This window comes from Toxotes jaculatrix, chromosome 10, assembly GCF_017976425.1.
Source record: "Toxotes jaculatrix isolate fToxJac2 chromosome 10, fToxJac2.pri, whole genome shotgun sequence".
Lineage (NCBI taxonomy): Eukaryota > Metazoa > Chordata > Actinopteri > Toxotidae > Toxotes > Toxotes jaculatrix.
The window spans coordinates 15,447,325-15,731,055 of record NC_054403.1 but is presented as its reverse complement, the minus strand read 5'-3'; the positions used below and the strand labels follow the sequence as shown (position 1 = coordinate 15,731,055).

General features: G+C 41.7%; 17 protein-coding genes across 25 annotated transcripts in view; 11 read left to right on the top strand and 6 right to left on the bottom strand.

Moving 5' to 3' along the window:
• The window catches only part of LOC121188692 (zinc-binding protein A33-like), a 7,820-nt gene extending 1,543 nt beyond the window's left edge, over positions 1–6,277 (bottom strand). Inside the window, exons 1-6 of one of the 2 annotated variants that reach the window (XM_041048550.1) lie at positions 5,684–6,277; positions 4,808–4,903; positions 3,344–3,577; positions 3,061–3,083; positions 2,392–2,507; positions 1–1,136 (exon numbers count right to left, since the gene is read on the bottom strand). The exon at positions 1–1,136 is cut by the window's left edge and continues 1,543 nt beyond it. In XM_041048550.1, the coding sequence (XP_040904484.1) occupies positions 571–1,136; positions 2,392–2,507; positions 3,061–3,083; positions 3,344–3,577; positions 4,808–4,903; positions 5,684–6,202 (1,554 nt within the window). In that variant the 5' untranslated portion in view covers positions 6,203–6,277 and the 3' untranslated portion in view covers positions 1–570. The remainder of the gene's footprint in view (positions 1,137–2,391; positions 2,508–3,060; positions 3,084–3,343; positions 3,578–4,807; positions 4,904–5,683) is intronic. The other variant, XM_041048551.1, reaches the window with a different exon arrangement.
• Positions 6,278–8,976: 2,699 nt separating this feature from the next.
• LOC121188534 (endonuclease domain-containing 1 protein-like) lies at positions 8,977–10,916 on the top strand. The gene is made up of 2 exons (XM_041048338.1): positions 8,977–9,515; positions 10,040–10,916. The coding sequence occupies exons 1-2, from the start codon at positions 9,210–9,212 to the stop codon at positions 10,643–10,645; spliced, it is 912 nt and encodes a 303-aa protein (XP_040904272.1). The 5' UTR covers positions 8,977–9,209; the 3' UTR covers positions 10,646–10,916.
• Positions 10,917–11,091: 175 nt separating this feature from the next.
• Positions 11,092–16,078, top strand: LOC121188533 (endonuclease domain-containing 1 protein-like). Its single transcript, XM_041048337.1, has 4 exons — positions 11,092–12,281; positions 12,404–12,537; positions 14,435–14,735; positions 15,368–16,078. The coding sequence occupies exons 1-4, from the start codon at positions 12,189–12,191 to the stop codon at positions 15,971–15,973; spliced, it is 1,134 nt and encodes a 377-aa protein (XP_040904271.1). The 5' UTR covers positions 11,092–12,188; the 3' UTR covers positions 15,974–16,078.
• Positions 16,079–16,232: 154 nt separating this feature from the next.
• Positions 16,233–21,227, bottom strand: si:dkeyp-121d2.7 (zinc finger protein 135). Its single transcript, XM_041048336.1, has 5 exons — positions 21,042–21,227; positions 20,189–20,538; positions 18,729–19,024; positions 17,972–18,083; positions 16,233–17,808 (listed from the first exon to the last, which is right to left on the bottom strand). The coding sequence occupies exons 2-5, from the start codon at positions 20,505–20,507 to the stop codon at positions 16,769–16,771; spliced, it is 1,767 nt and encodes a 588-aa protein (XP_040904270.1). The 5' UTR covers positions 20,508–20,538; positions 21,042–21,227; the 3' UTR covers positions 16,233–16,768.
• Positions 21,228–21,527: 300 nt separating this feature from the next.
• On the top strand, positions 21,528–23,246 carry mif (macrophage migration inhibitory factor). Its single transcript, XM_041047424.1, has 3 exons — positions 21,528–21,735; positions 22,615–22,787; positions 22,956–23,246. Exons 1-3 carry the CDS (start codon positions 21,628–21,630, stop codon positions 23,020–23,022), a joined length of 348 nt encoding a protein of 115 aa, XP_040903358.1. The 5' UTR covers positions 21,528–21,627; the 3' UTR covers positions 23,023–23,246.
• Positions 23,247–25,626: 2,380 nt separating this feature from the next.
• Positions 25,627–30,965, top strand: LOC121188942 (zinc finger protein 728-like). Of its 3 annotated transcripts, none has more exons than XM_041048890.1 (5): positions 25,627–25,814; positions 26,420–26,831; positions 27,220–27,290; positions 27,913–27,973; positions 28,238–30,965. In XM_041048890.1, exons 2-5 carry the CDS (start codon positions 26,507–26,509, stop codon positions 29,524–29,526), a joined length of 1,746 nt encoding a protein of 581 aa, XP_040904824.1. In that variant the 5' UTR covers positions 25,627–25,814; positions 26,420–26,506; the 3' UTR covers positions 29,527–30,965. The 3 variants fall into 3 exon arrangements, with proteins under 3 accessions (XP_040904824.1, XP_040904822.1, XP_040904823.1); XM_041048888.1 differs by having other exon boundaries at positions 27,220–27,347; XM_041048889.1 differs by having other exon boundaries at positions 25,627–26,094; positions 27,220–27,347.
• A 237-nt stretch (positions 30,966–31,202) lies between these two features.
• Positions 31,203–34,644, top strand: LOC121187964 (zinc finger protein 135-like). Of its 2 annotated transcripts, none has more exons than XM_041047393.1 (4): positions 31,203–32,172; positions 32,309–32,427; positions 32,594–32,711; positions 32,892–34,644. In XM_041047393.1, exons 1-4 carry the CDS (start codon positions 31,752–31,754, stop codon positions 33,884–33,886), a joined length of 1,653 nt encoding a protein of 550 aa, XP_040903327.1. In that variant the 5' UTR covers positions 31,203–31,751; the 3' UTR covers positions 33,887–34,644. The 2 variants fall into 2 exon arrangements, with proteins under 2 accessions (XP_040903327.1, XP_040903326.1); XM_041047392.1 differs by having other exon boundaries at positions 32,585–32,711.
• Positions 34,645–43,970: 9,326 nt separating this feature from the next.
• On the top strand, positions 43,971–62,457 carry LOC121188253 (serine/threonine-protein phosphatase 2A 55 kDa regulatory subunit B gamma isoform). The gene is made up of 9 exons (XM_041047902.1): positions 43,971–44,090; positions 53,788–53,885; positions 54,218–54,383; positions 55,205–55,317; positions 56,085–56,262; positions 57,096–57,260; positions 58,285–58,454; positions 60,877–60,968; positions 61,846–62,457. Exons 1-9 carry the CDS (start codon positions 44,015–44,017, stop codon positions 62,138–62,140), a joined length of 1,353 nt encoding a protein of 450 aa, XP_040903836.1. The 5' UTR covers positions 43,971–44,014; the 3' UTR covers positions 62,141–62,457.
• Positions 62,458–64,390: 1,933 nt separating this feature from the next.
• On the bottom strand, positions 64,391–72,128 carry wfs1b (Wolfram syndrome 1b (wolframin)). Its single transcript, XM_041048754.1, has 10 exons — positions 71,961–72,128; positions 70,664–71,035; positions 69,228–69,304; positions 68,892–69,036; positions 68,573–68,746; positions 68,318–68,398; positions 67,922–68,076; positions 67,426–67,662; positions 67,193–67,311; positions 64,391–66,981 (listed from the first exon to the last, which is right to left on the bottom strand). The coding sequence occupies exons 2-10, from the start codon at positions 71,031–71,033 to the stop codon at positions 65,433–65,435; spliced, it is 2,907 nt and encodes a 968-aa protein (XP_040904688.1). The 5' UTR covers positions 71,034–71,035; positions 71,961–72,128; the 3' UTR covers positions 64,391–65,432.
• A 5,905-nt stretch (positions 72,129–78,033) lies between these two features.
• LOC121188679 (janus kinase and microtubule-interacting protein 1-like) lies at positions 78,034–94,624 on the top strand. Of its 2 annotated transcripts, none has more exons than XM_041048533.1 (14): positions 78,034–78,387; positions 83,824–84,142; positions 84,557–84,889; positions 85,585–85,746; positions 87,075–87,287; positions 87,863–88,018; positions 88,280–88,426; positions 88,704–88,874; positions 90,767–90,826; positions 92,151–92,279; positions 92,454–92,582; positions 92,831–92,914; positions 93,906–93,968; positions 94,231–94,624. In XM_041048533.1, the coding sequence occupies exons 2-14, from the start codon at positions 83,987–83,989 to the stop codon at positions 94,411–94,413; spliced, it is 1,986 nt and encodes a 661-aa protein (XP_040904467.1). In that variant the 5' UTR covers positions 78,034–78,387; positions 83,824–83,986; the 3' UTR covers positions 94,414–94,624. The 2 variants fall into 2 exon arrangements, with proteins under 2 accessions (XP_040904467.1, XP_040904468.1); XM_041048534.1 differs by having other exon boundaries at positions 78,039–78,387; positions 87,905–88,018.
• A 314-nt stretch (positions 94,625–94,938) lies between these two features.
• LOC121188116 (janus kinase and microtubule-interacting protein 2-like) lies at positions 94,939–98,495 on the top strand. Its single transcript, XM_041047690.1, has 8 exons — positions 94,939–95,055; positions 95,273–95,374; positions 95,462–95,515; positions 95,617–95,682; positions 95,863–95,931; positions 96,089–96,166; positions 97,235–97,444; positions 98,412–98,495. The coding sequence occupies exons 2-8, from the start codon at positions 95,309–95,311 to the stop codon at positions 98,493–98,495; spliced, it is 627 nt and encodes a 208-aa protein (XP_040903624.1). The 5' UTR covers positions 94,939–95,055; positions 95,273–95,308.
• Positions 98,496–99,590: 1,095 nt separating this feature from the next.
• Positions 99,591–111,853, top strand: LOC121187986 (plectin-like). Its single transcript, XM_041047438.1, has 19 exons — positions 99,591–99,667; positions 100,419–100,623; positions 100,968–101,109; positions 101,332–102,201; positions 102,769–103,245; positions 103,340–104,734; positions 104,877–104,966; positions 105,291–105,446; positions 105,672–105,788; positions 106,271–106,393; positions 106,537–106,593; positions 106,733–107,272; positions 107,801–108,040; positions 108,208–108,955; positions 109,571–109,701; positions 109,802–109,855; positions 109,965–110,144; positions 110,235–110,300; positions 110,593–111,853. The coding sequence occupies exons 2-17, from the start codon at positions 100,451–100,453 to the stop codon at positions 110,091–110,093; spliced, it is 5,442 nt and encodes a 1,813-aa protein (XP_040903372.1). The 5' UTR covers positions 99,591–99,667; positions 100,419–100,450; the 3' UTR covers positions 110,094–110,144; positions 110,235–110,300; positions 110,593–111,853.
• Positions 111,854–117,661: 5,808 nt separating this feature from the next.
• Positions 117,662–158,944, top strand: LOC121188785 (Kv channel-interacting protein 1). 2 transcript variants are annotated; one of them, XM_041048678.1, is made up of 8 exons: positions 117,662–117,749; positions 154,960–155,084; positions 155,823–155,892; positions 155,973–156,043; positions 156,196–156,303; positions 156,436–156,540; positions 156,822–156,884; positions 157,308–158,944. In XM_041048678.1, exons 1-8 carry the CDS (start codon positions 117,662–117,664, stop codon positions 157,353–157,355), a joined length of 678 nt encoding a protein of 225 aa, XP_040904612.1. In that variant the 3' UTR covers positions 157,356–158,944. The 2 variants fall into 2 exon arrangements, with proteins under 2 accessions (XP_040904612.1, XP_040904613.1); XM_041048679.1 differs by lacking the exon at positions 117,662–117,749 and adding an exon at positions 145,635–145,692.
• A 141-nt stretch (positions 158,945–159,085) lies between these two features.
• LOC121188784 (T-cell leukemia homeobox protein 3-like) lies at positions 159,086–163,074 on the bottom strand. The gene is made up of 3 exons (XM_041048677.1): positions 162,444–163,074; positions 161,164–161,401; positions 159,086–160,499 (listed from the first exon to the last, which is right to left on the bottom strand). The coding sequence occupies exons 1-3, from the start codon at positions 162,868–162,870 to the stop codon at positions 160,316–160,318; spliced, it is 849 nt and encodes a 282-aa protein (XP_040904611.1). The 5' UTR covers positions 162,871–163,074; the 3' UTR covers positions 159,086–160,315.
• Positions 163,075–175,225: 12,151 nt separating this feature from the next.
• On the bottom strand, positions 175,226–186,289 carry hrh2a (histamine receptor H2a). Of its 2 annotated transcripts, XR_005894710.1 has the most exons (5): positions 186,238–186,289; positions 177,648–179,206; positions 177,278–177,449; positions 176,737–176,896; positions 175,226–175,884 (listed from the first exon to the last, which is right to left on the bottom strand). XR_005894710.1 is itself a non-coding variant. In XM_041048302.1 (4 exons), exons 2-4 carry the CDS (start codon positions 178,651–178,653, stop codon positions 176,887–176,889), a joined length of 1,188 nt encoding a protein of 395 aa, XP_040904236.1. In that variant the 5' UTR covers positions 178,654–179,206; positions 186,238–186,289; the 3' UTR covers positions 176,706–176,886. The 2 variants fall into 2 exon arrangements, 1 of the variants encoding a protein (XP_040904236.1); XM_041048302.1 differs by lacking the exon at positions 175,226–175,884 and having other exon boundaries at positions 176,706–176,896.
• A 3,841-nt stretch (positions 186,290–190,130) lies between these two features.
• LOC121188089 (dedicator of cytokinesis protein 2-like) lies at positions 190,131–280,545 on the top strand. Of its 2 annotated transcripts, none has more exons than XM_041047655.1 (51): positions 190,131–190,351; positions 191,923–192,006; positions 192,628–192,668; positions 192,858–192,913; positions 193,000–193,096; positions 193,188–193,336; positions 193,559–193,694; positions 194,413–194,570; positions 196,243–196,324; positions 196,566–196,701; positions 197,367–197,442; positions 197,652–197,728; positions 199,222–199,472; positions 199,841–199,939; positions 200,150–200,222; positions 200,525–200,628; positions 202,249–202,450; positions 204,316–204,413; positions 204,520–204,609; positions 204,867–204,967; positions 207,163–207,297; positions 211,425–211,533; positions 211,938–212,008; positions 213,865–213,971; positions 227,547–227,689; positions 233,184–233,279; positions 263,852–263,950; positions 264,152–264,246; positions 265,064–265,142; positions 265,284–265,384; positions 265,716–265,774; positions 266,224–266,372; positions 266,652–266,737; positions 267,071–267,227; positions 268,953–268,993; positions 271,130–271,220; positions 272,124–272,234; positions 272,866–272,955; positions 273,954–274,058; positions 274,618–274,759; positions 275,272–275,353; positions 275,532–275,616; positions 276,016–276,102; positions 276,229–276,405; positions 277,173–277,256; positions 277,345–277,482; positions 278,000–278,127; positions 278,357–278,567; positions 278,685–278,790; positions 279,515–279,663; positions 280,292–280,545. In XM_041047655.1, exons 1-51 carry the CDS (start codon positions 190,309–190,311, stop codon positions 280,352–280,354), a joined length of 5,529 nt encoding a protein of 1,842 aa, XP_040903589.1. In that variant the 5' UTR covers positions 190,131–190,308; the 3' UTR covers positions 280,355–280,545. The 2 variants fall into 2 exon arrangements, with proteins under 2 accessions (XP_040903589.1, XP_040903588.1); XM_041047654.1 differs by having other exon boundaries at positions 280,289–280,545.
• LOC121188090 lies at positions 233,578–244,368 on the bottom strand. The gene is made up of 3 exons (XM_041047657.1): positions 242,955–244,368; positions 240,219–240,293; positions 233,578–235,756 (listed from the first exon to the last, which is right to left on the bottom strand). The coding sequence occupies exons 1-3, from the start codon at positions 244,361–244,363 to the stop codon at positions 235,573–235,575; spliced, it is 1,668 nt and encodes a 555-aa protein (XP_040903591.1). The 5' UTR covers positions 244,364–244,368; the 3' UTR covers positions 233,578–235,572.
• Positions 280,546–283,731: the final 3,186 nt, after the last annotated feature.

Genomic DNA, 283,731 nt, shown 5'->3' with positions numbered 1-283,731 from the left:
TAAAGGCCACACATATATAGGTTCATTACAAAGGAAAAAGTCTAAGTAATTCCCTCCAGCAGTACTGTACTGTTACTGTTTATAGCAAAAGTTACACACACAGGAGGAAATTGCGCATTTTTTTTTGCTTACACATTTGTTGGTTTAGTGAGTATTTATGGCAGCAGCAGGGTGTTAATGGGATTTACCCAAAATAAAACTACGGCGTTTCTGTCATTTCTGGACAACAATGAACTCTGTCTTTTCAACAGTAGAGAGTAATAGGATCTATCAGGTTGTGGTTACAGAGAAAATACTTGCTGGTAAGATAAATTTATTGTTGTTTTTGGTCTTTCCATGGGATTTGTTGACAATAAGAAAAATGTGGAAGCCATGTCCTTTAACATGTCATTTGTCCTGTCCTATAGTAGTTTCATCTTCTCATTTCCAGTCTTAGAGTGTAACAGTTAACATGTTCATCATCACCACAACATTAATTCATCAGTCTTTCTAACAAGCCTGATGTGTGAAAGCTCACATCTGAGTCCATCTGATTTCGTCAGCTGCTGAATCATCAGATAAAAAGCACATCTATCCCCAGTGTGGAGTTACTATGGTGAGCGGCTCCCGGTTGTGTCCGTTTATAATCGGCCAGGGATTAAAATAGGGGAAAACAGGCTCTTTGAATTTTGCATCATAGAAGGTAAAGAGGTGGCTCATGTTCCCTGCGTCGTAAAACCCCACCTCTCCGCGCCCATAGTCCAGATAGACCCCCACCCTCGTGGGAGGTTTGGTGGGATGTAACACGCTGTCCTCTGAGTCGGTACACGCTTCGTACTCGCTGGTGCCGTTGCCATTGTCCCTCAGCACCAGGGTCCAGAAACCGTCATCTGGGCAGAGGCTGATCTCTTCCTTCCTGTTGACAGAGGCTGTGGCCACGCCCAAACCCCACGCAGTCTTGGAGCCCACCTCCACCTCCCAGTAGTGTCTGCCAGAAGAGAAGGCTTCGGAGCCCAGGACAATGTTGTAGCGGGTGAAACGCTCTGGGTTATTGGGCAGGTTGGGCTGGATTTTGCCCATTTGGACGCTGGTGCGACACGGGGAAACCCACAAGCAAGGGTAGGCCGTGTCTGGGTTGAGGGTCACTGCTGTGACTGCTGGGAGGGCAAACAAAAAAAGAGTTAGAGATGGAAAAATACAACAACAAAGATGTGTTTACAGAGAATGACCTAAGAATGACTCTTTGGCAGTGACCTTCAACAAGATGGTGAATACTGAATCCTACCTGCGCAGTCAGTGTAAGACGAGCTAGATAAGAGCATCAGCTGCATGGATGCGGATAAAATATAAATGATATAGTACGTCAAGGTAGAGAGCTGTGATGTAACTCCAGAAATTCATTTAATCTGCTCCCTCGGTCTAGTGTTACAGAATCAACAACGCTGTATGATGACATGTCATTGGCAAATAACATGAAACTCCCCAGACACACCTGCCTTCAGCCCAGCAGCAGACTGTTTAGAAAGCAGATACAGTCACGTTTGTAATTCACTGTTGTCTAACTCATCCGGAAAGAACAGGTTGATACTAGACTAGAAGATTTAGCCAACTTTTTTTTTTTTTAAAGGGGAACTCCACCAATTTAACACGTCAAAGTCAATTTGTTAGTCACTCAGAATACAGTCAAAGTCAAAACAACAGCAACACATAGTTAAACACTTTTGGCTTCAAGGTCTTTGTAAAGTGAACCTGATGCCACTACTTGTCAGCAAAGTAAATAAATGAGCAGTTCACTATTTTTCCCACCAGAATATGATTGCTGGCTTTGTAGAGACACCTTGAAATATTACACATTTAACATGTCACACTGTGAAAGAATTAAAAATCAAATAGTCTAAATATTTTCAGACACTTTTGTGCCATGTCAGAAGTTTTCTGGCACAGGGGGTTGAATGCATTTTGAGGATTTGAAATAATGACCTCAGCATTTCAGTAATCCTGGTTTTGGCAGATACACAGCCCGTGAAGCCGTACAGTGTCTCCTCTGGCTCTACAGGAGCGATAAGACTGAGAACATTTCTCTAGTGACTCAGAATGGTACTTAGAGGAAGTTTGGAGATGATACATTTTTGACAGAAAGTCCTGAACTTTAGGTTTGGTTTGAAAGTCGAGGGTGTTTACGAGATGAGGTGGTGAAACAAAAGATGCTATTGTGTTGAAGTAGGATCCAGTGTATTTGGAGCTTAACCAACACATGGGACTAAAAGTCAGGATATATCAGTCTCTGCTGCATCACTTTTGACCTGTTCTTTTTCTTTCTGTCTCCCAGAAGCTCCCCCAACATAATGGGAGAGGAAAGCAATACTAAATTGCTATTACAGGTGTGTTTGGGTGGTGTGTGTGTTCATATACCTGGCTGACAAATGGAGCTCATTTTCCTCCAGGTCCTGCACTGCAGAGGTCCCAGAAACTCTCCTGACTGCAGATCAACACTCACTTCTGGAGGGCGCTCAAACATGCTCTCAGCTCTGAGAGAGAAACATTTAAAAAAAAAGAGCATAATGAAAAGACATCCTCCTTTATTTTGTGGAAAGTAGTGCTTATATTTATTTAGTCCTTTCACAGCCGTAAAGCAGCTGTATACTAATGTAAAATATATATAATTTAATATTATTATTATAAAATATTATAGCACAGAAAAAGTAAACTAATCATGGAAATGCTTTGTTCTATTAGTAAAGTGAAGATGTAAGTCAGGCGCAGCACGTTGACAGTGTGACCTGTAAGCCACATCTTTATTTTATATCCACATTCTTATTTATGCCACCTATTTAATAAGAAATGTAAAAAAAAAAAGAAACAGACAAAACCTTTGCTGTCTAAGTTTTAAATTAGTTTGAAATAGAAAGAATGTCCAGTATAGAAAGGCCTGTAAAGACACAGTGTTGTAAGTGTGCCGTCATAAACAGTTTGACTTTCTGACTCCTAGGGGCCACTAGTTGGCATGACAGTGACTCACTAAACCGCTGCCCTCACATCTCGTTTGTTTCAATAAGACTGAGAATAAGAGATGATACTCACCCTCCAATGAAATCTTTGATCCCCTGTAAAAGAGCAGATCACAACAGGCCTATGATTACCAAATAATTCAGCCTCTGCTGAAACATGCAGGTAATATCACTACACTTTCAGAGTATAGCAGTGTTCATTGGTATGTGCTCAGCTGTGTTTCTGTTCTTTTTTTTTCATGCAACCGATACTACGTTTTTTTTTTCAGTGTAGGTTGAAAGAAAGGTGCTATACAATATATGAGACATCCCTTCATTCTTCTCCTCCTCCTCCTGTCTTCCCTCTTCTCTCATACCTTGAGCTGCTCTGGGTTTTCTTCCTCCCTCAGTTTGAGGCGAAGCTGGTCGGCCGTACTTTCCAGTTGGCTGATTTGCTCCGTCGCCTGAGTGAGCGCCTCTTCCAGCTGGTTGAGCTTCTCCTCTTTCTGCCTCTGTAGCTTCTCCTTAATGCGCTCCTCCTCCTCCACAAGGAACTCCTTCAGACGAGCAAACTCTGCAGACACCAGCTCCTCCAGATCTCCTGCTCGCTCCTGTGACACAGGGAGGACTGTGGTCAGCGAGGACGAGCGCCTTGCAAAAAGTTTAACTGCTTTTTCAATTTGAAAGTAAAGCACCACCAGCGCCATGTAAATTAGACTTTGTATTTCCCTTATATGACAATACTCATACTAACCAATGCCATGGCCCAGTTAGTTAAATTACTAAAAACACTTTAAAAATATATTACTTGTGTTCAAAGGAAAACTTAAAGGTGTGCACTGAATTACACGGGGTAAAAATTTAGGAAAACATGTTGAAAGATTTTCGTTTAGGAAAATCTTTCAACATATTGAACTGACTGACATTTAAATTTAAATGAATCATGTCTATAAATAAACATTATACAGAGCATTCCTCTGGATGTGGCAAGGAAACACATCTGCATGTATATGTCAACATACCCACACACACACACACGCAGATTGAGAGAGAAATTTGCGGGGAAATTGGCAAACTTCTTCTCAGCCTTGCTCGCCCGCATCCTGTCATACTGACAGCGAGAAAGGGAAGTGAAAATCTGTGAGTGTGCACATAAACTGGGTCAAACCCACAGACAGGAAAGCGTACACTCTCTCCGACAGGCAGACGGAAAGGATAGAAGAAGACAGTTTCTAGTACGCGAGAGCGCAGACGTGTAGTTATCTGCCACTGCAGCAACGCTCCGCTCCACGCTCATATCTCAGTTTAACACACACACACACACACACACACCTCTGTCTGAGGTGCATGCTCACGTGGTAGGAGAAGCGTCCCAGCCTAAATTCTGTCTGCTGTTTTCTCTCTCTGTGAGGGTGTCAGTCTTTTGCATACTTGTGCATTGTGTACATATGTGTGTGTGTGTGTTTGTGTGTCTGCCTGTCAAGAAAACGTGAACATGAGAAAAACAAACATGACATGACGTGTATGAGTGTTCATTAAGCGCCTGTGTCATTTCAGGACCAGACCTGTGCCTTCGCAAAGCATGAGAACCACCACGTACGACAATGCGGCGTAACAACCCGTTGTGTCACCACCAGTCATAATTAGGACGAGTCATCCGCCATTCAGGTCTGTCAGACAGGTAAAGGGGGAGGAATGCAGGTGAGTGTTGCCTCGACACCAGAATTTCTGGTTCTTGTCAAAGGACATGTACACACACACAAACACACAGTCGCACTTTTTGCTAGGATTACGTTCAGGATATTGTCTCTCTCACAAGCAGCCCACACACACACACATACCTTAATGAAGAGGATCTTTTCATTTGTCTGTTTTTGGAAGAGCATGGCCTCCTCTGTCTGTAGCTGAACCCTCTCCAGAGCCACAGACAGCTTATCCTGTAGGCAGATAGCAGAAATAGATTCATCACATGCACAACATCATTAAAAAGCGAGGTCAGTAAACTAGATTATACTCAAGTGAAGAGTTAATTTGATTGGTGCCTCTTTCTGAACAACAACAACAACATCATCTTTAATGGGAGTCATACGATGCTCACCCGTCCTCAACTGAACGCTCTGACTGAATTTCAAACAAAATGGGAATTCAGCACCAGAAAAACATGTTAAAAGACACTGAGGGGCCTCTCAGAGTGAGTCTCCAAACATACTGATGATGGGCTGCTGCGAGGTTGAAAGTGCAGAGGGGTTAAAAGAGCTCACACTGACCCGCTGAATTCCTGTAAAACTCAGAGGGCCCACAGGCTTCTGGGGAAAACAGGAAGCCTGCTTTCAAAAACAAATGCCGTGCCACAGCATCTGTTCTGTCAGAGCCACGTCTGTTAACATCAGAGCAGCTGTGGTTTGTAACAAATGTTATAATAATAAAGAAGGTTTGAACTGACCTTTAGGAAAGTTTGTCAAACTAATGAAGTATTTCCTTCCATGAACAAGGAGTGTCAATATAAGAATTGTGGAGTGTGGCACTCCCTAAAACTTAACCAGAGTCCACGTTATCTTGTAGCTGCTGTTATCAAATTTCAAACAAATGAATTATATAATTGAAAAAAAAAAGGTTTGGTGATCCATACTTTCATCTCAGAAAGTTGTGTGGTTTAAGGTTTTGGTGGAATTATCAGAGAGAAATGTGCCTTAAATGTGATTTAAAGTAAAAAGTACCTTGTAGTTTTCAAAAGCCTCGGTAATGGGGATGACGTTGTGGGTCTTGTGGTCTCGGGACATGCCGCACACCAGACAGATGGGGAGCTGGTCGTCCTCACAGTAGAGCTTCAGCTTCTCCTCATGCTCCTCGCACATATCCATGCCCAAGCGCGGCCAGTACCCGATGGATGAGGCCACGCTGCACATGCTGGACCCGGGCTCCCGTTCCTCCGGCTCCTCCAGCTCACTTTCCGGGTCCCGTCCGGTTATCCCCGCGGCTGTGTCCATGGCTCTGGCTCTGCGCACACTGTCCACGACGTTGCACAGGAGCGAGTTGGGCCGTAGTTTGCGAGCGCACGACTTTCTACACTTCGGACAGTTGGACAGCTCGTCCGCCTTGGCTTCCCAGCACTGGATGATGCACACCTGGCAGAAGTGGTGTCCGCACTCGAGGATCACCGGGTCACGGAACAGCTCCAAACACACCGGACATGTCAGCTCCGACTGGAGTTCCTCAAGTGCGTTGGCCTCCGCCATTCTCGGCCGAGCACATAGTCGTGAAAATAAACGTCTGATGGCAACACAGTGGCAAGCAGAGGCTAGACTCTTCCGTTTACAGCAAGAGAGAGAGAGAGAGAGAGAGGGAGAGGGAGAGGGAGAGAGAGAGGGAGGGAGGGCGTGGTTGACAGCAGAGCAAATGTTTTCGCGGAAGAGACAGAGGACATGCAGCAACAGGCTCCGTGCAGCCGCGATGAACGCGCTGCATGACAGGGCGCACGGTCTTTATTTTGCCGGAGGGAGGGCAGACAGCTTTTCTTAGAAAGAGAGAAACCATAAGGAGCCTGACGGTTAGGTTATCATGTGATTTTTTTTTTTTTTTTTTTTTTTTTACAAAGGTAATCAAATTATCTTTTATCAGCCTAATAAGGAAATAAAATTGGGGCATATAGCGTTCTGCAGCCATTGTGTTGTAACTAATGGCTTGATTAATGCTAGTAAAGTATTTATTGAACAGTTACAAGCAATAGCTTTATTATAAAGAAGAAGAACATGAGAAGTGAAGCCAGAACATCTCGATCGCCTCCTGGTGGCTGACTGTAGTACAGGTCTTGATACGGTCAGTGGGAGACACCTGCGGTCTTCTCGGGAATTGGATGTAAAGTAGCAACGAGGAGAGGAGATAACTTTAACTGTAGGCAACTTTTCCATAACCGTGATGGTCCGTTTCACACCGACAAAAAGGAGCTGTTATACTGTGTGCAGTCATTGGTAATAGGCATTTAAAAAAAAAAAACAGCTTTTGGGTTGCTAAAGTAAAGCTGTTAACAGATAATAATAAAGGGTAAGAAATACTAGTCCTGTACTTATAAATGTTAATTAATCATCAGTGGAGGGTCAGGAGTTTTTTCATAGAAGTCAGCATCAAAAATGAGAAAGTCATATGAATTTATAGTGTTTACAGCCGTTAATAAACCAGAGGGTATTTTCAGTAATCCAAGCCTGTAGTTGTGAATGTTACCAAGTTGTTATTAAACTATATATTTTGGCGCAGAAGATCCACAACCCTTTTCTAGAAGATCAGCGGCTAAAGGAGCCACTGGAGGAGTCCTCCTGATGAATTTAAAAGAAAAGGCTTTAAACTGCTAATCATTCATTTACCATTGATAAAGCCATTCCTAACAGCTTATAAACCCTTTATAGAAGAGGCCTTATCAGAAAGTGGTGGGCTACTGAAATATATGTTATTTCTTTATTAAGGAATAGTCATATGCATCCTGAATGGAACTTACACATCAGGAACATTGTTCCTGTAAAATAAATCAAATCAAATTAAGTAGCCTAGACGTATTCCCTTTCAGCACTTATTTTGCTTCAAGGCAGTAGACAGCGAGGCTTCAACATATATACATATACATATATAGACACACATATATATAAGAAGTCAAGGCTTCCACAAGACAAGGAAGAAGAAGTTAAACTTGCTGACATAGAGTATGCCACATGTAAGTAAGACTCAGCAACTCTCCTCTATGTGGAAACAAAAACTATGGTAATTCCTGGCCGTCCACAGGTTACAAGTCATCACCAGTGACTGTAAGTGCAGCACTATTACTCACAGTCCAACCAGTTTCAGTGACCTGACCATGATTAGTTTCGGTGACCTGCATAGTCATGCCTCTGAGTGCCCACTAGATGGCCACGATGTACAGTGTACCACCTACATATCAAAAACAAACTTCAAGATTTGTACAGTTTGAGCTCCTTTTATTCTTTTTTATTCTAAGGGGATTCCTTTTTTTCCTACGATGCAGTAAATGTATCCGGGAAATCAGAATCCAGAATTGAGAAGATAGTCTAGGCAAGCATGAAGTATTTAAAGGCACAAGATTTCTCATTTCCACCTTCCACCAAAATACACAAATGAATGTATAAATATTTTGTTTTTCAGAGGGAGAGGGAGATGTTAAGGTTAGTCTTCCATTCAAGAGAATTTGTAATCTAAAAAATGTGTTTATAAGATCAGAACATGACCTATTATGAGATGGCTGCTTTTAAAAAAAAGTTTATTTATTTATTTATTGTATCAGTCTGTTAACATTAGTATCAATCAGTCAGCTTATCAATATTTTATCCACCTCATTGTCTTTATTTGTAATGTAAATCACTGTGGTTTCCCCCAAATATTTATGTCCTTTCCACAATCTAACAATTTCTTAATATAGTAAAACAGTGATACAGACAAATTGGCACAAATCAACGGAAACAGGGGATTTCCCCACCAACACATTAAGCCCGTAATGAAATAAAGAAGCCACAAACGTTTCGTAAATTGACAGTTGAGAAATAACAGAAGAACTATGCATTTCAAGAAAAAATGCTGGTTCCCACAACTGAGAGAAGGAAAACAACACAGAAACTAGTGTACGACTCAGGCATCATACAAATCTCCAAGTAGTCCATACAGAGTTTTGAATCATGCAAGGTTATTCAGGGTATTTCCGTGATTTGGGGAGGGGGGGGGGGGGGGGCATCATGGCCTCACATCAAGGGGTCTCTGGTTCTTCCAGCTTTAGAAACCTGCTGCTGGAGGAGATGTACAAAAGATATGGTGGGACATGAAAAGGGTCTCTGGTATGAGACCAAGGAGATCTCTACAGGTCCTGGGGTGCATTTTCTTTTTTTCCTCAATTCGCCACAGACTTGAAACAAGACAGTTTCTGCCTCAGCTGACTGACGGAAAAAAGGATATGCAGAACCTTTTTTTTTTCCCAGAAGGTAGCCTGACTGCTAGTTAACTGAGGAAGTTTGATCGCAAATGGGGGTTGGGAGTGGGTGAACACTGTCATCCACAGGGTTCCTGGCGGCAGTATATATAGGAGGAAACCCCAGTGACAAGCACCCTCACTCCAGACGCTGAATGGACACAGAGGAAATATAGGTCTTATTCAACTTTGGAGCTTCATTGGAGAGGAAGTCCACGTTTGCTGACATCGCTTTCAAGCAGCCTTAAACACAGCCAGCCTTGCTGCTCTGTTTGTGCAGGATGTCTCAAAGGAAGATGCTGCATTTCTCAACGGGAGCTCTGCTTCTTCTCCTACCCTGGTTTGGAAGCCTGGTTCTTGGAGAGGTCAACAAAGACTTTTCCAACTGCCTTGATTTCTTCTATGATAAAACTCCACCGCAGGGCATCAGTGCACCAGGATACCAGCCAATATGCCAGCGCCACAAAAACCAGTACCACTTTGCAAGCCTGTATGACCGTCAGCGTCGCGTACCACTGTACTCGGCGTATATACTCAGCCCAGCAGAAGGAAAACGGCCCAATAGCACTTGGATGTATGAACCACAGGTGAGTAGAGAAACAATGCTTTAGAGCAACCATTTCCTTTAAAGACTAACTACTCTGTTGAGTGGTACTGTGGCAGTTATGGTGTGTTTAGATTATACTAAGATTATGTTGTGATTATACAGATTGTTAGGAAAAATTAGAGAGTTTTACAAAGCATTGTTGTCAAAATGAAGGATCAAGTGTGTCTAAATAACTAAGTTTACCTAATCTTCACACAAAAATTGAAGGCAAACATGAAAAGAGGTTTGAGTTTCAGTTTCATTGAAGTATTATTATATATTGTGGTCTGTGTTTTATTTCCTTAAATAAGGGTTTTGCCATGTAAAGAAGGAGAAGAGAAACCCTGTTCCAGACTGTAAATACAAAAAATGTTCCTTCAAATATCATCTTTCCTCTGGTGAGGTAATAAAGAAAGGAAAGTTGCACAGACTTACAGACGTGGCTGTTCATCTCAAACGGTATAAAGGGTCAATAAACAGTTTTTTTTTAAAGCTTAGACAGTGACATGTCTCTCTGTGTTTCAGTTGGCGTTTTCCCGTGCCGGCTCAGAGATGACACCTTTCCATTCCCCCGTGGACCAGAATGTGATGGAGAGCCAGGCGGTGTTTCAGGACTATAAGGGCTCCAACTTCACCAAAGGCCACCTCAATCCCAGCATGCACCAGAAGACAAAAGAGGACCGTGAGGCCACCTTCACCCTGACAAACATAGTCCCTCAGCAGAAAGGCTCCAACTCTGGTCCCTGGAACCAGCTGGAGAATGAGGTATTGAGCAGATACAAGGCTTTCTGCAAAGGGCCGATGCATGTGATCACCGGGGCCATGCCTTACGAGTCTGTAGAGCGCTGGATTAAAAACAGGGTGTCTGTTCCTGAGTACATGTGGTCTGCCTACTGCTGCCCATCCTACAGCTCTGACCTTCCTGAGTCTGTGCAGCCATTTTTCCCTACGTATGCTGCAGTGGGAAGAAATGACCGCAACAGCGAAGAGGAGATTGTGCCAGTTAATGTCAAAGCGAGGGCCTCAGTGCGAGGCTATGATGTGAGGCGGATGACTTTAGAGACTCTGGAGGGCATCCTGAGACAAAGGCTGTCCATGCCCATCAGTCTGTTTCATGGGCAGTGTCAGTAACAAAGGGGAAAAAGATGCAGTTACTTGTGAAAATCAAACGCAGTAATCGCCACATACAGCACGTCTCCCCAGTGTTTGATTCAGAATCCGGATGTGAAGAGGATTTAATTTCTGTCTTTAATTACTGAATGAAATGAGAGTTTGATTAAACAGATGATGTTTCCAATAATCAGGATTATGTAAAATAAATACAGTATCATCCTGTAACATGCTCAATCACTAACGCCATGATTTTACTAATAAAGCAAATTTGGGAAAAAAAAAACAAAAACTGGTGCATAGCCATGTTTGTTTGACATCATAAATAAATACCAGCGTTGTTCATACAAATGCCAGCACAAATAAAATGCCTGCACATTTCACTTTATGGACACATTTGCGTACATACTCAATCCACCCACAGGCAAACGGCACAAAAATACTTGGATGCATGAACCACAAAAATATTGTTTGACATGCAAGATCAGCCATGACCTTTTAGGATTAACTGCAGTGTGTTGAGTGTGACTTTTTCTTTTAAATTAATTGTTACCTTGGCAACAACTGCCATTCCTTGCATGGCTGGATTAATGTGCTAGGGGGGCCCTGAGGCTAAATGAATTAATGGGCACCTATTTATCCCCCCAAAACTCATCCCACTTTCTGTGCAGTGTTTTTCTGTGCTGGAAAACTACCTGGCCTGTGTGGTCATTTGATTAAACACAAATGATTTTATGAATGTGTAACATACAGTAAGATCACAAAACTGCACAGGATTAAGGTTCTGAAACTTGATTTTGACACAGGGAGGACCTCAAGCAGACTCTCTGCAGACTACTTGTTACTCTGTGTTGGGCATGAGCCCAAGAGAGATTTAAGGAACGCTTTTGTTTGGCTTATTGATTTTGCTGCCTTCAAAAATAATTTCTTTTATCACTGACTTAAAACCTTTTGAGAAAATGAAATGACAGTTATATTTCATTGCAGTTGTCTTTGATGGACAGCCACATTTTTAGAATGACTGTCTCAAAAATGATTTTAATTTTACATTGAGAAAATACACTTACTCAAAAAATATGATGTCTTTGCTTTGTATATTGTACTGGCTGTTGTATCTTGGATGTTTCTTTTTGTTTGGTTCACTTCAAAATTAACTTACATTTTAATTGCTATCAAGGTGTTATTGTCAAGCTAGACATAACAGATAATATAGTATATCTAGCAGTGGCCCCAGGGAGCCATGAGTTTAGATGCTCGACCAGTAACACAATGTTGTCTGCCTTCTGCTGTCTTACATCTGTCTAACAATCTGTCTAACAGTCATGTCTTTTTCCATCGCAGGTACATACCGTCAGCTCTCTGCTCTGTTGTGCAGGATCACCCCTGTGTTGAATCCATTTGTCTTTTTATTTTGGGTTCTTATATTTTTACTGCACCATATTGTTTGGTTTTAGTTAAATAAGTGACATTAGTTTAAGTTTATCTCTTGCATAAACTGACCCTCAATGAGTCTGTTTATAAAAAAATTACAGAAGTGAAATAGCTGTGACTCAGTCATGTGGTAATGCTGTTGCTGATACAGAGCATATTTAACCGAAGTGTTGTGTCCGGATATACAGATGATGACCGTCTGCTCAGCTTGGAGCAAAAGACTTTGGTAAGGCTAGTTTGTCTGAGAGGAGATCTGGAGCAAAGTCTGTGTCCACAGTTTGATACTAAGCATCTCCTTCTCCACAGCAGGTCTGTAATATACGCTGAGATTTCTGTTCTTTTGCACAGGATGTGTCAAAGGATGATGCTGCAGTTCATTGTGGGAGTTCTGCTTCTTCCCTGGTTTGGTGGTCCGGTGCTCGGGGAGGTTGGCCACAGCTTCTTGCAGTCAGCCTAATAGAAGTTGGAAATATGAACCACAGGTGAGTAGAAAAACAGTGTGCAGAGTGTGACTGTGTCACACATAATGTGTGTGCAGGTTTTACTGAGATGGAGAGTTTACAACAGACCCCACTTCATTTAAGCGTGCTGCAGATAAATTCACATTTGTTGCTGCAGCGTGAAGTGTTTTTCTATCGAACATAAATAGATCTTGCAGAAATGAATTTGCATGTGGATCTACCAGGAATTTGTATTTGAGTTTTAAGGTGGTGGTGGTAAATGTGAGAAAGAACATCAGCAGTTCCTGTTAAATACTGCATGTTAAATGAAGTGTCACTGTGGTCAGATGTGACTTTTTGTAAATGCGGTTTTTGCTGTTACTTTCAGCCAGAAGCAGCCTCGCTCAAACTTCCTATAGAAAACTGCAGTCAGAATTTCAGAATTGGGGGACCAAAAAATGTTTGCTGGTCATACTGAGCAACAATATGACTCCCCGCATACTTTTGGCACCATTGACTTTACTCAGGTCATCATTAATGACTGATCATTAACTATCATTAATGATAACCAGAAATAAACACTAAAAAGTGGTATCTCCTCCTCTCTCTCATTAAGCTGGTGTCTAACAACGCCACGACAGATATGCAGCCTTTTCCGACCTACAATAAAAATTTGAGGAGTGTGAGGAGGAGCCAGGCAGTGCTTCAGGACTGCAGGAACTCTGACTACACCAGGGGCCACCTCAATCCCAGTATGTATCAGAGGACAAAAGAGGACCTCGAGGCCACCTTCACCCTGACTAACACTGTCCTTCAGTGGAAAGTGTCCAATGAAGACACCTGGAATCCACTGGAGGTTGAGGTGTTAAGAAGATTCAAAGCTTTCTGCAAAGGGCAGATGTATTTTTTTCCCTACACATGCTGCAGTGGGAAGAAATGACCGCAACAGTGGAGAGGAGGCTATGCCAGTTAATGTCAAAGCGAGGGCCTCAGTGCGAGGCTATGATGTGAGGTGGATGACTTTAGAGACTCTGGAGGGCATCCTGAGACAAAGGCTGGCAAATTGTCTAATTTTGTTTTTCCTTTTTTACAGAAATACCATGCACAACTCACTTTTTGTCAATGGAATATGCAGATTTTACTTAAGTTTTTGTGTCCATTTCGAAGAAGACCTTAGTGAGACTATTTTGTCCAACAGTTATTGGTCTAAGAAAACATCTGCCAGCAAAGTCTATCTTTACAGTGTCTAACAGGTATTTCTTTTTCCAAAACTATGAGATTTCTGGACAAAGCAAACCTTACACCTTAAACATTCAGTTTACAGTCATGCAAGCTTAGCATACATTTTATTATATGATATGACGGATTTGCATTATACTGTGGAAGATTATAGGGAAATTACCTGGATCATCACAGGATCATATGTAGACACCTGATACAAATTCAGTCTTTGTCAATGCCTTCAAGCTGAAGCACTGAACCTCTCCAGAACTAGAAATACACAAAATGCTTACTCTTTCTCCCACACATGGCTTTTTGTCAACTTTGAAATGTTGCCACACTTAGTCAGAATTCTGAGTTTAAAGTCAGAATTCAGAGGAAAAAAGAATTCTGAGAAAAAAAAGTCAGAATTTATTTTTTTTCACGTGGCCCCACTCCTCTTCGGTATTTGATTCGGCGAATAGCTGTGTCATGTGGTAATGCATGGGGCGATGCTGATACGGATAAAGAGCATATTTAACTGAAGCGTTGTGTCCGGATATACAGATGATGATCGTCTGCTCAGCTTGGAGCAGAAGACTTCAGTAAGGCTAGTTTATCTAGCAGTTTGTCTGAGAGGAGATCTGGAGCAAAGTCTGTGTTCACAGGTTGATACCAAGCATCTCCTTCTCCACAGCAGGTCTGTAATATACGCTGAGATTTCTGTTCTTTTGCACAGGATGTCTCAAAGGATGATGCTGCCGTTCATTGTGGGAGTTCTGCTTCTTCCTTGGTTTGGTGGTCTGGTGCTTGGGGAGGTTGGCCACAACTTCTCCAAGTGCCCTAAGTTCTTCTATAACGAAACTCCACCAGTGGGTTTTAATGGAGCAGAATACCAGCCGATCTGCCAGCGCTACAAAAATAAGTACCGCTTTGCCACCCTGTATCATCGCCAGCATCGCGCACCATTGTACTCTGCGTACATACTCAGCCCTGCAGACGGCAAACGGCCCAGTAAAAGATGGAAATATGAACCACAGGTGAGTAGAAAAACAGTGTGCAGAGAGTGACTGTGTCACACATAATGTGTGTGCAGGCTTTACTGAGATGGAGAGTCTACAACAGACCCCACTTCATTTAAGTTTGCTACAAATAAATTCACATTTGTTGTTGCAGCTTGAAGTGTGTCTCTACAGAACATAAATAGATCTTGCAGACATGAACTTGCATGTAGATCTACTAGGAATTTGTATTTGAGTTGTAGGGTGGTGGTGGTAAATGTGAGAAAGAACAGTAGCAGTTCCTGCAGTTCAGACTTAAGTCAAGGGCGCCAGATTCATTACCAAAAAGTGTATGTTAGTCATATTGAGGACCAGTATGACTGCCCCCATACTTTGGGCACCATTGACTTAACGTTCATCATTAATGACTGATCATTAATTATCAATGATCAATTATCATTAACATGAGAAGAGGTTTGAGTTGTGTTTTAAGTTTAGGTTAAGTTTAAGTTTAATGTTCCTTCAAATATCATCTTTCCTCTGGCGAGGTAATAAAGAAAGGAAAGTTGCACAGACTTACAGACGTGGCTGTTCATCTCAAACGGTATTAAGGGTCAATAAACAGGAAAACTGTTTAAGCTTAGACAGTGACATGTCTCTCTGTGTTTCAGTTGGCGTTTTCCCGTGCCGGCTCAGAGATGACACCTTTCCATTCCCCCGTGGACCAGAATGTGAAGGAGAGCCAGGCGGTGCCTCAGGACTATAAGGGCTCCAGCTTCACCAAAGGCCACCTCAATCCCAGCATGCACCAGGAGACAAAAGAGGACCGTGAGGCCACCTTCACCCTGACAAACATAGTCCCTCAGCAGAAAGGCTCCAACTCTGGTCCCTGGAACCAGCTGGAGAATGAGGTATTGAGCAGATACAAGGCTTTCTGCAAAGGGCCGATGCATGTGATCACCGGGGCCATGCCTTATGAGTCCGTAGAGCGCTGGATTAAAAACAGGGTATCTGTTCCTGAGTACATGTGGTCTGCCTACTGCTGCCCATCCTACAGCTCTGACCTTCCTGAGTCTGTGCAGCCATTTTTCCCTACGTATGCTGCAGTGGGAAGAAATGACCGCAACAGTGGAGAGGAGATTGTGCCAGTTAATGTCAAAGCGAGGGCCTCAGTGCGAGGCTATGATGTGAGGCGGATGCCCTTGAACGAGTTGGAGGGCATCCTGAGAGCAAGGCTTAACACAGAAATCAGTCTGTTTCGTGGGCAGTGTAAGTAACAAAGGGTGACAATCTTCAGCAGAAGCCAGTTGTTAACTTACCTGCACACAGTTCATGCATTATAGGCAGGGTTATGGGTTTCACAGAGCAAACCCCCCCCCCCCCCCCCCCCCCCCCAAAAAAAAAATCATCTTGTCATCTCATGATGGTTGGAAATGAATATTTCTGATATGATTTTGCAACTTTGATTAATGCCACCATGTAACATGTTCCCTAACGCAATGATTTTCCAATAAAGCAAGACTAAAATGTGTCTCAAGTCTTCTGATGAATTGAAATATTTATTTCTCGATGATATGATCAAAACACAAACATACAAAACACCAAGCTGTCAGTTATATTGTCAGAGAAAAAACAAGGTCTTATCTCAGATTTAACATGAGTGAATTGCTGATAAAAAGATAGAAATTTACAATTTAATCATCATCATAAATAAGTACAAGCTTTGTACATACAAATGTGAACACCTCCAATTAAAATGGCTGGACGGTCTGAGAATGATTTTATTTCTCCTCCTACAGAGAAACATATACAGTTATCCTCCTCTCAGCTTTGACCGTTTGCCCTCTTTATCTGCTCAACCAAATTCATCATCCACACACGTGTATCTGCTCCTTTACCTTCACGTCAATTTAACTTTTCAACCTGTCAGAGTGTAAGAAAGGCCAACTCCAAATCACTGAGAATAAAACTAGAATGTAAAAGGTCACATTCATCACCTAAATTCTACCACATTCGATTAAAAACCAGCTCTTTCTTCTTTCCAGTTCTGTCAGAGGTTTGAGGGCGAGGCTCTAAAAACACTGGTGGTTTTTCAGTTGCTCCACATCACTAAAGCCTGTCCCACAGTTGGAGCACTGGAGTGCTGCCTTTTCACTGTTGTGTATGAGTTGGTGTCTCTTTAAGTATTCCACGCGACTGAAGCGTTTTCCACACGCTTCACACCCGTACGGGCGTTCACCTGTGTGGATCCGCTGGTGCCGTTCCAAGTTGCCAAGACGACTGAAGCTGCGTCCACACTGCGGGCACCGGTGCGGCCTCTCGCCTGTGTGCACGAGGTGATGCCGTTCCAGCGAGCGCGAGTGTGTGAAGCGCTTCCCGCAGATCTCGCAGCAGTGCGGCCGCTCGGCGGCGCAGGCACACTCGTGGTTCTTAAGGGCCCAGGCGTGGCTGAATGTGTTGCCACAGTGGGCACAAGGGAAAAGACCGTCCTCTGCTCCACCACTCTGTAAATGGGCGCCTCCTAGTGGACAGGGGTGCTCCTCCAGCTCAGCCTCTGAGGTGAAGCCTCCTCCACACTGTGGGCAGAAGTGGAGCAGGTCCCCGCAACTCTCCTCTTCCCCTCCGCTGTCCCCAGCACTCCCAGGGGCAGACAAGTGGGGTAGGTGATCTGACTCTCCCTGCTCCGCCACATCCTCTCCAGTCATAACCGTGCCCGAGTTGCCCTCTCGCAACTTCTTTGACCAGCACAACCTCAGCTCCCCTCCCCCTCCCCCTCCAGCCCTCACACTGTCCTTCACCCTGCCCTGCCCTATCTGGTCCTCTCTCTGCAGTGTGGGCGGCTGAGGCTCCAGCTCTCCGTCCTGCTCCATACCATCAAGACCTATATACTTGGGGGCCAAGCTGATCTCGCTGCCTCGCACCGCCTCTGAGTCAGGCTCAGAAGCTGTCATCGCAGCCTGCTCGCGGCCTCTCTCAGCCCTGAGTGCGGACTCCAGACCCCTCAGCTCATCCATGGTCATGCCCCCCTCCGATGGCTCTGCTGAGCTCACCTCCCAGTCCTCCTCCTCTTTCTCTCCTGGATGAAGAGTTGGGGGACGGTCTGAGAGGTCTCCTGAGTAGAGACAGGGGGAGGTGGAGGAGGGGAGACGCGAAAGAGAGATAGAGAGAGTGAGAGAGCTGCCATGAGCAATCATTTCCACTTTCTTTCAAACTACTGGTCTCTGAACATTTCACTAACTTCCCCTCCCTCAGTCAGTGTGTCCTGGGCTCATTACCTTCGCTTTGGGCTCTGGAGGCAGTGTGGAGGTTCTGGTTGGGCGGCTCCATCTTCAAAGCCTCCTTGATTAGCCGGAGAGAGGCGGGCTGATAGCCCTCTGTTTGAGAAAACTGCATAAAGAAACACAGAGAGTTATAGGACAAACAACTGAAACCAGGCAGAAAATGCAGTTTATTGTTAAATTTATAACTTTTTTCCCAAAGTGGCTTGTTAACTTACATGTAACACTCATCACAGCTATATGTCACGACCCTACCATTTCTCATGTTTACAATTAAAGCCATATGATTGGATATATTTCTTTAAAGCTGTTTTAGGAGCCATAAAAACACCTTGAGAGACTTTACTGGGAGGCTAATAACACATTCTGCATGCTTTGAATATTCAAATACAGAAGAGAAGTGAAGAGTGGATCGGTGCCCTACTACTTGGTCATGTGGTGGAATAGCAAACAGCTTTTCACCTCTACCAGTAGTATTTCTACCTAAAAGCTCACTGCACTTGAGATGTGGAGAGCCCTCCTCGACGGCCCCCTCTGGAAGCTAAATATCAGCTCAAAAGCTTTCCTTTTATCCACTACATCTCAGCAGTGATTTGATGGCTGAAGAACACAAGCAAAACTCTCTCCTGTATTACTGCTCTCTTTTCTTGTCTACATTCCCTCTCGTTCTATATGAAGCTGCTGAGCAGTGCAGAGATGATGTGCCACTTTCTCCTCCTACTCCTCCTCCTCTGAGAAAGCCCGTCTCCCTCACCTCCTCTTTGATGTTGGCCGTCTCCTCCCCCTCACCGCTGAGGCTGCCCTCCCCTGCCTCATCCTCCACCATCCCTCCCTCATCCTCTTCATCCCCAGGGAACTGGATGAGGTACATCTCCCTGGCCTCCTTCCCCCCTCTTCCTCCTGCTCCTGCTAACATCCCCACAGCTCCTCCACTTCCTCCTCCTCCTCCACCACCACTGCCGCCGCCGCCGCCACCTCCTTCTTCCTCCCACACACCTCCAGGCCAGCCTTTGCCATAGGCTGCTGCTGGGCCCTTCTTTGACTTGCCTCCTGTGGAGAAGAGAGCAAGATGAAGGAAGGGTGGGAGGGAGGTTGAGAGTGGAAGGAGAAAGTGAGGAGGGGGGTCAGGAGGGAGGGAGTGCACAGGGAGACAGGAAGGAGAGAGAATGAAATATGAGGGGGAGAGAGATAAGTGGGAGGTGATGATTGGAAGGTGATGAAGGGGAGAAGAGGGTGGAGAAGTGGGAGGAGGAGGAGGAGGAGGGGATTTGAGAGGCAGATGAGAACAGGAGCAGAGGGGAAGTTGGGGGGAAGGGAGAGAGAGGAAAGGGAGCAGAGGGAGGAGAAGTGAGCGTGATGAACAAGTGTGGAGAGAGGGGCCATAGAAGGACAAACAAGAAAGCAGAGAGAAAAACATGTGACAGAGGAGAGGAGTGAGAGACAGATAAGAGAGGGAGAAGTGGAGTTGGCGGGGGCCAGAGGAGGAGGAGGAAGAGGAGGAGAGGGAAGGGGGGTGAAGAGGCAAAAAGAGGAGAGAGAAAGACCGAGAGAGGAGATGTGGAAGCGGAGAGAAAGTGTGTAATTATGGCGATGGCGAAGAGGAGCGGAAGAGGAGTGGAGTGGAGGATGTGGGGGAGGTAAGGAGGGAGGGGGAGAGTGTGTGTGCAACGTGATGAAGGAGAGAACAGAGCAGGAGGAGGTGGGGGCGGGGAGAGAGGAAAGGAGGAGAGGGCGTGAAGGAGAGAGGAGTGGGAAGGGGAGGAGGTAAGAGTTGGAGAGAGACAGAGGGACGTGAAGGAGGTGGGGGGAGGGAGAGGAGCAAGGCAGGAAGGGAGGGAGGGAGGGAGAGTGTGTGCAAAAGCACAGAGGAGTGGGAGGGACAGAATGCAGTGAGAGAGACAGAGGAGAGGGGGAGGTGAAGGACAGAGGGAGAGATCATGAAGAGGAGGCGGAGGAGGAAGGGAGGAGGGAGGGAGGGAGAGATCAGCTCTTGCCAGATGGTTTCCAACAAAACAAGTGCGTCTTCACATAAGCCCTGAGTGGAAAGCAAGAACTCTGTTTCTCACATTAACAAAAAAAAACACAACACAATCATACTGAAACATGTAGGATGTTTAGCAAGGTGTCATTTAACAGTAAAAGCGGCTTTACACCACAGTCCAAAGGTGATGTAACCCTCCTTGTTGGGTAGGAAAAGCCATGAGAAATACTTACGGGCCCCCTCAACTTTTCGTTTCTGTCGCCCTCCGGCTCCGTCCTCCGTCGCTGCCGCGGCGGCCGCCGCCAGCCCGGCGTTGCGCCGGTTGGCAGCCCATCCCATTCCGTACTTGCGCTCGGTTCTCAGCTTGTTCTCGGTGAGCCTCAGCCGCAGTTTGAGTGCCTCGTTCTCCTTCCTGTTGAGGGACAGCTCCACCAGGTAGTCGTTCACCGTCTCCTGGAAGAGTTTGGTGATCTCACAGACCGAGGCTCGGATCAGACTGTCCATGACGGCCGTCAGATGCGTCTCAAATGTGGTCACTGACTCCTCCATCATCTTGGTCACAGGGTCCTGGATGGGGGCGGACCTGATGATGGTTCGGTTACAGGTTATGCTATTGTGATGATCTTGGTTACATTTAACCCAGTTTTCCTACTTGGATCACAAAACTTTCACACTGTCCAATCGTCTGGATAGGTATAGCTACTGTATACTTCATGTCTAAACTCAAATCATCAGTGTCAGTTAGAAAAATTAACTTTATTTGTCGATACTAGCTAGCTGTATCTCGACAGTAAAGTGTGACAGGGCTCAGTGAATCACTCTGTAACATCATGGTTGTTCCACCTCTGTTATCACTTAATTAAAGAATACACATTGGCTGTTTATTTAAAAAAAAAAGCACAACGGTAGTATTGTAGTTTAATAGCTACCAAATGCACAACCTGCGTCGGGTCAGCTTGTCAGTAAACTTGTATTATTGATCGCCATCCAGTATTGTTAAAGCAGAAGAGGAGCAGCAGCTGCCTCCGTGAGGTTTTAAAGTGAATGTGCTAGCACGCTGGCTAATTTAGCTTTGCATATACGCACCGTTTGTGAGACGAAATCCGAAGGACTGACTTGGACGCGAAACGGCGACAGACGGTACGATTTCACGGATCACGGGTGAGCTTGGCCGTTGTTCGTGAGCACGGAGACGAGGCGACAAAGGGAAGCGCCATCCAACTTCTGCCCTCTCTCTCTCCCTGCCACTGTTTTCCTCCTCGCCTCCTTCAGCGCTGCTTAACGATACCTGTCAACACTGCGCATGCCCGGTACCGTAATTACCCTACTACACTCAAGAGCGGCCGCACCCTGGAATGAACACGCACTCAGATTTCATTCATCACGTTCTGCTCAAAGTTGTCTCAACAGTTCTGCTAAGGAAAGAAAAAATTAATAACACAAAGAAAAATATCTATCTTATATTTCACTGGACAGGCTTTGTGTTCAACATGTGTCACCTACAATGTCTTCCAGGATGGATGGAGGCGCTGTGGTCATTTTGTCGCACGGTTGCACAGCCTCCAATAGAGGAAGAGAAGTGTCCTCGGGCATTGCTTCCGCCTGTGTGTAGGATCGCAGCATCTGCAGCGTGTGAAGGGGAGAAAGACAGCACCAAGAAAAACGAGCAATCATGCCGATGTTTGTGGTGAACACCAACGTTGCCAAAAGTGATGTGCCAGCGGCCCTGCTGTCCGAGGCCACAGAGGAGCTGGCCAAAGCTATGGGCAAACCTGCACAGGTAGGCCGGGGACGCGTTCAGCCCTGCAGGGTTTTTCTATGAAATTAAAGTGCTTTTCGCCTTTTTTTCCCCCTGTCAATCACGGAACATCGTTATACATATATAAAACCCTGCTGGGTGGGACGTGACCAGCACCTGAAGCCTGTTTTCCGTTTTACTGCACATAGACGTAGACATGCTATGCTACTGTGATGAATGAATCATTCTGGTGTCTTGTGCAATTATGCAAACATAGGCTTGACTGTTATTTGTAGAGCTTTTGCATCGGTTAATGATTGATCAGTTCACTAAACCCACAAGAACACATCTTCTATAATGTCATACAAACTGATTTTAACAAGCAGCTGACATTCTGTAATTTCGTGGTGGGTTTTGAGTGACGATTCTGTGGTTTATTGACTAAATGTCTTTAAATTTGAATGTTTTTAGGCTTAAATGTGTTAAAGGAATTCAGCATTCCACTCCACTCCACTAAAGCAATATTAAATCGCATTTAGACAATTATATAGGAAAATTACACTGTAAGTTAATCAGCCAAATTAATGAATGTAAATACAATAATAATAATGATAAAAACAATCTTAAAATTTCACTGATTTTGTTTTTGTGGCGTCAAAAGTTTCTTTAGTGTGCAGTTTCAGTGGGGTTATTTAGATTCATGACTTCACTATTTAAAAAACCAAAATTGCATTACCACCTTCACTGTACTCTGTATTTAAAATGTGCCCATCTTTATTATGCTGAAACTATGCTGGAAAATGTCACGTTCAGCCTCAAAAAAGGTTAAAAAAAGATCCTTAAAAACTGAGACACCACACTGTATTCATCCATTCAGTGTGGGCTGACGTCAGTTTTGTATATCTGTCTTTTGTGTAACAGTACATAGCTGTGCACATCAACCCTGACCAAATGATGATGTTTGGAGGAAAGGGAGACCCCTGTGCACTCTGCTCCCTTCACAGCATCGGCAAGATCAGCGGTGCGCACAACAAACAATACTCTAAACTCCTGTGTGGACTCCTCAACAAACACCTGGGCGTCTCTCCTGACAGGTAGCAAATATGTGCATCAACCAGTACATTTACCACTCACAGGCTGATAAGTGGAAGTAGTAGTATTGTGACAGAAACACAAAAACTCAGACACTCCTGTATCTTGCGTACCTTGCTCACTGTTAATATCCAATCTCATTAACCTATTTCTGTTTGGGTCTATTTCAGGATTTATATTAACTTTGTAGACATGGATGCAGCTAACGTGGCCTGGAACAACACTACCTTTGCCTGAGATGGAGGTCGACACGCTGAAGTAGAAAATCATTCCAATATTTTGCTACATGTGTGAGCACATTTAACAACGACAGAATGAAACAGAATGAAAGAGCAGACATCTGGTAATCCACTGGCCAATATACTGTACAGCTGTCTTAAAAGCACTTAGCAAGACCCTTTAGCTTTGCACTGATCCTTTCCCCTTTTAAATGCAATAAAATGATCCCTGTAGACCATAAACTGATCTCTCTCTTCCTTGATTCTCTAGCCTCCCAAACACACGCTACATTTAACAAGCTTGTTTTTTGCTGTTAGATTCAGCCCTGGAAAGCATCCTTTAGAAGATAATACATCTTTCACATTGTAACAAGCGCAGGTGTAATAAATAGCATTAACAATGGCTGCCTTATGTTCAAGTGTCTCAGTAAGCTGTGGCAGTGTGACAGTGAGTCAGCATGCATAAGACCCTGAAACTGAAGCAGCTAAATGGAATTGAGCTATCATTGATTTTGTTATTTACACCTGTTTTTTAACACCCGCTTTTGGTGGATAGTTTAGGTGAAAACTAACAACATGTCCTTGACAGCAGCTATGTTTTTAAATTGGAAGCAAAGAGATGATGACAGCTCATTGAGTTGTGCATTTAATCACTCAGCTGATGGGAAGATTTATGATGATGTCTGAGTGAAAAGAGCGCTGTCAGTTATTTACTGTAATGCCTGCTTGAAACTGTCCGAGCTGAATGCCTATCAACTTTTGCTTCCCCACAGTGAGCCAAGTGTGTGCTGACATTTTGAATCTGTTGCTCACCTGGTATTCATTGACCTAGTGGGAGATTAATTTTAATACCCAAATTTATTTGCATCACTCCTTCCTTGCTACCTTTTGGGAAGCTGCAATTATGTTTTTCAGTGAACTGCACATATACAGTAAAAAAAATGCACATCACTAAGTATACCTATGGTAAGAGAGAGATTTTTTCCTTATATTGTCTTTGTCTCATGTATTTCAGTTCGTATTCCTGTATTGTACAGCTTGATGTAACAACTGGTGTTTGTGTTTATATACAGTAGGATATTAGCAGTCGCTGTGATGATGGTATAATAACCAATATGTACTGAAAAAAATATATATTGTAGGTTTTACAAGGAAATAAGCATTATGTTATACAACACTTTTGTAATAAATACATGTCCATTATAGCTGAAAATGAAAAAGCACCATTGTGCTGGCGAAGGCAGATGTTGGACTTTCCCAGAGTAAAGAATAAATTATCTATCTTGGTATATCTAGCTTTAGGACTGAAGGGGAAATAAATGCAGTGTGTATCAATGGATTTCAGATAATCAGGTTTTGTGATAACATGCAAAAGTATTGCTAATATGCATTGGCAGATTCATATAGAACAGTATTCAACATCTTAGAAAACAATACTAAAATTTTGTCTACCCTCACTGTTTAAAACAAGCACAGCATGTGCCATATCTACTGCAGCTCTGGCTCTCTTCCCTGCTTGGATAAGGTTTGTATCATCACCATGGTTTGCATTTTCTACTCTTGCTTCTACTGACTAAACACCACTAGACCCACTTGTCCACTTTTCTTTGTTTATGGTGTAGAAACTATCAAAGTGCATGTGACTTCTCATTAATAAATCATACATCATTTTAATGTATTGTGTAAATCAGTTCAATTCTAGATTATGAACAACAAACTGTGGGACACATCGGCTACGCAAACAGATTGTAATCCTGTAAGCCTGTAAGCCAGTGTTTACCTTGACACAATTAGTCTTCCACTTGTCCATGGTCATGATATCTGAACACAAAATCGAGAGGAGGATTTTCCACAACCTGGCAATGCAAAACCCCCAAACTCTATATAAATGCAATGATTAATAAATACATTACTTAAACCTTATAAATCCCTTATTACAGGTGCTTTATCAGAAAGAGGCACTGAATGTACATTCTGACAGTTATAGACACTTGGCAGTACATTTCTGAGTGCAAATATAGCATCGGTTCATCTGCAGTTTTGAATTTTCGCCAGAATTTGGTTAGACCTCTTTATACAGAGTTATTAGTGTGTTTCATTAGAATCAATCCCCACATACATTATGAAGTTTGACAGTAAAATCTATCTCAGAAGGCTGTGAAAGTTTTTTTTCCCCCTACATAATCTAAAACATAGAAAAAGCTACAGCTCTGTGTCCCTGTTATTTTCCACGTTTCTCCTCGGCTCGCTATTCTTATATTTAGCCTACAGTTAAAGCACATGAGGACCTGACACATACACAACTGTCCTCTCTGTCCTCTTTCTCCCTCTTCTGCCTGTGTATCATCTTGTTTCGAGCCGGATTGGTTGCTATGGCGTCGGACTGGGTGACAAACAAATAGACAGCGCCTGCGCGAAGAAAAATATCTAACTATTTTCCACCTGTCGGGATAAACACGTTTTATTCTTATTTCTTTTTTATCTTTTCTAATTTAATATTGAGCGATAAAAATAAATATTCGCAGGGGGAAACTGTTGCGCGTAGTACAGTATAAATTTTTACGGCACCGCGTGAGATGACGTTGTGATGACGTGCCTTCCCTTTCCCTCCTGGGCCGCTCGAGTAAAAATGGCGGATGCAGGGCTAACGTGTTGGCTTGTTACCAATAAACAAACTCGTCTGATTTAATACTTAGGAGTCAGATGTGGACAAGCCGGGTTGCTGCTCATGTAACAAGTCTTTGGGTTCCAGAAAAAAGTTTCGGACCGTTAACCATCGTAAACAAAGTACAGTCGTTCTTGTTCCAAACGGTCAGTAACGTTATTAGATGCCCGCCATATGTAACATCCGTAACGTCACTTCAGAGTTTATCTTGTAACTCTGTGCAGTTTTTGTCGTTACAGCGCCTTTTAAAAATAGCAATCTGTGTGCGTAGCAGTAGCTGAAAGCAAAATCTGTTTACCCAGTCATAAACATAGCTAAGGTTAGCTCACGGAAACACGGTTCAGGAAAATAAGTGATATAGGAAAACGTGATCCATGCTTTAACGTCTGGGGTTATATTCTTAAACCACTGAGCCATCATTACCGGGTAAGGTCACCCCTGTTTTTGCTAATCGTATACAATTGTATGCCATATCTAAACGTTAAAAAATCTGATGATTTCCCCGAATGTTTCTCCTTAAGTCAAACTATATGGTTCGCAGTCATATACTTGAAATAGTCCCACCTCTACCCAGGCACTGCATACTTGCAGGCCAGGAGTTTATGTGGTTTAACTGGAAGAGGGAACACAAGTAACCCAGATGACCAAGCCACAGAGCTGTGTTTCAGCAAACATACACTCTGCTAAAGTGACCCTGTTTAAAGAATAATGTGCTGTTTTTGTATCTGACTGTAACCTCATCTCTGTTTAGGGGGTAAGTGAAAAGTGAAAGGACCGCAGCATCACACAACACTTTCCAATCAAGGACATCTGTGAGCTGCTTCCAGTTATTTCAGATATGACGGACTATCTGACGAGAGGGTTCAGGGCCCAGCTGACGACGGCCATGGATGCAGTCTTGAGGAGAGCTGTGTTTGAAATAATGATGCTCTTTGAGAACAGCCTACATGACCATCAGATGGAGCTGGCACATAAAGGAGAAGAGATTGCTCACCTTAAAACAAAGTTACAGACAGCAGAGATCAAGCTGAGAGAACATGAGTGTGGAGGTGACAGAGGAGTGGAGATGAACAAAACTCAGATGAATGAAACGCAAAGTGAGCCTGAAGTGGTTCTGAACCCCTCTGGACAGACTTCTGATGTTCCTGAGATTGATTTTGAAGGTATTGAACATACAGTACACTAAATAACACATTGCACATTCGCACCATTTACCAAGGACATGTCTGAAACATCACTGGGATGTAGTCAGATGTTTTTAGAAGGTGCATAATAGCTTAAATGGAGATAACCTGTGTTCAAGGCATGACAGGTGGTTTTAAGTGAATTATAAATGTGTCCTGAAGGTTCAAGAAAATTTCCATGCCACTAAGTATTTCTCAATGTATAGTAACCACTATCAGTTGCAAGTTCATGTAAGGGTTTCAAAGAAAAATAATTTTCAAGTGTGTTTATGTACATTTCTTACTACAGCACAGAGTAAAATGAATCACAGTATTATATGGCTTACATATACTGCTTGATCATGTCTGTGTCTTTTTGTTTGGCCAGTGCCTGATGACTGGTGTGCTCCCATTGGCTGCGAGACTGTGACCAAGCAAGAAGATTCTGTGTGTCCCAGTGTAAGACTACGCCCACTGTTGATTCCTCTCTTGCGCATTCCAATCATCAAGCAGGAGGTGTGTAACTGAAACTCTGGATGTGTTGGGATTACCATTCAGTATCATAAATCAGCAGAGAAAAGCGCAAATGATAACCTGATCATTTACGAAGAGGCAGGCTATAAAATTTGGCAGCACATCCTGTCATGTTGTTGATTGTTGTAGGTAGTTGATGGCACGGTAGTAACGCAGTGGAATACAAGATTTTCACAGTGAGAGGTGTGCAGAGGACAAAATCATCGGGGACAATCGGCAGCTGCAAATTTGATTCATTTTCATGAATGGATCAGTCATGCTTGATTGGCGGACTGGAAACATGCCGCCTCAGCCAGTGATACAAAGTTGACAAGATATGCTTATGTTCTTTGCACCTTGCCATGAGAGGCGTAGGTATATTGGATATAAGCAGCCTGTCAAGATAGGTTGTATTTTCCAGTATATCCATTTTCTCACATTTAAGCAAAGGGATTGAACGTCTCAAAACATCCAGAGAATTCACCTCAGTTTTTGCTTCTGATGCAGGTACAGCTCTGCATTGTTAATCATTAGAGATACCATATAACAAATAATATCTGTCTTTTAGGTGGCTGACTGTGACATTAACGCCCACCCGCAAACAAAGATTGTCAGGCGCTCCAGGAGAGGTGGGTTTCTTTCTTAACTAATTCTGTCATTCATTAGTTTGGGCTGTAAATATTTAGTTTTTTGAGAATTAATATTGTAATTGCCTTACCATGTCCATAATTACATTCACTCATTTTCACTTTGGTTTACCACACATAAGTATTTTTATGATCCCAGCAATAACAGCATTATAGGTTTAGGTGTGGCTCAGTAAATCATGTCTCCCGTGCTTTTTCTTTATATAACATTTCATTTCATTTTTTTGCAATGTTTTTCTTCCACAGGTTCCTCATTAAACAAGAGGCACAAACACACTCAGAACAAAAGTTTGCCAGTGTATGACCAAAGAACTCAACTTAAAACATTGAGGAATGACATGAAACAATATCTCCAACAAGTCAAAGAGGAATATTCTGACCAAACAGACGGCATAGGTCTTAGAAGAAGAGGGAGACATTTAACAGGAAAAGAGAAAGAAAATACAGTGACGAGAAGAAGAGGAAAAACAAAAATCCCAGCAACTGCAGAACAGAAGACAGTGCAAAATAAGGGTAAGAAGAGGTATACCTGCAAGTTTTGTAAAAAGGTATTTGACACAGCATTTGGCCGAAGTGTCCACATACGATCGCACAAGAGGTGCCAAGGTTGTAAAAAAGAATTCCCTTTTCCAAGTATTCTCGAGCGTCATAAACCATCCTGTGAAAAACTCAAGAAATTGTTGGCAGAGGAAGCGCTGCGCAATAACCATCCAAAACCTGAGTCTTGTGGTAAAGAAGAACAGACTCCACCAAGCAAAAAGCTGGTGATCATTAAGAAGGAAAGCACTCCTTCTTCTGACAACCACAGTGAACTACAGACCAAGAAATTCACCAAAAAGCAGTCCTGTCCGCACTGCAACAAGAAGTTTAGTTCATGCTTGAGGCTCAAGCAGCACATGCGTATTCATACTGGCGAAAAACCGTTTCCTTGCAGCATTTGCCCGAAGAAATTCCACATTAATCGGTCACTCAGACATCACATAAGCAGAATGCACCGGCACCAAGTGAATTCCAGCGAGACAAATGGAGATCTTGCGTGGACCCAGCCTATAGAGGACACTGAAGATAATCGAGACGATTTGATTTCACCCAGCAAGGACAAACATGGCACAGTCAACCGTAACATTGTCCAGAGACGACGCGGTCCAGACACAAGGCTGAGTCACAGGTGGCAAACAATGGGCGTACGGAGCTCTAATGGCTTCATCTGTTTACTGTGTCAGAAGTTCGTGAGAACCAAACGCCTGTTGATTGAACATTTTTGCATCCACGCAGAAGACAGGGCCGTGAAATGCGAGATGTGCCGCAAAAGGTTTTGTTCTTGTCAACAGCTACACCTGAACAAAAAAAGATGCCGTTATCCTGTGACCGATATCCAATGTGAGAAATGCAAAACGAAATTCCCATCACAAGCAAGCTATAATAAGCACGTGCCTGATTGTCTAAAGGTCTTGCCTAATGTCTGCAAGGTTTGCAGCAAAGGCTTCGTCACTGCAGGACGCCTCAGGAACCACATGGAGCGTTATCACAGCTAAGACAGTATACGGGTAGTGCCTGTGGACACTGAAGCACTGATGTTGTCATTTATGGTCTTACTGATGGATGCTGGGATTTTCCCTGCATTTAACATTTTTTAGGTGGCTTAAATTGAGCTGTTCAGTTGTTTTTACTGCTTTGAGATGCAATCATACGTTAATTATATGATTCACATCAGTATTAGCCATCTCTAGGTTAGTACTGTTAGTACAGTAATAACAAATATTGTGCCATCTAGGGTAGCTGCAAATGGCAAGTCAGAAAGCTATAGTTTTGATGGCAATTTGAAAATGCATATTTTATTAAAAGTATTTGTCCAGATACATGCAGCATTGTTGAACAGGACAACCACAGACTGAATGCCGCAGGTCTTTTGATACTGACTCTATAGTTTAACACCAATCTTATTTTGTCATTTCAGTCTAAGAGTAAGAGCCCAGAGGTAAAACTTCAGCGTCACTATTCATGTTCAGAGTCCAGTCCATCACCAAGTTCTCTTGTTCTGCCATTATCATGTGTTCCTTGTTTTAGCCAGATATTTTGTTAACAACACTAAGGAAAAGTTCACTGATGACATGAAAATCAGTTTGTATACTGTAGGTGTGGATGATGGATAACACCTATCAGTCAGTGTTATTTTAAATTGTGAGATTGTTTCAGGAAATTCAATTAAGAAAGCATTTATTGAAAAAGAAATGTGATTTTTTTTGCTAGTTCAGTGAATACCTGGGTGATGGGTGCCTGATCACGTCGACTTTAAAGTAGCAGACCTGCTCTTTGACTCCATTATTGGCTACAGTGGTCTAGTACATACTAGAGAATAACCACCCCGGTATAACGAAATCTCTGTGTGTTGAAAATGTGTTGCCTTGCATTATACAGTTCATTGTTAAATTGCTCAACCCTGTTTTTGTATTTACTGAGAGTAAATGTTCAGTTATCTGTACGTATTTGTTGACTGTTTTCCTCAGTCACAGGTTGCACTGCTTGATATCAACTTTACAAGCAGGGTTTGAGAAACTGCATCACTCATCCCTTTCAGGTCCCCCCCAGAATGTCTGGTGATGTGCTTGGTGCTTATGGACCTTTGCGAGTTTGCCATGTACAAAATTGGTTATCTTATTATTTGACAGATATCTGAAAACTTAACGTTGTGGAGGTTTCAAAGTTAGGTTGTTATTTCTTCTCATGCTTAAGTCCTGATGTAAGCCAGAATAGAAGGAGACATAATTTACATTTACAGTTACAAACCAAGTATTATTTTGTATGATTTGCATTGTTTTTCATTGATCCAGTTGTAGTACTAACTAGTATTAGTAGTAGCAGTCTTGGCTTACAAGCTTGTCTTGTTTTTTATGGGTTTTTTTTTTATTGAAAGAGGTTGTAATAGTGTTACTAGATGGAGGCATTTTCAGCATCACCCCAATAAAGTCCATATTTCACCCAGTCTTGCATATTTTTTGAGTAATAATTAGTTTTTATTCAGTTCCAGCAGTGTGCATCTTACATTAAGTAAAATTGTAGCACCACGTCGTTACTGAAAATTTCAGGAATGAATCTGAGCGAGGATCCTTACATTATACTTTTTTATTTATTTATTTTTTAATCTGCAGCGCCTGAGTCCTTCCGCTTTCTTATCGCGAGACTTGCAACATGATCACATCCCAGACACCAACCTGCTAGCTGGGAGACGAGTTAACGCGTCTTTGATTGTGAAGTGTTTTCATGGATTTGATGATCGCGAGTGATGATATTTAGCCACCGACTGTCGAGAGCCATTGCTGACCCGCGTCTTGAACTGCTTGCAATGCATGTACACGGTTAGCCTGAATACTAGCTTAAACAGGCTAGATCTCGCTACGCTTCGTTGGCTCCCTTGTTTACACGTTGGCGAGAGGCAATGTTAGCTAGCACACAGAAAAACACTGCATTACTTGTTTACTAACGGTTTTCTCATAGCTAGACAGAAGTTGAAGGTATTTATATTTTTATACTATGCAAACTGACTTTCTACATTACACCCCGTGGCTTGTCATCACTGAACACAACAGTAGCGTTAACCTACAAAATAAAGCAGACTGCATTGACACTGTAGCTTTATTGATATCGCTAAAATCGCAACAAAAGTCGACTTTTTAACCATAACGAGATTGGGTGACAAACGTAAGTGTCTGCGATAGATGGCGATTATAAATGGCGTTGCTGCTTAGCATGGCAGCATCTCATGGCAGCTCGTAGGTACCAGGGCAGAGGAGTTTACAGCGGTAGCCAAATCGTCCCCGAGCTGCCGCTTGAGGCCAGCCATAGAAGAAAACAGTGGTGTGAATCAGTCGTTGACATCAAAACATCATCGCAGAAACAAAGGACAATGGAGTCGGTGAGGAGTGCCTTCCACGCTCAGCTGGCCACCGTCATGGACTCGCTGCTCGCAGCCGCCGTGTGCGAGATCGCCAAGATCTTTGAGAGCAGCCTGTGCGAACAGCAGGCGGAGCTGGTGCAGAAAACAGAGCAGATCTCCATCCTCCGAGGCAAGCTGGAGAAGGTCGAGAGGAGGCAGAAGGCGAAGAGCGGAGGGAGCGAGGAAGGGGAGATGCCATCAGGAGACAGAGAGGGAGGCCTGAGGCAGCAGACCCTGATAGGATCAGGTATGACAGCTGACTTGGTTTTCTTGAAGTCAGGAGTTTATGGACGAGTCATTATGTTCATTGTCGCTTCAGTGAACTTACACTTTACACCAGAGACTTTACCGATATGCTAACCACCTATGCTTTTCTTGCACAGGACTGAATGTGGGAAAGGATGTGTCTTCTCACCAAGACCCAGTGGAAGGACTCAGTCAGAGCCTCAGCGGGCTAAAAGAGGAGGTCACAGGCCAGAACGGAGCTTCAGTAAAACATGAGGTTAGACCCTGTCCTGCCTGTCCCCGATTCAGAAGTTGGTTGTACAATAAACTGAAGTAGTTAAGCCTTTTTCATTTTTGAACAGCCAGCAAAAAGTGATTTTTGGACCACACTTTGCTGTTGGCTTTTCTGCATCTTACAGACTTGTTTTGCTTAGTCTTCACAGCGTGCTGGATCACGGCCTACCATGGGGGCTGTCGCAGTCCAAACTGCAGAAGGAAGCCTTGCTGCTGGGGACCAGAGGCAGTTAGATACCCTGTCTGCCACACAAGCCAAGACCAAATGTAAGAGGTCACAAAATCCTTTTCCTGCCATTGATCATTTAGCCTTTTCTATGCTAGAGCAAGTTTACCTTTAAATCCCTTTGAGTGTAAGGGTGGTTTGATAAGGGATGATTGATAAGTTTGTTTGTATACAGCAACATAAAGTGTGTCAGATTTCCTTTTCTCCCAATTTGTCCACAGTGTCTCATTGGGACCAGGGCAGTCGCAGTGCAGACCACAGACCGCTACAGGATCAAGCCTCCACCCCTTTTCTCTCCATCTCCCAGAGTGGACGTTGCTCCCCCAGGCCTGACCCAAGCTTAGCTCAACCAGGAGAGTGGTTACCAGGCTTGGATGCTACCCGAGGTGGGGTGTCCAGTCTGGAGAATCTACAGGCAGATGGCACCAGCTGCTCTGGTCCTGCTAGCAGCAGCACTGCCACAGACGCACCCTGCTTCCGACCTGGTTTTGGTTCTGACGAGACCAGCAATGAAGATGACGATAGTTCTTTCCCTTTCCTGGACCAAGAGCCTGAGAACCAGAACTCCAATCAGAACTCAGTGCAGGGCCAGGGTGTTGGACAGAGGGGAAATCGGCAGGATCAATCCCAAGCTCCCTCTGGTGAATCACCATGGAGACCCAGAGACGACAGGGGTGGGAGAGGCCCCATCAATCATACACGGCGGGTCACAACATATGGCAACAGAGACCCTCTCCGTTCACAGTCCAATTCACAGTCGCTCACGCTACGGCACACCAACACCCTCAGCCATCCTCCAGCTGCTGGTGGAGGGAATGGACGACCTTACACTTGTCCATACTGTGCCAAGTGTTTTACATACCCCTCTCATCAGCGCAGACACCTTTTGCGCCACACAGGAGTCAGACTGCATCCCTGTCAGTTTTGTGACAAGAGCTTCCTCACTCCCTCGGAGCTCACTGTGCACACTCGCACACATACAGGGGAGCGACCTTTTGGCTGCGCTCAGTGTGGTAAACGTTTTGCTCGCAGCGGGAACTTGAGAGCCCACCAACGGGATGTTCATATGGGGAAGAGGCCCTTCGCTTGCACAGAATGTGGAAAGAGATTTGCCCACAGGGGGAACCTAAGGGTGCACAATCACAGAGTCCACCAAGGAGATCCCTACTACATGGAAGATCAGCAGGAGCCTGACATAGGCCCTAATCCCATTTGAATAAGATTTAAAACAATGATGGTTCTGCACTTTAATTTTGTTGGCACAATAAACCCAGAGGAACATGTTTGAGGGTTTGTTCCACCTAAACTTATTACTGAACACTTAAAACAGTTTGAAAGTGTTTAAGGGTTTTGTTTTCTTAGTTTATCTTCTTTCAGATTTTATGTGGGGCAACCATAAAATTAGCCCCCATCAAATTTTATGTTATTAATGAAGTACATGGTAAGTAAACTTTATTTAAGTGTCTTAGTTTTATTTTCTATTATGATTCAGTGTCAGAATTGTGGATGACACTAAAAGGGAGAGCTTTCTATTTAACTGTATTGTAAATGACTGGATATAATGATCAACAAATAAGAAATATTGGCTGTTGTGGTTAAAAACAAAACATTTTCTACAGGATGACCCTATCTTCCAACAGTTTTCTGCCCTGTCAGTGGAAAGTCACTGAACAAATCTGAGTACCATTTAATTACTTGAGGTGACAGTACTTACTAAATTATGTTTTTCATAAAGCCAATAAAGAAAGGCTAGTTGATGTTAGATTTAGACATGTGGCATGCAGAGGTAGGATAGCACATCTCTTCCTTCAAAATCATGCTTATCTACTGCCCGTCTCCTCATACTTTTATTTACACTGTGCTTTAAAATAGAAACATTATTGCAACAAGTAAATAACTGTGTTGTTAAAGAAGAACTGTGCTTTTATTTTGCATCCTGTTTTTTGCAAAGTGAAATTAAATAATATACTCACATACAAACTACTTGTTCTCCACAGCCTGGAACATGAATGTGTTGTACAAGTACAATCTAAAATTGATGCACCATGGTTTGCCAGACACTAGAGGGCAGTGTGAACATGCAGCAGATTCATAGAAATGGTTTTGGACATCAGTGCAAGTATATTATTGATAGAAGTGTTTCTCTCAGCATGTTTTACCATGTGCCCTATATTTTCAGATTTTTTTTCCCCTTATGTATGCACTTGTGTCATCATACCATCTCTCGAAGGGAGATGGTGTGTAAGCACGTGCTTATAAGGCAAAATCAAAATGTTACGATGAGAGTCCTAGGGTTAGTGTGTTTACCTCTACAAAGCAGTTGGACTTGTATGTGATGTGTGTAAAAGCCTGGGCATTTTTATTAATCACCTTTAATAGTACCATGACATTTTTACACCAATCCATCATCCCTGAAGGACAGGCTCATATTTTTTCGAGCCTTTCATGAAACAATATTCACATGCACTTATGTACGTTGAGTCATCAGTCCCTGCAACTGGGGGACACTTGTTCTGTGAAAAAAAAAACTAAACTAAAGATCAGCTAAAGCTAATATGTGACGGAGAGAGGGAATATTTTGTCCCTAATCACCTACGTACATGAAAATGCCTCGAACATGTGGGATGTGTTGAGGTTGATGAGACATTTGTCCCCGTCTCTCACTCCCTCTCTCTTTTCACACACACAGTCTCAACGGCTGAGCGAGGCCTGTCCAAAGCGTGTGTATGTATTCCCCAGGCTGCTGAGTCCTTGGTTTGCTCATTGAAAGATTACATTCAGTGACCGCCTCCAGTGACCTCCCATCCCCCAAAGGTCACCTGTGTCTGTTTCTCCCTCTGGGTTTTATGCTCACAGTTATAAAAATGAAACAGCTTTAAGAGTGCACAACCAAAGGCCAGCCCTACACCGGCTCCAATACAGGACAAAGAGAAGGCCACACATTAATAGGAATGGGTGTATGTCTCACTTACAGAGTTTTATATTTATGGATTTATGAGTCAAATCGGGGCAGTGTGTGTGTGTGTTTGTGTGTGCAACTGAAGTACTGTTAATGTGAGAGGATTGAGTCCCCACTGAGTAAAGCTGCCGGCTCTTACAGACCTTTTAGGTGAATGTACTGTGTAAGTGCTGTATTTATGTGCGGATGAAAGCATCGGGTCAGATAGAAATCCAAATCTAGATGCAGATTTGGGTCTCAAAATAGGTATGTCTATGTGTCTTTTTCATAAGCAAGGGTCACATAGGCTTTGCAGTGGGTTTTTTGTTTGTATATTTGGTGATGTATAATCTCCTTTCTGCTCTAAGCAGCTTTGCCCTGGGGGAGAAAGGCAACAAAATGAGCAGTTGAGCAGGCTGGAAGGACTACACACTACTGGTACTTTGAATTTATGTGTGAACAGTATTGCATAAAGGAAAGATGTGCATAGATATTGGTTTTACCCAGCGCCATATACCCTCTGGTGCTGGGTAAAGCCAAATAGAATCATTTGACCCAAGTAAATGGCTCCACAGTCCATTCCTCTAATGATTTCATTTGGTAAAAATTGAACCTTTGTTTGTTTTCACAGTCAGTGTGTAATAATAACTATATCACTGTCAAGTAACCATGTCCCCATCTGTGTTTATCACCACGTGATAGTGTTATCGTTCTGTTTTCCAGCAGGGATCAGGCTATATTGTGCTCTTTACCTTTTATGTCACCATGTTTCAGTTCATTTCTCTTGCCCCTGAGGCTGCTTTAATTTGCCACAAAAAAAAAACAGAAAAAAAAACTCTCAACCTCCTGCCATCTCCTCGCTCTTGGCCCAAGGAGTCATTCCATCACTATCCCTATCCCGGAGTAAAATTATCCCCCTGACATCAACTTACTACAGCCCCCCCCCCCCCTCCCCCCCCAAACACGTCATACAGATGTTAAAAGAGGATGTATTAACCCCCACTGAGGAATCACTCAAATCATACCTCTGGATATTGTGTGTGTGTTTATTTTTATGTGCAAACACCTCTCTGTTTTTATCTTTTCCATTTTCAAGCATACTCGTGTGTGTGTTTTTATGCATGGTATGGTTATATTCACGTGCACACTTACCAGCCTCCCTGTGTGTGTGTGTGTTTGGGCTGCAAGGGGTTTAGCATTGCCCCAAGGCTGCTCATAATCTACCCGGTCCCACCACTCCCCAGGGGCTGCAGTTTCATGCGGGTTGCCATTACTGTAGTGAAACCCCCCCTTTAGGGGATTACAGTGCTGTCTCCCGCTCAAGGCAGTGAGTTGATCCATCGTCTGCTGACTGTATTTAAGCACTCACTTAATGTGCTAATAGTGTTAGACTGGGGAGACGCTGCAGAGCTTTTAACTTTCATCTCTTAAAGCTCTTTGTCTGTAGAAAATGCTGATTTCATGGCTGCCAGGCTTAAATCCATTGGTAATCAGTCACAATCACAAAATATTAAGTGAGGTTCTGGATGTAGATATGATGTGATAACAAGGGTTTTTTTTTTTAAAGAAAGAAGAAAGAAAAGACATTGATAGGATTGTTTCACTGTTATTTTGGATGTACGGTATGTGATGCCAACAGTTGAATGCAAGGACAGCTTTCTACTCAGGCACTGGGCTTTATGTGTGCTGAAGAGCAGTCACTGGGCATTGTCACTGGGTTGAATCTCGTCCAGTCAGTGGGGTGGACTGTTTCTCTTCACATTTTAGGGGGTCACAGAACGTGATGTAGGGGTGGAGTGGGAGTACATTATCTTCCTCCTTCTGAGTTCCTGGGTTTTCCAAGTGTGTGTATGTGTATGTGTGTGTGTGTGTGTGTGTGTGTGTGTGTCTGCACAAATGAGTGTGTGTGTTCTCCATAGGCTGCTCTTGGGTTGCTAAGCAACCCTGTGTCTGCACAGTGGAGTGGGGGTGGAAAGGGAGAGAAGCACCAGGTCAACAGAGACAGACACTCACAAGCACTGCTCCGTCTGATTGGACACATCAGTACTCCTGATGAATGATGCTGATCATTATCATGTTGACTGGCTGGAGGCCTGAACAGTGTTGGGGTGTGAAAGTCCACTCCATCCCTCTACAGAAGATACAGTCCAACTGTCTTTCTGAGAAACTGTGCCTGGGACTGTGATTTTCTTACACATCGCTAACTGTATAAGAAAAGCCTGAAAAAATGGATAAAGGATGTGTATTTGAGAAGATACAGAAGTCTGCATTAGTGTAAATCAGGCTCCTTTGGTGTCTCCATTTAGAAGACAGTAGAAATGACAGGAAATCGGTGGAAAAAAGAAGGAGAGTTTGAAATGGAAAGTGTCCAATGTTAAATTTTGGTCTGATAATCATCACCTTTTTTCCAATGTATGTAAACAAATTATACGCCCCCACAGAGACTAGATTATTTTCTCTCATTTACAATCAGCTTTGATGACAGGAACAGTACAAGCCAAAAAAAATGGATTCACAAAGACTGGTAGACAACAATCCCATCTTGTTTCCAAAAGCGGTTACAAGAATCGATTTCTGTTATACATTCAGTAAAATTCATTTAAAAACACAAACAGTCAGTCTGTGGGAAAAGCCTTGTGTGTTATCTTGAGACAAGATGAGTCTGGGTCAACTCACGGCCTTTTGATACCTACTTGAGATTACTTGGTTCTGTTTATAGCTATTACCAAATGTAATTTTTAAAAATTTTTAAAAATGAGTCACAGGTGATTTAACAGATCGCCCGTAAAATCTCAGATTTCATTTTTGGCTGTTTTTTGAATCCTACACTCCATTAGGTTTTCTGTCTCAGAAAATGCAGACCCCAGCAATCAGTGTTATGTCTTCTCTTTGTCTGACTATATTAGGCAAAAATAATCTTAACTGTCTCATTGTATGCAAATTTAGATGTTCTGGTTAAATAGAAAACACTAAATGAAGAATCTCAGATTCTCCAGCAGTGTTCCCACCATCTCTGCTGAAGGAGATGATGTGAGGACACAGTACAACTCACAGACTGACTCCAGGGCAAATGGGTCCAAGTGACGCTGGGGATGGAGGGTCGTCATACTCCACTGTCACCAAGGTAACAGGACCGGTCCGAGGCCAAGCCTTCAAGACTGAATGCAACGGTCGCTATGGGAGACACATTGGAGGCTGCTGTCATGCAGGCCCAGGGTCAGGCGTGGCAGGTTAACAAGGACAAGCTGAGCTGGACTTACTGTACCTGAACAAACCTGCCACATGCAGGGGTGATAATGGTGATTATTGCATTATGGTGATTACTGTGATGAGGAGGATTTTACAGTGTAACAGTGACAGCAGTTATGGAGTCTGGCTGGTAATGTGAGGGTTTGTGTGTACTTGTCTTCCTACTGTCTGGAGTTGCCTTATTTCACCAAAATCTTAATTTTTCCAGCGTTAGGATTTGATTTAAGACACTGAAATAAACATGTCAAATGGATTTTAAAACTGATCTCTGATCAGCTGTTGATCACTTAATGTATTTGCTGGCTTTTTTTCTGTTGAGCAAACACTTAGGGAAAATTTCACTCATTCATTCAACTCCATCATCCCAAATTTGTTACTGGGAGCTTTTAAACCCGTTTTAGCTCATTTATTTGTCGAGTTGTTTTTTTTTTTCTTTTTTTTAGATTTTTGTTCCAACCAAGCAGCAGCACACCAGACTTGACTTCATTTAATCAACTGATCTCAGTGTTCAGACAGTTGATTGGTCAAACTGTGCGCTTGATTGGTTGGAACAAAAACCTGCAGCCACACGGCCCTTTGTGGAACAGTTAGGCAGCTGTTTTCAGCAATGAATAACCTGCCAGCGCCAAATGCAGACAGACAAGTAACTACGGCTGCTGAAGAAAGTTGAACACCAACCAAGTTAAAAGCAGGTATTTGTTGTTCTCATGGGTTGGTCAGCCAGGGCGAGAAAGGTCAGTGAATATCGGACTTAACACGCTATGCTTGATTTGGCCTGAAGGGTTTGCTAGCACTTTAGCCTTAGCAATGTTAAACGGCTAAATACCTCACGACTGAAATGGGGTCATGTTTGGTTGTTTTTCGGCTCCAAAATGGCCGAAAAACGATTTAAGCAGGTTTATGCTGACTTATTAATTATTTCTGTTAGTTAATGTGTTACAAACTGTCGCCCTGTTGCTCTCTGTGGGTTGAGTATTTCTAATAGGTCTAGCTAAATGCTAATCAGTGGTGTAGCAGTAGGTGTTTTCCACTAAGTGAACTGTCAAATTTGTACAAAACTGTGCAGATGTATTTGTTCTTTTATTCTCATTAATCCCAAACTACCACAAAAATCCAATACAAAAATGATTGGTAATTCATTTTTAATAGACTACTAATCTGTTTACCATGACAAATCTCCATTCCAAATTGAGTGATTAAAGAGGGAAGTTGCAAAATTAACTTAAAATGAACAACTCTAAATATTTTATGCATCGGGATATCCTGCCTTCGTGACTGCAACAATACAGTATCTGATATATGTCTAAATATAGCTTTAGCGAACCTACATCATTATATCATTAGATAAAAGTACATCAGAGACTACCAAAAACAATAAAAACATTTTTAGTATTTATCACATCTCCCTCTGTGCTTTGGGTCAGATCCTACGGTGATGGCACCTTCAGTAAGAGCTAAACACCAAACCTAATGGGTTTATAGATTTAACCAGAGGGGGATTTTGGTGGCATATGGTTGGGGTGAACATGTGGAGACAGGTAAAACAGTAGCTATATATGGGAAACAGTGGGTGGGCTTAGGGGAGCTTTGTGGTGGATGTTAGGCTGGTAGGGGGCAGTTAGAAGGGCAGATATGGCAGTGGGTGTGTGGAGCTTTGCCCATCATTGGTAAGTAGTGGGTGGGGGAGGGCAACTCTGGCAATCTTGGAGTAAGTCAGATAAACAGCTCGTCTTGTTCCCTGCTGGGGGGGTTTAAAGCCTGGTGGCAGACAGCCAGCACCAGTGATGGCACCAACTGTCACTGGCAGCCCCTCACTCTCTGCTGCCATGCTGACTGAAGAATCTGTGTGTGTGTGTGTGTGTGTGTGTGTATGTATGTATGTATGTGTGTGTGTTGGTGTGTGAAATTAAGTTTGCCTTGAATCAGTGGTCATTTCTAGTCCCTTCTAGTACGACTGGGCAATAGAGTTACTGGAAATATTTATCTTGATATTAATAATAGTATTTTCTCATTCATTCATTCATTCATTCATTTTTCTAACGCTTAATCCTCTGTCAGGGTTGCGGGGGAGCTGGAGCCTATCCCAGCTGCCTATGGGCGAGAGAGGCGATATGGCAAATTAATGCACTATCATATATAAGCTAATCAAACTGATATGCAAAGTAGGGGTGTGTGGATTGATAACTGAAGTGTGTAAAGGACTAGTGTGTAGGATTTAGTGGCAACTAGTGTCTTCTCAGCCCTCCCTTTCCAGGCATGTAGGAGAAGCTTCCATGGCCCTTAGGTAATGTAAAGACTCTCTAAAGCCAGTGTTTGGATCAAAGATGATCCGCTCACTATGTAGATATGAAGGTTTCATTCTAAGGTAATGAAAACACAAAAACTCTGAGTTTCTGGTGATTGAACACCAATTATTGCATAGTTACGAATGTTATATTCCATTTCCACCAATACAGCCCCTTAAATCCTACACACTGGATCTTTAATACTACTTTCACTCAGTCTTATTTAGAGTATGGACACTATCAGTGAGCGGAGAAACAATTAATTGGCTGATTGACTGTAATTCAGCCTATGGTAGTGAATAGAGAATACCTCTGAGTTTGGGAGTGTTGACTGAGTTATAAATTGAGAAATCAACAAAATTCTCAGTTGCAGTCCTACTAGCTGGGCTAGGCGGCTACATCCAGAGGCTTCCGGCTACCTTTAGCGGTTGACAGGGGCTGCAGTGTCCGTGTTTGTTTGCCAATGTTCGGATAGGTTTTTGTGACAATGTGGCTTGTTGTAGTGTAGGTTGTGCTAACCGACCGTTGAAGGAGTCTGTGTTGTGGTTTTTTCGGTAAGTAAATTTCTCACTATTTTACCTGGATGTTTGCGCTAATTAGCATGTATTAGCATATTTTGCCGCTGGCTTATGACTTAATTGCCGATTTATGGTCGCTGCTGATACAGATAGAGAACCGGAGCAGCTAATGTTAGGAACACTGTTGCGGTGTGTTCCGTGCTCTCAGAGTCCGTTTATTGCGGGAATACTAGGCTACAATTTTATTTCGTCTCATTTTTCTGTTTAAAAAGTCCGACATTGCATGGACAGAGCAGCTCCGTCAGTAAGCGGCTGCTGTTGTTTGTGTGCTAATGTAACTGTAAATGGATAGTGGATGGAGGCAGCGGTGAAAGCCGGTAAATATTAATATTGGTAAGAGCTAAGTGGCCTGGTTCTTGGCCGGCTGACCCCGGCTGACCCGTAGAATAACCGCCTCTCCGCCAAGTACACTCCCACTAAAATCCAAGATGGCGCAGCTCAAATGCCCATGGTTTGGTCACAAAACCGACTCCCCGAAACCAATGGGTGACGTCACGGGTGCTACGTCCATTTCTTACACAGTCTATGCACATGACTCATCCCTGTGTAATAATACATCGGCTGCTTTTTGTAGTAATAAGCATCAGTATCAGTATTGGTGATCCTGGCTTTTACTCGGTATCAGATGGAGACCAGATTTTGTGGTAGTGCCTGTCCCATTTCAAGTAATGAAAGACGATAATTTTGTTAGTTTTTCATTACAGCTTGTATGGAATCAGTAATGGAATAGTGTGACATTTTAAGAGATATGCTTATTCGCAAGATCAATACCACTTTCATATCCGTCTGTTAAATATGAAGCAGGAGCCAGGGGACAAAGACTGGAAAGCTAGCCATTTCCCCATTTTCAGTCTTACTAACTACTGGTTGTAGCTTCATATTTAACAAACTAAAATGAGGATATGAGAGTGGCATCAGTCTTCTCTTCAAATTCTCAGTAAGAAAACAAATAAGTGTAAGCTGAACAGTAGCTTGATGAGGTCATATCGTGATACGATACTGCTCCAAGTTGATAAACAGTAACTGAACTATCGGCCAGCCCTGCCTTCTATGAAGACTTGCATCAGAAGAGATTTTAAAGTGTGTTAAAGTAGTTGTCTTTGTGTTAATTGAATTCTGTCTCCAGGTGAATCCTCTAGTAGTCACTGTACTGTGGTTCATATTCAGCACTCAGTCAAGTGAAACAGTCCTTCTCCCCTCCTGTCTCCTGCTCTCTCTGCTTTCTTTCCCATTAATCACAACCTTATAAGACACTCAGCCACTTCCGCTCTGCCGCCCACTCCTAGATCCCTTTCTGTTTCTTTATCATATTTAATCACCTGCAGTCAGTGGTCAGGCAGATCTCAGATCCGTGATGATTGGCTGCTCTGAGGAGTGGGCGGGGTCTGCTCTGATGCATCACGCACACGTACCAGCGCAGCAGGACAGATCCTCTCTCTCTCTCGCTCTCCCTCCCCCTCTCTCTACCTCTCACTCTGCCTTTCATACATACGCCAGAGCGCAGACTGCAGCAGAACGCAGGGCCAGTAGGATTTTCCTCCTCATACTGGAACAGCTGAGAAACCAGAGAGACAGTTATCCCCTGAGGAGGAGAGAGTCGTTATTCATGGAGGATCCACCGAGGAGTACCTGACCCACAAGCTGCCGAGTGTGTAGGTGAGTTTGCGTTTGTCCCACCATATATGTGTGTCCATGCGTGTGAGTTCACTGCAGAAGCAGCAGCACTGCAGATACACCGACCAGAGGCTCTGCTCATCCCTCTCTCCCCTCCCCCCACTCTCTACCTCCTCTTCATCTCCTCTTCTCTTCTTCTCTTGGAGAATCCATTAACATGTCAAGACTTTACCCATTTCTGGAAGCACTGGGTTGTGTATGTTGTGTGTGTTTGCGAGAGAGTATCATTGGTCTGGCCACACCTGGACTCAGCAGCTGCAGGGTGGACTCGAGGTGCGCTTGATTTTTCTTGCCTCACGAGTGATGTGCGCTCTTGTGAGGCACAAATCAAGCTTACCCGCGGCAGTTTTAAAACTGTTTTCAAATAATGCTCCTCCTGCAGGTTTGCATCTGGCTCTCAGAAGCAGTTGTGTGGACTCCTACACGCACCCATCCCTCCCTACCTGCCCCTCATCCTCATTTAAGGATAGGATGCCTGGCTCTGCGCCCCTGTGCTGAGGAGGCGTTGGCGGGCAGCAGTATGGGCGCTGTGCTGGCCGGCATCCCCACAACCCCCTCCACCACCAATCTGCCACCACCACGCTGCCCAACCAAGACGGGCGCTCCCCCCAGCCCTGCTGATGGGCGAAGACACTGACGCCACCCCGACGCTTAACCACCGCGGCTTCCTCCCCGACCACAACTATGTGACTGAAGGTAAGAACATGACAGAGGGAGATGCGTGTGTATATATGTTACAGTGTGTGTTTAAGTGTGCCCCCATGTGAGCTTGCATTCATGTATCAGACTTCTGGAGAGTGTGTGTGTGTGTGTGTGTTTGTGTGTGTGTGGCGGTTTGTGTGTATGCTTGTCAGTCAGACAAAACAAGCTCAGGACAGCTTCCTAATCTTCTATAAGCTCTGTGTTGATCAGTGTTACAACAGAGATGTAGACAGAGCAACATGAACTGGGGAGCAAACACTCCTCTTGGCAAAATTAAAATATCTTTGGCAAGTTTTCCTCTCTTCCCCATCCTCTCATAATATTTTCTTTTTCTCAGTTATATGTATCTTGCACCTTTTATTTCTATTTCTGTCTTTTTTTGTTTGTTTGTGCTTTTGTAATCACTTTTATACCTTGTGCAACACAGCTATTTTGTCACTCTGCAGGGAAGAATTGATCTGGCCTGTGTCTGTATGTCTCTGTTTGTGTCTGTATGTCATAGACAGAGAGTGGGAGAGCAGTTTTTTTTTCTGTAACAGCAGAGACTTCCAGAAAACCAAGCCAGGGACATATCTGCCACATTCTTTTGTACTCACGCTCTGCATGTTATCTCTCACACTGTGAGAGAGTCATACATACATTAATTCTCTGTTACTCTCTCCTCTTGAATATAACCGGTGCAGGCTGAATTTATGCAACGTTGTAATAAATAGCGTATCAGATCTCAACAAGAGACAAGCCACTCAAACCACTGCTCTCCTTTGGTTTGTTTCATAAAACAGATTATAACCCTGGATACCCCCCCCCGCCCCCTTCCCCTGCCCGCCCACTTCTGCTAATCTCAATTACACCACTAATCTCACCTGCACACTAGATTCCCTGTCTGCCTTCCTGCCTGTCTGTCTGTCCCCAATCTGTTTCTTACACTCCGCTCATTGTTCACCACGCCTCTTAGACCAGAACAGCGGATTATCATTTGGGGGTCATGAACGTGTTGCCAGCTCATTTGTGATCCTCGTATCACTGCAGAAAGGGAATTATGCTTCCTGTGTCTGTGCTGTAATATAATTTCGCTCACACAGAAGCACATACTGTTGTCAGGGGAGACCCGTAGTGTTGCCTGTTGATTGTGTAAGTGCTAGTGTGTGCATTCGACACACCTTATTGCTGAGAAGACTGAGGACTATTACTGTGTGTTTCTTTGTTTGTCTCTGTGTCTGCGAGTGTTTGTATGTACCCGTGTTATACATACAGTGTTTCCATGAGCAGTGTTTGTCTTTGTCCATTTCAGAGAAGGATTTTGATGAGTGAGTGGCAGAAAATCAGTCTTAACATCCATCACCGACCGTCCATTATTGCCATAGCAACAGTCCGTGATGACAAACATTCTGCTTTTCATGCTTGGCCAATATGATTGACAGGTCGTCTCCACCCACCAATAATGGCAGTATTAATTATTCCACACATCTCAGGCAGACACAGACATTATTCAGGGTGAATTGCTGATTAGCTCACGCAAAGGTGGGCACACCACTGAACTGTTGGTCAGAAAGGGCTGTGCAACACATGGACGACCCTGAAAATAGATAGCTGCGGACGAGTAAGTGCACATTGTGCTCTAAAAATCAATCTCACAAGAATTCACCTAATGACAAACAAAGACAATTTTCTGTCACAAATAAAATGATTCATTACCTGCCTCTTCTTCCACATCCACTCCAACCCCCTCCACCTTTCCTCCATATTCACCCCATCCCCCGTCCTCCTCCCCATTTCCATCCCCCACTGCCTCCCCCACCCTCTCTCCCTCCCTCTCTTTCCCCATCAGTCCTCTAATGCAACTCACAGCATTGCCCGGTGCTGAAGTGGCGCATCTGCCAAACTATTATCCAACAGTGCTCTAAAGGCTGCTCAAACACAATGTGGCTCTGTATGTGTGTGTTAAAGAGAAAGACAGAGGGTGGTGGAGCCAGAGGTGGTGCATGTAATTTTATGCTTGGGAGTATTTTGTTATCTCCTGTGTGTCTCCATCCTTTTTTTTTTGCCTGTGTTGCATTCATATTCATGTCTGTGTCTCTGAGTGCATACTATGTGTCTTTTTGTTTGCTCAGGTCTGTGTATGTATATGTATGGGTGCGTGTCTGAAAGTGTTTTGTGTACGAGTATGTGTGTGTGTGTGTGTGTGTGTGTGTGTGTGTGTGAGAGCATACATAACAGTGTGTCTGTAGATCTTCCCGTGGGGATTCCCCTGCCCTTTAACTCCTACAGGGGAGGGATTCTTAACCTCCCTCTTCCTCACTGTCCCTCCCGTCCCTTCTTCCCTCCATTTCTTACTCCCCTCCTCTCACTCCCTTTGACTTTCTCAATATTTCCCTCTGCTACAACCTCACCTCCTGCTGCAGTAGCATTGGGTTCGAGGATGAATGAGGAAATATGTTCAAAATGTTGCGATTTTTGAGATTTTTGTAAGTAAGTTATTTATGTATTATTATTATTATTCTGTACCATATGGAGTAGTGTCTACCTATTAATGCTGTTGATGGAAAACCATAAAATGTCTCTTTTCAAGGACCTAAAAGAAACCGCCTAGTTTTTAGAGTATGTTTTTGACAGAATGCAGTTGGCTTTAAAAGGGTTTCATAAATTTCTTAGTGTAGAGAGGATCTCACACAAACGTTCTGGAGACTAACATGCATCTGGACTTCAGTGACAATGGCCAGTGTAATAAATACTATAAACACCTAAAGATCTTTGTACTGTTTGCTAATCTGTAAGGAGCAGATTTCAACATGTTTCACATTGTATAGGCGATTAAAGATTAAAAAAATTAAATTGATTAAAAAAAAAATAACTAATAGAACAACATTTGTTGGTCACAGCCCTCATACATACTTGTATATCATTGTCGCTCCTGGGAAAACATGAGAGTGTGGTTCACACTTCTACTCACTCGTCCCTGTGGCGTGCTGCGAGCACAATTATGATCACCTGCAAAACAGATTCTCATAGAAGAGGCCTAATAAGACAGACTAAGACTCTGTCCCGTTAGTTGTTTATCTCTGTTCATCCTCCATTTCTTGCTAGCCAAACCCAACATGTGAATATTTCATGTTACATAGATACAGTATGATCACGAACATAACACCAGTAGATTTTCTTTGGTGAGTACTCATGGCCGAATGTGGTGATATAGTAACTCAGTCCCTACCCTTAACCCTGCTCCCCTACCCCTTCCCGCCCGGTCCTCCATCCTTCCTTCCCTACCCTCTGCCTCCCTGTTGCCCTCCTCCCTCCCTTCCCTCCATCCTTGCTCCTCTTGCAGGGCTGCTCCTGGCTATAGCCTGAAGAGCTCCGCCCATCTTGTCCACCCCTCTCCACCCTGGAGTCTTCCCCCAGGATGTTGAGCCCCATCCAGGTCCTGTGCTCCGACATCACTACCCTTTCTCTGGAGCCTGAGCCGTTTGCCTCTTACACTGAAGGTGTGTGCTCTATCCTCTTCTATCCCGAAGGTCATATCTGTGTCACACAGTTGCACCACATGACCCCAGTGTGAGATATGAAAGACCGTGTGCGTGTGCCTGTGTGTGGGTGGTTGGATGTGAGTGTATATGTCATGAAGTGTGCGTGTGTGAGTAGTTTGTATGAGGTGAATTCTCACCTGAGTCTGAATGTTATAAATATCTTAAAAATCACTTTGTCTCTGTCTGTCAGCCTCATCCTTTTTTTTGTGTGTCTCTATTTTTGTACCTGCCTCTTTATTTTTGTCCCAGTCTGCCTGCTTCAGTGTGGATTGTGTGTGTGTTAGTGTGTGTGATTGATTTCTCTAAATAGTTTGACCAGACGACACCCCGTCTGCTTCAAAGCATTGCTATCTTAGTTCTATTTCTATTTAGTACGGAGGAAGACACACATAGACACATCCATGCACATGAACATGCACAGACGCACCTTCTAAACTTCTAAAGACATATGCTCTGTACATGTACTGTGCAGACATCAGTTTATTTCCACAGTGTATTGATTTATTGAGTGCTCCTGACAATAGGGAAAAATGCTTGTCACACTTTCCCAAGCCTCCAGATTGCTTGTTTAGCCTGATAAACAGTCCTAAACCTAAAGGTGTTTTGTTGGAAAATCAAAGACACCAGCAAAAATTCAAGTCTGAGACAGTGGAACCAGTGAAGTTTCTGCATCTTTAGCCAAAGAAATACTTACAGATTGTTCTGAATTTTCTGTTGATTGACTAATTCACTTATAGTTTAAACTCCATACACATGCAGACAGAGACAGTGAAGGACAGCGTAAGAAAAGGGTGAGATTTTAGTGTTTCTGAGGCATCGACACATTGTCTGAGTTTATACTTGGTGTAAGATAAGCTCCTAATCTTTTTTTAATTTTATAGTCTCACAAATTTGTTGGGAAAACAAATTGATTTTTCTCCAAAATTAATCACATGTTGCAGCTTTGAGAATTCAGGCAGTCAAAAGATGATTCTGCAGCTAGGTTACAGGTGTATTTCACACATGCTGAAGCTGGCTTGGTTTGTGTTTCTAATTGTTTGTGTCCATAACTATTAGGCTCACACCGGCTCAGCGCCTTTGTTGCGATGTGTGTTTGGAGAAATGGCAGATTCCCCGCTGTGCCGGGCTTAAATCACGCCTCTCCACACATGTGCACCTCGAACACAAACACATGCACCAGGTTTTTTTCCAGATAACTCCAGAACTGCAGGACAGGGATCAATTTAACGACTCCCTCCGGCAGATCTCTCCCCTCGTCTCCTTCTCTCCCTCTTCTCTTCTCTTTCTCCAGCCCGTTTATTTCTCTACAGGGTAATTGAGTACACACACTTGTGCTCACGTACACAGGAAATGCGGGGTGCTTGAGTTGCCGCACACACACGCTCTCCAACGCACATACACACAGTCTCCTGCTGAGTAGTGGCTTGTCCACGCTTTTAAGGAGTATGTGTTTTTGGCTCAGCTTTAATGGTCCATGTTTACCCAGACCCAAGATATCTATAATTGGGACTGTAGGACGTCTGCTCCCCTCTCTGTCTCTATAGTAGGCTTCACAAAAAATAAGGAAATCTTTTATGCCACCACCTTCATCTAGCCTTAAGCCTCCTCTCCCCTCTTCTTCAAATCTTAATGTGCATAATACACACTGTGGTTGGAACTAACAATTATTTACGTTATCAGTTAATGAGCCTAATATTTTATTGAGTAATTGGTTAATTTTTTATTTAAAAATTGTCAGAAAATAGCAAAAAAAAAAAATGCAGATAATAAAGCCCCAAGTGGCATCTTCATTGCTTATTTTGTCCAGCCAGAACCCAGAGATGTTCAGTTTACTGTCTTACAAGACAGAGAAGAGAAGCTGGAAATTGATAAAATTTTAACATTTTTGCTTGGAAGGTGATTTTCATTTTTTTTTTTTTTTCAGTAATCAAAATCTGTCTGATTAACTAATTAATTAATTGACTAATGAGCTCAAAAATATGCAAAAATATCCATCACCGTTTTGTAGAGCCATATGTGAAGCAACGGTTTGTCGTTTCTTAATAAATCACTAAAAATAATGAATGTATCGCCAGAATTGTTGTTGATTTAGCTTCTGTTGATCAACCAGTCATTTCAGCTCTGCCTGTAACATCCTGTGATCACTGAGGAGCTGCTGTCCTTGTAAACACCTCACAGTTCATTTTAGTGTGTGTGGGTTTTGTGTTTATCACTTGTGCAGGGTTTTTTTATGCTTCTCAGTGTCATTGGGTTCATTCATGTTTGTGTGTTGTTGTTTGTGTTGATATGTGCTGTAAGTGTAGGCGCATGCACTTGCAGTCACAGTGTGTTCCCCCAGCTCCTGCAGTGTGGCGATGAGTCAGACAGGCCTGCTGATGCTAATGGACTGTCTGTGGGAGACAGACGCAGCTAGCTTGCTATACTGTAACACACACACATCCACCCTATAAGACACTGACTTACAGCTTGACACTCTAACTCACACACACACACACACACACACACACACACACACACACACACACACACACACACACACACACACACACACACACGTGTCTGCAGTGGTTGTTTGTGTTCTTAGTAGTTTATTTTTCTGTAGTGTTCTTCTAATACAGAAACTGAGAGAGGCAGATGGATGTAAGCTCTGTGTGTGTGTGTGAGTGTGAGTGTGAGTGTGAGAGAGAGAGAGAGAGAGAGAGAGAGAGAACGACAAAGAGGAGGGAGGCCAACTATGGGAGGATGAGAGAGTGTGTGTGTACCGCTTCCCTGGTTTTGCTTAGCTTAGCTTTTTCTCTGTGTGACTTGAGTGGAGACACAGTTGTCTAAGTGTGCACACACTCACTCACACACACACAGAGTATCAAGCACATACATTGGCAGTGCGTTATTACGTGGATTCAAAACTCCCTGGTGTACATACGCGTGTTTGTGAATTTGACTGCATGCGTATGGCTCCCTGTGTTTGTATGAGTGCCATTATTTGTGTTCATGCACAAATGATCTGCATATTCTCAGTTTGGATCACAGTGTATGTTGCATATTTTAGTATTCACTTAGCAACTGTTTGTTAATGGACAAAAGTGCAGCGGCACAATTATTTTTACCGCTCTCCTTCTTCCTGCGAGGATTGAGTTGATGAATCCCACTTCCTCCTTCACCAGACTGCCATATACGGCTAACGGTTACGAGTACCGCTGCTACTGGTTGGCTCGGCTTGTTACTATGGCAACCCCTGCTCACCGGAGGACCCCTCCACCGCCTCCGCCCCAGCGCCTCTTCCCTCCACCTCCCTTTCCATCCTTCCCATTCTTCCACCACCAGCATCACCGCCACTACATACACGCTAACGTACAGCCAGGCAGCAGAGTGCCGTGGGGGAGGGATGAGAGAAAGAGAGGGAGCTAAATGTGGAAAGACAACCAAGAAGAAAATGAGAGTGAAATGGGGCAAAAGAGAGAAACTGGAGGACAAGAGATGAGAGATGACAAAAGAACATGGGGGAGAGAGAGCGAGACAGCAAGTGGAGGAAAAAAACTAAAGCTAGAGAATAAAGAAGGTACTGAAGCGACTGAGAGATCAAGACACAGTGCAATAACTAATGGAAGGATGATAGAAAGAGAGAAAGAGGCAACCAGTAATACATTAAGTGTGTGAGGAACAGGGTGAATAAGGTTGTGTTGGTGGAGAGATTGAAGAGCAGTCCCTGCCTCCCCTCATCATAAAATCACTCTCTCTCTCAAGGCCACCATGAAATAGGCAAGGCTACAGCTTTGAATCACTCCAACTCTAAATAAATACGCTTTCCACGCTCTGTTTTTATTGCAGTCAATGCTTATTGAGGACCATGTTCTTTTCTATCAAAACTAAACTCACTGGACACCTTTGTTGGGGGCTTGATGAAATTAGTCTTATTTTTAAATGGAATCTATAACATTTTGGAAGAGATTGTTTTATCTCTTGGTAGTTCAGTAGCAGACCTGAGCTTTCACTGTGCAAAAATCTTTGTGGGGTAGTAATGCACTGGAGGTAACAACCGTGGGTCAGTCAAATTGTAGCTTGTTAATTTGCCTGTGGGTTGTACAGCTTCTCTCTTGATTGCCTTGAACATCGGATGAAAATAATGGTAGGCTCTGTGGTTTTTGGTGAACTGAGTTTATAGATTTTATTGTCAGCAATGAGTACTTCGTAGGTCATCATCAATGCTCAGCTAACTAAACGGTAAGCTGCACAAGTTACAAGCAAAAGTTTTATTCTACCAACTACAGACACATCAGGTGAAACTGATGTTTAGAAAATGGTGCCATAGAGCATGGTCTCTACTGTGTCATTGAAAGTGGAACTGGATGTTGTGCTAACCCAGTGCGGTTGTTAAACCATGATGTGTGGAGCCAGAGAACCAAGCGTGATGGAAAGGATTCTTAAAGGAACAGCTTGACATTTTGTGAAATACATATACTTGCTGTCTTGCCGAGAATTAGATAAGAAGATCGATAGCACTCTCATGTATGTACCAGAAGTCAAGCAGCTTAGCGTAGCATAAAGACAGGAAATAAGAGGAAACAGCCAGTCTGGCGCTGTCTGATGGTGACAGAAATCTCTCTACAAGACTCCAAGACTTTTCCTTAAAAATAACTTCGGTAATAGTGAACATGCAAACAAGCAAATTCAACATCCGACTTACTGCCCCCACACACCAGCAACTGAACTCCTGAAACCTGAACTAGTTTTTTTGAATCATGACTCAGTTCGTGGGTGTCATGTGAAGACAACAATAAATGGACAGAATTTGAGAAAGAAAACTTAAGAATCTGTGTGTTTGTTCTGTTTTGACGACTATCCAATCAGCACTGAAGTCATCGCCATGGTGATCAGCATTGCCAGCAACTGTCTGTCCTTTACACGTCCTGAATTTACAAGTGTGAAAACTGCGCAGATATTAGTCCAACCACAGATTGAAAATTGACAACTGAGCTGGACCTTCAGTTCACTTCTGTCAGTAAACAAACAAGAGTTAATAGACTTGAATGTGGAATGAGATTAAGATCAAAGCATGAGCCTAAATAAAATATAGATATGGTGAGGGCTTTTTAAATTCATGCATTCATGATCACAGCATCAGACTAATTACCCATAATGGCTGGTTTTGAATTGAATGAATTGAGAGAATGAATTGAATTGGATGAGATTAGATGACCTGAGCTAAATTAACATGGCTTCATTCCAAGTTTGCCACATCCTCCCTTTCCACCTCTTTTTTAGTAAACCTATAGATAGTATGAAAGAGAAGCATCTCCGTCTCCAAATAAACTTCAACCTGCCGCACAAAGCCGAAGGGAAAGGAGGATAAGCAGACAGAAGGAGAGGGAGGAGATTACATGCAACGTTAAACCAGATTCAAGCCTCAGATGTCACACACTCATGCCCTTCATTAGACGGTGCAACTCAGTGCTTTCCATTTCAGACTCTGTGTAATGTGTGATGCAGGGAGGGTCACTGAAAGCATTGAGTCAGTAAATCCTAAGTGGTTAATAATGTGCTTACTCCTCATATTACAGAGTTGTCACTGAGTCAGACTGTGTTGGTGTTTCGGGACACGGAGCTGGTGATGGGGACATTGTCGCGAATATGCAAATTAACGTGCTGAAAAATAACGTTTGAATGATATTTAATCACTAACTCAAATACGCTGTGGTGTGTTTACACTTTCAGACACTCCACCGATAATTGTTACTATGCGCACAGAAACACACACAAACAATGAACTCAAGTGACACGTAATCCTGTGCGTCATTGTGTATGTGTCACAGTGGAACACAGATAACACCTGTGCCTAATGTGAAACAGCTGTGCGTGTGTGTGCGTGTGTGTGTGTGTGTGTGCGTTTGTCAGTGACTGTCTTTAATTTTTTGCTTCCATTTGTGTTAGTGATCTAATATTGTTTTATTTTACACATTCATTTGCATAACTTAATCCACTTGTGTGTTAATGCAATGACTCTTGCCTTCGTTTAATAATTTAAAGTCAGATAAACAGATTATGCAGATGAATGATGATGTGTGGTCAATTAGCTAATGGCTACTCTCTCTTTCTCTACCATTCTTTCCTCTCATACCACATCTCTCTCTCTCTCTCTTCCTCCATCTTTGTCTCTATGTCTCTCTCCCCAGCTGATATCATCTCCACTGTTGAGTTCAACCACACAGGAGAGCTCCTGGCCACAGGGGACAAGGGGGGCCGAGTGGTCATCTTTCAGAGGGAACCAGAGGTAGACACACACACACAAACCAACACTCACACACACAAATACACCATTTTTCATTTCCGCTGTAAGAGCAGCAATGAGCGCACACCTTTCCCCTCCAGCTACACTTTAGATTGATTGATAAATAGTTGATGCTCCTGCTGTGTCAGGGAGTGTATCGTTATAGCTGTACAGAGTCCATGTCAAGCTATTTCTTCACCTGATCAAGGTGAAGGTGACTGAATCGGGCACAGGGTCTGACATTGCACTGTAACATGTCGATGTGAGCAAGTGCACATTTTTCTCCACACATTTTCACATACCTTTTCTTACATTTCCTACTTTTCTCTCCACAGAGCAAGACTGAGCCATTCTCCCAGGGAGAGTACAATGTCTACAGCACCTTTCAGAGCCATGAGCCCGAGTTTGACTACCTTAAGAGTCTGGAGATCGAGGAGAAGATCAATAAGATCCGATGGCTGCCTCAGCAGAACGCCGCACACTTTCTCCTCTCCACCAATGGTCAGAGACCCCCTGCACTTACACATCTTAGTAGTGATGTGCTCGGTTGATATTTTGTTGAAAAAAAAAAACTTTAATTGAACCAGTCTGAATGATCATGGTTTCTCTGAGTGAATCACATGTTGAAGCAGTTGACATTAATTATGTTCTTAGCTGAGGGAGGAGATTGTCCCTTGCCTAAAGAGATAATAGTTACTCATGCTAGATCACATTTCTGTTGTGCATTAAGATCTGAGTTCATCTGCCTTGGCTTAGAGGTCCATTCATCAGTTTATATTCTGTGTGCACGGTTAGATTGGAAGATCTATAGATTTTCCCTGAGAGCCCTTTTATTGATTTATTTAAGTACTATATTATTTATGATTGAGGTTATGAAAAATGTAAGGCCTGCCTCAGCAGTTGGGTAATGCTCCTGCTGAGATGCTTGTTGTCATTTTTTTTGATAACATACAGAGAATTTATGTCTCTATCAGTGTTGATAAAAAAAAAAAGCCTCACTCTTAGCTCATTCAGAGGTTCAGAGTTTGAGCCGTCTTTCAGAGCTGACAGTGTGGCGAATTATCTCATCTGTTATGTTTCTGTTACAGTCAAGTGCCTGAGTTGACTTTTGCCTTAAAACAGCTCTTTTTTGGAAGACTTAATGCTTTTAACTTTCACAATTTGAGAAGAAATTCTATATTTAGTCTACTCTGGTATTTTAATCACATCTCCCCATATAGCTTCCTAACCTCAAAGCATATCCACAAGCACCTTTGATTCATTCGTCACACTACCAAATTATCTTTTTTCTTATCTGATTGTTGAATGACTCTGTTTCCCAGATAAGACCATTAAGTTGTGGAAGGTGAGTGAAAGAGACAAACGGCCTGAAGGATACAACCTGAAGGATGAGGAGGGTCGCATCAAGGATATCTCCACCGTCACCTCCCTGCAGGTATCTATCTGTCTGTCTATCTGTCTATCTATCTATCTATCTATCTATCTATCTATCTGTCTGTCTATCTGTCTATCAATCTGGCTGCCTGGCTCTCTGGCTGTCTGCGTGTCTGTCTGCCATGTGAATGCACACACTAAAACATTCATAAATGCAGTAGGTTGTGCAACATAACTGGGTCAGCGAGCACAGATGTGTTTGCAAAAATGGGTCACTGGCACAAAGGTGCATGTGTGTATGCGTGAGTGTGTTTGGCAGAGGAATCCTCAATCTCCAGCTGTAGAGAACAGCAACACAACATCTGCACTGGATCAGTGATTCTATTTATAGTGAATATTTAGCGATCACTACACAGTAACTCACAGTGTATCCATATCCTTATACAAAACAGAGGTTAGAGAACATGTGTATGGGGCTGGTGTTCCCGCTGTGCTGCATCCAAATAAGGACACATTTAAGCTGGGTCTAAAAATTTTAATCCTGAATTAAAAAATATTTGTAAAGCTAAAGCAAATGTCCAGGTGTGAAAATGCTTTAGGTTGTGGACTAGATTGGCTCTTGATCTTTCTATCAAGTGAGCAAGTTTGGGTTCTAGCAATAATGTATTATTGATGTCAAAGGAAGTAATGCATTAAATATTCATTCATGATGCAATAAAATTATTTAAATGTAATCTACTCTATGTAGCTTGACCATTTTTCTTCTCCTAATCAGTTATGAAAGATGTTAAACTGCTGTCTCTCTCTCTCTCTCTCTTTCTTTCTGAGGTACCGGTGTTAAAGCCGATGGACCTGATGGTGGAGGTGAGCCCGCGGCGAGTGTTCGCAAACGCCCACACCTACCACGTCAACTCCATCTCCGTCAACTCAGACTATGAGACCTACATGTCAGCTGATGACCTGAGGATCAACCTCTGGCATCTGGACATCACTGACCGCAGCTTCAGTATCCTTTGTGGGTTACAGTGTGCATGGTGAGGCGAAGACATGAACAACAACAATAACCACACATGCACAAACACCTATAAAAGCAGGAGTAGATTTATTAAAGCACAAGGACACAGATAATTAATGCATACATTAATTCATGAATGCTTATACAAGCTCAATAATCAATCCCTGCCCACACGCACACACACACACACACACACACACACACACACACACACACACACACACACACACACACACACACACACACATAACAAACTCCCACTTTGTAAATCCCACTTTGTTGTATAAAGACATGCACAAAGACACACACTGTTGGGGGAGGGGAATATTATTCTTGAGGAGTGAAAATGTAGCTTAATGAATAATTCAAAGGCTGCATAAATATTTCAGCCCCTTTCTGAGTTTTAATCCAGCTCAATAGGACACAGTACAGGCACATCCCTGACCCAGACAGGATTTATAATATTACAACTTATTTGAATATGGAATTACTTTGTCCCAACTGTCCCCTCAAGATATATTTATATTGTTTGGCTTTATTTCTGCTGTAAATATTTTACATTGTGTTAATCCGTATACATTTACACATACTTGTGAGGTTTTTTTTTGTATGTAGATTTGTGAGCCCGTGTGAGTTTCCACATGAATTAAAACACAGTCTAATTAGTTTCTCAGTGAGTGAATAAAATTGATAAGAGGATGAATGCATGAATGTGTACATACTGTGTGGTAGTCTTAAGGTAAAAACTGTTCAGGCAAAAATAAACAGCAGGCCCTGGGAAGTTGACTCTCTTTGATGTTTTCCTGAGTGATGCTTTCTCTTAGACATTGTGGACATCAAGCCAGCCAACATGGAGGATCTGACAGAGGTGATCACAGCAGCTGAGTTTCACCCCCACCACTGTAACTTGTTTGTCTATAGCAGCAGTAAAGGCACCCTGCGCCTCTGTGACATGAGAGAAGCAGCGCTGTGCGACAAACACTCCAAATGTGAGTACACCTGCTGAGCTGGAATGGAGACATACACATGACAGCTGTTTTCTAACTGTAGCATTTCTCTGGGAGAGTCCTCAGAGGGTCTCAAAATGTCTAATACTGGCAGTTTTTAGTCTGTGAACTACAAATCAGAGAAACTTTTCAAAGCATACCCTAAGATTTTAGATTTTTACCTTAGCTTTCAGGCAGTTTCAAAATATACAGTCTGCGGCTTTCGCTTTTGTCTGTTGGCTGGTCTTCTTTTTTTTCTAGACTGAAATATCTCAACAATGTAGATGGATTTCATGAAATTTAGTGCAAACATTCATTGTCCTCAGAAGATGAATCCTACCGACTCTTCCTCGAGCGTCACCATTAAAGTCACATTTGTGGGTGAAATGTCTCAACAACAACTGAATGGATTGCCATGAAATTTGTTACACACAGGGACTCTCTTGAGTCTACATAATGCATATTCAATTTGTAGTTAATGATCTAAAACCTGCAAAACTCATTCACTGTAAAGTGAATGATCTGAAATCAAACGTGTAAGAAGTTTGATTTCCACACAGTGTAGGAGCACAATATGTCTCTTCTGGAACTTTTTTTTCCACCACTGGGTAATAATATTTCTTTTTACTGCAGGTCCATTAGTTTCTCCATATATCTGCTGTCCATTTTTTTTGTTATACTTCAGATTAATGGTTTCCCAACTTTCTTTTTTTTTTTCATTTTTCGTGCCTGTTTACTTCCACCTTAAAATGGCCAGTTTCTCATGCGTTTTTACTGCTCTGACCAGTATGAGTCACCAGTGCTGTGAACGCTACAAATCGTGTTCAGTGGAGCACACCTATAATGAGAAATGTCTGTGTTTACTAGGTTTCTTTTTTGTATTGTAATTGATAGAAATTGTTTAATTGTTTTCTTTGAATTACCACCATCATGTGCCACACATAGTCAAGTGTGTTTCTGTCTGACATCAAGCTTAACACCATTCACACTCCTGTCGTCCTCTCTGTCTTTTTCCCACCCTGTCCAGTGTTTGAGGAGCCCGAGGACCCCAGTGCCCGCTCCTTCTTCTCCGAGATCATCTCCTCTGTGTCGGACGTCAAGTTCAGCCACAGCGGCCGCTACCTGCTCACCAGAGACTACCTGACTGCCAAAGTCTGGGACCTCAACATGGAGAGCAAGCCCCTGGAGACGTACCAGGTGTGTGACTGATAAACGTGAGGCTGTGTTAAAATACAGGAGACACGGTAAATGTTGTCTCTCAGGCTCAGTTAATATGATGAGATTCCTTCTGGCAAGGAGCAAATTTACTCAGGGCATCGTGAACTAATGGGTTGGGGAAGCATTAATATATTTTCTTTTTAATCCACTCATCTCCCAGTTCCACCCCTATGAGAGATTTTTAGCTGATGTGTTAGATACATTATCAAAACACCACATCGAGGGAATATCTCTTGGAAGAATATTGTTTCAACCATCCAGTAGAGTTTCAGATACTTTTACAATCTATGTCAAGGAGCATTAAAGCTTTTCTTGTGGCTCATGACAGCCCAACACCTTCACTAGAAACTTCATATTGATTTTTTCTTTTATTTGCTACACACCTGTATCTCAAAATTCTGTTCAACATATTTCAGGTGTTTGTTCTGTGGGTTGGCTCGTTCTTCCAAAAGAATTGCGGCTGCTCAGATTCTCTAAACAAAGCCTCCATATCAAACTGTAAAACCGTTTGTATTGAACACTCTTCTTGGTGTAAGCTTGTGTGACAGAAATCACAGTTGTGCTGTCCAAAGTGCTAGGTGACTAAGTGTCCCTCAAAGAGGGCATTGTCATCCTGGAAAATGTGTATAATTGGAGACAGAAATGAATCATGGGATCAAGGTTGCCTCTCAGAATCAAAGTGCTTACTGATGATTAGATTTCTCCAAAACCTTTTAAGGATAATTGGATTGATTACGCGCCAAAAAATGCACTTCTTCTCATCAGTGCAGAATCACCAGAAACCCTGGCTGAGTTTTTAACTTTGGGCTATAAACCATAGATGCGTGTGTGTGTGTGTGTGTGTGTGTGTGTGTGTGTGTGTGTGTGTGTGTGTGTGTGTGTGTGTGTGTGTGTGTGTGTGTGTGTGTGTGTGTGTGTGTGTGTGTGTGTGTGTGTGTGTGTGTGTGTGTGGCAGATTAAGAGACATGTGAGACAAACACAAACAGTAAATTCTCATTATACCATTGTGTATACATACCACACTAAATGCTAAGCTAATAAAAAGAGCTCATTCTATTTTTGTATGCATCTTTCACACATCCGCGCTCAGTTTGTCTCCAAATAATGTCCCTTGTAAGTGTTTACAATCAGCCACACCAGCTTCTGTTTATGCATTTATGTGCAGCAGAAGTGTTTATCAACTGTTTTTTTTTTTGTTTTCAGTGTGTGTTTAGTATTCCTGCCGCGGGCGTGTGGGTGAACAGGTGTGCTTGTGTGTGTGTCTGCCTGACGTGTGAGGGCCTATGAGACAGCCAGGAGTGGGAGGCTAAGACGCACTGGAGCTATTTATAGGCCGCTGAGCCTCCACTCATAAAGTGAAGCGGGAAGGAGGGATACCTTACACAGCGCCCGACACCTAGATCTGCAATGCAGCACAGAGCAGGGTGGGGGTGGGGGGGCTCGGAAAGGTGGTGTGAGGATGGTGTGATGAGAAGAGGAAAGAAGAATGACGGGAGAGTTTGTAAATGAGAGGGTGAAAGAGAGAGATATGGTAGAGATTGCAGTATATGTGGGTGAGTGGAGTAAACTGAGAGAAGGGAGAAAAAAGATTTCAGGGCTAAACTTATTTTGGTAAATTTACACTCCTTATTCCTCCTGGAGCACGAAAAATATGCACAAATCCATATGAGGGACGAGGCACTGTACTCTAAATCAGAGATCATGCGGACTGGGGAAAAAAAAAAAAAAAAGACTGTATATTTAGCTCCAGCTGACACTGTATCATTTCACCTTATGCAGAAAGACCCATAGGGGAAAACAAAAATGTCACCGGGTTTGATGTACAACCGTGAGCCGACCTCAGCTTGACCGTTTATTGATTGCGAGGCGACTGCTGACTTTATGCAGAATGTGAAAACAGGGGGCTTAATGCAGAGCGCGGTGGCTGCAGGAAGGTGTAGATTTCAAACCTTTGCATCACCGAGCGGACACAGTGCTGACACAGGCAGGTCGAATGAAAGCACAGGGGAAAAGAGTTATTAGTCAGTGAATATGTGTGTGTGCGTTCACATGTGTGTCTCTGTTATCATGCCCTTGGTGGGTTTGATAATAGAGAACTGGATGTTAATGGATTTACTGATATGGAAAAGGAGTTTAGATTAAAATGCACTCCTGGCCCTCGTATTGCTGAAGGCTGGTGTTTTGTCTTATTAGTGTTGCCTTCAGGGAGGTTTGCGTTACAACTTGCCCACATTTAATGTGTTTTGTCTGCACTGAGATTTGTATGCGTCTTCTTCGTCTCCCTCTTCTATTTATAGTTCACATTGTGAGTCAATACCTGGGAGTGAAGCAGCTATGTGCTGGGCTCATGTTTAATCATATCTGTGTGTGTGTGTATGTGTGTGTGCGTTTACTCCTCCAGGTTCACGATTACCTCCGCAGCAAGTTGTGTTCCCTTTATGAAAACGACTGCATCTTTGACAAGTTTGAGTGTGCCTGGAACGGCTCGGACAGGTACCTGACGCATCTACACATCTCTGTCTGTTTTTTTGTAATCTGTGAATGTCTGAGGTGAGGAAAGGAAGACTGTTGCATGTATATTTCTGGGAGTGTTTTTCAGCTTTTAAATGGCTTCACCCAATTTCCAAAATCTCAGGAATATCCATCACCCAAATACAATACACTGACTGATCCAGTAGAAAGAGAGAACAACAGTAATACATTATATATATATATATATATATATATATATATATATATATATATATATATATATATATATATATATATATATATATATTAATGCTCAGGATAATCCACAGACCTCACTGTGTTTTCAAAGGAACTACTTGTTCCCAAAAAGTAGTTGTTTTTTTTTGTCCTTGTTCAGAATCAAACCAGGGACGATTCATTTATAGGATATCTATTTATCTCATAAGGGTCATCCCTTTTTCAGTGTTAAATTAATATATAACTTACACAATGTACGTACAATATTAGAGTTATATTTGTTTGAGGTGAAGCTAAATCGGACTGCTTTACTATACTGTTACTTACTGTTATGCTGGAGGTTATCGCGTTTTGGATCTCAAATTTAAATTTAGATGAAAAGTTTAAGTAACTAGTGACTTCAAGTGGTAACTCCTTTTTAGGTGCATTAAGTGAAGTACATGTCCTAAAAACTGTTCTTCAGGACAGTGCTTGGGTAAACAGTTTGTTCCTGAGTTGGACAAATTAAGTCATCCACATAAAGGTGCGCGTGTAAGGTTAGCTTAGAAAACGAACGTGGCCAATGATAGTCCTCTCAAGTTTAGCAAGAGAAAGGAGAACGAGAGCGCTTTAGAGTTTCTAGACCGTTGGAACTGGATCCTTCTCGTCCTTCTCTGTCCAGCGTGATCATGACCGGAGCCTACAACAACTTCTTCCGCATGTTCGACCGGAACACCAAACGCGATGTGACCCTGGAGGCGTCAAGAGAGAGCAGCAAACCTCGAGCTGTCCTGAAGCCGCGAAGGGTCTGCGCCGCCGGAGGGAAGCGCCGGAAGGACGACATCAGCGTGGACAGCCTGGATTTCACCAAGAAGATCCTCCATACGGCTTGGCACCCGACTGAGAACATCATCGCCATCGCCGCCACCAACAACCTGTACATCTTCCAGGACAAACTCAACTCTGAGATGCATTAATGAACGGACGTCTGCGGCGGATATGAATGAGTTTACACCTGAACACACACCTGTGCCAGAATGTACACATTAACAGACATGCGCACACAGGAATATGCCTAACACACATCCACACACGCATAAGCAGGAAGCGTACACACACGTATGTCTTCTGTGACACGCTCCTTCACCTCCTCCCCAGCCTCCCAGAACTGAAAGGACCTAGAGAGGGCTAGAAAGGGAACGGGCTGGATTACGCAATGGATTATGGATTGCAAAATTGTCTGAACTGTGGATTTCTTGATTGTTAACCTCCTTGTGCTTGTTGGTGTGTTGATTGCTACAGCTCAGTTTCTGAGGGGGATAACCCACGTCCCCCCCCCCCCCCCCCCAACAGACTGGAGAAATGTTTACATGTTTGTCTTTTTCTTTTTTTTTCTTAATAATCTTTTGCTTTCTCCACCTCCTCCTCCTCCTCTCCTCTGTATTTGTGCGCTGAAGCAAAGCCTATTCTTATCCCTTGCCCACTGTTTTGTGTAACAAAAAACCCTTCGTGGTTGTCTGCCAGCGGCACTGATGAAAAATGGGGCATTTATGTAACTGGCTGTTTGTTTGATTTCAGATCAGCTACCCCACTTCTGTTTTTGTAACTTAACTTGTTAAATGATGTTAATGATGGTAATTATGATGACAACGACAGTTTAAAATGGTAAGCGTGATGTGCGAGGACGAACTCGAGACCCTCCCCTCAACCCAAGTGCACCCAGACGCCTCTGAGCTCCACTGGACTGTGTTCAGTGAGGTGAAACATTTACAGTCCTGCAGATTGAAGCAGAAGTTCATAGATTATTACTCCACGGCCTAATATGAGGACACACACTCATATCTGTGTGTGTTTCATTCATCAGTGTTTTCGCTGCTGAAACTGGCCATCCAGCCTCTCTGATTGTGGATTCTGCTTCTGGTCTAGGGCTGCGTCATGTGCTACTTTGCCGTTAAATACAGCTCAAATCAAGCAAAAAGAAAAAAAAAACAAAAAAAAAATTAAAAACGAACGAAATAATTTCAACAATCAAACAAAAAGATGCTGCATGTCAAACAGATTTAGCCTAGGTGTTTATAAATTGACTGACTGACTGACTTGGCTGCCTTCTTAACCATTTAGACCCAGCTGTACAAAGGCTTCAGGGGCCCTCCTGGGGGCCCCGTGCAGCACGAGTAACCATAGATGACCGAGCTCTCCTACCTTTATTTGTGTCTTCGGACACTGAAGCATGTTTACCAGTGTTCGGTTCATACACTTACATGTACATTTTGAATGAAGCCGTCCAAGAATCAGTTTCGACTCGAATGAAACTGAGAACCAAGAAGAATGGGGAATGTTTGATTAATGTTGTACTCTAAAAGAAAAAGAAAAAAATCAAAGGGCCTAAATGGTGTCTGTATATATCAACTCTCTTTTTGACATGTATGAGGTTTTTGAGTTTTGTTCTTTTTTTTTTAAACATCCATAAACGGACTGCGGACTCGATCATCTGTGTTGATGATCGCCTCCAAAGCTACAGCCCAGAGATGGTACTTTAATCTCTTCAGCCTTCCTCACTGATTTCTTTGCTGATGTGCAGAAGCTTTTATTTTTAGAGAACAGTTTATTCTTTTATTTATCCTATTTTTTTTTTTTTTGGAAACGTCAGTTTTACTCCACGTCCTGACCAAACTAATGTCGATTCACATATTTTTATGTTGATGTATGTTGACAAAATTGTCAAATGGACAGTTATAAATAATGTTAATATGTTTTTTTCTGAATAAAGATTTCAACGAAATTGCATCCAATGAGCGTACAGCTGTGATTTTTATTGCAGTGTAATTAGAGAGCTGGTAATATTGCCATAATGTTAATGTGCACGCTTTATGGCTTCGGTTTATATGGGCCTTTAAGGGGTCATCATTGCAGTCTGTGAAATTAGTGAAGTCATGTGGTCTGAGGCACCATCTAGCGTCATGACACACTTATTGCATCTGGAGATAAAATGATTCCAGGATTCAGTATTGCAGTGCACCAAGCGTCTCCTACCACGCCCTCCTTTGGAAGAAGTGAAAACTACCCCCCCCCCCCCCCCCCGTAGTTTATGTAGTAAACCTGCCTCTGTAAGTAAGTAGTCTAACACTTACTTACAGAGGCAGGACCGAGAACTTGCTTAAAATTAATACATAATTCAATTAATGTTAAACACAAATAACCACAAGAAAATGTTTTCATCATATTTATGGGTCACAGTAATAGAAAACAGTAGTGACATCCTATTTTAAAACACATCATCACTCAGGGGCTGCAAATGTTCAATATATTAAATCCCTGCACAGCAGAGATGGAGACAAACCAGAGGAGAAACAGCAAGACACATGGATAACTGCTCTGTAATAAATACAAGCGCAGATGCAGGTGAACATTTTAAAGGTAAAGGCTTAAACACGTGATTTAGTCTGTACTCTCCCAAATTATTAATGAACTGAGTCTATGTCTTTTAAGGCACTTGAAAATAACTTCCAGTACCAACCACTTCCAAACTACATGATGAACATGTACAGTACTGAATAGTTTTAAACGATTAAAGCTTGTCAGCAAAGAAAGCAATTATGTGCTATCACCAGAATGACCAAAAAAAACCCCCAAAACTTCATCTCCATCTATCATTTGTAGGCCCCACACACACACAACAAGGAAACGAGAGCCCACTTCAACAGGGAAAGTGTAAAATGTCAACACTGATGATTTTGGCAACAAAATGTGTCATGATATTGACCAACATATGTAAAATTGTAGCAGACATAGTGTTTGTACACGCAAACAAAATCAAAATGACTTCATTGACAGACTCACTGTGGTGAGCACAAGTGCAGCTTAAATGGGATGAAATGTTTATGGAGGTTTGGATCATGGTTTCCTTACTTTAGTGTTAGGCAGGAAATTACTTAAAAGAAAAAAGCTCATTAGTCTCTGTTTCTCCCCCTTGTAAATTTCATTGTCATTATATTATGTATTCTCACGCATAAAGGCTCATCAGCTCTAAGACTGCAAACAAACTCCCTCAGTTCAGAATAGATACCATAAATATTTGAGCATCTGTCCACTCTTCTATAATAAGTAACTCTCCATAATATTGCAATTAGATTCTGTTAAGAACAGAAGTGTACATTCTTTGATGTTCTTCCGCTGAAGATAGTATTATCATTACACACGTTTTATCTCACATCTTAGCATCAATTATCCTTTTCTCCCAGAGGTGTGTCTGCCAGATCTCGTTCCCTTCTATCCCCCCTCCTGCGCCACAGCCTGTGTTTCCGTCTCTGTGTCTGAGTGTTGCTCGAGCTGCACGGTCAAGAAAGGGTTGAAGAAGAAGTCAAAACCAAACTGCAGGGCGTTCTGAGCCGTGCGCCTCCAGTCGTGTTCGATCTTATACTGCCTGCGGCTGGGCACGCTGGCACCAACGCACGACATGCAGTGAATGGCTTTCAGTTCAAACACGGGCCATTTGGAGCCTAAACGTCCCTCCAGTATGGTGCTAAACTCCACCAGGCTTCCTGTGTTTAGGTGCAAAAGCACAGACTTAAATTCATTACTAGCCCGCAGGACTATGTCCTTCGTCGCGTCTTCGTCCTCTACGATTGTCCCGTTCTTGGTCTTCCTCTCCAGCGGCATTCCCATTGTGACTTCGAATTTGTACCGATCAAAGCGTTTGATGTGGCATTCATGCTTGGCCAGTTTTTTAAGTTTACAGAGGGGGTCTTCGGGAGGAGGAGCCGGGGCAGGCAGGGGCTGGTGCTCAGCTGTGGCATTTTTATCCTCCCCACACAAAGGATACGGCTCACCATACAGGCACCGCATCCAGTTCCCCACAACCACAGGGAGCAGGTTGATGACCGACTGCGGCCCGTTCTCAATGTCAGTCACACGGACGTATTTGAAGCGTCCGGTCCAGGTGACACGATGTCCTTCGAGATGAGAGCATAGAATCTGAGTTTGGGCCATGTTGGACTCTTTCCAGGCCAGAGGACCGCAGAGGTTGCTGTACTCAGGCCACGTCAGGGTGGAGTTATACACCTTCATGCCTTCAGACCTGTAGACGTACATCCAGCAGAACAGCACCACCGCACTGAGCCACACCAGGATGAGCTTGACGATGCTGCTTCGTGACAAAGACCGAAGAACCACGATGGGGTTGAGGCTGAAGCGAGTCCAAAGCCTCAGCACAACTGGCACAAAGCAAATTGTTAGTGTGACCACCATCTTGGTCAGTTCCAGGGCGAGGAACCACTGCAGTAACTGGATGATGAGCATTGCAGCCAGGCCCAGTGAGAGTATAGGGAGAGCGAAGAGGAAGAGGAAGTAGCCCACACAGGTGCGGATGAGTCCTATTGCAGTGGCGTTATTGAGGAACACCAAGCAGAGCTCACACCAGGTGAAGCAGACCAGGTAGGGCACCAGGCACAGGTAGGTGCCCTTGAAGCCTCTCAGCTGGGCCATACGGAAGAGGAGATAGAAAAGGTGTCCATATAGCAGACACGGCATCCCCAGGTTTAACGCCATGATGTCCCCTAGAGGCACAGTGATGAATGTCACCCCAAAGACCCTGAGGAACCAGAGTGAGTCTGGCAGGAGCACAGTGAGGGAGCAGGCACCAGAGAGGACCTCTGTGAGGAGGGCTTTACGAGCAAAGAGCTGGGCAGAGGCATGAAGGCTGAGGAAGGCGGTGACGGTGAAGAAGAGCGCGATGGCAGCCAACTCTGAGCAGGGGATCCATGATTTATCAGCAACAGGGAAGGAGAAAACCACAAAGACCACTGAGAGCAGGAAGTACCTGGGGGACACAAAGACAAAACTGCATGACTGGATCTGTATGACACTGGTAAACTGAAATCTTGTAGTCAAACCAGAAAAACTTGAACAAAGCTAAACTATATGTTTGCCAAAAAAAAGAAACAGACAAACGTAAACAATTAAAAGTGGTAAACAGAGCAAAGGGATGAACATGTTTACATTTGGATGAAGGTAAATAGAGTTGAACATACAGATAGGGCTCTAAGTGTGTCCATCCAAAGTTGGTCTCAGCCTGCTCCAGATCGAGACCGGGTTCAAAGTGAGACAGCAGGTCTGTCAGAGCCCGAAAGTTTTCCCATGCTTTTGAATTCTGTAGAAACAGATGTGTTTAAATTTCTAGAAGGCACAGCTGGAAAATTTTTATATTGTTTTTTTAACGGAGGTCGATCCAAAACATACACGTTTAAGAGTGGTAGTCACTAACCTGAAATACCCGCAGCGTGCAGATGACCATGGAAAAGAAGGAGAGGTAGAACATGAGCAGAGGGATGAGGAAGATGAAGAACTCGATTGTGAGGTTGGAGATGATAAAGAAGAAGATAAGCGCGTTGACATGGTGGGTGGGGATTAACGCGCTGAGCCACTGCATGCCAGCCCGTGACGCCCAGTCGATAAGATGCTCCTTGATCTCCAGCAGAGCATACAGGGGGAACTTCAGCAGCTGGGGGGGGTGTCAGGGTAAACAGCATCACGGTTTACAGTCTGATCACAGAACAGGCTCTTTTTCTCTTTTTCTTTGGCTTATATTCATCAAACAGAAGCACCTCTATGTCACAGAAGGACTTTATTTATTATTTATTGAGTTGAAACGAGTAGTTGATTAGTTGGTGAGAAAACTGATCAGCAACTGTTAAACCCAGCGAGAAGTGAGAGGGACAGCATGCACAGCTGCATCCTTTCAGAATCTCAGAGCTTCCCACCTTTTGGTTCAGGGGCAACTCGTCTGGGTTCTTCACTACTACGTCATCGTCTTCATCATCGGTTCCTGCAGCAGCCATGACCGGTGACGGTGCAATACCCTGAGCATACTTCTTAGTCATCTCAACAAAATCGTCAAGACCGACATTGGAACTGGCTACACAGAAGACATGTGTTGTATGTTAACTCACAAGCAAATAAAAAAAAAAATTAAATAAAAGTTATTTTATTCTCATTCTAGTCATAATTTCATCTGTTTGAATAAACGAACATAATGTATTTATTCCCTTAGGGACATCTCAGACATGACCTCAGGGGAATAAATTAAAAAGTGCACATAAAAAATGACAACCGTAAAAAAATGTCTCGTCTTTGTTAAAGTAGGAGACCACACATACCCTCACTGGTGACCATTGTCTCTAAGACTCTCCTCTGTTTCTTGGCAGAGCTGTTAAGTGGACCAGGGGAGACTGGTTTCCCTGCAGATGGAGAAAAAGGTGAAATAAGAAGGTAAAAAAAATTGTATTTCTTTGTCTATTTAAAATTATTTATAACATTTGAGTGTTTCACCTCTTTCTTAATGGTTTAATTTAAATAACATAATAAACTGTATGATGTAGGTGTGTTGAAATAGAAGATATTTCTTCTCGTACCTGGCTCTGTGTGGACGTGTTCAACGTTCTCCAGCATCTCGGAAACAGCCACTGACCTCTTCCTCTCTGGATTCAACTTCCAGTACATAAGCAGAGCCGCTTTCCTAACTCCTCTCTCGAAACGTGTCTCTGTACACAGCTTCTTCACCTCCTCAAAGTTCTCCAAAGTGATGCCTGAAAATACGAAAGAAGGCTAATGTGCAGAGTGTTAAAGGCAAACTATTCCCAGGCAAATGTCAAAACATCAAATCAATGATGTTTATGTTCCATTGCTAGTAGCAATAAGTTGAGGCTTGTTGACAGTGGGACATTTTGGTACCTCTCCTGGAGGCTAAGCACTGCTGCAGCAGCCTGACGGCGTCCTTGCGGCCTTGTTTAGCAGCCTGGACCAGCCATGTGACCGCTGTGCAGTTGTTCAGCTCCTCATCCCTTTCTTCTGCCAGGGCCAGGAAGTATCGCCCCATCTGGACAGGGACACACACACACACACACAGACTTTAAGACTTGCAAGGCAAGCATCACTGTGATTTAGTGACCTGTCCTTCCCATCAATATGTCACTCTAAAATAACATTTATCATTACTTGGCCAATCTGTTCTATGCTCACCATATGGCAAAAGTCAACATTATCTGCTGTGTGTTTGTTGATACTGACCTTGGTCTGTGCTTTGGCATCTCCTGACTTTGCTCTCACCTCCAGATCTTCAAAACTGACCTCCTCCTCTGGCTCCTCTGAAGTAAACAGAAAACCATTTACTAAATACTGTAGATTAAAAATACTAAATAGTGGGTTTATTATTTATTTTGTGGGTCTTTAAAACATTAGTGACCTGATAGTACTTTGGTCAGGGTCTAAACCTGTTGACCGAGCCATAACCAATGTATGTGCTAACAAATAAGGACTGAAAAGCAGTTTCAAAGATGCAATGAATTAGACTTTCTTCATGTTGAGTATTTCAAAACTAAAAACTCCTTTTTACTTGTTCTTAGTTTTAAAATACTCTGCACACATGGTCCAGATAAACATGAACAGGCATATGGAAACAGGTCAGTTCACTGTCAGTGACATGAGTGATCCCAAAGTGTGAGCATGAGTCAGCTTCTTCCAGAAACAGCTTCTGTCCTGATTAGACTGTCCCACTGCTGCTTTAATTATCATCTTCTTTCAGCTGATGACTTCTGCTACTCTCAAATCCCAGTGCTTTCGTAGGGCTAGAGCAGTCACAAGGAAAAGTAAGGTGTCCCTTCTGTTGCGTTTAAAACAAATGACACATCTTTCTAACCATGTACACCAGGAAAAAAATGGAGGGTGACAACAAATGTGAAAATATTTTCCAAGATTCAAAATGCCCGCAGGCTGTAAGTAACACTGGTGAGGGAGGTGGTGGTCTGTCTGTGTCCGTCTGTTACAGGAAGCACAAGGAAAAGTGATGAGATCTGCCAACTTCCATCTGATGTCCGTCCATGCTCCTGGTACACTGCGCAAACTCTAACCCACCACCTGAGCCTTAAAATAACCGTTTGTTTACCATAGTCAGCAGCAGCTGCTAGTTTCCCTGATGTAACTCAAGCTTACACAGCAATGCTATCTGTCTCCCATTTTTACTTTCATTAGCTAGATTATGATTATCTGTTCAATTCTACACGACTAAACACATTGTACATGGTGTGTTTTTTTTCAGGGGACAGGATCTAATGGACAACAAGTGGTGCAAACAAAGTGAGTGAGGTGTTAGATTTCACACTTTCCGGTAATACTCATTATTAACGTGTCTTGATGTCACTGCAAAGTCATGCACCAAGCTAAAACTTGATATCCCCACTAGAACTAAGAAATCTCCTACTATGTGAACTTTAAATGCTGGATTTGTTTGGTGGAAACTGAGAAATGGTCTATGAAAAGACAGAGGTGAGACAGGCTTCTCAAGTTAGCAAAATGGGAGAGGCTGCTTTACATGTTGTGGTAAATGTCTACAGTTGTCATGGAGACACTTTAGCACATGCAGTACGCTGGGAGTGTTGGCTGCATTGATTGCTGAAGAAGAGGGAAGCAAAACAGAGTAGTGTCAAAGGTCCGAGTTTGATTCTCACCTGGCTCAGGTGTGAGAGGAGGCTGAGGAGCCGTGGCAGCAGCTGATGATCCTGTAGAGGCTGCGTTGAGCTGAGATCTGCCCACCTGAGAGAGGCTCCTGATAGGCTGGCGGAGAGGCGAGGCAGGCGGCGTGGACAGGGAGGAAGAGCGGGAAGAAAGACCCGGAGAAGTCCGAGGGGCGGCAGTGGAGGGGGAAGATGAGGGTGTGGCTGGAGGTGTTGGCATGGTAAGTTTAGGTTTAGGCCGGTCTGAGGTTGGTGTGGTTGTAGTAGCAGATGAGTTGGATGAGGAAAGGCCCGCCCTGAGGGTGGTGGGAGACGAGGGGCTGGGTTTTGGGGCGGGTGAGTTGCCAGTCATCGATGGCTCCATGGCTGAAAATTGCATTGTACAAATCAGTGAACAAGAAAACGCCACGATGAACCACAATCGGAGAAGTAACTGAGAGGATCTGAACACAATAATTACATTTTAGGAGAAACGACAGCGTGTGCAGAACAGCAGAGTGGAATGACCTGAGGCAAAACGGCTGATAGGGAAAGAAATGACAATGTGCTGACACCTGTGGTGGAGTAACAGCTGTTTAAAGGACACTTTCTCTTCTCTCACTCAGCTAGGACTACGAGAAAGGCTGTAGTACACAAACAAAGACTTCAACTTTAACATAGTGCTAACAGACACCTGTGGCTCTCAGCCATGTGCCACCAAGATCCAAGTGCGAGCAGATTTTCATACTAACAACCCCACAACAACTGATAGCTAATAAGTGGTTAAAGAATTAGACAGGAGCGTGTAATAACCTGCACTATTATCTGCCTCCATGACCCATAGCTGAATAATATCATATGTGAACTAAACAGTGTAACTACTTTTTACTTAGGATATCACATCACTATAGAAAATCCATGCTTGTGGTTAAGATGAGTTTAGTTCAGCTGACACCCTTTGTTTTCTACGACAGACTATTTTAGAATATCATTATCAAGTGATCCTCGGTCAGCTATATTGAGAAGGTGACATCCTTGAAGTGCCCTGACTGGAAACGTGATGAGTCCAGTTGCAGTTTAGGGAACCCCCTCCACCCCCCCACACCACCACCTCTGACCAACACGAAGAGGCTCCAGTGACACTGATTTAACTGGTGGGCTGGATATGCAAATAATCCTAACGGTGATCCTAATTTAGCCACCGTTCATTAACGTTGTCCACAGCTTCAATGCAGCGTATATACAAGCAACATTCAAAAGGCAGCTACAATAACCGGTGGATTTGTTGCTAATGCTAATGTTCTCCGCTCACCTTTGCCACGAATACACCAGTTTCTTATAAATCCTCCAGGTGAAAAGGCTTCGAGAAATATCTGTTTCTTTGCTAATCGGTGTCCCAAGTCATTATTCCCTTTCGCTTTTGTAATATCTGCCTGTCCGTTGTTTTCTCTGGGTCAAACTCCAAACACAACGTACAGGAAAGTCTGTCAGCTGCTCAACTAGACGTTCACGCCCACGTCGGTTTATGCGTGTTGTGATTGGACAAAACAGGGGACTCGCTTTTCTAAACGCGATGTGATTGGCCGCAGTGGCCGAAAGCGCAAACAACCTCTCTTAGTCATGAATAATCAACCGTCGAATGACTACATTTTACAGAATACTGATCAAATCTTTAATATTAGGGACAGTCATTAATGTTTATTAACGCCTCTTAAAAGGGCTAAATTCAAAAATAAGTTTCTATCGTTCAACTTGAGACATTAGACACCTGCTCTGTTTTTATAAATCATTGTTCGATTTCTTTTTTCTGTTTGTAACCACAAATATTAGTTTTCTACCAGCAGATGGCAGTACAAGACACGTTGTTTTTATTTACGAGCGTGGATTTACTTTTAAAGGAATACCAATTACTATTTTCCTTGTGTATTTCAAAGGCTTTAAAATATCATAGAAAGAAAGAAACCAAATTTTGCAATTTAGTGTCTTAGGTGTGTTTTTGTATATTTACTTTTCTTGTATTTTTCCCTTTTTATTGCCATATCACACAGAAGCTATGATTGCGCAGTCTATCTCTATTGTGTATTAATATTCTTATGATAAATCTTATGAACAGTATTTTAGAGTATTTCATTTCCTTTAAGAATAAAATATGTTTAGAAAAGGTGTTGCTTTCAGGTTGTATCTAGTGGCAGATTTTTCCAATTAGCTAGTTAGAAAAGATTTACAACAGTTTATGTAACTGATGGGTTATCTGTTCAGATTAAACAGCATTCTGTTCCATTTATGGTTCAGCATAAATACTGTTATTGTTATTATTTTTTATAGACTGCTATTGTCATTGTAGGGTTGCAACTATTATTTTTATTATTTTACTTCATCTATTGTTCCACACAAAAGAAAAAGTCACATAATTGTGAAAAATGCATGTAATAATTTCCATCTGCCAAATTGAACATTTTTTGTTTGAGGGCTGGATTTAGGCTCATGGGCCACTATTTGCCTACCACTGCACTACATATTAATAATAAGTCAAACTGGCTGTGGGAATATCCAAGAGCACAGTAGTGACACAGTAGCAACAAGAGTCGTTTAGGAATTTAAGAAAAGTACAAGGTGCTTAGAACTAACAACAATGCAATCAGATTTAATTTAGGATTCAGTGTTTGTCCAACAACTCTCATTCCAAATCTGTGATTTAAGTGTCAAATTCTCTGCGACTCATTCTGCGAAAACATGTGGATTAAGCCTAAACATGAGTTACTGAGGGTTTGTAACTTTACTCAGACTTGAAGCTTTTTGCCCTCGTGCAGCACAACCTGCCATCAGGAGAAGACAAGGAAAACATTAAAGTGCAGAAGAGGGGAACCCAGGCAAAAAAGGAAGGCAGGCAGACAACAAAAGCACTTGAAAAGAGAAGGACTCAAAGGAAAGAGTAAAATTAAAGTTGGAGTCTGGGAATGAAAACAGATACCACATTGTGGGAAAAGAAGGAAATGGGGGCAGTAATTGCTTAACTGCTGCTGCATTGAAGCAGTTATGTAAATGCCTCCCGATTAGTAGATTAACGCAATCCAGTTGAGAGGATAAGCAGAACCCTTATACTGGTTTTCGGTTTCTTTCACATGCATACCTTCAATCTATATTAGGCAATTTGTCTTTTAAATGTGCTTAGACACATGCACTCACAGGCGCAATTCTCATCTAAATTAAGCAAGGCAGCTCAAGATAGATATCTGTAATAATGAGCTTGTTATGAGTCCAAATCTTTTGATTATGCAAATCCCCCTGCAGATTTGTTGGGGCTACAGTGGCCCTGTCTGAGATGGCCACAGTCATCACTTGCAGGTTTTTACCATGTGGTCATTACTTAGCTGATTGAAAATTGAAACAAGCTGGTCTTTTTTTTTCTTTTTTTTTTTTTTTACACCAGTATGTTTTCTTACTCTGGAAATAATGACTCAAGATTCAAATGTTGGAGACTCCCCGTCATGATTTCTAATATCATATCTGGCAAGACTTCTCCCTCAGCCGCAGTGATTAAAAGCTGCTGTGTAATACAACAGAATAGAGGCCATGTAGTCCATTGTTCATTCTGCCTCCTCTTCGTCTCCTTTCTGGTAACAAGTCCCTGTATATACAGTACAGGCCCTACCCATGGGCTCCCCCGGCATTGCCAGTGACTCTCACAGGAAGAGAGATCTGAAAAGGAGCAGATGAGGTACAGTCAGCAACCATAGCAACCAGAAGGGTTATGTGAGAATGGACACTGACTGCGGAGAAGATGAGTATTTCCATCACAAATGCAGCCCAATAGTTCTGACCTTTGAAGTTTCTCTCTGCAGGGAGATGGCCAGCAATTCTGATTGGGCTGTAGCTAGCTGATCCTTTGCTTAATTTTCACACTCTATGTACTGTATAAATACAGTGCCAGCTTGTTTATGTAATGATACGTAAAAACACATGCCATCAAACAATCAACTACAAGAAATCCCCTAATTTCTCGGCCTGGGAATTTATCCAAATCTCGTAAATTTGGTGCCACTGACTGATTATCTTAGAACATGAATCATTTTAATATAAATCTGTTATTATGAAATCCCATTGTGCTTGAATCATCGAGACTTCCCACACATTTTCCATGTGGGGAAAACACAGCCCCTTCCTGTGGGTTACGTCCCTTCTTCAGCTGCCAGCCTTCCCTGTATTGATCTGCTGCTATTTTGAGACCTGAATGGAAAGGAGGCTGAGAAAAAGAAAAATTAAGTTATAAAAGGAGACTAGGAATAGCTTTTAGTCACAAGCATTTAGGTCTGGGTGTACTCTAGTTTTGATTATTATTATTTTTCTTTCTCACTAAAATATAATATGCCAACAAAGACTGTCATATTAAATCATGTCACAAGTTTTGTTTGCACATTTAGTGTTTTGTAATACATTGTTTATTTAGCTTTTCAGCCACTGAAACCAATGGTAATACAACTCTACACTCAACATTTCTGGTTGAGTCATACTTCTTGTACCACAGCTATATTAAACAACTTGTTTTATGATCCTGAGTGCGAGCAGTGTCTTTGTAGAGTGAAGCACTGGACTGCCCAGTCCAACATTTAACATCAGAATTTCCATTAAACACCTCATATCTTACTCATGAAATCAGAAACGGAGGCAGATTTATGTTACTGTGTTTGAAAAGCTTTTACAAATCAAAGTGGGCTTCAAAGACCATTTTCTACTGATACACACAATCTTGTTGTTTTGTTATGTTCATGTTATGAATGAAGGTTTTGGGGATGTACACGGAAAACATCAGGCTCACATTTTTTAGTGACTAACAGTGGTGAGTCATGCGTGGAAAGCCTAATTACCTTCATATGAAAGTGTTACGTCACCATGAGCACTTCAGACTGGGGACTTGGGTTTACATTGTGGAAAATAGGTCAGTTTGGTGGCTGGCTTCAGAAAATGCCTGAAAGGTGTCCAGTGTTTGATACAGTGTCCCTTTGTGTGCGTGAGTGTGTTTCCAATAAATCTTCTATAGATGGCAGTTTAGCTAAATATATTCCTCATTTGATTCCCTGGTCCCTTCTGACTAGCAAAGGCCATTTCTGAAAGCTATAAAAAGTCTAATCTGCCAGTAGTCATGAATATGTTAAGCTTATTATGGACAGCTCTCACTGATATGCTGAAAACCTAAGATGATTATGTTAAGTTAATAAAAACAGTGACTCCTCACATTGCATTGTTCCTCATAAAGGGGCAAAAGAAATGGAAATAGGCTGACTGATAAGCTTCCCTGTTATCATGGCTAATGACTGAGATAGTTTCATTTTTCCCATAAAGAAATCTGCAAATAAGAGGCATGTATGCCTCTTCTTAGACACATAACTCTGTCTCGGGATATTTTTCAGCTATACCTTTCATCACATTAACACTTTAATCATTACCAGTATTATCACCTGAATCTAATAACACCTTAGGTTGTTCCTTTAGCTGAGGACGAGATATCACAAGGCCTAATCTCAAGGTTATTGTGACGTCAAATGGAAAAAGTTTCCTTTATCCTCTTTCTGAGAAATCTCCTGTTCTCCTGTTTTTCTTTCACGGGGAGCATGGTACAAACACAGACTCACAAAATCCCATGCTGCCTAAAACAGTAAAAAAGAAAAAAAAAAAAAAAAACCTCAGGCAAAACAATTAACAGAAACACTCATTACCGCTCCCTAACACACATTCGCTCTCTGAGTCAATTCTTCAGCCAAACAACACAGGGCACATATCCCTCCCTCTCCTCACCACACTCTCTCCCTGCAACCACAATGTTTTTTCACTTTATCACTCCATCTGTGTGTCTGTTTGCTGGCCTCAGCAGGAACCTGAATGGAGTGCAGCTTAATACTTCAAACTCACCCACTTTGCTTGTCTGCTTTATCTCACCCAAAAATGTCCCACGCATATAAATAGCACCACCAGGGAGTCCAGTTCTGGATGAGTGAGCAACCACTGTAGGAGAGGATACAATATAGACAATCTAAACTCATCCCTGACTGCTAGCTCCTCTTCTCCTGCTTCCTATGGCCTACAGTAAAAGGCTGCATATGCTGTGATGATGAGCATGGTGTGGCTTGTGAATGGCAGCTGGGCAGGCGCAGTGTGGTGAGGCAGAGACAGGCAGCTGTGCGTAAGTAATGCATCCTCCAGAATCTGGGTCACACTAGTCTCACACCACTTTCATATCGTCAGTTTATTTCACCTACTTTTATGATTTGACGAGTCATTTTGTCCTAGATAAATACACTGAATTTAGAAACCCAGAGTACCTGTAATTGGAGCTTTTTCAGTTACTGAGCATCACTGACAAGATTGAGGATACAGACAGAGGAAAATCTGTAAGGATGTTTTTGAGATTTTTATTATTATGATGACGATGATGGTTAAGAACTAATAACCTTTCCTTGTCAAAAACAGCTTCTCATTATAATGATGCCTGGCAATAGGCACAGTGTCTTTTGTATAAAATCTATTAGTCATCATCATCATCTAATGTACACAAGTGTGGCATATCATGTGCAAAACAAATACACAATACAACTTACAGGAGCACTGATATTATATTACATATTCAGAACTATAAAATTATTATTTATATAATTATTTACAAACTAAAATAAAATACATGCCTAACTGAAATAAATGAAGGAAATTATAGAGAAGTTACTGATTATTCATCAACATTTAGGCTATTAGTTAGTTACCTTGATAACATTAAGCCAACTATTAAATTAACTCTCTCTAGTATAATGTTACACTGGTACCACCTTAAAGAAAAAAAAACCCTACAGGTTGCTGAAACAGCTTTAGCCTTATAAAACATATTTGTTTCTGAGACAACAAAGGTGCCAGTCTCTAGAATATGTTCTTAATTTTCTTATTTTATTAGAAAATTTCTTTATTCACAAACAGAAGTGGTTTGGTTTCCAGTTTTTTTCCCCCTTGTTGATTGAGTTGAATTGCCCTCTTAATTCTCTCGCTCATGAGACAATAGAAAAGTAATTTGTCTTAAAAAATATCATAGAATTACGTCTGAAAAAACACAGTCTTTCTGTGTTGGTATATACAGCAGGCCTATCGGCGCCACCGTACGCCCTGACGCCGCACGTTTCTCCCGCACCGGCGGCGTGTCCACGCATTTAACGCGCGCGGTGTCATTCTTGAACACGCAGTCAGGTGTCGCGCTTCTATCACGCTACCGGCGACGCCCGCCCGGATTTTTTTTTTTTCACGTTTACGTCGGCACCGACATTGAAACCGTTTTATTTATTTATTTATCTATTTTTTTTTTTACTCAAGTGGATGAAATGTATAGGAACGGATGACGTCGCGTGTGCACTCAAGTGTGTGTCTCTGTGTGTGTGTGTGTGTGTGTGTGTGTGGGCGTGGAGGAACATGTCAACGTGCAGCGCGAGAGGAGGAGAAGGAGCCCGGAGCTGAGTCCAGTCTCTAGCTAGAGGATGATATTATCAGAGGAAATACAACTTCGGCTGCCGTGTTAACCGGGGGAATAAAGTTGTACATGGTCGCAGTCTGCAGTGTGCCGAGCCCTGCATCTTTAGAGGAACTGAGGTGACTTCAAAACAAGCTGTGCACACCCAAGCCCAGCCTCCCTTCCTGGATGTGAAAGCGAATTAGGCAGCGACTGTTTCAACATCAGGCCACTTGTGACCGCCGGACCTCCATTTCAGGTAAGTTTGTTCGGTCCGTAGCGATAGACAACTTCTTGCAACCAATGTGTAGACGCTGACAGGCTGGTTTTGTCGCTGTGACACACACGCCCCGAAATCTGCGTTTCGTTTCATGCACTAACGGTGCAGCGACCGACACAGGAGCCACCGACCCGGCTTCATCATATCTGGGTTTCGGCATGAGTGTGGATAAACGTTCCATATAGCAGCTGCCAAGCCTCATAACCACCCAGACAAGGGATGTGAATGCCGTGTTTTGGCAGCACAGTGAGCCTGTGTGACATCTCAGGCCAAAGAGGAAGTATGAAGCGTGGTGATAACGTTACGGGACACGAGTGATTAACATTCAACTGTTATTACTGTCCTCCTCCTCTTTATCTTAACCGTTACATTAGCGAGGCTTCTTTCCCTCGTCCCACCCGGTATGGGGGAGGCCACCGGCGGAATATGGACCACCACATTTTAAGTCTGTAGTCACGCCACAACGGCAATGCTACATGACAAGTGGTTCACACACACACACACACACACAAACATCAACACATTAGACTGTGCAGCCTGTGCAGTGCAAGGACACCCGACCTCTGTGGCTGGAGGATGCTGCAGCAGCCCCACGCATGTCGCCGTGGGGTGTGGTTGGCAAGCCGGACACCCAGGCAGTCAGCATCGCTCGCTCCGGGAGCACTCAACCCTTTAATCTCCCATTTGACAGCTCATTAGAGAGCTGGCCACATTGCATTAGGCCATCTCAACATCTCCAGCATGTCCTTTTTTTTTTTTTCCAAAACCAGTCCTCTGCTGTGCATGCACCCTGCCCATCCGCTGGGTTTACTGGCAGGGACTCCTGTCTGTCATAACAGCTCTGCTGTTGTAGCAGGCGGCTCTGGAGGCTCTTAAATGTTACCCCAGTGGACAGCCAACATGTGTTGCACATTGACTTCTGTTTGATCAGCCTGCTCGGGCTATGCTGCAAAAACTAGAATGCATGCTGTGCTCATTGTATGTGTTGGACACAGGTAGTGAAGCAACTATAATTACTGTGTCAACAAGAAAAGGTCATTGTCTGTTCATGATTATTTTACCTTACATTTTCACCCTGTCCTCAACCCTCCGGCCTGCTTTTTGTTAGGTTTGACTTAGAGCAGATGAATGCTGACATTCACTGGGACTCCAGTTTATGTCACAGCACCCCCCCCCCCCTCACCCCCTCACCCCCTGCCCTTCTCCACTCTCCCCTTCTCAGCCTAATTTATCCGATTTATTCCCCATTCATAATCCCATCCCTCCCCATCCTTACCCCTGCCTTCCTCGGTGTAACACCTTGAGTGACGTGCTACTACCAGGATAATCCCTGTAGACTTATACCTACAAGTATTCCTCTCTCCTCTCTCTTTGCTTTGCTACCTTCCTGCTAACCCTTTCATGAAGACATATCAGAGTAGTTCATCCTGTATCCTTAATTTAGAGAGTGAGAAAGATGAGTGAACGTCTGTAATGTGCATCATGTTTTTGTGTAAGCCAGAGGGTAAATAGCAACCAGCCATTACTGACCGATGTGCTGTGTAATCAGAGGGAGAGAGGCGAGGTTAATCACATTACTGACTGCACTATCATGTCTCTCTGTACGGGTGGGGGTTCAGTTGGGGGTGGGCAGCTATCACTCCTAACACACACACACAGGGATGCAAAACATGCAAAAGCATACATACACATGCCAAAACCACACAATGCTTCCAGCAATTAATGACAAGAATGACTAAAATGGACTTACTTGGTATATAATCAATATAATCAAACCCTGAGCAATAAAAATAGCAATAGCATAACTGAGTAGTGGTGTGAGTAACAGCGATGCAGAGCGAGACTTATTGTTTATCTGTTTGGGTTGACTAGTTATTGGGGTCAGTAACTTGTAGTCATTCTGCAAGCGTACTACTTTTTAGGTCATATGCTCCACTAGTGTTGCACTTGACTGGGTTACTCAGCCTCTCAGTGAGATCTTTACAGTGTCTGGAGTGTATCTCCAGACTGCTGAGTGTGTGTGTGTGTGTGTGTGTGTGTGTGTGTGTGTGTGTGTGTGTGTGTGTGTGCGTGCGGAATGTGGAGGGATTTCTGGAGTGTGGACAGACCTGCTCTGACAGTCTTACACTCTGCTGGTGATGATATGACTACACTGAGAAAGGTGTGTTTCACGTGTGTTCACATGTAAGCCTATAAAGCATTGTAACAAATGGGCAGTATAAGCAGTGGTATATCTGAGTGAGTCCACACCCTCACTGTTGATTTTTACCGTAGACAGGGAAGTGAGGAGTCTTTGTTTGAGTTCCCATTTGCAGCTTTTATGTATTTATTGGGCTTGTATGTCTCTCTGAAGTCTAGTTAATGTTTGACACTCTGTAAGTATGTGTGTGGTCTGTCTGGCCTTGAGGACAACCATCTGTAGGTGTGGAATAAGCTTGTGACCACTGCAACGACATCTGTCTAACCAAATAGTTAGTTGCAGCCCTAGACACAACAACATAGAACCATATGATGAGATAAAGTGGAAAAACTGGTGTAAACGTTCCTAACACCCCACACAGGCCCATAATTTCACACAGTGAAGAGGGATTTCCTGAGGCAGTTTTGAAGCTACCTATATATCTGTCACACTTTGTTCAGCCTGTTTTGAAAGAATCAAGGTTGGAACATCAGCCAGTGTCAGCTAGATACTAGCCTTGAAGCCTTCATTACGTGATGTTTCAGCTTATATTCTTATGCTGTATTGGTACTGATGGACATATTTTGTCACCCATTTTTTAGAGTGGCCCAAAGAGTGAGAGAGCGTATTTCTCAAGCAGCATTTAACTTAATTGTGAAACTCGTCAGCAGCTGCAGAGTTTCTTCATCACTTCTTGCTTGTGGTCACCATAGAGTGATTTAGCCCCATTGTTTGCGTAAGCCGATTTTCTCAGTGCTGCATTAACTGCATTGAAATGGGTCTTGAAGGTGCATTTTTTGTTGCTACATGATTCAGTTTATAAAACTCTTTGTGAAATGTGACTTGTGATTGATTTGACAGTTTGTATGATATTTATCAGCTATATATAGAGATGATGGCAGGAATGATGAAGACTAGGCTGTCAGTTTTGTCTGTTGAAAGGTTTTACTCGCACTTTGAGGCTTTCCAGCAGAATACAAGCTAGACTAGCTTTTTATAGTTGTGGTGGATGAGGTCTATGACCTGTGCTGGCTTTTGTTTGCTTCTGTGAACATTAGAGGTGCTTGTTAGCTTCTCGGCTGCCCCCATAAAATGAGTTTCCTATATAACATTCCTGGTTTTCCATGAACTATAAACTTTCAGAGCTAGCTCCTGGCTTCCAGCTTGGGAACATGTGGCTCCAGGAAGCTTTGTGGGAACTGTGTGAGGTTGGTGGCTTTTATGTGTATTTGTGCCTACACACACATGTTGATCTCAGGTGAAATCTGGACTTAATGCATGTGAAACATACTGTACACGATACATATTTGACCAGGAGTTCTGTAGTAATGCAAGCAAGGTTTATAGACTAGCTCTGACCGAAAATTTGTGAGGGCAAAATATGTAAACCAAACAGATCGCCAGGCAACAGACCACTTAAGACGCCACTATGTTGCATCCAGATGTTGTGGGATGAGCACAGACACCTACTTCCCCTCTGACGAAAAACCAGTGAAACCATCCGTTATGCCTCTCAGCCTTTTGAGCTTGAGTACACCTGGTCTCAGATAGTGGCACAGACATGCATAAACACGCTGAGAACAGTGGCAGGGTGGAAAGTGTTCATAAAACATTTTAGTTCTTGTAAATTTTTACGTGCAAATTCCAGTAGACACGATTGTAGATCAAGATTATTGACTTGCTGTTAAATGAAAACATGTTTGTTACTGATGTGAATGAGTGTAGAGAGCTTCTGTGCCTGTGTGAATAGATGTCAGCTGTATCTGTCCCTCGTTGTTCTGTGTAATACTCAGAGAATGTCTGCTTGTGTCAGAGCCCCCTGTGTGTGAATGATCTCTCTCTCCCTCTCTCTCCCTCTTTCTGTCTCTGTGAATGAGAGTGAGATCACGGATTGCCTCTGCTCGGTAACATCATCATGGAGGGATACGGGGAGGTTAGAGAATGCGAGAGGAGAGGGGGGAGATGGTTGGAGGTTGGTTCTCTCTGGTAGAGGTTTGCATGTTTTTCACTTTTCTCCTGCTCATTCCTTCTTCTCTTCCTCTCTCGTACAGGCTTAATCCCCTCTCTGTCATTTGTGTCCTCTCCCATCTCCACTGGTTCCCAACTGTGTGTGCTGTGTAAAAATCCATGTGGAAGAAAGCTTGCTTGCCCTCCAGCACTGGTGCATTTCTGTCTCTCAGTCAACCTCGGCTCAGAGATTGGACCAGATAACAACATCACGCGTGCATGTATGTGTGTTTTTCAAATGTGCAACCTCTATACGATGCAATTGTGTATCTGTGCGTATGTGTTTGTGTGTGCACCATGACGGTGCGTGTGTTTCAAATCCGCCGTGAGACTTCTCCTTCCCATCATCCTTTGCTATGATTGGAACAGAGTTTTTGAGAGCAAGGGTTGCCTTGGTAACTATTGCTACCATCTGTGTACGTTGTATGAATCGCCTGTAATGTGTGTGTAGGAAAAGATGGAGGCGCCTGCAGTCTTAATGCTTCAGCTCCCTCATCGTTGCATTATTTATTTAATAGTCAGCAGAAAGACTGGAAGGTTACTGGGTTACAATTCATTCCAGGAAGAGATTAGAGGAGTCCACTTTCAGCTGAGTGAATGTGTGTCAGTGCAGCAACACATCCACAATAAAATATGCCAAAAACACACCTGCTAACACAGCGGCAGGCGGCCTTCAAGAAATTAGGAGAGGTTAAACTAATAATTAATTTAAATTCGTTTATCTTTAACTTTGTGTGGTTCAGTTGTACAGTAATGCTAGGCCTGTCCTTTAGTCTATGTGTTTGCAGGATAGAAACACGTTATGGGATCTCTGGACTGAGGAATGTCAAGATTCATCACAGTAAAGGATGAATTTATTGTGAATTTATTTACTACAGAGAAAAGAGAGGGGTCCAGTGAGATGTAATAGAGGCTAGGGACCAAGCCTATGGTGGCCAGACACATTTTCATGCACTGTGGAGCCTCTAAGTACAGCCCAGGGACTGGAACAGGATGATGATAAATGGCCCACGTGTATATGTTTGAGAGAAGAGGGTGACAGAGGAGAGTGTAAATGTTAGTCCCAAAAATAGTCTGTTTTCCCCAGGCTGTAGTGCGTCATGTGCCTTGGGCCCAGAGTATTGTGCAGAGTAGTTTCGTATAACCCAGTTTTTTTTTTGTTTAACACTGACTCACCATTTTTCCATCTTTTCTTTCTCTCTGTTTGTCTGTCTCTCTCAAACTTTCAGCATCCTCTCAAGTTTTTCGGCATCCTCCAGCAATGATGTAGACTTGACGACCACATGATGATGATGCAGGGTCTCGCAGGGAGGAGGAGCAGCGACTGACTCTCTCCTCCGTTTCGCCACACCTGGCGCTCTATGTCCGTTCGGTTTGGGCGGCCAGAGTGCTATGTCATCAACCACACCCCCTGCGGCCCCACCCCTTAAAAAGGGAAGGAAGCCGGAGAAGTCGGAGGTGATGGCTGACTCGGTGCAGGCCACCAACGAGGAGCTGAGGACCAAACTCATGGACATCCAGCTTGAACTGCAGCAGGAGCGGGGCAAGGTGAGAGGGGGGAAGAAGTGGAGGCTGACAGTCACAGTAGAGACAGTGGTGATTGCCCTCAGTATGAACTTATAACTCTGCAAATGCAATAATTAACCAGCTCCAGAAGTTTGAAATGCCTTTTCTAGTGTCTCATTTACAAGATTTTTGATTGTGTGGAGATTGTCGTGACACTACGCCACGAGGCTGTTCACCCTTAAATATATTTAGTGGCTGTTAGGTCTGTCCACTGTACATAGCTGTGGGGAAGTGCCTTTTTGATTTAACATTTAAGCCAACATAGAAACCATAACTGTTCTCCATTTAACGTCTACTGCTCCCTGTCTGGGAATAAATTATCACTTGATAGCTGGTGATATATGTCATGATGACTGGTTGACCGGAGTGTTCTCGCTTACTGTGTCCCTCTCCCAGGTATGTAAGCTCCGTGAACGGCTCCAGGAGCAGCGGCAGGCCCGGGAGCTCGAGCAACACAAACATGCCGTGGCGGTCACTGACCTGCGCGCCAAACTCCACGAAGAAAAGCTACGTGAGATAGCGGCTGCCCGTGAGGCCGTCGCGCGGCAGCATGAAGCCGAGCTGGCACGGGCCATCAAGATCCGAGATGCGGAGGTGCAGAGGCTCCAGGGTCTTGTAAATGCACTGAGAGATGGAGCTGCCGATAAGCTCAAAAATGCCCTTCTCGGAGAGGCTCGGGAGGAGGCCAGGAAGGCTTTCGATGGGGAGAGGATAAAGCTACAGCAGGAGGTAGGTTGTAGCATATATTTAAGAGACAGTAATGGAGTATTGATTACAACTCCAAAATAGATTGTGGAAAAATTTGGAAGTAGTCACTGTGATATCACCTAATACACCCTGGATGTAATCCTAATCCTAATGCTGCTTTCACACCAGATCTGGTGTGTTCTGCTTTTCACAAAGTAGAGCTGAGCCTAAAGCACCTGAGAACTCTCTGCTTCTTTCAGTGCAGCAGTGTCAGTAGACACACCTCACCATATTTAAAGCACTTCAACACTGACATCAAAAGTCAATTGTAATGGCTGTCTTGGTATTTCATTTATATTTAGGCTGTAACCCCACAAAACTGTGGAATGAAGGTTGCAGATTAAAGGCTCATCTGAGAGCACTTTATGTTGTTCTTAGATAAAGACAGTCGGTTCTTTGTGGAAAGTTGGCATTCTGAATCCATTATGTGAGTGTACATGTGTAAACCTTTGTAAATTTGCTACTGAAAAACAGGAAGTAGGGTGGAAAAGCCTCTTGCCAAGCTATTGTTTCACAGTAGCATTCCAGACAAACAGGGCATCTATCATTACAGCTGTTTAATAGGATAGGACGTGTGTTTATAAATGCACAAGTATCACTCTCTTTGTTGTTTTTGTGTGCATTAATATCATTGTTTGTGTGTGTGTGTGTGTGTGTGTGTGTGTGCGGTCTTTTAGATCCAGGAACAGAAGACAGCCAGGAAGCAGGCTGAGGAGGCGTTAGCAAATGCTCTGCAGGCCGATAAAGCAAAAGCAGCAGATCTCCGCACAGCCTACCAACAGCACCAAGATGAGGTGCATCGTATCAAACGGGACTGTGAGAGAGACATCCGCCGATTGGTGAGACCACATGCTGCTGAGAAGACATTTTCTAAAGACACTACACGTGTCCTATCTTAAATGGCCACTGGCTAAATCTTTAGATAAAGGGTATTAAAGTAAAGTATTGCCCAAAGGCACTGTTGATGGTATACTTGCCTGTAAGTCCATAATATGTCTTTGATATAACACAACAGATAATCAAAATTTGTTAGAAATGATTTAGTCCACTTAACATTTATTTACTTTTGCATGCCAGTAAACAAATTCGTATTTAGAGAATCAACTTACCCAGATCACTTCCCTGCAGACCTCTGTTGTGTCCATCACAATAAGCTGACATTAAATTAAATTACAAAATAGGAAGCTCTAATATATACTATGAAAAAAACAGAGCTTACACTGCCCTACAAACCATGTTTTATTATTCTTTAGTGATAGGTTAGCTTGACTGAAACCCAGCAGCTGTTATTTTTATAGTTCTTGTCTGTCCTGACCACATTTGAATATCATCAGAGTCCCTCACACACCGACATCTGTTTTCCTGCTTCTGAAGTTCAGTTCCAGCTCAGAGTTTATCTCATTGATGTTGCATGAAGGTTGGAAACTAACTGCTGCAATGTCTATCTCACCAAGATAAAAGTCTTTATGCCTGCTGCGGTTACTCATTAACCCCATTACATACGGAAGGACTACAATAACAGGCATCACTGTTAGTAAAGGAATGTTTGAACGAGGAGACTTAATAATAGAGAGATAAATGGATAAAGCCTAGCTGATTGATGGATGGGAGGCAGTGCAGGAAATACTAGTGTTAAAGAACAAAATGTGATAGGAAGTAGAAGTGGGAGCATTTGTTAGAAGAAGTTATGTTAATGCAGAGCAAGAACAAAGCTTCATAAATTAATCAGAGCTGGAGGACGCTGTTTTAAACACTAAAACACTGTCACTCCCTCATTCTTTTCTCAGCCATTGGAGCATGAAGTTGTAAAGTGGGGGACATAAGGATAAAAAAATTGTGCTTCTCTAAGACTAATTGTTAACACAGAAATGAACAGAAGAAAAACAAACTTCATGTAATCTGGAAACTCACACACGGGTGGTTAAAAGGACTGACATGAATAGATCAAGCTCAATTTGTGCAAAATTTCATAAGTGTGTTTGAGTAGTAGTAGTTTATGTTGAATGTAGTTTCTCATCTCAGAAATATGTGTACTAAATAGTATAATTTATTATGAACATTTTCAGAAATATTTAAGTGGACTGTTACTGGGATTTAATGTAACGGTCTCTGACTCACTCACTCTTTCCATAATTCACCACCCTGCTCCGATGAATCCCTCTTGTAGATGGATGAGTTGAAGGCGAAGGACCGGGTGGTGTGCACTCTGGAGAGAGAGCTGGGGGTGCAGGCAGGCTACGCCCAGAAGCTTCAGCTTCAGAAGGAAGCCCTGGATGAGCAGCTGGGCCAGGTACGAGAGGCTGAGCGACACAACCATGGCAGCCCCAAGAGAGAGGTGGTGCCTGGTTTAGGAGACAACCCAGAACTGCTCAACAACCAGGTAAATGTAGACACAAAACCAAACGTGTATATATGCATCTCTACATGTGCGTGGAAGCATTAATACATGGTGGTATTGGTGATCTGTGATTTTTGTTACTGGTGTTTAAATTGGATCACTTTCATACAAGGAAATGCAAAACAATAGGTGTTTTTTGCTGTGATTTCTGAAGGATAACAAAGCCTTTAAAATAGAATTGAAATAGCACTGAAATTAAAGAACACTGGCTTTGGATTGGTCCTAACCATCACCCTAACTTCAGGTATCACAGAGATAAGGAGTAATCATTCAATTCCTGATTAAAACCTTTAATGGACTTTGAAACATTGATGAGGAAGAACATCCATCATATTGGAGATCTCCACACTGTGCTGTGTATCTGTCCATTCAGTCACAAACAGTACATATTTATTTCATTTATACATGAAAAGTGTGTGGATACAGTGTATATACTGTACACTGCGTATACAGGTTCACAGGTGCACTGTGAAAGGCCGTCCTTCATCCCATCAACCTCTCTTTCCTGTCCATTTCCATCACCTGCCTGCCTGTCTGCATGTTCTCCCTTTTTTCAGTTTTTGTCTTCCTCCTCTTCTCCTCTACCCCCTGCTCAACAGGAGGCGGAGGAGCGCGACACGAGGAGGTTCCAGCTGAAGATCGCAGAGCTGCACTCGGTCATCAGGAAACTGGAGGACAGAAACGCGCTGCTGGCAGACGAGAGGAATGAACTAGTGAGGAACACACATGCAGAAGTACATACATCCAGTGATTATAGGCATGCAAATGCATGGGCAGATTGCGTACAGCTATACACACATAAAAACACATTAACATACATGCCTATGAAAGTTAGATTAAGTCATTTAATTTTCTAAGCCCTCCAGCCTTGATCTTGCCTCCCCTTCTCAAATTGGAAAATCTGTGTCACTAGAAGGCAAGACTTAAGATTACAGTGTCACCCCCCCCCCCGCCCGTTTCCTTCCTCTGTCCAGTTGAAGCGAGTGCGAGAGGCAGAGAGCCAGATGAAGCCTATTTTTGAGAAGAACAAGCGGCTGTCCAAGAAGAATGACGACCTCTTGCAAACGCTGCAGCGCATGGAAGAAAAACTCAAGAACCTGAGCCGCGAGAATGCTGAAATGGTGAGCTGGACCCATCAGGTGTTACCTCTGACCTCTGATGTCTTTGTCCTCTCTCTAGTTAAACATGAATTCATAGGTCAGGTACTAGTAGAAAAAAATTTTGGCTTTAATCTGTAGATGAACAGGGTTTTTGTTGTGGTACTTTCAGGTGTCAGTGAGATTTTCATTAAAGTAGAAACATGACCTCTAGTGGCCATTTGATGAAAAGCACAACATAATTCTCTCTACAAACTCAGTTTGGCCTCTCTCTCTCTGTGTCTATCTGTCCCTTTCTCAGAAGGAAAAAGCCTCCTCCTCTCGGCCGCCCTCACAGCAACAGTCCACTCAACCACAGCTGAAGCGGCCAAGCTCCCTGACAGACCTGAGCCATGCCCATGAGGAACAGGAAGTGGAATTCCTCAAGCTGCAGGTTGCTGAGCAACGTGGCATCATTGACGAGCTCATGCAGGTCAGGATTTTACCATTTTAAACATATGAGTCCTCTTGTAGTGTTTTTGTTGTGAATGCTGTTATCTCACACTATTACCTCACTCAGTTTTTGGAAAATAATCAAAGATGGTTCTAAAATGGGCAGCACTGCATGATGTGAAATAATATGAATTTATACCGTTTGTACTGTGGTTTCTTTATAGGCCATTGTGAGCAATGCTGTTAATAAATGATTGGGACTGTTTTACGGTAATTTTTTTTTTTACATGAAATGATTGAAATGATGATTTTGTGTGAATATAATGTCTGTGAATGTTCTCATTCATCCAGGTCATAGTTCTCTCTTTGAAAATTGAATCGAAGGCAACTGGACATATGTTTGTCTGGGAAGACGTTTCGCCTCTTATCCAAGGGGCTTCATCAGTTCATACGCATCGGTCTATCTAGTCCGCACTAGTCTGACCAAGAAAGTGGAGTAAGACCCAGGTATTTAACCTGTTGTGGGTGGGACCACCAAAGTACCTACGAAAGTACTGGTTTCACCTGACCATTGTTGTGGTCCCCAGTGAACGACAGTCGTCAGGCTCATGTGACCTAGTTTGTGTCTCATGTGAACGACAGTCGTTAGGGTCAGGTGAGTCCCCTAACCCTAACCCTAACCCTAACCCTAACCCTAACCCTAACCCTAACCCTAACCCTAACCCTAACCCTAACCCTAACCCTAACCCTAACCCTAACCCTGGGGACACCACCTATCCCCCATTTACAATGTAGCCCTTTCATGTGTACCCAGGAGAGTAAACAACTTAACCTCAGACGACTCTCAACGAGCGTCGTCCACCAGGGACTCACCTGACCCTAACGACTGTCGTTCACATGAGACACAAACTAGGTCACATGAGCCTGACGACTGTCGTTCACTGGGGACCACAACAATGGTCAGGTGAAACCAGTACTTTCGTAGGTACTTTGGTGGTCCCACCCACAACAGGTTAAATACCTGGGTCTTACTCCACTTTCTTGGTCAGACTAGTGCGGACTAGATAGACCGATGCGTATGAACTGATGAAGCCCCTTGGATAAGAGGCGAAACGTCTTCCCAGACAAACATATGTCCAGTTGCCTTCGATTCAATTTTCAAAGTGTGAATATAATGGCGTACTTACATTTTTCAGGAATTTACTTCACTGGATAGGCATTCCTGTCTGGTTATTTTATCCATAAACAATTCCTCTGTTGATTTTCTGGAAAACCTGTTAGAGCACAATGTATGTATATAAAATTACATATACAGTGATGAGAAGATTTCATCCATATCGCCTTACCCTAAATAGGGGCACATCACATTGTGAAAGTACTTAAAAGCCCTTAATTCCTGCTCCTCTCTGCCTTTTGGATCCCTCTGGATTAGGGGAATAAGTTATATACTTTCAGACAGGGCAGTGGTTGTGTATGGTGGAATGTATTAATGGCTTAATTTCTACACAGTCTCAAATTCAGCAGAAATTGGCTCATTTATTCATCTTCACCCATTTTTCACTCCCACACTGTTTTCTCTACCTTCCCATCACAGCCTGACTCGCCACAAGCTGTGACCCCCCCCATTTTGTAGAGCTTCATCCCACATGCTTTGTTTGCTATGATTATGTTTTTTGTCTAACCATTACCACTTCATCTCAGTTGTCAGTTTGCATTCTTGTTCTCTCCCTTGACCTTGAATTTTGCAGAAACAGAAAAAATTGGACACTTCTGCATGAAATATCGTATTCTGATGACAGTTAATGTCTTAACTGAGCTGTGTGAAGCTTGTGCTGCTCACTGAGGCATGTCTGCATCTCAGATGTGCGACTGGTCTTGACAGGGACACAGTTTGAGATCTGCTGTGTGCTTTTTTTTTTTTTTTCTTTTTAGGAACGTGACCGATTGGTGATGAGCAAAAAGAACAGGAGGAAACCTCTCAAACCGCCAAAAGTAAGTTACCGTGAGTGTTTTGAAAACTCTGTTAATCCAGCGGTGTGTAACTAAGTGACTACCCTATCTGGTTGACTGATGCTTAAGTACTGTTTTCCCTGCAGTGTGTGTGTGTGTTTGTGTTTAATTGGGCTCAGGAGACAATAATGACAGTATCCCTCACAGCTGGGAGCATCACGCTGAACGCACACAACTCCTGCATGAACCATTCCATTAAGTGGAAAAAAATTTGGGCCTTTTTTTTCCTGCTGGCGTATATTTAGTGTTATTTTGGGACCATGAATACATCTATGACAAAAACTGCTTAATTCATGTGCAGCAGTTTGTGTCTTTGCTCATCTTTGCTTCCTTGTGTGTGGGAGAATTGACGATGTCTAATTGGGTAAGGTGACTGTGTTAGGAAAAAATAATTGCTTTGATACCTGAGTGGGTCTGAGTGTGCATGTTTGAGCTAATACATCAGGGGATGTTTTAGAGTCTGTGATGTTGCTAGGAGGAGGAGTCACCCATCTCTCTCCTGCTGAAACCAGTTTGTCACCTTGGCAAGGCTCATATAAGGTTGGGCACCGCAGTTTTGCTCTTGGATTTGCACCTGGAAATTTGTCTCTCTCTTGTTTTTGGGAATTTAACACAGAAGCAGATGAGATCGGAGACAACAAAAAAAGAAGCCGGCCTTTTTCTTCTTCTGTAGAAGTAGTTTGATTGTAAGCAGAAGCTTTGTTGTCTGTTTTTCCATTTTGTGTGGGAGTGTGACGGAAAGCAGTTGTGCTTTTTGGACAGGCCAGCAGAGCGCTCCGTAGATCAGCTGGTGAAGTCCAAGATATATAGATGTAATCTGGGGAGTTCGCTTATAGTTTACTGTTGATGTTTTTGGTCCAGTAGCATCATGACGGAGTACATCCTCCTTATCCTCTACTTCTCTTCCTTCATTTGCCTGTGTGCCTTGGTCTGCCTTTACTTCTCTGGTTGCCAGGAAATGACTTATAAACATGATGGTAAGGACTGTGGGGTTTGGAAGTTTTGGAAGTTTATACCAAGAGAGAAATAAACAAACATGCAGAGACTTGATCTGATGAGATAAACGACAGAGTGACCTTACCTGGGCGACAAGTTTTAGTCAAAAGATGATGAAAAAACTATTTCTGTACAAAATCAAACATTTTTTAAACATAAGCATTCGTGTAGTGGATTTAGAAGCTTTATTGAATTCACAAACCTTTGAAATGAGGTGTGATAGAATCAAGTTTAATGTTTAATTTTTGAAACAGACTAGTTTTCTATAGAAAATGTATGCTAATGTTTTGTCCTGTGCTCCTCTCTGCAGAGGCATGTTGTGGAGACATATTTTGGATTTGATGAGGAGTCCATAGACTCTGAGACCTCCTCCCTCACCTCCTATAACACTGACCTCACTGACCGCACACCTGCCACTCCAGAGGAGGACTTGGAAGAGGTAAGAAAATGAATCGTCTACATTGAAAGAAATATGTTCAACTATATTCTGTAGTTCATGTGCTGCATAAATATAGAGATAACTGGACAACGACAAGACAGAACATTAAAAATAATTTACAGAATAAGAGATACGTCGTGTGTTAGTTTGAACCTGTCCCTCTTGGCACCACAGAGTGTTTCCCGTGAGGAGTCAGAGCTTCGCTTCCGTCAGCTCACCAGAGAGTACCAGGCTCTTCAGCGGGCCTACGCCCTCCTGCAAGAGCAGACGGGTGGTTCTCTGGATGCTGAGAGGGAGGCCAGGGTTTGTACCTTCACTTTTATTCTCTCTGACTCCTCCACCATTCCCCCTGCAGTTCTCAACCCTTTTGTCTTTACAACCTTGCAACAAATCATATTTAACTTATGTTAGGACAGCTTCCCAATCCTATTAAACCGGTTAGAGTTTACATTTGGCAGTAGAACCTTGTAAAGTTTTCAGATTCTGTTCCTCTTTTTTTTGTCCTTCTGATTTGCACACTGTTCCCTGATGTCTAACTTTCCCTCCCACAGACACGTGAGCAGTTGCAGGCGGAGCTGAGCTGCTGCCAGGCCAAGATTGTTGACCTAGAGAAGGCCTTGGCAGAGAGGGGGCAGGTAACAAAGACAAGGGATGGGGACAGAAGCTCTCTGGTACTGCTCTCACTGGCCCTCCTGCATGTCTGTCTGGCTGCTCTGCTCCTGGGCTGGCGCTATGCCGACCAGGTCTTCCGCAGAATCCTGTGATGTCACTTCCTGCATGTGTGGTGTCACACCTCTGTGCCTGCATGCTCTGCCTCACCCTCTATCCTTCCTGTTGTTGGTTGTGTTTCTTGTTGGGTCTTTCTGTGCTGACGGCCACAGACAGGAGGCATAAACCACGTTGATTCCTGTCAGCTATGAGTAAATTAATATACAAGATCTTAATCCAGTAATATCTCACATATTTCTTCATGAAAGACACAGTTTATGGTGATTTTAGTTTATTTAATTTGTTCGAAAGTCATCATGAAACACAGAAAAGCCTTGGCCAGTTTGTCAAAACAACATATTAAAAGAAATGCTGACATTGAGAAACTTAATTATTAGCTATACTGATTATAATGAGGAACACAGAAATTATTATGAGTTCATATCACTACTCTTCATTTCTTCATTTGTTGTGAAGTTTTTCTTGGTGCCACTACATTTGTACTGCATGTTTGCCTGTTCCACTGTGTCTTGGTCCAGCTCTGTTATTTTGATTTGCTGCTCAGCTGTTTTTCAGCTCAGATTGCCTTCTGTTCCTCCTGTTACTGTGAACTCTTGATGACTGTGAATGCAGCTCTGTTGTCTCTGTTATCTCAGGAGTGGGCTTTAATTTCTCTGGATCAATAAACGTGTGCTACCGCCACTATGTTCCTGTCTGTTTGTGTCTGTGTTACATTTGCATGTGCTATTTGGAAATACAATAGATATATCACAGTGTGTTACCTGTGGGCTTCCAGTTTCCTGACTGTGTTGCTGACAGCTTTGTTCTTTACACCCGGGTTGTTGGGGATCCTGTCCTCAATTTCCTGTTCCTGCTGGTGTCCTTTCTTGCTGATGTTGTGTTTGGTTGTTATGGCAGGATTCAAAGTGGGTGGAAGAGAAGCAGTACTTGCTCAGGACCAACCAGGAACTTCACGAAAAGGTAAAAAGCATTTGCTTATACTCAATTTTAATGCATCACTTTATTGCCAGCTTGTGGAGTCAAGATCTCATTGCATCCCTGCCCACATTTTTCAGTGCTAGTTGTGACTATGCTTTAATTTGAGAAATAAGTGAAGAAGAATATGAATGTTTTCAATACTCCTGACACATTTTCTGTAATGTACCCATTCTCTGTAACTACTGCATATATTAAATTTAATATATTTAATTTATGCTACCTATGTATGTGTGTGTGTCCGTAGATGTGTGCGTTGCAGCAGGCAGAGTCGCAGCTGCAGGCCGAGGTTCAGGATGCTCGAGACCAGAATGAGCTGCTGGAATTCAGGGTGCTGGAACTGGAAGTAAGAGACTGTGCCAATGTCAAACTGTCACCAGGAGGCGACACCAACAATGTCAGCTCCAGACGCAAGACCTACATACAGTGACTCACTAGACAGACAGACAGACAGACAGACATACTGTTCATTAAATTACACAAGAGTCCTCCTCTGTATGCATCTGTGTTTCCTTGTTTTGCATGGCAGCTGTGTGTTTACCCCCCCCTCAACTGAACTGGATTTTTTTTTAAATGGAAGAATGTTGTGTTAAGATGAACATAATTTTTAACTGAATAAAAATGTATTTAAGTTCACCATCCATTCCATCTATGTTCATTTTGTCTTGTTTTTTCTTGCATGTCCTAAGTTTCATTTCTTTTCTTTGTCATAACAGCTGTAGTCAATGGAGATTTTTATTGTTGTTTAACTGCAAAGTAATTTGATCTTTAATATTAATATACAGCAAAATACATGTGCTGGAAGTAGTCAGATAACTTCCACAGAGATTTAATTGTATTTGCTAATTAGAAAAAAATAATAATGATAATTGCATTGCCATCAGTCATATCAGTCAGTCATATTAGTTGATGATTTTGTATCTGTTGATGTGGGACTTCTGTCTGAATTTGGGCAGTCATGAGCTTCAGCATGTGTTTTAAAATCCCTTATTTGGTTTGGTTTGGTTTTCTTAAGTCTATGGGTTTCCACCTCCCTCATTTTGGCAGATCCTGACCATGTTTTCAGTGTCATGTAAGTAAATCCCACATTCACTCCCATTCATTCCCATTTACATTCAGTATGTGTCAATCCTACTTTGTGTCTCACTGCTCACCACTAGTGGTACAGTATGATGAACTTTAACATTACTTTAGGACTGGTAGAAATCTTGTTAATTCTGCTGATCAGATTGTGTTTTACTGTACTTGTGTTTATGTGAGTATAAATATTGTATGTACCCCCCCTGTAGGAGAGGGAGCGCAGATCTCCTGCCCTCAATCTCCACATGTCTGCATTCCCTGAGAACAGCAGCAGTGCCCTGCAGATCTACTGCCACCAGGAGGGGGTCAAGGTGAAAACACTTTCACAAAGCCCAGACTTTTTTTTCCTTTAATTCTCTTTTACACACTGAGTATATCTGGCTTTGACCTCTGTGCAGGATGTAATCATTCCTGAGCTGATGAAGAAACTGGACATCCTGGGGGACAATGGGGTGAGTTCAAACACACTGTTGGATTATAATGGTTATACCTTGTTTTAATCTCAGCCATAGTTATAATTTGCGATAACTCTACCTTCTTATGTTTTCTGTAGAATCTCAGGAATGAGGAGCAGGTAGCAGTGATCCAGGCAGGGACAGTGATCTCTCTGTGTGAAAAGGTCAGTCTCTCAGACATGGTGTACTTTTACTGACACACAGTGGACAAACATTGCTATAACACATTTGAGTAATACAGTATATTTCAGTCATTTTTGTTAAGTTAAACATGGTAGAGTTATTTTTTTTACTTAAGAAAAAGCATTAATCCTTTACTTTTCCACTGTTTCCCTAATGTACAGTGGTTGAAGCAAATAGATACCACAGAAGCTGCTCTCACACAGAAGATGATCGACCTGGAAAATGACAAGGTAAAGAATCTGTTTACCGTTTGAGTAAAAAATATTTAAATATTTTGACTGTCTAAGTGGTGTCAGATGCATATACTTGACTCCAGTAGATTCTGTGCTCTGCCACTCAGCTGTGATACCACATCCTGTTTAATATATTGTCCCCATCTTGTTGCAGGAGCTGTTCAGTAAGCAGAAGGGATTTCTCGAGGAAGAGTTGGACTATAGGAAACAGGCCTTGGACCAGGCCTATATGGTATGGAGCCTGCGCCATTATGACCTGTCCCTTTATACAGAAGATGTCCAAACCCACTCAAATAGACAAAATGTACCCATTTATATCAATAACAACATTCACCGAGGTTGTATTCAGCACACAGTGGTTCATGATAAAGTGATTCAGGAACGCAGGGGTGCAACATTATCATTTCAGCATGGCACATAAACGTTTGGGATCCCATTAAACATCATGATTGCAACATGCTCCATGAAGGTAAAATCTGTCACATTGTGTCGGGATACTGCATCTTTTACCACTGAAGTCTAAATTCTGCAAACAATCTAAGAAACTGAATTGGCTGGGGTAATTGGCTTCTTGTTTATTGGCCTAAATTCTTCTTTACCTCCATTGAAGGCCACTCATTGATTACTCTCTCTTAAATTGCAGGAAATGTGAAAATGTAATGCTTTTATGAATAGCATATTCTATGTAACTTGGTTCAAGTGGACAGGTAGTGAAGCTGAAGAAAAATTCTAGAGCGAAGAGGTTTAATAGGATTTTAACGTTAGATTCATTAGCATGAATGATCTTAGAACATTCTCCCCTCTCACAGACTTAAATAGGCTGGACTCAGAAAACAGATAACACCTAGGCCACTCTCCATATAACTCTAACCATTTTATTTGGTCAGTTTTGGTGTTGGTTTGTGTTTATGGTCCCACTTTATATTGTGTTGGTGAATGCGTGATTTTTACATGGCAACTTTTCTGAGTCAGGCAACTGTGGAATTCACACAGTGGAGACTGAGAAAAAAAAAACACATTTTGTGTTGTTAATATAATCAAGTTACCATGTGAGGGTCAAGTCTTAAGTAACCCCCAATATAAAGTGGTACAGTGTTCTCCATATCTGCCATGGTCACAGTGGTGTATGTGTGTGTGTGTGTGTGTATTTGTGTGCATATGTGTATCTGTGTGTGTGTGTGTGCCTCCATGTGTGTGCTTGTGCATGCCTGTGTGTGTTTCTGCATGTGCATGTGCACGTCCATGTGTGTATGTGTGTGTTTGTGTATCCGTATGTGTGTGTATGTGGGTGGCTGTGCAGAGGATCGAGGAGCTGGAGGCCACGCTGTATAGCGCTCTGCAGCAGGAGCAGCCGGCATGCCGAGCGGTGGCCGAGTCGCTGACAGACAGGCAGAGGGAGGAGCTGAGGCTAGCCGTGGACAAGCTGAGGCGTCAGATTCTCCGGCAGAGCCGGCAGTATGACAGTCAGATCTTACAGGAGCGCATGGAGCTCCTACAGCAGGCCCAGCAGGTAAGGCTTATAACAAATCGAGTCAGGTTACTGAGCCCTGCCCACCCTCAATCTGACCCCTGGTACCTGTCTGAATCGTCTGACCCCACCAGACCTCTGGTGCTATGAAAAAGATGCAGTATCCCTCTGTAACTCCACCTGTAAGTGCATATGTAGCAGTGGAAGTGTTAGAAGATGAGACAGAATGTGTGTGAGTGTGTGTATGTGTGTGTATGTGTGTGTTTATATATCATTGTGATTTGAAAACCCCCCACTCCTTCAGTATGCCTCCACACCACGGCCCTCACAGTAGTTTTACACCCATGGCTTGTGCAGTATGTTGCTCATTTACTACATCAACAATCACGCCACCTTGAACTTCATTTAAATCAGTTGTACTGTAACTTACTAACATTATTAATCAGCTGCTCATGAAATACAAATTAACTAACCAAAATGCATTTAAATAATCTAATGATGAAAATAAAGAACCTAACATGCAGTATAGGTTCATAAACACAAGTTTTAGTTGGCTGCAAACACTGTATATTTGTCAATCTCCTCCATTTTCTCACTTCAACTTAATAAGAATAGTTTGCCCTTCCTACACTTACATTAAATGTTATATATTTTTATTTAAATAGTTTCCCAGTCCCCTGTAATAAAGACCTAGGGCACCCTTTGTCTTAATGAATGATGGAGCTTTATTTAGTTGAAGCATTCAGCATCATCCAAGATTAATTTGTGCCAGATGATATTGAGTTCAAATGCTTGTGTTAGTTTCAGAATATCATTCTTGTCCGAGTGAGTTTGCATGTGAATTTGTATCTTCCCTTTTTTCTGTAGGCAGTAGTGGAGAGCTGTTTAAACAAATGTGTTATGAATAAAGAGCAGAGTCAATGAATAAGCTGCTTGCAGGTTTAAAGTCTCAAAGATGGACTGACTTCCACTGTTCACAGTTAAATCTGCTCTTCGGTTGCCATGGCAGCTCATTCTTACCCAACACAGCTACCATGGAGACAGAAGGCATGATGGGAAGGAGGCAGACTGTTTGGAGTATTTACAGGAATAGCCAGATCGTGGTCTGATTAACTGTTTAGCATCTGTTTCATTTTGTACATGAAGGAATGACTGTGGCCGAATGGTCTTAGTTTTATATCTGAACACATTTTGACCACCTAACCACTTCTGTGTTTGCATTGCAGAGAATTAGAGAGCTGGAAGACAGGATTGACTTGCAAAAGAGGCAAATAAAGGAAATAGAGGAAAAGGTACATATTCATGTTTTTTTTTTCCATGAAGCTTTTTTTCTAATGACTGGTAGATGAAGTGTGAACTGTAACTGGACAAGGCAAAGATTAGCAATTGGGAATGTGAGGGAGTTTACATCCCATGTACTGATGTAGTGTATTATTGTATAAACTTTTTGACACCCTTTTTTCTTCTCTCTCTTTTTTCACCCGTTGATTAAACCCTTTGTGTTCCTTTAGTTTTTGTTCCTCTTTTTGTTTTTCTCTTTAGCATTTATTCTTTGGCCTTAATGAAAATGACCATGGACCCACATCAGGTATCACCTTTATTCACTGTGATCATATCAGTATGTAACAGTTATGGTGTTGACAGAAATATCAGTAATAAGGAAGAAATTTAAAAATATTTTTCTTTTTCTTAGGTGTTAAGGTGCTGCGGAGGCAAGTGAGGATGAAACAAAACCTAATTGTATTTTTATGCATTTGTAGACAGCTCATGAAAACCCTATGGCCTTTTTGATAAATGTGCACTTTTGCAGAAGACTCTTACCTGGAATGCAAACATATTTGAAAATCTAACCAGATATACATGAGATTAAAGTGAAATTTATTTATAAATAACATCTACTGTAGTAGTTCTTGGACCTGGAACATGAAACCCTACCTCCTCCGTGAGAGGCAAACATGGATTTACTGAGGAAAAACTCTGAATCAGAGGATTTATTGAAGGGAGAAGAGCCACAAGCTCAGTTAAAGGAATGGCCAGTTGGACAATGGAAAAGAAGGAGAAGAAGAGTGAAAGTACTGGGCTGAGTGAGGGGGGGAACAAGCTGAGTGCCAACTGGATATGGAGGATTCTGGCAAAGTCCAATGTCTGTGGCGTTTCTAAGGAAACAGCACTGCAACTAAGTTCACAGAGCAGAAGTGGAACTTAGTGGAAGCTCGTCGCTGCATTGAGAGGATGAATCTGCTATCAGTGGAGCGCAAAAACCAGGTTAGGATTAAAATTTGAGACTTTGGGAATTTATACTATTTTACCTTTATTACTACAACAGATAATTAGTCTTATTAGTTTTACTGGTCTTTGAATTTAAGAATACTTCTCAAAATCTGCATGTGAATGAATGTTGGTTATACTAATTTGATCTGTTTGTGACTTATGTGTTCTTGCATTCACCAGTTATGCATTAGCCAAACTTGCTTGCTAGGTTACTTATTAGGTTGAGCTTAGGTAGATATGTTCACACTTAAAACAACAGCCTATTGCCTGTATAAATATTCCTCCTGTTCATACTGGCTATAAACAGGTTAAGAGACGCTTTCTATATCCTCTTCCGCTGTCTTTGGGTGGGGGGGGGGGGGGTGACAAAGTTTATAATAGAGTATTGTTTTAAGATGAACTTGAAAAAAATGTATTCATGAAGTTTTGGGATAGGAGGATTTGTGAAATGTGGTAGGAGGTTCGCGGGGGAGGGCGATTACATGTAGGAGGCGGAGTAACCTGAGAGATACCTGTGCACGACAACTTGCTACCAAGCTGCTGACACTGTAAATAATAGATGACTGTATTTTGTGCGTATGTATCTTATACTATGTCTTTATGTATCTTTGTCTGTCTGTGTATTTATGATGGACATGGGGATAAAAAAATGAACAAAAAGCTCAAAGAAGTGTAGTGAAAATAGCAGTTTTCCTTTTTCCTCCTGTATTGAGTAAGTCTGAAACCATCAGTTCTTGTGCCACAGGTAAAACTCACCCAGTGGGCACAGGCTAACCAATGGAGGATCACATGGCCTCATCAGAGACGACGGGTACCGGAAGCAGTTCTGTAACCATGGTAACAGACTCTATGGGAACTGATCCGGACCTACGGGTTCTGTGTAAGAGAGTGAACGTCCTGAAGCAGAAAGCAGGTTCAACCATCCAGACTGACAGCTACCTGAGGAACAGGTGAGAGACCGGGGGAGAGGGGATCCAGTGACACACACATACACACACCTGCTACTATATACTCACTTTTGGCCAAGGTGATATCACATATCACACACACCTGACTGCATTGCACACTTGCAAGCAAGCACGCTGCCGCTAACATCTCCCTTGGAATTACTTGCTGTAGGAGATTATATTTTCATCTTTTCTCACATAAGGGGGTAAAACTGATTCAAATGTGTAGATCAAATTAACAAAGGAAGTAATTAAACCTTCTGGCTTAAGGCTAATGTGCAAATTTGTGTGAAGCTAATAAGATGGTGTAACATGAGCTTGTCTGTGTTGTGTGATGGTGATGGTAGGATCAGAGAGTTAGAGAGATCAGAGAGGAGCCTGCTGCTACAGCTCTATCAGCTAGCCTCTGCCTCTCACCTCCCCAGCATGCAACACTCCCAGAGGCTGGACCAAAGACTCCACATGCTCAGGGAGGAAGTCAGGACCATGGTGAGTGTCAGGTTTTCTGAAGACATCAGTAGATATTGATGTACAAATCATTAAACAAATTAGTTTTGGGGTTTTTGTTGTTGCACTGTTTGAGTTCACACCTGCGGCAGACATGGGCAAAAGGTTTATGCAGTGTACAAGGGTGGGCAAAACTATAATGCTCAGATGAGTTAATGCAATACACAACTGTCTTCCTCTCTTTCCATCTTCCCTCCCACTCAGACGCAGGAGAAGGTGCGAGGGGAGCAGGTATGGAGGGAGCGACTGCAGCGCTGTCAAAGGCAGCTGAAGGCCAAAGAGGAGGAGATGAGTCGCCAGTCGCAGTACTTTGAGAACTTTAAAACCCAACTCCAACACAAGCTCAGTCTGGCCCGGGACAGAGAGCAGAGCCTACAGAACCGGATCTACACTTTAGAAAAGCAGCTGCTTGACATGACTGTGAGCGCTGCCACTGGCATGGCAACTGTCGGTGCAGTAAGAATTACTGCTGGGACTGTAACACACTGGGCAGAGCAAGAGAGGCTAACTTCTATGAGAGGAGAGGGTGAAGGAGAAGAGGAGAAGAAGGAGGAGAGGAGGAAGCAATGGCAGCCAAATGTGGGAACTGAAAGGGAAGGAGGACGAGAGGGTGATGAGGGAAAGACAGAGAAAGAAACAGAAGGAGGGAGAAACAAAGATACAAAACAGAACACAGATGATTCCAGGCTGCAAGGCTTCATCCTGAGCCTGCAGGAGGATCTCAGGGTGCTGCTGGAAAGAGAGGAAGATGCGATGATGGCACGGAGGGGACTGATGGAGCAGCTCCAGGAAGCCCAGGAGAGCAGCCACTTCCTGGGCTGCAAAGTGGAGGAGATGAAGGCAGAGGTGCACCAGCTAAAGCGGTCTGAAAGCTCCCTGATGGAGGAGGTTGAAGAGCTGAGAGAGGAGAACCACAAACTCCAGCAGAGCCTCAGGGAAGCTGCAAACCAAACACCCAGTCAGTCATCCACAGTCCCTGAGTTCACATTCCCGAGTCCCGGGACGAGCTCACCCAGCTGCAGCCCTGCTGTTTGTCCTGGGCCCTCCAACGCTCAATCAGGGAGCTCGGGAGAGGTGTGTAAGACATGATTATTATTGTTATAACTTTTGTTTAATCTCATAGAGATCTCTTTTGCACGAGAGACCTGAGGACTCACAGGATTATAAGTACCATAAACATGTTTGAAAACCAGTTCCTGTGTTCCTATTCTAAAACTCTTTATGAAAAGCTACAATCAGTTATTCAGCAGGTAAAAATGAGTAATTTAAATATAGTCAGTTGTCTTCTCTGATTTATTTTTACCAATTTTTCACTTCAGAGAGGGCACGTAGCTTGTTAAAAATAACTAAAGGATCAATAACAATATGATATATATCAGTGTATTTTTGATTATTGGCTTAATGTTATAAATTCCTCCTTGTTATTTTGTGAGACAGTATTAGAGCCTAAAAAGGGTGAATGTTCCCAAAGAGTGAAAGCTCTGTTATGCTTGTTTATTGCTTGTGTTACATAACCCCCTCCTCTTGTAAAAGCTCACACAAGACTATGTAAATATCAAATCTTATATTATTTTCATATTTACTTAAAATGATTCTCAACTTCTGTTGCACATATGGTGTTAAATTGTGATCTCTGTGCAGGTCCGGCCAACCTTGAATGGGGCAACAGACTTGCCATCTGCAGTTGTGCATGTTCACCACCAGGATCCAGCAGAGAGTGCACAGAACAACACGGAGGATCTCTCATCATCTGCCAAATCAGGTCCGCTGAGCCTCTTTTCTCGCCGTGGCTCCAAACACAACCTCAGCTTCCAGTCACTGTCCTTGACAACAGAGACAATAGATGAGTTTAAACTGGGGACGTGGTGCTCCAGAGGGCTCTTAAACTTGGAGGAAATCCCCAGTGAGGAATCTGATGCCCTGAGGGAAGCATATAGGAGCTTGAGGTTAGGGGAGGATCTTGAAGCCCTACAAGAACAACGTGGCCGCCTGGAGGCTGCCCTGCAGCACACACAGGAAGAACTGGAGGTGGTGGCTCGGGAGAATACTCAGCTGAAATTACAACTCAGGAATCAGGTGGAGGAACTAGAAGCAGCACAGGGGTCTTCAAGAGAAAAGGTATGTCAAAATTTCCAAATGTTTTTCAAAGCTGGAGAAGCTTTGCTCTGCATGCAGTACTTTACTAATCAAATTCTATGTCTCTGACATACAGTTTGGCACAGGATCCACCTGTGATGGAGCTGACCATCTCCAGTCCTCTCCCACCCAAGATAACACCATTGTTGCACGGGATGATCTCGTCCAAGCCTTGAATCAGGAGAACCGGGCCCTGGCGGACCGGATCCAGGAGCTGCTGGCTCACATTGAGCTCAGAGAGGAGGATATCAAGATAGGGCAAACGCAGCTGAGGGAGCACGTCTCCAAGTTAGAGGAGGACAGAGCCAGGCTGGAGCAGGAGAACCAGGAGCAAGGGTGTTTGATCACAGAGCTCACCAGGAAGACTGAGGATGATCTCAACACCATCATGGAGCTGCAGCAAAAGTTAGAAGAGAGTGGAGAGGGGAACAATCTAGAAGAATGTGTGGACAGCTTGGTGGAAAGTGTGCTAAAAGGAGAAGAAAAACCACAGTTGAAGTCCAGTCAGCAACCAGGGGATTTGAATATAGCTTCAGAACCTGGATCTCAACATAGTGATCACCATGATTCGTCACAGAACAGCCCACAAAACACTTTGCAAGTTAGTTCATTGACTGATCAAGTTTACCACCTAAGCAAGACAGTCCAGAGCCTCAAAACAGAACAAGACGACCTGACAGGCAATATACATTCTCTCAGAGAGCAACAAGGAGAAGTAGCTCTGTCAGTCAAAACACAGACCGAAGAGAAACAGCAGTTAACTCGGGCAGTTTGGGGACTGAAGGAGGAGAAAGACTGCATCTCTCAGTGTCTGGCTGGTCTCAAACAAGAGAGAGAGCAGCTTACCAGGACAGTCTGTGGGCTGAAAGATGAGAGAGATCACTTTATTAGGTCCATGAGTGGCCTTAAAGAGGAGAAAGAGCAGCTAACAAAGTCTTTATCTGGCCTTGAAAGAGAAAAAGAGGCACTGACGCAATCTCTCTCAAGAGGAAAAGGCGAGAGAGATCAAATTATGCCATCCCTACAAAGTTTACAGACAGAGAGCGACCAGTTAAGCCAGGCCGTGCTCAATCTGAAACACGAGAGAGACGAACTAAACATTTCCCTTAAGTGTCTGAAAGAACAGAGAGACCGGGAGCAATCATCTTACACTTTACAAGGCGACGGTGACAAGTTGATAAAGTCAGTTAGCACTTTGAGAGGAGAAAAGGAGAAAATTGAACATTCAATCACTTGTTTGAAACAGGAGGAAAAGCAGATAATGCTCATAATTCAGGGCCTAAGAGAGGAAACAAACAACATCCAGTCTGCCCTCCCCAGCCAAATACAAACAGGGGACAAGAATCAGAGGCAGCATTTATTGAATCCAAACAGCGCTGGCAATACAAAGGAAACGGAGACTCTTGTTGGAACGGGAGATTATTCTGCACAAAGATGTCAGACTTATAACTACAAGGAAAACTCAATACAGGTATAGAGTGATGTGATTTCTGCGTTTGTGTATTAAATCAGTGTCTGTCGTGTCACTTTATATATCCTTTCAGCGTTTTGGCTCATCCTGTAACATGATGTTTGATTACTGTGAACTTACACAAAGTGGTTTTGATGGAAAGCAGGAGCAAACTGATTTGATGACGGAAATCGAAGCATTGGGAGCACAACTGAAAAGATCACGAGAGGAACTGGACAAGAGCCATGAAGAAGTGAGTTTGCACAACGTCCCTTTTTGTCCTCCACATTTGTGATAGAAGATTGATTTACGTTGGTCTTTCCAGTGAAGAAGCACTGCAGCAGCAGAGATTAGGCACCAGTAAAAATGACACAGCATCTTTATTATGTTAATACTGTGATGAGCCTCGAGTTTTTGAATGTGACATACTTACAAATTTAGGCATAACAGCAAGGATAATTAGTGTATTCAGTATCTAAGAATGTGCTTCATTGTATGATGTTTACATGGGAATGGCACATCATTCGCAACTTAACAAACTCATTGTGTTCATGTTTATGTTTGTGTGCATGTACAGACAAAGAAGTTGCACAGTGAATTGTGTCAGTCAGATGCCAGGAGGCAGGAGGCAGAGAGGAAGGCAGCTCAAGCAGCCGAAAAGGTGATGAGACTGACAGATGTAACCAGTGAGATGGAAGAAACCAGGAGGGAAAATGAGAGTCTCAACACCCAGGTATTTAACTAGATATAGATATAGATCAATACCTTTCTGTCTGCTTGTTTAGCTGCATGTTCAGTTAGCCTTATAGGAGCTTATTAATTCCTAAACACATCCCTTAGTTTGGACACCTTGGAGTTTTTTTTTACATTGTTACTCAGTAGCTTTCCCTCCGAGTGCGGAGCCAAAAAAAGATGCTGTTTTTCTATTTGCCCTGAAAAGTTGTTGTGTCTGCCATAGGTGAAGGAGCTGCAGAGCAAACTGACAGGCCTGGTTAGGGAAAAGACTGATGCTCTGTCACTAAAGACACAGACAGAGGAGCAATACAACATCCTCACAGCTCAGCTCAAAGCTAAGGTAAGAAATATGTTTCTTTTTGGTTTGTTATATGCCATAGAAATAGATTAACTTTAAATTATAACTTTAATACCTGTAAATGGCTCTGTGATAAATTTGAGCTTCTTGACTGCTTGACTTCTTAAAAATAGCCCTCATCATAGATATATCTCAGGGCTCGTTTTACTGTACTCGCGGGGTCCAAAAACTGGGAGCGCACTATACTTGTGGGGTCTGGCATCTTTGTGGGGACCAAAATGCTGGACCCCACAAGTTAAAATGGCTGTTTGAGAGTTAAGACGTGATTTGCGGTGCAGGTTGGAATTAGGTTTAGGTTGCACTTGTATAAGGGCTGTTGTTATGGTTAAGGTTTGGGTAAGGGACTAGGGAATGCATTATGTCAATGATGAGTCCCCACAAATAAAACAAGTGTGTGTGTGTGTGTGTGTGTGTGTGTGTGTGTGTGTGCGTGTGTGTGTGTTCATTTGTGTCTAACCTCACAGACGGTGGCTCTTCAGGAGCTGAACTCCGAGTATATCTCTCTAAAACGAGGTCAGGGCTGCAAGGATGATCTGAGCACTGTTCTCATGTCACTCCGGACACGCTACAACGACATCAGAGCTAAGGTGGAAACCAGTGATCTATTTTGCACTCCACGCTATGGTTATAGCCAAAGCAGTTAGTCTTATGTTTTAAGTTGACATGTTTTTATCTATATCTCATAGAGTAATAATAACTTTCATGTCTTTACATTTTATTTTGTTTGCAGTATGATGCGCTCCTGAAAAAGAAGAGCCAGACAGATCTGGATTTAGCTCCCCTGAAGGTGTGGAAAGAGAGATGTATCATTTCATTATTTCCGTCATTATTGTATGTTGTGCAAGGTCACACTTAATAGTAACAACATCTTATTTACTTAAATAAACTATTTTCATTTGACTGACAAGTGTTTTGTCCAATGACAGGCCAAGCTGTCGTGCCTGGTGGTCAAGTGTCAGGAGAGAAACAACTTCTTGGTTCAGATGATGAAAACCATGCACAGACAAGGGTGCTTGGACTCCACACTCAAACAGCAGGTCGAGCAGCTGCTCAGTGACGCTGCTTTGCAGGACTACACTGCAGCGTTCACACCAGGAAGCATCGTGAAGACTGGGGATTACAGCGCTGGGTTTGCACCAAGATTTATTTCCAAATTTCAAGACTACACCAGTGGATTCATACCTGATCAGACGTGCCCTGCTGCATTCACACCTGCAAACGAGCAACACCGAAATGGTTTCATGGCTGAATCTGGAGTAAAATGCAGAGACTCGAACAGTGAGAAACATGTTCCGATATCCACTGCTGAATCTTCAGCAAATCTTCGAGACTGCAGTAGTGTAGTCACACCTGTAGCAACAGAAACACAGAAGAAAAATGCCAACTCACCTGTGCCAACAGCACTAGTGCAAGAGAGCGCCAGTGTCGAAGCAACACCTGAGAGCGTGATCACCAATGAGGCACAGGTGAAAAACTTTTCCTTTTTTAAATTACTCAGTCAGAAAGGTCAAGGATTTAGCATTTTAACCAACCAATAAACCATTACTGCATTAATCTTGTGAAATAATTCACATAAATAAATAACCCAGACAGCTGTTTTGTGCTACCAAGCCATTTATTAATTAAATATATGCGACATAGCTTTACAGAAAAACAACATATTCAAGAACATTGTTTGTTCTTGTACGTTTTAAAAATGACAGAATGTAGAGCAAGTCAAAAACATCATTATTATTCCCAGTAGAGTAAAAACCTTTAACCAAAGTAGCAAAGGTCCTGTTTGCAGCTGGGTTTATAGGAAATGTTATCCTATTTTAAACACTATCATTAAGTAATATACCAGTGAAATGGAAGTTGCCACTTTTCTGAGCCACACTATCATTTGTTTACAGCAGTGTTAACAAGCCATCACAGTTAATTTGACATCAGTGTATCAGTGTTTATATATTACACTGAAAACACAGCATGATTTCCTTTTCTCAATGCCACCACAGCTGTCTCCCTCTGCCACTGGACCAATCCAAGCAGCCAGTGGTCCAGAGAAATTTGGAGTTCACCATCCAGACATGCGTGCAAAGTCCTCCACAGATCTGACCAGTTCGAGGGGATCCTCACCGAGTCGTGCTCCTCCCTCCTTCAGCACACATGTCAGTCCAAGCAGGAGGCTGAGCAGTCCTGAGAAGATCATCAGCCTGCATGAGCAACTGCAGAAGACTCTGATGAGCAGCTTTCAGGTATGCTGAAGTTTGTTTTTATTTTATGTTTCTTCTTTATATGGATAATTATGTTCACAAATCTTTCCAGACATAAAGATATGTCCACAAAAAAAAAAAAAGAACAAAATGTAGGAAAACGTTGTGTTGGTAAATGTCTAGTAAATGCATTTCTCCTTGATCACAAGGCTCCAGGGAACAGAGGAAGAGGACAGGAGCCCAGGAAAAGTCTCTCATTTTCAGCTCCTGGAGACTTGAATCCGGCCTCTCAGACAAACAAGCAGAGCCTCAGTTTCAATAAACCACATTGCAGCTCTCTCCCAGTCACTGCTGCTTCAAGCCAAGCCAAGGACACTCCCGTAGTTACAACTGAACCTGCTGCCACTAATAAGCCAGCAACACTTTTTAATGCAGTTGCCTCTAGATCTGCTAATGTTGCGCTCAGCCCCAACATCTTTACTTACCATCATTTTAAAGCAGACAAATCTAAAACTACAACATCTGCTTGTTCTAGGTCATCTACTAATTCCCTTTTTGCTGCTATGGCACCTGACAAAGCCAAATCCACCTCAAACAGTGGCACTGAGATAACAACATCCCCAAAACTGTCACAGAAAGTCACTGCTATCCCTAACGTACCTGATGCAACACATAGAGCTTCAACTCCTGTAACTCTGAGGACCACTACGTTTGACTCTGATGTCTTAATAAGTTCTGACACTAATCCAAAAACCACTGCCTCAGACATGACTGCTCCTGGCCAATCAACTGCCCCCAAATTTAATATTTCTTATGGTGCTGCCCCTGCATGTGATGGACTTCCATTCGCTGCATCCGGGACTCAATCCGCTCGTTGCTCTCCCGAGAGGTCCATCACGTCTATCAGAAAGTCCACTGCTGCTCCAGATAAGACAAAGGCAGCAAGACCCAGACCAGGTAATTCACATATTCAGTGTTACGCAAAACACAAACATACCATTGTTTAAAGTCCTTGATGAAGAAATTCTTGTTTTTATTAAAAAGTTGGAATGCTTTTATTGATTTGCCAAAAAAAAAACCAACTTTTGCTGAAACTTTGTGCACTGTGTACAACACACGTTCTGAACTTCTGTGCATATAATGTTGTAATTTACCATAGTAGGGTATTAGTTTTTGGTTGCATACTGCTGCAATGTGATTATACTCACCCTAGATATGGCCCCTTCTCTGTTTTTGTCTCTTGTATTGGAGAAAATGTTGTATCACATTCTGGCAGTTTGATGTTGTTGTTTATTGTCTATATAACACACTGTAGTACATGAGCATAAACTTTTATTGAATTGCTTGAGTTCATTAGCAAGTTCTGCATCCACTGTGTCCTGCTATGTTTGTTCATTATGTTATCATTTTATGAATAACAGGTGCATCATAAAAGTGACATGCCATATAACAAAGAAAAGAAATAGTGGTGAAAGTGCTTATTTAGCCTGCATTGCATATCGTGCGTGTACACCATGAGCAAGAAGGTAAAGAGTCTTATAACTGTGGGCAACCGTTCTTTATCTCCACCAGCGGCACCAGCAGAGGTGCGCTCCGTTGAGGTCATCAAAACAGTGGGCCAGAGCAGCCTCATGATTGGCTGGGAGAGGCCACCACTCGACGAGCTGGGCTGCAGCAACGGCACGTTTGTCTACGGATACAGGGTAGGCGGAACAAGCTGGCAGGTAGACTTACACATGGACTTTGATTTTGGATTGTTTGTCTAAAAGGTAGTTTTTTTTTCCGTTTTTAATTACGTCTCAGGTGTTCATAGACGGGGACTTCCACAAATCTGTCATGAGCTCGGCATGCACCAAGGTACCGGTCTCCCCCCAACACTAACTGTACATCACTACATCCTGTTAAAATAAAACAAAAATAAACCAGAGCAATTCACTTGCTGCATATTTTGTTTCTCTTTCTACAGTGTGTTGTGGAAAATGTCGACCTGAGCGTCCCGGTCCATATCAGTGTCCAAACACTGGGATCTAATGGTCTGATTTCAAACAGTGTCCACACCACCTACAGGACCTCAGTCAGGACAGACCAACACTGAGTGACTGACTACAACATCTCACACACTGGTTTAGATCAACAAGTAAGGCTGGTAAGATCAGACACCTCTGTATTTCCTAATTTTACTGCATCAAGTTTAGATTTCATCATCGTCAAGTTTTACGTTTTATCTTTTTGTCAGTGTCTCTGTACAATTACAACAACTTCTCAGTGAACACCTTCCTCACCGGGGGCCGAGCTGTGAATGGTGAGTTGTATGCGTGTTTATGTCCTTGTATATTAGTTTTCATATTAGTACTGTATGCTTGTGTACAGCTGCATTAAGTGCTATTAGTTTGAATGATTGATTGCACTGCAGCTTTGTCTGATGGAGTGTCTGTTATGTCTGTTAAACTGTGTTTGCCTTATGATGTGAGAGAAATTTCAGAAAAATATGACACAGAAGTAAAATCCAGTAAAATCCTGTTTCAAGGATTGGGACTATATAGTACAGTGACAGTCTATTTTTCCCTCTGTCCTGTGTGTCCTGTGCATGTCAGTGCACAGCCATCTATAGCTGCAGCCCTCAGAGGGACTGTCCTAACCTCCACCTCAGCGGAGACGCTGTCACACTGCTGGGATACCCTCTCCATGTGAGGCTCAGGTCAACCAATCAGAAAAACTCACCTCACATGGTCCTTTACATATGAGCATACAATGACCTGCGACCAGCCACTAAACCTCAAAATGATTAACTGAAGATGTCAAACAAAATATTGCATAAGATTCCTGCCTCTGCGCTGAGAGTTAATCTGCATGTGGAAGCAGGTGAAGACTAACTCCGTCCATCTGTTGGAAGAACTTCCTGTTTCAGAGTCCCGCCCACAGGATTCACCTTGTGAATGGAATGGACGTTGTCGCTGCCAGGTGAAAGGGCAGAGCGGCTGCCAATCAAACGTCCTGAAGTCCTGAAAAACTGCTAAAAGCAAAAACATTTATGAAGCCAAGCTCAATCACGCGGTCAAAAGCTGCCTGTGACACCTATATTTACTAACCATGGAGGGACATCTGCATCTGCTGCACACTTTTACACTGTGTTAAACTCTGTCGGATCATGTGTCATAGAGCTTCATCTAAGATCCACACTGCTGCCTCTCTGGACTCTGTGATGTGAACAGCTGGCTGAAGGGACATTTACTGTATGAAAAGTCTTTTTAAAAAGCAACACTTACTGTATAATGTGCCGACACAACATTGTACCCGAAGGTCATCTTACTTGATTTTTACACATGAAGCCAAATATGAGAAAAGACGATTAGCTCCAAAGACTTATCTGTTTCCTTCTCCTCATAGGTCTACAGGATTTCTTTAAACACAGAAGCCAGATGTTATTTTAGTTCTAAAATTTGCACACAATCATTAATTAAAAAAAAGAGAGTACCACTGATATTTTTTGTAGAGAATATTATAAAAAATATGCCAATGGTGTATACAAAATTATACCCACATATGTTTTTTTTGTATGAGTGACACTTTGTTTTTCATACCTAATCGATGTCATGTTTGCACGCTCACACTGATTTTTCTTTTATACAAAGTTCACAACACACGCGTGATGTTCTTTTGCTACTTACTGTATGTATGAGTGTGGAGTGACCATGGTGCAGCAAATGTATTTTTCTATCAGTAATTGATAATATTGATTTCCCATTGATTCCTTACAACTGTACAGAGAATAAATGTTTATATGATATTAACTGTCACTAGAGTGTCTCTGTATGTGTTAATTTAAGTTTATTATTTTTCATGGCATACCGTGTATTTCCAAAACAAAATAACTATAGATAATAGATAAAGAGTTAGCAAACTCCTCTTAACTCCTTTTCCCTTTTTTATTCAACTGAAACACTACCCATAAATGAACACTGGGTGGCAGCCATTCTTGGAGTGACAACCACAGTCCATTGACTTTGTGGGTAGTGTTGTGCGTTTGTGTGTGTGTGTAGTTCAGTCACTACATCTGACAGGTGCTGTCAGCAGAGATTTAGTAGAGTGGATGATGCTGATGTGCTCACAAAGCCGTGTTCAACTAGCGTAAAACATCTTAGTGTCTTTTCCCCCCATTCAATACGAACCAGGCACAACACCAAAAGCTGCAGTGAAAGAAGAGGAAGAAGCATCAGCAGCAAAAAGCAGCTTAATAATCACCTGCTGTGCTCGGCAGCTTTAGGAGCTCCTCTGAGAGCGCCATCGCTCATGCTCAGCAGAACGTGTACCAGGTGGACGAGGGAGAGTGTGTGTTTGCATTTGTGTGTGTTTGTGTTTCAGGCTGGACATGCATGTCCAGGAGGAAGGGGTTCAGTTCACCTAAATTCTTCTTCTTTTGACATTTTCCTTCTGCTTCCTTCCTATTATTCAGGTACTTTTACGCAAGTGGCATCTTCACTGCAGGACTTACACTTATTATGGAGTATTTTATATTGCAGGTTGCTGCATAAAAGTATTAGCCCCGGTGTATTTTCTCCAACGTTTTATTACATTCATCGTCCTCTACATTAATCATAAAGTGTTTTCTAATTTGTGTGTGTGTTTTTTTTTTTTTTTATCTTCCTCATGATAGTCCAATCCCTGAACTGGCAAAGATTTGCACAACACTGGACTCTTAAAGTTTGCACCAGCCTTGCTACAGCATGTACAGTACAGGGTTTAGTTTGCATCAAAAGCTAAATTACTTCTTTTGTGCAAAAAAACAAGTTACATTTTTCCCTGCCTTACATGTTGGATCTTTATACCTCTCAAAATACCTGTTGGCTTAGACTCAGATTTTAGATTTTAGATGATTGAGTGTGATCCTGCACTTCAACTAAAAAGGCTTACATAAAAAAACTGGACTGCAGCTGCTTTTATGCAACTGGCCCCTCAGCTGGACCCACAGGACTCTGATTACACTCTCCAGGGAACCTCACTTTCATTATTAACACACACACACAAACACAGTCACACACCAACATACATGATGCACAGGGCTCATTACAGTAGTGTGTGCTTAACGTCTTGTTTACACAAGTTAATGACCTCTGTGTTAATTAATTTTCCGTGCTGGATGGTAATGATGCCAAACTCAGCTATGACTCTTCCCATGCAGGGCAACATGGGAGTTAGACACAGAGAGTGATGGTGGAGAGGTATGAGATGGAGGTAAAACAAGAGTTCTAGTAAAAAGTAAGTGTGTGTATGCATGACTTGTGTCAATAACAATGACAGCTGGGCTCAAGCCTCCTGCAAGAATATTTTGTTGTGACGCTTAAAGACACTTCTGGAGCTTTCTTTCTCTCTGTTTGTGTGTGTGTATGTGTATGTGTGTGTTGTTCAGATGCGTCGGAGCGTGCATCAGCACTGCAGGGGATAACTCCTTCTTGCTGGAGTGTGTGTTTCTATACATGCATGTGTGCAGTGATGCAGACAGACAGTTGTCATCAGCAGGGTGTCTTCAGGGGGGTTTGCTGGAAAAGGAGCGGCAGATGAGAAAGAGGAAAGGAAGGATGGTGTGTTGAGGTTTTAATTTCACCCAGAGGGGACGTTGCCACTCCATCATTGCCACTGACACCTTGAGCGTCAAGTGGGGTGGTGGTTTTGGAGTCGACTTCCAGACCTCCAGGGCAACGCTTGCTGCTCACACCCACAGATAGACTCTAAAAGTGGGTTTCTCCTGCTGCTGTGTCTGGGCAGATGGGTCTTGATGCTGGAAGGTTGTTGTGTCATGTTTACTTGTCATACAGCAGTGTTGTAGTTGCGATACTGTCCCTGCTTTGTGTGTGAGTGTGTGTTTGTGTGTGTGTGTGTGTCACCACAGACGAGTGCTTGTGCATTGATATTGTCAGTAGGTGATGTGTTTTTTGTTTTTTTTTAACAGGGGGGATGGCCCAGTGGTAACACCCCCATCCACACACACCCTGTTGCAGCACGCCTTACCAATAACTCTGACTCTGATGTTACAATTCCATTTAATTCAATCTTGCTTCTCCCCTTAGCATAGGTTGGAGAGTTTAAAAGATCCAAGACGACACTGACAGAGGGTTTAGGGACTGACAGAAAAAGGGGAAATTAAAAATCCATCTGCTACTTCAGCACCACGGACAGTGTCATGGGTTTATCAATACACAACACAGTTACACTACTAATATTTCAGGAGTCAGGACCTGCACAAACCTCAGTCAGACATGGGATCAATGAGTCAGGCAGACTGTACTTATATATAAAATTAAACAGCCCCTCTGCCGCTGTACTTTCTCTGCTATTAGGGGATGAGGGGGGGTAGGTTGACAAGGGAGACTGGATACTGTCGTATTATGCATATACATTCATTCATGCAAAAAATGTCTCCTCATAAAAATTACCTACTGGTGAGCAGTAATTTTCTGCGTGTGTGTACAGATTTGACGTTTTATATCCTCCTTTTCTTTCCTTGTGTGTTGTGAAGCCTCCTTTTTTTTGTTCTCACCATCCCTGTGTCTGCTGTTGTGGCCGTATCAGTCCATCTCAGAGCCTGTTATATTTAGAGTCAGAGCACTATCAGAGCTTACAGCTGGCCGCCTGTGATTCAATTCTGACAGATCTACAGCGTTCAAAGCAATCTCCTCTGTTTTTGTCTCGCTCAGTTTTCTGCTCCCCCATTCTTTCTCTCACCTCTCTCACCATCCTCTCTTTTCTATCCCTCCATCTCTTCTTCTTTTCTCTCTTTGGTCAAGATTTTATATTATCGTCACCTTCATACTACAAGCTAATCTCCATTCTTTACTCTCCCTTTTCTTTCTTGTTTGCATGAATTCTTATACACCTTCATCTCTCTATTTCCTCTTTTTGTATGATCCTTGTTTTCTCCTTTCATCTTTACCATTTTCTCACCCAAGTAGTTTAAATCACTGCCTTTTTTTTTCCTCTTTTCTTTTAGCTTTTTCTTTGCCACTTTGTTCCTTTTCCAGTTCGGTTTAAAATGCTTTACTGCTGTTGTGCATCATGAAACTCTATCTCTCCTTCAGCTGCTCTCGTTTCTTCTCTCCTCCTCTCTAGCTCCCTTCCAATTTGCTCCACATCTTTATCATCCACAGTGCCTATCAGGTATGCTCTCTCCTACGAGGCAGCTTCATCACTTTGAGCAAATTCATGTTGAAACAAACATCAAACAACGCAGCCTCTAATTTGGGAAGAGACAAGCAATTAGCTACCATTACATCCTTGAATCTGTGCGCAAAGGCAAGCCTAATCTCATTAATCATGAACAATGGGGGCGGTAATAGAGAATCATGTTTATGGAAATTCCCCCACACAGTAATCTCCTTCATGCTTCATAGCCAAAACAGTGGTGGCGCCTTAGAAAACAATCCTCCCCCTTCTTTTCCTCCGCTCAACTGTTTGGCTTGCTGTTATTTCCGCCACTTCTCCTCTTTCTTTCTCCTTTTTCTGCTCTCATGTTGTTTTCTCTATCCCACTTCACACTGATTTCATAAAGTGTGAGCCAGAACAGTCAGAGTCTGTGGAACAGTATTGATCTTGGTCCTTGACAAAACCTTTCAGCTTTATAGCAAATAGCCTAAAGATTGCATGGGACATTGAGTTTTACATACCACCTCCAGCTAATACCTCCTCTCCTCCTCTTGGCAGAATCTCCAGCTCATTCTTCTTCTTCTCCTCCATCAGTCCTCTCTACTTCTTCTGCTTTTTATGCCTTTCATTTGCATTTTTATTGTTTCATTGCTTGACTCTCTTCCCCCCATAGTGTCTGTTTATATCTATTTCTTCATTTCTCCTCCTCCTAACTTTGCCTTTATTGCTGTTTTTTTCAAATTTTACATTCTAGCCTTCAGTCCAGTAGCTATACATGATTCGGGACTAAATATAGCCCAGAATGACATTATAAGATTATCTCCCTGCATCCTCTTTCTCTTTCCTTCGCTCTCCTGTGCTCCTCTTTTCGTTTCCATCTTTTCTTCTCTTCTCTCTTTTAGTCTTGTCATCTCTCTTGAGTTATGTGCCAGTTTCAGATGATGATGATAGCACTGTGTAAAGCCTGGTCAGGAAGGAGCGGGGGGCCTGGTAAAGGTCAACAGCATGTGATCCATTATAAGACTGGTCAAATACAACTAGATCAATTGATTGGCAGTCCTGCTGTCTGGCTGGAGGTATATTGATGAGTTGAGATTGGGGTCAAAGGAATCAATAAAATAGAGGGTTTTGAGATAACCAATAAATATAGTAAAATATGGTACTAAGTACTTTTCCTGTGTTGTATTCAAGTAGAATTTTGAGGTACTGGTTCTTGGGTATTTTCATTTTTTTTCCCTTTTTCTTTTTGTCACATCTTAAAATCTTTTCCCCTGAAAAAAAAATGTGTGAACAAAAAATGTAAATGATCTTCATTTCAGTCTTTAAGTTACAAAATAGTGATAACACTACTAAAAACAGCTACAAAATAATGAGTAAATAAGTGAAACAAAAAAAATTGATAATAAAAGAAAAACAAGACAAAATGGGCACAAATAAGAAAGAGAAGATTGAGGAGGATAAACTGTGCAGTTTATAAACAACAACAAACATTCATCACACTAACTGATCATAATGTGTATCATCAGTAAGGAAATGTATCTCGGTTTTAAGGCATCTATACAGACAAGAACGATATATCATATTTCTGATGCTGGCCGTTCCATTTAAAGAAAGAATGGACGGCTGAATTTGATGTCATAAATAGACGCACGGCTCATTTTATCAGCTGATGATGAGTCTTTATGTGGTGTATGGGATGTGGGAGGGGTTGAAGGAGGAGTGTGTACAGTACGTGTGTGTGTGTGTGTGTGTGTGTGTGTGTGTGTGTGTGTTTGCCTACAGAGAGAAACCGAAGGAGCGCAGTGTGTTGTGCTCTGCATTGTGGGGAGCTGTCCATTGTCCCTGGTGCTGAAAGTGGGTTACTGCTTACCCACTTAAAAAAGGGGGATAAATTTGATAAGCAGGAGGGAAGAAAAGAGGAGAAGGAGAGAGAGGACTTCATGAGATTGCTTCATTACTGCAATCCCAGAGGCGAACTTCAGACAGAAAGGAAGTTTCTTGGAAACTTGGATTGTAAGTGCACCTCAAACCAGCTGTAGTAGCTGTCTGACCTGCACTCTGAGAGTTTATTTCTTTAACATATTTCCTCTCTCTCTCTCTCTCTCTCTCTCTCTCTCTCTCTCTCTCTCACTCTCTCTCTCTCTCTCTCACTTATCTCTGTACATGCACATCTTTCTCTCAAGCAGACACTAATTTGGACACACTCAGAGGTGGGAAGGGTGCAGGCGGAGGAGGAGTGGGGGAGGGAGAGCAGGGGAAACAGAGGGAGATCACCGTTTCTTTTTTTTCTCTCCCTCCAGCTCAGCACAGCAGGACGAAAGGCGACACAGAAAGAAGAGCTCACTCTCCTCCTCTTCTTCCACTCTGTTGGATTCATACACTCCGCCAGAAGAAGTTGTATTGATTGCCACTTGGCTCTGACAGTTGTTGCTACAGCTGCTGCTGGTGGTGCTGCTGATTTTGTCCTGGAGACCCCTGTCCTGCTCTGGCCCTGCTCAGCCTGCTGTGTCCCGGGTCACTGTCGGGATGACGGGGTGTGCCAAGCGCTGCAAACAGGGACTTGTCAAGTTTGCCCTGTCCCTGCACAATCTGGTCACCGGGACTCTCATTAAAGGTAAGTGAGTGCTCAAATGTCTTGTTGTGAATTCTGTAACAGTTTGTCTTGTCGCAAGTGCAAGCAAATGTGTGTTTATGTGTATAACTTCCAGTACTTTAGTTCACATGAGTTGCAAGCAATGGAAATAGTCGCAAGTGTGAGCATTGTGCAGTGTGTTTTCAGCAATTATACTGTAGCAGGTAAAGACAAATGAACATTGAAATATCACAAAAGCAAACGTACAGTTCTTTTCTTTATACTCTCCTCTGTCTGCAGTTGACCTCGTTCTGTATGTTCTCCAGAGGGAGGAGTGAAGCAGACAGGGATGAAGGGAGTAAGCAGCTAATAGAGAGGAGAGATAAAGTTGATATAGAGCAGACTGTGTGTGTATGTGTGTGTACTTGTGATGAATGCGAGTAATAAAACGTGTCAGTGTGGCAACGGGGAAGACGCGATGTACACACATGACGCTGAGAGGAAGGGGAGGGTTTTACTATTGTGATTCATTACTTGTTATTTGGTGTGTGCGTGCGAGTCCATGCTTCAGCGCTTATGTGTAAGGATTCTGTGTTTTTGTGTGTGCGCATGCAACATTAAAGTAGTATTTGTTTTTGTTAAATCTTATTCTGGTGCTTTTATTGTTCAAGCAAGGAAGTGGTGCAGGAAAATACACACAAAGCCATGCTTCAGAAACTGTATGCAGCACAGCAGCTGCCTGGAGGCACACACAGATGCACACGCACACGCACACGCACACGCACACACACACACACACACACACACACACACACACACACACACACACACACACACACACACACACGCACACACACACACAAAACACACTTACAGTATAATGCTCTTTGAGCCAATTGACATTTTGTCTGGAGGGATGGGAAACATCAAAGAAGTCACACACATACAGTAGACGCACAAAGACCTACTCAGATGTGCACACACACACTCACACACAAATGTTTGTAGATGGCTCAAGCATCCAGCCACAGTGGGTAGAATTGCCCTCAAGGTCTCACACACACACTCATACGTCATGAAGGAACTGCTGCTGAGGTTTGGTTGCGTAACAAATTACTCCTTAGAAGAAAAACTCAAACACAGTCTAAAGAGGAAGCAGCAGTAAACATGAACATAAAGTTTCTTACTGTCACACACACAAGGGAATAAAGCTCTCAAGAACACACACAGGTACATGTATGTAAAAAAAAAAACAAAACACGTCTCACACACAGCCATTAAAACACCCACACAAACACTAAGGAAATGAGCTACAGGAACAAGAGATCTGGGTCTGCAAAATATCAAGCACCCTGGCACACACACATACACACACACACACACACACACACATGCACGTACATGTGCACACAGGTCTACAGCTGCTCTTTTTCAGAGCTCCAGTGGGAGCAAGAACTACATCTGCAACAACATCAGATTAGACAACGGCCATAAAGGCAAATGGACTAGACACACACACACACACACACACACACACACACACACACACACACACACACACACACACACACACACACACACACACACACACACACACACACACACACATGCACACCCCAGCTCCTTAAAGGGCCATTACAATTTTGTAGTTTTATGGATTGTATTTACAACCTACTTCTTGTTTTGTGTGTTTTAATTGGGCATGCAGAGACGATGCCCTGTGCCCTCTTTGTCCAAGCAGAAGAACACTGGGGTGGAAACAACTAATTACATTTTGTTTGTTGTTTGTCTGCTGTTGTACTTTAACAGCAAATGGTGAACGTGTAATATTAGGCACTTTTCTGGGTCCAAAATTCCACTTTTTCTGCAGTTTCTGCTGAACGCCGGGGCCCATTTTAAATGACTTTCAGAAACTGTCTGAATCAGAAACTTGATAGTTGTTGTTGTCAGTTATGAAGCAATTTACAGTGAATGGAAACTGAGTCTGATGTAATATAGTTTTTCTTGGTTTTCTGGTTTTCTGATGGTGCTTAATGGTGTCTATTATTAGAATACTAAGCTTTTCTAAAGATCATTTTTCTGATGAAGGTTTGATGCCATGGACACATTAGTGATGCTGAATCAATGAATGTGAGGAGAGTGTGCAGGAGCTTGTTAAAGGACTTAAAGTAATCTAGCTTGAACACAATACTCCAGTGATTTACTGTTTAGCATTAGACCTGTGAGAGAAAGATTACAGAAAAGGATGTTGTCACACCCCCAAAACCCTGGATCCTTCACTTCCCATGACGCCATTTGTGAGCAACTTTCATAAGACCCTAATAAATATCCACATTTTTCAAGCTCCACACTCCCACCGCCTGTAGAACCCCTCATGATGAGTAAATCATCATGCATGAAATTAGTGGAGTTCCCCTTTAACCCTTTCTTTTCACTCTCAATCTTCTTTGAAATACAACTAATACTGCTGCGACCTCTGCTACAAAACTCAGCATCTGTCTTCCTGTGCTTTCTTTTCACCACTGAAAGAGAATAAGTGTGGCTCTCTTTAAGGGCTGTAGGAGGAAAAGTCACAGCATGAAGAATCGACTTGTGCAAAGGTCAAAGCACAATAGTTTTATTCCAAAATATTAAACCTCAACCTTCCCTCCAGAATTCATGTATGATTAATTATAAGTAAGTGCAATGTGTTGATGACTGAATTTTAAGGTATTGATCCATCTGTCTATCCATCTTCCCACTGCATAGCCAATAAATCTTCTATTCTAAGGTGCTGACATTAAAGGGCACTTAGGTCCAGTACTTTTTGTAGCCTAGAGGCCTGGCTGCCTATGCGACATTTCACTGTAATTTCATAGACTCTTTTTTTTTTCAGATGACCTTTAACAGTCAGCCTTTTAGATCAGTTTAAGTGTTGTAGCAATAAATTGTGGGGAAAGTAAAGAACTTTTGATAGAACTTTCTCAGGAAGGACACCGCCTTTTCACCCAGTCCTGACCTGCTGAGGAAGGAGACAATGGTGAAGTTTCTATATTCACTGTACTGAGAGACAAAGCATTCAGCGTTCATGTAGAATGACTGCCTGAGCGGCATTGACCTCTGCTGGTAGCAATGAGAAAATACAGGTTACTTGAAAGAAAATCATATGCTGTCATCCTGTGATTTTTTAAACTATCAATCACTGGCAGTGAAGCTCAGTAAAAAGTCAAGGATTTGTACCTGATTCTGATCTTAACAAATCATGTTTCCTCTTTGAAATTTACTGCACAAATGTTATGTTGGTCATGTTATATTATTCTGTAAGAGGAAAATGTGATTGACAAGGGGAAAAAATGTAGGACTGGGATTAAATTGGATTAGTTAGAATAAATTCCACATGCAAATCTGTCCTTTACTTCTCAACATGGTTTCCATGACAGACAGCTGAGCAGAATCCACCCTGACTTAAAAATTCTCTCTTCTACTGTCAGATGTTTTTTGCCTAAATCCTGAAGGAACCGCGAGGACCTGCCAAACTGGGTCAGTTTTTCAACTTTAGTTTAAAGTTTAGCTATAAAGTTATATCTTAACCGTTAGAACTGGAAAGAAAACTACTCATCAAGAACCAACAAACTCGTTGTTTAAGTCTCTTAAGTTAGTCTTAAAGTCAAAGAATTACTGAATTTTAAAACAGCATTACATGTCAGGTCAAAGGAAAATAAAATAGCTATCTCAAAGTATCCAAATTGTTTTTGATTTTGGAGGAATTAGTATAAAAAACATTGTGTTTCTGTTGAAATGTGTGAAACTGAAAATGTGTACCTCACTTTTGTGAGTTTAAACATGGTGTAAAAATAATTTAATAGCAAATATAAAAACTTTATGATCAGATTATGTTTAATCTTGTATTGTGGTTCTTTATCATCTCAAATATGTTGTGTATTGTAAAAAATGTGGGTGTAGTTAGCTCTGCCATCTACTCTACTGTTTCTGTTGACTATTTTTGTTCTTCTGTTTAAATTACTTTAATTTGGTTGTTTTGTTTAGCAATATATATACATATATCAATGATGCTCCTTGTTTCATTTTTTCATTGACATTTATTTGACATGCTTCAATCTCAACTGTGCATTGAAGCCAAAAATATCAGTAAATAATCTTAAAACACAGCCATAGTAGCTTCATTTCTTTTGCTTTTTTTGGCTAAATTTATTTGTTTCAGGTTCACAGAAATCTCAGGCTGGAATTTTCAGGCCTGTCTCAAGCTCCACTGAGCTCATTTAGCTGCAGGCTGATGAGACCAGATCCCTTTCATCACTTTTCCTTTTCCTTAGTTCATCTCTGACTGTCACTTCCTGCTCTGCTTTAGGTCCTAAACTTCTCTTCAGCTTCCTGTCATCTCTGAAAACCCTGTAAACATCCTCTCAAGCCGTGCCAAGCTGTAAACAGCCTGCATGATTTCACTTATCCTTTCTGTGCAGCCTGCCTTCTGGTGCTTCCCACTGGTGTACAAATCCAACCTGCCTGGATGCGGAACAGCATGCTCTGTGGTGGTCCGGGCACAGGTGATGGCACCTGATGGTAGCTATCAGCAAACAAAATGCTGTTTGGCTGAAAATCTACAGCAGAACACAGAAAATACAACTGAATCCTTTTCTTTTCTTCAGCCAGACTTCAGCAAGGAGGCCTGCGGCTACTTGAATCTCACAGTCGTCTGAATCCAACAAATGACCTGTACTGCATCCCGTTGTTTGTCTGTTGTCTTGCCACCTCACACTATTTAACGAAGCAATAATGTCTCAAAAAATTAGCTCAGGTCTGCTGAAATATCCTTAAACTGGTTTACACTTGCCCCTGGAGTTTTTCTGGCAATCAGAAACAAACCCCCGACAGATGAAAGTTTCCTGGAAAAACAAAACAAGAAACTTTAAATGTGCTGACTCCTCTCAGTCTTCAAAGCGCTCTTCTGATGGGAATAGGCAGAACATGCAATGTTAATCATCCTTCTCCTCCCTCCTGTCTGTTTACCGTCTCAACTGGTAAAACTCATTTACAAAAGGGGGGGAAAAGCTGTTGTTCACTGATGACAGCTTACAACAACAAAAGATAACTTCACTGCCCTAAATTTTCATTTCTCACCATTTAACAGGCCTTATTATAACATCGAGACTATTTTTTTTGTCTGAAGAATGTTTTTGTAATGTTAAGATTCTTGACCAATTCTCAGTACGTTGTACTGTACTTTGTGTTTTTCTCAGACTGCACAGAAGAGGGCGTCAGATTACTCTTTCCTGTTTCTCACCGTGACAGTAACCGCACACTTTTACACTGTCAGAGCAGAAGTGAAGTTGAATCCTAACCAAATGAAGCTTTAAATATTCAGTGTCTGAAAAGTGCTTGACGACGAAGCAGCCCCTCCTCTGACGTTTGACGAACGATGACAGACACTGAGGTGGATTTGCAAACTCAGGGTTCACTGGCGTTGGCCGTGAGGACTCAGATCTGAGGTGTTCCTCATAAGTGCTTAATGAAATATTCATATAACCATATTTTCCCCCCCATCAGATATTCGCTTCATGTCCCCCTGCTTTGAGTTGGGGGTGGGGGGGTGGAGGCTTGGCCGTACTTTTGTATTCAGAGAAGAGAAAGAGGGAAAGTAGGATGGATGAGCAAATGACAACAGAGAGCAGGGGAGAGAGAAACGTGAGAGGATGGAAGAATGTGTATGTGTGCATGCCTGCATATCTGAGTGAGCACATGTGGGTCCTTGTGCACATATGCTTTGATGTGGATATTAGAGTGTGTGGACTTTTCCCAGTGTACTACACCTGTGAGTGTGCTGCTACTGCTTTGCTCCAAAATGCTGTCATATCATTTTTAATGCACCACAGGGGACACAGTGCATGTTCAATACAAAATATAATGCATAATAAGGTTGCCCTGGCCCCCCTTTCCCCGAAGCTGTAATCAATCCCAAAGCTGCATAGAATTAACACCTCCATCACTCTCATCTGCTGAGGAGGGAGGAAAAGGGAGGCGCAGAGGGGGAGAGTCATTAGAGGCATTTGTATTCAGTTCACACAAACCACCGGGGTACTTAAGGTAAAGAAATAAGACTTAGCTGCAGTTAACAGAAATGTAAATTGCATTTTCATTTGCACTTTTGGAGAAGCAAACACCCTGGTGTATCATGTGCGTTGTAACTGTCTGTACCCAGGAATAGCAGTGGAGGGTGACAGGGCCCTAGTACAGTAGCACCCACAGGCAAGGTGATGCTGTCTGTAAAACATTTATGGCTAAAAGAAACAGTAAATAGCCCATGCCAGCCAAGCCGAAAAATGAATAGATAAGCAGCTCGCTGTTAGTGTGATTCTTACTGGTTTATGTTCTGTAAAAGTTCACCTCAAGCTGACCGCGTTTTAAAGAGCTCTGCGAAATGTGTCATCTGTGTATCGACCAGCGGGAGTAGGTTAGGTGGGAGCTGCAAAGTGGAGTTTTTCACATCTTGACAGGTGACATAAAGCATGTGGGCGGTGTACAGCAGTGAATCTTTCTGAGAGATTCACTGTGGGACAGGAAAACAGCAGCCGTGGCCATGAGGCAAGAAATAGATTGTTGTCATGGAGAGAAAACTCGAGACAGCACAGATTCACCAACGCCGTGGTGCTGTTCTTTCAAATATAAGATTGTTACCACTGATCAGTCTGTTACAGCTGGTCACCACCGCCAGTCTTGTTTTGAGCTCACCTAAATTACTGCATGAGAAAGAGGATTTTCTGACTCTGTGTAGACACATACACACACACACACACACACACAGTAGTTTTGGTTTAATTTGTTCAGGTTCAACTGTCTCTGAGATTTCTGCCTCCACTACGATATGGTGAATGTAAATGCTGGTTCGGTTTTGGTACTTGCAGCATTGAAAAATTACATTTAACATGGGGCTGAAACTAATAATTATGAGTTACTATCTCATAATTACAAGAAATGAAATCTCGTAATTATGGGATATTCTAGACCAGCGGGACAGGAATTCTCTGAACTTGCCAGAGATTCATCGGTTTTTAAGATTTCCTTCAGCGTCAAAGTATTTCAGTGATATTTGTCTAATAATTATCCGTTCTAATGTTACATAGCAAAAAAGGAACTGTCTCTTGACCCCTCAGACTTATCTGGTGACCCCTTTGATGGGCCTAACCCTGAGGTTGAGAACCACTGGACTAAATACGAGATTGTACATGAAACAGTGAAAACTGTTTCCACCTCAAGCAGCCACAACAGTAAAATGCTGCACACTAATGCATTAATGATGTGATAATGTCAGATATGATAACTGATCAGCCAGAGGGGCCGCATACTTTTACTTTTGATAGTTAGTATATTTTGCATGTAATACGTGCGTCCTTTTACTTAAGTAAACTTCTGAATGCAGGATGGAGTATTTGTAATACTTGTTCCACCACTGCAAATGTGACAGTGCTTAGGTACAGTTGCAGATGGTAGTGCTCAGAAACAGTGCCCACTTTACTCTGGGTCAAATCTTATTTTCAGACCTCACCTTCGTTTAACATATTTTCATGATTTCTTCCACTATTTACTAGGCTGTCTCTTTTCTCGATTCATTTATCGAATACATTTTAAATATTTATTTAAAAAGTCTAAAAATAATTAAAAATTCAAGAGCCCAGTTTAAGTTTTTTTTTTCTTCCGCCACCTGGGGGCAGCGAAAAAAAAAAGCTGTGAGCACAACGCTTACATGTCTTTACCTTGTGTTGATATGGCGAGTTTGTCAGCAAACAGTTGCGTATTTACGCACGTTATGGAGCGACATTATCGTTCATTTGGAGTCGTGTTTCTGACCACCTGGTGAATGTAAGTCCAGTCTTCACTCCTTTAATCTCTGTTTTTGAGGGAAATATGTGGCTCTTTAGCTGCTAAATGCTCCACAGTGTTCACCAGCTAGTTCCTCAGTCAGTCGTGCTGAGCAGGTAGTGTACAGAGTGCGTTTTTCAGTGTTTTGTGCTGAAAACAGATGCCTGCTGCGTCTGGAAACGACACTGATGAGAGTGAACCGAAACAGAACAACAACAAGTTGTGGGCCATAAAACCAAAGCAATGATTCTGCTCAGACGCTCAGTGGAGCTGAGGGGGGAACTGCAGAGTCTGGTTATGATGCTTTGTGGGTTCATCTCAGTCCCATAGGTAACCAATTTACTTTCACAGGAACACTCAGATACCACGTTTACTATTCATATCACATCTCTTTTTTTTTTTTTTGCACAAAGAAGGGCTGGAGCGGATTAACTTTCTGACCCAATGGAAACTGTTGACAGTGAGGTCTTTAGGTCAGGAGCATTGCTGCTGCTGTTGTACTTTTTAAATGTAATTTTCAGTGTTTTGAGCATGGCAAATAAAATTCAGCTCCGTTCTATGGCAGAAATTCCTAAAACAAGTACTTATCAAAACCTGGACAAGCAAAACCAAAACTGTTTGTATGGGTAGATACTAAAAGGGGTAATTTGCTTTTTTTTTTTTTTTTTTTTTTTTTAAATTTTGGTAAAATGGTTCTTTAAGTAATCATAATACATATCAGCAGTCCTTTTTAGAGGCAAAATGCTTTAGGCAGTGTTTACTCACTTGCTACACTCTGATTGCAGTCAGGCCTTGTTGCTCAGTTTGTACTCTGTTTGGAGTTTGGTTTGGAGTCTGTGCAGGAGCGACTGACACATGATTGGCTTTGTTAGAGGAAAACGGACTTGTGATTGACTCTGTTCTGCAGGAATCGGCTAATCTCAGCGGCGTTACACCACATTCCCATGTCTATCAGGGTCGTTGAACCCGTCTCCTCCGCTCCTCGCTCCAGTAAATCAATCTGTTTGTTCTGATGACTCAGACGACACTGAGCCCGTATGAGCCAGTTACTGGCCAGGTGCAGTTTTCACTCTTCACTCCTTCTTCTTCATCTCAATGTTCTGACTGCTCCCTTCTTGTTTCCACTCCCTCCCTGTTTTGTCCCACCATCCTGTTTCTGTCAGTCTCTACTCCCCCTCCCTCCCTCCTTCCTTCCCTCCTCACCTATCTCCCCTCCATCTTTTGTGCCCTCCCAATTCTCTGCTCTCATTCTTCTCCCCACCTTCTCTCTTTCCCTCCCTAACCTCCTCCCATCTATCTTGCACTTCAAATTCTCCACTCTTATTTGTCTGGCTCCCTTCTCCTCCCTCCTCACAGTTATTACCCCCCTGTCTCATTTCTCTCACTCACTCCCTCTTTCCTTCCCTCCCAATTCTCTGCTCTCATTGCCCTCACCTCCTCTCCTCTGTGTGGTCATCACTGTGACAGATTCCATCCAGCCTTCGTCTGATAAGACCAGGCAGCGTCTAACCAGCTAATTTATTATTCACTGACTGCTCGCCTGTGCTTGTCAACACCTTCTGGCTCTTCTGTCAAATGCTTTCTACCTTTCAGCCCCACAGTCTGACCCCATCTTCTTCATTCTCTACTTTGCATCCATTCATTCAGGCAGCCGTCTCAATCTAGTAAAAGGTCCGTTGTGTAATGGTTAATAAATGATGAGAAAGAGGTAGGCTGGCACTCAGAATGATCCACAGCAGCCCGGACAGGACCGAATAGCAGCGCAGACGATGTCAAGCTTAATGTCTTGGAAGAGTTTGGCTGTCGGCCTAATGTGATGAACCTGTTGCTGTTAGTGTTATTGCACTGCAACTGCATGTCTACAAAGCTATTTCGGTTTCCTTGTTTTTTTTTTACCATTGAAAATTATCACATAATTGGACGTGTGTGCAGATTTGGATATATGTGATAAAATATCCTAGAGCCAAGGATTAGTCACTTCCTTTTCTCTGTAATTTCATGGATCTGTACATTTCTAATAATTTTCCTGGAAGGAACCATGTAATTTGGTATTAGAGGTAAAGAGAGGCTGATTAGTTAAGACAATTCCAAATAATTCCAAACACTAAGCTGACAATTCAGCACGGTTGAAGAAATCAATAATAAACTCAGAACAACAATGTGAGCTAACTAAAAAAGCAGTCTCCGTTGTCTCTATTTTCTCTTTAATTAGTGTGAAATTAAGTTCTTTCTGTGAAACTGTACAAATTTTGTACCTAAACCTTATCTGCACCTGCGTGTGACCAGAAAATGTTTTGCATTTTGGAATTTGATTTGAACTGTTTTGGAAGGCAGGAACAGATTATATAGTCTGGCTGATAGAGGGAGAAAATGCTTATATGCGTCATTCTGATGGACACTGATAAACTACATACTTTGCTGTTTAATTTGAGATTATATGACAGCATTAAGACATCACCATCACATGACCTCAATAAGGAATTTCAGTCACATTACAATAGGCGTTTGCGACTGAGGGGAGAGACCGTAACCTCTGTCTGTGTTAAAGGACGATCTCTGGCTTTGAATGTGAATGTTCTCCTTGATCTTTCTTCGGAGACTCCTGGTTGATGAATTTGACCACTTTCCAATCGATGTTGTGATCTGTTTTGGTTAGATGTTCACAGTCCACTGATGTCGTCTGTTTCCGGGGCTCTTAAACTTTCTCACCAAGGCTGTTTTCTGTTCCACAACCAGTACACCATAGCATATATTCACGTTCTCATGTGTTTTCTGATCTGATGCCTCTTTGGTTAAGGTTGGCTGATTTTGTTATGATTAGGGAGACACTGATTGTGGTTATATATATATATAACTTTTGATCTCTCTCTATTCTGCAGTTTTCTGTTGTGTTCTCTTTATTCACTGGTTGTTTTCCGTTTTTCTTCAAATCAATTCATTCAGAGCTGTTTGAAAACTTGATATTTAGAAAATGTCAGCTTTGCAGAGAGTGATCAAAATAGCCTGGTTTCCAGGTTTTCCTCTGTGGACTTTTGCAGTTTATCCAGTGGATTTTCAAAGTGTTTGATCAACCAATGGCTTTCTCTCTCCTCTGTTAGGTGTGTACGTAACCCCTCCACTCAAGTTAAACATCATCACTACAGAAAATCACGCTCCCTTATCTCGTCTATTCAGCCGAGCTTTCAGAATTTAATCAGTACGTGTGTGTGTCGCTGCTGTGGTGTGTGTTTAAAGACCTGTTTCTCTCTGTTGATATATTGCCACTCAGGCTTGTGGTAACCGTCGGGTGTTAGTGCATGTTTGGATGTGTGCATGTGTGTGTGTAGTTGTGTGTGAATGCATTTGTTAGTGTTTGATTTTGATTAGAAGCTGCTGTCAGATCTGTCTGTTTCTGCAGAGCTAGAAAAGGAGAAAGAGGAGGCGTGTGTGTGTGTCTGTGTGTGTGTGTGTGTATTGGAGTGAGCTCTTGCATACTCAAAAAAATGTCTCTCACCATTACACACACACTCCTGCCCCGCAGTGCTCCTTTTTCTCACTTTCTTTGTCTATCTCCCTCTCTCTGCTTCTATTTTCTTCTCCATTCTTTTCCTCTACACCTCAGTCTCTCACACCTCCTCCTTCCCTCTCTCTTGTTTTTACTCTGCATCGATTCTCAGCGTGCAGGCTTCTGCAGCCAGTAGCTTTTAATGAATGCCATGGCCTAATGGCTTTATCATTGGCCTTGATGGCCTCAGCTCAGCCACAGCGATGGCTCGGCTGTAAATTGTTTTCTTAACTAAAGCCACGTGAGGAATTTCAATAGGGGCTGTAGTCAATAGCGTCGGTGAAGCCCGCCAATCTCAACAACGGGATTTTACACGAAGGGCAGCAAGGGGTTAAGCGTGATTGACACAGGAGCACATGTGTGAGGTGGACTGTGTTGTGGACTGGCATCATTCCCCTGGTTGTATTGTTGTAGTGGGTGTGTGGCCTGGTTGTGTATGTGTGTGTAGTTGATGCATTCATCAGCAGACTCAAAAGCAAAAAACATGTCTGATACAGTGTGTTAATGCCAGCGTTGACATATGCGAGACGGCGTTTCGCCAGATGTAGTGGTGTCAGATGTACGGGGCTTTGTCTGTGACCCACCCGCTAGCAGAATAATTATACACAAAGACACACATACACGCACACAGACACACACCACCTGTCAGACCCGTGCATGTAGAGATAAAGCAGCAAATACACTCTCCACAGTGAGACTGTTTGCTTGCAGAATAGCAAAGGAAGGTTGGATCAGTCTAGCCCTCCCTTATCTCCCCTCACCTCTTGCACTCTTCATCTTGCTGTGTCTCTCTTTCACCCCCTTTCTCTCTCTCCCTCACTTTGCCTCCCCTGTCGTTCGTGAATCCTCCTAATTTGTCTCTGTCTCTTCTCCTCCCCCCTCTTTCTCCTCTTCCTTCTCGTCATTTTTTCGTTCCTTTTTCCTCCTCTCTTCTCGCTCTCCCTTGAGTTTTGTCGTCCTTTCCACATGCACACACACCTACCCGTCTCCCGCTCTCTCTGTCTCTGTCTTCTTCCTGTGCAACAGTGTGCAATCCCTGTATCCCCACCAGACAGAAAAAGAGACAGAGCGACTGAGACAAATAGGAGGGGAAGAGGGAGCAGGGAGAAGCAGAGACAGAGAGAGGCAGATATACATAAAGAGGCACAGAGGAATTGACGGAATGACAGTCTGGTGGCAGGAGACACACTGAGAGAGAGTGAAAGAGAGAGAGAGTGCAAGAGAGGAAAGAGAGAGAGGAGGAGGCGGCAGGGTGTGCGAGGTAGAGAAAGATAGACGGGATGTAAAATAGGCAGCTTCAGTGACAGCGTAGACAAAGGTAGCTCATAGTGCATGTGCGCCCTCTTTTTCATTCACACACACTCTCTCCCTCTCTCTCTCACACACACACATCCTCTCTCTCTCTTTCTCACTCACTCACACAGACACACACACACCCTCGAGCAGACGCGGTAGAGCTGTGTGGGTGTGAGGCAGCATGAGAAGTGATATCTGTACTTCCACACATACAGCTGGCTGATGGACTAACTTAATTACAACATACACACACCTACTGTATGCACACTCACTAGCACACCTTGATTATAGGCAGGCAGACACACTTGCACGCACACACACTCGCAAGCTAACGCAGTCTGTCTGTGGCCAGAAGTCAACATGGGTCTTGTGATGGGAACCTTTTCCATGCAATCCAAGCAGGTGAATTACCTTAAAGGTAAGAATGTTTTTTTTTTTTTTTTTGATTTATCAGCTGTGTCATGATGTGTGTGTGTGTCTGTGTGTGTGTGCGTGTGTGTGCTTTTTCTTGAATGTGAGCACATGCATGTGGCTGTCACATGAGAGCAACACCTGTCATGTTGTGTGTTGTGCCTTAACGATGGAGTCATGTACCTTTGCTCTCAGAGTCATGAATATTGCACAACAAGTGCATTATGGGATTGAGCTGAACATATACCAAGCAGCGATGTAAAGTTGGCAAAAATGTCATTCACTGGTTTATGATGCAATCTCCAGGCCATCTGTCCTCTGATTGAACTGTGGATTTAGGAATATGTGCATGTGTCTGTGTGTGTGTCCTTGTGTATGTGTGTGTGTGTGTGTGTGTGTGTGTGTGTGTGTGTGTGTGTGAGTGTGTAGCTGTGCCATTTGGTTTGTCTATAAAAGGTGATGGTATTTACCCCTGTCTGCTCTCCAAACCAACCTGCTTCCTGTCTGCCCTGCTACTGTTTGACAGGAGGAAGCTGGCACTGACATTTGACGCATGCATGCTAATGTGTGTGTGTGTGTGTGTGTTTGTACGCATACATCAGTGTGCGAAGCTTTGTCCATGAAAAAAAAAAAATATATATGCACATAATTCACAGCTAAAATCTAGGAGTGTGTAAGAGGGGGTACATTTGGCAGCAGCGTGTGCGTGTGTGCGTGTGTATGTGTGTGTGCGTGTGCAGTAAATCAGTGTGGTGTAATCCGTCAGCCTTTGGCCATGGTCTGTCCTGCATTTGTTGACCTCAAGCCTGATGGTTATCCCCGGCAGACACGGAGCTGCATCGCACTCACTCAAGAGAAAACAGGAGACAGATCATGTTACAACACGCTGTCACACGTCGGAAAAAAAGAGGGGAGAAAATCTCTTAATTGGACCATTAACTAGAGCGAGATCATGTAAAACAGGCTGTGTATTGCATATGCTGTGACAAAAACTGTGGAGGCGATGAAAGTGATGTAAATGAAGTGCTGTGAATGCTGTGTATGTCTCCAAGGAAAATACCTTTCAGCTGTCCGTATATTCTCTGCTATTTTATGTCAAACATTACAGCCGGACCACACGGGGTATTTGAGATAGCTGTGGAAACACCTCAGAGACCCTAGAAATGGTTTTCTGAAATACAGGCATATATAGCATCCTGCGTGGGTTGTTTACTTTAATTTCCGACCTGCGCCTCATTTCATTGCATGGCAACAGCTCTCGGCAGATACTTCAGTTCTGTGCTGAAGAGATACTTGAGGCACGTATTCAAGGTGGCCGTTTATTGCCGCCTAAAATACGAAACCTATAGAAAGATTACTAAAACAGAGAAAACACACGTGTTGGAAACTCAGCCGTGTTGCCCTCTTCCATTTTCAGCTCAACCCCTTTTACTGGTTATGGAAGGTAACTATGCATACGAAGCAACTGAAGTGTATTTTTAGCCAATTTTGTGCAGGAAAATGCTCTTTCTTGATAGAGTAACCTTGAAATAGCAGGCACTTTGAAGTTTGCACTGTTAGAACGTGAGGAAGAAGCGATAGATGAGTAAAAGTGGGAGAGAAAAATTGAGAAAAGTTGGGAGAGGAGGTGAGGTTGCTCCTCGGGGGGCTGCAGTGTGAGTGTCAGGGAGTGTGTGTGTGTGTGTGTGAGTGTGTGTGTTTCACCATCTGCTGCAGTGTTATAAAAAGTGGCCTAATGAAAGCAGGGCAGGATTCATTTTGCATGGAAGGTTGGCCCATCCTCGATCACAGCTCAATTTGTGGCAACGACCAGCTGAGAAGGATCCAACGCCAACTTGCTGAGAATACAGAACTTTTCAGGATGAATATGGTTTTCTAGGATGCACTGAACAAATTCAAAAAGACCAACTTTACCCTAACCACTCCTGACTTGTAGTGACTCAATGTTGTCCATTAGTTAAGACTAAAAATTATGTTACAAAAAAGTGTGCAACCAATCAACTCAGATTTTTTGCTGACAACAGATGTAGTTGGACCAAGTTGGGTTTGGCAGTTCAGACCAGACAACAGATGATACCTCAGATTGTCACATATAAATGTTGAGACCATGCTGTGACCAATAAAGAAATTTAAGTATTCGTTGTTTCTCTAAATCTTACTGTTTAAAAATGTAACTTGCAATTGTTGAGGGGTGCATATCGACTCATTTAGGACTCACAGTAGGGAAACTCCAACACTCGTCCAGTCACAGATATTCACCTCACTGTCGCAGTCCAGCCAGAAACAAAGTTTAGGACTTGAACTTGACTTGGTGCGAGTTAGTTTAAGACTTGGGATATCATAGCTAACATTTGAGGCTTACATGTCACTTGGAAAACTATGACTGGTAGTCTTGATAATCATAATTTAGGTTTGAAAGTGACTGACTGAACTTTAAAATTTAAATGTAGGAGCTCAAGTGGCAGCAAATAGTTTAGTCAGTTAATGGTATTTTGCAAAAATGCAAATGGTACAAATGGTGATTCATAAATCAGTAGCTTAATCATTTCTGTAAAACTTAAGTCTCACTTTGCAAATAGTAATCTGATTAAAGATTAAAAAACAAAACACACATATAAAACTGGTTTACAGAGCTCCTTCCGTCTTGTCATGCTTAGCTTGACCTATACCTGACTCCTATCTAGAGTATTATGGAGGTTATGAATGAGTAGGAGGAAGAGAACATGTTGTACTGTACAAGACATCCTGGTAAACACAGACAGCAAAAAAGTATGTTAAGTTGAAAGAGAAGCAGGAGCACTTTAGAACAGTGATTTCCAACCTGGGCTAGTTGTTTTTTTTTTATAGTAGGGAGAGACAGGAGACATGGAACCAGAGAGTCAGATGACATGCAAGAAAGGCTCCCTAAGCCGGGGATGTTATGATTGTATGGTGTGCGTCGTAATCAGCAGACCACCAGGATGCCTTGTAATCATTTCTTTCCTTATAAACTAGTGCCTCCAGTAACCTCTAAAACTTCTCTCTAAAATTCAAATTAAAAAAATTTCAAAGGGGAAAATCACCCGTGAGTTGATAAACATTGTATTAAAGCTAAGTCACAAAGAGGTAATGCTTTATTCTACGGGCACATGGGTAAAAAATTGTGATTTGCTTTCGAATGACAGATATGAAGAGTAGACCTTATTCCAGGATTCAAGCCATATTCATTCATTGCTGTGGTGAATGAGTGTAAAGCACTTTGAAGCTTTCAACAAATGCAGCCCATTTCCTAACCGGAGATTTTTATAGTGATGAATCGAGTGAAATGAATTTAAGAGAGTCGCTACACAAACTAAAGCCGGTGTTTTTGTTTTTGATGTGTCTTACTAAATAAAGCCAAACTGCTGCTGTGGCCCACATAAAGCCACGGCTTTTCCACTCTGGATGATAAGAAGCAGAGATATTAGCCAGTGTCCTAACCAGCTCATATGGCCATAGGCTGGCGTTAAGGCATGGCTGTATCTCTCTTTACCTGAGGTAACAAAAAAAAATAAATATCCACTGTCACTGTGCACAAACTACTCTGCTCCTATGAAATATTTCCCAGTGGGTATGTTATAAACTACAAAACCTGCACCTCCCCAACACATTAATCTCCCTGTCCTTTCGCTCCATTTGTTTTTCCCTCTGCTTTCATTTCTCTGTACTCTCTCGCTCTGTCAAGTGAATTTTTGCTCTCTCTCTCTCTTTGTCTTGCTCACTCTCACCTCATTTCACCTCTTTATTTTGTCTTTTATGTGTTTCCCCCTTCAAGTTTTGCTCTTCTATTCCCCCCAGCTGCTCTCTTGTTGATCTATGGGTATTCTTCTGCCTTTGCTGTTTATCTCAGGGTTTCTGTCTCTTTTGCTCTCTCGAACCCTCACATCTCTTTGTGTTCTGAGTTTTGCACAGAGGATAGCCTCATCCTACTCTTGAGAACACTCCAACTGTTTTAAACCCCAGTAATAATGTAGAGTTTTAGTTTGGGGCCAGCAGAATATAAATAGATGTCTGTTTGTGCTGCATGCGTGAGTGTACGTGGATCTTCTGGAGAACAAGCGCATTTGGCTCATTTTTTCCATCTGCTCCAGGGCTAAAGAGCGGAGAGGAGAGGAGACCTGTTTCTTTAATAGGCTTTACAGTTTCCTCCCCTCTCTCTCATCCCTGCACATCAAAAGAAGCGCACCAAAAGGGCCAATTAGGACCGCAAAAGAGCCGTTTTAGGCACATGGCAACATAAAAACGGGTATCTGCTTAATCCCATGCCCAAAGCATGTGTGTGTTTGTGTGTGACTGAGTATGAGCGTGTAATGATGCAATTGTGATATTACAACCTCATATTGCTGTGCATATATTCACTGGATTTCCATTTTAAAAAATCTGCCTGTCATTTAAGATCATCTGTCAGCATTTGATCTTTCAGTGTTGCAAATTAAACTCACATTCTAGGATTTTCTTAAATAAAGTAATCAATATACTTCATGAATAAAGATGTTTTATTTGCATAATATTTGCAGGCAGAGGCTTTGCTCAGTTCTTCAAAGATAAACAACAGTTTCTATGCAATTTATCTCAGTAGACAGCACAGCCCCGTGCTTGCCTTCAGGCCTTTGTGATACTGGAGCCAAAGAGAGAAATGCAGATGATGAATATAGATAGCTACTTAGCTCTGACTATATGGTTTGGCCTGTATATGCACAGTGATGACAGCAGTGACGCACATCACTTAAACTAAATTAACGTGACAGATGAAATGAGACCCATGTGGAGGAAAGTGTAAATGTTGCCAGTGTAGCTTTTTGCAACTCGTGCACAATAACAAACTCAAATCTCAGTCACAGTCATTTGAATTCTAATCAAAATTGTTGCCTTTTCAGCAGTTACTGGACATAAATGCAGGAAAAACAAGCAGCAACTGAAATATCTTTCCTTTTCTAAAAAAATACCCCCACACAAGAACTCATGAATTCAGATTCCAAGTTTAATTTGACTTTTTTGACTTCAGTATACACACTTTGTTTCCACAAGTTGTACTTTTTGTGTTTGACATTTTGATTCTGTTTAGCTCACATTCTTATACCAACCTGTACAGTGTCTGTGTAATATATGAGGGGGTGGAGGGTTTACAAACACAACAAATTAGTCATTTCTATCTACATATTCAGCACACTAATTAGGCCCTACAGGAAGGTTTCCTGCTTGATTAAAAAAAAGAAAAAAGGAAAAAGAAAATCTATTTTTTAACTTTTAAATGGGGCAGCAGAATAACAGAAAGAAACTAATGCACTAATGTCACACAGACCATTCAGTTTCTTATATCTTTTATTTTGTGTATTACTGAGGGGACCACCTGTCACCAAGCAAATCTACATCTCTGAGTTTGGCTTGTGACCTCTGAGAAATAAAAAGCACTGTGAAAGAAGGACAGAAGCAAGATGAACGGCTTCAATTACCTGCTAAATAAAAAACCCAGGTGAATCTGGAAGAAAAAATAAGAAATGGGGGACATTCATCATTGCTTTGAATGACATTCACGTAGCCAAGAGAAGGCGGTGTTTCTGTTTGTCTGTTTCACTGTGCTGCTGTTTGTGTTGTGAAATGTTGTTGCAGAACAATCTTAGATGGAAATAACACACCGACTGTTCGACTGTTTAAAAAAAAAAAAAAAAAAAAACGTGTCATCCGACTCCCAGGAAACATGGGTGTGGGAGTATGTGTGCGCTCTTGGTTTTACTGTAAATAATGCATGATGTATCCCTGTGCCGATATGAGCATCAGGTCAGTGAGTCATGGTTCACAGTTGTTTCATGCACTTTACAGATACTGTAATTTCATCTCTACATGTGTGCAACAAAGAAAAACACTTTTGCAGTCTAACACCATTTTTCTGTTACAGTTTTACAAGTGTACAGTTAAGGGTGATTACTACTTTCATTATTGATTGATTGGACATTAAAAAAAAAATTTCCATTTAATTAAGTTTTCCAAAACATAATGTTATGAGATTGGTCCGTAGAAGATAAAGGGAGGCACAGCACTTCCATAATGTGAAAAACAAAATGAAATCTTTACACATGGATTCAGTTCTCCAAGTTCAGTCATGTGCCCACAATAGTTGTCCACTCGAGTCCAGCAAGTTGAATTTGATCAGCTTTATGGCTTTCCTTGCACACATTAAAAACAATTGAACAGCTTCTTAATATTGTATAAAGAGAGCCAGGAACATTTCCAAGCAAACATAAAAGTGGATTAACTGTTGACCTATTGCTCTGCGCATGCTGCCCTGTAGAATATCTGAATTTTGTTGCATTTCCACAGGCAAATGAAGACAAAAACCTATGTGAGTTTTACACTTGAGACACTTTGGTGAAATTCCTGTTTTATTCTTACTATAAATATAAGGTGAAATATAAATACTTTGCAGAATGTTGTAGCTCATTAAATCTGTTACATGTTAAGGGTTAGGGTTAGATTTTGGAAGGCAACAGCAGAATCTCTCACATATTTGAGCAGTGGACACCAAGAAGTTGTTAATCATGCAAGATTGTCCAGGTTCAAACTAAATTTGATAGCATTTACCTTCTAATAGGTGAGAGTCATGTGTAAAATCCAGCTAGTTAGCTTTCTTACAGACATAAAGTCTGACTTGTAAGTATTTCTAGAAATCCTTGTTTGATATGTGATACTGAGCTTTCAGAGATTCAGATGCTTTAAATCCTCCATCCTGAAAGAGACTGTACATTCTATTTCTGCCTGCTCTTTGCCAAAGTGTAAAATTTGGTCCTGTTCTCAGCGATGATAAGTCTGGATTATCCACCAACGTTGTAAGAACATTATGTGGGTGAGTGCTTTCGAATATTGTCCCCAGTTTTCCCCATGTCTGCAATACATTGTTTATCAAAGGGTTGTTTTTAACAACGTGTGGCAATTCATTCATGCGTTTACCCAGCAAGTTCACAGGAGGAAAAGGTTTACAGATCACTGACTCTATATCAAGCAGAGGAGCCTCTGACTGTTCATTCACCCAGAATTCTGGCTTGTATGGACAGAATATAGTTTTCTATATTTGGCAGACCCCACCCACCTTGTTCTTTTGGTAGCTGTGATATCTTTAGTTTGATTTTAGGTTTCTTTTGATCCTAAATAAAGTCTGACATTGCTTTACTGATAACTTAAAAATCACATATTAGGCTGAGTTCTCTGAAACACTCTTTCAGTACTAGTAATAACTTTTTCAGGGTCCATTAATGTCAGGTATCATCAGTGTGTAATCAAATCTTATATGAATATCTGGATTTTGTCTGATTGCTGTTGCTAGACACTCAATGGGCAGAGCAAATAAGAGAGGAGAGGACAGGCCTCCTTGAGCCATGCCTCTTGTTAATTTAAAGGGAGCAAATAGACCATTTGTCAGAATCAGGGCTGTAGGCTCTTTCTATAGGAGTTTAATCCACCCCAGATAATCTGGCCCAATAGCAAATCTCTTCATGACTTCAAACATATATCCCTGTTCAGTTCTATCAAATGTCTTTTTGATGTCCATAGAAACAACAACACCTGGAGTTTGATGAAATTTAAGATGATGAGTAATATTAAATAAACATTAAGAGTAAGAGCTATGACCTTTGATAAACCATGTCTGATTTGCATTCACAGTGGAAGTTAAAACCCTCTCTAATCTGAGAACCAGACTCTTAGACAGTATTTTACTGTCCACTCCAAGAGAGCTAATTAGCCTGTGAGAAGAAAGTTCTGAGCTCCTATTTTTCTTGGCCATTAATATTATGTTAGCTCTGTACATTGATTCTAGGCATTTAGATTCTTCAAATGACTTATTAAAAATCTTTAGCAGCAGATTATTACTTTTCCCTTTCATCACTTTAAAGAACTCAGCTGGGAAGCCATCTGCTCCTGGACATTTCCCTGACTGAAGTTCTGAATTAGCTTTATCTGCTTCTAATTGGGGAAAAAGGGGTTTCCAATAGGTTTGCTTGATCCTCTGATATCTGTGGAAAGGTTATTTAAGAAGAAACCGATGCCAAGCTTCTCCAAATCAACCTCTGAGCTATATAAATTAGCATATAATCCTTTGAAACTCTCATTAAGCTGACAATTGTTTACTTGCTTTTGATTATTCTCATCGAGTATAGTTGGAAAGAAGGATTTTACTGGGACAGTCCTTGCCAGCTGTGATAGGAAGCAGTTTGGTTCGTTACCCAATTCCAATTTTTTTTTCTTAGCAAACAGAATAACAGAATATCCTTCTCTGCTTTTCTAGTTATCAAATTATGCAGTGCTAGTCGATCTAAGTTCAATTAAGGCCTCATCTAATTTTGTTGCGTAGTAGGCTTTCTCTGGTTGTCTTCAAATTCTTGCTTTGTTGCCCTTTTTTTCTCACGGCTTTTACATGAGATAATCATACCCCTAGTATAAGCCTTATAATTCGCCCATACATTTCTTAGGTCAGCTCCATCTTTCTTTTTAAATTCTAAAAATAAGTCTGTTTGATCTTTCAAAAATGTAATAAATTTCTTATTCATAAGCACCATTGTATTCATTCTCCATGAAAGTGAATGTTCAGTAGGTCTAAGAGGTTAAGTGGCCAAAAGCTACAGAAGAACGTCTGAAAGAGCAACATAGCCTGTAACTACATGTTCAACAGATCAGGTTGAGAGTGGAATGTCTACTGTTTTGAAAGTGGGTTATGATGTCTCCACATGTCAGAGAGGTCAGGCTCCTTATAAATGTTTAAAAGAGCCTCGGCATTGTTGGATTGAACTGTCTGCAAGGGAAGTCTGTGCATCACTGGACATAATGTACAAAGTCACCCCCAAGTATAAAATTGGTGCAGTCCATATCAGCTTGCTGACTAAACAGTGATGCATAGAAGGCTTCATCTTGGACATTAGGAGCATATACATTTCCTAACAGAAGATGACTGTTCAGCTCTCCTTTAACTAGGACACATCTTCCTTTGATGTCTTTACGAGAGGCTGTGATGGTAAAAGGTTTTTACGTATTAAGGCAATCACACCTCTCTTTATTTGTTGAATAAGATGAAAAAAAAAATCTGACCTACCCATTTACTTCCATGCTTTTTGTACCTAATTATTAATGTATTTTTCATAGAAAATCTATTTAAATCGTATCTTTTTAAAGAGACTTCATGTGGATTTACTCTTTACTGCACCATTAGATCCCCAAATATTCCATTGGCGAGTCTTAAAGGACACTGACAATATGTTGTATTATGAATCGTGTGCTGCGTATGACTTTAGCCATCAAACATAAAGTGGATCAGTTTGTGACCTCAAGTGTAAGGCAAACTTCATGGAACAAGGAATGTATTCCAAGAAAAAAACAGCACACACTAAGAACACTAATAGAGACACAAAAAAAGAAAGCAGAAGAGGAAGTAAAATCTGACCTTACCTAGCTGTACTGTAACTTTACCTTGCAAACAGTACAGCACTAGGGGATAGAAATCGAATCAGTGTAAATTCCCCCTCACTGGAATGCAACCATCAAAATACCAGTGTGTGTTTAATTATGTGTCATTACAATGAAATGAGCAAAGCCTCGAGCTGCAGAGGCGCATCATCCTGGATGCAGCAGTCATGCCTTAAGAAGCCCGGTCTACCTGGCCTCGCAGCCAGAGGGTTTACTTTGAAGCTGGCAGTTTATTGACATAGTCATTGATTTGTTCTGTGTTTGAGATGGGAAGAGCTGGTGCCACCGGGATGAAAAATTTTTGATGAAAGCCGGCTGCAAGAAGGAGGACCTTATTCCAACTTCTCTCAGAAATTTATAGGTTTTTGCTGACTCCTTCCTCTTCCTCACAACCTCTATGGAGAAATCTTGATAGAAGGACATGTTTATTATTCCTATAGGTCTTGCCGTATACAGGATTCTGTTCTTGATGGGCTTAATTGCGCTGGCTAACTTACTGACCAACATCTTTGCTCTACTAGCAGTCACAAACTCAGCAACTGACTTGTCTCTCTGTGTGTTTGGCTCCTTGTGGTCTGTGGGGTTAGCTTCGCATATCATAACATCCTCAAGGTCAAGATCGTTGTCTTGGTGAGCATAGGTGGCATTAGCATTAGCACTGCCCCTCCATTCCTGCTTATGTACGGCTTTCTTCTTATTTGATCTAGAGTGTGTGAAAAAAAAGTCCAGTGACATTATAGGTATAATGTGCCATGAGGTAGCTTTTTTGGTAATATAACATTTACAACAGTCCAGTGTGGAGGTGAAATGTCTACGTCTGCTGGAACAGGTGAAATGTTTGCAACGTCTGCTTGAAAAATGTTCAAAACAAGTTTTTAATTAACCAAAGCAGCTCCCAACTAATTCTTAGTCGTTAGACTAATGGATTAATCAACTAATGCTTTCCTCTCTGTTGCACTTTGGATGATCACCATTGTAGCTGTGGGTCCGTATTTGTATCACTGAGAAAGCTTGATGTCAACCAGACACCAGGAGCTACACATGCAATACACTGACTGTCAGTTGCAGTTTTACGTCTTTAAACAACCAGTTGAATCATGAAGAGTGTTTCCCTGTCGCTCCTTCCTCTGCCAACGTATGCATGTGTGTTTACGAAGGCATCCAATGTCGATCTAGTCCGCTCTGAGGGCAATAGTCTAGCAGAAACCATGTCGAAGAAGAAGACGACTCTATCCCCTTTACTCAGTCCCTCTCTCTGTCTGTCTTCAGTCTTTCTCATCGATTCCCTCTTTAATCACTCTCCATTTCCCATTTAAGCTTTATCTCCTGCTTTTTTTCTCGCTCCAAATTCTGCCTTCTTTGTCTTTTACTTCCCTTTTTCCTCTCTACACATCCATCCTCCCTCCCCTCCATCATTACTTCTCACTCTCTCCACTTATGTGTGTCCCTGCTTACCCCCCTCCACCCCTCTTTTTCTCTTTTCCCGCTGTCCCTAGATGATGACAGATCAATAGTGTAGGCTCCTTTAATTATTCCCTTTTTTCATAATGTGATGGGTGCCGGCAAGAGGCTCAGCATGCGTCCACTAATAAAGATACAGAGAAGCATCTGTGTGAGAAGTCATTTGGACAGCGGTAGATATATTAGTATTGATTTTCCTAATAGACATGTTCTTCCCTGTCCAAAACTATGCTGCCCTGATGAGTGATTTCAGTGCCTTGTGTGCTGACAAGACAGTGTCATACAGATAGATTCATAATCTATAACTGTCAGGATGGATCTTTTAGGAGGAAAGAGTGTGTTTTTATGTTGTAGGTTAGCAGTGAGGTTGGGCTGGATGTGTAGCTTTGTAGAGCTGAGCTGATTTTCTAAAGCTTCCACCCAGAGTTTTAATCTTAATCAAGATCTTTAGAGTTTCATTTTCTCTCATGCTTGCTCCCCCATTTTGTTTCTCATTGTCTTTGTTCTTCCATCCTCTTCTCTGAAGATTTAGTGTTTGCATGTCCCCCTCGCTCTCTCCTCTGCCTTTTCTTTCTTGCGATGCCACTCGCCCACTCTCCTGCCTGTTGTTATCCACTTCTTTCTCTTTCTTTCGCTCCCTGCATCGCACTCTAATCTTCCCCTGGAAGCTTTCCTGGTGTGTTTCCTCCTCCTCCTCCTTCTTCTTTCATTGCCAAATATGTTTCCATATTTCCCTTCGCTGCTTTTCTCTTCCCCCTGCCCTCCTACCTCTTCCTACTTTTGCGTTTTTTTTCCTCTCCTCTGTCTCTTATTTTCACTTTCCTTGAAAGTGTGACAGGGGTCTTGTAAAATGGTCTGCAGCCTTTTACTCACATGCCTGCGGGGAAACACCAGGCAGTTCGGCAGCAATATTTTACATACACACACAAACACACACACACACACACACACACAAACTCACTCCAACCTCTTGCTCTTTCTCTCTGCTCTACAGACAGACTTTGAAATGGCTACCAGAAGGAGAAATATTTCTGTCAGTGTGTGGAAACGGGTCTGTCAGAGACCGGAGGGAGATAGAGAGGGATGGAGATGCAAGATTGGGACAAGCTGGGAACAGTGTTTGAAACGACAGGAACACTAGGCCGATACGTGCGCTGAGATTTATAGGGAGAGATGGCTAGATAAAGTCGTATTGGCGTAGGCCGTATGCTTCGAGACAAATTCGTAGATAAGGGGGTGGAGAGAGATGGATAGATATAGTTTAAGGCTTAAGATGATGTAGGGTGCAGTGAAGATAGGGAGAAATCATTTTGATAGCCTGTAAATTCCTATAGGCACAATACAGGCGGTGTTTTATATAGCAGAGCAAATAGAGAGGAAGAGCAGTCTATGTGTGTGTGTGTGTGTATACCAGGAAATGGTCTTGATCCGTGGTGCTGCGTACTGGTCGGATGCCACTAGAGTCCACACAAACCTCATCATGTGATCAGTCATTCTTTCTGCTCATGGTTGGTACATGTGAAAAATGTATGTGCGTACATATGTGTGCTTCTCTGTGAGTGTAAGCATGAGTGTGTGGGTAGGGTGAAAACATTACTCCCCACTGCTGTCCATTCTGTCTCTCTCACTGTTGAAAAAAAAGAAAAAAACATGCACACACATCCGAGCATTCATGAGCACATTTTCACAGAAGCAGATTGCAGATTTTTTTTACTCACCAAACGAAATCTTTTCTGCTAAATCTTTCCATATGGTCTCCTGACATCATGCCTCGTTCATTATTCACCATCAGCAGACGAAAAGCGCCTCATATTCTGAGCTGTTGCCACATTTGCGGAGGCATTAATATGGACGGCCTGTCTTGATATATACAGGACAATGTGTCTGTTCTCCAGATCGACTGCTGAAAACTTGGCTGTAAAACCTGACATATGCATCATACTGTAGCTCTGTTAAACATTGTTTTTTTATCATTTAGTGGAAAAAGGATATGAAACGTTTTCGTCCTTGAAAAAAAAAAACAGTAGCTTTGATCATAGCTGAAAATGACATTTTTCCATGTTGTAGCCTGGGTTGTGTCCTCAGGCTAATGGCTTTTATATCAGGAAGCTTGGGCCATCAGTCAGGCCAGTGATGAACAGATGAGAGCTTGGCCTCCAGCAAGTTCCTGTCAATATTATTATTTGTATGTAGTATTTAGAGCCATTTGCTCTCTTTTCTACATTTAACAATTGCTATAGATTCAGATTTTACATACAAACACATAATCAGTTTATGAACATGACCAAACAAGTTATATAAGTTATATAAGTTAAAATTTGTTCTGTTTCATTTACATACCTGAGGGCAGCAGAATATCAGAAACCCCTCTCAGTATTAGTCCAGTACAACACCTCCACCTACTATGCCCTCAATGCTAAAACATATAATAATACATATAATCCATATAATTAACACCTCTATGATTATAAGGACTTTTACTTTTCATACTTTAAGTGCATTTTGCAGAGAACACGTTTGCACATTTACTTAATTTTTAAATGCAGGAAGGAATCTGAGGACTTCCTTCAATATTGCATCCATGAAATAAACATTTAGTATATGTGTCGTACAACACACATACTATACTGTTTGTTTATCTGTAACTGTCTTCCAATTTGTCTCTTTGTACATTCATCATATAAGACAGCTTACCTTGTTTGTATTGATTGGGCTGTAATTAAAATGTGATTTCATTTGGTGGGTGTGTGTGAATGCAGCTCTTCCAGACAACAGCACACATTCCTGCGGTATTATCTGACACTTGTCTTGATCCCTCTATTTCTATCCTATTAAATATCTCATTCTTCTCATCCCTTGCCTCTTCCTGCTTTTAATCTCTTTCTCTCTCTCTTCTTACCTCCTTGACTTTAAGCCTTTTCCCTCCTTTCTGCTCTCTTCCTGCCTGCCCGTCCCTCTCTCTTCCTTCCTTTCTTCCTGCCCTGGGAGCCAATCTGCCACCACAGACTCTCTCTCCCTTATCCATCCCTGTTAGTGTGCGTGGGGGTATTATGGATGAATGAACAGGAGTGATGGATGGAGTGAATGAAGGTGTTGTTGGATTGAAGTGGCCTTTTTGCGAACAAACTGCAATGAAAGGAAGAAACAGAAATGGCGCTTGTCCTAATTGTTGTCACATGCACATCTTTTCCCTTCACTCCATAATTCATATTTACCTGTCCTGTCAATATTTGAGCCTGTATCTGCCTGTATTTGCATATTTGCCCTCCATCAGAGGAAAACAGATTCGTTTAGGTGTGAAAATGTAACAGGGCATGTTTGTTTTTTTTTTTTTCCAGAGTGATTCACGGAGTGTTATCATCTACAAATCAATGGGTACACTCATATATTAATTTATAATTTAGTGAATCAACATCCTGCGATTTCATACTGAATCACTGATGCTCCGCTTGGGCTCTTGGCTTGCGGTGAAGCTGGTTGAGAGAGAGAGAGAGAGAGAGGGAGAGAGGAAGGGTGGGAGGCTACAACCCTTAATGAAAAACATGGAAATGGAAGGGAGGGAGATAGAGAGTGGGAGAGTGTGGGGAGAAAAAGGGGAGAGAGTGAGAGAGAGAGGAAGAGAGGAGGAGGAGCGCTGTGAGATGGAGTGAGAAAGCATGAAAGGAGGGATGATAGAAAGAGGGTTTCTGCCGAGAGCAGCCACTGAGAGAGGAGGAGGAGAGAGAGAGAGAGAGAGAGAGAGAGAGAGAGAGAGAGAGAGTGGGAGAGGAGGATGAGGGGAGGAAAGAGGGCGAGGGAGTGTGTGTGTGCGTTCTAGCCGGTCCAAACACGTGACGAAGAGATACAGACTTCAGCATACAGACGCGCTTGTTTCCACGACGACGACGGCAAACATGGGGGCTGTGGTGGGTACGCTGACCATGCAGACCAAGCAGAGGAGGCCGTCCAGGGGTGAGGGAATACACACACAAACATAAACGCACACACACATGAGCATGCATATGCAGACACTCACAGACATATATGTATATATTTAGAAACAAACACAATGTATGGTCTCTCTCTCGCATGCACACACACTCACGTATACAGTCTGTGCATACATACAATGGACAGTGAAACTTTTAACAGTGTGTCTTTATGGTCTCTTACACGCAGATTCACTCCAGTATAAATATACAGCTCACATACGCAAGCTGCAGAACAAAGATTAATAACTGCTGGTGTTTCAGTTAAAATGCAGTGAAGGAAAGGAAAGAGTGCATATGGTTTGGTGTGTGTGTGTGTGTGTATGTGTGTGTGAGAGAGAGAGAGAGAGAGAGCGAGAGAGAGGGAAAAATAGAGGGAGACCAACAGGTGTTCCCAGAGGAAGAAGAGGACCTTTTTATTTTCAAACAAAGTTTTAGTGCGACAGCATGTGTGCGCACCCGTGTGATTGTTGCTGAGCTTATTTTTTTTTGACAGCAAACTGAGGGAGGAGAGTAGGAGACGGCTTCTTTGACTGTGTCTGTGTCTGAGTCTGAATGCGTATGTGTGTGTGTGTGTGTGTGTGTGTGTGTGTGTGTGTGCTTGAGTATGAGCGTGTGTCTCTCTGTCTGTCTGGCGGTGTGTGCAGGGGATGCGAGTATCGACGCTGGTAAACACACACACGTCGGAGGTATTTGTCACTCTGCTCACACACTGCTTTTCCGTCTTGCTGTTACCTTGGAAGCACGGTAGCCATGGCAACAAAAGATGTCAGTTTTGGGGTGGGCGGGTGAGGGGGGCTTGATGAGATTGGGGGTATTCCTAAGTAAGTCAAGGCCATGTGAAAGAGAGCGAGATAGTGAGAGATGCAAATATGCAGATGAAGCAAGGAGGGAGGGTTTTTTTTTTATGAAGACCTGTTGCCTGTTGTGAGAAACGTTTTACTCCCTCGTTACTCATTCTAATAAAATCTTGTAAACCTCATTTATATAAATCTAACAAATCCAAACTGAGCGGGAGATCAGTGCCAGAGTGAAAATATCCCCTTTTAATAGTGTGCAGTCATTTAAACTTATTTGTTGAGGCAGGCTATTATTGGTTTCTCACTGCAAATTAGACCGTACAGGACATTTTCCAAGAGAGTGCATATGGCTCCTTTCATCTTTTTTTTTTTTTTTATTTTCCTTCCACAAGCTCAAACAGAAACCTTTCCTCAAGGGTGTTAAAAAGGCGAGGCGTAAATTTGTTGCTATTTTTTAATAATGAGGTGGTTGTAGATGCACTCACATTGTGCAAACGTGTGAAATGTGACTCTCCCTGCAAATGAAAACAAGCCTTTTTACCTTCCAACAACAAACCTTCCAAAACATGAAAGAATGGGATGCAGAGCTGGAGCTATTTGGAGGTTGTTTGTAATTCTCGTATTGTGTTGTGGTCCTTCAGCACCTCTCTCTTTCTTCTGCTCGAACATGTTAGCTGTGTGCAGGATTAGTGCAGCAGGGCTCTTATGTGTGCTGCCGCCTTTTCAGTGGTGTTGCAGATAACTTGTTATCCGGGATCGCGACACTGACAGCAACACTGAGAGAGAGACAGTGCACGGCTGTAATATTGCAAGATTAGATTCCTGCATGATTGATCCTCTGAGCACAAGCTCATCACTGTGCTCAGAAGAAAAAAAAAAAACGCCTCGTCGTGTTTGCGTCTTGCTCCTGTCTGAATATTTGCATGCATGCTTGTCTGGACTGTCTGTTTTCATCAAGGTTGCTTGTTGTTCTCTCAACTTGCTTTATTTTCTGTCAAGCGTTCGTGTCTTCTTCTTGACAGGCTCTCTTTGGTGGGAGTTTTCTCCTACCTGTTGTCTAGTCTGACTGTTTCTGTCTGGCGGGCTAGCTGCTGTTTTCTTCCTCATCTGTTGTGGTGGCCTCTGACAACTCATCTCTCTAGAAAAACCTGGCATTTTTCTCCCCTCCCTTGTGCATTTTTCATTTCTTTTCAGCCCATATATCTCTGCTTGCCTTACTTACTCCCCGCAGCAATGTTGTCTCAATCTTCCTTTCTCCTTCCCTTCCCTGTCACTCCTCTGCTCCTCTTCTCGTCTTGCTTTGCTTTCTGCTGCCACCCCTCCCCACCCTTCAACCTTTTCAGTTCCACATCTTTTTTTCTTCCACTTCACCCCACTGCTTTCGCTTCTCCATGTTGTTTCCCCCTTTTCTCCCTCCCAATCCTTTTCCATGCTTGTTTCTCTTTATCTTACTTTCTTCTAATTTTCCCTGCCACTCTCTCACACGCCGCCACCACAGCCTACTCCTGTCATCCTCATCTCCATACCTCTCTCTTTTATGCCTCCATTCTTTCTCTCATTTGCTCCCTTTCTCCATCACCCACGCTTCCATTAGCTGGTGTGAGTGCTTATTAAGTCGGGTGTGTGTCTGTGTGTGTTTGTGAATTTCTGCAGATTTTGAGTCTAGACATGTATTTACTCAAAAATCAATATTGCCATACTGTGTGTGTGTGTGTGTGTGTAAATGAGCTGTGTTTGACTCACCATTCCCAAATATAATCAGCGGTAGCACACTAATATGTGAGGAAGTGGCATTATGTGGATTTCTGTGTGTGTGTTTCTCATGTATGTAAACACAAACACAACAGTGCAATTCTGCAAACAGCCTCCGGCGCTTTGTTCCTCCTTCACAGGCTGAGAATTAGTGAGCAAACAGATGTTTATGTCTGTGTGGGTGTGAGGATGCAAGAAGGGCAGTGTATATTGTTTTATGCACACAGATGCTTTAAAACCTCTATGACCCTTGAAATAATCCGTTCATGTTTGTCTTGTTTGAGGGTGTGTGCCTGGATTCATGCAGCGAGTCATTGGACTTTCAGTGAACCATCCAAAGGCCAGTCAGGGATTGGCCCTATGTCCACTCACTTGAATGCTGACTGTGGAAAACAATGTGTCTCAGAATGAGATCCTGAATTCACACTTTGGAACATGATTATGTGTGCAGCTTTTGCATGGTCTACAGTAAATAGGACTGTTGCAGCTGAAATCTATTTTTAAGATGCTTCCTCCATACCTCCAGGGAGCCCACGACCACTGGAGTTGCTAATTTCTTGCAGAGCACTTACACACCATTAAAGAGGCCGGTGAGAGCGAGCCCTCTCCATTGCCGCCAGGACAGCAGATTAGGCTAATTCAGATTATGCAAATGACACACTCTCTGGCAGGGATTACAGGGCACAGTATGAGAAGGAAAGAGAGAGCATGGCAGCGATAGAGTGGCAGAGTGAGAGGAGAGTTTGGCAGAGTGAGAGAGATAAGAAGTGGAAGAGAAAGGAGGATTGAGTGGGCAACAGAAGAAAGGAAGAGTTGGAGGAGAAATGAGAGCTAACATTAAATACACGAGCCAGCAGTAGTTGGGGAGAGAGCTAAGAGTTAAATCCTGTTTCTGGGTTGGAGGAAGTGTGTGTGCATTGATGTAAGAGGTATTTTTTTGTGACAGGGTGCTGGCTGTGCAGAGTGACAGGCAGTCTTTCTTTGCTGACAGTTTGGGCAACCACTTAATACTCCAAACAAGCTCAGAAAGAAAAAGAGGTACAGGCTTTTGGTCACTGTCAGACTCTACGGCTTTTAATAGCTTGTGTAACAGATAGAAGTGAAGCTCTTGCTGTAGTTTTTTAGGTTGGTTTATTTAGGCTTTCCTAACCTGCTAAGTTTGCAGATTCAGTTTTGGAACATGAATCATGCCGGTTTCTAGATCATGCCTGTTAGCAATAAAAACTTTGTATGGTCAAGTTTTATTCGCAGGACATAAATAACCCAGCCTTTCACAGTATGTTTGAGAGCTAATCTTATTTTTTAATGTTGTTTCTTGCTCCAAAATATCAAACTCTTATACCTTCACTTACTCTACACAGCTTTCTGACATCCCTTTTTGCAAGTAATTAACCACATTTGTAAAAAAAAAAAAAAAAAGAAAGAAAGAAAGAAAGAAAACAGAATCCTTCATTTGCAGTGGGGCTTGTAGGACAGTGTCACCCGCTCCACAGTATCCATGGATGGATTACTGAATGGGCTTAACAGGCACAACCCCAGTGTCCCAATGGGTTGGGAAGTAAGAGCCTCTCTTTGAAGTGAATGTTGCTTATATTTTTCACTGGAAAGTCAAAGGGCTCAGTTAAAGGATGTTATTGTCTTTAGACTGGCGATGTGTCTCTCCAGCTTTACAGTTTTCTCTGTGTCTATAAGCCCATTTGTTCCTGCTGAAGGAACAGCTCAGAAATCTTTTAAATATTTAAATTTAAAGAAAATAATTTTTATGAAACAGCTGGGCCTTGGAGTTTGTAGAATATGTTGTTCAGACATGTGGGATAAATGTGTTAATATTTTTGAATGATAACCTGCAGAGCATCTGATTCACTGTGTCTGAGCATTATATCATGACAGGTTGATGCCTTGAACGAACACAGTGTACACTTAATCATCCTGAACAAGTGATGTTTACACTACTGAGCATCTTTCAGATGTCTGGCAAATTAAATTAAATGCTACACTTGCCACTAAATTTAATTTTACACAGACCTGCTGCTTTAATTCCAGACCAGTAAATAAAGCAAACCTGCAACTGACAACTCTGTGGGAACCTCTTGATACAACAGAGCCCCCTGCAGTCTGTGGCTACACTTGAGCTCTTTGGGCAATCACAGGTCATTTTTACATTCACATTAAGACTATAAATGAGTGTGAGCTATTCACAATACACAGATATTACAGAAAATATTATTATTATTATTGTGAATTCGAAGGTGTGTGTACTACCATGTGTGCTTTACATTTGAATAGCAGAGCACCAGAGACTTTTATGAAGCTTTGATTGATTGAACTTTTATGATTTTCTAAGCATTATCACTCTATGACTAAACGTATTGGCTAAATCTGAGATGTTCACATCTTTTTTAGAGGCTTTGAGATGCAGTGGTGGTCTCAGTGTTAGTTTTTGCTGCCCTCTGCTGGTACACTCAGATTGTGGCAGGTTTTATGGTTAATATTCAGCTCACAGTGAAGATTAGGATAGATCCTGTCATCTCACCAGGTGTATTTATAATTATCAGTTTAGCTAAAATGCTGTTTATTCTGCAAAGTAAGGCACATAAAAGGACTTAGGCATGTTTAGTGAGAAGAGTCACATTGTGGTAAATTAAGCCTTCTGTTGTTGGGGGGATTGACTGTGTACCTTAATGGGAACAATTAATCAAGTGCTGATCTGCTCATGAACTCACATTCACACACGCACACACACACACACAGTCACAAAACAAACACATATGGTCATACAGTAGAAGGTGAGCTTATCATTGTTACAGCGTGCTCAGGTCGGACCCTCGTGTTAAAGCCCCGTTCCCAAAGAATGAAGGACACAATAGCTGTAAGACAGAGGGGGGAGTGGAGTTGTGGGTGGTGCTGGTGGTGGGGTGAGTTACTGGGATGGAGTGAAGGTCAGGATAAGAGAGGGAGATGCCCCAGGGAGCAGAGAGACAGGGGGATAAAAAGACAGAGATAGAGAGAGGCAGGTGAGAGCTGATCTCACTGTAGGAAAAAGCAGGAAAGTTTAGAGATGTATAGAGAAACAATAGCCAGCTGCAGCCAGAGTCTAGCTGTACGTGGTGAAAAACTGCAGCCAGTACAAGTTTGAAAGTTTAGAATATGTTTGTTCTTGCTTATTTCTACAAGATCAAATTCTAAGAATTAAAATTCCTGGAGTGGGTTGAAGCGATTAAACCAAGGCCAGTGGGAAGAAAGAATTAATCAAAATGGAAAGAGAGGAACAGAATGAGAACAGCTTACATACTATAGCTATCATTCTTCTGTGCTGTGGGGCCATCAAAATGCTGCACCTACTGGGAGTCATCACTGTGGAGGGTGAGTCAGTACTACAACTACTATCGAGCATCGGGCACTAACCAAACCTGCAAAGTTAGAAGAATTTTTTCACAGTTGTCCGTCAGCAGGTAAAAAACAAAAACAAAAAACAGACTTGGATTCTTCATGTGGGAATGTTTTTTTTTTAGAAAATCAAATAATAATGATATTAATAATAAAAACATAAGTAAACAAGCATTGAATAAATGGAAATGTTATATACTGCACACTGCCAGGTTGTTCAGTGTTAGTGGAGATTAGTTTTCTCAAGTTCCAATAGAAACTCTGTTTTTTCCTCTGCTGCTTTTTACACTGTGAACCTACAATACTCTGCTGCTATCATATCCAAACACTAGCATTGCAGTTGCTACAAATACTGATACCATATATGATACAAATAATGATGGAAACTTTCCCTAACTCTGCAAAAATTAAGTGAAAACCTCAGTATGTTAACAGTGACAATGAATGATAAGTAATAAGCAAGAACACAGGGCATCACTTGTGCTCAGCACTTTACTGCACCTTTCCTGGATGTTTTGATAAAGTCTGGATGTAGTAATTTACAAATCTAAACATGTTGAAGCTTGTTTGCATGAATGCATATTTCCTGTTTTCTACCGATCCACAGTAATTTCAGCACATTTGCACATATTCTTATCATAACATGTTTAATTTAGGATTTTACGTTCTAAACTATATTTATTTTTATTCCATTTTACAGGGTGTTGAATTCATAAATAGCATTTTGTGTTGTGCTGCTCATGTTGGCTTTTATAAGAGGAAGGAATTGTTGACATTTGAGACCAAATAATTGTTTTCTGTAACTGAAGTAAAATTTACTAAGCCTAGTGTCAAAATCAAATTTAAATTTGAATTTTGTTTGTTTTTAATCATAGTGCAGTCTAATAATATACTATATTATACAAATGTGATGCTGCCTTAATATTGTCCATTCTGTGCTGCTTAAAAATATCTGATGACTTTTCCTTTACGAGACATTACTGTACATTGTCCTTTAGATGTCCTGTGCTGTGTTGGCATACAGTGTGACGGTGACTGTGCAGGTGCCTTGAGGGTTTTAACATGAACAATAGAGGAGTCAGAGGAGTCTATATTCTTAAACTCTATACATGCATCAACACTATAATGTGTGGGTATAACAACTTTAGACAAATGCAAAAAGGTTATGGTGTTAGAATATGTACATTTGCATCACACTTGTTTTGGTATGTTTTGTATCACGTGTGTTTTGGTGTATGTGTGCTGTGTGCAGTTATAGAGCATTTCGTCTGCTTTAACACTGGGAATTGGGCGTAAATAATCTCACCAGGTCTGAATCTTCACTTTAATGTGACGCTGACAAAGACTGAACCGCCTGAGTGATGAAACAAATGGCCTTCAGGGCCTGTGAGAGCATGTGTGTGTGTGATTGTGCACAGTGTGTTTTTGTGTGCATATGTGTGTGTGTGTTTGTGTTTAACAGGGTGAGGTGGAGGAAAGGAGCTATATAAAGAGAGACTGCTTAGCAACTCGGTATTATAAGTTCTACAGAGTCATAAAGTAATAATACTCCCATAATGTAGTAAATTAGGAAGCAAACTGTAATAAACTCTTGCTGAGTAACAAAATAGATTAGTGTAATTTATGTTGACTACTGCAGTTTTAAATTAGTTGTATTTTGTTTTGTAATATAATCACATCTTCTGTACAATGACACCACTGTGTCACATTTGAATATCATAATTGACACCTCAAACCCACTTTTGGCTCTTTAACCATGATGGAGGCTCTTCTGTGCAGTTATGCACATGAAAAAAAAAAAAAAACCTGCTGATGTATTAAATGTGAACACTGGACACTGAATCTAACATGGTGAGGTTCAATTTAGCCGTGATATGAAGCTGCCTTTGCCTTGCCAACTGCCACAGTAAAAATGCCGACCTGGCACCTATGATTCATCGATAGGCTAGAACTGAAGAGGTAATGGTGTAATGATGCTTTACAAAGCGCCGATGGTCTCGCCACACCACAGATAAAAATGTTTCTATTTCAAGACTGTTGATGTTTCAAAATCGGGATTGCCAAGGACAGAGTGAACCTTGCGCTCGGTGACACTCAATTAAAGCAGAACAGGAGTCCTTAAAAAGTACTGGAGCTCACCGAGTATGTCTGTGCTGAGTGCTCTGACTGTACCAGCCCCCAATCAAAGCACTGTCTGCTCCAATTCTCTGATGACGGTGCAATAATCAGTTTACTGATTAAGGATTTTGAAGTAAGCAGTTGTAAATCAGACACTGATAGTTCTGTGGGACTGCTGTGATGACAGTAATTTGCATTTAAATGCTAAACAACAGAGGAAATTAAATACTTGTGGTCTATGTGCAGCCCTTTGCATGGGCTCTTCAAATAATTAGAAGTCTACACCGGCAGCAGTCTAGACTTTACACACCAATGTCTTAATGTGTGCTCACGTATCTGTTAGAGAGTTCAACAATCTACCCTCCAAAACATTCATATTACAGGGACTTATTAGGGCAATGTACCTATCCATCACTCTAAGATGAAAACTTCAGGTCTCCCTCATATGCTCCTCCTAAAGGTACCACCAGGCAAACACAGCTGGACAGGTTAAGACAGATCAGTGATGGACAATTATTATTCTGAAATGGTCTTCATAAAACATGGAATCTTATTACTTAACCACCAGTAAGATTTTTTTTTTCCTTTTCATTTTTTTTGGGTCCAGTATTTTACTACTACACATTATGACCACTTTATCATATTCTGATTTTTTATTACTATTTCTGTTAAATTATGCACAGTTATAACAGTATGTATAATTATTACATGGTAGATTCCTTTGGGGAATATGTGGCGCTCATGCAAATGTGTAGACGAGTGTCTGAGAGAGAAGAAGAAAGTGTCTTGTTCACCTATAGACACTGTGTGTGAGTGTGTGTGTGTTGTCTCAGAGTCAATGGTTTGTCCTCTCTCCCCTCCCCTCCAGCGAGGAGAGTAATGAGTTGTTAATGATAGGGCCGCTGAGAGGAGGAAAATGGGGCTGTTAGACTGACCTCTACCTCTACTGCACCTCCATCTCTCATCCTCCCCTCTCCTTCTCTTTTTTTGGGTCTCAGTTTGTATCATTCTGCCTTCTCAGAAAGATTTCAGTGTAATTCAAACTTGACGTGTGCAGATTAGTTCACGAAGGCAATCTGTCCCCGTTCCTTTTGTTTATATGGCCAATTTCTTCTTCTTCACATCTGCTTTCTCACCCTCTTGGGGGTCATGTATAAATTCATGTTAAATCATTTTTGTGTGTGCTCCTTCAGATAAGGCGGACGATGACTTGGAGATGACCATGGTGTGCCATCGACCGGAGGGTCTAGACCAGCTAGAAGCTCAAACCAACTTCAGCAAAAGAGAGCTCCAAGTGCTTTACAGGGGCTTCAAGAATGTAAGTGACTGTGTTTCAGTTCCCTGCAAAAGAAAAGAACAAACAAATTTTCTTCATGGCTACATACCAGATAGACAGAAACCAAAGCTGTCAGTGTGTTGATCAGTAAATTGCTTGTTTACATGTTGTGCCAACATATAGAATCAGCCTAATGGTAAGACTCACTAATTTAAGATGGTCTAATTTATTTTCTCTAATACGTGATCTGGGGATTTATTTGCATACTGGATCTGCTCTTTGCTTTCTCCTTTATTAGTGAGTTTTTGTTCTCATATTGCATTTCTTGTAGTATTATGTGTTTCACTGTTTTGTATTAAGATGACGGCATCATTTCAGCTTAGGTCTTGTAGGCCTTACAAAAGCTTGGTGATCTATAAGTTAAGGTTCTGTGTTATATCTTGGTGCAATAGCGACACCCTGAACAGAAGGTCAAAATTTGCTACTGCAATTGGTTGGATGAGATGAGACAATGCAGTCTTTCAATAGTCAACTATAAAAGTAGACCAAATTAAAGGTTAATATTTCACTATGCTAATTTCTTCAATTACAGCGGTAACCAATATCCAATCTCCCATCATTTTTTTATGCCTTTAATTAATTTCATCACACTGTCTCCTTGTGTCACACCCTCCACCAGCCTCTGTCCTGCAATGTTTGACCCACCAGTGGGGCTGGTCTGTTTAATTGGTATGTTCTCATCACTCCCTCTTTCTTTTTTGTCTCCCTCTCTTTTTCCAGGAGTGTCCAAGTGGCATTGTAAATGAGGAAACCTTCAAGCAAATATACTCCCAGTTCTTCCCACATGGAGGTACAGAGAGAAAGTGTGTTTGTGTGTACCTGTCTTTGCCACTGTATTGTTTGTACAAACTTGTTCTTATTGTCCTGCAGATGCCAGCACCTACGCACACTACCTGTTCAACGCGTTTGACTCTGCACACACTGGCTCTATAAAGTTTGAGGTTTGCGTTATTCATTCATTCTTTCCCACGTTTCTCGACTTTGATGCTCAGGTTTTGACAACATCTGCTTCAAATGATCCTCTGGTTTCTTACTTCCAACCTACCTCTGCGTTTTCAATTTGTTATTCTGTCTCTGTGTCTGTCCACATCAGGACTTTGTAACAGCTCTGTCCATCCTGCTGAGGGGCTCTGTCACTGAGAAGCTCCAGTGGACATTTAACCTCTATGATATCAACAGAGACGGATACATCAACAAAGAGGTGTGTGTTTGTGTACCTGTGCATGTCTTTTTTTTTTTTTTAACATTTGTGGGGATGCACACTGTGGTTGGGTTTTTATTAATCATGGCTCATTGAGTCTGTGTTTGTGTGTGTCTCTGTCCTGTTTCATAGGAGATGACAGACATTGTGAGAGCGATATACGACATGATGGGGAAGTACACTTACCCTGTCTTGAAAACTGATGCACCCAAACAGCATGTGGATGCCTTCTTTCAGGTAAAGGAATCTGAGTCTTTTATCATATCTAATAAAACCCCAACAACACAAACACTGACAACTGACCAAACAACAATGTATCAGTGGAACACTACATGCTTTATATTTCAGGAAGCAGCAAAAATAACTGATCATTAGCCTGAGTAATAACGGCCACCTTGGTTAAACAGCAAATAAAAGAGAAACAAAAAAAACTATAAAAAACTGCATTCCTGTCTTTGATTAACGTCTTAATATCTTCCTGTATCAATGGCTTCATGCATTTGTGTTTCTCTCCACAGAAAATGGACAAAAACAGAGACGGTGTGGTCACTCTCGATGAATTCATCCTTTCTTGTCAAGAGGTACTCTAAGTTTTTAAGTTCTCTTCTGTCTTACATAAATCTGAGGATCCTTTTGACTTTGGAGTAGGCCTTTTTCATAGAAGACATTCTTATACATCATAGTAGGGACTGCACGTGTATCTGATAACATACAAGTCAACTTTTTTTGCTCAAAAGATTTTATTTACTTTTTACAAAAGACCTTATTTTCTTCTCCTTGGCAAGTCTGTCTATAAAGGCTATTCATTATGGTATTTGCAGCTTCAAAAAGGTTTTTATTTCAGTGTGTTTGCCTTTAGAGAGAGATTACTGACATTTTCATACTGTCTTCATTTGATGGGCTTTCAGTGCCCCCTAGTGGCCAATAAACCAAATTGAATGGTGATTGCTGGATGACTTTCTCCTCACAGTCTGCTTCTTAATTTCCCTTCTTCTTCTGCCTAGGATGAAAACATCATGAGGTCTCTACAGCTTTTTGAAAACGTCATCTAGACAACGAAAAAGAGGGAGACAGTGCAATAGACGAAAGCACAGAGCGAGAGAAAAGAACAAAGAAGACAGAAGAGGGAGAAGGAGAGATGAACATGCACGGGAAAAGGAACAGCATAGCTTGCAGCTGAATCGAAACAAAGAGCTTGTCACTATGTGTGTGACGTTTGCCAGAAAACTTCATGGGAGGCGTCTTGCTGTAACAAATCCATGGCGACAAACCATCACTGGTTTTTGGAAAATGTCCCTCAGACTTAAACCCTTTGTTTGACCTTTCCGTGACCATTCATCTTGTCTCCATCTCTCTCGTTTGTTGCTGTCGTTACCGTTACTGTCACGTTGTATGGCGTGTATTTCATGTCATTGTGTAAATAATGATTCTATCACGTTTGGCCAAATCCTTCTCTGAAATAAGTAAACTGAACCACCACCTGGAATTCCTAAAAACAGCTTAGCAGTGAGATCTGCCAAATGCATTAGGGGCTTAAATAATAGCTGTTTTCATTATGTCAACGAACAACGTGAGCAGTATTGTGAAGCATGGAAGACAGAGGCCAACGGCATATTTAATATATATGTGCCATTTAAAAAAAAAACCAACTTGCTGGCAACATAGTCATCTTCTCGCTAAGTGGTTACAGTTAGGAAGCCGGGTCTGGGTGTAGCATCTCACAGAGCCACCTCAGCTGTTTTCAGACATCTTCAAAATTCAGACACAGGCCTGCAAAGGTTTGCACAGCTGAGTGTGATCAGAGCCAGCTTGCGACAGTCTTACGTCTTGTGACAGCTTGCGACGGTCCCCAAAAGCCCTCGTTACTCCTACTGTGTGTGTTCCAGTGGTCAGTGTTTCAATGTTGTAACGACTCGACTGTAGATATTTAACTGTTGTATTTGTGGCTTCTTCTCACTGTCCGGAATCATTCGTGTCTGTCTGTGTGTTTCCAATTCTGACTAACTGTCTTGTCTTTCTGTCAAGTTGGAGAGAACTGTAATTATTCTACCTGGGATTCATTGTTAAATAGGGTCCACTTAGAGGTTTACTGGTGTGCAAATGTGGACTGATACAGGGATGTGCATGCATCTAAGTGTGTGTGTGGTGTCCTGATATAAAGTTTTTTTTTTGCCTGAATATTAAAGTTTCATTAATTATAGCATGTAGCTTCATCTTGTGGACACTACAATCAGTCCAGCTGAACTGACAGGGTTTCGGCCACAGAGGAAAGTTTTGCCGTTAATATTGTCTGTTGAAAATGTCGACTCAAGAGTGACCAACCTTTCACTGTGAGGGAGAGACAGACAGAAGAGGGATGATGGAGGAAGGAACAGAGGAGGACAAAGATGAGGGAATAAGACGGAAGATGAGAGTAAAGACCTTTTCACTGATTCTGAAGGAATGGAAGCCATGTTTCAAACAAGAGCCATCGTTTTGAAGATTGAGCTGGACAAAAATACAGATTTATAAACGATTTGCTGTCATGCCCACTCACTGTGCTACCAATAGTGTAATAAAAATCCTTGCTGAGATGTGTTGTAGGTCATCTCAAATGTACCCAGGCATACTTCCAGACAGACTGACGAACAGGAAGACAAACAGATAGACAGGCATACAGACACACACACAGACAGCTTAAAACTGTCAGAATGAAATAATGTGTGTATTGAAATATTGTATAAAATCATTATATTTATCAATAAACTTTTCAAGAAACAAAATTAATTCACGTCTGCTATATTTCACCTTGTCGCTCCATAACCTTTTCTTTTTCTTTTTTTATAGATGGAAATTATGGTGTATTAAAACCTTAAAATCGTTTTTATGGTGCATCATAAAGAGCGTGAGCAAAAAGGATCACAATAACAGTTTATACTGTTATTTACACATATACAGAGAAAGTACAAAAAGGGTTGTACATCTGTGCCTCTATCCCAAAGGACACGGCCCGCAAATAAACCATGATAATGTGCATATGAAAAAGTTCACCACCATCACTGGACATGCATCACTCCCTTTATTACCCAACTTACAGCCTCTTTCATATTTTCTTCGGTTCTCTTCCCACTAATGCTGACATCTATTTTCCTTTTATTACTGCTCACAATAGCAGTTTTTCCCATAATGTAACATTTGGGCATCATTCTCGGGGACTAAGACGGTGCACCACACACCTGTATATGCACAGGTGATCGCGGTGGTGCATTGTAGTTGGAGTGGATTAATGTTTATTGGAAAAGGTTGAAGCACCAGAACGGTTTAAATGAAACAGCCATCTTTTATCTGCATTTTTTTGTGAAGACATTTTTGTTTTGTATTTTGATAAAACAGAGTAAGAGATTTATTTAAAACTCACTGACACATTTTTATATAAGTAGTCTATTCTATAGGTGCTGGAGTGTAAGTCGTGCCTTTATTTGACGTGTTCTTCCTCTAAAAAAAGCAGAGCTAACCTTTTCTAAGTGTGGCAAAGTCTGCTTGTTTCAGAATAAGGAGATCGCTTACACCTCTGCAAAATATTCAATCATGATGTGTCTCGCTGTGAAAAATGAATTACCTCCTATAGGCTAAATTTCTTTCTCCCTCTTATTCTAATAAACAGAATAAGTACAAGCATAAGAGGACAATCACAGGGTGACAAGAAATTTTAATGACGAGTTCTGTTTCAGCTCCTCTTTGAATTTGAAAAGTCTCACTGTTCCCAAGTACAGAGTTGCAAGATTTAGTCCAAGAAAGTCCTGTTTTTCTTCAAGACAGGCATCACTCACCACCAAGTCAGGTCCAGTTTCACAACCATGCACTCAAATGGCTGTGGCCCACTCTTCAGTTTTTCTCGTCCAACATGAATTTTTTTTCTCCTTTGCTTGGATTCAAGGAAAGTCCCACTGTCCTCATGTAGGCCTAATTTAATTTATTTATCCTCCCAGGGATAATAGATGATGCTTATTGATTGCAGCGTGGTGTTTGGTCTCTATTCCCTGTCCTCGGCCCAGGGTTGGAGGTTCTGCAGGGCATAGAGGGAGGAGTTATGGGCGCACAGTGGATCCGACACCGCTGATTCGCTAAGAGACTTCTGGAGGGCGGACTGCTGCAGCTGCAGGATGAGACGATTGGCCTGCTGACGCTCCGCCTCCCTCTCCTCGGCTGTCTGTCTCCTGAAACGCAGAAGAAGAATTTTAATATTGACAAATAAATAAAAAGTGTGGTTATATAAGATTAAAGAAGAACAAGAAACCGTGAATTGCGAACTACAACTGTGAAAATTCACATAGGCTGCATAAAAAACCCAGCAGTGGTAAGTTGTTGGAATAAAAATAAAATGATGTCTACAGAGCGATGCAAGGGGGAAAAGATTTGTCTGAAACATGAAACAAAAAAGGATGTCTCTGACTTCCTGCAATAATTGATAAAACTACATTTTGGAGATTTAAAAAAACAAATATTTTGGACTAATTAATATCGTAGGCTACAAATGCGTTAGGTTATAACTAAAATGCATTTGTAAACTACTGAAGAGAAAAAAATACAAAATAAAAAAATTATATTCAAGCTGTTTTTTAAATTTATTATTTGTTGCTGTTTGTGTTTAGTCTTTAGTTTTCTTCCGACCTGACGGGGTTAGGTAACAGGAAATTACGCACGGGGTCATCTGCTAAACGAGGAAAGTTTGTTTTTTACAACAGGGCGTCTGAAACGGGGGAAACTCTTCGTGGATGTAGGCCACATTGCCCGTGTTTTCTCAGGCTACAACTGGGATGATTTGCGGTTATAAATGTACGCACTGACAAGTTTGGTACGAATATGAAATTTCAAACCAACCTCCACTTGGTCCTGCGGTTTTGAAACCAGGTTTTGACCTGTGCGTCTGTCATCTTCAGACTCTTGGCCAGAGCTGCCCGCTCGGCGCTGGCCAGATATTTCTGCCGGTGGAAGCGCTTCTCCAGCTCGCAGATCTGAACTCTGGAGAAGGACGTGCGGGGCTTTTTCCGTTTCGGAGGTGTCCGGTTCTGGTACGGGTGTCCTATCCGCCGCGTGACGGCAAACGGCACAAGAGCGGCTGCAGGGAAGAGAGAGAGAGAGATGGGGGACGCACACTGGTGAGTGGAAGATAATATTTTATACAGCACCAAACAGACTAATTCACTCCCCACTCTGTATGGAAATTCAAGACCATATATCACAGATATCTGCCCTGTTTGACAATAATTCCCTATTTAGACTGTGTAGGCCACATGTGAAATATATGAGATGAAATTAATTGTGAAAGATGAGTATGGCCAAAGTATTACAAACAATACGGTTATGAAAAATTAAACACTTATCTTAATGTTACTTGGGATTTAATCGATAATCTTGGCACTGCTAATTACAGAGAGGGCAGCAGGCCTGTTGGCCTATTTATCTTTTCTTTACATGCTGCATTTATAGGCCTTTGCCAAGAAAGGCTCCTGTTAAGCTTCAATAAAATAGCAGGGCGGCTGCACGTGTGGAAAAAATGTTTTAAATCAACTTTCATTGGTTTATCTACACCTTAACTTTCTTCACCTTAATAAAGGTTAAATACAGAGACCACATCACACCCTTTATTATTCTAGCTTGTATTTTAAAGGGTTTTTAAAAAAATACAATTTATGAACTAAATTATTTGACAGCGTGATAGCTTAATCGTATTTAATAAAATGTATTGTTCATTTTTGGCCACATTAATAAATAATGACAGGACCATGTTGTTGCTGTTTGGCTCTTTAAAGACAAAGCATGGAAACAGTAGCTGTGGGATTGTATATCACATGTTTTTCTTGTCTATGTGCTGTAGAAATTAAATAGTCAAATCCTAAAACATGGGTGAAGCCAGTAACGCAGACAGCAGGCGGTTAATATCTCAAAATGTAGTTTGTTTTAAACGTGTATCCTGTTGTATTCCTGCTTTAATCCGTTTAAATAATTAAAGTGAAAACGTTTCAGTTGGCTGTAAATAGCATTTACAGATACTTTGCACAGGTGTTTGTTGTTTTAAATGGTCCAGCAGCAGTTACTAATGTTTTAAACATGATAAAATATTAATGAGGGCAGCCCATTAGGTCTAACAGCTGGCCTACCTGATATTCTGTCCTTGGCGAACCTGTTTCCTATCCAGGGGAAGCACAGCCCTCCAAAGCCAGGGACAGCGCCCTGGACGGGGGCTGGAGGTCCCGGGGCTGTCACGGGTCTGTGTGCCGGGACTCGAATCACTCCTCGGCTGCCCAGACTCCTGCTCTCCCCGTATGAACCTGAAGCCTCCACCGGAGGCATTATACCGGAGAGGGAGATAGACAGCGCGGTGTAAGAGGGCGCGCTGGCACCGGTCGGGCTTCCTAAACTGTAATAACCGTCCCCGCTGCTTAAATCTGATCCACTTTGTCTTCCAGCCGTGCGCCCGTTTTCTGGCTCTGTACCGGCTCCGAGGATCTGGTCGATGCCGAAGCTGATGGGCTCGTGATGGGCCGGTTTGGGAGGAGGGCTCGGCGCGCTGGGTGCTTGCTCCATTCCCGTCGCTCTGTCGCAAAAAAAGGACGAAAAAAAAAACTGAACAGGATGTTTTCAGTTGGATTCACAGCAGGGTCAAACAGTACCAAAGGTCATCGTCAGTAGTGTCTCCATCGCTGTCCAGTCGCCTTCCCAGAATCCAGCGTGTCCTCGTTGTCTCTAACAGGCCTCTTTCAGAGGACTGGGTCCTCTACAGGCTGTGGTGAAAGTTTGATGGGCGTTTGGAGAGATGTGACGCTCTGTCCTCCTCTCAGCGCGTCAAAACGCTCCGTCTAGCAGCTCCGTCCTCCTCCATCCCTCTCCACCTTTCATTGGCTGGCACGAGAATGACTGATTGAATGTTAATGGGGGTAGGCCCAGGATTTGGCACAATAACCAAGATTTCCCATAACCACGGGCGTCAGCTTGTTATATATATATGGCAAGATATGGCATCTTCATGTCTTCCGAATAAGTCAGTATTGGATGTTGTCGTTTTTTATCATTATAATGGAGAGTAAGGAGCAAGCGGCAACTTCATGGAAATTTATATGGCATATGTAAAAAAATTGCAGCAGTGATCACAGAAGACAAATGTTCTTCTGGGCTGTTTGGTGACGAACGTCTAATATTTTATAATTTCGACCAAATGGTGTTTTGACAGTCATCTGTCAGTGTTCCGCTCGTCTCCGTAAATGTATTCACTATCAACGGGTTAATACGTTTGGGTGACAAATGATATCAGTTGGAAAAAACTTTTTGCCCACCTTAGTGTCTGATGAATTGATACTTCTGCGCATTACCACTTTTCAGGCAAGACACAAAGTGCGCATCATTTGTCCTCTTGCTGTCTGTGTGTCACCTCTTCAGTCTGTTTCATTTGACACATGTGAAATCCACGGGAATAATAAGTTCACACGAAAACTGGTTGAAAGCTATTAGGGAAAGCTTTAGAACCTCAAGACTATTTATCATAGATATATTATAACGGGGAGACCAAAAGGAAGAAATGTCAGCCCCAATTTATTTTCCTTTTGATTTAAGTCCGCCATAATCGTCCACGCTTTATAATCAAATGCGGAGAGTTACAGTATTTTTTATTTTTCTTTGAGATTCGCCTTCAATGTTGCGTTAACTGATCAACTGTTAAAATTGTTGGATTTTTACATTGAAATAGAGAAATGTTTTTTTTCTTCAGTATCTGTAAAGCATCAGATTTAAAGCCTTAAATGTTCTTACCTTAAAACCAAATACAGTGCAGACATATTCTTGTTTATTCATGTCTAGTTACAGAAAAAAAAAAAAACATTGATATGAAATAACTGAAAACACTTAATGATGCATTTCAACTAATTGCCTTTATAAATTCTGGCGTGGAGAATGAGATCACTGAAACGGAATAAAAAAGAAAAAGCCATGGTAATAACTTTTACTGGTGCGTAATTACGCACATCCAATTCATGACATGGAACACATCGCGTCTCTTTAAAATAAAAGGACAGCAGCCTTATTGAACATTGGCAGTGAATCACCAGCACCTATTGAGCCTGGCAAAGCTTTATGTGGCCTTATTTGTTCCAGATAGCCAGTGCCACATTAAATGACCTGACAAGGGACGGCCATGGGCCACTTCAGATAAAGTGTCCGGACTCTGGAAGCTGCTAACCGCTCAGATTCAATGTAACAGGCGCCCAAAGTGACCGGATAATCTCATTTTCACTAACTTGTCTCTGGGACAGACAAATGCGTGTCGGGTTTGAATGCGGCAGGTGGCTTTTTAGACTATCACATTACAGTCCGTTAACAAACTACTACTCAACATATTAATTTACTGACAATAGGAGTTGTATTTGTAGGCGTTTTATAAGATATGTTCAACTTGTTCAGCAGTCATCTTATGGCAGGCCTTTATTTTAATGTCTGGAGTATGGAGATGATCAAATGTTGGGTTATTCTGTGTTCCTGTCAGAATGTTATGCGGGAGTTTATTGTTAGTCCGTTAGTGGTTTTGTAATCACAATGATAATAATGCTAAAGTGCATGAAAAAAAATCTTACAACAACATAAAATTAAAATGTTTAAACAGTAATTTGTGTGGTCAGAAAAACGTTACAAAATCAAAGGGAAGTGCAGAGATGCTGCGGTAGGTAATATATATTTTAAAAAGGATCTGCATCTCGCCCTTCACAATAAAGTCTTATGAAGCAATATGAGATGGGACAAGGCCCGAGGTGTTTGTTTGGCAATATGAACAGACTCTGAGTGTTGGCTGGTTCACCCTGCCATATGTGAGCTCACCGGTGGCTTTTGATGGGGGAGAATTGGTCTGTTATAGCTGTCATCTTCGTGGACATTTTTATGTTTCTCTTGATGACATTTGCAAAAAAGAAAAAAAAATCGCCACAGTAATTGTGGCGGACTTTGTGAATTGAAAACCTCGTATATAAATTCACTTAATTGATTTATAACAACTGCATGGCTGCTATTTGAGGATGACTCATAGGAAGACCACAACTGAATAATTGCTTCATGAAAATTAATAATTGTTGCGTTTATCCTGACTCCTCTGCAGAGTGAAGGCAGTCCCTCCAGACTGTACAGAGCAGACGGGGTCCCACTGGTTGCAGATGTTGGGTGTTAGTAATCCGGTGTAATCCAATGATTCTGAGTGATTATGACACATTAGCTCTGACCTACCGGGATACCACCGTGACACCGGTTATCCAAAACACTCCAGGAGAAGCCCCGTCTCCTCCCAGCCTTTATGAATTTATTGATGGTCTGAACGCTGAAGACATTGTCGGACCTATTCATTGCTTCATGATTACAACAGAAAGGTAAAAATAATTGATACCCAGAGTCCACTTTAAAAAAAAAAAAAGGAAAAAAACACACACATACACACACGCATCTGAAAAGCGGCCTTGGGGTTATCTCGTTTAGCCTACACCAAAATATTTGGACACCGTTTCTGCAGAGCCTACAGCCCGCACGAACAATTAAGCTGCACATCAATCCTGTTTTTTTTCTACAGGCAATAAAAAAGCTGACACCCTGATTCCAAAAGTCCAAAAAGAAACGACAACAAAAGAGTGAAAGAGTGCGATTTGTTTGAGAAATTACCACTTGATCTGCATAATCGGGGGCCTGGGCTGCAGCTCGGTACCCGGGGGCTGCGTTTTTATTGCGCGTCTCTTCGCCGTTATCAATTTCAGCAGCGCGCCTGACTTTTTAAAAGGGGGACGAGGCCGGCTGCTTCTGAATAATGAATGACACGTTTTTATATTGTCGCTAAAGTGCCCGTGATGTTACAATATGAAAAGGCAGCGGTAAGTAATAGTGTATTTAAAGGGGATGTAGTGTATTATTATGATGTAAAAGAGAAGGAGAGAGGCGGTAGAGAGAGGAAGATGAGTGGAGAGCAGCACCCAGAGAGAGAGAGAGATTGTTTTATTACAATAAGAGGAGATGAGTTTGCCTCGCAGCGAAATGGGGACCAGTTAATGAAACTTTACCGCAGCTAACGATTTCCCCTCCCTCGCTCTAAAAACCGCCCTTATGAAATATTTAAACTATTTAATATAGGTAGTATTAAGCTGAAAGACACTGGCATCGGCCATCTGACAACATTTACAAGGCTGTGGATTTTTTAAAGTTGGGTAAACAAAGCTTTACGGCTCGCTTTCCCTCAACCCATCTAGGCTACAACACAAGTCGTGTAGTAAATCACGCTCACATTGAGTGCAATATAGTGAAAATGTGTTTTACTGTTGGGAGACTTGATTTAGTCTAATTTACACTTTTTCTCTATACCGCGCCGTGTTTCTTTTCACACAGATGCTGCAGTTTATAGGCTAATCCTATCAATATAAGCCTGTCTTGTCTATAATGGGAGGGATAGCCTAGCATGGCCCCCAGTGTGTGTGGGGGATAGTGTTTCATATTGACATGCTCAGTGGGATTGTTGGATGAGAAGAGAGGAATGGGATCCCCCATCAGGGACTCGGTCAGGGCCATCATCATCCCTGGGCTGTCACTGGACCACTGCTCTGTGTGGACACAGTTCATCTGCTGCACACTTAAAAAGCAGATAAACCATGTAAAATGTCATTGTAAATGTCAGATACATGGCTCAGTAGATATTAAAAGATTTTAATTGCAGACTGTGAAGGCTGTCATTGAAAAAGGTTCTCTTTACTAGAGGAAACACAAGTCGTATTTCTCTTCATGATAGATGGAAACAGAAATTTGGCTTTTTGAATGATGTAGCAGCTGATTGTAAAAGTGCCACCTTACTTAAAGACAGCAATGGTGGATTATTGGAAATCTACACGGGGAAGCAGACAGCAACCACCTAAGAAACTTCATTATTCTCTTCTTGTATACAAATCAGTCATGTAAGCTTTCTTTTTGCAAGTATCAGGATGCACATTTAACCACATAAAGATTCCCTGATATGGTAGATATTTGTTTCAGTGAACATTGCATTCTTGTTACACTTGAGGAACAATATGCTTTGACTCTGAGTGTGCGTGCGTGAGGGTAGACCATGTTAGCCTGTCTGATGGTTGAATGCATGGCTGCCTCTTCACGCTGGTTAAAAGTCAGAGAGGGAGGGAAAGAGGGAGGGAGAGGAGGATGGAGAGGAAGAGAGTGAGAAAGGGAAGTAAGTAACCGCATGGACGTGAATTACAGGGATGGACGCAGAGCAGAGAGCAAAAACAGGATGGACGGATGGCTAAGACAGAGATGTGAGAGAAAGAGTTAAAGCATTAATGGGGATCATTTGGGGCTGATGATAATTGAGCACATGGCTTGAGTTTGTATTAGGGGATTCCCATAGCATTGTCTTGTCTTTATACGTGTGTGTGTGTGTGTGGTTGCAGTTATGGGAGTTAAGCTCTGTCTTATCTCTTCTGAGTGCTAAGTAAAAGTTTCTCTGCTGTTTTTGTGGAGACGTTTTTAGCTTCTGATCTTACTCAATAGCTTTCAGAGGGATCTGCCATTGACAAAATGACTGATGTAATTAATAAGTGAGTGTGTTTGCTATTGCTCTAATGACTTATGACTGATTTATGTGTGTGTGTGTGTGTGTGTGTGTGTGTGTGTGTGTCAGAGAGCGTGCCAGTGTGGGTTTGTGTTTAAGAGCAGCTGAGTGCTCCTGAACGCCCCTGGTTGTGGCGCTAATGTGTTAATTCATTACTGCTTGTAGTCAGTTGCATTGTGTCAGAGCTGTTTCCCCGTCTCTCTCTCTGTCTGTGTCCTCTCCGCTTCATAAAAGCCGATTATCTTGCACGTCGCCGCCGTTCCACCCATTCTCTCCTGCCTCTTGACCTCCTCACCCCTCCTGTTGCCTGCCTGCGGGGCGCTCATGCAGGGGAGGAGGGGAGGGAGGGACAGAGGACCAGCTGCCACCAGTCATAGTGCTCTGCTGCCTGGCAGAGGGAGCTACTCCAGCCCCCTGCTTCGCTGGGCCTTCTGGCCCCTCAGGGTGGAGGGGGGGCACCAGCCTCATGCCACCAGCCCCACCTGTCTTGCCCCAGGCGCAGGAGTGTGACCGATTAGACACACACACACACTCACATATACACAGCCACACATGCATGTTACTGCCTGATGACCCCAAAAATGTCCACTCTCCAGTAACTTTGATTTGATCCAATGTACTTTGAAAATATTTTGTAAGCTCTTCCAGCTCATAGACATGCAAGTAATCCTTTGTTTGAATTAAAATCATGGAAATGAAAAGTTATATATTTTGCACACTCACATGTACACAGAAATTTTTATTTAAATACAGCTCCGTACACACTCACAGAGATTTCCACAGCACAAATGCTCACACACACACACACACAGACAGACACACTACACTGCTTCCCTCCTCACACACACGCACATGGATACACAGAGGCACTTTGCTGTGAGGCGTGAAAGAGCGAGAGCTAAGTGAGGCCACTCCAGAGCGCTATTCTCTATATTGATTTCCCATTATCAGACCCCAGTCCCTGTGGAGTCATTAGTGCCGGGATCAAACAGACAGACAGAGAAGGAGACTAATACCAGTCACTTACTCCAGCACAGGGAGATCACCTTACTTCCCTGAGGGTAGGAAGGCCAGAGAGGAGCAGAGGAGGAGAGAAATCCAGGAAGGGGGGAGGTAGTAGACGGACGAGTGCAACGGGCTAACAGATGGAGATGGCGATGTGTAGAGAGAGAGGAAGAGGAAAGAGGTGGGGTTTCGCATTGGAACGTTCATGGGCAAATGGTAGACACTCTTTGATCACTTTATTTGGCTGTTCTGTTTTTCCGGTTGTAGTGGAAATGTCTGACTTTCTTGCTCTCTGTTCTCTGCTCTCCTTTACAGCTAAGCATTCACGCCGTCTCAAAACCAAGGCTGTCTTTCATTATTGCTGAATTCAAGTTCTCATGTTTTCAGAGATGGGTGCCTTTTCTCTTTGTCCAACCTTGTAAAATGTGGCCAATATAGCTCCTCGTCCTACTCTCTGTCAATAATTTTATGGTAAAGATGCAATGATGAATGGTTTTCATGTAGCCGGCAGCTGTCCCCACACCAGAGAGAGACAAAGGGAGAGAGAGAAAGAGTGAAAGAGGAATATGAAAAGTGAGATACTCATTTTGGTCCCTTGTTTCATAATTTCTGTGGATGTATTTATTCTCTATGGATTCAGGGGGAACAATGAATTCGTAGTATGAATCAACACCATCCATCTTATTCACTTCTGCCTGCATGTGAGCCCTGGAAGTGGTGTTTAGGCTTTACTCCACAAACACACACAGATCGACACACACACACACACACACACACACACACACACACACACACACACACACACACACACAGCTCAGATGGGGGTGACCCTGGCCTGACCCCCCTGCTGACCCCCAATCTGTTCCCCAACCTCACACCATGAGAGACCGGGGCACACCGGGATAGGGACACACACGCTCAAAGACACACACACTGGCATATCGCGCAATGTGTGATCTGATGGATATCTCCTCAGACAGTACCATGTGTGTGGGCAGTGTGCATGTGGACAGCGTGTGGATGTGTGTGTAAGTCTAAATGTGTGTAGTGTTGTACCCTCTGCCCCCTCCCACTGGTGTTAATTGATTCTTGGTGCGCTTTGCTGATTGGTGTGAGGACCCCTAGAGGCGGGCCCAGTCTCCACCGATTCCCCCTCCCCATTGGTTTTTCACCTCACACACACACACACACACACACACACACATATATATACGCACGCACACCTACACACACATATATATATATATACACGCACGCACACCTTACACAGCACACACATATACAGTGTATGGTATATCTCTCTCTATGTATATATCCACAAACTGTTCGTAGAACGTGTGTTGGTTGTACATGCACGTGTGAGTAAAAAAAAAACACACACACACACACACACACACACACAAACTTGTGTCTTTCAGGGGGTTTTCACACCCTAGTAAAGAGGAAGCTGGCTAGCTGACACGAGCAGATTGCGGATCATATGAGACGATCCACACAGAAAAAAATCAGTGTCTTAGAGGTGATTCATGAACAATATAGGTGGGCGTAGGTGTGTGTGTGTGTGTGTGTGTGTGTGTGTGTGTGTGTGTGTGTGTGTGTGTGTGTGTGTGTCTGTGTGTGTGTATGTGTGAGAGAGAGAGAGAGCCAGAAAGACAGTAAGAGAGATGAATCTCCGGTTATTAATTTCCAGCCGCGGCCCCTGGGTGAGATGTTAATATAGGGCTGATTGTGACTAATTTCTTATTAATTGCCATCAGCGATTACACAGTGGCCAGTAATGTGGCTAATTTGTTGAAATGAATTTGGTTTTCTGAGGCATTTTAATTGCTGCAGGTGGGCAGCGTCCTCCGCACACTGTCGCTTTTGTTTTTCAGCAGGAAACTTTTGAAGTTGTGCTGCTGCTGTATGCGAATAGTATTAGTAGCATTAGTGTGAATAAAGCATATTACGGTAACTGTATAGTATATGTACATATGTCTAGTGTTTGTATATGTTTCTGTCTCTCTGTCTACACAAACAAATCTTTGCAGCATCATTGTAAATGTCACTGATATCTTATTCATCAGGTTTATGCTTCCTCCTACTTCCATATATCTCTGCACGTTCATGATCATTGCAGTGGGGACGGAGGGACATTTAAGTTGTTGCCTTTGTTTGTTGAATGTTTATAGCTTCCGTTAGCACAGTCTCAACGACCACTGAGGAACCAGTAGATACAAAATCCAAATCCCCCTATAAAAGAGGAGATGCCCTCTGGGCAGCCATAGCTCATAGTTGGCCTGATTTAGTGGCAGCCAGGAATCTGGGCTTGAATAAAGACAGAGAGAGCGAGGGCAGAGTGGGAGAGAGAGAGGGAGAGAGGAAAAGATAGCTCCCTGTGTGATAAATAGCCCTGGCTCTCTCTATTGCATTAGCCGTCCGGGCCGATAGATTGCGAGCCCAATAGACCCAGACGTATGCGATTGGTTTCTCATATAAAAGTTGCATATTAAATTCCTTCACAGGACTGTGCCCCTCAAGCGTGAAGGAGGGAAGGAAGAAATGGGAGTTAAAAAGCAGAAAGTGGAGAAAGGAATGGAAGATCAAGAAAAAGGCTTTTTATGAGAGGCGAAACGAAGGCAGAGAGTTGGGGAAGCCGGAGAAGAAGGGGGAAAGATAATGTCAGGAGAAAAGTAGCTTGATGGTAGAAAAGACAAATGGTGATGTCATGTATTTAATAAGTCCGTGGATATTGGGCGATGAGTGCGACCGTACGTCCATTTAATCAGTATTGCTTCCCAATGAAGATTTCTCTCTTGTTTTCACTCACTCCCCCCTTCTTCTGTTCTCAGCCGTTCTCCACATGCTAACGACCTCTCTAATTGTTTCCAAGCTCATTAAGATGCTGATGTTTTAATAGTAATTAATCCGTCATTTGCCTACATGCAAACACGGGCCACTGAGGTTTGTTCTACGCTGTTTCAACACACTGATAATGCAGTAGCCTATTCAAAGGAGACAATATCCTGCTAATTTAGCTCATCACTGTTAATTGGTTGTTAAGTGCCTTTAATTACCAAGCAGGCTTTGGGATTTGGGTCGGCAGAAAGAGGAGGATCGCTATGGTAGTCCCTGCCTGTCTAATGGATCTTGTGTGAACTTTGAAAACCGGAATAAATGACCAAAGGGTGAAAAGAGACACACATTGACCCTGTTCTGTTTTCTATCTGTGCCGTTTTCTCTCTCTCCGCATTTCCTTTCTTCTTTTCCTTCCTTTCCTTCGTCCTCCTGTCCCTTCCTCCATCTCTGTCTCACTCCCTATCTCTTTCTCCAGATATTATTAACTCATTAAGTTTTTTTCATTATTTTTAATAAAAGATGAGTTATGGCTTTAGCCTCACTGTGGCAGCATCCCCCCACACTCTCCTCCTCCTCCTCCCTTCCTCCTCTCTCCCTTCCTCTTCAACCATTTACTCCCTCCCCTCATTCCCTTCATCCCCCCCATTTTCTCTTTCCTTCTTGGCCATATTGTGCCTCCTCCGATACGTTTGACCCCTGAACTACAATTTCTGACCTCGGTGTTGCTGGTTACAACCTTCTGTCCATCCTCTTTGCTTTCGCCACAGTCACTCACATCTATCAATCATCTCTCTTTCTCATAGCGCTGAGCAGTCTTTAGATGGCATTCATAAGATTTATGATTCATGATTCTCTCTCTTCTTCTGTGTGTGTGTGTGTGTGTTTGTGTGTGTGCGCAAGAGAGCGAGAGAATGGAGAGAAGGAAAAAGAGAGAAAGAGAAAGAGACAAAGACAGACTGAAGAAGGAGAGGGGCTTGTCGATGACACAGTTGAATAATGACAATATCTATGATTGATAGCTTATACAGAGCAAGTCGGGTGTGTGTACTGTATTTGTGTGTGTGTGTGTGTGTTTGTGTGTGTGTGTGTGTGTGTGTGTGTGTGTGTGTGTGTGTGCACACGTGTTAGAGTGACAGAAAGAGAGAAGGAGAGTTTATATGTTCTGTTTTTTCCCCACATTAATCTGATGTTAAAGAAGCAATGATAAATGGTTTTCATGTAGTGTGAGCTGTCAGTGGTCACTCTGGAAAAGAGAGGGAGGGAGAAGGCAGCAAGTGGCCAGAATTACCAAGGGACACATGATGTTTATGTAAGAACAGAGAGAGTCAGGGAGATGAAAGCATAATAAGTGTCTTTCGGTTAGAAAGGACAGTTGTTAACGGCACTGGTTTACAGCCGTGAAGTAAATGAAATATTTACTTTTAATAGCCTTTTAAAGGCAGTTATTCGATACATTTGGATTTGTCACTATTTGATATAAAGTTAACATAAATACTGACATGCCATATATACATGCAAAGAGTTATTCCTCTACAAGAAGTGCTCCCTTTTGTCATTACTACACTGTAAGCGATGGGGCACAAAATCCGCTGCCTTTTTTTTCTGTGCAAAAATGAATTCTTACGTTCAGCCGAGGCAATAAGAGGCTTCAGCAGTCTTGTACAGCTAAAGTCAAGTCAAGTGGGTATCTTTCAAAGTTACGGTCGCTTTAGTATGACATTCCTTCTTTGTGTTTCCATGAGCAGTATTTCCTTGCTGAGCCACACTGGAGGGTTGTTGCATGCCTGTATTTTTCCAAAACCAAACACTGGCAACAAAGATAGAAACTGCCAGGCCAAACATGGCTAAAGACATGTTCACATTACCCCTGTGTTCAATGAAACAGCTCCACGTGCAGCACAAAAAGAGAACAAGATGTCACGTTTCTGATGAGTCTGACATATAAATTTTGCTCCGAGCAATCACAGACTGTAAACAGTGTTTGAGAGCAATGCCACAATTTTTAGTCTGGTAGCCATATGATTTTCTAAACATGGAGGAAAAACACAATGGAATAATAAGTTTTGCATTTTCAAACGCATCAGTGTTCTGAATGCCTGAGCACATCCACATGGTCAAAGTTGAACAAAGGTGACCTCCGACCTGTGAATTCACCAAAGTTGGCTGAAGATTGTACCGAAACGGGAAATATATGCTTGTCCATTGTGTGGGATTCACTTTAGGTAAGTGGGAGATGGAGTGAATATTCGGTGGAGGGATGTGTAAAGCGACCTTACCTTTACTCAGACTGCTGATGCCTCAATTTAGCCTTGGCACAGAAGTTAAGCTTTGCAGTAGTTTAGGCAAATCATGGTATTGTAGCCATGTCAGCTGTTTGGCTTCAGCCGTTTCATTCATGCTCAGTATCACAGGCTCATGGAGGCATCATCTGTTTGGCTACCGGCTGACTACTGGCATCCAGTGTGTAGTTGTAGCAGCTTTTATAAATTGCAGGTTCTTAATATTACCCTGCTGATTTCTGATGCCAACACTGCTTGCAGCCACAACTCCCTCCTCTACCTCAACCTCCTCCTTCTATGATTTAGGGTTTGGTATTGTTGTTGTTTTTCTAAGCTCTAATGTTCATGTATGTTTACATCACTACATCTTTGATTCTCTCATTATATGTTTGGAAGAGTAGCTCTCCCTGCTGAAGCCTCGTGCCTGCGCAGATCCTTCCTTAAAGAACAAAGCCTTTTCTGACAAATCTAACCGTAAAACCGTTGTCTATGAATGGTTTGATGTTTGACATAAGCGTCTTTGACTGAATGAGGAATATTTATTTTATCCCATATATTTTACAGTGTAGTCACACTAGAAAGGTATCACTTCCCAACAGGGATGAACTGAACCAGGTGAATGGTTAGAGTTCATAAGCCAATGAGTATTGATTAAGATAGGTTTAGACTTTTTTTTTTCCAAGTCCAAGTCTTTTGACCTCCAACTGCTCAAACTGCTGCTGAATGTAACAACGTGAATATAGGGCAAAGCATTCCTACCCTGCAGCATCCACTGACAACTCATCTAACCTGGATAAGAAAAAGAAAATTAAATAAAGAAAAAATGTGTAGACGTAAATTAAAGGACTGACGATCCTAGTTGTTATAAATAGCATGTAGGTGTATCGGTGTGGTTGAATAAGTTGTAAAAACCCTTCCATCACTTGTTTCCAGGTGGTGATATATATTTATATACACTTGTGTCAGTCCTCAAAGGAAATAGCTTGAAGTATGGAAAAGGTTAAATGTTAATGTGGCAATAGTTTGAGGCAATGTGTGCTGACAGCTGTGATGAATTGTTTTCAATGTACTTGTATTTCTTACCACTCGTGCAGTGTTTTCTGCATCATCCCACATGATGATCCCAATCCATATTTAACTGTAGCCCATCTGTATTGTCTCCAAAAATGGTAGCAAATGTTATATTCTTTATTTAAGCCACGCTTTATTGGTACAGTTTGGTTGTAATGTTCTGTTTTAGAGGAAGCGTTCATGCCATTTTTTTTAGTCCTCTGTTATTTTTATAGTATCATACAATACATACATTTGCCAGCTTTATGCCAGTGAATGAGCAACAATAAAGACAAAGTCTGGAGGCAGCTACATTCTTCGACACATAACATTAGTTTGCATGCTCCACATTCAAATGTCATACAGTTCAACACATTCATAAGTCCATTTATCACTTTTACCTTTCCATTCTCTGATTTTGTCAAACACCCATTTTTAATTATCAGTCCATTTACTTTGTTCAAGTTGTGATACTTTGTGTTTCCACTGGAGTGCAGTCTTGAGTTAGCATAAAAAGTGTAGTTCATGAGATTGGTGACCTGCAAGTTAATTGGCTGGGGTCATATACTCTTCCAGAGCTCTTCAAGAGCATGTCAGGGCCAGTTGGTGCCCTGTGTGATGATGCAGTGGACTAACTGTTTGACTATTTGAGTTTTTAACTTCATCCACGTTGAAGCGTCTTCATTTGTCCGGTCTTGGATGGATTGAGGCTGGCTGTGTGCGCACAGTTGCTTCTTGGTGATGAGGTGTGGAGTTGCTGAGGTCCTGTTTTCTCAGTTTTTTTGTTTTTTTTTTGACTTATGGATAGAGTGAGTGCTTACAGAAAAAGACACACAAATAAAGAGGATCAAATTTTTGTCTCTCTATTCGGTCACTTTGGTTGTACAATGTGTGGGGATGAAAAAAGTTAAATGTTTAATAATTTTGTTTGCCAGTAAACGCACGAGTAAGTGAACAATTGGAACAAATATTTCTAAAGGCGTTAGAAGATTAACAATAAAACATGGTTATCAATAAATTCTGTATATCACCCACTGACTACAGTATTAGCTGCAGAGAATTCCTTCCCTGGCTCTTGATAATATCTGTAAGACGCAGTGTTTGCTTTCTCTCTGACTGCTGTGAGGATTTCTCCTTTTTTAAGACATGACAAATAAATTGAACAGTTTTTCTCAGTTTATATGAGTAAGGTTATGTTAGTAGACATGATGAATTTTGTTGAAAATGTTGTGTAATGTAATATATACACACACATATACTGCATAAATGAACATACTTGGAAAGTGTCTGTGTGTTTATCGCAGGATGGATTTTTTCGTACCAAATGCTACAGTACTGTAGTGCAATCTAGCCTTTGCAATATATTGGTAAACATGTTTCTTTTGTTGCTTTAACTAATACACACATGACAAACATACACTTCGAGCAAAACAATTAGCCGATACTGTTCACAAAATGGTAAACAAAGAAAAGAGAGCAGGATGTGAAACTGGATAATGTAACTCCTCTCTGCTGAAAGCAGATTTCTTGGCCTAATATGCATATTGCCATATGGCCTGATGCACTGCGGATGACACGGCTAGGATCTGTGTGTCACAGCTCATTTGTTCTAGGGCAGACAAGGTCTGTGGGGGCTATAGGGATGTCAGTATGCATGTATCTACTTACATGGTGTATTGTGTGCTTCTGCTGTGGCACTGAAAGCTTCCAAATAGAGGGGCTGTAAATCTCGGTCCGTCTTTTTGTCTGTATGTCGTGTGTTCTCTTCAAGATGGATTCTGGTTGTATGAACACACCATCCACCTCACCTGCACGGGCTCAGCATGACCTGGGCTCATAGAACACAATATGAGATGAGAGAAGACAAGATTGTGTTTGTGTGACTTATCGGATATGGAAATGTTTTAGAGTAAAAGGGAGAAAAATATACGTCTTACATTCCAGTGCAACTATGTACTGAGTGTGGAGTGTCAAGCAGCTTCATGCACAAATCAAGTCCCCTTTTTGGTTAAACAGGTTAGTTATTCATGGCACAGTATGTGCCCCATGTGAGCGATATGTGAGTGTTGCTGTGTTTATACCCCAATTTGAATGTGAAGCATCATTCTCATTATTTATTAAATTTTATATTTGCAAGAATTCGACAACCCTCTGCTGACATTCACCTCTCTGCTTTACAGAAAAGACAGAATAGAGCTTGACAGTTTACCTTTCATTGCCATTGACATCTGTGGCAGCAGTGCCATTTGCCAGCTGGATAGTTGCTGTGGTTGTCCTACTGTTCATTTCTTGAAGCATGACGTTTTGATCTGTCAGGCCTGCCCTGCATGTGGCAGGGGTGTGGCCACACAGCAATGTCACCTCTGTAAGCTGTTCTCTGGCTGAGATAGGAAGAAGAAAAAGAAAAATAAGAACTGGAGAAACTGGAACATGCGAAGAATTCAAACTGGTTGCTATACTTTGATGGTCAGAAATAAATGTCCACTCTTAAATGAGACAGATTCTGGAACTCAAGTTATATTGTCCTCCAGAATTGTGCAGATTTACCTTTATACTTTAAGCTCTGTCTACAGCTTTACCTGATGTTACAGTGGGAGACGGCTGTCGGCTCCTCCATCCACTGGAAGTAGGGCATCGACATCTCAGTAGATGGGCGTAGGCTGACCTGAAGTCCCTGTTGAGGGCTCCATAGAGGATAGGATTGAGGGCTGAGTTGGTGTAACCCAGCCACAACACAATGGGAAATGCTGGTACAGTGCTAGGGTCCGGGTGCTCCTTTAGGCCCAACACTGTGAACAGGATGAAATAAGGCAGCCAGCACACGACAAAAGCCCCTATTACTGCTGCAAGTGTCACTGTGGCTTTGTGTTCCCGCAGAGCCACTACTGTAACACTGGAAACCATAGTGGTACTGGTAGAGGGATTATTCCTGTAGTTGTAGCTAGTGATGCAAGTGGGTCGGGCACTGATAATGCGCTTGGCCTGTGCCCGTGCAATACGAAGTATTCGAAGGTAGGTCCAGCACATAGCCACCAATGGTAGGTAGAAAGTAAGGAGAGAGTCAGTCAGTACGTAGGGTCTGTTCAACTCAAAACGACATTTCCTTTCTGGAGCAAAAGGCCCATGGTTCTGCACTGTCCCATTAACAGTGTTCCACCCCATTTGAATAGGCAAGAAAGACACAGCCACAGACACAGTCCAAACAGTGGCCATGGCCACTGCAACTCTCCATGGCAACACAATTGAGGCATATCTCAAAGGCATGGTCACTGCCAAGTAGCGGTCCACGCTGATAGCCAGGAGGGTGAGGATGGAGGCAGTGCACAGCATGACATCCATGGAGATGTAGAAGTTACAGAAGACCGGGCCGAGCGGCCACTCATTGTTGAGCTGCAGAAGGGCAGAGAAAGGGAGGACCAAGAGGCCAAGCAGCAGGTCTGTCACAGCCAGCGACACAATGAAGCAGTTAGTGAGGCAGCGGAGGCGTCGAGAGGCACAGACAGCCAGGCACACCAGCACATTGCCACCAATAGTCAGAAGGGTGAGGAGGGACAGGACGACACCCAGCATCACTTTTGACAACATTATTGCTGAAGCTTCACTGGAAACAATGAGATGACATCATGGCTGGAGCTTTGTATGAACCATTGTAATGTTTTCTCTGCAGTTTTAAACCAGATGAGAAAAAGACTTACACCGAATAAGCCTTAAGATGACATAAAACGTTATTAAGTATGTTCACTCAGATTGTTTCGGTGCTTCCCTTTATTAAGGTGTTTCGATGTATTCATGGTCAAATGTGACTTAAGATTTTGGTCACATGTAACCCCCCTGTTTACTTGACTGCTTGCTGTTCTTGTTGGATTTTAGGTCTACTAACCATAGCTTTCAAACCTCTTGATTTGTGACTTGACTACACCATTTTTCCCATTCACACTTTGGACAATATTCATCAAAAAACTCTTGCAAGAAGTTGGTTGAACAGCATTGGTCTCTTGAGAACTGGAAATCACCACTATGCTTGGCTGTTGAAATGTCTGTGATGGCTGCTGAACAGCTTTCTGTGTGAGTGGCTGATTCAAAGTGGTCCATCGCATCACTTTGGCTTTGGCACCATCTTCTATGGCTGTAGTGACACCTAGTGGACAGAGAGGAGAAACACAGTTAGTCACTGGTACACTATTTTCTACAGTTTCAGATATTGCACAGCCATGCAGTAAACAACACAGAGAAGTTAGTTTCTTTTGGTTTGGTTAAAACGATTATACTTATGTAATTGCCGATGATAGCTGCCATCTCAGTCACAGATTATGTTAACTAAGTTGATTCACATTTAAACTATTAAGCTACAACAACCATAACCGATTGAAAAAAAAAAAACAGCAAAACTCTTCTGGGTGCATTCTCATTACTCTTGTTGACAAAGCGCAAACAAATTATATTATTATGGCATGTGTTTTGTGTCTGTGTTTTGCTAACTGGTAACTGGACAAACATGACTTCTGTGCTTCTCTTTGGCATTATAGAGTAAGAAGAAATCATATAAATCAAAACTAAAGTCAACACCACGTTTGTATTAGCTGATAAAAATAATAAATTTGTAACTATTGACAGAATGACTCAGCTTGGTGGAAAGAATGTACAAATATCCAATGCCTTTGGACCAAGTAAACTCTGAAGACTTATGTTTGAACTATGTTTTTACTCTCTGATAAGCTGCCAGTGAACAGTGCAGTGAACTTGAAAGATCTTGTTAGAAGCTAAGTAAGTGTCGCGGAACAGCAGTCGCTGTGGCTAAATGTGACAATAACGGGTTAAGGACGAATGCTAAAACTGAACGTAACAGTAACACAAGTAGAGGAAATCATCAACTTAGTGCTCTGACTCATTAACATCTGCTACATAACAATGTCAAGGTAAAGGTTTTGTCACAACCACCATGGGTTACTGGTCATACCAGCCCAAATAAGGATAAAGTGACAAAACATCTGAGTGTGTTGATTTGAGCAAGGGCGTGTTTTCATTTGTAAGAGAAAGAATCTGTTATTTCTTTTTTCAAAACATATATAGTCTAATTTTAAGTTAAAATATGGCATTAAGAAATATTAACACATCACAATTCTACACAATTCTCTTCATAATAAATTCTTTGTTTAAATCCATGTATTTGATAAACTTCAAAATAAGAAATAATTCTAAAACTGCCAAGAGCACAGGTATTGCTGTTTTACAGGTCTGATTGTCCCCTTACACACACACACACACACACACACACACACACACACACACACACACACACACACACACACACACACACTCACACATATACACACAGACACAAACACACACAGACTAATTTTAGTTCTGGCTTGCATGATTGCAGAGCTATGAAACAAAAATTCTTGCACGCATGATTTATGATGGTAATGAATTCAGTATGGGACCACTGAAGTAATAGTTACTCCAGTCACAAAGTTGTGTATCATTACAAGGACTATGGAGGCTTTTTAAAATGCATGTTGTTTTCTACTGTATAGGTATTTGTTACTTATAATGCTCAGCTATTCCACAGCAGCCATTTTCTTAATAAAACAAGCAAAAGTGCAGCTGCCATTTTATAAACAGCCAGTGTGGCTGTCTCCAAGCAATCTGCTGCAGCTGAAAGGATGTTAAGACTTGATTTAGTTGCAGTATTGTTAAATATGATGAACATTTGAAGTGTGCAATGGGAAAAGGCTTTGAATAATACCCTCTTAGATCATTCTGTATGTCAAATTGAAATCTTGAGTTGGGAATCAGAAGGTTTGGACGAGGAGAGCTGCTCTGTCAAATCTGAGTGGAGCTGAAGAACTTGCCAAGTCATGGCTATAAATAGTAAAAGGACCTAGTTTGTAAAGTAAGTTATTTTAATGTTTTATTCTTAAATGGATGCTGTTAATTTTTTTTTTTAAATAGACCTTGTAGTGAGAGCTACCCAGTGTTATTTGTCCTTTGTGGACGCATTCATTAATGGCATGTGGGCATGAGTTTTTAATGTGTGCTTGGTGGAATGAGGATAACTACCTGATAAGTGAGAGTGTGTGTGTGTGTGTGGAGAGCATGTGTTTGCGTCAGTGGGTGGTGGGTAATGTTTGCTCGTCTATTTTCTAACACTGTAATGGATATTGGGACATTTGCCAGACTTGGTCCAGAGCCACACACTTATCACCTCAAAGAGAGAGAGAGATGTCAAGAGATGGACACACTGGCTTCACATGAAGACAAGAAGAAAAACAGTTGGATGATATAATTAAAAGAACACAGAGAGAAAGGTTTTAATTAAATCTGGGTCTACAGAAACCAGACCCCCATTTCTAATCTTTGAACTCTTCTAATCTTCGATTCTTTGTTCTGTGGACACATTTCTGTCACAGACTCGCTACTTTGAACTATGTCCAGAGCAAACACTGATAACGCAGCCACTAACGTATGAAGTGCAGCTTTCAAATGCTCATGGCGTTTCAGCTTTTATATTTGACAGTGTGTGGATTGGAATCACAGACCCACTCTCTCAGACCACACATTTCAGCTGTTTTCACCATCAAAATCTGTCTCTCACTGCGAATCATTTTCTTGCTTTGTCTCACGCACACACACTCTTATGTCAGTTGTGAGGACACTTCTTGACATAATGCATTGTCTAGTACCTTACCCTAACCATCACAGCTAAATGCTTAACCTAAACCTAACTCTAACTTGAACCCTAAAACCAAGTCTTATCCTTCAGACAGCCTTTTGAAGGTGTGACGAACGTCCAGAATGTCCTCACAGTCTTTGGTTTCAAGCCAAAATTTGTACATCACACAAACATTGAAAGACATGCACACACACACACACACACACACAAACACACTTGCTAACACAAACAGTTGGGATGAGGTTTGGCTGGGATCCAATGTGGGCCTTTGAGGAATGTCTACGGGCATGTCCGTGGATTTGTGTTGCGATCTCTAGAAGTATTTCAACAGGGACGACCTTGTGTCAACCTTGGAACTTAATGTATATGAGGGCGTTTATTTGTGTGTGGTCACGTACCCTCAGCTAAATGCATTAGTTCATTTTCCCATGTTACAGTGCATGTTTGTGAGAACATAACCATATTTGTTTCCTGTTTATTTTTGCATAAACATTTGTCTTTTAATAAAACCATATTAATACACAATCCTGCCCAGTCACTTATCAAGAAGCACAAGACCACATGCAAATGTGTAAATGACTTTCATTCATTTTTATTCTATTAATGCCAAGTCACTGTTAGTCTGTGCAGACTACATTTAAGTCAGAGGTCACAGTCCTTCACCTTAATGTTAAGTATGATACAGCGCTACAGTAAATGGAGCATCACTCATTTAGAAGTGTGCTACTTTATTACTGACCATCTGTTTTCTTTCACAAACTTCTCATTAGTTGTCCCTAATGGAAAACAGTGGTGAGTGTTACTGCATCTGTATATATAATCAAAGACACCCACGTGCACACGCTCGCAGGCATGCATGAAGACACTAACACACAACCCAAAAATATATGCCTTGGTAATAGATTTTGAGGACTGTAATGGATTGTAATGACTGCTGAGTGCTGTGTTTTCCACAGGATGTAACAGTTGCTCTACTTTTAGGAGTTTTCTGCAGGAAAATTCTGTTTCATGTTTTCAAGAGATAACAAAAGGGTTGCATGGATTTATGGTTTTGATTATCCCAGGACTAGTCTGTCTGCATGTCTGTGTGTAACTGAGGTGACACCCAACAGCTGGTGGACACAACAGGGATGAAATATTAAGTGATTAACTTTTAGGAGCTCCTAGATGGCTCCATTTCCTTGTATCCTATCTTCCCAGCTCACGAAAGATGTAAATGAGCTTCATTTTGCCCCATGGAGACCTTCCATTACTCCATAAGTGGCCGGTAGAAAAGAGCCCAATTTGGGTATTGAGATGAAAGGCAGGCAGAGAAGAACTTGGAACAGTGGCTCTTTACTAGACGTGGTCTGGGCTCAGAGATGAGTAATGAGGTTATTTGCCTCTCAGCTGGGACTATCTGCCTGAATTGTGAGATTCTCCAAATAGCAAGTGCTCATTCTGCGACCTTTTTTTTTTTTTTTTACCAGCCAGATGTGTCTTTTTAAATGTAAACGGATGAGGAGTATCTGCTCTTCTTCAGCCCAATGAGTAACCATGTAATCATGTGTATTGTCACAAATGCAAAGGAATACGTTTGCGCAGAGTCAGGAAATGGGTTAATTCTGCTCTCTCAAAACTCACCAATAATGGGCTAAGCTCTGAATTGCCAGCAGGGTGTGAAATTAACCTTTTCATCTGATTGCTACAGACTATACTCAAGGATACCGGAAATAAGTCCTTCATTCACTCATTCATTCATTCAGTCCACAGTTAGCATATGTGCCACCTATCTCTGGCTGGTAGGAGGTGTGGCTGTGTCCTAAGCTGATGCACCGAACCAGATCACTTTAGTTGTCTTTGCAGTCCTACTAAAATATGTGGAGACCTACGTTTGTCAACAGTAGCCTACTGCACGGCACATGCAGTACATGCAGCAACTCCGATCATGATTTTCTAGCTGGCGTTGATCGGCTGCAGAGGGGTCAAAATATTAGACAAATTCAAATGTGTGAGTGAAATTCTGTAGTCTCATGGCGCTTTTACGATAGCTGTAGCCTTTTTATTCTTTGTTATACATAAAGGAAAAGCAAGGAATTTCAACTGGTGTGAGGTCAATAAACATTTAATTAGTGGGGACTGTAATATTGAAAGGGTCTGCAGATGTTGAAAGCAATATTTGTCCCTGACCACAGCGTCCATCAGAGCAGCATAATGCAATCCGACATTTGAATGCTTCATTTATCCTAATATAATTCAATTGAGCGCCAAATACTTGGCTCACTCACTTCCTCTGCTTTTGCAAAGCATTCTATAGCTGTCTGCATTTTTGTGAATATGCCAACACGTGTGTGTGTGTGTGTGTGTGTGTGTGTGTGTGTGTCTAAGTTTTCCTGTTTGTCTGTATTTTTGTCCTGGATAGAGAGGGAAGTGGTCTGGGATGGGGGTTGCTTGGTAACAGTTGTGTGTCCTGACCAGTGGAGGGAAACTGTGGAATCTTGACGAAGCGTGAAAACGAAACACACTGAGCGGCAGACACAGTTACAGACAGGGACCCAGACAGGGGGATTAGACACATAAAATATGTATAGACACTAACAGCTTGCATTGCTCACACGAACACACACACAAACAAACAGACTTACATAAACAAGTTGAGGTCACATGGGAATAACTGATTGTTGTCAATATGTCAATCACGACCTTTCCACATCTCTGTTATGTCAAAGTTACAGCTTCCTCATAGAATACCTCAACTCATATCAGTAGACGTGCATGCAGACACACAGGTCCAGAATCAACCACATTTCCTGTCATATCTTACAGTTACACTTCCCAGCAGCTCTTTATACAGGGAACCCTTCTGAGCTGTTCAGCACTACAAATGGTTCCCTGACCAAGTCATGACACCTAACCACATCCTGTCACTATTCTGGTGGCTGCTTCTGCTGATACAGACATTGCAGATTCACTTTGTTACACAGCTGGGGTAACCCTCCCAGTTTAAGATATGTAAATTGAGATGTGTAACATTTTCATGGTAATAAATGTTAATTTACCTGTTCTACAGGCTGTTGCCATCACACAATAGTTATTTAGCTTGCTCTAAATGTTTGATGTCGGATAGCACTTTAAATTTGTTTTTCTCCTGTCACCATTAGGTGTTTCTCACATCTAGACACAAACTGAAGAAAAACAAGGTGGTTAGCTCTGAGCAATGAAAGCCTAATGGCTGAACATGTAAAGAAAATGGCACCACTTTAAACTCAAACTTAAAAGCCAAGGAAAATGATGTCATTGGAAAGCAAAGCCATAAAACCATCATAGTGATTATTTTATATGTTTTTAGATGTTAACATGAAACACAAATGACAAATTTAGGGATTTTGTCAATTACCACTTTAAATATAGAATTCCATTCTCCTGCAGGACTTTCTGATTTTTACTGCTGACCAGATTTTACTTCTCATTGCTCAAGTAAAGGGGGGAGTATCATTATATAAAGACTGTGAGCAAGTCATAGAAATCTCTAAGAATAGTATGGCTGTAATGAACCATTCATTCTCATACTCTTTGCATTGTGCCTCAGTATAAGGAAATGAGGAAGCGAGTTAGTACCAGCTCCTTTGCCCTTTTGGGAGCTAAATATGGTCTTTCTTTCCATCTTCTTCCATCTTTTTGTTTGTCTGCCTATGAATCTTTCTGTCAGTGTGTTACTGTGGAAATTCTCACTATTTGTTTTAATGTATGATAGCACAAAGGTGAAGTTAAAATGTAGAACTTCAAATTATGACACACATGCAGTGATAGGTAAAAGACAAGTTAGTTCTTTAGTTTCATTACACACACACACATTCACACAGAATAATCTCACTTCCTCGTTTTCAGGACTGATTAAATGACCCCTTTGTATATTTGTCTTTGTGCAGAGTTGATATACTTGCACCAGGCGCAGGATTGACTGAACTCTCCACAACCACAAACCCAGAAATTTGATTTAACTTATAACACAATTCCAAAATAAGAAAGAAATTGTTTCCCTACAGATGAGCTGACAAATATTCAGAGCAAGAACTTCTGATTTTTTTGAGGCTCTTTATGACTGAGGTCGCCTGTCACTCACCACACACACAGAGCTTCTCTGTCACATCTTTCCTCATTTGTCTCTTTGCATGAAAATGATTAAAATTTTGTCTCAACAGACCCTAGGTGCACCAAAAGCTGAAACTGACAAGTGATAAAATAAGTGTATTTTCATTGACTGTGCTATTAATTATATGAAGGGTTTCTGAAATATTTGACAAATATTAAATGACTTTCGTTCATCTATTAATTTTTTTCTGCAATATTCTTGTCTGGCTGCTGAAATGCGCATCAGTAAATCAATGCAGACTAAAGAGTGAGTCAAACTTCATTATGCTGTCACCCCACAAATACAGCTGGACTGGTACAACTCATTCTGATTTATAACAAATATATTTTAGCACACATAAAGTAAGAATATATCAACTCACGTCAGTGCTGCTTTTCTTCTTCTGTGACGACTGCCCCCGCTGTTCTGCTCCCAGAGTGACGAGAGAACTACTGTCTCGCTCATGAAGCGTGTGTGTTTGTGTGTCTAATGAGTGTGTAAGTGTGTGTGTGTGTGTGTGTGTGTGTGTGTGTGGGAAAGAGAGGAGCGAGAGAGAGAGAGAGAGAGAGAGAGAGAGTGCGGGAGCCTCAGTAAGTCGCTTTCTCTTTGTCTCTCTCTCTTTCACTCTCTCAGTGACTCCTCCTATTATTCTTCCCTATCTTTTTAGGGTAATTTGCTTTTGAAATTATTTTAATAGCTCTTCCATTCTCTTATCATGCCTTCTAACTTGCATGTGCCAGCTGCTGCGATAAAGCGGGTTCTACTCAACTAACTGTTGCCTTTGGAGACTGGGCTGTATCACCTGAACAATCCAAGCAACCGGCTGCATTCAGCCCTAATGGAATTGCTGGCAAATAAGTCTGGTCTTTAGTGGGGAGAGACACAGGAAGGAATGGTTTTCATGCATGCATAATTTTTTGTCTTTAAGATTTGTAACATTTTTTTTAAAATCATGGTGACACGCATACTTGTGCTTTCAAAACTTTATACACTTAAATGATGTAGGGATTTTTTTTTAAGAGCCTCATGGGTGGATGGCTTTTGGGTAAATCTCTGAGAACTGGCTCCATTTGGACCGGAGTGATGTCAATGACCCGATAGGTCACAAAGAATTCTAAATCTATCTCTATTTCTGGTGCAGCTTTTTATACTCAGCCTTTGTATCTATTTTTCATGTGCTTTGGCCAATTATGTGGCTTCTCTTTCCTCTCCAATGTCAGCTCATCTTCTGGGCTTCAGGCTAACATTCATAAGTCATCGTCGCTTCTCTTTTCATACCTTTATCCATTTTTGTCTCCCTTTTCCTTATCTGTCTCGTCTCTGACTGTCTTTGGCTCCGTCTCAGTTTCCGTGGCCTTGTTCATATCTTAGTTAGTGCTGAATTTAATCTTCCTTTGTTTCTCTTTGTCCTTTTTCTTTCTGTTAGGGACTGTCCCTCTGCCTGCTGCCTCTTTTTATTACTTCTTATGTATATTGCTTCATCTCTGGCTCTGTCAGTTACATTTGTCACTTTTTCTTTTTTTTTCTTTACGCACACCTTTAAGCTCCACCCTCATTTCTCCTTGTGAGTCAGAGCAACAATGTACCAGTTTTGTTCCACTACACAGAACCATGTGATAACATATCTTTCTTTATCACTCCTTGTTTTCTGTCCCCCTCTCCTTCTTTCTTCATCTGCCTGTCTTTCAGCTCATTTCAAGTGTAACCTCTTCACATGCACACACTGTACTCGTCGATGTTTCTAAGCTCAGCTTTCTGTCAGTGTTAAATCCGTAGTGAGTTGACAAGCTTTGTCTCCCCTCGTGTTCCCATAACAACAAGTTTTCCCGAATACCGTCTGATATCTCTGAGTTGGTGGAGGATACTTGGCACTTCCAACATTGAGTCTACAGTATCATCAGTCATTTGTCCACATGTGTGGTGATATCTTTTATAACTAAGGCTGTAGTTGGGTGTTCCTTGGCTTTGTTGCGTTTGGTCCCTAGTGTTCCCATGCCAAGGTAGAGAAATGAAACGAACCATTTATTTAAACCTGTAGAGTGAAAAAGGAAGTTGGCAGTGGCACCACAAATTCCATTAACTTTGTAATATAAATTTTTATTATGGCAAGTTAAACCATAGCTCCCAGTCTAGGTCAACAGTGTGTTTTAAATTATAACATGTCTTGATAAGATAAGATGAGGTAATGCCAGGTGAATAAAACAAAAAATGATGTGTGTGTTTGTGTGTCATTAGGTTGCAAGTAATGACACAGTGATGCTTACTAAAAGTGTCAAATGCAGCAATACTCAATTATAAACAAAATATATTTGACTATTATATATTATATTATATATGATATATTTGATTGACTTAACTGCGATGAATGAAATTTGAGTTTTCTTGAATAGATAATGCTAATGTCTGGTTAAAGCTAGTCTCCTCAAACACCCGCGTAATAAAACTCGTCACCCACTCTAACAGTGAAATGCTGGGCAATATATCAGTTGCTTTGTTGTGTGTGTGTCAAGTTTTGACAGCCTCGTTGGTTGAGAGTCAACTTGCCAAGCAGCCTTTTGTACTGTAAAAGCTGCTTTAGCTATTGAATAATATTGGCTGATCAAATGCCAAGATCATGGAGGTACAGTCATTTACAGTATATTTACTGGTCTTGGGCAAACTGGAGAAGCTTTACGCACTGTCCTGATGGACTGATTGAAGTCGTCCAGATTTCAGCGTGGAAGGACTTTGTCTTAACTGTAGTTGCAATTATTTATTGCTTAGAACAGGTTTGTAGAGTTGAGGATTAGAGATTAAATGGACAACTTTTCCGAAACAGTTCTTAAAGGTGCCCTGTGGAGTTTTCTTGTAAAACATAAAGTTATATTTACATTCACTGTGTGTATCCTTGAAGTCTAGCAAATGTGCAAAATGCATCCCCATTGTCATAAAACAATTTCAAAACTGCTTATTATCATTATTTTTATTTTTTAAATTATTTTTTAAATTATTTTGATATTTTTTTAAGTGTTGTAATCCGGCATTGTTTAAGTTCATATTTACTTGCTTGCAGTCTTCTTTGTCTGAGTTTCTTGGTGAATTACTGCCACCTGTGGATGAGTGGAATAATGTGCAACAGTTGGCAGGATTTTGTATCATGCTGCCAGAGTGCGTGCGTGCATGTGTCCTCCTGTGCATGCACAAGATAAAGAAAACATTGACCCACTCGTAGAAAAGCAGCTCCATAATACTCTGTCAGTACTGAAGGATGATTTTTTAGTTCATAAATGTGTTTGGATGCTAAATGTCATTGTGATCAATAATGTATTATAAAAGAAAATTATGTTCATGTTTTTCCACTTTTTCCTCAAAAAAGTGTAAAAACATGTTTATTATGGATAGTTATATAGTTATATAGTTGTTGTGTTGAGGATGTTCTCAGAAGGGGAAGATGATGGTTACCCTGGCAACATCATCTGAAGGAGGTTCAGGGTAAAATATATATTCGGTGAGGGAGTGTTTTGTTTGAAATCTCAGATATGAATATAAGCCCTAAAAAGAATTCCTGAAACAAGCACATTCAGGAACAAATTAACACCTACCTGATTTTCTATTCTCTCCTCCTGCTGCTTGAGCTGCTGACGTGTTTCTTCTTAATGAAGAATCAAAATTTCACCACATGCAACAACTGGGTACTCTCACTAGTTTGCTGGATACAGGAACACAGCTGCAGCCCCTCACCTATCTTTCACTGCATGAGTTGAAACAAAGGATATGTAATCAGTTTAATAATTTGTTGAGTGTAAAGTAAAATATAGAAAATATAAATACTGCACACCTGTAGCATTACTGGACGACACAACAAGATAGATTCTGTGTGAGCTGGCAGACAATTGACAGAAGTCATGTATGGGTCATTGACATCACTGCGTGGTATCTAGTACAGAATTTATTCAGATTTGAGAAGCGATCAAAAATGTGACTTGCTTTCTATCCCATTTTATTAGATCTACATTAAAAAAATAAACATGTACAGGCCCAGCTTTGCTGATGTATTAGTTTTGACATTGTGAGTAACTTTACATACTTTAGATATCATCACTTTGTTGGTCTGCTATCGATGTTTTATGCTCAGTTATCATACAGATTAAGTTGCTCATTCAGTCTAAAGGAGCAAAATGGAAACTTCACACAATGTGCAGGCCTGTGGGCTCTACAGGACTCCACCTTGCTGAGCTCACCCACTTCCCCTTAACCGCCTGAAGGCAGGAAGAGAGGAGAGACAGAAGAGGAAGAGAGGCAAAGGGGGATGGGCTTACTGCTTTCATTTAATGTTAACAAAATGCAGAAGTGAGAAGTTTAGCAGACACCCTCAAAAAGAGAGACCAAAAAAACAAAAAAAGCAAAAATAGGAGGAGAATCATAGATACGCGACTCAAAGTAGAAAATAGGTTTGGAAGGACTAAATGCAATCATGGCTCCTTGGACGAGGACCACTACAGAGCGGTATGGTGTAGGTAAGTCAATATGCGCTCACTTGTGTGTGGCTTTGTGTGTGCGTATGCACATATACGATCCTGCAGTGTCTCTCTGTTTAGGTTGTGATCGTAAACATTCAATATATAAGAATGAGATGTCCAAAATAGATGTCCATCACTTCCTGTTGGACAGGATGCGAACAGGTGCTAATGGCTTCATAGAACTATAAAGTGTTCACATCAGATTAATCCCCCCACAGAACTTAAATCCTAAAATCATATTCACCATTTAACCTTAGTGCAACAAAACCCGTAAGATCTCCAGTGGATTGTGTGAGGGATAAAATCAAAAACAAAATTATCATTGATCCTAAGCTGATGGAGAAATGAGTGACGGTTAGTAGGCAATCTCCAGGCATTACACGTTATGCATACGGTAGAAGGTAAAGTATTTCTGAAAATGACAGTTTCTAAGAGTGGAAAGATTGATTTTGGCATCTGGAGCAAATACCAGACTGTGAAAGCACGACCTCTCAGTACAATCTGCAGTTTATCTGTTATGTTGGTTGAATGTGGCTGAGCTAATCAGCATGTGCTGCCTCAGATATGCAATATAGACAAAAACAAGAATACGGATTTCTGACTTATAATATGGATTGCAATATAGCAGAGGCTCACTGGCCTGTAGCAGACAATACACTGACTTTTTAGTTACTTTCAATATGTTGATAATGATGAAAGTGTTGTAGTGTAGAAAATCAGTGGAGACACTAACTGTTATACCACTTGTAGTTCATTGAGTTTCAGAAAGAAAGCTATTTTGAATCAGTTGCTAACATAATAAAGCGGTGAAGTGTCTTATCTACTGTTTCTAAGCTGAACATCTTCCTGGTCTGTCTAAGACAACAACACAGGAAGTGGGGGAAGACGGAAGGAAGTTTGTATGAATTTGAAGCTGTACAGCTGAATACAGTAAAAAAAAAAAAGTGATTGAAAAAAGGTTGAAACCGCATAATGTTACGAACTGTACAGCCTTGAAGGCTTTTCATTTTGAAAGCTGTGAATATTTAAATGTCCATTGTGAGGTAAAATACCGTAACACTTTTTATACACTCCTTTGACTGAGCAGTCATTTTGTTCATGTAAGTAATCTGAATGATTAGTGCACAGACATTTAGGTTGGGGATAGAAGGATGTGAGCTGAACGAATGAATGCAGTTCAATAAATGACCATTTTATTTATTTCATTCTATATTTATATATGCATATTCAAGCAAAGCTACCAAAGGTGTACAGTGCCAAATCATTTGTACTTTATTACAAAAAAAAAATAAAATCCTTGGATTTACCAATAGAAATGTAGACAGAAATTTGACTTTTTATCCCACCTTAAAACTTCCTTCCATTGAAACATTGTGTTTCTCCTTAGCTAGCCAGCTGTGAGTGTTTATGACGGTCAGTGCAACTGTTTGTTCTGTAGCCTGACAACAATAGCAACTGTACATACTAACATTGATATCATTAGAGTTCTTGGCTGTGCTCATGTTTTTCATTGTACTGCCATTAAGCAAATGTGCCCCTCATCATACTGTAACAATTCTTTGTTTTAGTGAAGTGGAATTTTGTCGGCAAGGGAGAGAAGCATCTTTCCCTGGAGGTAGGAGATACTGTCTACATCCAGGAGGCCTGTGATGGTAAGAATACCTCAAAACATAACAATGACGCTAATACATGTACCATAATGTACCATACAAAACTTACAATCACTACCGTTTACTGTATGTCAATATTTAGCACTTACAGGAGTATGATATATGTATATCATAAAAAGAAGTCATGTTTTTCCCATATTATAAGTCAGCCGTGTCAAACTAAATTAAAAATATTGTCAGAATTGAAAATGTTGTCACTCTGAACTTGGGGGGGGGGGGGGGGGGAGTAAGTATTTTCAAATTGTACTTACAGACAGAAATGTTGAACTATGTTATTTTGATCAACAGTACTTTTTTTCTGTTAAAATTAAATGCTCTGTATCTTTGGTTACTTAGATATCATGCAGTGTTTTAAAGTTTGCACAGAATTTCACAGAATAAAACATACAGCATTGACTTACATGTTGAATAAGGTGTAATAATTACATTATTGTTGTAGGTGTTAAAGATAAATGCAATCCTAGTGTTCCCTGTAGGTTTCAGTCTTCCTGCTTACAAGGGTAGACATTTTCACATTTCAGTATTGAACACCAAAATAACCCTGCTCATATATATGTTGGTGTAGTGTGATGGTGGTAAGATCACAGTCAATTTGTCTTTCAGGGTGGTACAGAGGCTACTTGGCTCGGAACAAAGCCCAACAGGTAAGAGCCCCAGTTTTAAACCAGACTGTGCATCACATTGATTTTAGCAGAAAGGTGATAATAACACATAATGCACGACATTCAATCAGTTCTATTCATCAGAAAGGTGCTCTAATTTTGTGGATAGGTGAGAGCTTTCACTGTCTTTCTCCCCCCTTATTCACCTCCCCCATACATATTCCTCTCTAGGGAGTGTTCCCTGCCAGTTTTGTCTATCTTAAGGAGGTCATCATTGAAAAACGAGGGTGAGTGGAATTAAAAAAAAAAGGTCTTCATCTGTCTTCAGATGAATTTTTTTAATTTATGTTTTTATGTATTTGTGTTCCCACAGCAATGAAGATGTGGTGATATCTGCAGAGATGCCCTTGGTGAAGGAGGTGACGACCACACTAAGGGAGTGGGGCAGCATATGGAAGCAGCTCTTTGTGGTAAAAGAAAAAAAAAGACAGAACAAAAACACTCTTAGAGTATGTGAATGTGTGTGTGTCTGAGTATAACACCATACATCTGTCTTTCCAGGCCAATAAACATACACGTGTCAAGCAGGTCCAGAGACTGATGTGGGAACTAATGGAGTGGCGTTCCCAGCTCCTGTCTGGCACTCTGCCCAGTGACGAATTCAAGGAGCTCAAGCAGAAAGTCACCTCCAAGATTGACTATGGCAACAAGTATGTCTGCTCAAAAACAAAATCACATGTTTACACTTTAATATGGTAACTGTTCAAAGCTGGACTTTGTCCCTCTTTTTCTTCTCTTCTTCCTTTGCACACCCCTCTGTGCTCCTGCCTCCTTGATTTCCACCACTGCTTGCTGCTCTTTCTTCCTCCTCTGCCCTTTGTTCACCTTCCATCAATCTCCCCGACCCTCAACTCTCCTTCTCCCTACTCCAGGATCCTGGAGCTGGACCAGGTTGTTCGAGACGAGGATGGGAACATCTTGGAACCAGAGCGGGCTAGTGTCATCAGTCTGTTTCGGGCCCACGAAGAGGCCACAGCCAAGATCAATGAGCGCATCAAAGAGGAACAGGTACAGACAAAGATAAGAAAGAAGTGTGGTAGGGAGCAGAAAGGACAGAAGGTAGGAAAGAGAGGGCCATGCAGAAAGTCTCCTGGGACAGAGAGAGCATCTCATGAGTGGGCATGATGGCAGATATTGCAGTCACAACTAAATTAATTGCAACTTCTTTGACGTTGCTGTGGTTTGAGGTGTGTCTGCATTAGACGAGGGATTTTTCCTGAGAAACTGCCCCTCTTGATTCCATGGGTTCTTAACACTAAATGCAAATTCTGTGCTGAGGTAGGTATGGGTGGAATTCATCTAGTTTTTTCTTCTTTTTGATTAGTGGTAAAGTAAAACTTTATGGAAATGCCATGGATAATAAATTTTACTTGCCAGTCATGTCTGCCCGCTAAGCCTAATTAAGAATTCACATCCTTTATAAATTGGCTTGACTTCACTTCAGCTCCATACAGCCTATTTTACATTTCAACACTGATTCATTAATAAGAGGAGAATGTGCTCTTATCATTTTTTTTCTTACTCAGAGGTTTTCTTCTCACTTATAGAACCACAATCTGGATGCTGCAACTGTTACATCCCAGAATTAAATAAACAGCTATTATTAAGTGTTATACCAGCCAACCAGATTTGCCAGGAAATGGAAATGTCCGTTTTTGGCTGGCATTTTATCCTGTTAAAACTTTGTCCCAATTTAACCTCTAAAAACTAATGTCCTCTCCCACAGTCCAACGTCCAGACAGACCACAGTGGGATCTCAGCACGGATCCAGTCTTCCCCTACCCACAGCTTATATGTCTTTGTCAGGAACTTTGTCTGCCGCATCGGAGAGGACTCAGAGCTCTTCATGTCCCTCTATGACCCCATAAAACAGACCATCATCAGGTATCACTCGTGCTTCTCACTTAGCATTACTTCCCAGCCTCATACAGTGAGCTTCAAGAGGCAGTTTAGATGATGGTATAGTACATGCTGATGTTTCGGACGTGTATTCTTTTGAGGTTGATTTGAGGATTTAAAACCCCACATTCATTTGAAATTTAAATGTGTCCGTTCAAGCTTTAAATTATAAACTGATGTTAATGTTGAAGTCATTTAAAATCAGTTTCGGGGGCTCTCACATTGAGATAAAAGCAAGGTCCGTGACTAACAGTTATTGTTGTTAATTGTACTGCTTACATTGATGTGATGTTGCATTTGAGTCGGAATTTTGTCAGGATCGAGATCATAAAGTAAGTAAACTCTATCCATTAAATTAAATAAAAGCAAAGGGAAATTAAGATTAAGTAGGTTTAATCTTCAACAAATCCCTTTCAGTACCCATTTACTGTCTGAAACCAAAGAAAATACCTTTGAATTTAAGTTTTTATCTCACCTCCATCCCTCGGCTGTCTAAAACGCATGCACACACACACTCTCCAGCCCACACATACACCATCTTCCACGCCTCTCTATTTCCTGGTGTCTACGCAGCTCTCTTTCTCCTGTTTCCTCATTTGCCCTCTTTCCTCCATTGTTGAACCCCACTAAATCAGAACAATGGTGTGCCAAAAATAAGAATACAGAAAACATAAATTATAGGGCAGCAGATACTGACTGGCAGTGCTGTGTGGTTCCTGACAGTGCTGATGCTAAGCCCTGTCACTCACTGTCACACAGTGTATATCTGTGTCTCTGCCACTGCAGCTGGGGGCATTAAGATAGACCTGGATCGACCATCTTTTTCTTAAATATAGATCCACCACCATTTGATCTCATATGTTCTTGCCATTTGTCCTGATGCCTGATTCTCTTCTATCTCATCTGTGTTGGTTATATAGTTGTTAGATTAGTTAAATTATGCTTTTCTGTCCCTCTGCAAAAAAAAAAGAAACAGGCAGATGATATGGTTTTATGACCATTCTCAGCGTTGATTCACCTTACAACAGACGCTTACTGTACATGTGTGTCTCTCTTCCTGTCTGTCTTTCTGTTCCATTGTGTGGAACATGCTTTTATGTCAGGAAAATGCCATTGGCAATAAAATGGATGTATTTTTAGCACTTGTATCTAAATTACTATGCAGCTGCACTGGGTAACATCAGTGGATCCACATGCCTGTCAGAGGATGACTGACGCATTTAAACTTCAGCCTCCCAGGAATCACAATGTCACATTGGTAAACTGCCCACAGTATGCTCATGTACACCAGCCGAGCTGCTGTGTAATTCTCACCCAAAAGGTACCAAAAAGGTGAGGGAGGCAGACAGTCCAGCTTTATCTGGACCAAACACTTGCTCACTCCTGGACTTGACGGAGATAGTGTTTCTATCTTTTGATTCATCACTTGTTGCAGGTGGAAGTATTTACATGCCCCCAAAGCAGAATTTATTTTGGCGAGTAGAGTGAATCTGCAGAATGTCAATTAATCGGGGTGACATTATCTTCATTGCAGAGGAAATTTCTGATATTATTTGTGGTTATGTATTAGAATGTTAATATGATAATATAACTTTACAGAACAGTAATGTAACAGATGTGACTTATGTGTTTTAACCCTTTACCATCCTTTGTACAGTGAGAACTACTTGGTACGCTGGGGCAGCAAAGGATTTCCCAAGGAGATTGACATGCTCAACAATCTGAAGGTTGTCTTTACAGTAAGTGACCACAGGAGGGCACTGTCACTCTGTCTCTTAGTAGTACACATACTGCACTGTACAGGAATGAATGGGCCTATTTGCCCTTAGAAGATTGCATTGTTTTTTCATTTTCTCTCATCTTCATCTGTCCCGCAAACCTTCTGCATCCCAACTCCTCTTTCTTCTCTTGTTCTCACTCAATATATTACTTTTGCTTTTTTTTCTCTCTCTTCTCCTTCTTTAAATCTTTGTCTACCAGGACTTGGGGAACAAGGACCTGAGCAGAGAGAAGATTTATCTGATCTGTCAGATAGTGAGAGTGGGCAGGATGGACCTGAAAGAGCTAAACAACAAGAAGTGCACTCAGGGTCTGAGGCGGCCATTTGGGGTGGCAGGTACTTGAACACGAGCCAGTATAATTTTGTTTAGGGTCAAAAATGCCAATTTCTAATTTTACTGGTCAAGAGATGTGCATAGTATCTACTGTAGTTATTAAGCTTACCAAACTACTGATCTCTTCAGTTATTAGTATTCAGCAGTATTTATTAGCCTCTCTCTGAAAGCTGTAGTGTACCTGATGATAGTGAAAGACAGTTTTGTTTCATTCCATTGCCACATTTCACCAGTTCTTTGCCAAAAGTAATTACCTTTAGTTGCCTCGTCAGTCGTTTTTACTTTTGTTCCCTTAAGGTCAGAGTAATTTTGTCTGATTTGCCAGCTGCTGCTATCGGTGCAGGTATTATCACATATATTTACACCTGGGAGCTGCCCGGTACAACCACAGTCATCAAAAACAAAACTAAAATATTGATGGTGACCATCCGTTACTTCTTTGTGCTGCTCTTTTGGCTGTTGTTGCTCCCACTGGCTTAAAAAATGTTGCCTTTATCCTCATATGACCTCATGTATAACCTTTGCTAGACTAGATAGAGAGCTTTATATACAAAATCTTGACAGAACTGTCATTGTTGACTGATTGTTAATCCGCATCAGAAATGACCATATGGCATTTTATTTGATTTTTGTCATCACAGACACATCTGTTTTCTCTCCTCTGCAGTGATGGACATCAGTGATATCATCAAGGGGAAGATTGAATGCGATGAAGAGAAGCAGTATTTCATCCCCTTCTTCCCGTATGTCCTATTTCCCTCCTCTGTTACTCCACCTCTTCTCCTTCTCCTCATCCCTTTCTTGTCTAAGAAACTTAGATCTCTCTTCACAGACCCTCCCTGTAATTAAAACGGCAACAATGCAATTTTGCGTGCATGAAGGTTTCAGCATCTACACAGTTTTAAGATTACACGGTTTTCTGTGTGTGTTTGTTTGTTTGTGTGTGCTCCAGGGTAGTTGCTGAGAATGACTTTCTCCACACCTTGCTGAACAAAGTGACAGCATCCCGAGGAGACAGTGGTGGCCAAGGTACCGATCTGCACTCACAGGCTTTGCTCTCTCTTTCCTAGTGTGTAAGCCATGTGACTGCTCTGCCAGTTTAGTGTTCCTGTATGCACTGAAGGTTCCCACTGGACTGTGTACGCTGCAGTCATTTGTGGTCAGATAAAATGACCATTTCTCACCGTAGCCTCGCCTCTTCTCTCTACCCTGTGGATGAGAACGGAGAACATTATCCTGAAGGACTGCGTGCGCCCTTGAGCCGATGTTTTCATATTACTTACCCTTTATTTCCTCCCTCACCAGCCTTGCTTGCTGCCCACTACCTCATGTTTATAGCTGACTTTGACAGCACCTAAGGGTGACTGTGTCTTGTTCCACATAACCCCAAATGCAGGTCTGCACTGTCACATTGCTCAGCTTTTATCTTTCTTCCTGCTCCTGAAGGCCCAGGGCATAACCTGGATATGAAAGAGGCACCCGTCTGTTCTTAACATCACTCACTCCTAATCTCACTCACTCCTTCTTCTCAGTTTGAGATGCTTTTGCTACTGTACACACACTAACACACATCCACAGTTTTCTCTGTAGGTATGTAGTTAGCCTAGAAATTGTGGGTTTGTGACATAGTTTAGATTTTCCTAACTATTTCCCTGAAATAGCTCACCCCTTTTTTTCTGTCTGGTCCTTTTCTTTGGCCATATTCTGTAGGAGAAAATTTTACTCCCCTGACTTACAGCACTTTCACAAACAGGAGACACATTTTCTAGTATTAATTACTAGTAAAATTACAGTTTTCACATCCCTACTTCACCTTTGAGCACCTTAATGTAATGTTCCCTGTTAAACACAAAGTGGATCTCACTTTAAGTTGTATTTTTCAGGCTTTTTGTAGGCCCTGAAAACACCTTAAAATGCTTTAAATTCAATTTTAATAGCACTTGTCCTTGAAATTCCTTATTCATTCATTTAGCTTTCATTTGAATTTACTTACCTGCAGAGAGAAAATAAAACTCCTTTCTGGATCCCTTTTTGAAAATAGCCTTGAATGGCAATTGTTTTTCTATGTAAATGTTCTTAAATGTATGAATATTTAGTCCTATAAAGTTCTGTTTTTCCTGTTTTACTCTTTCTTATCTACACATATCCTTTGTTTACATGAGTTGTTTTGTGTGATCAACTTTGGCCACTAATGGATGTAATGGTATTACATTTCAGACCTATTACATTTTACAGTAATGCCCACAAAATCCTGGGTAATTACCCAGGAATGATTGAGGAATAAATGAGGAAGGAACTCCTACTCAAAACTGTATATAGGCCAGTCAGTGTCAATGGATATCCAGCAGAGAAATCCCACAATGACGTTTTTTTATTAGTAAAATAGTCCCATCATGTTCTTGTGGTGGTATTTTAGGTGTTTCTATTCTATCTTTTAAGGAAAATGAAGAATATTGCTATTGAAACCAGTAGCCTCACTGCATTTCTTTTATTTGTCTTTCTCTAACCCTACCTCCATCCAGGTCTGTGGGTGACCATGAAGGCTCTGGTCGGGGACATAGTTCAGATCCGTAAGGAGTACCCTCACCTAGTGGACCGCAGCACCGTCGTGGCCCGCAAGCTGGGCTTCCCGGAGATCATCATGCCGGGAGATGTTCGCAATGACATCTACCTCACCTTACAGGGCGGCGACTTCGACAAGTACAACAAGACCACTCAGAAAAACGTGGAGGTCATCATGTGGGTCTGTGATGAGGAGGGCAAGGTCATACAGGTGAGCAGCATGAAGAGACGAGGTCGAGGAGGGCATGTCGGTGTGTGTTTGAACAGGACAGAGCTTTGTATGAACGGGGATGGGGTTGTGTGTATGTGGGTTTTGAGATGGAGCGTACAGGTGTGAAAGTGCGTGTTTGTGTGTGTACAGTTTGTGCGGTATGTAAGAGATTGAGGTGGTACGGGCCAATGAGTGAGCATGGCACTGATCAAGCGCTTACTCACCCTCTCGTAGTCAGGGGCACCAAGACTATCCTAGAATGAAAATCCATTTTAGGCATAAATGGACACACACATACACACACAAACATAAAATCCTTCAGCTCTACATGAAATGTATTTTTCTCTCCTTCCCTCCCTCTTTCCCAGAACTCCATCTGTCTGGGAGCAGGGGATAAGGCCGTCAGTGAGTACAGATCCGTCATCTACTACCAAGTCAAACAGCCCCGCTGGATGGAGACGTTTAAGGTGTGTGTCGACATTTGTGTATATGTGCTGAATTTTACTTCCTTCTACACAAGACGCTTATTTCAGTTTCCTTGAAGATGTATAGTTGTAGTATTTGCTTTCCTCATTTCAGCCATAACTTAAAAAAAAACATAGAACGTCATGGTACACCTTTAAATTTTTAAGATATCCATTGTTTTATATGCTATAATAAAATGAGATGTCCTCCAGGTGGCAGTCCCTCTGGAAGAAATGCACAGAATTCATTTGCGCTTCATGTTCAGGCACCGCTCTTCGCAAGAGTGTGAGTATCAGCCCCTCTTCCTCTGCTTGTCTGTTCTCTCCATACATCCGTTTTTTTAAAAAACTACTCTCCTCCCATCCCCTGAGCATAATGTGACACTGAAAGGACCGAATGATTGGAAGCAATTTGGAAATGACCCAAAGCATCATTACACGCACACTTGACTATACAAATCAGCAGTCTTTCTTCCACCCACGGTTTAATTCTCATCTCGCCCTCCTCCCTTTTGTATTCCCCTGATGTGTTTCTCCCCTAACCCTCCCTCCTCCTGTTTACGCAACTATCCATCCTTTGGTCTTCAGCCAAGGACAAGAGTGAGAAGAACTTTGCCATGGCCTTTGTGCGTCTGATGAAAGAGGATGGGACAGTTCTACAGGATGGGCTGCATGACCTTGTAGTCTTCAAGGTCAGAAACACAACTTTTGCAGAAACAAAACATATGAACACATGAATAGGTTTGGTATCCTCTCTAGGGAAACATGAATCAAATGAAGATGTGCAGCTTCTTTCCTGTCACCTAAATCTCATCTTCCTTAACCCCTAATTTTGCAGAATAATACAGTTATGCATCTGAACAGCAGACTTATACAGATGCAAAAGCTCCACTGAGAGTAATAAATTACATAGTGAGCCTTTCGTGATGAGAAAGGGTCACGGCTCATTACTTTTGTTGCACCAACCAGTTTTTGATTAAACATTCCAACTATAATAAATGTGAACTATTTAAAAATAGTATGTCGGATGAAAGTGGGAACTCATCAACTGGTGGTTAATAACACAACCAGTTTGCAGGTTTCTTTTGATCCATCATTCATAGTCACACATGAATGAATGTGGAAATTTGTTCTAACTGCACCAAAACTCAATGCCATTCCCCAGCTATCTCTGTTTTTTTTTTTTATCAGTATAATGGAGAGAAATTAACGGTAGACTTTTCAAATCACTGAATTATGTTGGGTTGTTTGCCTAAAATATGGTAGAAAAAAGGCAGATAGACGCTCGTCTGCAAAAAAGTTCATACCAGGGGAGGAATTTCAAGACATCTGTTCAGCTGCAACTATCATCAAAGCAGACCTAAACATATAGTGAGTCTGGATGGGAGATTGTGGCCATCCAGACAGGTTGAACGAAGCCAAATAGATTTCCTGCCAAATGAGCCAAAGCTAAGATTGAATCCCCTTATTGATTAAATGCCAAACGCAATGAAGATTAATTACTCGTGATTCACTCAAAGACCAAATGGATGGTCCTCCTGTGCCCTTTCTCGATTATCTCTCGTTATCCCTGCACTCCTCTCGATCTCTGTGCCACTCATGGCTTCAATCTCTTAGTCCCTGCTGTTCCACCTACTCACTCATTATTACTTACTGGTGTGGCATTAAAGAGGGTAGGGTTGAGGTTTCAGGCCTGAATGAATCTGTCACCTGTAGATGGCACATTTATACATGGAAGAATGTACAGCAGCTAAAATATGATGATGTAATCAGAGCTGATAAACAAAATATAAACTACCTATGCCAAGAGAAGGTAATAGAGAAGATATCTTTTTGTAGCTTTTTGCCTTCTATTCTATTTGTTGACTTTATTCACCATTGTCTTTATCAGCACTTTGTAGCTGAGAAGAAAAATGCTGTACCAGTAGTTTGTTTGTGCTTTTATTTTTTTAACTTGTCCCGGCCCCACTGTTTTCAGAGTTATGGGTTTACAAACCAAAGTTGAGTTAGAACTTGATAAGGCATAGTGATCACAGAGGATTGTTGCAGTGAAAATGACGACTTTAATCGTTGTTTGTCATGTTTTCCTTCAGGGCTGGCCTGATAAATTACTGCAAGTGTATCAAATCCCAGTATCTCTCTCTCATCTGCTCCTGTATCTGCATCAAGACATTTTGACTAAACACAGGAAATATAATTTTTGTCCCCATTGCTGCTCTGGCACACACCAAACATCTGTGCCATCATTAATGGAGTTGTAGCATTACCGGCGTGTCAGCGTCATTTGGTTAAAAATGATATTGTCGTCTCAGGGTGACAGCAAACGCATGGAAGATGTGAACTCCTACTTGTCGTTGCCCTCGACCCGTCATCATCATGGCGACCCCCACAAGGTGACAGCACTGAGCCGCAGCTCCAGCAGTGTGTCCGGGGGTGGAGGAGGCCTGTCGGTCAGCTCTAGAGACAGCTTCAGCATCTCCACCCTGGTCTGCTCCACCAAACTCACCCAGAATGGTAGGTGTATGTGTTTTTCTTGCGTGTAGGGCATGTGCTACGATGTTCATCTAGCCCCTTTATGACCTTGTGTTGATGTGAAGCTGCTCTAGAAACTTGGCAGGGCCAAACATTTTCATTCAGAACCACACACACACACACACTCTCCTATTCACACAAGTGTTGAGAAAAGGTTAGGGCAGAAATTATGAGGAGGAGGGTGTTTGAAATTAAACCTGACACGTCAAAAAACATTAATTAACATCTTCTTTCAACAAAGTAATAAGGCCAGGCCAAGGCAATGAATCATCAGTTAGCTGTGAAATTGGTAGAGGACAAATGCAGTGCTTAGAAGGTCTCTTCAAGTCTGAAATCACTGCCAATGAGTATATTGCATTGTCAAGTCAAGGGCTAAATGGTTGGGGAATTCAGAGTTCACCCTGAAAACCAAGTAAAATGGTGGTGAAATACAGGTGAAATACATTTTTTGTCCTCATTAGGAAATTAGTTATTTTTAGGTTTGGGGTTACAAGTTGAGATGACAGGATAACAAAAGCTGATAAGTGAGGTCAGGGCAGGTGAGGGTGACGGAGCCATCGGGCCAATTAATGGTGAGCATGTTAATTAGGTTAATGTTGCCAAAGCTACCAGTTTGTGCGTGGGTGTTACGGTCATGGGATAGTAAGCAAAGCATGGGGACAACTGTGTGTATACATGGGTTTTATTAGTGGGGAGTGTCGTCATTTTGTCCTACATACTCTGGCAGGCAGCCACACACATTGAAGTGCACAGACACATCTACAAATGCATGCACGCACATACACTCCAGGCAGTACGGTGCATCAGACACAGGTGCAGTGCAACAGCTGTTACTGAGGAAGCCAGTCCATCACTATAATGAACATTATCCAGCAGTATTAATCACCTGTACCACACACACAGACACACACAGACACACACACACACAGAAAAGGTTCTCAGGCATGAACGCACACAGTGTAGTTTAGGGCTGCCCACCAGATGTGCGGCTTGGCTTGGTGAGTCAGAAATTATTGGACAGGGAAAGCAGTCAGCTTCAAGCAGGCAGCCCTACAGAGACATGAAAATCTGCCCCATGTCAAACTGTAGCAGAATTAATGATAGAAACTGTGGATTTGAATGTTCAGTTGAGAGTCTCGCTAACCAGAGGAACAGGGACTGTCCACATGATAAATCATCTCCTGACAAATTACTGCTTTCTTTTTTTCAGGTTTTTATCAGTCAGAGATGAACTTGAAAAGCGTAGAACTGAATATAATATTTTGATGAGGACTTTAGCTACCAGTTATTTTCATTATTGATTCATCTATCAATTCTTTATTTACAATAATCAACCAATTTTTTAGTACACAAAATGACAAAAAATATAGTTTCCCAGAATCCATTGTTGCATCTTCTAACTGCTTTTTCTGCCAGAAGACCTGAATTCTAAGCGTGTATATACTGTATTGCCAAAACCCCAAAGTATTTCACTCGTTTTTTGTCAAGTGACTGATTAATTGACTACATATTTCAACTCTGATTTTAATGCAGTATAACAAGTTGACTTGTCCTTTGCATATTAAAAAGTGTCAAGTCTCAGACAGGTAAATTAATTTTAACAGTTTCTAAGTGTTCTGTGCAACACAGGAGGTGACACCCATTGTCAAATGTGCAAGGACAGAAAGGGAAAAATTACAACTTAGGAAATTACATTGTCAACTAAGAAGATATCACCTGACAAAGTAAGAAGATCGGCATCCACTCTTAAGCAAGACAGATGTTTGCACTGCTTTTACAGTTAAGACAGCTGTACATGAAATACTGTGTGTGTGTGATGTGTGTGTGTGTGTGTGTCACCTCTTAAGTGGGCCTGCTGGGACTGCTCAAGTGGAGAACTCGACCTGAGCTCCTCAGAGAAAACCTGGAGAAGCTCAAAATCATTGATGGAGAGGAGGTGGTCAAGGTCAGTGTGTGTTTGAACACAAGTGTATCTTTGCGTAAGTGTGTAGACTGGCTTGTGTGCGCTCTCACTGGACCTCTCCTTTGTCCTGCTGTGTGTGTGTGTGCAGTTTTTGCAGGACACTCTGGATGCCTTGTTCAACATCATGATGGAGCACTCTCAGACCGACAACTACGACATCCTCGTGTTTGATGCCTTGGTGAGTGTGTGTGTTTGCGTATGTGTCTCTCTTTACCCAAGAAACGCTCGTGCGTGTAACCATGTGTGCTTTGTCAACAGATGCAGCTGATTTTTTCTGACAGGCTATCTCTGTGTGTATCGAGTCTGACATCTCCGTGTCTGCCTGTCCATCTCCGTCCAAATAAACATGTCTATCAGATGATTGTACTTAACTTCACTTCCACCTTGTAAACAGGTAACCCCATCTGATCTCTGTTTCTCTTTTCTGTCTGCCAGATATACATCATTGGCCTGATTGCCGACAGAAAGTTCCAGCACTTCAACACAGTGTTAGAGGCCTACATCAAGCAGCATTTTAGTGCAACATTGGCCTACAAGTAGGTTGCTTCCTGGATCAGGAGCCACTTCCTTTTATCTCATTCAGTGAAGTTTGTATGAGTTTCCTTTAACACCATAATATCTCTTGCATCAGATCTTCACAGTTTCAGTATTTGACCCCTCTTGTTTTTTTCACACAACACTCAGCACTCTGATAGAGAAAGAAGTGACTAGACAATAATAAAAACTGCAGACAAGCAACATACAACTATGTATAAAAACAAAATATGATCAGAGTCACATCGAAGACGTGTAGAAGATTAGTAGTAGAACATCAGTCTTGAGAAAGCAAAGACAGCTCCGTATTGAATGTGCCACAGCAGACTTTATAATTATCAATTAAACTCACTGAGCGAGTCTGGTTATTTAAGGTTTTAAATAATTTTACTACGGGCTCCATAAAATGCCCGCTGAGGCTTTAATTTCGGTCTGACCTTGAGGAAGTTTCAGGACAGTGTTAAACTTTATGTTAACAAACACACACACAAACACGTCATATTTCTGTACCACCAGTACATTGGCTATCTGTCAGACATTTTGCATCGCTCTCGTTTGTGTTTCAAATGAAAGTTTGCATTATCTTTCAGATAATGCGATAATCAGATAATTTCAAGAGTTTTAAAGTACAGTATCTGAAATCCATGTATAGCTCGTATAGCTCACAAAAGGTAGCACATAAGGTAAACAAGTATTAAACCTGTTGTAGTAATTTAAATGTTATCTGAAGATCTAATGTTAAGTGACTAAATACTGCACCGTATCCAGCTGCCACTGGAGGTCAGCGTGTGTGTCGCCTTTGGAGCACTTGACTGAAAAGGATTAGAGTATGCGTCTTTTCTGTGCTCGCAGCTAACCAGAGCTTCAACCCAGCCTCTCTGTGGAGGAACAACTAAAGCACTCAAGCATGCACCTCAAACACTTCTGGCTGCCTCTTACTCTCTGTTAATTCACTTCACTTGATTCAGTGGGCACTAGAGAAAACATTTGTTTGTGTTGCCAAAGCTTCAGTTAGGAAATTAAAAATGTGTCTAACTCTTCCCGCTCTCTTTTCCCCTTGCATCTTTTCTTTCTTCCCCTAAACTGCTTCTGCTCCTCCTCTTAACTTCCTTTGCCCAATTATCCCTGCCACTCTCCTCTGCTCTTAACTGCTTTTCTCTCTTCTGGTCTGCTCTGCTCTCCATCTATTCATCTGTCTCTCCATCATCTTTCTATCCCACTCTTGTCGGTGTGTTGGTGTTCACCCTCTTTAGTAGGGTCACTGCAGCTTAACGCCTGTCAGCCCAGAGGCTGTTATGTAAAACTCTCAAACTCCCTCTCACTACATTTTAAACTCCTTATCTCTTGCTCTTAAAAAAAAAACAATAAATCCTCCCATACTTGCCTTTAAGCCATGTGCCAAAGCAAAACCAGGGAAGACTGAATGGTAATAACGTTGGTAATATTTTCAAGGCCACCCTGATGGCAGAGAGGCCAGATTAGAGTTCGTTTTCATTAGGGTAACTTTTATTGTTTAAGAGGATTGGGTAGTTTTAAACCAGTTAGTGCATGATCCCCTGTTGCCATTTCATGGAAATAGAGCCGTCACAAAGCCAGAAGCCTTAACCCTCTGTAGGCCCACAGGATTGTTTTATGTATCACTGATGTGCTAGCATTGCATGAAATAATGCAGAGGGAGACTGGTCAGAGAAATGCTGTTAGGCTATAAACTTAGACTGAACTCTGTGCCACCCACACCTCTCGCCAGCTGCTTTGACACACCTCAGTATTTATGTGTGTGTCTAAAGACGCCTGTGGGGTGTGCATGTGTTGGAGAATGATTTTTTTTTTCTCACCATGAATCTGAGAGAAAATAAAAATGTCTGTGAGCTGTGTGAAAGGTACATCTGTTGAGGTGTGAAATACTATTTTGCCATTTTTCCACCTCTACCTCCTCTCTCTCTCTCTCCCTCCCTCTCTCTCCCCCTCGTTCATTCACTCTCACTCTGTTGCACTTCTTTCTGCTCTATGGAAGTGAAAAATGGAGTTGGTGATTAACTTTCCAAACCTGTGGAACATCAGAAAAGCAATGACAATTCTGACTGAGTGATTTTGATTCCCTTCTTTCATTTCCCCTCTTTCTCCTTTCTTTAACTTTTCTATCTCTCTTTTCTCTATGTCTCACTCCCCCTGTTTTCTCCATATCATCCTCTTCCAGAAAGCTGATGTCGGTGTTGAAGAAGTATCTGGATGTGTCCAGCCGAGGGGAACAATGTGAGCCCATCCTCCGAACACTCAAAGCCCTGGAGTACATCTTCAAGTTCATCGTCCGCTCGCGCATGCTCTACTCCCAGTGAGTGTTTGTGTAGCTTTTCGTGAACTGATCATTATGATCATGACCTCTAATTTCTTTTTGAACCCACAATGATGCAAATAGAGATTCATAAGGGTATGTACATGCAGAGCCCAGAAACACTGCATTGCCGGGGTAATTGTTTTTGACAGCTCTGTGAGAACAGGCTGCTGATTGCAGCACTAACATTGCTAATAAGCATTGATGATGAAGTGCGGCGTCCAAATGAGAGCTAATGACAGGGCAAGGCTGCTGAATGGGCAGCCAGCGATACACCACACAGACGAAGCTCCTGCAGGAGAGACTTATGACACCCACTGTGCTGAGGCGAGAGCTGCACCATATGATAAGTGTAAACACCATTTATAACTGCAGTGCAAAAGTTGTTGCTGACAGATCAGAAACATGATCCACAATTGTGTTATGTGCCTTGCCTGTGGGAGAATTGAACACCTATGTGTATTTGTGTGTAAGTGTGTAAGACACAGGCGTCTTCGGAACTCAGTCTTTGTGTGTTTAGGGATGTTTATGGTTTATGGTTAAAGTTGTAGATTGTTAAAGGGTGTGAGTCTTTGTTGTGCGCAATGTATTAGTGTATGTAGAACTGAGTTGGTAGGGAATTTCTATTTGTGTGCTTGTGTGTGTTTGCCATTCAGAGTCCACTGGTCAATGAAGGTCTGTCTTTTTAATCTTCTAGAGGGCATCATGGGCTTTGTTTGTTGAAATTGGTGTGTTTGTTTATTGATGTAGTGGGTGTGTTTCTTTATTTATTCATAGAGTGTCTGTATATAGGGATTCGTGGGGATGCATTAGTGTTGATCCCCAAGAGACTGAATGAGGGTGTGTTTACTTATGTGCATTTGTGGGAATGTGTGTGGACATAAGCCCACACATATACATTTAAGCATACTTCTAAGTATGTGTCTTTGTGTGTGTGTGTGTGTGCGTGTGCATCGTGTTACGACTCTACTGCTCTTGGATCGACTGAGCTCCAGTCATCTGGCTCCCCTGGGTATCTCACAACGGATAAAATCTCACTCCCTCTCTCCCCCCTCTTTTTGTCTCTCCTCCTCTATCTGTCGTCCCCCAACTACCTGCAGCTGACAACTCTGACTTCCTCTGCATCTAAAGTTTTCATGTTAAATTTCTCCTCCTATAAGTCCTTGTCATGCTTACAGAAAATCAAATATTCAAGGGAGCCACTGGTGCTGTAGGTGCATTTGTAAGGCTCTATCATCATCAGCATCAGGACTAGCGGTCATTAATAGTTAAGTAGGCAGCATTGAAGATTTATTAGCTTGCCAAACTCGTTTTGTGTTCATGAAAAGTCTATTTGTAGGAAGAAATGTTTACTTTAAGAATATGTAAGGCACGGTGTACCAGATTTTGCTCTATCCTTCACCTTCTTTCTGCCCTTCACGCCCTATAGCTTTCATTACTTCCCTGTGGTCTAATTCATCGGTTGTATCTGTTTCTTTTTCCCCTCCCTTGAGCACTTGCTATGTTCTGTGTTTCTCCTTTGTGTTACCCTCCCCCGTCCTCTTTCTTTCCACTTTCCACTCTTTTAATTTTTGTCCACACCTTCTCCATGAGTCTTTTCTCGCTGAAGTGATTAGAATCTTATTATTATGAGATCACTTCTGTTTCCTATGAGATCTTATATTATGATTACATAATTTTTCCTAGTTATCACAATATCTAGGCTTTTCTAATTTTGTTATCTTATTCTTCTAATTACATCTTACATTATTTTGAGATCATTTGTCATGATAGGAAGACAGTCTCTGTCTGATAACAATATTAAAAATTTTAAAAGCACATTTTAGAGTAATGAGATGTGGTTCACATGCAGAGCTAAGGCCACTCTGACATAAACTTGATTTACTTTTTTCCATCCATCAGTTACAAAAATAGGAATAAGCTCTAAAACACAAACTATTATACTTTTTTTTTGCCAGAATTTAAAGGAGCGATGCGTGTCAGCAGTGTTGGTCGCTGCGCTGCTTATTTTCTCATCCATGCAGAATATCTGCATTTCCCATTTTGACCAAACCTGAGGAAAATCTTGAGTCTCTCTGTTTAATTGTAGCATTGAACATTTTCGCTGATTGGTCCAGGGGGAACTGCAATTATGAATCAAAACAAGGTGACATTTGTGAGTGATTTGTTCTGACAGGGATTTCATAATTCACTGGGGACATGTTTAGTGTTGCCTTGTTCTTTTTTTCCCCCCTCTCACTCACAGCTACATACAGCTGAGCTGTCCTCCCTCTGTGTTTTCTCTCCCTCTCTCCCCTCTTTTCCTCAGATTTTTCCTCAGTGTCACTCCTTTCCCTCCCCCCTGCTGATCATCTTCCCTTCATCCCTCTCTCTCTCTTCTCCATCTGTCTCCAGTATTAGTCTGCTGAGCTACTATGACATTGTGTGCTGTTGTGCTGATGTGGGGGCATTGAGTGCCTTTGAGTGTGTGTGTGTTTCACCCATGGTTATTTTTAGTTCCACATACGTTCTTTTGAGTTGGATTAATGTGGTCATCTAATGTACTAAGAATGGGACACAACAATTTAAGTGTAAAGTGAATGCACAACATGGCTATCATACCAACACTGACCCTGACACATGGAGACATTATCTTTTTACACACATGCACACGCACATATATTCATTCCCAGACAGGGCTCATGGATTAAGCAGGACAATGCGTCTGTAATCATAACTGTACCCTGCAAAGAGCCCAGTGATAATACCTCTGTGTGTTACTGCCTAATCCCTCCTCCAACATGCTAAATTTGCTGTGTGCCACATGCTAATCCTTCCCTCTAGCACTCATAACTTCTATTGTAATTAACAACTGCACGGCTCCACTGAGTCACCCAGAGATAGTGAGGAGATGGGGGGGGAAGGACAGGGGCGGAGAGATGGATGACAGAAAACTTTGCTAGGGGTGGAGGACTGAGGGAATGGTAGAGGGATGTCTGTGTGTTGGTATGTGACGTGAATAGCAGCAACAAGGATAACCCAGTTTTTGTTTTAATTGAGAGAAGGATTGCTGTAATCACAGCAGTCAGTGTTTATCAGTGTTTAGTTTTACTTTTTGAAGATAATACCTTCTCATCAAAATACAGCACAGGTTTTCTGTGTCACTGTGATTGAATATTGTGCACTAAATTACGAATGTGTTCTGGGCAGCTCTACACTTTGGGTGTCATGGGCTTGCAGATTCATATGTGAAATCAAATATTGACTTAGAGGTTGAAGTGGAATGTATCACCTTCATGCTAAATGTGTTTTCAACCATGTTGCTCACAGAAGATGTGAGAAAATGCAGCCAATTCAGTTGATGCCCCATTTCCATAAAAACACGAGAATTTAGGTGTAATTTCACTTGTTGTTCGATTACTTTGAGTTAGTGCAGAGAGAGGCAGAGCTGGCTCGATGAAGGTAACTTCACAAACATTATCATTACCAACCTGGAATCAATTTAAACTGTGATGAAAACAGCTACTATTGGATAATATACATCCCAGTGGAGAGAAATAAAGTTTACAAGCTGGGAGATAAAGTCTGTCAGGGGGATAAAAATAGCTAGTAATGGACATATGTTTGATATGGATTTTCCAAGCAAGAATGTGACTTATCATTGTACATCAAATTATCATATGGTATTATTGTGTATTATCCTACAAAATGTTTTCAGAAAACAATGTTCATCAAAATAATTAAAGCATAACAGGGATGAGTGTGTATTATCCTACAAAATGTTTTCAGAAAACAATGTTCATCAAAATAATTAAAGCATAACAGGGATGAGTAATTTTTTTCCTATACTCAATAAGCTTTCTACATTTCTCAATTTGAGTACTTGATATTCATCTTGAGCGTATTGTCAGTTATGCTTGTTTTGACCCTTTGGCTCTTATTCTGTCTCTCCATGACCCAGTCTATTTACACCCCTTTTTGTTTTCAATCTCATCTTCCAGTCTCTTTTGCCTTCTTCATCCCTCCTTCCGTCTCCGTTGCTAGTCATGTCATGATTCCTCACATTCATCTCATGCTTTCTCTCTTTCTCTTTTTTTTGTCTTCTGATTTTCCTGTTGAATTTATATTTATTTATTCTGCCCTTCTAGGCTATACGAGGGGAAAGAGCAGGCAGAGTTTGAGGAGTCATTGAGGAGGCTTTTTGAGTCCATCAACAACCTGATGAGAACTGACTACACCACCACTCTACTGCTCAGGGTAATCACGCACACTCACCCTGTACCCATACCACACCACGTTTTGCTCTGCTTAAAAATTTTCTCACCTCTATCCTAACCTCTTTTCTGTTTTTTCCTCTGCTACATCTCTATATCTTCCTTCTCCTACTCACGCTCTTGTTTCTCTAATGTGATTTCTCAGCCTGATTCTGACCACATCAGTATTCTGCTGCTTAATGTCGTCCTCCTATTCTCACATCTTACAACAAGGCTGACATACAAACAGACTCAGTCACAAAAAGTTAGGCAGACAGACAAGCAGCTCTGTGAAATAGATCCTTTCTCTCACTTGCGATAAGAGCCTATTTGATGGCAAAGTCACCTTCTATTAACCAACAACTTCTATGGGATTTCAAGACTGTGTTTCTGTGTGTGTGTCATCAGGTTGCTGCTCTGAAGTACCTGCCAACTGTCCTGCATGATGTTGAGAAAGTGTTTGATGCCAAGCTCCTCAGGTAAACTTACCCTTAAACACAGACATGAGAACCTTATCTTTGGTCTCATTCTGGGAAACTGACAGAGAGGATATATGGGAGCTCAGCTCAGGTTTTCCTCTTGGATCTGCTCAGTGACCCCCATCTTTCTGCCCCACCCACATCTTGGTTGAGCCTTATTTTCTTTATCAGGTGATAAAGATCTCCTCAAACTGACATATAACACAAGGACACACACTCAAACACATTCTGCAGCTCCACCATGTTTCCCTCAGTGAACTAACAATTTCACCGAAACCATCAAACAAAACCCATTTGAACTTCTTCTCTTAGTTTCATTCTCTTCTTCCTGTGGAGCAAAACAATGTGGATTGGCTTGTTTAACCTCTTCTTGACCCAGAATTAAACTTACAATATACTCTTTAGCCCAGGAAATGTCCTCAGTGTACTTCAGCAGTTGGTAGATTTTTTTTTTTTCCAAACTAGAAATTTCAGGCACTTTATTTGTCCTCAAGCAATTCCACAACCAAACATGGATCCATTGTCTTTACCTGACCTTATTACTTTACAGAAAGACAGTGTTAATTGACATTTTCTTGACTTGCCACATTCAATTTCAAAAACCCTCGTCCTCATAATCTCTCTTTTCACCTTTCTGTGACCTGTGTGCTTTTGTGTGTCCATGTGTGTGTTTGTGGATTATCCACATCTGTCAGCTCAGTCCCTCGAGTGGCTCGATGTCAACACAGTGTCAGAAAGGCGCTACCTGTCGCACCTGCCACACAGACACACTAAATCAAATGCACACATACACCTGTAGCGAGGTGATGAGGGGCAGAGAGTTAAAAGTCAGAAAACATATTCTCACTTTCTGTCATTCATTTTCTCTCGCTCATTCGCACACACTCACTCACCCTTACTGTCTGTCCTCTGGTCTTCTTCACACACAGCTACACAAACACAGACATGCACAAACATGGCCGAGTCATCTGAACTTGAAAGTAAGGTCCCCATTGCATTCCTGATCAGAATTGCCTTGGGCAGAGTTTCCAATAGCAAGCTGTGTGAATTACAATCACAGTGCATGAGGTGGACATCAAAGCTCTGTCTCATCTCTTATGTAGTTGCATTCCTACACCTTGTAAACTCACCTGTAGAGTGATCTACAGAGTGGCGCAAGCATAGATGTTGTGAGCTGTGCATGTGTTTTGTTTGCTCTCTGTGTCCTTTGCATGTCCGTGGGGTACGCGCTGACATTTTGGGTTTTAATTAGTTTCAGCTCCGATGATTCGTGGGGCCTGATAAGTCTGCGCTGAGCCTCTGTGCCCCAGCCTGTCCTCGTGCCAGCATACGCACATAAAAAGTCATACAAGCCTTTTTGTTTTTTCTGGGTTTTGGAGCAGAGGTGGTACATTTCATTCTTTTATACCATTATTGAAATTACTACTGCGGCATAGGTGGCATAATTTAAGGAGACAAAGACAAAGTGAGAGACAGAGAAAAAAAAAATGGAGACACAGGGTTCACCATGGTTTGAGCACTCAATCTCTCTAAGTGGCATCAGGGCTTGCAACCAGCCTGTTTAATTATCCTGAAATTGAATTTGGGGCAGGGGATGAGTCAGACCTGTGTCTTCATTAAAACATGTTTAGGTATGGTAAGTATGGTTGTATTTTTGATCTTTGAATCTTACATGGTGGGAATAGTCAGAGCAGTAGATTTTTGTTTGTTAAAATTCAAAACACATGCAATAATCTGTAGAATATAATTCTTGAATATTTATTGTGCTCATTTTCGAGAAAACACACCTGTTGCTCTTCCCTTTTAACGATCTCGCTGATTATTTATTCCACCTCCCCTTTGCTTTCTCTCCCCAGTCAGTTGCTTCACGACTTTTATTCCTGCATCCCCCCTGAGAAACTCCAGAAACAGAAGGTGGCCTCCATGACTGAAATTGTCAGCAGCCAGCTCTTCCAGAGACAAGGTATATAGCTTTTTTTTCAGTTATTGGCCTCAGCACTGAACTAACTAATAGTGGACTTAACGGTTGCATGAAGAACCAATTGCAGATGTGCAAAGCATCAAACAACTGCCAACCCATTCTGTATGAAATCATACCGAGCATTAGTGGCTTCTCACTTAAAGGTTGAGATCACGTTAAAAGGTTACAGTGAGCAATTCTAGCCCAGCAACCGGACTGGGCAGACAGCTGTTCCCACTGTATGACTAGTAAGGGTGTTCTTTGCTCTGAAGGTTTTATCTTGATAAAGCACGGTGGATGAAAGTGTGCTGCTAATACCGCAGGCAAAATGTTCCATTCCATGTGGAGCAATCCTGTGAAGCACTCTGGATAAAAGCAAATGCAGGAAATGGTTAAAGGACAGACTGGTGTTTATACATTTGTTTTATTTTGTTTACTGAAATGTGCACATGCATTCAAGTCAGGCCAGTGTTATTTACATAGAACTGACTTGACGTAACACATTACATAATGACAATCATTTTTCAATATTAACCAAAATTACCTCATTTATTTGTTTATTATTAGATCAAAAAGTGAAAGATAAACCTTCTGTTGCTTCAGCTAGCATTCAAATATAAAGAACACTGATATTTCTGTTTTAGTTTGCCAAACAATCTTTTTTTCAGGTGCTATTTTCTGTTGAGATAAAGAAAACAGTATGGATATTTGATGTTGATGCTGTGACACACAATTACAGTGCTGCTATGTTCACCTCCTCTGACATTACAATCAGTGCTATGGACCCCGGTCAGACACCATCTTATTACAATCAGCAGAAGGGGCACCTATTAATATACTCCTCCACTGATGGTAAAGGTCACTTCAAGTCACTCATGTTGAGATAAGTAGTCTTGAGGCAAAAATAACGCAGACCTCCACAGATATTTGTTATTCATCTGATGGTTTTCTTTTGTCCTTGTGGTGTTGACATTCCCTCTCCACCCACACTGAAAATGTCCATGAACCTTACTGCAAACAGAAAATGAGTACACCGTTCACGCCTCAGTAGATATCGGTGTTGAGTATAGAGAAAGATAAGTTTGATCCATATTAATGTCACAGGTGATACCTGCCATCTGCCAAAACAGAAGAAGTAATATCAGCTAATGTCTGAGGCAGATGAGACTGGAAGTGTTTTCAGAAAACGGCAGTTTCACTGTCATTAATGTGTCACTTCTCACCATGCCTGCTCTACCTTAAAATGATGTTCACTAGATTTGGCATAATTGGCAGCGAAACATGATTTTGTCTGTATTGTGCATTTTAAAGTGCTAACGCATCAGTGATCACTGAGTCCACCAAACTGAGTCCACCCCCCTACCTCTGTTCAGACCTGTTATATCTGTCTAATTTGCTTGTAGTGGGCTGATAAGTGGTGGTTTCCCCTGCAGAGGACCGCATGGTGATGAATAGAGTGGGCTAATGTTGTATATAATATGGACTGGAAAAGGAGAGGCCCATAATTGGGCACGCTGAAGAATTGGACATAGACTGTGAGTGATTGTGGTAGGCCAAATTTGGTTTGAGTGGGTCTGAGATGAGATACATGCTGGGCTGTGCTGGCTGGAGTCAGTCACGTCGTTGACATTGCTCCATGTGTGCATGAATGCATTCTCATACACAACCTGCAAAGGCATTTGTAAGTATACATTTCAGAGTGACTGATGATTCTGTATCTAGGTGTGAGTGTATTTGTGCATTTCAGTGTTTGTGCAGCGGTGCATGCTTAATAGGTGTGTGCACTGGAATGTTTTTTTTTTCTTTTTGTAGCAGTGGGCCTGCTCATCAGTCAGTCGCTGCCAGCCAAGTCGGTCGCTGGCCCAGGATACGGTCCTTTGGTATTGATCCTGGCTCCGATGATTGATTCCCCAGTGGCTGAGACGACAGCCTCGGCCCTGTGGCTGGCTGTCAACACACTCAGTGTCACACTCTGTCACTGGGAAAAGAGGGAGAGAGGGAAGAACGCGATCAAAGTAACAGGAGAGGGTGTGTTGGGAACAACAGGTAGAAAAAGGGAGACCAGGATAAAGAGAAAAAGACTTAAGGAATGTAAGAAATCATGCCAAAACGCTACATATCAATTCTGCCAATATGTGATAAACAAATTACTGTCCTACAGTAACATTTGAAGCTGAAAATTTGGAAATTACTGTTATCTCCAGTCATAAACCCTGAAGTGTTTTGACTTCATTCCAGGTGTCATTTTGAGTGTTTGCCATTTGTGAAATGGTGAATGTCTCTTCAAATGCCAACTGATGGAGATGGAGTCAGGTAGAGGTAGAGGGCAGTCCATGGAGATAACAGATGACATGGTGAGAAAAAGAAAGTCAGAGAAAATTATTTGGAAAAATAGACAGAAAAAGCAGAAGAGAAGAATTTTTGGAAAAGAAAATTGGAACAGACTCTGGAAAAAGGGAATAAAGACTGGGATGAGAAGAAAGAGGGATGGCATGATGATTGGTAAAGGAGGGACAGGGGCAGAGGGATAAGTAAATGGATTGGAAAGATGGGTAACAGAGAAATGGGGATAAGACAAAGGATGGCTGAAAAAGGGGGAACAAAGGGATTTGGCTGAGAAAGATGGAAAGATAAAGAGAGAGAGGAAGAGAGGAAAGAACGGGTAGATGGTGATGCTGAGTGAAAACAAAATAGCTCGGGGACTGCGAAAAAAAAGTTTGTGAGAGAAAGGGAGAGACTGGCCTTGTTTTGCTATTATTCCATAAGTGATTAAAGTTTAAGGCCTGCTGACACTGAACATATCAGCAAACCTGGATGTTGTTGGTCACCCCCCCCAATTCTCCAGCACAGTGCTTATTTATTTATTCATTCATCTATACATCAGTCCATTCCATCTCAGTCCCTGCCTCACCAAATGAGGGCTGACACTCAGTCTAATTGAGATGCATTTTAGCTTTGGGATGCTAATCAGAGGGCTTGTATGCTAGGATGCCATTCGTCCAGGAGGCTGAAATATGCAGCAGAGCTAAATTATATATTTATAATGGCTAATGGCCCCCGGTGTCCTATCACTGCACTGCAATACATATTTAATAACTCTACCTGTCTATCTGACTGTCTGTCTGAGCAGGCCTGCCAAGCTCCCTCTCTAGGGAAAAATGTCAAACCACTGACAGTGTACAAGAAGCTAGATGATGGAAGGGAATAGTGGTGTGTGTGTGTGTGTATGTGTGTGTGTGTGTTTGTACTTGTACTTCTATCTTTGTGATGCCTAGTTTGAGTTATAGACCCTACGGAGTGGGGACATTTTTGGGAAAGTGAGGACATTTGGGCCGGTCCTCATTTTCTGACACACCTGCAAATGGCTGTTTGAGGGTTAAGACTTAGTTTTAGGGTTCAGATTAGCTTTAGGTTTAGGTTAGGGTAAAGGGTTAAGGAATGCATTATCATGTCTGAGATTCGTGAGATTGAACAGTATTACAGATCATTATTTTTGTTTTTACTGTATTTAAAAAACTCTGTGAATTTGTTGACCTTTATCTGGATTCATAAAACAGATCAAAAAGTCAATAATTCAGAAATCTGGATGGAAATTGAAGTACCATTTATAATGCAGTCACTGTATTTTAAACATCCCCTGTTGTTTATTTATTTTGGTACCTAATTGGAGGTGCATAATGAGCATATACATTTTGCTCCACAGTCTTTTTTTCCTCACATACTGTTCCTGGAAGATTTTCTGGGCTGTCCTCATTGCAAGAGGATATTGTTTACTATAAACTACGTTGGTCAGCATCTTCTTTCAGCTGAAAACACAAGAACTTGTGTGTGGTGTGTAGGGACATAAAATGCAAGTGAAAACTGGTTTAAATGAATCTGCTGCTAAGTATAAAACATGGCTATGTTTTGGTGAGAATCAGTGAAATCCAGAAAACTACCATGTAGTATTTACGATTGTTACATATTGCGTAAGGAAAGCAGATGCTATTCTTGTAATGAGGTCCTGTCACAATGGCCACATGTAGTAATTTTTCTCCAACACTGGTTTGAAATAAATGTGAGTATGTTTGTGTGTGTTCGTGTCCAACATGCTGATTTGGTCTGGTCCATGTGCTTGGCTTTCTCATGACTGATTGCATCCATGGGCAGTGTTTGAAAGGATTGGATTTTTTTTTTTTGTTTTGTTTTTTATTCTCACTCAAAAATACTCCTCTGTTTTATTCAGCATACGCTCTTGGGATTAAGGGTCTTGGCAAGCACATACTGTATACACACACAATACACACATACACACATGCTTGCACATGTGCACAGATACACATGTGCATCCTGTCATATAGGTTAATCTGGTTTTGAGACAAAATTAAATTTACGAAGCGCATTATGGCTCAATTTAGGCAAATTATAGTGCCATCAGGCAATCACTGTGACAGATTGAGAGCATCAACACTGATAAAGGGGAAAAAAAAGAACGAGAGATCAGGGAGAGCAAAGAGCAGAGGGACAGAGGGATGAGTCTGTCATTTTGTTTGCCCACTCATTTCCCAAAGCTGGTCAAAGTCCCTGATTCAATCCACTAACCCTCTATATCTTCTCAGCCATGCTGCCATTTCCCCTCCTCCATCTGTACAGCTGGAGAAAAGACTGCAGTCATGTCACCCATCTTGTAGCACATATTAAACAGATTAAAGGAGACCTCATGCATTTCAGTGTAATGCTCTTGTAAGATCAGTTGTTACAGCTAGGTATGTGTGAAACATGTCATAGAAATAACCCATAATGCAGAAAATCAGAAAAGCTGCCTGTGCCATCACAAGTGTAATTTTTCTTTTAAATTTATCATATCAATCCATATAAACAGCAGAAATCTCATTGCTTAAATTGCTTGCATTTTACTGCAAAGCATTTTACAGTTTTGTTGACATTGTTCACACCCACGTCTATATTTCCCCATGCTGTGATTACTTAACAGATGCATGTCAGTGCTTGATCATTATGGGTGAGTGATGTACTGTACGAGTTATTATCGTCAGGATTTAATCAGTGCTGAGTGATCTCGGTTGTCCGCACATTCTCTACCAATCAGCATAAGTGACAGGTCACTTTAGGCCCCAGTTATAATGATACTGACTGTGGTTTTCTACATTTGGGTTCGAAGAGAGCTTTACATGACAAAGATATGACTATGAGACCAAGCGCAATTGGGCTATGACTCTAGGTATAACTTCTTTGCTCCTGTGTTCTAAAGTTAGTTAAGGCTGTGTTAATATCTTACTTCAACCAAATTTTCTTTTAAAATCAGTTGTTTGAAGACAAGAGTTTTTAATTGTGTAAAGATGGTATGTGGTGTATATGTGAGGGCTACCCCGAAGGTAAGCAAGTGCTTGCATGCACTACAAGGGACCTGCATTTATTGTTACGTACTTCTAGCCATTCTCAAGGCAGCTGGTTGAGCTATAATGTCAAAGCTGTCAGTTTTACTGCAGCTCAGGGTGTTTGAGTATGCACATGTGTCTAACAGGCTGCTCAGGGATCCAGCAAGTGTCCGTGTGCCCATATGTATATTCTTACTTATATAGACATAGTAAGACACAAGCATGTGACTCATAAAAAAACATGATAGTCATATGGCTGTCATGTCCCCTCAGGCTGTCTCAACATGCTTCTCTGTGTTCTGCTCCCCTCTGCACCTTGTGAACTGAAATATATTTGTTTACTGCATACCTCTTCTTCCCTCACACTTGTGTCTTGCTCTAATATATTGTTTTCTGTTTTATATTACATTAGCTCTCATTGCAGCACATTAAGGTTCATGTTGGGCTGTACTGTAAATGCAGTGAGATCATGCTCACTAACACCTAGCTTGTATCCGAGAAGTGGTGTGTGTGTGTGTGTGTGTGTGTTTAACAGCAGAGGAGCCATCTGCCGCAAATGAATTTTGACTGTTGTTGTACAGACTGACCCAAAGTAGCTGTGCTGACTGTAGAGCTGTTCCAGAAGGTTAATGAGCGAGAGGGAGGGAGATAGTTGGTGTCATTCAGTCTCTGCAGAGATGGCAGTTTGGGAGGTTGTGGTTGAAACAGTGGAAGAAAAGAGGGATGGATGAGACTAATGGAGCAAAGTGAATGGAGTTTAATCATTTTGGGAAATGCCTCTGTCTCACACTCTACCTCCATCTCATTTATATTCGGAGCCATGCTTGTGTCTGTGTGGTGATCTCACTGGAAAATGAATGGAGACAAGGACAGTAGAGGGACAGTGTATCAACAGACTTACCCATTAATTTGTTTGGTACAAATGCTTTAACGTGAACTAGAGACAGGAGCAAATTGACAGAACAGCTTGGTGCTGTCAATAGCTGGTTTTCCACTGTACAGCTAAGTGGGCCTGTTTCTCAGGTCACAGCAAAAAAAAAAAAAAAAAAAAAAAAAAAAAAAAAAAAAATTTCTGGGACTGTTTAAATCTTAATAATTCCCTTTGGGACATGGCTCATTATACAGCAGCAGTGATGCCAGGTGAAGTGGATGTCACTGAAGATATTATGACAAATTATTGTAACAGTAGACTAGATTGAAGATAATATAATAATATAAAATGAATAAAGATTTGCAGATTATTCATTCTGAACAAATAAAAAAAAGAAAGAAAATTTAATAGCTGAGATCAGAGAGACAGCATCTTTGTGATGTATTACTCTCCTATCTGAGGACACTGGGAATAAGGCTGGCCATCAGTCAAGGCAGGGAGATGGTTGACCGCAAGGCATTCATCTAGCATTGATCTGCCTTGGTTAAAATGATCAAAACGCTGTACCAACTAATGCTACCAACAGACTAATTGGTCAGTCAATTTAATAGTCATATGGAAGACAGAGTAGCAGGGGATAGGAATGAGGGGTGGTAATTAGTGGGTGACTCATGGAGGGTGACTAAGACAGGTGGAAAAAAAGAAAGATAATTTGCATGCCGTTCTAAACACTGGGTGAAATAAATAAAACCAGCACATGAAAACAACTCTCAATTATCTGAGCAGTATCAATGGATCTCATCCTTATTATAGCAACAAATCTTTCTTTTTTGAAGAATGATAATGTGACAAACAATCCCAGTTCTGTCCAGACTAAACAGCAGATATTAATACATACAAGGTGTTGTACATCTGTATTTTCTATGTATACTGTGTCTATGTATACTTGGGAGAAAACATGAAGAAAAGCAATTATACGCAAGACAGGACCCTTTACTTTGACTGTGCTTACTTTGGCCTTGCTGACAACATTTGTTCTGTGCCAGGTTTTGTCAGTGTCATTGCAAAACTCACAGTGAAAAATGCACTTACAGACATCATTGCCTCTGTATATCACCATCAGTCACTAGTGCGCTCTGTCATCTGTAACTTATTGGTCTGTACTTTGAGGAGAGCAGTCATTCACACAGGCAAGACAATTTTATGCATTTCTACGAAAAAAATATTACCCTAGTAAACCATTTTGTGACAGATTTCTAGCTTTTACAAATCATCACACGTCAAATATATTTTACCATCATGCTAGAATGAACCAGCAATTAAAAAAAAAAAAAGAAATAAAAACAGACGTGTGGACAGACATGTACAACCAAAATACAAACAGAAAATGTAGGGCTTTAAATTTTAAATTGGGGTTTAAAGAGGAAGCAAGGGAAAAAGTGAGCAAGGAGGGAGGAGGACAAATGAAAAATAGAGGGAGAGTGGATGGGGGGAGGCACCCACAGTGACATGAAGAAATGAAAAACCCGCTGAGAGAGACATTTAGTCATCACCAAGCAGGAAGACAGTTGGCTTGGTCCCAACTTCCTCTCAACGCAGAAGATTTACTTGTCGTTGCGCCTCCAAGCCTCCTCATTATCATCTCTCATTTCTATCACTTTCTTCCCGAAAGCACGGGAAGACAACCAAAGGGAAGGAAGAGAGAGGGATGGAGAGAAAGAGGAAGACACCTCAGATTTACATGCCTCTTAGAAACTGAGATTGCATCTCATTATCATGTGCTATAGTTTATTGTGCTTGGCTGTCAAATGAAAAAAATGGAACAGAGAAGGGATGAGCTGGCTGCTGAGCCATCAAAGCTGCTCTCTGTGTGGTGGCCTGCCAACACTGGCAGCAGACTGTCTGCTCTAACAAACTTGGTAACCCAAACACATAACCGTGCTCACACAGGCACAAAGAGATTCCAGCTCTTACACATCAAATAGCAGTGAAGCACCAAATCAGACACAAAAAGGGCAATTCACACTTGGGCACACAGACACACATTGGTATTAATAATCAAAGGCTGAGATTACGCCTAGAATAAATAGACATTCTGAATTGAATATAGATGAGTACTTGAAGCTCCGCTCGTATGGGTTTTGAATATGTTGTGCAGTGTGCGTCAACACCTGTGTGTGTTTCTCTTTCCTCAAACAAGTGTGTATTCCTGCACACAGGAAAAGCCAGATGAGAAAAAGTTAAAATGCATTCTGATTTTTGCCCCAAGACCTTGATTTCCATCTCACTGTCAATGCCTGTTGCTGAAGTTTCCTTACAGAGCATGGCTGAATTGATTTACTGTGAGCTGTAACACACAACATGCAACTGGATCACACAGGAACATGCAATCATTGGGGCATTTACCAGTTTAAATTTTACTCACTGTAGTGTGCTTGTGTGTGTGTGTGTGTGTGTGTGTGTGTGTGTGGGGGGGGGGGGGGGGGGGGGGGGGGGGGGGGGGGGTATCTATGCCAAACTTTTCCACCAGCTTGTAAATATTATATATATTCTTTTATATTCCACATACATGCACACACAAACACACCCACCCTTAGCCCCTAGTTGAGCCTCTCCGGCAGAGTCTCTTTTTAGGCTGCTTTGTTACAAAGCAGCCACTAGCAAGCTCCACCAAACAGACCTCTGCAAAATGGTTTAAGGTTATAGGATTTACGGCCATGACTGGGGTTAGACTCTGCCAATCCTAGTGAAGGATGCCAGATTTATATGCAGCCCAAAAGGAAGTTCTGTCTGTCTGAAGGGCTCAAGCCAGAGCAGATCGAGAGCACATAGCACATATTGTACTGTTCCGTACTCACTGAGAGGACAGAACTCTTGGTTGGCTGGATCAGTTAGTGGGTAGTAAATTATCGACACATTATTGAAAGTTTGTGGGGAAGTATGTTTTAGCTGAAATACTTGAGAGAATGAATGATGATGGAAGGAATTGTACTGTAAGCGGATGTGACAGAAAGACAAGAAATGTGAAGAGGAAAGACACGTAGAGGGACAGAAAAGAGAAAAGAACAAGATGGAAAATGACAGACAGCATATTGAGGTGGTGAAAAAGACAGCCACCAGGAAGAGAATGAGCAAGATATGTAAGCAGAAGCAGCAGAGTCTCTAACGAAGCTAAATTTGCAAGCTATTTTGCATTTAAGGAACCAACAGATCTTGCATTTGTGCCAAGGTATCAGTTGGATTTTGTCAGGAAGCCACTGCTTTTGACAGTGACAATGAAAGTCCCCCTATTTCAAATAAGGGCAAATTATTTTGACTCTTAAGGTTTATTGTGGCTCAGTCAAGAAATAAAATCCCACTAAAATTACCTAAGGTGGCTCCACTTGGAGCATGTGCTCTTGCAGTATCTGTTTTAAAAAGTCTAAGAAAAAGTGCAGGAGGCATCCATCATGTTTGATTGGACCACTGATGTGGTCCACTGTGAGAAGGCATCATTTGTTTTTAGAAAAGTAGAGAACGTTGTATTTTTTTCTTTGCATATCCTTCTCTTGGTACAGACACACATATTTTTTCACAGGTGCTGGTATGCACAGTCAGCCGCAGTGCATTGCCCCCAATTCCTTGAAACAGCAATGACTTCATGCCCTCTTAAAGAATGACCTAGACCTGGCGGCTGCACGCCACTGTAGCTGATGTTCTTACAAGCCTGAAAGCCCTCAGGACTGTGGTGCAGTTCAAAGGAGTCCCCGAGAAGGCTACCATTCAATAGATATTAACAGTCCTGATGTTACTCTAGGCCAGGCAAGGCGCTGAGAAAAACCTGCAAAGGCGCTGTTCCGCATCAGTGACTGAAGACTATCAGCCAAAGAGTCTGGAGGAGCATTACTAAGGCTGCCTGTACTTTATCATTTTTGATGCTCATATTCAGGAGCTCCAGAGGTGATTTAAAGGGAATGGGAACCTAAGTAAATTCAAAACAGACAATACACACCCTGACAGATCCATCAAAGGAGAAGGATGCTAGAGATGAGCTAGCTATTAGGATGCTCATGGTTTTCTATATGTTTTCTGAATTTTAAGACGGGAGGCAGCTGCTGACTAAACTAAAGGTGTTTTACTCTGCATATACAATCTCCCAGAAGAGCACAAGTTATATAGAGTCTTCAAAAAACATGAGACTCATGTTGTTTTTCCATCACTATTCAAATTGGTGAAAATATAGTCTTCCATTGTCAGCAGGCTGTAGAGCCCATAAAAAGGGTGACCAGAGCCAAGCACAGTGCCACTGTGGACAATGAAATTGTAGCAGTCTATAGTACAGTACATAAAGTCTGAGTATACCTGCTACCTGACTGTTGCTGAACGTTTTCTTAATTTAGAAAATAACCCCAAATATAGGGAAATAAAATTAAGTTTAAATTTCTCTGTGGAGCTTTGAACGACTTTCCAGTATGCTTCATTGATTTTTCTTTCTGTCCCTGATTTTTTTCAATGAAAGAAACACTGTGTGTGTTTGACTGAGAGGATAAATAGGTGAGACAAATCAAGCCTAACTCAAGACATGTAAAATAAAAATCAAATACCAACAAAATAACTGGAACTTAGGAGTATCTTTAACTTATATTTTAATGTAAAACCCACAGGAAAACGAGATTCCTCTCAAGCCTTTGATACTCATTAATGTTCATTTTCTAAATGTGACAGACTACTCAATGTGCAGTAATTCACACTGAGCTTCAGTAAATATATTGTTCCATCTTCCTGCCCATTCATATAGGGTCAAGGTAGGCAGAGACCTTGAAACTTGCTTTTGTGGTTATTTTTCATTACACCTGGTTTCTGACACAGTAAAATCAAAAAGCACACCATGTTTCTCACAACAGGAAACCCTTTCAATCCCCCCCCCCCCCCCCCACCTGCTCTCTATTTCACTTTCTCTCCCCCTGAACATGTTGCACCCAGAAATATCTACTGGGTTTATTTCTCAGATCAATAGAAATAAAGGAGCAGGTGGCTTTGGGGTCATGTCACCAGGGAATAGAGCTCTCTGCAGGTTTAATGGTACATCCAGCCCCCCGGAAGGCAGATGGATTAATTTTCGAGCTTGTGCGCACAACAATACTGCTATGAAACACAACCCATTGTTTTGTCCATCTGAAAGAACAAAAGATGATGAGTTTCTGCTTTGATGGATTAAACAGGTTTAGCAGGGCTTCCACTAAAATACAAAGCTGGCAGCATCTAAAACATCACTCTCTACCTCTCTAAAGGGCAGAGACCAGAAGGCCTCCCTCTTTCATCCTGTTTAATTCTGACAAAGGAACATTTCTATTTGAAATTTTCCTATTATAAATTATGCTAAATAGATTTCAGTTTCATGGCACTACGATACAACTCTTGTTTGTCATCCAGTATTTCCCAGTGTCACATTTAAACCTCCTCCTCCCTTTAAATCAGCTCCACCTGTCCAGGCCCCTTCCCTGTCTCCTCCTCCTTCTCCTCCCTCCATTTCTCTGAGTCATCGAGGGCATTCAGTGACTCATGCCCCCCCACTCTCTTATTCCTCCCCTCCATCCTCTCTGCATGTTTGCGTGATGGAGTGAGTGTTGTGATGAGGGTCCACTCAGCAGGAGCATAGGCTTTGCTCAGTTAATAATGGAACTAACGAGCATCAGCCCAAATGAGCTTTTAATGGGCTCTGTCTACCTGCGGCTACAAGAGAGGGATGGGGTGAAGGAAGTTGGAGGTGGGGGGGATGCGGGAAGAAGACAGAGAAGGGAGAGGTCAAGGTAAAAACATAAGATCATCATTAATCAATCATGTATTAACAGTTTAACATCTGACATTGAGCTTGATCCATAATACAAAGCCAGCTTTTGTTTGGCCAAATTGTGTCAACAGGACCTGTTTCACAATAAAGCTGTTCATCCTAATTATGTCTAACATCATCATTACAACCTTTTTATGGAATTAGATCTGCTATAGTTAAATATATTTGTAGACAAGTCTGCTGTATAATAAAATAAAAAATATGAACTTAGAGAAACCTGAAACATTTTAAATATTAAATAACTGCTGAGAGCAATGACTTTATTTTTAAGTCCTCCTTCTTGGTGCATTTATGGGACAGTAAATAAACACATTCATCAATCTGAACGTTTAGGGTGTGCTTTGGAAAAAATCCAACCAAAGCTCTTTCAAAGAGTTTAGCTATTCTGTAGAACTGCTGAGTCACATTACTTATTCCTTCGTTTCAGTGTTTTCACATGCGGCATAGTTCATTGTCCAAACACTGGTTGAAATTGCATCAGTTAGACTCGTGAAGCTGATTGTTTCATCATCTGTTTGCCCAATGTGGATGGCACTCTTCCAGTCTCTACCTTATTACCGAAGAGTAAATAACTTTTGACAAGATTAATGACGCATTCAGAAAAGCTGAAGAAAATGTGAAGACAAAAATCCATATTATTAGACTGTTAGATTTCAGGTAACTGGAATGTACTGTGCTTTGTGAAAGGTGCTAAATTTGCTCATACATCCTTCAGTTTATTCAGGTCTGCATTTACTTCACGTTCCACCACGGCACTTTGCTCCTATCGTCCTTCAGTGATTTCCTATAATTCCCAGAATGACTTTGGACAACCCCCAGAGAAGAGCTGTGAACGTTTAACATCCATTAAGGATTTATAGAACTGTACCAGAACAGAACAGCATCAGGTGTAAATAGTTGTAAAATATGATAGATGGCTTCATCTACAGTGGGTTTAACTTTGTGTATTTTAACATGAATTGAACTGTTTTCTTACTTCAGTGTTCTTCACTTTGACATAATCCTTCACTGATGTAATTACTGATGACTCATTACATGTGTGACCAATTAGCACATGAATTAACTAAAGGGAGATGGGAAAGAGGAAATGTTAGACCTTTGCGACTGATTTGTGGACTGTGTGGTTGACAGAACTGTTAATATAGTATCACTCCATTGTGCACTCTGGGTTTGGGGTTGAATTTCTTCATCAGGGTGCAGTGGCATCATTACTCACGGCTGTGTGGGTGCAGCTGTCTCCACAGGTGCTGCAGAAACTGATGTAAAGGTCCTTGATGTTGTGACTTTTGATGTTTGTTTTTAAACTTCTTATGTTTTAGGGCTTTCCCTAAAAGAAGTGAATAAAACATCTCTCTTGCATACACTTCCTAACACGGTCTAATTTTTCTGACAGACGTGGAGTTAATTTTTTTTTTCATTAGTTAAAAAAATCTGCCTACTTTATTATTGTGTCTGCTTATTAAATCTGTCATCTCGGACCATGTGTGCTTTTGTTTCTTCAGAGTGCCGCGATGTGTTGTTGCCCATGATGCTGCGGGAGTTGAGCGGGGCACTGGCCAGAATGGCTGACGGGCCTCATGATGAGAGGAGAAATAGTCTGGAGCTGCTCAACAACATTCTGGAGGTCCTCAGCAGAGACAATGTGGTGAGACACACAGCAACCCTTTTTAGAGGTGACCGCAACTGTGGGGCCAGCTCTCTAAACGTAAATGTATGTTAGTTACACCATTGACTGGTCGGTTGAGTGTTGGAGTTTCATCACTGGGCACTAACCCTAACCCACTCTTTGAAAATCAACTGGCGCTAACGGTTTCTATTATGTCATCAGGGGAAAGTTTACAGGCAATGCTGCCAACTTAGCGCCTTTGTTGCTAAATTTACCAACATTTCATCAACTCTTTTTTCAAAAAAACATCTCACAATAAACCTAGTGTGTGTTTTGAAAAACCTTTAATAGTGACTTAAAATATAAAATCAGGATTTTAGCAGAGCAGCAGCTTTGAAATGGTTTGGAAGTGACTTCTGGTTAACATGTAGAGTCTCAATGGCCCGTTTTTCAGTCACGATTTCATACTTGTTGCAATGTAAATGAGAACAACTTTATTAGGAATTCAGCTGTGCTAAATTACTGTATATGTGAGCACAGAAAGTGGGAGAGAAGCAACCAGATAAAGGTTTGACACCAGCTGACACTAGGCAGGATGCAAGTGCAACTTGATGGCCTCATTAATATGCTAATTAGTTTATTACATCGTCTAGCGACATTTAGCAACTTTCGGTCATGCTTTAGCTACTTTCCATTGAAAGTAGTTGTTTACAGCAGTTCTAAAACAATGTCCTCAATTTTCCCCATTGACCGGACACATTACAGCTACATACTAGATTTTGACCTAGTCTTGTTCGTAAAATACACAGAGAGTCTGTTGACACCTGTCATTTAACTGCACACAGTGGGATTGTTCCAAAGTAGACAGAACTATGCATTGAAATATGCACCAATATGCTCTGAGAACATAGATAGATGTACTTTATTGATCCCAGACTGTGAAATTCCTGAAAGAATTACAGAAAAACTAAAAATGCACACAGAGCTGCTGCAACAGGCTGCCACCTAGCACGGCGTCATTTTGTGTACATATTGAGATTGGAGTCCTTAGACCACATGTGGATATGATTCCTGTTAAAATTACATTATAAAGTGTAATGTGAACCTTTTTACTAAAGGTTTTTGCCCACGTTTAAGAATACTTTGTTCCATGTTATTGAAGACAGGACAACCAACTCACAATCACAGATTCTCCTTCTCTTGTCATCTCATTTCTGTTGTTTCTTTCCAGCTTCTGTCATTTAGAGTCCTTCTGTCTAGTTCTAGCCAGTATGCAAATAGCAATCCCAGTCCCTTGTAGTTTCCAACATTCACTGTAAGGCTTAAATAATTGCAGACGCAGTTTCCCACAGATACAATCAAATGTCAGTGGGAAACAAAATCAGATCCTAAGTGGTCACTTGAGGCGCAACTCGAGTGACTCATCCTGACACCAGAAGCAAGCAACAGCAATATCAGTGCAGAGGACAGACACAATCTGCATGTACAAAAAGATAAACAGGTCTGATAAAAATAAAAATACCCTAACAGCCAAGATAATTATAAACACTATGTGATTACAGTTGAGGAGAAGCAGTTAACAGAAACTGGTGAGTGACTGAACTGTAAAGCATCATTTGCTCAGCAACAACACAATGCCTCCGAGTTAAAATTATTATTGAGAAATGTGATAGTAAGAAATTATCCAGCCCACAGATTACAAGGCATTTCCTTTATCTTTTTAACATTGTAGAATGAATTTGAACCACCCCTGAGTTCTCTGCCACCCCACTGGAACTTGGCTCCTGAGGAGTATAGTGGATAGCCTTAAGCATTTTTGTCTTCAGTCACACAGTCGTGCAATGAAGCAGACCTTGACCAATTAGAAGTGAATTGATTTTGTTTCACGCGTGTTGGTGCATGTTAGTTTGCTGAAACAAAATCCAGTTAGATCCCTGAACTAAACATCTTTAATACACACACGCACGCACACAACAAACGCATCACCAATATCCAGCCGAGGGCTTTTTAATTGCTGCTGCAAGTTGTTGACAGCCTGCTGAGTCTTTGAAGTGAAGGTATGGCTTTTTCAGCTCTATTTATTTGGATAGCACTAATGAAGCATGAGCCAAGAGAAGAGAGACAGTGAGAGAAGAGTGAGAAGTAATGAATGGAGGGGAGTGAATATGGTGAGATGAGATCGTATTAGTTAAGGTATAAAAACAAAAGCAGGCAGTAACAGACTGTCAAAAGGACATGACAGGTACATATACAATTATGCACAGGCTATAAAACCAGTGATGCACAGGCCCAAGCAAGTTTTCTATCAAACTGCATGAGTACTAATGTCTGCCACTGGATGACGTATATGATTGAACTTGTAGTATTATACTCAGATATCTACGGATACTGTGTATTATTATTTGGTCCTTACACTATCAAAATGTAAAGACACGTTCAGAGGAAGTACTAGCTCTGGTATCTAATTCTAAATCTAAATGTGCTTATTCAAGGGCAGTCAAAGAGAAACAAACATGCTCAGCCTTATCTACATCGTCTAGTGTATGTGTGCTGCAAGACTGCACATAGTATAGTTAAATAAGAGCCTTGAACCCGCCACCTGTACATGGCTCCTTTGCTTAATGCCACACAACTTTTTGTAAAGCCCAGACACTCTTGTTTGCCAATAGAAAGCCCCTCACGCACACACTCACACACACACACAGATCTATTATCAGGCCAAAAAAGCAAACTATGTAGGATAGGTTTTTAAAGTTGTCAGAGGAAAAATGAACAAGAGCAGAAACGGCCAAAGAAATGAAAAGTGCTCATGGCCATGCACGGACAATTAAATGAAGTGAATGGGCAAGCAGGACTGCGAGTTTACAGCTGAACTGATGGAGGCTGAAAAAAATGCGATAGAGGGATTTTACACAAAAAACAATACAAGGAGGTAGAGAGATGACAAAAATTTGAAAGAGGGGGAGAAAAAATAAGTGGGAGACGTAAGAAAAATAACAGAAGTAGAGGAAGAGGTGATTGGAGATGGCCTTGCCTCTTCCCCCTCTACTTCCCCTTTTTCCTTTGCTTTTCATCCATCTCTCTTTTCCTCCCTAAGTTGTTGCACCACACATGTCTCCAAATTACTGCAAGAGAGATTCAGAGAGACAAACAGAGATGGAAGAGAAGATGACACGATAGACAGATGCCCATGTCTGTGGGAGAGTTCGTGTTGAATTCATAAGTAACTTTTCTGTGCGTATGAGGTTGTGTGAGTGTGAGTGATAAAGGGAGCATACTAACAGAGGAAGACAGAGAGAGACATGGCTCACCAAAGCTTTCTTGTTTTTTTTTCTTTCTCCAACCCCCAAAACAATGTTTTCTGTTTTTCTTTTTTGTATCATGATGCCAGTGGAGATAATAAACCAGCCCAGCTACAGTTTGGAATAAATGAACAGAGTATTGACTTCCACGTGTTTCTGTTCTGCAAGACAGAGACAGAGTGAGAGTGAGAGAGAGCATTTGGTCTCATCTCGTCTTCCTGTTCTGAGACGGTTGTCTGAGAAACTCTTTCCAGGAGACCAAAATACCTACAGTGAGCCAGATAGACTTAGGCTTATTTAGAAGCAACAGCTGCGCCTCAGCCTAACTAGTTGAGTGTGTGTGTCTGAATTTGAGATGGAAAAGGAGCGCGCACACACACACACATACACACAGAGTTGTTTATCTTTCCAGTCAGTGCATTTAATGTGGTTTAATAATGCCTACCTGATTCTTATCAGGCCCTTTAAATCATCTGCCATCAGGCCAGCACACACACACACACACGGACATCCACATAGTAACACACACAGACACACAGTTGGTGAACATGGTGAGTTAGAAACTTTGAACTTGAGTCCTTTTTACCTACTTCTGCTATTTTTGGACCTCCCCTTTTCCTTTTTATGCTTTGCTGATCAGCTCATACAAGGACACACACACACATATTTAGGTCAGATTATGCTAACAAGGTTAGCAAACACACACAAGCACACGCACACATACAAACATGCCCAGCAGCATTTATGCTAAGGTGTGTTTGGATGTAGCAGATGCTTCACTAGTGAGTTACTGCCCCTAGGCAAGCTTGAGTCGGCTTCCGTTGACCAGCTTCACTGTAGCATTGTGTGTGTTTGTGAGAGAGAGAGAAGCAGGGTGTGTGTGTGTGTGTTTTTCCTGTGTACATGGAGCTGTAAAGGTACAGATTTTACTTGTCCTATTTTTATGTGTGTCATCATTCAGACCCCATTTCTCTGAACTTGCAGTCTTTAAAGGTCATCAAACATAAGTACAACATCTTAAATATTTCTGACATTAAAAGTAAATTTTAAATAATTATTAAAAATGTTTAAATATGTTATTTAATTTTATTTTACACAAGGCCCTTCTCCTCACCATTTGCTGCATGACAAATTGTAAAATTAATGCAGATACAGTTTAGTTAAATCGTTCACATATAGCTTGGCAAAACAAGAAAATAATATTGATAAAGTGATAAAAGATTTCGCATCACCTGAAATTTGGATATCATAATATTGATAACTGTTTCTGTCTTTACTGAAATAAGACTGGTTTAAGACTGTATTTCAGTAAAGCTGTAGCATTTTCTGAGCTTATTTGAGGTCATCATATTCAGATTAAAATTTATTTTTAAAGTCTTTTAAAGTTACAGATATTATCCACTGTTTGTATATTCCTTTTGCTTTCAATGGATGAAACAACCAAAACGACCAACCAAAACAGAAAAATGCATCACTTCCTGTCAGAAGGCTCTCAGAGCACATAGAGCAGGTGCCAGTCTTAATGTCTAACAGCACTTGGTCATGCAGATGAAAAATAAGTATGATACTTTAATTAGGAAACAGTAATTTGATTCGGGACAGATCAGAGCACAAAGACAGACAGAGACTGTTAAATACATCTCTTCCCCTGTTTCCCTCTGGGCAGATGGATGTAGAGAAACATGATAGAACAGTGGCTTCAAAGGGAAGGGGACGATAGGAATATGAAAGCAGGTCTGCACAGAAGAGTCCACATTCACGTGTCAGGGGCCTTTTGTGGTTCAGATGTCCACACTGAAGATGATTAACTGAATGTTCTAGTGAGGCTCATTTTCTGAAAAGTGGACAGACTTTAAATTTCAAGTTCAGAAAACTTTATTCTCTTTCTTCTTTCATTTGATCAGCCATCCGTCCATTCAGAACCCAAGTGAAGCTTTGAACTGGGCAAACTTAGTTGTCTTCACAGTGAGGAGAATTTGAGCCACACAAAACCCGACGAGTCTCCAAAGTTTAATAGAGAAAAAGTTCTGCGACATCCCTGGAAGCAGTGCCATTGTTGTGCCTGAGTAGACGCTGCTTCAATAGGACAGGAGCTGCTCTGCATTTCCTGTGTGTTTTTGTTTGTGTTTACACCTAAGGAAATCTAACAATATTTTGTTTATCATTGTTTTTCCCCTACACCCTTCTCTGCCATTCTCCTTTTCCCTGCTCTCTGTCTCTGTTTTCCTCAGGGGGACACATTTCAGCACATCCAGGACATTGTGGTATCTCTGCTGAGGATTATCAACCAGACAGTCATCACAATGGGTCGTGAGCACGCTCTGATTGTAAGTACATGCAACTTTGTAAGTACATGCGCCATATACAGTATGCTTGACTGTCCGTAAACAGATGGCTTAAGCTCTGCAGAATCTTCTCTCGTGTCTCACTGTCTGCTGGTTTACGGGGATTAGTTAGAAAAAAAAAGCCAGCTCTCCAATCGTGATATGCAATTTCATTCTGAAACACAAAGGATGTTGACAACCGTGGATTTTGTTTAAAATACACACTTTTATTGTACATACAAGAGGAGGATCAGGAAGAGAGGGGCGTTGTGGGAGCTCACACACTGTAATGGGACAGCTTATAAAAATGCAGGGACAGGGTATTTTGGATATAGATAGGTTAATTAGTAAGTGTAGTGTCATCCTAGATTCTAATTGGTGGCAACTTGTCAGCTAGAAGCAGCTGAAGTAGGCCCTTGTGAGATTAGTGGTCAGGCTCTAAACTGCTGTGAAGTAAGCACTGGTGTGTGTCTCTGTGTATGCAAAATAGTGTTGTGGGTATTTGTTTGCAACAGAAATAGACCCATGCAGGATTTATACAGATTTTTGAGTACTAATTTCTGACAACAGTCATGTCTGCCAATATATAGTTTGTTATAAAATACCATTTTTTACTGCTTATTGTGTTATAATTTTTCAAAGACGTTGTTTATTGATTGAAATTTAACTTTTAAATGGGATAGCAGACCTTGACTGTTGAAGTATACTGAGCTTTTGTACATTTTGATTAGATGCGTCAACCTGCAGGGTATGTCATTGATTTTTGTTGCTTTGTTGTAGCTTGATGAACCAGCTTGCAATGACAGCATTGCCTGAATGCCACAGAACAAGTGCTGTATATAGCTATGAAAATTACCTTCAATATATTTTATATTAACAAGATAATGTTTGTTATTGGGGAGTAAGGAAAAGATTGGATTTGTTTTGGTTTTTCTGTTTAATACAGTAGTTAACTTTCTGTCTGTGTTCACTGTGAAAGTGTAAACAGTCACAGTTGGTGGGTACTTAATTACATGAAAGCTGATGGCTGCGGGTTCTTCACTTTGTAGCATGTCAATGGAGCGTTGCTCTGCCCAATTTGTGCAAAGTTGAATTTGGAAAATCTCCAGACATCAGATGCCAGTTTCACTGTAATTCAAACAGATTTCATTGGTGCATTATTGACTCTGATTTTGCAAATATCGATACAGTGATACAGCATAAGTGCAGTCCAATCATTAACAGTGAACTGATAACTGGTCTACCCCTAGTTTGCACTGGTTCACATATGTACTGAATGTGCACTGTTTGTGTGTGTGTGAGTGGGAATACTTGCTTGTGTTTCTGTGAGCCTGCAAGTGTGTGTGCCTCTGTGCATATATTTGTATGCATGTGTCTGTGTGAAAATCCTTGAAACAAGATTGAGATTACAGCAAAACACTTCCATTTTGGATGGTAATAAAGGAGAGAATCAATCACTCTGTCAGTCAGTGCTGACAGAATTTTTAATTATCTGACGCGGCCTGTCAGTCTTTGATCAGCTGCCTATCACATTGTCTCTTAATGTATTCTTAATACAATCTCCACTGGGCCCTCTAAACCCTGATATCCATTCAGCGCTGCTGTCTCTTTGTTTCCAGAAAGCTCGTCAGCTTGTTTTCCACTCACATCTTCTTAATGCCTCAGTTCCTGCTACATTTGGATTTGAATCTGAATACACTGTATTCCAAATTGTTCCATTTCTCCTCCTTATTGCTGTAATTTAGCCAAAATTGTTGTGAAGATTCATTCCCAGCTGTAGGCGTGAATCCATCTTGGCAGAAATCCATTCATGCGTCTATCCATCTGTCTAGACAGCCAGTCAGCCAAGTTATAGTAACAGTGTGCCTGTCTGTCATCCAAACTGTCAACGCTCATTCACTTTGTTACAGAGTTGTTATGGGAAAACAATATCCTCTTCTTCTTAGCCGCTACAGTCTGGCTTCCTCAGTAAGAGAGAAGATCGGGACGACCTCTTCCTCAATCTCCCTCTCAGACACATCTAAGAGGAAAGTTCAACAGCTCCTTTGGCTCTCATTTTCCTTCTTTAGTGCATTTCCTCTTTTCCTGCCTGATCCCTGGTGTATTCTGTCAGAACTCAGACTGGATTGCTGTGGGAAAAAGTGCCATTTACAGGGATGGTGCTTAGAAAACTGTCCCCCATGATTTTAATGACACACTATACACTCACATGACCATGAGAGAGATGCTTTACTTTTTGGGTCCCCCAAAAAGATAATCCACACCTTCTTCCCAGAAAGGCTGTTTTTCCAAATGCTTAGAGCCACCAGAAGCACTTCTTACGGAGCTTCTTGACACGGGCCTTGGTACCCGGGCGGCTGGAGGAGGAAGGAGCTGGCGTGGGCTTGGTCAGAATGGGCGCAGGCACATCATACTCCCCCTCCAGGGCCTCCATAACTCCCTGGAAGCGTCCCTCCTGCTGTCGGAAATCATGCTCCACACTGTAGGGGAGAGCGAAAGAGAGAGCAGTTGATAGGGAAGGAGACAGGGATGAGGGGAGGGAGAGGCAGCGGGAGCACGATTTAGAGGTTGGGGTAGTGTCAAATCACGTCAAATTCATTTGTATAGCTCATTTTTCACAAAAAGAGATTAGATGTGGGGGTAGAGAGAGAGAAGAGGAGCAGAGGGATGCAAGGACAAACGGAGGTCTACTGAGCAGAAAGACAGAAAGAGAGGGACTGAGGGAATGGTGTGCGAAGTGCGAAGAGTTTTAGTGATATTAAAATGTAGTCACAAAATGCTGACAGAGGTTGTGCTTATGCTTAATGCAGTTTTACATGGAGCTGTAAAATTGTGTTGTGCTCCTAAGTCAGACATATGCACCTTCACCATGGATATACACACTCACACTTACTTTCACACAGGCCTCAACTCAGCACTCATTTCACATCCACAGTATTCACCTGTGCTCGGTAGATCACATGCTGGTGAGATGAGAGGAGTGGGAGGAGAAAGAAAAAAGAGCAGGAAAGAAAAGGGGAGAAGAGGAGAGGAAAGGTGAGGAGAAGAGAGAAGCATTTGCAAAAATGGAGGAGCTAAAGGAAGGAGCAGGGGAAGTTTTTTTGCTCTTCTGATGTGTTCAAAGCAGACCCTCTTGGCTTTCTTTTTCTATGCTTTTCTCATTCACCCTCCCCCCTCTCGTTTCCCAGGCGCTCTTTTTCTCACCATCTCTCTGAAGTGTCCACCGCTGCGGGTCATAGAGTAGTAGACTTTGAGCTTTTCTCTCCTTTGGTAAGCGTGTGTTTTTTTTTTTTTTTTTTTTGTGTGTGTGTGTGTGTTGAGCTCGATTATAGAGGTGGAGCTGAATAGGGCCTGGCATCTGGAGTTAATGAGCCACATGATGAGGCAAGAAGAGCAGAGACAACTACCCATCCTCCCATCCTCCTGTATCCCAATATCCTAACACACACACACACACACACACACTATACAAACACATATGTGCTCCCCTGACATCCAACGTGTTCATCTTCCACAATGAGCCCATGGCTGAGTGAGGGGAAAAGGCAATGTACAGGGACTTATGGAAGGAGAGAGGAAAGAAACTGAGTCTCTTCAGGGGGATGGAGTGATGGATAAATGAAAGAAAAGTGAGCTTTAATAAAACAGGGCAGAGAGGTCACTACAGAATAAAGGAGGGAAATAAAAGACAGAGGGAAGTAAAGGAGGAGAGGATGACTACCACCAGAGACGTGGAGAGAGGAGGGGAGAAAGGTCTCTGCTCCTTAAGAAAGAGCTCAAGGATGGAGGGAACGAGTGAATGGAGGAGGAAGTAAAAGCTCCGGTGGGCACAGAGAAAGGGATGCCATGAATAAATGATAAAGGAGATGTAATATGGTCACACACACACACACACACACACACACACACACACAAATTATAAAATAATAAACTGGTGCACCTGTCCTACATTCAGTCAGTGTACAGTCCGTGTTGTTTTATAATGACGACTTTTGTAAAAAGTCTTTTTACTGACACATTTCACTAGAATTCAACCTCCCCCTCTCTCACAATCCTCCGTAACTACCTCTCCACCCATATCTACCTCTCTCTCTCTCACTATTGTTCATGGGATTACGGCACAGTGGGAAGCCTGCTGCTCTTAATTCGTTCTGCAAGCTGTCATCTTTAGCATCTTTGCGAGTGCGTGTATGACTGTGTGTTCTTGTTGCTTCTATTGTTATGAAAGACTTATTAAACCTTCACTTTTTTTGGTTAAAGTGAGAGTTAAGGTTAACCCTGTAGTGGACAGGGGTAATGTTTAGATTTGCAAGTGTGGGTGTGTTATAGAGTTAACAAATGTGTTATTTCTTTTCTGAGCAAATACCTTAAAGTGTTAGTTGTTGGCTTTATGAGAAAAACAGAGTGGCTGTCAGAAGTTCCTTTCCCTCCTGTCTCTCATTGTACAGATTAATTAGAGCTGACAATGGCAAAACATCTTCAGGCAGCCAAAACCAAAGCCACTTTTTTTTCACCACAAATCATTGCGATGGATGTTTAAGTCCCACATGCAATTCATTCTCTGCTTGTGGGTTTCTTTCCTTACCTTACCCAGAATTCTCTCTGAAGGTTTGGTAAGGCTGTTACTGTCCAGTCAAACAAAGAGAGCCCTTGTACTTCTGACTTTTGTATGTGTTTTTCACGATGGACTGCTGAAAATGTGTTTTCCGCATGTATAATGTATGTAAAGAAACCTATACTAATATGTGAGAAGAAATATGATTAGGAAGCAGATGCTGCATATCTGTCCAAGTCATTAACGTCTTTCACATGGCATGAAATTTATTCATTTCTCTGTTTGTCAGTATGTATGGGTGTGTGCATGCGAGTAAAAGCTGATTTCCCTTTTTGTTGGATTAATTATCATGTGTATACATGATTATATTTGCATGTGTGCAAGAAAAACAAAGGGAAAGTGGAGCATGAAAGAAAATCTCTGAAACTGAGAAGAGAGAAAAAAACAAGGGATTATAATGATGTGAGAAGTACCAACGTACCCTTGAGAACAGGGTAGCCTTAGGCCCTTTAAAAAAAAATCCAAAAAACTAACGTGAAGCTCTCACATGTTAAGGACTTGAAAGAATATAGTGTCTTGATTACTGTTGTTAAATGTGTTGTGTTACTCTGTAATGATAGGTTTCTTTGCACTGCACGTTCACTCAGATTACAAAGTAGGTTGATTTGTAAAACAAGAAAATAATAGTACTTTATGTCGTGTAAGCATCAGTTTCCTCTTGCACAATTTCTTAGACTGCTAATCTATTGATTCAGACCATTCAATAGTTAGATTCACTTTTTCCTCCATCAGAATCATCTGAGGTTTCAGAGTCTGTGCGGAAATGCAGTTTTGCTTAAAACATTTTGTAAACGATTCTCTAAATTGTTTCCGATTAATTCTCTGTTGTTTAATTGATCGATCAACTAATTGTTTCAGCTCAAGCTAATTGTGAGACTAAATTCCACTGAACAGACTATGTGTGTGTCTGCATGTGACTGTGTAAAGTGAGGGAAAGTTTGTGTGTGTTCATTTACATTTGTGTATACCTGCGTATATACAAATAGCCTTGGATGTATAGGTGTGTGGGCGTGCTACCATGTGGCGGTCCTTTCCCCTTGGTGTTCATTACAACTTAGAACCTAAGGATCCTGCTGTGTTAATTAAGATCAAGGGGAGTAGAGAAGATCGGATGAGGGGGAAGGGCGTGTTGGAGTTGGATGGTAAATATCCGAGATGTAGTACAGTCGAAATGTAGAGATGAAACTGCAGAGGGATAGAAAGTAAAAATACAGGAGGGATGCAGATGTGGGACTGCTTGGCAGCGTGCGTCTTTGGGAATTAGGGAGAATTGGAATAAAGGCCCTGTAAAATGTGTTTTTATCCCTTGTGGCCTGAAAGGGAGATTTATATATAATTGTAAACAAGCAGTATTAGCTTCAAGCCCAGCTTTTTCGGGTTGGTACACCAAAAGTTTTGGACCAAAAGGAGGTTTTGTTCAAGCTTATTCCAGTTACAACAAGTAAATATTTCTTCTCTGTTCTGTTTCTGTGTTCTCCATGAAGCTACTGTGTATGTGGAAACACACATTTTCAGCTTGTGTAAGGGCAGAGAGAAAGAGTGGTCTTGAAGGTAGGGTGGGAGTGGGGCACATGTGATTATAGCTTTGGTAATTGACAGATAGAATGAGGCACGGATGTTCAGTGGAAACCAGTTGAAGTTAGAGATGACAGAGAGAGAGACTTAGCAGGCATAGGAGGAAAAGATGGAATGATTTACATAATGGAAAGATGAGAATAAGAGAAGAATGGGGTGGAGGTGAGGGGGGATTAAACTACAGTATGTGGTATCAGATTGTGGGGGTGCAGCTCTGTAAGTTGCAGAGGATCTAAGAATGCAATTACGTATTTAGGTCACACACACCAGGGACAACTGGAAGAGGAAAGACACATCATTTAGGTGCTGAATTAATTTGCTTGTTTGCAGAAAACATTCTTTTATGTGTAAATAACTTTCCTGGAGAGAGCATCCTTTCATAATGTGTAGAATACAGTATGTATTCATTCCCATATTGATGATCACTCTTCGTCTCGTATTTGTCATAGAATCGGGATATTTTGTATGTGTAGTTCAATTATGAGAGTGGGAGAAAAGGGCAGAGACAGCAGGATACCAGGAAGAGAGGGTAATGAAAAATAAAACAAAAAAAAAAAGGTAAGATGTGCTGAATAAGTGATAAAAACCTAGAAAAGCTGAGAAAAACAATAGAAAATGGAATATTTTAAGGCTACAAAAGGCGTTGGGTTTTCTAGGAGGCGTTTCAGGTCTGTTTATTACACTCTAGGCAAGAATGAGTTGTCATCGGTGGATTATGTAATGCAGTAAGCTCATTATCTTGATCAGGTTACCTGTAGATGATGCAGGCTGTCTTTTGGCAGGTGGGGCAGTTGTTAATGTCCTGACCAGTTCTGTATGAGCTGCGACTGTAGAAACAACAGATGTAAAACATTCACACACACTGGCGAAAGGAGTGTAATTGAACAGCTGTGCTTGTTGGCAAATAAGTGCACATACCGTTTATTTTAGTCTGCTCAAAGAAAAAAAAAAACAATCCCTCCCTGATATTTTTTAACATTATTTAAAGAACTAGTAGTGTTACTTTGCTTTAGTGTCAGCCACCCCAAACCAAAGTCTTTCTTAATTCAATATTATGCACTGATGTAGCAGAGGAACAAATGGTAGAAATACCAGTTGTGCACTAACAACAGGTCGAGTTCTTCTTGACTTTAAAGAGTTTCCCTTTTTTCACTGCTGATGTCACAACTGTTATTGCTCTTTCCACCTACACATACTCACTGCAGCAACATCAGGTGTGCTCTCTGGGGGTTGTCAAAGGGCACAACATAGCTTGTGATGTTTAGTGCTTGTGATGTACCCCAACAGGACTATCCAGGACATCATTTGAATAGTCCTAGTGGGTGAAAACCTGCCTGCTTAGCATTCCAGGCAGGTGAAAACAGTTACTAAGCATTGTCTGCAGCGACTGTCTTGGTAGGTCTAGTTGGGAGCCAGACATTACATGGCATAAATATTGTATGCAAATGGCTCAGTGAAAGTAATCTTTGGAAATAGTTTTGTTGAAAATTGATGTGCCGTATAAAAAAAAAAAATACGGTTACACATGCAAACTGTGTTATCAAGTTTAAACAAGACTACAGAACTATAGACAGAGCAGAAATGCTGGCAAATAAAATTGGATGAAAAAAACATCTGACAAGCTCATGCTGACTGCCATGTAATTAAAACACTTTATTTTGCCAGGATATTTTGGCTGCCCCTGTTCTGAACTGTGTAGATGAGAGAGTAGCTGATTTATGTTGATAAAATGGACATTTTAATTACATGGCGAGAGACCGTGTGACTGGCATCATTTTTTCTCCCCCACCAGTCTTTATCAAAGACAACAACAGCAAGAGAAGACAAGTATTTGCTTCAGGAGAGAAGAGAAACCGACGAGCTGAGCACAGCAACAACCCTTCAGCTCAGCCGAGACTTTTATCACAGCGGCCCACTTAGAGTACTTTCATTTCTGTCACAACGTCAGATATTTGCAGCCCCTCTTAGTGGCTGGTTCTCTTACTTTTCTCTCTGTCTCTCAATTACTCTCTCTTTCTGTCTCTCCCTATCTCTTCAGTCTGGTTTTTTTTAATTTTTTTTTTTTTTTACCCCTTTTACCCTATTTCTTACACACTTAGTATGAATGGATACATAATCTTATACAGTCACACACACACACAGGGCAGGACAACGTGTACACTGAGTTTAGGAGCCTTATTGTCCAGCTTAAACATTAATTGCATTCCTCAGAGGTAATCTGATGGGGGATTAGTCTAGAGCTAGAGACATCTGTTAACCCTGAACAGAAAGAAGAAGGAATGAAATGGATGGAGGGAGTAAAAAACATGCAGAGAGAGCTTAGATGGAGATGTACAAACATTGTTGTTTTGGAAGAGATAAGGTAAGAGGTTAAGGAATGGATTTTAGTGAACTGGGAGGAGAAAGGAAGTGATTGGCAAGTGCGCACGAAGGGGCTGAAATTTAGGGCGGGAAGAAGAAATATGGCATAAAGTATGGGAGAAGAACGACTGACAGCAAAGGTGAAATTGTGAAGATGGGGAGGATGAGGAGGTGAAGACTGGGGAGCGATAGAAGAAGGAGAAAACAGACAGCTGTCACATGACAGCAGGGGGAGAGCACTTAACGTGTTGTCTAAGCAGGGAGGAATCAAAACATGGTGGAAGACGAAGACGGGTGATTCACGGTATATATGTGAAGATGGTGTAAGGTGAGAAAAGGTATTAATTAAGAATGGGGGAAAGAGAGGTTCAAGGGCAGAGGTGGAGAAATGGACGAATAGCTTGAAGTGGGTAAAAGAGCCTCGGAGAAAGGGGAGGGTGTTGATTGAAATAGTACAGAACCACAGAAAGACAACTGGGATGTATGTAGACAAGAGGAACACAGGATATGCAGAATTTAAGAATAAAAGAATAAGCAGGAGGGAGAAAGAACTGATGAATTTGCTTTGGTGAGCAGTATGAAATCTCTTAGGGATACTGTGGCATTGGGACTACATATCCTATATATGGTATATAAGGTGAGAGGACAACGGAGATGTAAGGATCAGCAAACATTGAGTACAGGCTGGCAGGTATCACATATCCCTACAGGATTGGATCCCACACACACACACACACACACACACACATACAAAACACACTACAGCAATTCTGCAGGTCTGACATTTAAAACCTATTACACAGACTTGAAAGCCTGTCGGTATATATAGCTATAAAAACTCAAATATACTCTTCTCAATCTTGTGCACTCCCTTGACACCCTCTCTTCTCCCTCTCTTTATCACTCCAGCTCACTCTCTCAGTCTCTTGCTTAAGGACTTGCTCTTGCAGTGGATACCTCTTACCTCTCCTTTATCCCCCCCATCTCTCCCTCTTTTCACTCTCTATCTTGGAATTTAACCCTCACTCTCCACTCTCTCCTTTTTTCCTTTCTTTTTTCATATTCTTCCATCCCCCTATCTCCCCTTCTCTCTCCCAGGTTTTCCCTCATTAACTCCCTTCTCTCACCCTTCGCTGAGGGCCTTGCTCTTCTCCAGGTCTTGAATGACGTTGAGAAGCACCTTGATCTTCTCCTGATTGGACACTAGGTTCTCCTCCACACTCTGCAACTGCCTCTCCAGTCCATGCGGAGCGTTCCCTGCGTGTCCACCCATCAATCCTCCTGGAGCCCCGTTACATTGTGCTTTCATATGTGTTTTACAAGGCAGTGTGTGGTCATCAAATGATTTGCTTTTCTGTTTTGAGTAGTCCTTGAGTTTGATCCGAGCTGAGGATGTTTGTTTGGGAATATTTGTAGTCTCCTGGGTGTTTTTGGTTTGCGCTACAGGTGTGGCCGGTTTGGAACAAGTGGTTTTAGGAGAGTTTTTTGGGGGGAGAGGTGGGGTGTTGGCAGGTTTTGAGTCACTGTTAAGGGGAGAAGCTTGAGTTATAGAAGTGATACGGACTGTCGTGTGTTGGTGTGGGTGTTCATCAGCGTGCTGGATTTTACCCATATCATGCTTCTGTTTGTCAGTCGAATGTGGTTCCGTCGCCTCTGCTGATGGTGTGTGTGGTCGTTGTGTATGTGTGGTTGCTGTGGTCCTGTCTGTGTTGTTGTGTATGTGTGTGTCTGTTGTTTGTGTGGCTGAGTCCTTGTAATGAGTAAAGTCTGCAGAATGCGGCCGCGTCTGCTGCTTTGACTCTTTAGTTTTGTTCTGACTGTATGATGTGTGGTTGGAATGTGAGCTGTGTGTTTTTGGTATAGTGTGCGACAGCTGTGGTATTTGAGACGTTTTTACTGATGCTTGTGTGGAGGAGTTTGCTGTGTCTGTGTTTTTGGTGTACGTCTGAGAGTCCAGAGCTGAGTCTTTTCTTGACTGGCTGGGGGCCACAGATGGTTTCCTCGGCGGATTAGGTAAAGTCTGGCTGGCTGTTATTTGATTGACAGCCCTCCTGCGACATGCGCCTGTGCACGGTGTAATCTGTGATCGTCTCCTCCCACAAGTCCCACAGAGGCGAGGCGGGGAAGTCGTCATCACCCGACAGGGACGAGGTGGGGTGGCGTGCACAGCTGTACAAACGCTCCCCGTCTTTAATACTGAACGATGGCCCTCCCCACGCAGTGATTGCACCCTCCTCCTCTCACGGGCAGGTTCCTTACTTTCAGTGGCCTCAGTACAAACCCCTCCCAACACATCAGATGCTACTACACTGCCATTTGTGTACCGAGCTGTCCTTTTACCTCTTGTGTCCTTGGGGTTTGTCCGAATGCTTTTGATCTGGCAGTAAACTCCACTGCCTGACCCTTGTGACCCCATGTCGTCCTGTGTCAGGCTGTTGATCTCGTTCTGAGATGTCTCCTTGGACACTGGCAGACTGTTGCTGTCACTTTTGATAACTCCCCCTGTCTCCGCTGCCGTTATTTTGTCTGTTGCCATGGCGAGTGGGCGATGTGTGTCGGTTGGCTGGCTTCCGTGTCGTTTGATGGTGGGGAGAATCCGCAGTCCAGGAGATGTCTGCACCCCGACGCTGCACAGCGGGCCCCATCGCCCCCCTGCCAGGGGAACCCCCAGTGCAGGCACCGGATTGGTTGGGTCAGCCACCCTCCTGCCCATACTCCTCTGCAGGTTGGCTCAGCCCCCTGAGGAGCTGAACGGGATGGAGGCAAGTGATGACATCAGCCAATGTCAGCAGGATTATATCCAGTAGAAAGCAGGAATGTTTCCAGCTTTTGTTTACCCAAATGAATTTGTGTGTTTGCGTGGCAGTGTGAGGGAGTTAACGTGGACGGTGGTGACAGAAATTCAATATCCAATAAGGCTATAACCTCTCAATGCCCCTCCACTGATGAACTCCTTACTAGTCCGGCTACTTCCGATTGGACATCGCTGTCGAGGCCTTGCTCAGTCTCAGATGAGCTGCCTGTAAATGGCGAGCTGAATGAATTCTCTGGGCATTGCTGGTTTGCTCTGGAGAGAGAGAGTAAAAAGAGAAAGGCAATGAATGAGATCAATGGCAGGAGAAAGGAGGGAGACAGGGAATAAATGGTCAGACTGGCAAGAAGACGCAGACATTAGGCACGCAAAGCACCATATAAAAGCTTCGACCTCAACTGAATGCACACACGGGCCAGATCGATAGAACTCTATCAACCTCTTATTAGAGCAGCAGGTGGGCAGGAGTTAGACAGGCAAAACTCTAAATCTTATCAAGTTGTTTCTCTCGAAGGAACAGAAAAGACTAGAGACAGGGTAAGGGTAAAAGTGTACGTCTCTATAAAGTTGCACGCACTCGCCAGAGCTTTTGTCCATAAATCTTATTAATTTAGGGCTACAGATGTAATTGCAGTTTGTCATTACATGATGACACATCGTGACACATTTCAAACGATGTTATGTTTGCCTCCCACAGCAGTATGTAAAACGATGATGCATCATGTCCTGACATCTCTCATGGAAGCAGTTTGGAAAATCTGTTTAAAAAGTTCAGCAGAATGTTAAGCTGTGCATCACTGATCCTGCCCATCTTCCTGTTTTTTCAGCTAGACAGACAGACATGTTGCCATCTTTTACTTTAAAAAAATGTTTCTGAGGCAACAAACTTGATTTTAATGTAAAGCAAGGTTTTGTTAAAGCCTCATCTGCTTTTGTGTTGATATGCTTAGTCAAAATTTTTGCTGTGTTCGGGAGGGGAGCAAAATGAATGATGTGATCTTAATCCCTTCAGATGACTGAGAATTGACTCACAGTACTTTAGCGCTGCACTTTGACACTACGATTAGCTGATAAGACGGGGGGAAGATAATATTATATCCAATTTCTCCCTATGAGAAAATTGGCCCTCTGCAGCAGCTAATATTGGCAGGATACATCAAAGAAAAAGGCACAGATAAGAGAGTAAATGGTGGTTATTTAAACACGAATATGCAATTTATACAGTATTTAGGACTATGAAAAACTAGCTGGAGCAGCATTTGTCAGGTTAAAAGTTAGCTCTCGTTTAAGCTAATGAAATCATTTTATCATAGACTTGTAGCTCCTGGGGGTAATTGACAAAGCTGTGGTGCATAATTTTATGCATTTGTTGTGAGGCTTCAAAGCATCTCTGCACAAAATAAAAGCATCAGTCCATTTTAGTACATGTTTTAGATTCAGGTCAGCAAATATCTTTCTATCCACCGGTATTTAAATCACACCACTATGCACCTGTGATCCCTCACTACCACTCAGGCAGCTAGCATGCTGTTGATTTTTGAATATTGGCACTTTCCAACAGATGTCTGTTTAGGCAGATGACAAACGGTCTGGTCACAAAAGATAATTTGCACATGAAATTAGGCTAGTCCATGGCATCTGACTGAAGCCTTCTTTATGTTTTCATCATTATTTTTTTCCCCTTCTATCTTCATTGCAGTCATTGTGCGACGTTAAACTGGCTGCCATGCACACACACTCACACACACTCAGAAAAAGAAAAAGAGCTTATTTCATGCCAGCTGGTGCAACATCACAGCACAGATGCTTGCTGTATAAGGTCTAAGGCAGGGACAGCGCAGTGTTTTTCAAAATAAATTAAATATGGCCTTGTTCACCCATGAGTTTAAGACCCCATAAGATTACTAACAAAAAAGTTTTCATTAGGAAGCTTGTCTCCAAAGCAAAGGCAAACATCAGATTTAAGCTTCCCAGAAGTTTACGAAATGTGCCTGTCAGCAGTGTGGCCCTGTAGTAGTTAAAAATATGTTCTCATTCCTGGACAGGTACTAACTCAACCTGACTGTGATGAGCCTGACTGCTGCTTTAATAGATTATATGTATTCAGGATCAGGTTCACGCGCACATTCACTCATACCAATGCTCTGTGTGACCTATATCAACTCATTTTGAAGCTTGATGTCACACGCTGTTTTGACAGCATGAGCAGAATAAAAATGGACATTTTAGCCCTTTTATTCTCTCTTCCCTGATGGCGAGTGTAATTAATATCGTCAGCCTTTTTGAAATTTCAGTTTTCATTTAAGGTCATAAAATATTAAAACTGAATGAATACAGTTTATTATGCTGGTGGGCCTGCCCATGGGCCGCAGCACAGGGTTGGGAACAGTTTAAATTTAGATTGTTTTCAGTCTGCATCCCTCTGTTATGAAACTTTCTACATGTTAGCTAGACAACAGTCAGTGTCACACAGTACAGTGCAGTTAATACTCATGACAAAGTTCCTGGCACATATTATAGCTCTGGAGTATCACTGTCAGACAGTTGGGCTTTGAAATGTGAGGTCTTTATGTAAGGTACTATAGATCCAAGAATTTCTTCTTCAGTGACATTTTGCTGCTATTTATATAAATATCTTGACAGTGAGTTTGGCTCAAGGACTGCTGCATTGCCTAGGAGCTAGCAGGGGGTCACACATAATTGACAGCCCAGACTGTTTATGATCAGTTACCATGGTAACAGTGGTAACCATTGTCCTGGAGTCTACCACAGAGGCCTCGACCCAGGATGGTGGATTATTTATTTATTTTTTTGGGTGTGTGAGTCTGCAATCTTGTGTGTGTGTGTGTGAGAGAGAGAAATCTGTTTGCAAAACAGGCCACCCGGTGGATGAGAAACGGGCTGAGATGTGTTATTTGCAAAAAGAAATTGCGGATGATGATGATATTTTTCCTGAGAGAGAGAGTGAAAACGAGAACAAGAGAGTGAGCCTGCGTTTGTGTGTGTGACCGAGAGAGTAAGGACTGCAGATGTGCGTGCATATGTGCGAGTGTGTGTGTGTGTTTCAGGGTGTGTATGTTTTGTCTAGCAGTTTGCCTTGGGATTCAGACTAAGTCAATTGAAGGTAATTTCACTGCAGCTCATTTCCAAGCATTTGTCTATCCACGAGCAGCCACACCAGACGCCAGAGCACCTGCTGCAACAAACTTTCTCTCTTTCTCTCCCTCCCTCCTTGTTGTCACAACCTATTTATGTGTCTGTGAATGTGCGTGTTTGTGTGTGTGTGGCTACCATTTGAAGTCTCACTCTTCACCCCTGACCTGCAGGATGTCAGGCTGAAAGACATCAGATCCTCAAAAGTCAGTTTCCCTGACATGCCTGTCTTTCTAACCCCTCTTTTGCTTGCGCTCTAAATCTTATTGGATACCACTTTCCTCTCGACGCTGTTGTCTTTCATCATTACCTGTGTTTGTTGTCACACTTTTCCCACTCACCACCCCCTTTTCCATCTCTGTCACGCTGTCTTTGATTTGCTGAACGTTTCTCTCCCCCCTCCCTCTGCCTCTATATTTAATCTTAGTCTCTCGCCCACATCGCACCTCTGGCTGTGCAAAATGAACTGGGAGGGGAAGGGGAGGCAACGCTGTTGGCTGGGGGATGAAGAGGGAGGCGAAGAAAGAGGAGAACAAGGGAGAGGGCAGCGCAGGGAGGTGCAGAAAGGTGGTGGAGGGATAAGAGGGAGAGAACAGATGAAGGCAAAGGATCACAGGCAAGATAAAAGTGATGCGTGAGCATGTATGCGTGTCTGTGTGTCAGAGGAAGCAATGTAAAGGCCCATTTTCCTTAGCTGAAATCTACAAAGGTATCTGATAGGGTTTGTTAAAGAATACAGAGAGAAGACCGGAAGAGAATGATGCGTGAGGAGACAGACATTAGCAGAGAGGAAGAAAGAGCTCTGGGAAGCTGAACACACTGCTTGCCAGTAATCAATATGCACTGCAAGTGTGCTTGAGCATCTGTCACCACACACACAGCCTTTAAACACAACAGGGAACGTCTTGACGGGGTGCAGCTTTTTATGAAAGCTGTTTATACATGTGATGAGTTTAATTTACCAGTTGGTGGGTTTGGGCTGTTCAGGAATTGTCTATACAGTGACACAGGCCAACTCAGCAAGGCGGTGTGTGTCTGTGTTTGTACATGGGTGTTTGAATGAATGCGCACCCTTGCCGTGGTTTGCAGTGGTAACAGAGCTCTGGATGCTCCCACAAATTAAGTCCTCTGTCATTTCAAGGTGAGTCTCATTTTTCAGCTGCAGATTGACGGGCCCTGAGTGTATATGTGTGTGTGTGGTGGTGGGGGGGGGTTTAGGGAGACGGAGACTCACTTTACTGCTCTGGGTTCACAAAGCTTCTCTCACCCACACACCCCCAGAACAGGACAAACACAGCACTTTATTGGCCCTTTGAGACAGGGCACACACTGCCTTTTGGGTAGTGTAGTCATTTTTTCCCCCCCATCTGTTGTCTTGGCTCAGAGCAACAAAAGAAACTTTTCTGCTTTAGCATTTGATTTGACTATTCTGTGATTATTCAAGTCTCTGAAACTGTCAATTTCAATCTAACTCTTATTTCCATCAGGGACACTTTTGTCGAAGAATTTAGGACCATTCATTACAATAATTGTACTTGGCAGGAAAAAGGTCTGCTCCAGAGGGTTGCTCCCCAAATCAATTTGACTAAGCATGCAGGAGTTCTTGTAATGTTGCACAATGAAAATGCATATTTTATATTCCCATAAATATGAATCACCAAAATCAGACATCATTTCAGGACAGCTTGCTCAGGCATTCGTTGATGAATAATTGTAGGAAGAAGTTGGAGTGATATCTGCACAGGTAGCCACAATAATCATATCAGTATAAGCGTGTGAGCTGTTTGTCGCCTCTTTTTTTTAATGTGATTGATGATCAAAAGTGACGCCTAGAATTATTAGCAGTACCAAATATTAGTATTTGGTTAATTTCTGCTTGTAAATAAATATTAGATGTTTGTAGATGTCCAATATTTGAATGTTGCATTGCAGATATACTGCATGAATTATCTGTTTTTCTTTTGTTTCCAAAATTGATCACTGGTTTCATTGTTTTCTATGGTGTCGTGGTGCAGCATTTATTCCTGCATCTTAGACACAAGGAAGAATCCAGTAACTGAAAATGAAAACAACCAGGAAACCTGCTCAGCTGGTTCCGCAGCCTGTTGTGCATTTTAATTGGGTGCAACTGTATTTTTCAGGGACTCTGCACTTTAATCAGCATTTTAACTGAAAAGCCAGAAGCCACAGAGGCTAGTGTTCATATCACAAAAGCCAAGCATCTCAGCCAACCCAGCTTAATTCAAGTTAGGTTCTCATTGAAGCATTGTTTGGGGCAGATTGTGTGTGCCTCACTGATAGTCAAAAGAAAAACTCAAGCGTCTCTTCAAGGCAACTAGTGCAAACAATGGAAAGTGTTGATGTCCAAGAAACTTGCAACATGAGAACTTAATGTGGTTTTCCTACACACATCCACATGCTAAAAGTTTTATGAGAAACAGAATAATAGACAAAGACTGTGCTCTAAGGCACATTTTGTACTGCGTGTTAATGATAAATTTACATTCCAGTCTGGCTCTCCTTCTTTGTTATACCTATGAGAATTTAACTTTGAACATGAGACTTCATGTGTTAATTTCCTGAAGCTCATAGTGAGGTAGCCAATGAGGAGTCCTGGTTTAAGCTAGAGATCCTCAGAACTATAGTTTCTGAGCAAACAGTCTCTGAGTCAACGTTTGTGTGTGTGTGTGTGTGTGTGTGTGTGCCTGTGTGCATGTTTAGAACCAGTGATGCATAAATTGAACTAAAGAAAAAATGAATTTAGATTAGAAATTACTTGATTCATCATTGGGCCTATGAGGTAGACTACTCTGAACTTGTCAGCCTTTTCTCTGAGGAACCCTCAGATAATAATAATAATAATTATATTCATATACAGTAAATTTAAAGGGCTTTAGTCTTTTCAGTTGTACTTTGCATGCACAAACACTGTCAGTGGCATGAAAAGTAATTCCTGCAGGCTAGCCTTTTAAGGGATTTCATTCAGTGATCATTGACTATTTTACAGGACATATCAATTTATTTTCATGTTCATTTGCACTTCCATGCATGTGAATTAAATTATTGAATACTTGTCTCAGCTTCTCTGAGGTCCATGTGCTACAACCCTAATCAAAAGGCTTGATAGCAGAAACTGCAAAAATGGAAATCTGCCTGATAATAATGAGTTTTCTTAAAAGTTTTAATCCTTTTCATCCCCTTCTACTTGTTTATGAGGATATAAATAGGACATAACTCAGTATGATTTCCCACTCAGAAGGCCCTCAGAGAAAAAAAAAAAGAAAGAAGTCTTTTGGGTTTTATGGTAGAAGCTTATTTACAACCAGTTAGGTACCTGTAACAAGGAAAGGGGTGAAATATAGACAAAGAGTGTGTTATTGAAATTTCCATCTGCCAGCTTAATTCATTTGTTCTGTTGTGGGCTAGAAGAATGTGTGTTTGTTGAGCAGTAGAGCAGGGAAACCGATGTAAAAACTGAATATTTATGCGAGATTTGCCACCAAATATTTGATAATCAGAGATAAACATGATAAAGTGGAAAACGAGATCCTGTGAGCCAACAGAATAAAAAGTGTCTAAGTTAAAAGAAGCACTGCAGATGCACAAGCACACACAGGTCTTATAAGTGTGGCTAATAGAGTGTGATATGGTCTGGGTTTTGCGTTTTTTGCTCAAACTGCATACTCTCCCTCTTTGTCTTTAAGTCTTTTCTTCCTGTCACCTCATCTTTTTATCCCTCCTTCTCACCTGTCCCTGTCGTCTGATTACTCCGTCCTCTCTCTATCCTCTTCTATCATCCCATCTTTCTCCCCTCTGCTATATCACTCATCCTGCCCACACGTCCCATCCAATCTCTCCATCATTAACCCACAATCTATCTCTCCTCCTCTCATCTCTCCATCCTGTTGCCCCCACTGCCCTCTCTCCCTCTCCCTCATCCATCTTCCTGCCCTTCTGTCTTTTCTAGTCCTTTTCTCTTTCTCCGCATCTCATCTATTTCTCATCACTTGTTCACAGTCTGTCTGGTTAGCAGAGCGGCTAAAGTGTCAGTGACGCACACACACACAAATGCCTGTGCGAGTACACACACATTTCTTTTGACTCTGCCTGCTGTCTTCCTGTCAGTCTCCGTTAACCTTTATTTCTCTTTCTCTCCATCATCTGTCACTCTCTGGAGAAAATGGATGTGATTAAAGTCAATGCAGTATAATGCCATAACCTATTGATTAGGTTTCCCTCATCTCTAATTTGCATTATACCCCTTCAAATTGTTTATTATACTCTGCTGAAGTTGTTTCCAGTATGTGCAGTGTTATGTGTTTGTTTGTTTGTTTGTTTTTTGGTTAAAACACATAAACAACTCTGCTGCACATAAAAGAAGAAAAACACGAAAGTATTAATAAATCAAAATTAATAAAGTGCATTCATGAGAACACTGAAGAAATCAAATTGCTGCAAGCATGTTAGCTATGCATCCATGGATGGAAACAGAAAAATGCACTTAGCAATATTCTTTTGCATCACTAATAACCACTTTACCACAACAATCTCCTTACACAGTACATGCAAGCATCATGGCATTTTTTTGATAGTTTATTCAGCCTCAGCAATATTCAGCTTCTGGTCCACTATTTCTCAGTGTTTTACATTTTCCAGCAGCCTAGCTCTTCATCATTTAAACATTTTAAAAGTATTTAAATATAAAAACAGCATAGTGAGTCTCTAAACACAACTGAACAGACACTGAAATGCGACAGACAAAGGAAAGAAAGACAAGGATTGTTCTCCCTACTCAGTTTTTGACTTGTTGTGTTTGTCTGTGCCCATGAAAGACCAGTGCAGCACACACACACTCATGCATACGCACAAACTGTCATTTTAAATGTTGAGGTCATATAAATGTGAAGTACACAGGCTGCATACATCCAAACTGTCTCAGTTCTCAGTCGTAGATCCCTACACACACATTTGCTTGATCTCATACACAGATGCACAGGGGCAGCATTAGTGTATAAGAGAAGGGTTATTGCAATATAATCCCATATTAAAGCTATGCTAGCTGTTCTGATGATTGGTTCAGAGGCTTTTAATAGCAGTCGGGCAACAGACACCCACACGGTCTCTCCCTCTTTCTCTCTCTCTCTCTCTCTCTCTCTCTCTCTCTCTCTCTCTCTCTCACACACACACACACACACACACACACACACACACACACACACACACACAAATGAAAATAGAAAAAGTTGTAATTAATGTTGCATGCAACACACAAAATAAGCAGTACACACATACACATACTGTTCACAAACATGCATAGATATACAGTATTCATCTACATAAAATCATACTGTGACGGAAAGGATTTACTCACCTGCCACAAACACACACACACACATGCCTACAATATATGCACACTTGGTTTTGATGGCTGCGGTCACAGCACTTACTTAAACAAAAATACACACAAGGACAGTTGCTATAAAGTAAACAACCTGTCTGAAGTAGAGATCTCCACACTTTTATCAAAGCTTCTGAGTCTGTAAGGAACAAGACGTCCAGCCAAAGCCAGATGCTGGGGCTTTTTGTCTCGTGTTTTTATTTCCTTTTTTATTGTTTGCTTGTTTGTGTGGTCCTGAGGTTTAAACTATAGATTTTGTCTATTAGTCCAGTTGGCTGTCCAGTGCCTGCAACCTTACAATCACTATTACCTTCGTACAAAATCCTGGCTGGTGTCTTAAATATTGAATGAGCTGCTTTGAAAAATAAAGTACTAGCCGTGGGCTATCAGACTGGAAACACTCCTCAGAGGGTCATAACAGAGCATCTTTACCAAAAAGAAAACATCGCAGGCTTTTATGCTGTCACTCACATACACACACTTACTGTACACACACTCAGTAATCTTTTAATCTTAATCATCTGTCTTTCATTGCCTTCTCAGTCACTTACCTTTTCTTGTCCTCCTTTTTGGTCCGCATTCTTCTCCTCTCCCTTGTTCTTGGTGTCTCTGTCTCTCTCTCTCTTCTCTGATAGTCCTTTAGTCCTCAGTAGTGCTCTCCTCCGACTCTTTACCGCTCTCTATCTCTCTCTCCGTCTCATTCTGTTGCTGCTGATCCTCGCATGCTCGCAGAGCCCAGTGATCCTCCCTCCTCTCTCTCTCTCTCTCTCTCTCTCCCTGTATCCCTCTCCCCCTTTTCCTCTGCTTCTTTCCTCAGTCTATCTGTCGCTCTGTGTTTTTGTACCGATTGCATTTCTCATTCTCACTCTTTTGTACTGACTTATGTCTCAAATACCATCACTCAACAATCTCCCTCTTTTTCTCTCTATTTCCCCATATCTGTGTCTCCATTGGTGGCTAATCCAGCGCCATGCCCTGGATTTTGTGTCTATGTATGTGTGTGTGCACGCCTGCATTGACCCTGGCATGGTGGTAGACCCAGTGAAACTTTGGCAGCACAGAAGCGGCTGCTCCCGGGAGTCGAGCCAGGACACAAACAAACACACATGCTTGCACGCACAGAAACACACACCCTTGCCTCTATCAGTCACTTTATTTATATCTTTGCTTTTCTGTGTGAACACAGTCTACTATTGCCTCACTCTCTCTCTTTCTCTCCGTCTTGTTCTGTTGCTTTCTCTCCCGAGTGGCTTCACCTCACTCTTCCCTTTGAGCGGTTTCGCTGCTGTCCTCCCTCTTCTTTGTCCCACTTTAGCCTCCCCATGCCATTCTCTCCTCTTCTTTTATCTTCATCTTTCAGACTTACCTCATCCTCCCCGTTTGGCTGTCCCACCACCCACTCTCCTTCTATCTCATTCTCTTTTTTACTCTGCTCCCATTCATACCAGCTGAGGATGACGCTGCTGTCTTTCCAGAGGCAAACAAGACAAGAAGGAGATAAATTGAAAAGAAAGTGAGATTAAACGCCATATGACATCAGGTTCTAATTATGCTTAATTATGAGTGTTTTGTCTTTTGTGCACGGCAGGAATTGTGTTTGCAAATTAATTTCCTCATTCGTCATGCACCGGGAAAGATGATAGTATTTTTTCTTGCGTGCACTTCTTTAATGGGCAAGTTTAAGATTTTGAGTCAGATCAGAAATCAGAAAAGGAGCAGGTTTGGTTGAGATACGGCTTGAGATTAAGTTCATTGCCAGTTAGATAAAGGTGGATGTTAAATAAATGTTCAAATAAATGTACATTTACATAACAGAGGTTCTCACTAATAGTTCTCTTGTGTTGTGTTGTGTCCTTTTGGTAAACATGTCCTTATGTAACTGAGTTTTGAGTTATGACTGTCAGTGAAGTGTGTCTGCATGGACAATGAATTATTACCTGTGAGTCTGTGTGTGTGTGTGTGTGTGTGTGTGTGTGTGTGTGTGTGTGTGTGTGTGTGTGTGTGTGTGTGTGTGTGTGTGTGTGTGTGTGTGTTTGTGTGTGTGTTTCCTGAGCAGTCCCTTGATGCAGCGTCCACACATGTCCCTCCCGACACCTCCCCCATCTGAAAATAACTGGTGATGTATGCGCTACTGCAAAGTGGTTGACTCACCTTGCGTTGTGTTTCAATTGACCTCTTATGAGACCAGCAAAAGGGCGTGTGCATGTGTGACAGTGTGAATGTGTTTGTGCACATTACATAAGCAGCTGGGGTGCAGCGCAACACATGGGGCCTCCAAAAATAATACACGTGTGCACAAAAACATACACAGTTGACAAAATATAAAACATAAGATAGTTGTGCTGAGGCTCTGAGGTCTTAGTAATTTCATTCTGGAGTGGAGGAGGAGAAGAGAAGCATGCCATTGTCAAGGAGAAGGGAGGAGAAGAAAGAATAGTGTGAGCTGAAACTAAGATTCCTTTCTGTTTTATTTCATTGCATCTTTCTTTGCCCTTTTACATCCTCTTCTCTTCTCTTCTCTTCTCTTCTCTTCTCTTCTCTTCTCTTCTCTTCATTCCCTTGGACCTTTCTCCCTCCCCTTGCTTTGTGTGCTTTGTTGTCCTTATTTGTATAAACTGATTGTGTCTCTTTGTACTTGACTTGGAAATGGGAGTCTGAGGACACATTGATCTGTTTTCTGAACTGTGAACAGGCGTACATGTTAACACACACACACTGAAATGCAAACACGCATGCACACAGATAGACATCCATGCCATCTCTTTTCTTCTTTCTCTGTCTCAGACAAACACACAACCACATCACCCTGACACACACACAACAACTAATTACACCTCCGCACAATCCATCTCTCTCTTTCATCTCCACCCTCTACTTCCCACCTCAGCCCCCAGGTGTTGGAAAAATGTGTGTGTGCATGTTTGTGTGTAATAAAGAGGGGTCAGAGATGAGCATGTGTCTGTGACTGTACATTGAGGAGTGCTGCAGGCTTCTAGTGAGATTGTGTTTTCTAGATGTTCTATTTAAAAAAATAAAAAAAGATGAAAAATCACAGTTGAGAGCAGCGTAATGACTTTCCACCTGGGGGGGACGCCACAAAAGAAATGATAAACATGGAGAAGAGGATAAGAAAAGAGGAAAGGGTGGTGAGGAAAACTCACGCAGAATGTGGACCTAAATGAAGTACTGTTAAAGGCATCAGTGGATGCTGATACTGAATTATTTGAATGGATGGTTGTTATCCTATCACCCCTAGGCTTTGGATTGAAACACATTTATTCATGTATTTGGTCTTACGTGGCTGCATGAATGACTTCCTGTCTCTCTGTTTATCTGCTATTCCTCAAACTAGGCCAAACGTCTTGGATATTTGGCAATTTAATAGGTGAGAACAGACAAGGGGACACCAAAGTTATCCATGTGTACCTGGTTGATTACTTGCTCCACTGTTCCATATACTGACAGTTGTGACTAACTTGTCAGAAACAGTTCTTAGTGTTCCTGCAATAGATTAAACCCTAACACTTTAAGTATTTAAATTGAGGCTGCCAAAGTTAATGCTTTAATGCTTTAATGCTTTGATGCTTTAATGCTCTGTTTTAATTTAAAATTAATGATATGTTAATTATATCTAATTGCATCAATTATGTTTCGCTGTTTATCCCACTGGGCATCTCTTGAGGATAATGAACTGTAAACAGGGAATTCGGACTTAGTGACATAAAGTGACTCTACGTAACTTTTGAAAGATGAAATAGCACAATTGTTCTCTTACAAGAAAAAAGCAAAATTGATACGCAATGCAATGCACTTTCTTTTTTTGTCAAGGCCTTTGCCACTACAAATGCTGTTTTTGCCAAGAAATACGTCCAACAGAACCTGCAGAGCCTGTTGAAAACGTGGTCATTGAAATGCCCTTGGAAAAAACACTTTTCAAACAGTTTTCTACCAGATATAGTCCACTTTTAATGAACAGATAGATTTTTATTTTTACATGAAAATCACTAAAACCACACTCACTGCACAAGTCTCTGCTTTATGAAATTAATGAAACTGAGTCCTAGCATTTGTATCTTGTGCAGCATGCTGACAACAGACAGGCCTGAGGCCGTTAAAGACCAGTGTCTCTCTGCAGTGTGCTGATGATTTCTCACTATCTGACCTGGGTACTCGCTACACATGTTCCCTACCTGAAATTCCACTTACGCAGTTTCACATGTTTCATATTGTAATTAAATGTGGAAATTCATCTGATCACAATGCAGGAAGTTGTGGATTTCAAAATTCCAAGTTTGCTTTTTGTTTTTTGTTTTCTAATTTTAAGGTGGTATGCCATGACAGCTGAGTTTAATTGCTCCACAGAACTTATGCATTCAGACCATGGAGATCGGGTGAAAGCATAAATGTTGTGTTTTACAACTGAAAATCTTCTGCATTTACATGGAATAATTTAATCTTTTGGAGGAGGCGATTGCTTACTGTGATCAACCCAAACATCTATTTTTTTCATTGTCAGTAAAAACCTTTGGTTTCATTCTGACACCACAGTAATTGCTGCATCGCGCAACACATAAATAAGCCATCAGATAATGATGCAGTGAATATTATCTATACTCAAGCTGCTGCTGGAGGGTTGAAGGGGTTGAGCGCCAATTTCCTCGAGCGCCACCCGCAGGACAAACTGTATAATTTTACTCCCACTGCTAGTAAGGATTTATAAACAGCTAAATAATCAGCCTGTGGTCTGTTTAGTTTGACACTTTTATATTGTGGAGAGTAATAAATATTGCAGCTTCTGTGGGTTCTTAGCCAGGCTTAGTTTAGATTTATTTCATGTCAAGCAGGTACATTTTCAGGTACCTGTCATTTTGATGCAAGTCTAAATTTGCAGCTGTTAATACATTATTAATGTGAGTGGCCAGAGTGAGAAAATGGATAGATAAATGGATGGAAAGTGATGAGGGAAAGGGGAAGGGGGAGGAGGAGGAGGATGATGGGAGAGAAATCCCAGACCTCTCTAGCATCTGTGTCCTGTTTTGTCAGTAATCTCTTCACTGTTGCGTAAGGCCTTTAACTCAACAAGCCCTGAGCGCTCTCTCTCTCTCTCTTGCTGTCCATCACATACACACTGTTATGGTTTTATTAATATACACAAGTCAAATAAGCCTCCCATATTTCTTTACATGTCACAGCATGGGGATGTAATGTAATGTGTTGATGAAACACGTTCATGTGCAAGGACACCAGCAGTTGAGGGTCAGACATTTGGCCCTTTGAGCGTTGTGTTTTAGACGGTGTTAAAGGAGATTGAGAGCATAAGTCCTCAGAGAAGACCAATTACGCTGAAGTAGGGCAATATGACACACAAACACAGTGAACATGAACCAGAAAGTACTGAACTGCAGAGTAGTTTTGGTGTGTGTGTGTGTGTGTCCTTAATCCTATTACTGATCAACCATTACACAGTAAGGAGGCAATGAAGGAAGAGAGAGGGTGAATAAAAGCAGAAAGAAAGATATGGAGTTAGAGTTTATTTTGCCACTCACTCCTGTCTGTTGGTGTATGCGTGTCACTGTCCATACACCATAATGTAATTACATAATTTACACTTGCTGTCATGTTGGTTAACCTCTTTAAAATGTAAATAACATATTTTTTCCATGTTGAGTTTTACTTTCAATGACATGAGTTAATTTTAGTGACTTTTAAGACCAAAGAGAAATTATTTGAAGAGAATTTGAAGCTTGTTCTTTCAAGTGTTACTTGCAGTGCTTACTCACTACTTTAGTGCCACACTAAATTCATCTCCTCACACTTTGAGGGGTGAAAATATGATGGGAACACGAGGAGGAGAGAGATGTAGGAAATAAGGGAAGAGAGATTAAAGAAGGGAATGTGCTGACAGGGTCTCTGGTGTCACTGCAGTGCAAGAAGAAAGTTGGGTGGAGGATGGGGGTGATTATGCACTGAGCTCAAACACACGCACGCTCCAAAACATACAGAACTCATCTCTGGTTAGACATTTATGTAATGAAGTTCAACTCAAAACACTTGCTTCCTTCATCAGTTTGTGTGTGTGTGTAAATATATATTTACTCTAAAGCTGCACATACTTGACTGAAAAAAGTGTGTTTTCCTATTAGAATGCAGACGAGCACGAACACACGCATGTCTTGCCCATTTTGACCAGATGAAAGCTGTCACCACATTAGATGCCATTCATTCATCTTTCTTCTTCAATTAGCCGTCCCTCATTTTTCATCTCTGTCTTGCGTTTCCCTTTTCTGCCACCATCTCTGGCGGATAATTTCACCCAAAGCCTGGTTGCAAACATGAAGCAGAAATATCTGTACATCTGCCATGTTTCAAAAAAAAAAAAAAAATTGTCTGTGAACTTCATTCCAGCAATGTGGCACAGCAGAGGGAAGGATCAGAAAACATTAATGTAGAAGTAGAACTAAAAAAATTGGAAGTGACTGTAAGCAGGGCACAAGCCAAAACACCCTGCCCCCCAGTGGTCTTTACCACAGTTCTCTTTAAGAATCTGACTCCTCCTGGTCTCCATAAGGTGCCCTGACCCTTTTTGGGCTCATGCTGCTGGCTTTCACTGGTGTGAGGGTCATGCCTTGTTGTTTATGGATGACTGGATGACTCCAAAAAAAAAAAAAAGAAAAAAAATGGAAAAGAGGAAATGGAAAATTGAGTAAAATAAGAAAAGGAAAATGTTTTTCATGTTCTTTCTTCTTTCTTTTTTTTTTTTTTTATTATTATTTTCTAGTGAAATTTTCCCATGTTTCATTTCTGGTTCACAATAGCTATTTTTATTGATTTCACAAACCATATAGAGGGTGGGAATGTTCAAAGAAAGAAATGATTATAAAAGAAACATCATACAGAAGGTGGAGTACACGGACAAAAGGTAAACTTGAAGGGAAACCGGGTAGATAACTGGACACTGGCTTCCCTGTGTCAACATTTTGACACTCCCATGGATGGGATCATATGTCTGTAGTATATACAAACTATTTTTACATTCATACCAGTGGTTATTTCAGTTTTTATCCGGTCAGCTCAGTTCAGTGTTTGTCCTCTTCTTCTCTCTTCTCAGTGTCTTCCCCCTTTCATCCTTTGCTTGTGGAGAGGTTTGCGGTAAATTTTCCATGATTTTTGTGCTTTAATCCAGCTCAGGGAGTTTTTCTCTGCATAAGTAGTTTTCACATACTCACATGAAACTTGTTTGAAACTTTTTTTTTTTTTTGCCTGGCCTCATCTTTCATGTCTGTCTTACTTTCACAGTCATAGTGATGCTTGCTTCTTCTCCCTCCTCTTGTGTCTCTCACTTTCTGCTTTCATCTTCTATCTCTAATTCTCTCCTTAACTTGTCTCTCTGTGTGTTTTTGTGTATTCACCTCGGGCCATATTCAGAGATAAGTGCACATAAAGAGGAGTTAATACCTCATTAAAAACTCCAACACTGAAAACCTGCAGTAAATTTAGCATCAAAATGAAAGTAGAGTAGTTTTTCATAGCTGTTAGTCATTTCCCTTTAACTTGGCACTGAGCCTCTCTATTGGAAGTACCCTAAGTATTTTCCTACACCACTAAGTTACAGTTGGAGGTTTTTCATAAATCTAATTAAATGATATGTATTTTCTAGCTACAAAAAAAGGAAGTTTATTCAACAGCCTAGATCTTAACCATGCTTCTGTTTTTAGATGGCAGCCTTAATAGGAACTATCCCACATCTTTGCAGATCCTGTGTTTTAATATTGTTCTAATCCCTTTAGTTATGCATGACCAGAACTGAGATATTCTTAGACAACTTATGCCCCAGCTGTCGATGTAAATTTAAGACACAATGGTGTTGTACTATGTTATCTCGTTCATAATATGAGGTGTCCTGTGTTGCATGTAAAATATTGTATACTGTGTGTCTTTATTTCTGAGACACAGAGAGTGGGTGGCCTGAATACATCCCTCCTAAGCATACTCATCATAAAGACTATGAAAGTCTTCCTCACAGTATTTAACAAGCCTTATTATGCCCTTTGCAAGTCTGCAAACTATTATAGAAATATGAGATAAAACCTTTATTTAATGTGAAATTAATTACACTACTTGCACAACTTCTTGAATGGTCCCAGCAGGGTTACATTCTGTGTTAGCTTGACGTTTGTGCTGATAAAGTGGCGCACTGGAAGATAAGCAAAAGTCTTTTTGTGGAAATCCAAAAGTGTTTTGAACTTCTGTAAAGGGCACAAGAACATTATTACCATTAAACAAGTCTCCCATCACTCTCACTCCTTCTTCATGCCAGGAATGAAATACAGCACATTTAATATCAAATGGGAAGTCCCTAGTATTCATGAGTGGCATCAGGTGTGAAAAGGTACCTTTTCTCACTCACGAATAAGTCTACTGTGACATGCTGTGTCTACTGTGACAGTTATAACATATAATATTAGGAAATGCTAGACCTCCTCTGTCTTTTGGTAATTGCAAGGTTTTCATACTTAATCTGGGGTTTTCCCTTGCCAGATTAATTTTTAAAAGTTTTTTTTTTCCCAATCTCTTTTTCAGTCTTCTTAGGGATATAAAAGGTAACATCTGTATAGGACAGAGCAGCTGGGGTAACACTTTCATTTATATGAAATTCATTCTACCCATCCTTGAAACTGGTAAATCCATCCATCTGGTAAGATAGCACTGTGTCAAAACTTAGTCTCACTAAATTCCTAATGTTTGGGGTTATGGTAATCCCCAAGTATGAGAATCCTGAGGTTGACCAGGAAATTCAGACAGATTTGGTATATTCCTACCACATCCAACTGGCATAGCCATCAGTTTATCAAAGTTTGACTTATGTCCCAGGGAGGACCTAAAAGTTTGAATAACTGACATTATTCCTCAGGGTTGGTGATAAACAGCAAAACATCATCTGCATACAACACATCTTACATGGATAGGTCTTCTTTGGAAACCTCCTATACTGCTGTGACTTCCAGTGGCTTGTGCCAGTGGTTCATTGGCAAGATCAAAAATGAGCAGGGATATAGGTTCCCCCTGATGAATAGATCTCTCCAACACGAACTCTGACAACTTTATGCCTCTTACAAGTACACTGGCCCTGGGTGAGCAATATATTAGCTTAATGATGAACCCTCCCCAAGGCCAAACCTTCCCATTATGGCAAATAACTAAGGCCACTCTACACGATCGAAGGCCTCCTCAGCATTGGGTGAGATAATAAAACCTTGTGCCTGATTAGTGACTGTGCACGGGTTGATGTTGAGCAATTTCATCATGTTAGTGAGAGAGTCTCTGTTTTTAATAAAATCTGTCTGATCTGGCCTAATTAAGAGCAGAAGGTAACCAGTCAAGTCTTTTTGCCAATAGTTTAAAGAGAATGCTGCTTTCTACATTTGTTAAGCTAATGGGGACAATAGGAGCTTTTGTCAAGGGGTTTGTCCTTCTTAAGAATTAACAACATATTAGCTGAATGCAAGGAATAGAGCAGAGAACCTTTCTCTAGTGAATGTGCCATAGGTACATGTTTAAAAGAGGGTGTTTTAATGAGTCCTGGAATATTTCATAGAACTCAGGGAGCTTTTTAGGAAACTTTTTTTTAATTATCTCTACTAACATTTTAGTCTCATAATGGTTTCTTCCAACTTCATCTCTTAATGAGAAGACAGCCTTGGACTCATGTCTGTTCAGTGTGCAAGCTGTCGTCCTGGTTTGCCCCCCATTTCAAACAATCAATCTTTAGCATAAAACATACCTGCCTCCTTCACATCAGGAGGTGGTTAAGAGCTGGTCAAGTGGTTTCTGTCTTATTGAGCAGTGTTACAGAGGGATTATTTTTTTACTTGCTTGTCAAGATTGACCAATTGTTTTTCTAAATTTAGTTGTTCTTTAAGAGACTAATTTTTCCTGGCTGTACTGTAGGAAATTATGGCTCCACTCAAGTAGGCCTTAAGCGTTTAAAAGTGTTGATGGATTTGTGTTGTCATTATCACTGAGTGACAGAATTACCAAATTTTCACTCTCCTTTGTGTTACTGAAATGTCTCTGTCTCATATATGTAAGAAGTAAACCAAATTAAACATGCTAAAAGGGCTGTTTGCACCTATCACCAGTTGCTATTACCTGGAAAACGTCAGTTCTGTTTTTCTTTGTTCATTGTATGTTTTTTATTTGTATTATATAAAGCAAATCAGAATATTTTTTGAAAGCAGAAGCGGTCCACAATGTAAACTGTAGAATATAATTTAGAAAGTGCAGAGGCTGCCAGTCTTCCTGGCAATGGTTCTGTTTGTTTTTTGTCATTATGCTAATTTGTGAATAGCATGGTGGTAAGGCCTTATCGATGCATACAGCATGTTTAAAAATAGCATTTCAACACTTTTTCTTGTTCAGAGCCCTGCCCTTTTGTTCTAGATCATATAGGCAGTATATGATGATGGGGAAAGTTAGCAAGTGAGAGAACTGGTCTGAGATTTTCTTTGAAGCCTTGGACATTTTTCAACAACAAATTATCTACCTTACTATCTTTGGCTTTAGATCTGTAGCACTCAGTTTAAGAGCAGCTGCACAGTGCCTGAAAAGTAATGGTGCATCTCTTTCTCTTTCTGCCTTTCTCTCACTCTTTAACTCTGTAGTCCAGGGTGGTCGCCTGCATGACAGCTATCCTCAGCCAGATGGATGATCGTCACTATGCTACATACATAGAAACCTTCACGGGAACCACTGATCTAGTGGTAAGTTCACCCAGACGCTTGCAGACTTCTGTTAAAGTCCACCTTGGTGGTAAGATACAAAAATACAAACACAAAGACTTTGTTAAAAAGTTTTTGTGTTTTAAACAGTAACATCTTTGTTTCAAACTTAAACTTTATATTGTGTTAACATCTACTTATATAATATGCACACTCATTTTTTTCTTGTCCATTTCACTGCAGGACTTCTTGATGGAGTCCTTCCTACTTTTCAAGGACCTGATCGGAAAGCATGTGTATCCCTCTGACTGGATGGCCATGATCATGGTACAGAACAGGTACCAAACTGCAAGCACACACACAGACTCTGGATTTGGACCATCAACCTACTTGTCACAGTTCTGCTTCTGTAAAATGTGTAGGCAACAGCTGCCCCAGTGGATTTTAAAAGATTGTTTACATCTGCACTGGCTTGTGCATCCACACAAACCCACGCAGGGATAAGTCAGAGATTGTAAAGCTGGGATCAAGGCTGAAATGATGAAAACAGCTGATGTGACAAATGTGTCTATGTGTGTGAGCTGATGGAGTGAAGCCGTCTGTGTATTTTTTGTGATGTGAGCTAGATGGGAGGCTAAAGCTGCACCAGGGGAAGAGAAAAGGCAAATAGGTAAAAGTTAGAGTGAAGCAGAAGAAAAGACAGGTTGATAAGTCTGCAGACGGGGGTTAAGGAAGTGATGTGTAGATAGAGAGAGGAAGGGAGAAAGTCCCACTTAAAAATAGGGAATGGCTGTTGGCTCCGGATAACAATGATAGATAGATAGATACTGTTGGAGCAGATTTGCTACTTAAGTGCAGAAATGCATATAGTCACAACTCAGTGATACACCTGCACACAGTGTGTTAAGTTGCTATTGTGATCAATCATTGTGACAGAGGCTTTGAATCTGAAGCATAATACAGTCTGAAATAGCAGGATAAAGTTCTGGTCAAGAGCAGAAGTAAAAGTTGAAAAAAAGTTTAACTGAAAAACAAACAGGTTGCATTGTGATCAGTGACAGATTCTCCTCTTTCTGTTCTTAGACAACAACCTTTAAGGTTGCTTATTTATTTATTATTTACCTATCTGTGTGTGTGTGTGTTTCTGACCATTAGAGTGTTCCTAAGAGCCATCAATACCTATGCCGACACCATGAACCAAAAGTTTCTCAACAATGATGACTTTGAAGTACAGGTAGGTGTGTTTGTGTGTGTTGACATTACAAGCTTTGTCTCATATTGACAGAATCTGTGTACTTGACAGAATCTGTGCCTGTGCTCTTTTTAACATGACTCTCTATTGTCTTTGTCTACATCCTCCCTCCTCTCTGTCTAGTTGTGGAATAACTACTTCCACTTGGCGGTGGCGTTTATTACCCAGGAGTCTCTGCAGCTTCAGCATTTCTCACCAACCAAGAGGAACAAGATTCTGGCCAAGTGAGAGAAGGCTATATAATTTCCTTACTTACCACACATACCCTCCTTCCTCTAATGAAACACTCAGTGATTTGTGATCTATTTTGGAGTCTGCTTTTACCGTTTACACTCCCACTGCCTATTAAAACCGTGTGCTGCCTGTAGATAGACACTCAATTTAGTTCATGTTGGGTGGCAGATTAGTGCGACGTTATCTTTCCCACTGGGCTGTTCAGTTTCTGAAGGAGAAAATAACAGTATTGATCAAGACATTGTGCTAAACTAAGAGACTGATTTCTCTTTCTGTCTCCTGTTTGTGCGTATTTGCTCTCCCTCTCTCTATTTATTTCAGATATGGAGATATGAGAAGACTCATTGGCTTTGCTATTCGCGACATATGGTACAAACTAGGTAAGAAAGTCGAGTGTGGTCATCTTGCTGCTTCTGAGAGCACTTTCACTTCGCAACACAATCAAGAGTCAGTGGAATTTGTTTCCATACCACACACAAGGGTAACAAGGGTTCATAGCGTCAGCACCATTTCACGTAAGCACACATCGATATAAGACATCACTCCCTAACTAAAATTCATAGTATTCCTTGGTATTCAGAGAAAGCTGCATGTATAGAAATGCAAGGGTATATTCTGGAGATGGGAAGCAGAGTTCAAAGGCGACAAGAGTAAAAAGAAAACCTCTTGAACGGGGCTGTTTTGGTGGACAGAGACCTTTGGAGCCTACCTGAGGGCAAAAGTTGGAAGAGGTGGTGTGCATGGGGAGAGAGTTCAGATTTGATTTTAATTATCCTTCTGTAATATGTGTGTGTGTGTGTGTGTGTGTGAATGTGAATGTGTCTTTCAGGCAGTCATAAGATCTGTTTCATCCCTGGTATGGTGGGTCCCATCCTGGAGATGACTTTGATCCCAGAGGAGGAGTTGAGAAGGGCCACCATTCCCATCTTCTTCGACATGATCACCTGTGAACATTCACACTGTGGAAACTTCCACAAGGTAATGACATACAGAAACTTGTCAATATACATACTGAAGCATGCAGGCGTCTGTGAACATCTGCACAAAGGCAAAAAAAAAAAATCACTTATGTAAACACAAATTCCACACTAACACAGAAACACTGACATTGCGCTTCTCTATTGATTTCCTGTGATGCTGAAAATAAAAGTAAAAGAGACACCTTAATTATGCTCGCATAATTGATTTCTTTTAATTTTCCTCCTCTCATTTGCTTTCTTCTCTCTCTTTTCCCTCCTTCTCTGTTTTCTCCCACAGTTTGAGAATGAGATCATTCTGAAGTTGGACCATGAGGTGGAGGGCGGAGGAGGCGATGAGCGATACATGCAACTGCTGGAGACCATGTAGGCCTGAGTATTAAAACACACCACAATTACAGAAATTAGTATTGCTTGACCAGGACAAAAGAATTACAGTAAAGTGATAGAACAACAAAAACATTATGTAACGTGATACAAAAATGGTTCAAATATCTTGACCACGATGGCTTTGCTATTGATGTAACACACAGTATAACTTCTTATATCTTCTCATAGCTCTCAAGAAATTAACTTTAACAAAAGCAACTGATCTCTTAGCAATACATTTATAAAACATGAAGCACTTCAGCACTGAATATCAAGGCAAAACCCTCTCAGACGTCTCTGATGATTAACTCCTGGATGCTTGTCTGCCAGCCTCCTGGACTGCGCCGCTGAGAAACCCACGCTGAGGCCACAGGTGCAGCACTTTGTCTCCTTGGTGAAGGGACTCCTCATGCGTCTCCTTGACTACCGCACCGTGATGAGCGACGACAGCCGCAACAACCGCATGAGTTGCACTGTCAATCTTCTGGTAAGTCCTACCTTCTTTGAAATGCACCAGTTAGCTGGCTGAGCTGTCTTCACCTTGTCTTTTGAATTCCTGTGGGCTTGATCAGCTGTATAAACTCCTTCTCTACAACAAAGATGTTCAAGTGAGCTTTCTTAAAGGGCAGTATCCAGTGTGGATACAGGACTAAGGAGGAAGTTGGGTCTTAGAATTTCACAACATTGGTGTGAGCCTTTCCTCTGTAATAATTTCATCATTTTTTGTTTTCCTCATGTTTCATTGATGCTCGCTGATCTTTCAAAATATGCTGTGAATCTGACGTGACCATCACCATGGATTTGCATTTATCGACACTAACCATGTGATTCATGCCCTGTACTTTGTGTTGAACCCCTCTGCAAAGAGTTGCTGATCTCGGACACACTCTAACACACGCATGCACACATCAATAAGCTCATCATTAATTGAAAGACTAGTACGTGAGTTTGTTCTACACAGCACTGCGTCAATAAGCTCATCAATAGCCACACTAATTGAAGAGTTCATTATGAAACACAATTTTATGCTGTGTCTTTCATGTCAAGATCTTTATATTACTTTTCCGTGTTTAATTTGTGTGCTGATTGATCTAAAGGAAAAGATTCATCTCTGTGTCAGGTCTCTGAATGTTTGCAAAGGGTTGCATCAGCTCCTGTCTGTTCCACATCCTTTCTCTTATGTGATCTCCTAATCACATTCTTCCCCACAGTATTCTCAGGTTTAGTAACAGACCCGATCTACCCACCATGCAATTGTTTCCACTGCAGATTAAATCATATAATTCCTCCTGCAAACTCTGTCTTTCTTGACTAATATCTATCATATTTATTTGAATTCCTTGCCAGAATTTTAATTTTTTAAGACAATTCTGAGACGCTAATATTTAGGAGGATCAGGATGTGAGTCTGTTTGTATCTTATAATGTGTTATTTCTCCCTGCTGACACATGGCAGAGGTGCTTAGCTTGTACCCTGTAGCACCTGCCCATTAGCTATATTCTTTTTTTTTTTTGTTTGGCCAGCTAAAAAAAAATCCCTTCTGCAGGTCTGCAGGCACTAGAACACTCTCCTATCTATGCCCCTAAAGATGTGTCAAAGGCGACTGCTGCGAGTAAAAACATCTGACCTTCATGTAGATGGGCAGCCTCCAGCAGGAAATTGGCTTACTGACTTTAAATTGCATCTGTGCCAAAAATGATCATTGATGTTTCTGACCTTTTCAAAAATAAGGCTTGTAGATATAAATATGCATACAATATTCTTTGGCTTCACAGCGAATCTCACAGTAATTTAGCTTGTTTTTTTCATGTTCGTACTTGTGTTTGTGGATATTATTGTGTCTCCTGGCTCGTGCTGGTGATGGGAGGTGGGGTTACATCAGTTCATTCCACTCCACTGTTCTCTGTAGATGTCATTAAACTTCATTAAACTGGGAGTTTGTGCTGCATAACTAACAAATGCGTATGCAGGCACTCCCACACATTAACACACACAGGCAGTGAGAAGTATATAGTACAACACACATACAGCTGTAATGTAAGGAACCATTGCCACATGCTATAGATGCTAAGAATTACAGACTTAAACTCAATGCAGTGCTTCAGAATGATTTTGAAAATCTCACTCTGTCTCACACACACACACACATACACAAACACACACACACTCATGTAAACTGACACTGACCCAACTACTCCCTTTGATTTTTCAGAACTTTTACAAGGACATCAATCGTGAAGGGATGTATATCAGGTATTTATGTGCTGAATTTGACATAAATATTGTCTGTAACTTGTATGTGCATGTATGTGTACATGTGTGTGTCTGAATGTGTGTACATGCGTGTGGCTCCATAATCTGACAAGGGATTATATGAGTCCCACTGAATTAATGTCAAAATCCACAAGATCAGCTCTTGGCCTGACTGGAGGGAGAGAGAAAGAGAGCGACATGATGAGTGTGAGGAAGGGAGAGGTGGAGAGACAGAGGAGGACGGGATGATGGCAGTAAAGGGGGGGGGGCATAATTAGTTATCTGTACGTGTGAGTGGGAGTTCGGCTCTGTGGTTGATCAGCTGCCTCTGTCTATCCTGTGGAGAATATGGTAACAGTTAATGTTAGCAAACAAAAATGGTTGAATGCAAAAACACATTTAATCACTGCGTAAATGTATACTTATATAATAAAGCAGAACTCTAGCTTTATTACTACAGGCCATGCATGGATAATAAAACCAAAAATTAATTATGTTAAGGCCCAGTGTGTGAATTATGAAATATTACATTTGCGGCTTCATTGCTCACATTAATATTGAAAGGGATACTTAACAGTTGATGCTAACATGGCTCCTGTATTTCACCTCATCTTGAGTGGTACCTTTGTTTGTAGAGCCCTCAGTACTTCTAAATGAACTCAATATTGCCTGAGAAAACATTATTTTCATGGCACATTCATTAAGAATTCCAATTGTGCTGCCATCCACAATAGACTCCAACAAAAATAAACTGTACATGATGAAACATAACTGAAGAAAAGTAAACTGTCAGTGCTGAAAATCTGACACTGAACTTATTCAGTTCTGTGGTTTTGTATCACTGGTTCCTTACAGCAAAGTTTTTCCCACTAAGTTTCTTTGAATACAGGAATTTGTAAACGGTGAAGAAAAACTTGTATTCTAGTTGCAACATAATACTCAATACCACATGTGTACATCCTCATCTTTGTAGCATACTGGTTTTTGCAGCTGGTATACGAGAAATGAACATGATTTTCCATTTTCCAGACATTTAATATTTTTCTTATTTTTGAGAGATCTTTGTGGAGCTAACTCACCAGCTTCTTCAAATTATTTTATGTTTAACAGCTGTGAGCACAATCTCTGTTTCATTTGTTATAGGACAGAACACTAAATATTTTATAGCAATCAGTATGTGCTGACTTCTTTTTTTTTGTGTGAGCACATTACATACTCAAAACCCTACTAGAATTAACATGTAGTATCACACTATATGGGTAAAAGGCTATAGATGATATATATATATATAATGATATATATATATATATATCATTATATATATATATAATGATATAACCTTCATTTTACTCTCTTGTTATGGGAAATATTTGATTTATTTGAAATGCAGAAGGCAATTTGTCTTTTACCATGTGATAGCAGGTACAATACAGAAAAAGCAGAAAAAGCAAGCAGGATCTCCAGCCAAGCGTTGGTTAACAGTGAATGGAAAGAGATGCAGTCAGAGCACATTAGATAAGGTGAAAAAAGAAAGTAAGACCCTTCAACTTTTAGGCAGACAGGATGAACAACTGACCTGAGAGTGCATCCATACTGCCCAGGCAAGCAGGGAACTGTTCATTTAAAAGCGTCTAGAAGCCACTCGCCTTCCTGCTTTGTCATCAGTGCCTTAGTAAGAAAATCCAGCCTCTGACCAAGTGGGAGAATGTTTTCTCCAGACAGAGGGAGAGACATAAACATAAACATAACTAAAAACTGAAGCAGTAAAAGAGTAGGTTTGTTCGCTAGGAACCTAATGTTCCCATTTTCCTCTTTGTTAGGCTTATTGACATTATTGGGCTGCAAACATCTGCCAGACCATTAAAAAGACATACGCTGAATAGCTCTTTTGTGTATATGTATGTGCGTGCTCTTGAATGACCTCTCTATGTTGTGTAAATGTATGAGGTTATGTGTGTGTGTGTGAGCCTGTGAGAGAGTGAATGAAAAAGTGACACATTAATACATGTACTTCATTTACAGGTCTTCACGTTGCCCGACAGTGGCATCTAGTGGAGTAATGTATACGTAGCATATTAAATTAACTTGACCTCTGTGGTTGTGTGTGAATGTGTGTTTGTGCACGTGTGTGCTCAGGTACCTTTACAAGTTGAGAGACCTTCACCTGGAGGGTGAAAACTACACAGAGGCTGCATACACTCTGCTGCTCCACTCTCGCCTGCTCAAGGTAGGACACACACACACATCTAAAGTGGCATTTTGTTGTTTAATGCTGGATCCAGTGTCTTGCTCTGCCTAATCACTCGCTTGTCTGCCACGACTGAGACGGTTTTTTACTAGCTGATAAATGGTTGCTATGTCGCTGGCCTCCAAATGATGAAGCTCCGAGGTTAGTTTATGGCGTGGCATCGGCCACTGCTGCTCGATCACTATGGTGATTGATGCTGAGAACGTGTGTGTACACGCAGGTTTGTGTGTGTATGTCTGTGCATGCATGTGTCTGAGAGAGTTTGACCTCCTTTGTCTCTTCATCTCTTTTATGGGACATTTAGAGGCTCACGGAGAGGGACAGAGGAAAAGGGGCATCTCCCTCTCTCTCCTCTTCTCTGTCTAGTGTCATTACATCAAAGAAGTTGAACTCCATAATGTTTTTTATAATCTCCATTCATCCTCAGTGTCAGTCCTGTCATGTCCGTTTCACATTATTGGACAGAGCTGGCTGTGACACAGCATGCTCTAATCTTTTTTTCAATTCTAAGCACAAAGGACAGTTTTGGAGATATTTATGTACTTTTTTGTTTAGTTTCTAAATTAATTTCTGCGTAATTTATGTAATAGAAGATGAATTATTGTCTCATTTATAAAATAATTGTGCGTTGTGCTGCTGTTTTTGTGCAAGCTCTGCTTAGAACTAATATTGATTTATTACAACAAAGAAGCTCTAAGCTTTAAGTTCTTCTCCTCTCTTGTTTCAGCATAATGAAAAATGGGACAGCAAAAAAGAGACTCAGTCCTGACTGCAAATTTTTTCTTTTGGTTCAGCAATAAAAAAAATATACATGCTGTATCTCACTTTTTGTCTTTTGTTCTCCCCTCTGCAACTCTGTCTTCTTTCCTGTCTCTATTTTAGTGGTCAGATGAGATGTGCAGCCCCCAGTTTGAGTTCCACGGCTCCCAAACACAACGGCAGCTCAAAGAAACGCTCTACGACACCATCATTGACTACTTTGACAAGGGCAAGGTCAGCAACATCTTAGACCATGTCATGCTTCTCTTTTCTTAGCAATTTGATGATTTGTAAAAGTCTTAATCAATGCACCAAAACCAATTACAATAAGATTATTCACTCTGGAGAACATGTTGCCTTTAGGAATTAAATTTGTGGCAGGTCGGTTCAATTTTCCTTTTGGTAATTAATGTAATTCTCTGAATTCCTTTCACAAAATCCTAATGCGATCAGAGTACTTAAGGCAAAATATATATATATATATATATATTTTTTTTTTTACATGGGTGTAAGGAAAAGCCCATAAAATCAGCATTCACTGCACAGACTTTTATTTTGGAAAATATTCCTTTCCTGTATCATACATTCAGTACCTTTTAAAGATGAGACAGTGCTGCAATCATGCAGTCATTGTCTCCATGTGATGTGTTAGCGTCACATTCATTTTGTATTCTCCATGAGTGCCTCGTGTTTTCTGAAGCAGTGATAGAGACGTTTTCCACCTCTCTCCAGAGACCTGGAAACAGAGATTTTCACGAGATGAATTCCCACCACGACAGCTGCTTCCCATTTATTAGCAGATGGTGTAATGAAGGACATTTGTGTTTCTTTCCTTATGTGTGTATGTATGTATGTATGTGTTTAGATGTGGGAAGAGGCCATCACTCTGTGTAAGGAACTAGCTGAACAATACGAAAATGAGATCTTTGACTACGAGCTACTCAGCAAGAGACTGGTAATACAGGACTATCTCAAACCTTTATATCTTCTGTACAATAATCATGATCTCACGTTCACGTTTCCCCTATATTTTCTTCACTCAGCCTTTTACCCTAAATTCCCTTTATAGATGTTCTTGGGTTTAAGGGGTTGTCTGAGGGAAAGGAAGAGAATTCAGGCAATTTATTCAAGCTTTTGATAGCAGCAGCAACATAGCTCATTGTGAGTGCAGCTGTTGCGTACTGAAACCTGGTTAAATTTCATTAAATAGATGAATAATGTAAATAAAATATGAACGCTGGTCAAATAGTTTGCTTTGCTCGTCAGCTTTTTTTTTTTTTTTTTTTTTTTTTTTTTTTTTTTAACCACAAAACTAAATCAAGGAAAACTGTCCAGCAGCCAGTGTTCAAGTTCTAAATTGCACAAAGTAATACGTTTTCTTAACCTCAGAACATACTGCAGTTTCAAACATTATTAACAATTCAGCACAACCATTCAGCCACATTTAAAAACAAATACTTATTTAGCACTTTACTTCTTCTTTTTCTAAAGAACTCTGGTGTGAACTTACACATAACCATATGACCAGACGTGGGAATTCCTCATTGTCAATCATCACTAACCTCAGACCCCTCCTAACCCTCCTCACTTTGTCTGTCACTCCATACCCCAAGTCTAACTTGTGCCTTGGCACCACTTTACCCTCTGTGTCCCCTTCACTCAGCTCTTCTTTTCTACGTCTCCCAAGAATGGGAAAATCTCTAAATATGACTGCAGCAGCAGCTCTCTCTGCTAATGCTGAATTTATGTGGTTATATAAATGACAGACATTGCCCTTGGATGGTGTGCACTTTATTTTTTTCCACATCTATCACCCTCAAAGGCCCAGCTTTCTGCTGAGTATAGCGTTGTTATTGGCACGAGTTAATAAAAATGCTACAGCTGCACGAGTGCACATCTGAAACTCTCCTCTGAACACATCCTCTGTCTCTCTCTTTGTCTCTCTCTCTGCAGGAGAAACAGGCCAAGTTCTATGAGAACATTATGAAGATCTTGAGGCCTAAGCCAGACTACTTTGCAGTTGGCTACTATGGACAGGGCTACCCTCCATTCCTCAGGGTTTGTATATATGTCACTGTGCAGTTAGAAGAAAAACAACAGTATTGCAAAGAATAGTCTCACTTTTCATAGAGCAAAAGCACACAGATTTTGTCTGTGTATTCATACCATACACAGAAGTGACACTGACTCCCTTCCTCGCACAAAAGGGTCAAAGAAACTTTTTTTTTTCCCATTATCAGCAGAGGCTGAAGCAAAGCTATTTAAAATTGCAGCAGTGGACAAGTTTCTAAACACACCAGCAGATAGTTAACAGAATAGGACAGAATGTACACTATAGGAACATTGTGGATTTCAGCAAACTGAAGAAATAAAATATTCCACTGTTTATAGCTCCAGCATTCAGTAGATGTGTTAATCTGCTGTGGTAAGGAAAATGACAAAGTCAGTGACACAGTTGGGGAGCAGGTCAGGGCTTTTCCTTTGAGAAAGATATGCAATGTCTGCAAGCTCTAGATGGACTGTCCCACTGAATGCAGTCAAGATAAAAAAAAAAATAGAATATTACTTAATCTTTTCATTATTGTTATTAACGCCAGTAAATTTCCTGTGGCTTCAGAATAAGGTGTTTATCCACCGAGGGAAGGAGTATGAGCGCAGAGAGGACTTCCAGAACCAGCTGATGAGCCAGTTCCCCAGCGCTGTGCGCCTCAACACCACCACTATGCCAGGGGACGATATCAAGAACTCTCCACTTCAGTGTATCCTTCAGGCTGCATAACACACACAGAATACATAAATGTATAGAATTATGGAGATGTACTGAGAAAGCAGAAAACGTAAATGCTTTAAATCCTCACTGGTATAGAAATGCAATATTGTATTATTATATTATACACAATAATTTACATGCAGTATCTATGGGATTTGCAAGTATTTGGATGGCTGAAGAGGTCTGAACAAATCTGAAAGTAAATGATAAGATCAACTAAGATCCAGTGTTTTGCAAAAGAAAATATCAGGGGACTTTTTACCCAGAAACAATAAAACTTGTACAGTCATCAGGTCTGTGTGTATTAGATCTATTCATCCAGTTAGTTTTGGTCTGGATAAACTTAATTTTTGTTTACTTCTGTGGTACCTCTGTATATTAACACCTCACTGCTGGATGTCGTAGACACCCCTCAGTTATCAGTCTGCACATTCTGACACCGAGATGTGGAGATACTTTCCATCATGTTGTGTTGTTGTATTCCTGAGTGATTTGAACCAGATATCCAGTGTTTCACAGTGCAGCCAGTCCTCGAGATCCCTCCTCGTCTGAAGAACAAGCCCGTCCCTGACCAGATTATCAAGTCAGTGCTGTCTAACTTATCACGTTATCATAGAATAAAATGTGAATGTCTGGGAAATGATAAGCTAACACTGAAAGAAATGGCAATTTTGAAAATGTCACATTTCCCTCTTTTGTAAATGATTTATTTTATTTTCTGGCTGTTACTTCACCTTCCGTCTTCCTCATTCACAATGTAGCTTCTACAAGTCCAACTACGTGCAGCGTTTTCACTATTCCAGACCTGTGAGGAAAGGACCTGTGGACCCAAACAATGAGTTTGCTGTGAGTTACTTTTTTTTTTTTTTTAAATGAAAAGATTTATGACAACAGGGACAATGAAAGTATGTCAGAAGCTATTGTCTGGTTGCATTGTTATCAGTATGAAAAGATGAGTTCTTGTTCTATAAAATAATAGCATTTTATTCTACAGCAGTGTGTTGCATAACTATGTGATAAGACATCAGCTTATGTTACAAGGTTTCAGATGAGCACTGGAGATGCGATATCAAATTCAGGTGTTACTGTAGTGTAAGATTACATATCAGATTGCGCAGCAGGTGTCTGACGAGGATTCACACTTAAATACAAGATATGGTATCATGTTATGAGTATTCACAAGTGGCAGAGATTCCTCTGATTACTCTCCTTTTTTTCCTCTCCTTTCCAATCTTTCTGTTGTAGTCTATGTGGATTGAGCGCACAACCTTCACCACTGTGTATAAGCTGCCGGGGATCCTGCGCTGGTTTGAGGCTACTGACATGAAACATGTGAGTCTGTGATGGCTTGTTTGTATTCCATGTTTGACTTGTATTTTATTGACTTGTATTTGTTTGTGTTTGCTCTGAGCTTTTTCCTCCAGCGTATCATTCCACATCCTCTGCTTCCTTCCCCAGACTACCTTGTCTCCTTTGGAGAATGCCATCGAGACCATGGAGTCCACCAATGAGAAGATTCTGACCATGATTAACCAGTATCAGGCTGACTGGAGCCTTCCCATCAACCCCCTCTCCATGCTGCTCAATGGCATCGTGGACCCAGCTGTCATGGGCGGCTTCGCCAAGTATGAAAAGGTGAACTAGAATCTGGAATCAAACCCAGCTCAACATATAATCCTTCACTAAAACCTTTCCCAGGTCAATTAATGACACTTGTACTATTGAACGGAGGTCTATGTGAGAGCTAAATGGAGATTAATGATCAGAGGTTAAACCAGAGACAGTATCTCCATCTGTTATAAAACATGTGTCATGACCAATTAGCTTCTTGAACCTCAGACCTTTTTATATGTCTGTTTCTTAATAGTATAAGAATAATGGAGTTCAAAATATCCATAATGTAAATTTCCCCTATCACAAATTTAAATTGCCTTTTTTCAATTTAAATTTCTTGCTAAGCAAGAACTGATTCGCTTTAACTGTGTGTAGACTTTTTTTTTTAAAGGCACTATGATGAAAGATTCATGATTTCAATACTGTTTTTTTTTCTTTTTATTTGAAGCCTCCAATAAGTTATCTTAGCTCAAGAGACTGCTTCACTGCAAGACTCATCTCTCATGATGAATGGACTTCAATTGGTTTGTGTCAAAAATCAGCATCACCTCCTGAGGCTCTGAATATGATAGGAGTCAGATAGGAGTCTTCTTCAGTCCAAATGATGTTAAATACAGTAAACTTCAAATATTATTAGTGTTCGTCCTCAAACGCCATTCAGTTATATAATATCATACATGAGAAGTGATCGGTGTGTCTGGTGAGCACACACATGCAACTGTCTGAGCGGGTGAAACATACAGCTATCAAATGAGTTAAATGACTTTTTAAACCTTCCTTGGTATCAGGCTTTCTTTACTGAAGAGTACACTCAGCAGCACCCAGAGGACAGAGATAAACTGCTGCGTCTCAAGGACCTCATCGCATGGCAGGTAAATTCCTGAATACATGTCCACACTACATTTAGCCATGTTACTTTATTTGGATGTTCTGTTTACACCATAACATTTGCATTTATAGATCCCATTACTAGGTGGAGGAATCTCCCTCCACGGGAAGAGAGTGACCGATGATCTTCGTCCATTCCATGAGCGCATGGAGGAGTGTTTCAAACAGCTGAAGAAGAAAGTAGAGAAGGAGTACGGAGTGAGAGAGCTGGTAAGAAGGAAAAATGGGATAGGAGAGGTAGAAGAGAAAAATAGTGGGGGAATAAGTGATTTTTTTTATAACTGAAACATGGCGTTTCTCTGTAATCCAAAACATGTTTTCTTCAAGACTGGACACAGTGTAACTGTGGCAGAGCTGCGCTAATTAAGCCGTAAATGAGGTGACCTAGGCAAATTTTAAAGATCAAAGTACTCACAAAAGCCCCTGAGCAGAGTGCTGATATTGGATTTGTACCTTTAAATTTTTCTACAACCAGAACATGGCTCGGATGGTTTGACTGGGGCTAAATATGGTCATTAACTGGTAAATTGGCTCAGCCCTTCAGGAGATATTAAACTAATGAGTAGGAGTGATATGCTGTTTCTAAGAGTAACTTCACTTTCTTTTGCTCTTGGAGTCTTTAATGATGTACTGTATTTCTGCTCTGTTTCTCCGTCACTATCTATGAACAGTACTGTCCTAGCACTATTTTCTCCATATCTGAATGTAATATTGTTCAACTTTCCAGCCTGACTTGGATGAAAGGAAGTCCACTCGTCCTCGCTCCATGCTGCGCTCCATTCGGCAGTCCATCATCTCAATCTCCTCACTGCAGGGATCTGAATGTGGAACCCCAACCAAGCCCCATGCAGACAGGTAGTATACAGGTGTACTCTATGTGTTGGCAGATGAAATCCTGTGAAACTGGGTGAGTCATGAGAACCCAAAATTCGTTGTAAGAATGACACATCTCATCTTCAGGGTACATGCATACACTATTTTGTGATAAAATGGCCGCTAATGTGTCCTAATTAATTACGTAAGCTCAAATATACAAATCTAATTGTATATCTAGCATCTAATTTTAGTTCCTGCCTCCTTCCAGGGACCTTCCCCCTGAGTCCCCGATCTCCTGGAACTCCACCCTGCCGCGCTCCAGTGGCAGCGTGAGTGCAAGCACAGCGGAGGAAGGGGGGGTGATGACGGTGGGCGATGCAGAGGTCAAAATGAGGAAGAGTAAGAAGAAGAAGAAGAGGAGCAGTATGATCTTCATCACAGAGGAGAGAGAGAGGACGAGTACAATGGACTGCAAACGAGTGAGACTGAGCATTTGTGGGCTGAGAGAGGAGAGAATAACTGGAAAGGCATGTATAGGGATGTTTAAGTAACACACCGCTGTTGCTGAGTTCTGTGTGATCTCTGTCTCCCTCTAGCTGTCCAAGAAACAGGAGTTCCGCAGTGACACCAACTTGTCTGAGCCAAATGAAGGAAATGTGTTGCTGACCAATGCCAACTCCAGATCCCTGCCTGCCATCACAGGTGATAAACACACACAAATCCACCTGGGGCTGTATAGTTTATTGCATTTGAGTAACTATATATCTAAAACCTAAGTACCCACAAATTTAAAATACAAAGTCATGACCTGAGAGGAACTGCTGTTTTGTTTTTTGCTTTTTGTGTGTGTGTGTGTGTGTTCTGGAAAGCTGACTGTAAAGACAACACACACACAAGGTCATGACAGGAAAGTGCTTCTGTAGCTGAGTGTGTGCTGAAAACAAATTGGCAAGCTGGAGAGTGTGGCACTAATAGCCCGACCTAACACAAACTCTGATGTTAAGGTGGCAAATTAGTGAATCAGTCACACTGGTTGTAATTTTTCAGCACAGTTTCATCTAGTTTATGTTTCATCGTTTCAGTTATATAACCCTGCACCTCGAAACAGTGCATCAGACCACAGTTCACTGATGTTTCACTGGAATCCTGCCATGTTGGACCATGCCAGCTGAGCTAGCATCGACTGTGGTGTTAATATACTGCCTCTGATTAGCACCGCTGACTACAAGCTGTACTGCCCCACTGAACATACAAACAGTGCCACCAGTGTTGCCAGAGCACACAGTTTATCAGTAGAGCAGCTGCAAGAGCAAAATTAGTTAGGAAAAAAAATAAATATCTGGCTGCAGGATGAGGCAGAGATTTTGTTGTAAGCTGGTAATCAGTGAGACGCAAACACTTAATCCTCTGCTGTTTCTGTCTGTAGGTCTGTCCTTGGCGGTGGTGGGGGGCGCAGAGGAGGTAGACAGCACCAGAACCAGGAGGGACAGTAAGAGCATGTCTGTCTGTGTGGCCTCTGACCGAACAGCAGACAGACGCTCAAAGGGCGTCATTAACCTCCTGTTCAAGACCAAGGTAAAGGAAGAGACGTAATACACTGACATTCAACAATCAGGTCTACAGTTAAAAAAATAGTTCAGCGTTTTGGGAAATATGCCTATTCACTTTCTTGGCAAGAGTGATATGAGAAGATCAACACGACTGTCACTTTTGTACATTAAATATGAAGCTTCTGTCAGGAGATTGTTAGCTTCCTGACTATTGACAGGAAACAGGGGAAAGTTAATTTAATCTGAACTGGTAGATTATTATATCTTTACTATATCTTATTATGCCTTTAGACAGAGTCAGTCTAGCACTTTCACTGTGTTTCCAGTCTTCAGTCTCAACTAAGCTAAGCAAGGTTGGGTAAATGCCTATTTATTGTGGAAATGAGCATGGTATCAGGCTTTTCATCTAACTCTGAAGTGAATAAACATATTTCCCAAAACTTATTGAACTATTCCCTTCACAGGGTTAGGTCTGCAAATTTATTATCAAATTTAATCTTATTTAGAGTCTTTCCAGCAATGTTAAAAGACAGATATAGGTACATCTCTATAGACAGATATGTAGCTAGTTAGGTCGCTCGCTAGCTAGATAGATGTTTTTACCCCAAAGAATAAACCTTATTTATTTTATGCATGTATGTTTATTTCAGCAGAGCTCCAAATCAGAGGATGTGAAGCCCAGTGATCCAGCCAAAGACAGTGACAGTCATTTCTGAAATCCATTATTATAATTTCTTATTTCTTCTGCTTTTTGTATGCATTCATTTTACAATCAGATTCCCATAAAACCTGCAGCCAAAGCCAAAATTATGCATCTACTCACCCAGTCTGCCTGTCAGTCTCAGTATTGCTGTTGCCTTAATATAATTGATTTTACCTATCAATAAAGGCTATTTTTGTGGAGTGACCTTTTTCCAGGTAATTCAAATGATTCCCAGTGAAGCTAAATGCCATCTTACAGCTTTTCAATCAATTCTCCTTCTACAAGAACGAGCAAACACAAACCACTGTGCCAGTGTGCCTGATTAAAAAGCTTCTTATTATACTGTTTTCAGCATTGTTGTGACTGACTGAAGTTAATGGGAAAATAATAATTTGATAAAGCACAAAGGTTGCCGTGTCCTCCCAAAGTACTCTAAACAGAAACATGCTGCCAAAAAGCTTTGGCACTGGTACAACAAACAGAGAGAGTCTAATAAAGTCAAATATAATAGAGTGCAACAACCTGTGGAGCCTACTGTACAAAATGCTACAACATCAGAGTTTATGAGCGCACACAGTTTATATTGCAGTTTTTATTATGTTTTTTTTTTTTTTTTTTTTAAGCATGATTTGTTCACTGGTTTTATTTTTCCAATAAATCAATAGATAAAAATATGAATCAGTTTGAAGTTAGTTTGACATTTTTGAGAAATGTTTTGCTGAGAGATGACAGTTATTATATATTATAAGCCTATTAGCTTAGCTTAGCATGAAGAATGGAAGCTTTTTAAATACGCAGGATGTTTTATAGTCAGGCTCGCCGCTTCTTGTCTTTACTCTAAGCTAAGCTAATCTCTTCCTGGCTCTTGCTTCATACATTATGAAACAAGACATGAGAGTGATGTTAGTCTTTTCATCTAACTCTTAGCCAGAGGTGGGAAGGGTAGTAAAAAGTCTATTTACTTAAAAGTTTTGTTGCTTTACGAAAACTAGAACTTGAACTTATTCATGAAATAATTACTTGAGTGAGAGTACTGAAGTATCTACTGAAAAATTCCTGGTTATCTTGTAAGTGTGATCACAGAATTTCCATATAAACTCTAGGTTGAGTTACAGTATGTATTAAGATATGCAGAGTATGTGTTAGTAACATATTAATAAATGCTGAACAAATAAATATAATATAGCAAATATATGCACTTTTGATGAAGCAGAGGGTCTGATTTTTCTTCCAAAATGCCCTTGAACAAGAGTAAAACTTATGCAGACTCAAAAATGCTTCTTAGCGTACTTCCTGAAATGTTGAACTAATCCTTTAAACCTGTTATAACTACCGGTTTGTTTCTCAACAAGCATTGAAGATTCACACTGAGTGATTTATTCTTCTTTCTTGATGGCATTCTGTAAATGCTGATTGGTCTCTTTGGAGTCACAGCAAAATGCTTAGGATGTGTATGTGAGAGCTGTAGGCTCTGCCGTGAACTAGCTTCCAAAGTTATAGAACACTGTGATTCATAATTTGTGTTGATGTTGCTTTGATCGCAGAGTGAAAAAGGATGTGAATAATGAAAGCGCAGCTCAGAGCAGACCAGTCTACACAGACAGTGTCTACACCTCAGTGGATCTGAAGAGCTCTTGTGGACCAGAGGAAAAAACAAACTCCTAGGTTGTGTGCAGATTTCCTCTTTCCTCCTGTAGCAGAAGGAAAAATTGGAGAAACGTTGTGGCCTTCGGGCTTCTTGTGCATCTTTGTTTTATCTTTCTTGTTGCCCTCACTCACTCAGTTTGTTGGTGATTTCCCCAGATACAGTCTGTAATCCTGTGATTCCACACCGGCTTAGTTTGAGTCCACACAACTCAACCCTTCACGAATCCTGATGGATGGCGAGGAAGTGAGGTGGACAGGATATTAGCTTAAGTCTTGCTTTCTTCATTGACTTTCGTGACATTTTAATAAAGATATTAAGATCAATTGTTAAAAGAGCAGACAGGCCGCGGCATGTGATGAATATAAATTAGTAACCAGTGCAGCCGTTGACGGAATGAATGTATCACTTACATTGGAAAAAGGTAATTACATTAGAAAATATAATTTAAAATTAGTCTTTTTTAATGATTCGAAGATATGGATGAATTTCTCACATTTGCCCTGTGGTGATTTTATTTCCTCGTGGTTCTCTCTGTGCTGTGGGAGTGCAGACAGTCAGAAGGTGATTAAGAACAGTGGAAACATTTCTCCTCTCCCTTATTAATACTGTCATTATCTGGTGACACCTTGACCACCAGGTTTCTCCACAGCCAATTTAAAGTTGCAGACTAGCCTTTTAAAACTCATGCAAAGTCCTGTTGAGCAATACTTCAGTCTGGAGTGTGGATCTTCTGATTAAACCATTGCTCTGTGACCACTGAGAGATTTCAGCCCACAGACATCTATCTCACTACTGCAAAAAAAAAAAAAGATGGATTGAGTTGGTAGCTAAGTTAAATTATGCGCTGTATATTCTCGCAGGGAATGACGATGCTGCATTGCTTGACTGACCAACAGATTCATTCCCATCTAAAATACCAAGACTCTGCTGGCAAGCGTGAAAACTTACCAAAATACTAACTGATAAAATCTGATGTGTAAGGAGAGAAATGTGGAAAGCACTGCATTTTAAAACATAGTAGCATAGGAAGCATACTCACAAAGGTATCAAAGATTTATTTTAAAACATTATTAATGGCCTGTAGCTGCATTCATCATATTCATATCAAAGTTAATGATCTTGTTCTGTGGCTTCTTTGGTTTCCAGATGGAAAACCCGTCAAAATCTCAACACACAACTCCCGCAGTGATTATAAGTGTTACTTTTAGCCTCTGAAGGAACATCAAATTCTTGTCATTAAGGTTTAAACTTTTATTGGAGCTGTCGCTATGTTTGGTGCTATTACTTACATGTCATATTAATTGGCCCAACTTATGGCATCTTGCTGGGTGTATTTTGAAGGCCTGTCATGGCATCTGCTGTGGTATTTTCTTTTAAAGTGATGCATAGTTTAACCTTTTTATTTATTAAGTGTCAAGAAAAAGAACAACATAAAAAACAGACTCTCTTCCCAGTGACCTATCCAACTCACCTACATCTTTAAACCAGCTGACAGTCAAGTGGTCAGACAAACTATTACATAGTCGGTGTTATGTGTGTGTATCAGCAATCACTGCCTGGAGTTATAGCAATGAAGATATTTTATTTCAGTGTGATAGATTTTTTGAAAAATGATAGGTTGATTTGATCTTTATTTTGGTCTATTAATATATGAGACAAAACAACAAAAGAAAGAAAACTCGGAAGAAAGAAAAACACCATATACATAGCCACCACTGATGCACATCTACAGCAAAAAATAA

Excerpts from the sequence above, each read along its gene's own strand:
- hrh2a (XM_041048302.1), bottom strand. The coding sequence starts at position 178,653 with ATGTTGTCAAAAGTGATGCTGGGTGTCGTCCTGTCCCTCCTCACCCTT. Across the intron at positions 177,450-177,647 it reads GTCTCCCACTGTAACATCAG|CCAGAGAACAGCTTACAGAG; the intron begins GTAAAGCTGTAG and ends TTCCTATCTCAG.
- mif (XM_041047424.1), top strand. The coding sequence starts at position 21,628 with ATGCCGATGTTTGTGGTGAACACCAACGTTGCCAAAAGTGATGTGCCA. Across the intron at positions 21,736-22,614 it reads CTATGGGCAAACCTGCACAG|TACATAGCTGTGCACATCAA; the intron begins GTAGGCCGGGGA and ends TTTGTGTAACAG. Across the intron at positions 22,788-22,955 it reads CTGGGCGTCTCTCCTGACAG|GATTTATATTAACTTTGTAG; the intron begins GTAGCAAATATG and ends GGTCTATTTCAG.
- LOC121188089 (XM_041047654.1), top strand. The coding sequence starts at position 190,309 with ATGGCTCCTTGGACGAGGACCACTACAGAGCGGTATGGTGTAG. Across the intron at positions 199,473-199,840 it reads AGGAGGGCAAGGTCATACAG|AACTCCATCTGTCTGGGAGC; the intron begins GTGAGCAGCATG and ends CCTCTTTCCCAG. Across the intron at positions 204,968-207,162 it reads AGTGCAACATTGGCCTACAA|AAAGCTGATGTCGGTGTTGA; the intron begins GTAGGTTGCTTC and ends ATCCTCTTCCAG.
- LOC121188534 (XM_041048338.1), top strand. The coding sequence starts at position 9,210 with ATGTCTCAAAGGAAGATGCTGCATTTCTCAACGGGAGCTCTGCTTCTT. Across the intron at positions 9,516-10,039 it reads CTTGGATGTATGAACCACAG|TTGGCGTTTTCCCGTGCCGG; the intron begins GTGAGTAGAGAA and ends TCTGTGTTTCAG.
- LOC121188785 (XM_041048678.1), top strand. The coding sequence starts at position 117,662 with ATGACGGGGTGTGCCAAGCGCTGCAAACAGGGACTTGTCAAGTTTGCC. Across the intron at positions 155,085-155,822 it reads TTTACAGGGGCTTCAAGAAT|GAGTGTCCAAGTGGCATTGT; the intron begins GTAAGTGACTGT and ends CTCTTTTTCCAG. Across the intron at positions 156,044-156,195 it reads CTGGCTCTATAAAGTTTGAG|GACTTTGTAACAGCTCTGTC; the intron begins GTTTGCGTTATT and ends TGTCCACATCAG.
- LOC121188090 (XM_041047657.1), bottom strand. The coding sequence starts at position 244,363 with ATGGCAACAGACAAAATAACGGCAGCGGAGACAGGGGGAGTTATCAAA. Across the intron at positions 240,294-242,954 it reads AGCAAGGCCCTCAGCGAAGG|TCGCAGCTCATACAGAACTG; the intron begins GTGAGAGAAGGG and ends TTGTTTCTACAG. Across the intron at positions 235,757-240,218 it reads ACAGCCTGCATCATCTACAG|TGTGGAGCATGATTTCCGAC; the intron begins GTAACCTGATCA and ends TCTCCCCTACAG.
- LOC121188784 (XM_041048677.1), bottom strand. The coding sequence starts at position 162,870 with ATGGAGCAAGCACCCAGCGCGCCGAGCCCTCCTCCCAAACCGGCCCAT. Across the intron at positions 161,402-162,443 it reads CGCCAAGGACAGAATATCAG|CCGCTCTTGTGCCGTTTGCC; the intron begins GTAGGCCAGCTG and ends TCTTCCCTGCAG. Across the intron at positions 160,500-161,163 it reads AACCGCAGGACCAAGTGGAG|GAGACAGACAGCCGAGGAGA; the intron begins GTTGGTTTGAAA and ends TCTGCGTTTCAG.
- LOC121188942 (XM_041048888.1), top strand. The coding sequence starts at position 26,507 with ATGACGGACTATCTGACGAGAGGGTTCAGGGCCCAGCTGACGACGGCC. Across the intron at positions 27,348-27,912 it reads TTCCAATCATCAAGCAGGAG|GTGGCTGACTGTGACATTAA; the intron begins GTGTGTAACTGA and ends TCTGTCTTTTAG. Across the intron at positions 27,974-28,237 it reads TGTCAGGCGCTCCAGGAGAG|GTTCCTCATTAAACAAGAGG; the intron begins GTGGGTTTCTTT and ends TTTCTTCCACAG.
- wfs1b (XM_041048754.1), bottom strand. The coding sequence starts at position 71,033 with ATGGAGCCATCGATGACTGGCAACTCACCCGCCCCAAAACCCAGCCCC. Across the intron at positions 68,399-68,572 it reads ACACGTCCACACAGAGCCAG|GGAAACCAGTCTCCCCTGGT; the intron begins GTACGAGAAGAA and ends CTCCATCTGCAG. Across the intron at positions 66,982-67,192 it reads ACACACTTAGAGCCCTATCT|GTACTTCCTGCTCTCAGTGG; the intron begins GTATGTTCAACT and ends TGTGTCCCCCAG.
- LOC121188253 (XM_041047902.1), top strand. The coding sequence starts at position 44,015 with ATGGGCGAAGACACTGACGCCACCCCGACGCTTAACCACCGCGGCTTC. Across the intron at positions 55,318-56,084 it reads CCACCGTCACCTCCCTGCAG|GTACCGGTGTTAAAGCCGAT; the intron begins GTATCTATCTGT and ends TTTCTTTCTGAG. Across the intron at positions 56,263-57,095 it reads CATCACTGACCGCAGCTTCA|ACATTGTGGACATCAAGCCA; the intron begins GTATCCTTTGTG and ends GCTTTCTCTTAG.
- LOC121188533 (XM_041048337.1), top strand. The coding sequence starts at position 12,189 with ATGCTGTTGCTGATACAGAGCATATTTAACCGAAGTGTTGTGTCCGGA. Across the intron at positions 12,282-12,403 it reads GCTTGGAGCAAAAGACTTTG|GATGTGTCAAAGGATGATGC; the intron begins GTAAGGCTAGTT and ends TCTTTTGCACAG. Across the intron at positions 12,538-14,434 it reads GTTGGAAATATGAACCACAG|GATGTCTCAAAGGATGATGC; the intron begins GTGAGTAGAAAA and ends TCTTTTGCACAG.
- LOC121188116 (XM_041047690.1), top strand. The coding sequence starts at position 95,309 with ATGTCTGCATTCCCTGAGAACAGCAGCAGTGCCCTGCAGATCTACTGC. Across the intron at positions 95,375-95,461 it reads GCCACCAGGAGGGGGTCAAG|GATGTAATCATTCCTGAGCT; the intron begins GTGAAAACACTT and ends ACCTCTGTGCAG. Across the intron at positions 95,683-95,862 it reads TGATCTCTCTGTGTGAAAAG|TGGTTGAAGCAAATAGATAC; the intron begins GTCAGTCTCTCA and ends CCTAATGTACAG.
- LOC121187964 (XM_041047392.1), top strand. The coding sequence starts at position 31,752 with ATGGCAGCTCGTAGGTACCAGGGCAGAGGAGTTTACAGCGGTAGCCAA. Across the intron at positions 32,173-32,308 it reads GCAGACCCTGATAGGATCAG|GACTGAATGTGGGAAAGGAT; the intron begins GTATGACAGCTG and ends TTTCTTGCACAG. Across the intron at positions 32,712-32,891 it reads CACACAAGCCAAGACCAAAT|TGTCTCATTGGGACCAGGGC; the intron begins GTAAGAGGTCAC and ends ATTTGTCCACAG.
- LOC121187986 (XM_041047438.1), top strand. The coding sequence starts at position 100,451 with ATGGAGGATCACATGGCCTCATCAGAGACGACGGGTACCGGAAGCAGT. Across the intron at positions 103,246-103,339 it reads AGGGGTCTTCAAGAGAAAAG|TTTGGCACAGGATCCACCTG; the intron begins GTATGTCAAAAT and ends TCTGACATACAG. Across the intron at positions 106,594-106,732 it reads TGGATTTAGCTCCCCTGAAG|GCCAAGCTGTCGTGCCTGGT; the intron begins GTGTGGAAAGAG and ends GTCCAATGACAG.
- si:dkeyp-121d2.7 (XM_041048336.1), bottom strand. The coding sequence starts at position 20,507 with ATGATGGAGGAGTCAGTGACCACATTTGAGACGCATCTGACGGCCGTC. Across the intron at positions 19,025-20,188 it reads ACGAAAAGTTGAGGGGGCCC|GAGGCAAGTCAAAGAAGGGC; the intron begins GTAAGTATTTCT and ends TCTTCTCCACAG. Across the intron at positions 18,084-18,728 it reads CGGCCAACATCAAAGAGGAG|TTTTCTCAAACAGAGGGCTA; the intron begins GTGAGGGAGACG and ends TTCTTTATGCAG.
- LOC121188679 (XM_041048533.1), top strand. The coding sequence starts at position 83,987 with ATGTCATCAACCACACCCCCTGCGGCCCCACCCCTTAAAAAGGGAAGG. Across the intron at positions 84,143-84,556 it reads TGCAGCAGGAGCGGGGCAAG|GTATGTAAGCTCCGTGAACG; the intron begins GTGAGAGGGGGG and ends TCCCTCTCCCAG. Across the intron at positions 87,288-87,862 it reads CAGAACTGCTCAACAACCAG|TTTTTGTCTTCCTCCTCTTC; the intron begins GTAAATGTAGAC and ends CCCTTTTTTCAG.